Source organism: Lagenorhynchus albirostris, chromosome 6 (genome assembly GCF_949774975.1).
Source record: "Lagenorhynchus albirostris chromosome 6, mLagAlb1.1, whole genome shotgun sequence".
NCBI classification, from domain to species: domain Eukaryota; kingdom Metazoa; phylum Chordata; class Mammalia; order Artiodactyla; family Delphinidae; genus Lagenorhynchus; species Lagenorhynchus albirostris.
In genome coordinates this window covers 48,181,418-48,469,775 of record NC_083100.1, presented here as the reverse complement: position 1 = coordinate 48,469,775, position 288,358 = coordinate 48,181,418, and the positions used below count along the sequence as shown (strand labels likewise).

The window sequence follows — 288,358 nt, the reverse complement described above, 5'->3', positions numbered from 1 at the left end:
GAGTTTCTGCTGAAAGATCAGCTGTTAACATTTTGGGGATTCCCTTATGTGTTACTTGTTTTTCCCTTGCTGCTTTTAATATTTGTTCTTGGTATTTAACTTCTGATAGTTTGATTAATATGTGTCTTGGTGTGTTTCTCCTTGGATTTATCCTGTATGGCACTCTCTGTGCTTCCTGGACTTGATTAACTATTTCCTTCCCCATATTAGGGAAATTTTCAACTATAATCTCTTCAAATATTTTCTCAATCCCTTTCTTTTTCTCTTTTTCTTCTTCTGGGACCCCTAAAACTCGAATGTTGGTGTGTTTAATATTGTCCCAGAGGTCTCTGAGATTGTCCTCAATTCTTTTCATTCTTTTTTCTGCTCTGCAGTAATTATTTCCACTATTTTATCGTCCAGGTCACTTATCCATTCTTCTGCCTCTGTTACTCTGCTATTGATCCCTTCTAGGAATTTTTAATTTCACTTATTGTGTTGTTCATCTCTGTCTGTTTGCTCTTTAGTTGTTCTAGGTTCTTGTTAAACTTTTCTTGTATTTTCTCCATTCTATTTCCAAGATTTTGGATCATCTTTACTCTCTTTATTCTGAATTCTTTTTCGGATAGACTGCCTATTTCCTCTTCATTTGTTAGGTCTGGTGGGTTTTTGCCTTGCTCCTTCATCTGCTGTGTGTTTCTCTGTCTTCTCATTTTGCTTAACTTACTATGTTTGGGGTCTCCTTTTTGCAGGCTGCAGGTTCGTAGTTTCCGTTGTTTTTGGTGTCTGTCCCCAGTTGGGTAAGTTTGGTTCAGTGGGTTGTGTAGGCTTCCTGGTGGAGGAGACTAGTGCCTGTGTTCTGGTGGATGAGGCTGGATCTTGTGTTTCTGGTGGGCATGTCCATGTCTGGTGGTGTGTTTTGGGGTGTCTGTGGCCTTATGATTTTAGGTAGCCTCTGTGCTAATGGATGGGGTTGTGTTCCTGTCTTGATAGTTGTTTTTTGCATAGGGTGTCCTGTACTCTAACTTGCTGGTCGTTGAGTGAAGCTGGGTGCTGGTGTTGAGATGGAGATCTCTGGGAGATTTTCGCCTTTTGATATTACATGGAGCTGGGAGGTCTCTTGTGGACCAGTGTCCTGAACTTGGCTCTCCCACCTCAGAGGCACAGCCCTGACGTCTGGCTGGAGCACCAAAAGCCTGTCCTCCACACAGCTGAGAATAAAAGGGAGAAAAGAAAGAAAGAAAGAAGATAAAATAAAATTTAAAAACTAATTAAAATAAAAAATAATTATTAGGAAAATAAAATCTTTTTAAGTAAAAAAAAAAAAAACAGACAGAACCCTAGGACAAATGGTAAAAGCAAAGCTATACAGACAAACTCTCACACAGAAGCATACACATACACAGTCACAAAAAGAGAAAAAGGGAAAAAATATATATATCGCTGCTCCCAAAGTCCACCTCCTCAATTTGGGATGATTCATTGTCTATTCAGGTATTCCACAGATGCAGGGTACATCAAGTTGATTGTGGAGATTTAATCTGCTGCTCCTGAGGCTGCTGGGAGTAATTTCCCTTTCTCTTCTTTGTTTGCACAACTCCCGGGGTTCAGCTTTGGATTTGGACCCGCCTCTGCGTGTAGGTCGCCTGAGGGCATCTGTTCTTCGCTAAGACAGGACTGGGTTAAAGGAGCAGCTAATTCGGGGGCTCTGGCTCACTCAGGCCAGGGGGAGGGAGGGGTATGGATGAGGGGCGAGCTTGCCGTGGCAGATGCCAGTGGGATGTTGCACCAGCCTGAGCTCCGCCGTGTGTTCTCCCGGGGAAGTTGCCCCTGGATCACGGGACCCTGGCAGTGGCGGGCTGCACAGGCTCCTGGGAGGGGAGGTGTGGAGAGTGACCTGTGCTTGCACACAGGTTTCTTGGTGGCGGCAGCAGCAGCCGTAGCATCTCATGCCCGTCTCTGGTGTCCGCGCTGTTTAGCCGCGGCTCGCGCCCGTCTCTGGAGCTCCTTTAAGCGGTGCTCTTAATCCCCTCTCCTCGGGCACCAGGAAACAAAGAGGCAATAAAAAGTCTCTTGCCTCTTCGGCAGGTCCAGACTTTTCCCCGAGCTCCCTCCCGGCTAGCTGTGGTGCACCAGCCCCCTTCAGGCTGTGTTCATGCCGCCAACCCCAGTCCTCTCCCTGGGATCCGACCTAAGCCTGAGCCTTAGCTCCCAGCCCCGCCCGCCCCGGCGGGTGAGCAGACAAGCCTCTCGAGCTGGTGAGTGCTGGTCGGCACCGATTCTCTGTGCGGGAATCTCTCTGCTTTGCCCTCCGCACCCCTGTTGCTGCACTCTCCTCCGTGGCTCTGAAGCTTCCCAGCTCCGCCACCCGCAGTCTCCGCCCACGAAGGGGCTTCCTAGTGTGTGGAAACCTTTCCTCTTCTCAGCTCCCTCCCAGTGGTGCAGGTCCCATCCCTATTCTTTTGTCTCTGTTTATTCTTTTTTCTTCTGCCTTACCCAGGTACGTGGGGGGGTTTCTTACCTTTTGGGAGGTCTGAGGTCCTCTGCCAGCGTTCAGTAGGTGTTCTAAAGGAGCAGTTCCACGTGTAGATGTATTTCTGATGTATCTGTGGGGAGGAAGGTGATCACCGCCTCTTACTCTTCCGCCATCTTGAAGCTCGTCCCTGAGACTATGTATTTTATATCGACATGTTCGGGCTAAAAACAGTGAACTTTAATTCAAATTGTATACATAGGAAATAAAGTTCTGAGAAGTATGTATTATATTTAATTCCTAAAGAAAAACTATTGATTCTCTATCATTAAATATGGAAGTGGGCTCCAGTGGAATAGGAGAATTCTTAAATAATAGATTGTCATATCCTAAGAATATTCATAAAAGCTCCAGAATGATTGTCTTAAAAAGTAGCTATGGGACTTCCCTGGTGGTGCAGTGGTTAAGAACCCGCCTGCCAATGCAGGGGACACAGGTTCAAGCCCTGGTCCAGGAAGATCCCACATGCGGTGAAACAACTAAGCCCTTGCACCACAACTACTGAGCCTGCGCTCTAGGGCATGTGAGCCACAACTACTGAGCCCACGTGCCACAGCTACTGAAGCCCATGCTCCACAACAAGAGAAGCCACCACAGTGAGAAGCCTGCGCACTGCAATGAAGAGTAGCCCCCACTAGCTGCAACTGGAGAAAGCCCGCATGCAGCAATGAAGATGCAATGCAACTAAAAATAAATTTATTTTTTAAAGAACACATGAACCTTAAAAAAAAAGGAGCTATGATTGATGTTTTGGCCTAACTGATTGCACTAATAGTTTGCCTATAGGCAAGTGTCAGCAAACACTAAAAAAGAATATTTTTTTTCTGATAGTGCACAGAAAAAAGTACATTTATAAAAATTATGATTACTACAGTTTCTTGAACTATTTTGTTTCCTTATTAATACATATGACCCAGAAAGACTCAATTACAAAGATTATCATATTTTCAGCATGGAAAGCATATATAGCATTTTCACAAGATACTTTGAAATGCCTCCAAGTTGTTTCTGGCAAAACAGCATCCCAAATTATAAATTATTCTCTCATGCATTTCAAGTTAAAATTACACTAAATACATGTAAAAATAACATATGTTGGGTAAAATGACTTGCTTTCACAACCATGAGAAACTGCTTTGCTTTATTCCAAATGCAGCCATAAAATTCTAAGAGCAGTAAGCATGTCTTTTTTCATTTTTGTGTTGCTCACGATGCCTAGTATGGTAACTGACATGAATTAGAGGCTCACTAAATGTGAGGTGATTTACTGCTAGTGTTGATTTTTATAAATATAGGTATAAGTGTAGATAATATAAACATAGATATAGATAAAGATAGATGGTTATATCTATCTTTTAAAAACATTTATATACTTCTTGAAACTATAATAGTATCATGAGTTTGAGCTTCACTGGGAAGTTGAATTTTAGTGGCTGAGTGCATTTCAAAGCATTCTGTAGGAAACTCATACCATAGTAAGTATCATTATGAAATGATTCCTAAACATCATTAAATATTATTAAATATATTTATAATATATATTTATTAAATATGTTGTATATTTACTAAAATTAAATTATATAAATTATTATTAAATATAATTCAGGAATAATATTTAAAGAAGGAAAAGCAAAAAAAAGCAAACAACAGAAATAAGACAAAGGCCAGAAAGTTTTGGCTTATGAATAACCAATCCAAATTCTTTTTAAAATAAGCCCAAATGAAAAAAGAATTCTGAAGAACTAAAGACTTAAGAGACTTGAACTGCTAATGACTACAATGCCACAGGCCTGTATTATATGTTTTAACTGCTCTTCACAAATCATTTATCTATGATATGCTTGATAAAGCAAATGCTGCATTGTTAGAGAAAGAAATTGTAAAAGACTCTCTGATAGTGGCTTATGCTCAAATCAGTAACTTCCAAGGACCTCTCCATTGAATACTGAAGAATCTAGACCTATTTTTATATATATATATAGGATAAAGAAAGGAAATTCATAGAGACAAATGTAGAACCCAAGAGAATAGAGATCATTTATTTCCAGTATCATAGTAAATCATACTATGTGGGCCAATTCACTCCCCACAGAGTCTGTTCTAATTGGAATCATGTTAAAAAGTGTACTTTGGGGAGATTTAACATCTTAAAGATATGTAGGACTTCTTATTCATGAACAAAACTGTGTGTCCGATTTTAGTGAATACTCTCTATTCCAACTTACAAAGTTTTATATATCCTTAATATAAATTTTTGGACTAAGTATATTTAATGTAATTTTAAATATATTATATTTCAGTAGCATACCTAGCATATTTGGTACTTGTATGAGGAATCATTTTAGCACTCCTTTCCATACAGAAATAAAGAATAGATTTTAGTAATTTACTATGTTAACATAATTTTATGTTTTTCATATTTAAATTTTTTTCAAATAAGGATAGAATTTACAATGTTAAATATGTATTCTAAAAAAGCTTCATGATATAGGGAAGATAAAGCTGAGAAATCAATTAAGAATTCTCCTCCAAAAATCCTGCAAAGACACTATAAGTATTTGAGTTACCCATTTAATTAAAAATACACGCCTAGTTTCATGAGTATTTCCTGCCTTATATCTCTTTGAATAATTATAAATTAGCTTTTTATATAGCTTTTGCTTTTATGTATGCGAATCTCATTTAAAATTACCAATCAATTTCACCACTCGGTTCCACCATCTAAGAAATATGGAACTGATAATTAAGTTGAGGAACCAAAGTTGTCATGGGTTTATTCACCTATACAGGAATATTTGAGTTGATAGTCTGTCATTTTGAAAGGAGAGAATCTTTTTAAATAGACTCATTTTGGAAAATTCTAAGAAGGATATGTATCAGGCCAGATTTTGTGAAAAGGATAGTTTAACTCACAGGATAATCACTAGATGAGGCAATTGATGAGTATAGGGGAATAGAGAGGTGTGACTATACCCCAATCAGAAGAAGGCACAACATTGCTGGAATGTCATCTGGGAAGACTAAAATGACAGATATAGGCTGAGAAGCCTATTTATAACTAACAAAATTTAGTCTCTGGTAATAAACGAAAAGTCTTTGAATCCTCAAGTTACCAGCATTCATTTCAAAGCAGTGCATCTGGGGAAATCTGAGGTTATATTCAAAACTCTTTAGACATTTAAAAATTCTCACTTCTCAAAGAATATATGCATATGTCCTGGGATGGTGGTGAAACCAAGAAAAAAAGACTGCTTTCCTGTAATGCCTTCCGTTTAGAAATGATTATGTAAGCAGAATTTAACACAACCCAACAGGTAAATTATTTAAAACATTATTTTTGTAAACTTTTTATTTCTACTTAACATAAACATAAAATGGTTGAAAAACTCTTAAGTGTAAATTTTATTTATCACCACAAAGTAAAGACACAAATGTACCACCAAGATAAATAAATGGAATAATATCAGAAAAATCACTTTATCTCTCTATCCAGGTCACTAAACCAATTTTCCTCCCCAAAGGTAACTGATATTACTACTACTAAAACAATTACTTAATTTTGCCTGTCTTAAATCATTCTGTAAATAGGTTGAATCACTATGTGTTATTTTGTGTCTATCATTTCACAATCAATATTTTGAGTTATAACCCTTAGGTAGCAATAGTCATTTATTTTCTTATTATGGTACAGAATTCCATTGTATGAATAATCCACAATTTATATTTTATTGTTGATGGACATTTAAGTCCCTTGAAAATTTCAGTTGCACAAATATCATTCTACTCTGAAATTTTTTATGTCTTTTGTTGTTTAAGATATAGATATAGACATAGACAAAAATACACACCAAAGTGTGAGATTTCTGAGTTTTTATTTTCCCCTTTGGCAGATGCCACCAAAGAGTTTTCCAAAGTTGATATACTAATTTATATTCCACCAGTAGGGAACCAGAATTGGAACTATTTCAAATCTTTGCTAACACTTTGTATTATGAATTTTTAAATAAACAACAATTTTATGGACATAAAAGTATATAACATTGAGGTTTTAATTTGCATCTCCTTGGTGAACAATGAGTTTGAATGTATTTTCATATTTTCGAACATTTTGTTATGCTCTTTTGCAATGTGCCTATTGAGGTCTGTTTACACATTTCTCTTTCATAATCTCTGTCTTTTCATTATTGATGCTTAGAAGTTCTTTATAAATTCTGGATATAAGTTCTTTATCAGTTCATTGTTAAATATCCTGTCCCATTTTATGACTTTGTTTTTACTCTAAATGGTATGCAATATTTCCTAATCTTAATGTAATCCAATTCAAGAATCTTCCTTTAAAGTCGGTGAATTTTGTGTCCTGCTTTCAAAAAAAAATATGTCCCTATCCCAAGGTTATAAAGATATATTCCCATGTTTTTCTCCTGGAACATTATTATTTTAACTTTCCAATTCACCATTATCATCCATTTTTAATTAATATTTTTGTATGTCATAGAAGTTAAGTATAATTATTTCATTATACATAATCAATAGTTTCTGAAAAGATCTTTTCCCATTGAGTTTTATTGACATTTTGTAGCAAACTAAGTGACCATGTATGTTTAAGACTATTTCTGGACTTTCTATTCTATTGTATTTGTCTGTTTGTCTGTCTACACTAACATACACAGGTTTATAACAAATCACTTTCAGATAGTCTTGATATCTGCTAGCCTAAGTCCTCCAACTTTATTTTATGTTTCATTGGATATTTCCTTTCCTTCCCTTCTGCATTTTGTATCAACATTTTTAGGCAGCCCGTGGTAAGCTGGAGCTTCTGCAGCTTCTAAAGAGAGTGTCTACATCAGTAGAGAATGTAGTGGCAGTTGAAATAACCTAGCTCTGGAACCACTAAAATGATGTGAACTTCTGATGTAGTTCCAGAGGCCAGGAAGCAAGTTAAGTCACCACAGACATGGCTGTGAAATGTGGAGTGATACAAACAAATATATTGGGAGGAGATACATGAAACAATATTGACAAAAACGTTCTGCTTTTTTTTTTTTTTTTTTTTCTGTACGCGGGCCTCTCACTGTTGTGGCCTCTCCCATTGCGGAGCACCGGCTCCGGACGCGCAGGCTCAGCGGCCATGGCTCACGCGCCCAGCGGCTCCGCAACATGTGGGATCTTCCCGGACCGGGGCACGAACCCGTGTCCCCTGCATTGGCATGCGGACTCTTAACCACTGCGCCACCAGGGAAGCCCAACGTGCTGATTTTTTAAAGCTGGCAATAGGTATCTGGGGATTCATTATCTTATTCTATTTTGTATACTTTTGAAAATTTCCATAACTGAGTAAAAATAAATGCATAAGATATTTGAAAAAATATATTTATATTAATGAATACACACAAAAACCTTAGATTTACCCCTTAATTTGAACATGTAAAAGACCTTTTAAGAGGCGTAAGAGTCATCTAATTGAACTGGTGAATTTTACAGCAATAGGAAAGTCTGTGTTTATATGTGTAGCTGCTAACCAATTAGTACCCATTATAAAAGGAAACTCACATCTAAAATATGAAGTTACTGTATTAGCATCACGAGGCAAATAGCTTTATAGAAGATTATAAAATAATAAAACACATAAAGCTTTATTAAAGCAAATATGTTTGAAATAGTTTTGCTCAAGTGCCTTTTTTCTGCTGTGTTCTTGCAAAACTATATAACTCACATAATGTCATACTATATTTTAAAATATTCAGCATGCACTCTGATGTTGCTATTATAAAAAAACAAAGTTTCTATTTCTTTTAATATCATTTTTATCCCTAGAATTACTTCTCATCAATTATTTATTTCATGATAAGGTACTATTCATTTTTTTTAACATCTTTATTGGAGTATAATTGCTTTATAATGGTGTGTTAGTTTCTGCTTTATAACAAAGTGAATCAGCTATACACATACATATATCCCCATATCTCCTACTTCTTGCATACCCCTCCCTCCCTCCCTATCCCACCCCTCTAGGTGGTCACAAAGCACCAAGCTGATCTCCCTGTACTATGCAGAAACTTCCCACTCGCTATCTATTTTACATTTGGTAGTATATATAAGTCCATGCCACTCTCTCACTTCGTCCCAGCTTATCCCTCCCACTCCCCACGTCCTCAAGTCCAGTCTCTATGTCTGCGTCTTTATTCCTGGCCTGCCCCAGGTTCTTCAGAACCATTTTGGTTTTGTTCTTTTTTAGATCCCATATATATGTGTTAGCATATGGTATTTGTTTTTCTCTTCCTGACTTACTTCACTCTATATGACAGACTCTAGGTCCATCCACCTCACTACAAATAACTCAATTTCGTTTCTTTTTATGGCTGAGTAATATTCCGTTGTATATATGTGACACATTTTCTTTACCCATTCATCTGTCGATAGACACTTAGGTTGCATCCTTGTCCTGGCCATTGTAAATGAAGGTGCAATGAACATTGTGGTACATGACTCTTTATGAATTATGGTTTTCTCAGGGTATATGCCCAGTACTGGGATTGCGGGGTCGTATGGTAGTTGTATTTTTAGTTATTTAAGGAACCTCAATACTGTTCTCCACAGTGGCTGTATCAATTTATATTCCCACCAATAGAGCAAGAGTGTTCTCAAGGCTTTATTTGTGACCCACGATATGGTCTACCCTGGAGAACATTCCATGAGCACTTGAGGAGAAAGTGTATTCTGTTGCTTTTGCATGGAATGTCTTATAAATATCAATTAGGTCCCTCTTGTTTAATGTATCAGTTAAAGTTTGTGTTTCCTTATTTATTTTCATTTTGGATATTCTGTCCATTGTTGAAAGTAGGGTGTTAAAGTCCCCTACTATGATTGTGTTATATTGATTGCCCCTTTTATGGCTGTTAGCATTTACCTATGTATTGAGGTGCTCCTATGCTGGGTGCATAAATATATACAATTGTTATATCTTCTTCTTGGATTGATCCCTTGATCATTATGTAGTGTCCTTCTTTGTCTCTTGTAATAGTCTTTGTTTTAAAGTCTATTTTGTCTGATAGGAGAATTGCTACTCCAGCTTTCTTTTGATTTCCATTTGCATGGAATATCTTTCTCCACCGCCTCACTTTCAGTCTGTATATGTCCCTAGGTCTGAAGTGGGTCTCTTGTAGACAGCATATGTACAGGTCTTGTTTTTGTGTCCATTCAGCCAGTATATGTCTTTTGTTTGGAGCATTTAATCTATTTATATTTAAGGTAATTATCGATATGTATGTTCCTATTACCATTTTCTTAATTGTTTTGGGTTTGTTGTAGGTCTTTTTCTTCTCTTGTGTTTTCTACCTAGAGAAGTTCCTTTAGCATTTGTCGTAAAGCTGATTTGGTGGTGCTGAGTTCTTTTAGCTTTTTCTTCTGTGTATAGGTTTTAATTTCTCTGTCGAATCTAAATGAGATCCGTGCTGGGTGGAGTAATCTTGGTTGTAGGTTTTTCCCTTTCATCACTTTAAATATGTCCTGCCACTCCCTTCTGGCTTGCAGAGTTTCTGCTGAAAGATCAGTTGTTAACCTTTTGGGGATTCCCTTGTATGCTATTTGTTGTTTTTCCCTTGCTGCTTTTAATATTTTTTCTTGGTATTTAATTTTTGAAAGTTTGATTAATATGCATCTTGGTATGTTTCTCCTTGGATTTATCCTGTATGGGACTCTCTGTGCTTCCTGGGCTTGATTAACTCTTTCCTTTCCCATATTAGGGAATTTTTCAACCATAATGTCTTCAAATATTTTCTCTGTCCATTTCTTTTTCTCTTCTTCTTCTGGGACCCCTATAATTCGAATGTTGGTGTATTTAATGTTGTCCCAGAGGTCTCTGAGACTGTCCTCAATTCTTTTCATTCTTTTTTCTTTATTCTGCTCTGCAGTAGTTATTTCCACTATTTTATCTTCCAGGTCACTTATCCATTCTCCTGCTTCAGTTATTCTGCTATTTCTTCCTTCTAGAGAATTTTTAATTTCATTTATTGTGTTGTTCATCATTGTTTGTTTGCTCTTTAGTTCTTCTAGTTCCTTGTTAAATGTTTTTTGTATTTTCTGCATTCTATTTTCAAGATTTTGGATAATCTTTACTATCATTACTCTGAATTCTTTTTCAGGTTGACTGCCTATTTCCTCTTCATTTGTTTGGTGTGGTGGGGTTTTACCTTGCTCCCTCATCTGCTGTATGTTTCTCTGTCTTCTTATTTTACTTAACTTACTGTGTTTGCGGTCTCCTTTTCGCAGGCCGCAAGTTCGTAGTTCCCATTGTTTATGGTGTCTGCCCCCAGTGGGTGATGCTGGTTCAATGGGTTGTGAAGGCTTCCTGGTGGTGGGGACTGGTGCCTGTGTTCTAGTGGATGAGGCTGGACTTGTCTTTCTGGTGTGCAGGACCACATCTGGTGGTGTATTTTGGGGTGTCTTTGACCTTATTATGATTTTAGGCAGCCTCTCTGCTAATGGGTAGGCTTGTGTTCCTGTCTTGCTAGTTGTTTGGCCTAGGGTGTCCAGCATTGTAGCTTGCTGGTTGTTGATTGGAGCTGGGTCTTACTGTTGAGATGGAGATGTATGGGAGAGCTTTTCCGTTTGATATTATGTGGAGCCAGGAGGTCTCTGGTGGACCAGTGTCCTGAACTCAGCTCTCCCACCTTAGAGGCACTGGCCTGACAAGCAGCCGGAGCACCAGAACCCTGTCAGCCACATGGCTCAGAAGAAAAGGGAGAAAAAAAGAAAGAAAGAAAGATAGATGAAAGAAAAGAAAATTATTAAAATAAAAAATAATTATTAAAATTTAAAATTTTTTGAAGTAATTTTAAAAATGAAAGAAAGAAAGAAGAGAGCAACCAAACCAAAAGGCAAATCCACCAATGATAACAAGTGCTAAAAAGTATACTAAAAAAAAAAAAAAAAAAAAAAACGGGACAGATAGAACCCTAGGACAAATGTTAAGAGCAAAGCTATACAGACAAAATCACACAAAGAACCATACACATAAACACTCACAAAATAGAAAAAATATATTTATCTTTGCTTCCAAAGTCCACCACCTCTATTTGGGATGATTCGTTGTCTATTCAGGTATTCCATAGATGCAGGGTACATCAAGTTGATTGTGGAGATTTAATCCGCTTCTCCTGAGGCTGCTGGGAGAGATTCCCCTTTCTCTTCTTTGTTCGCACAGATCCTTGGGTTCAGCTTTGGATTTGGCCCCACCTCTGCATGTAGGTTGCCTGAGGATGTCTGTTCCCGCCCAGACAGGACGGGGTTAAAGGAGCGGCTGATTAGGGGGCTCTGACTCACTCAGGCCAGGTGGAAGGAGGGGTACGGAATGTGGGGTGAGCCTGTGCAGGCAGAGGTCTTCTGCCAGCATTCAGTAGGTGTTCTGTAGGGGTTGTTCCACATGTAGATGCATTTCTGATACATTTGTGGGGAGGAAGGTGATCTCCACATTGTCTTACTCTTCTGCCCATTCTTCATTATTATCATTATTTTTATGTATCCCTGGCTTAATTTGTCTATGATGGAAACATTTCATACCACCAATTTTCTTTGTTTTTCAGTGTAGAAGTGATTTTATTTTATTCTTTTTATTATTATATTATTAGTGATAATTTCTTGAGTAAAAAGGAAACATGTTCCCTTGTAAATAATTTATAATCATAAAAGCTGGGTTTGAAAATGGGATTGGTACAGATATTTTATCAATCTCCTATCCTCACTTCTAATGTTCAGAAATGAAATGGAAACACAGGGGACAAAGGACAAAGCCATTTTATTAATTTCTGGGAAATATTCTAATAGATTTTGATGGAATTCATAGCTCAGTTCAAAATGCATAACCAGGACCTCCAGTGTCTTTAACTTGAAATTAAGAATGCCAACTCTGTAGAACAGGCTGACCTCAAGTAACCAGTAAGTCCCACTCAGAGATGCTAGAAGAGAGTAATAGACTGAACCTTCTTCAGAGTGGCAAATCTTGGTAGCATCTATTGCAGATGGTAGAACAACCAAGCATATTACATATACATAGGAAGTAGCATGAAAGACTAAAGGGTGGATTCTACCTTTAAGACATATATAAACCACCCACTTATTAAAATGGCTGCCAATGAAATACCTTAGCTCCAAAAAGGCTGTCTCTTCAGTAATTTTAAATGTATAATCTACACAATACCTTACATTGCATATTCATGCTAATGTAGTTAATTATCAACTGCCTATTATTGCCTACCTCTACACAAATCACAGCTGTATTCTACATGACTCTTTTGAATCCTAGATCTTATCCTGATTAATAACTCAAACTTCACCTATGTCTTTCTAAAAAAACTTTCCCTTCATGTGCACATCTCTCATCAACAGCAAATCAACAATTCATTAAATGCCTGTGAGACCCAAGCACTGTTCTAAGTACTTAAAATTATCCTTTAAAAAAAGAGCAATAAGAACTAAAAACAAGTAAGCATCAAATATTTTTGCCTTCATGTAGTTTATGTTCTTGTAAAGGGAGATAGAGAAAATGGTCATTTGAGCTGAGAATTGAAGGAAGCAATAGAGGTAGCCATTGGTGTAGCTGGTGAAGGGCATCCCAGGTAATTGTTCAAAGATTAAACACAACCACAGTAGTAGGGCCAACTAGCATGGCTGGAACAGAGTGAAAGAGATGGAGAATAGTTGTGGATTAGGTTAGCGAGATGAGCAACTTCTAATCAATTACCATACCCTGTTGATTCACCTTTCTAAATATTTATTATACATATTCTCTCTCTCACATCTCTATTAACACTATTCTACATAAATCCCCATCATCTTTTGGTTGAATTATTACAACTGTATACTTATGTTACTCAATATTTAATGTAATGGTATCTTCCATGGGAAACCTGCTAGAGCTCTTTAAATGTGGACATTTGAGTAAAACATTCTAATTTCCATAATTCTAATCTTAGTCCCCTAATTTGATCTGTCAAATGTAGGTAGAAAATTCCTGCAAACAAGCCAATCTGACTTATAGTAATGTCACTCCTGAGAAAGGTCTTCAAAGTTATATAAAATGGGCTTGCCCTCCCTCTTGCAGCCCTGTTCTGTTGTTCAAGCTGTTCCTCCTTTTTCTCACCACCTTCTGCCACTCTTGTCTTTCCGTGTTGTACATGCCCTCATCTCTTTCCTATCCTCAAACATTCATTTACATCATTCCCTCTGTTGAATGTCTTCTTTGTGCTGCATTCTATTCATCTTTTGGGGCACTGCTTAGAAGGTCACTTACTGAAGATAGTTCCTTTGATTCCTTCTTTTATTTTGGCAATCTAAATTAGGTATACCCTTGTTATTTCTTCTCAGAACACATGTTGTCCTTCTCCATATTCCATTACCAGAATTTGTAATTTTACATTTATTTTTATATCTGCAGTAACTCTACTTTAAATATGTGCATCTTGAGGACACATCTATTTTGCTTACCCTTTGCATTCCAGAGCCTAACATGGTACTCATCATGGAGTAAGTGCTCAATGAAAATTTGTTCAAATAATATCAATATATTGCTAATAACATTTATTTCCTGATTACCTAAATATGGAGTAAGCAATGAGTCCGATATATATACAGATATATATACAGATAAAAAATTTATGAATCATATATCATAGTGCTCTTTGTAAATTGTAAAATTCAGATTAAGACCTTTAATATCACCCCAAAAATCACAAAGTTATAAAGTTTAGGTACAGGTGGAAACCAAGAATGCCAAATTCTGTGCCTTTTCCTCACATTTCTCTGTCATCCTCTAAAACCAGAATTCTTTTATTTTGAAGGAAATGTATGGGGTTGTATTAATGCCAAAATTAGTAGAAAATGAAGCAATCATTTTAGGAGTAGTATTTGACACTATTGTTGGTGCTTGATTTCATGCTGAAATATTAGCTTAGCTCTGTTCAAGATTTAAAATGTGTGAGTTCTCTGGGTATCTGCCAAGAGATGCACCTTACGGAAACCACTAAGAAGCTCTTGTAAATAATCAAGTTACATTAAGCTTCATTGGTTTCCTTAGTAACATAACCTATTGCTGACACTGACAACCTAGAGACAAGCTGCTTCTCCTAAAAATGATAAGATATTTCATGGCTTTCAAAACCTTGCTGGCTCCCTTGATGGCAAAACTTTCCAAGACTTACTGAATACCGACAGTTAATACTATTGCACCTTCCTAAAATGTACACCACCTTATTCATCTTGTTCCCTCTAAGAGATCACTGTGCTTCTCTTTATAAATGAATGTACTTCCATATATTAAAATTGGAAGGTTTTTTTTTAACATGATTATTTTTAAGAATTCTATTTATATTTTCTAAAAGCTAATAATGGAGAGTTTGTTCTTTATAGATTGATGTTTTTATCATTGACATTATGTTATTTTTTCTATTGAAAAAAGACATTCAAAACTCCTATCTTGGGCTTCCCTGGTGGTGCAGTGGTTAAGAATCTGCCTGCCGATGTAGGGGATACAGGTTTGAGCCCTGGTCCGGGAAGATCCCACATGCTGCGGAGCGGCTGGGCCCGTGAGCCATGGCCGCTGAGCCTGCGCGTCCGGAGCCTGTGCTCCACAACGGAAGAGGCCACAACAGTGAGAGGCCCGCATACCGCAAAAAAAAACCCAAAAAAAACCCCTCCTATCTTACAGCCTTCTTTTGTTAGATTTGCAGCGGTATCTTTACCTCACTTTTTTTGCTCTTTATTTCATTAAGCTGTTGGATCATTTTAACCTTTATTTCATCAGTTTTAACTATAAAGTTATTGGCATTTTAAATGAAATAGTTTGTTATTATTACTTTTATGTTGATTCTACTTAAATCCCACAGTTTAGAGTGTTTTAATATATACAAAGTCCCACAAGTCATATATATTTCTGTAAAGGTACTTTAGGCATCTTGATTAAATTGAGAGCATTCCAAAGCCTTTGTTCTCATAATGTGTCTCAGAGGATGCTCTTTGATGAACTTCTTCTTTGGGGAAAGGAGTGTTCTGAAAAGTTGCCTGAGAGCATGATGATTGAGGGGTTATAAAATGTGATGAAATTCCATACCATATGCTTCTTGTAGTTTGAAATGATTTTTAAGTCTTCAGATTTGAAAGAATATTGACTTAGCTTTCAACATTCTTTAGGTACTCAAATCCATCTTATTCATGTGTAGATGCCTTGCCCTCCTGTCAGAGTACCTAAACTGGATTCCTCCATGTATTTTTAGCACCTACTTAAGTCAGAATAAGACAAAGAATGGCTAGGAATCAAAAAATAGTGTTCTATTGTAAATTACTTAGAGGGGATGTAGGTTTTCATCTGTGACAATCACAGTCATCTCTACTTATCCTGGTTTGTGCCTTTGGCTGACTACAAGGAAAGGAGTGAGATGTGAACCTTGTCAAAAAACCAAATTTTGGTGATAAAACCTTCTTACTTGGTTCCCCATCTTGGGCATTATAAACTTTAATGCAATAGTTAGGCAGACTCCAACTAGTCCAAATAGCTATTTGTAACAAGGCCAAGAATTTAAAGCCAAATTAAGCAATTCTCAAGAGATGCTTAATTACTCACAGGTGATGTTGCCAGGCAACCACTTCACCTTCTGATTCCGCTGCTTCATGTAAGTGTGGTACTCTGTTCTATTGTTACTGAATGTTAAAGGAGATGGAGAAGTTCAGTATAAAGAATTTATTTTAAACCAGGTGAAAATAGAAAGTTAGGGAAAGAGATTTTAAAATTCAGTTCTGAATTAAAAGATCTGCAAGCACGGTTTTAAACTTTTTTTCCTGGTATGATAAATTATTTTTAATGAATAGAAATTTAAGATGGAGTTTCAATAAGAACAGAAAAATTATTTGAAGAAAAAGTGTTATATTTGAAATCATAAATGTTTTAGACCTGATGTGCTGGGCGACTGGATCAATGAGATGTGCCATTGGACAGACCCAGGAGTTCCCACAGTTGCAGGTCCCTGCTCTTTCCATAGAATTGCTAAGGACAACAACTCCTAAAGATATTACTTAAAACTTTCTAAAACTGAATTATTGTTCCCACATTGCCTTTAATTTGCAAATGTCAGTTCTCGGCCTTCGATTTAGAACCTTGAAGTTTTCCTGATAAGAATTTGCTGTTTCTTGTTGAACTATTAATGATTTACCCATAGCCATGGCTCTGATGTTGTTTTATAGGCTACCTAAAGTTGCAATACCATTTCTAAGCTGTTTGAGCATGTCATTTCACAAACCAGCTTTCCATTTTCCCAGGTCTTCAAGCGAGTTACAATTCACATGGATACTGTTCTTTGAAGTGGTCTGGATGGCACGGGCTTCCCCATATATTTGATATCAAGGGATAGCTCCATCCTCATGTGCCACTAGTTGATAACTGCACTCGAATCCATTCCTATATTCCTTCCCATAGGACAGCTAGATCAGTGAATATTAAGGTGAGCATTGCATATTATACATATGATTCAACTATGTTTTGTGTCAGTAAAATTCATAAATTATCAATATTAATACAATCATTCACTTATTCAGTGACTCAACAAATACTAATTGTCTACTGAGTGACAAACACCATTACATGAAGTTTCTTAACAGATGAGTACTCATTTGCCTTTAAGCAGTATGCCTTGGAGGGGAATGTTCCTACCCATTTCTTGTTGATCTTCAGATTCTTTGCTCCTTAGCCAAGATATAATATTATTTTTCTGTGCTAATCAAAGCAAAATGGTAAACTAATGTATAGAAGACTCTCTCTAAACTTCTAATTAATGGACTTGCCAGATTATCCAATGTCCCGTTTTTATTGTAAAATGGCCTGTGCCATGTCCATTGTACACTAAAGATGTATAGCTAGTAGTTTACTAGATGCACACCTATACACATATACACCTACCAATTGAGATGAATATTTATCAAAAATTACAACCTATTTTATTAACAACCTGCTTATATGTATTGCATTTGGTATTAAAATTATATAATAAGATAAAATATACTTAAAAATAAGAATATAAAGGCAAAAAACTGGTTATCTTTTCCTATGGAAAAATTTTATGATCTATAAAGTCATGATTTAACAAAAGTCCAAGGAAGAACTCTTTAACACCCATAAAAGACAAACAAATCATAACCATCTAAAAAGACCCTCTACTAGGATTGTTTCTCAAATATCTCTGCATCCAAAATCTACATTTAGAAAATAGGAACTGCTAGCTAAGACAATAAACTCTGTGAGATCTATGGTTTTGCTGAGAGTCTCACATTAATGTACTGCATGGTGTACTATTCATTCATAAATTCTTCTATTAGAATTTGAAGTTTAATATCAAGCAGGAAACACTCATTTCTAAACAATTTTCAATTAATCTGGACTATAAAAATAACCATCCTGAAAGGATAAAGTTGGTAGAAGGGTACAGTTGGTAGAAAATTTTATTTAAGACAATTTTAAGTAGGCTGTTTAATCTGGTTAAAAAAAGAAAACAAATAGTGGTCAAATAAATTTGATAGCCTTACATGGGGGCATTCTTCTCTTAGCTATGCACCATGCATATTACTTGTTATGAAGAATTCTAAAATTAAGAAATCTCTTTAATTTGTTCATAACTTAGCTTTCCCCATCACCTTTGACTATTGTTCTTAGCTTTACATAGAAACTAATGATCTCCCAAGAACTAGTGACTGTGAAACACAGTTTTAGAAATGCTGAGCTACAAAATGCCTTTCGTATGCATCTATGGATTTTAGCAGTTTATGTGAAATTCATCCACATCATTGTGGATTACACACATACCAGGTGTAAATGAAAATCTGTTACTGAAGTAATGATTTGAAAGTGGCCATATACTATTAAGAACACTCTCTACAAAATGAAAATCTCAAAACATCCAAGATTTCTCTAAGTTCTTACACTGGGCAGATACAGCATGGAGGACATATTTTCTTAAAGCCTGATTTTAAATATTGGTCTTATTCTATTCCTGTGTTTTTCGTTTAAAGATTACTGTAAAAGTAGTGGTAAGAATAGAGAAAATACATCCATTTTGTATTAGTATTACAGGATCTGAATCTAGGAAATTTTTACTGTAAACCAGCGTGAAAATGAGTTTTTTCCAATAACCCAAAATGCTTTAGATAGGATTTAGGATTTTAGAAATAAAGGTAGATGGGGCTTTCCCATGTAAAGCAATAAGAGAATTATGTAGAGCAGTGTGTTCAGACAGGGATCAATCATGTTCATCAATCTCTTCACCCTTCTCTACATGCAAGTATAATTAATAAATGTAATGTGCATCAGAATAAAAGCATGCCTTTCACACTATAAATATTACATTATCGTTATTCAACAAAGAGAACATAAATATGCCTATTCTTATGTCAAGCAGATCCAGGTTGATGTAAAGTGTTGCCAGAATATGCATACACTTGAACATAACTATATCTGCTGCCACATAATTCATATTCTTAATGCAGAACTTGGCACAGGTGGATTTTTTGTTGGGGGGGTGTCATATCTTACATTCTAGGCAATAGCTTTTTGATGAATAGTATAAAATGAACTACCTTTTGCACTCTGGTGCATCATAAAAGTCCAGGAACAGATAGGCAATATCATCTGCATATACCATGATGTAGATTTTTAAAAATTTTTTGGCAGTAAGCCCAAATAATAGAATCAGGCAGATTAATACACAGATTTCAGATTAAAGCTAATTTTATGTATCCAAGTATACATATATATGTATGAGTATGTGCATATACACATGCACAGAGATGCACACATATTCACATTATTGATACTTTGCCTCACATTTAAGATTATAGTTTGGGTAGAAATGTTACAAATGCTATTCTTAGTGGTCTTATCATATGCTGTCAGCACTGCTAATGTAATTAAAGTTGACACAAGAAAAGCAATCTATATTGTAAAATCATGTATGTATAAGAAGCTAGGAAAGGTCAAAGAACCTCAGAATTTCAGAAACAGAAGAGGGGACCTGAGTGTAAGGCATTTTAGAGATCTCAGCCAAATAAGTCTATGGATTTAAGCTTCAGTTTTTCATCACTGATATGAATGATTTACTCTATAGGTGCCCATTTCCTTTGACCTTTCCTAACAGATGATTTATTCTCTACTACTTCTTTATCTTTTCATTCCTCATAGGATTATTTTACTCTTAGTTTCTACTTTTTCATAACTTCAGATTAAAATCATTACACCATGGTATCTTCTAGCTCATGTATGTTTTCAGTTTCAACTCCTGCTAAAGGTTGATTGAGTTTATATTTCTCATTTCATCTCCCTGAGAATGCAAAACTATGATATTCTACCTATATTTTCACAGGGTACAATTCACAATGACCAAACACCCAAATGTAGCTTGGGTTACCTGCTTTTCAGGTGTCCAATCGTCTTTAATGGTAGGATGGGGATCATGTGGCTTGTACAGATGACACCATATGAAGATCAGCAGGTGGAGTGGGACCACAGAGGGCTCTTCATGGGCTGTCAGGATCCATGACTGGCACATGAATGAAAGTCTAATTATGTTCTGCTATAATCATATTTTGAAGTTAATGCTTCAGTTTATCTATATTTACTAACTGAAATGTGATGAGTTGCTATGCAAATACACATTGAATGCTCCTCTGGTGAAATATACTTGCACAGAAAAAAGAATTAAAAGTCTCTGTGCATATTTTATTATGAGAAATTCTTTTGTTATTGCATTCTATAACATTTAAAATTCTTTATATTTAATACTACTAGATGCAATAGAATGTTTATGTAGTGTGTATGTGTAGGTTAAAGAGTTATAAAACAAATAATACCTGTGTATCTTTTCTTTTTTTAAAAATTTTATTTATTTATTTATTTATTTTTGGTTGTGTTGGGTCTTCGTTTCTGTGCATGGGCTTTCTCTAGTTGTGGCGAGCAGGGGCCACTCTTCATCGCGGTGCGCGGGTCTCTCACTGTCGTGGTCTCTCTTGTTGCAGAGCACAAGCTCCAGACGCGCAGGCTCAGTAGTTGTGGCACACGGGCCTAGTTGCTCCGCAGCATGTGGGATCTTCCCAGACCAGGGCTCGAACCCGTGTCCCCTGCATTGGCAGGCAGATTCTCAACCACTGTGCCACCAGGGAAGCCCCCTGTGTATCTTTGAGGTGTTTTTTTTAAAGTATCCCCTTCAAATCTGTCAGCTCTTCTGAGCTCTTATTTTATCTCATTTCCCTCTCTTACCTAAGAGGTGAGCAATATCTTGAGTCCTTAATATTTAATATTTTCTCTTATTTTGTCACAGTTCTATCATACACTTTATATATAGACATAATATGACTGTATATAATATATATATAATATATGTCTGTATGTATAATATACATATAATATATAATATACATATAATATATATTATAGATTTTTGTCTTTGTAAAAATTTTTACAACCATACTACATGTGTATTTTTATACCTTGCTTTTTGCATTTAACATTATGTGTCTGAGATGTATTTATATTATTGCAAGTTGTAGTTTACACATTTCCACTGCTGATATTCCATGGGATGAATAAACTGAGAAATTGATTCATCTATCCTGATATTAATGGACATTTGAATAGGTTTCAGTATTTTGCTATCACGAAGAATTCTGCTATAAATTGTCTTTATATCTTTTCCTGGATATGTGCAAGTTTTTCTCTAGGGTGCAAACCCAGGAGTGGATTGCTAAGTTTTAAGTATACACATTGTAAAACTTACTATATAAAGTGAATTTCTTTCTCAAAATGGTTGTACTAATTTACATTCATGCAAGCAGTGTATAAGGCTTCCAGTTTTCTACACAATTGTCAATACTTGATGTTATCAATTTAAAAATTTTTTTGTGTATTTAGTAACTTTGAATGGGTAAAAATAGTATCTCATTTATTTTGTTTGTTTTCATTGTTATTTTTGCATTTATTTGATTACCACTGTGCCTAATAAATTTTAGTTTTTATTTGCCATTAGGGTTTCTCCCTTTTATTAAGTACTTTCTCAGGTCTTTTGCTTATTTTTTCTTCTGAATTCGTCTTTGTTCATATTTGTTTAAAAAAGATTTAATATATACGTACACCAATCCATTTTAAGTTATATATATTTATACATGTTGCCAATAACTCCTTCCCATCTGTGGTTTGTCTTTTCAATATTTTACACAGAACTTTGATGAACATTACCCAGCCAAATTTACTTCTAGCATCCTAAATCATATTTTTTATGAACTTTATATAACTGAAATCAAAGAGTATGAATGGTTTGTGTCTGTTTTGCTAATTGTATTGATAGTGTTGTAAGTAGTAGTAGTTCACTAATTGTCATGGCTCTCTAATATTATATTGCATGAATATACGATCAATTATCCATCCATTCTAATGTTGAAAGATAGTTTTAAATGTGGGGCTATTCAAAATAATGTATCCATGAACATCCATGCACATGTATTTGGGGAAGTTTGTATGTATGTGAGTGTGTGCATTTTTTTGTTAAGTATCTACCTAGGATTATTAATGCTGGGCCACAAGGTATGCATATGCTCAGCTTTATTAGATATTCCTAAACAACTTGCCAAAACAGTTGTATTAGTTAACACTACCACCAAGAGTGGGAGTTGTTCTAATCCTTGTCAACTCACTAATCTTTCTTTTGCTTTGTGATTTTAATCTGTATTGCCCTGATGCTTGATAACAATAATTCACATTTGGATATCTTTTTTATTTTTTTAACTGGAGCCTGCTGAAGTCCTTTTCCATTTTTCTATTGGGTTGTCTGTTTCTTATTGACTTGCCAAAGTTCTGTTTGAAGCTCTCACTCATCTCACTAATGCTATGTTCATTTTGTTTTTATTCTTTATTCTATGTGTTTTATATTGGATAGTACTTAATTTACCTTTTCAAATTCACTAATCTTTTTTTGTAATAACAAATATGGTATCAAGCCCATACAGTGAATTTTTCACTTCATATAGTACAATCTTCATCTCTAGATATTTGATTTAGATCTTTTCCATATTATCCATGTCTCCACTTAATTTTTGAACATATGGAGTAGAGTTATAATCACTTTCAATATCTTTCTCTGTAAATTTTAATATCTGTGTCAGTTTGCAGTTGGTTTAAGATTGACTGATATTTATACTCATTATAGGTAATATTCTCCTGCTTCTTAGCTTGCCTGGTAATTTTTTTATTATATGCCAGACATTGTGAATTTTACCTTGTTTGGCTCTGGACATTTTTTATTCATGTAAGTATTCTCATCTCTTGTGGTTCTTGTCCACAGTTAAGTTACTTGGAAACAGTTTAATAATGTCAAGTAGTGCTTTTTTTATAAAAAGTGGGACCTAAGTGTGCTCAGTCTAAGGCTAATATTTCTCAACTGCTTATATAAGAGCCCTCTCTATACTCTACCCAATGCTCCAGGAATTCTAAAGTTCTCCATTCTGGTTTGTGGGGACAGGAACTCTCTCTGGCCCTGGGTGAGCACTGGGTACTATTACACTGAATTCTTTTATGTGGACCTTTCCCAGTTTCTGGTAGTTTCCTCTCATGTTCGTGCTTACAAGTACTCGACTGAAAACTCAATATGTCTCCTCCAAATGGCAAGCGTTGCTCTGGTGCAGCTCTCTCTACTCTGATTCCCTGTCCTATGAACTTTACCCATCTTGGTTCATCTATTTCATCACCTCAGTCCAGGAGTTCACTGGGTTCCATCTGAGTTACCCTCTCTTCTGCTTCCTTAGAAGTGGCCTCAAATCTGTAGGCTAAAGCAATTGTAGCACTCACATGGCATTTTTTCTTTGTTTCTGGTCTCAGAATTACTCTCCTTAGTTGCTTGTTACAGGTTGAATTTTGTACTACAAAAAGATGTTTAAGTCCTAACCCTCAGTACATGAGAATGTGATCTTATTTGGCAATAGGTAAGTGATCAAGTTAAAATGAGGTCTTTAGGGTGCGCCTTAATTTGATATGAATGGTGTTCATATAAAAAGGGGATTTTGGACATAGACAGACATGTACAGAGGGAAGACATGAAGACACAGGAATAATGCCCTCTATAAATCAAGGAACACTTGAGGCTACAAAAAGCTAGGAAACAAGCCTGGAATAGTTCTTTCCCTCACAGCCCTCCAAAGGAAAACAACCCTATTGACACCTTGATTTTGAATTTCTGGTCTCCAGAACTTTGAGGCAGCAAAATTCTGTTGCTGAAGCCATCCAGTTTGATGGTTTGTTACAGAAGCCCCAGAAACCGAATACATTGCCATGTATTGCCTTATGCCCAATGTCTTTAAAATCATCACACACACACACACACACACACACACACACACACACACACACACACACACTTTTTGCTTTTTTTCAAGCAGGATCATAAATCTGGTCCTTGTTAATACATACTGACCAGAAGCGGAGTACTCTATCTACAAAATTTTAATTGTGTTCTCTCTTTATCAATTGTTTTAAACATATTTATCATAATTACTTTAAGGTTTATGTTGGAAAACTCCAATTCCTGAGTCTGTTATTGGCTCTTCATTTTAGGCTTTTTTGGGTTTTCTGCACACCTTTTGCTTTTCACTGTTAAATTTTTTATTTTGTTATTTTTTAATTTGCAATCCATTTACCTACTAAAATTACCTATCTTCTATTCACTCTCTATGCCCTTATTTTACTTTTAAATCCATATATATATGGATTTATATATATACAAAAGCTTTTAATTTGAAAAGACTTTAGATTTACAGAAAAGTTACAAGGATAATATAGTTTCTATATACGCTTCTAGTTTCTCCTATGGTTAGCATTCTATACAGCCATGGTTTGTTTGTCAAAACTAATATATTAACATTGGTATATTACTATCAACTAAAAACTCCAGATTTTGTTTAGAGAACAAGTTTTTTAAACATCTTTATTGGAGTATAATTTCTTTACAATGTTGTGTTAGTTTCTGCTGTATAACAAAGTGAATCAGCTATATGTATACATATATCCCCATATATCCTCCCTCATCTATCTCCCTCCCACCATCCCTACACCACCTCTCTAGGTGGTAACAAAGCACTGAACTGATCTCCCTGTGCGATGAAGCTGCTTCCCACTAGCTATCTATTTCACATTTGGTAGTGTATATATGTCAATGCTACTCTTTCATTTCGTCCCAGCTTACACTTCCCCCCTCTCCGTGTCATCAAGTCCATACTCTATGTCTGCGTCTTGAACCCTGTCCTGCCTCTAGGTTCATCAGAAACTGGTTTTTTTTTTTTTTTTGGTTTCTATATACATGTGTTAGCATACGGTATTTGTTTTTTTCTCTCTGATTTATTTCACTCTGTATGACAGACTCTAGGTCCAACCACATCACTTAAAATAACTCTGTTTCATTTATTTTCATGGCTGAATAATATTCCATTGTATAAATGTGCCATATCTTTATCCATTCATCTGTTGATGGACACTTAGTTTGCTTCCATGTCCTGGCAATTGTAAATAGTGCTGCAATGAACATTGTGGTACATGACTCTTTTTGAATTTTGCTTTTCTCAGGGTATATGCCCCATACTGGGATTTCTGGGTCATATGGCAGTTCTATTTTTAGTTTTTTAAGGAATCTCCACACTGTCCTCTATAATGGCTGTATCAATTTACATTCCTAACAACAGTGCAGGAGGGTTCCATTTTGTCCACAACCTCTCCAGCATTTATTGTTTGTAGATTTTGATGACAGCCTATCTGACTGGTATGAGGTGATGCCTCACTATAATTTTGATTTGCATTTCTCTAATGATTAGTGATGTTGAGCAACCTTTCATGTGTTTGTTGGCAATCTATATATCTACTTTGGAGAAATGTCTATTTAGATCTTCTGCCCATTTTTGGGTTGGGTTGTTTGTTTTATTGATATTGAGCTGCATGAGCTGCTTATATATTTTGGAGATTAATCATTCATCAGTTGCTCCATTTGCAAATATTTTCTCCCATTCTGAGGGCTGTCTTTTCATCTTCTTTATGCTTTCATTTGCTGTGCAAAAGTTTCATTAAGTCCCATTTGTTTCTTTTTGTTTTTATTTCCATTTCTCTAGGGGGTGGGTCAAAAAGGATCTTTCTGTGATTTATGTCATAGAGTGTTCTGTCTATGTTTTCCTCTAAGAGTTTTATAGTGTCTGGATTTACATTTAGGTCATTAATCCATCATGAGTTTATTTTTGAGTATGGTGTTAGGAAGTGTTCTAATTTCATTCTTTTAGATGTAGCTGTCCTGTCTTCCTGGCATCATTTATTGAAGAGGCTGTCTTTCCTCCATTGTATATTTTTGTCTCCTTTATCAATGATAAGGTGACCATATGTGCATGGGTTTATCTCTGGGCTTTCTATCCTGTTCCATTGATCTATATCTCTCTTTTTATGCCAGTACCATACTGTCTTGATTACTGTAGCTTTGTAGTTTAGTCTGAAGTCAGGGAGTCTGATTCCTCCAGTTCCATATTTCTTTCTCAGGATTGCTTTGCCTATTCAGGGTCTTTTTTGTTTCCATACAAATTGTGAAATTTTTTGTTCTAGTTCTGTGAAAAATGCCATTGGTAGTTTGAAAGGAATTATACTGAATCTGTAGATTGCTTTGGGTAGTATAGTCGTTTTCACAAAGCTGACTCTTCCAATCCAAGAACATGGTATATCTCTCCACCTGTTTGTATCATCTTTAATTACTTTCTTCAGTGTCTTATAGTTTTCTGCATATACGTTTTTTGTCTCCTTAGGTAATTTATTCCTAGGTATTTTATTCTTTTTGTTGCAGTGGTAAATGGGAGTGTTTCCTTAATTTCTCTTTCATATTTTTCATCATCAATGTATAGGAATGCAAGAGATTTCTGTGCATTAATTTTGTATCCTGCTAACTTACCAAATTCATTGATTAGTACTGGTAGTTTTCTAGTAGCATCTTTAGCATTCTCTACATATAGTATCTTGACATCTGCAAAGAGTGACAGCTTTAATTCTTCTTTTCTGATTTGGATTCCTTTTATTTCTATTTCCTCTCTGATTGCTGTGTCTAAAACTTCCTAAACTATGTTGAATAATAGTGGTGAGAGTGGATATCCTTGTATTGTTCCTGATTTTAGAGGAAATGGTTTCAATTTTTCACCATTGAGAATGATGTTGGCTGTGGGTTTGTCATATATGACCATTATAATGTTGAGGTAAATTCTCTCTATGCCTACTTTCTGAAGAGTTTTTATCATAAATGGGTGTTGAATTTTGTCAAAAGCTTTCTCTGCATCTATTGAGATTATCATATGGTTTTTACCTTTCAGGTTGTTAATATGGTGTATCACATTGATTGATTTGCATATATTGAAGAATCTTTGCATTCCTGGGATAAACTCCACTTGATCATGATGTATGATCTTTTTAATGTGCTGTTTGATTCTGTTTGCTAGTATTTTGTTGAGGATTTTTGTATCTATATTCATCAGTGATATTGGCCTGTAATTTTCTTTTTTTGTAGTATCTTTGTCTCGTTTTGGTATCAGGGTGATGGTGGCCTCATAGAATGAGTTTGGGAGTGTTCCTTCATCTGTAATTTTTTGGAAGAGTTTGAGAAGGATGGGGGTTAGCTCTTCTCTAAATGTTTGATAGAATTCGCCTGTGAAGCCATCTGGTCCTGGACTTTTGTTTGTTAGAAGATTTTTAATCACAGTTTCAATATCAGTGCTTATGGCTGGTCTCTTTATATTTTCTATTTCTTCCTGGTTCAGTCTCGGAAGGCTGTGCTTTTCTAAGAATTTGTGGTTGTCCATTTTATTGGCATATAGTTGCTTGTAGTAATCCCTCATGACTCTGTATTTCTGCAGTGTCTGTTGTTGCTTCTCCTTTTTCATTTCCAATTCTGTTGATGTGAGTCTTCTCCATTTTTTTCTTGATGAGTCTGGCTTGGCTAGTGATTTATCAATCTTGTTTATCTTCTCAAAGAACTTGCTTTTAGTTTTATTGATGTTTGCTATTGTTTACTTCATTTCTTTTTCATTTACTTCTGATCTTATCTTCATGATTTCTTTCCTTCTGCTAACTTTCAGGGGTTTTTTCCTAATTGCTTGAGGTGTAAGGTTACCTTATTTGAGATTTTTCTTGTTTCTTGAGATAGGATTGTATTGCTATAAACTTCCTTCTTTGAACTGCTTTTGCTGCATCACATAGACTTTGTGTCATGGTGTTTTCATTGTCATTTGTTTCTAGGTATTTTTTGATTTCCTCTTTGATTTCTTCAGTGATGTCTTGGTTATTTAGTAGTGTACTGTTTAGCCTCCATGTGTTTGTATTTTTTACAATTTTTTTCCTGTTGTTGATGTCTAGTCTCATAGCACTGTGGTCAGAAAAGAACTTGATATGATTACAATTTTCTTAAATTTACCAATGTTTGATATGTGACCCAAGATAGCTATCCTGGAGAATGTTCCATGAGCACTTGAGAAGAAAGTATATTCTGTTGTTTTGGGATGGAATGTCCTATAAATATCAATTAAGTCCATCTTGTTTAATGTGTCATTTAAAGCTTGTGTTTCCTTATTTCACTTATTGTGTTGTTCATCATTTTTTGTTTGCTTTTAGTTCTTCTAGATTCTTGTTAAATGTTTCTTGTATTTTCTCCATTCTATTTTCAAGATTTTTGATCATCTTTACTATCATTACTCTGAATTATTTTTCTGGTAGACTGCCTATTTTCTCTTCATTTGTTTGGTGTGGTGGGTTTTTACCTTGCTCCTTCATCTGCTGCATATTTCTCTGTCTTCTCATGTTGCTTAACTTACTGTGTTTGGGGTGTCCTTTTCGCAGGCTGCAGGTATGTAATTCCTGTTGTTTATTGGTGTCTGCCCCAGTGGGTAAGGTTGGTTCAGTGGCTTGTGTAGGCTTCCTGGTGGAGGGGACTGGGGCCTGTGTTCTGGTGGGTGGGTCTGGACCTTGTCTTTCTTCTGGGCAGGGCTGCATCAGATGGTGTTTCTTGGGGTGCCTGTGAACTTAGTATGATTGAAGGCAGCCTCCCTGCTAATGGATGGTGTTGTGTTCCTGTCTTGCTAGTTGTTTGGCATGGTGCTTCCAGCACTGGAGCTTGCTGGCATTGAGTGGAGCTGGGTCTTAGTGTTGAGATGGAGATCTCTGGGAGAGATCACCGATTGGTATTACGTGGGGCAGGGAAGTCTCTGGTGGTCCAGTATCCTGAACTTGGCTCTCTCACCTCAGAGACTCAGGCCTGACACCAGGCCGGAGCACCAAGACCCTGTCAGCCACATCCTCAGAAGAAAAGGGAGAAAAAAGAAAAAATAATAAATAAATAAATAATTTTTAAAAATATTAAAATAAAAGATTATTTTAAAAAGAGCAACCAAAACAATAAATAAATCCACTAATGGCATTAAGTGCTAAAAACTATACTGTGATAAACATAAAAATCAGAAACAAGTCAGTCGCATACAGCAAACCCCAAGTCTACAGTGCTCCCAAAGTTCACTGCCTCAATTTTGGGTTGATTCGTTGTCTGTTCAGGTATTCCACAGATGCAGGGTACCTCAAGTTGATTGTGGTGGTTTAATTCACTGCTCCTGAGTCTGCATGGAGAAAGTTTCCTTTCTCTTCTTTGTTTGCACAGCTCCTGGGCTTCGGCTTTGGTTTTAGCCCCACTTCTGCATGTAGGTTTCTCTCAGGCTTCTGTTCCCTCCCAGACAGGACAGGTTTAAGGTGTGGCTGATTAGGGGGCTCTGGCTCACTCATGCTACGGGGGAGGGATGAGTATCGTAGCTATAATTGGAATGCGGGGCAAGCCTGTGATGGCAGAGCCTGGTGTGACATTGCAACTGCCTGAGATGCACCATGTGTTCTCCCAAGGAAGTTGTCCCTGGATCACAGGACCCTGGCAGTGGTGGGCTGCACAGGGCTCCTGGGAAGGGGGGGGCAGGAAGTGACCTGTGCTTGCACACAGGATTCTTGGTGGCCGCAGCAGCAGCATTAGAGTTTCATGCCCATCCCTGGGGTCCAAGCTGATAGCTGTGGCTTGTGCCTGTCTCTGGAGCTCCTTTAGGCAATGCTCTGCCTTTTGTGGGAAGACAGGGAAGGAATCCCCTCTCCTCGCACACAAGGAAACAATGATTTCTTGCCTCTTAGGCAGGTCCAGACTTTTTCTTGGACTCTCTCCTTGCTAGCTGTGGCACACTAGCCCCCTTCAGGCTCTCTTCACCCAGCCAATCCCAGTCCTCTTCCTGGGATCTGAATTCCAAAGCCCGAGCCTCAGCTCCCAGCCATCTCCCAGACTGGTGGGTGAGCAGACAAGCCTCTCGGGCTGGTGAGTGCTGGTCGACACCCAACCTCTGTGCAGGAGTCTCTCTGCGTTGCTCTCTGCACACCTGTTGCTGCACTCTCCTCCATGGCTCCGAATTTTCCCCTCCACCCACCCACAATCTACACCCATGAAGGGGCTTCCTAATGTGTGGAAACTTTTCCTCCTTCACGGCTCCCTCCCAGAGATGCAGGTCTTGTTCCTATTTTTTGTCTCTGTTTTCTTTTGGCCTACCCAGGTATGTGGGATTTTCTTGCCTTTTGGGAAGTCTGAAGTCTTCTGCCAGCATTCAGTAGGTGTTCTGTAGGGGTTGTTCCACATGTAGATGTATTTTTGATGTATTTGTGGGGAGGAATGTGATCTCTACATCTTACTCCCCCGCTGTCTTGAAAGTCCACCTTTTTTTTCCACTAATGTCCTTTTTTGTTCCAGGATCTGATCCAGGCTTCTGTTTTATATTTAACATATATAAATTTTAATAGCTATTTTAAAGTCCATCTCTGCTTATTCCTGTATCTGTGACATTCCTCAATCAATTTCTGTTGACTCATTTTTCTTATTATTAGCCACAAGATCCTACTTTTCCATAAATCTAATACATTTTAAAATCATACCATTATATTGTTGATGCCACATTGTAGACTGTTTCTTTCTTTAAAGATTGTTTTTTATTTTCCTCTATAAGTCATCAGCTTACTTGCCACCCAATCTTGATCTGTTCCATGCTTGGCTTTAGGCTTCTTTATTGTGGGCCTAGGGTAGCCTTTACTTTAGAGATGTTCCTTATTTTTAAAGCATGGCATTTCTGGTCTCTCACATGAAGTCATATTTTTGACATCTTTCCATCCTGGCCATTTGTGACTCCAAATTCTCCTACTCTTGTACAACCAACAGCATTTCTGTTTAACATCAAGCAGCTCTCTTCTTCACGGCCTTGAAAATTCTCCCCTGCACATGCACAGTTTAGTATTTGGTCACAGGTCCTACCTGACTTCTTTAATATTTCCCAGGTTTCTTCTCTACCTGTCATCTGCTTTCTGTTAACCTGTTTGAATTGAATTCATTTCAACAGCTCTTATCTATTTTCCCTCAACCAGCTACAAACATACATAGGCATGTGTGTGTGTGTGTGTGTGTGTATATATACATATATATATACACATATATATATACATAATTATATATATTTGAATACATTATTACTATTATCTTGAACAGATTGTTATCTGTTAAATTTGTTGAGAATAAGAAAAATAAGTTTTTCTTTTACTTTCACTTATTCCTTCTCAGATGTTCTTCCTTTCTTTATGTAAGTCTGAGTTTCTGAACTATATCATTCATCTTCTCTCTAAAGAACTTATTTTAACATTTCTTGCAAGGCAGATCTCCTGGTAAAAAATTTCTTCAGTTTCTGTTTGCTGAGAAAGTCTTCATTTTTCCTTCACTTTTGAAAGATAAGTTCATAGGGATTCAGAATTCTAGGTTGGTCTTTTTCTTTTTGTATTTCTCTCCATATTTAAAAAAATGCCTTAGAGTCCGCGTATTCAGATACAGCACTACTGGGGATTAGGGCTTCAGTTATGAATTTTGTGTGGACACAGTCCGTAACACAAGGTATCCATGAACCTAATGAGACACGATAATGCTGAAGACTTAAAAGTGTAACAGCCTCCTCAGCTTCCAGACACTTTAGTCCCTTTTCCTCTCAAAAAATTAGTAAGCTGTGTTCCTCTCTCTCTACAACTTACCAAGAAATAGCTAGTTTCATAAAAAAGTCTTCTGGCATATTGTAACTTAAAGTCACTTAGATAAATCCTGGGAATTTCAAATAAAGTATTGTCCTGGAGGAGGAAAGAATTTTGGTAAGATTTGTCTTTAAGCCACACCAAGTAAGGAGCTGCTTATTTCTCCTCTCTGTGGGCCTTGAAAGAGATGTGTACAATTTACTCAGATTGTTATTTTTGTCTTGCTTTGGTTATTATACAACACAACACCTAAGTCCTACAGAAAAATATGTAAAACACTAATATTATAATAATGCAATCACAAAAGAGAAAAAAATGGACCAGAATCAAGTTGAAAAGGCTATAGCCATAATGAAATTTTAAATATATTCTTTGAGACCAATTTCCTTTTGTTTTTATTTGTACATATTTTAAATATGTAGAATTAGTTATACACTCAACATCAAATTTTATAGATGTTGTTTCACACAACTTCACTATGATATAGTTACTGATGGAAGAGTAAAGAGTATTAACTCTAGAAGGGTAACAAAAGGAGGGCATTCACAAGGTACAAATTATTTCCAAGACCGTGTAAACTAATCATGATTTTTCACGAGCTATTTTTCATTTTTCTGTACAATGCTGATAAAATACCTTATATTTCTGTAAATAAATGTGTTGTTTTTCTCTAGGTTTATACTAATGCATGCTAGTGACAGATTATGAATGCCACCCTTCCCTGGCTGAATTTCACTACATTTGCATTTTGATTTACAGAGGCCCACATAAGTTCAGCATTGGGTAGACAATTCAAACTTACTTAAACATAATATTGCATTAATATATTTTTTATTATCAAAATTGAAAAAAATTTAATTATTTATAGGCAGGCAAAGTGAAGAGTAATCATATAATGCATATGACTCATATCTACTATACACATTTGTTATCCTTAATACCCAGTAGTTTCAGGTGATAACTGGAAAGTGAAATTTTTTTTGGCCTTTCTATATTGAGTTAATGGGTCAAATAGACACAGTTCTCTGGATCTCAAATAGATTGAACAAATTATAATATCTCAGTATTCATTATTTAGCAAAGTCTTTAGATATTCCAATGCACCTAAATGTGGCAATCATTTTGGCTCAATTTTTCCTATTCAAATAATTTGTAGCATTTTGAGGAAAATTAGTCCTAGTAACTGACCATAATAAATTTAGCTTTTAAAAGATTAAAATTTAATGGTTAAAATCTTGATGTAAAAAGATTGTTTTTCTTTTCATTTTTAAAAAAATTTTGTTTATAGCAAAGCAAAGCTAATATATTATTGTGCCATATTATCAAAGAACAACTCGACCATCTGGTTTTCTAGCAGATGGTAAATATTTAATAAGGGAATGCCCCATACAGTCTCCAGTTATTAAATATAAGTGATTACATTTGTTCAATATCCTTCCTGCTTATTCTCAGTGTTCATGTCTCGGCAGTATGCTGTGACACAGACAAAAACTTTTAATTCTGTTATTTACACGTAAAAATCAGGAAGATGTATTCCAGAGTAAGATAATTTTATTAGCTAAACAAAATGTTAAATGTACAGTGACTTGACTTGGGAATTAGATTATTATTTTTTAATGCCAAAAACTTGTTTGAATATGATCCATTAGTTAAAATGAACATGGCTAAATTCCAAATTATTTTTTCTTCTGTACTGTCAGTCAGCTAATCTGGAACATGCTGACAATGGAGTGACCCATTTTAAGAATGCTCTAGCCTTCTGAACAATAATAAATTATGGTAAGACTTTTCTTAGGGAAAAAAATGTATGTTAGCATTTAAATCTCCAGTGTAATTAAAACACCATGGATTATCTTACTTTTAAGTTTCATTCTAATAATAAATTGATCAATACTGATGAAACAAGACGTGATCACACTCCCAACTGTGCTGCAGCACTAGAAATAAGATTTTCTCAACCTCAAATGTCCATAGATTTCTGTCTACTCTCGAAAGATTTAGACATTACATATGCAATTTGGATGTTTTTTATAGTGCATTCAACGTTATTAAAATATTCTTAACTACCAGGAGCACTGTAGATGATAATCAATGGCAAAGAAAAAAGGTGATAGGGTGACAAGTATATTCAGCAAGGTTATTTCTAATATATTCAGCAAAGTATTATAGGAAATATGAAAAGATCAAGTTAGGACTTGGCCCTACTAATGACTGGCCTGGGCTTCTTACTGTATCACTGCATGTTTCCTCAGATGAAAAATGATGGAGAAGATTAAGATGACATTTTATGGCTTGTTTCATTTATTCAACAAGTTTTTTCATTTATTTATATTTTCATAGAAATATATTTGACTATATGTAACTTACATATGTAAGTTATGTAAATGTCAGGTTTAAAATATGTTGATCTGATACAGTTATATATTTTGATATGATTGTTGCTGTAGTGATAGTCAGCATCCATATCACCTCACAAAATTATCATATCTTTTCTCAACAAGTATTTTTTAATTGCATGTGTCAATTCAGAACTTGTATATTTCTAGCATAAATTTTTCTAGAAAAATGCTATAAAAATGTTCCATCATGGCTAAAAAAGTAGGGTATATTTTTACTTGATAATGAATAATATGCTTTATGCTATTGTACCTTATATACATTTTACCTCAGAAAATGTGTATTTTTATATTTTAGTGCTTCTAATTCAGTGTTACATTTCACGGAAACTATGGATCTTTTCAGAACATTTGCAGATTCTAATGTTCTCGAATAGGACCTAAGTAGAACTGTGTCTCATCTCATCTTGTCCATCTCGTCTTGTAACCTGGCATTTCTGGAAATGTATTCACCATAATAATTTTATTCCTAAATCTAATAAATAGTACTCAAAAAACATATTCACTGAAGGTGTTTACACATATACTTCGTTTTATTGTGCTTCGCTTTATTTCACTTTAGAGATATTGTGTTTTTCACAAATTGAAAGTTTGTGGCAACCCTGTGTCCAGCGAGTCTATTAGCACTATTTATCCAATGGCGTTTACTCCTCTAGTTTCTCTGTGTCATCTTTTGGTAATTCTCTCAATATCTCAAATGTTTTCATTACTATTATATTTGCTATTATGATGGGTAATGTTTAATGTTACTACTACCACTCCTTAAAGGCTCAGAAAACAATTAGCATTTTTTAGCAATAAAGAATCTTTTAAATTTAACATCTTTACTGGAGTATAATTGCTTTACAATGTTGTGTTACTTTTTGCTGTATAACAAAGTGAATCAGCTATATGTATACATATATCCCCATCTCCCCTCCCTCCCACCGTCCCTATCCCACCCCTTTAGGTGGACACGAAGCACTGAGCTGATCTCCCTGTGCTATGCAGCTGCTTCCCACTAGCTATCTATTTTAATTTTGGTAATGTATATATGTCCATGCCACTCTCTCACTTCGTCTCAACTTAACCTTCCCCCTTGCCATGTCCTCAAGTCCATTTTCTATGTCTGTGTCTTTATTCCTGTCCCACCCCTATGTTCAGAACCATCTTTCTTTTTTTTAGATTCCACATATATGTGTTAGCATATGGTATCTGTTTTTCTCTTTCTGACTTACTTCACTCTGTATGACAGACTCTAGGTCCATCCACCTCACTACAAATAACTCAATTTCGTTTTTTTTATGGCTGAGTAATATTCCCTTGTATATATGTTCCACATCATCTATATCCATTCATCTGTTGACAGATACTTAGGTTGCTTCCATGTCCTGGCAATTGTAAATACTGCTGCAGTGAACATTGTGGTACATGACTCTTCCTGAACTATAGTTTTCTCAGGGTATATACCGAGTAGTGGGATTTCTGGGTTATATGGTAGTTCTATTTTTAGTCTTTTAATGAACCTCCATACTGTTCTCCATAGTGGCTGTTTCAATTTACATTCCCACCAACAGTGCAAGAGGGTTTCCTTTTCTCCACACCCTTTCCAGCATTTATTGTTTGTAGACTTTTTGATGATGGCCATTCTGACTGCTGTGAGGTGATACTTTATTGTAATTTTAATTTGCATTTCTCTAATGATTAGTGATATTGAGCATCCTTTCATGTATTTATTGGCTATCTCTATGTCTTCTTTGGAGAAATGTCTATTTAGATCTTCTGCACATTTTGGGGTTGGTTTGTTTGTTTTATTGAAATTGAGCTGCATGAGCTGCTTGTATATTTTGGAGATTAATCCTTCATCAGTTGCTTCATTTGCAAATATTTTCTCCCATTCTGAGGGTTGTCTTTTCTTCTTGTTTATGGTTTCGTTTGCTGTGCAAAAGTTTCATTAGGTCCCATTTGTTTCTTTTTGTTTTTATTTCCATTTCTCTAGGAGGTGGGTCAGAAAGGATCTTGCTGTGATTTATGCCAAAGAGTGTTCTTCCAATGTTCTCCTCTAAGAGTTTTATAGTATCTGGCCTTACATTTCGGTCTTTAATCCATTTTGAGTTTATTTTTGTGTATGGTGTTACAAAGTGTTCGAATTTCATTCTTTTCCATGTAGCTGTCCAGTTTTCCCAGCACCACTTATTGAAGAGGCTGTCTTTTCTCCATTGTACATTCTTTCCTCCTTTATCAAAGATAAGGTGACCATATGTGCATGGGTTTATCTCTAGGCTTTTTATCCTCTTCTATTGGTCTATATTTCTGTTTTTGTGTCAGTACCATATTATCCTGATTATGTAGCTTTGTAGTAGAGTCTGAAGTCTGGGAGCCTCATTCCTCCAGCTCAGTTTTTCTTCCTCAAGATTGCTTTGACTATTCGGAGTCTTTTGTGTTTCCATACAAATTTGAAATTTTTTGTTCTAGTTCTGTGAAAAATGTCATTGGTAGTTTGATAGGGATTGAATTGAATTTGTAGATTACTTTGGGTAGTACAGTAATTTTCACAATGTTGATTCCTCCAACCCAAAAACATGGTATATCTCCCCATCTGTTTGTATCATCTTTAATTTCTTTCATCAATGTCTTATAGTTTTCTGCATACATGTTTTTTTTCTCCTTAGGTAGGTTTATTCCTAGGTATTTTATTCTTTTTGTTGCAATGGTAAATGGGAGTGTTTCCTTAATTTGTCTTTCAGATTTTTCATCATTAGTGTATAGGAATGCAAGATTTCTGTGCATTAATTTTGTATCCTGCTACTTTACCAAATCCACTGATTAGCTCTAGTAGCTTTCTGGTAGAAACTTTAGGATTCTCTATTTATTGTATCAAGTCATCTGCAAACAGTGAGAGTTTTACTTCTTCTTTTCTGATTTGGATTCTTTTTATTTCCTTTTCTACTCTGATTGCTGTGGCTAAAACTTCCAAACAGATATTTATCTTGAATAATAGTGGTGATAGTGGGCAACCTTGTCTTGTTCCTGATCTTACTGGAAATGGTTTCAATTCTTCACCATTGAGAATGATGTTGGCTGTGGGTTTGTCATATATGGCCTTATTATGTTGAGGTAGGTTCCCTCTATGCCTATTTTCTGGAGACTTTTTATCATAAATGTGTGTTGAATTTTGTCGAAAGCTTTTTCTGCATCTATTGAAGTGATCATATGGTTTTCTCCTTCAATTTGTTAAAATGGTGTATCACATTGATTGATTTGTGTGTATTGAAGAATCCTTGCATTCCTGGGATAAATCCCACTTGATCATGGTGTATGATCCTTTTAATGTGCCGCTGGATTCTGTTTGCTTGTATTTTGTTGAGGATTTTTGCATCTATGTTCATCAGTGATATTGGCCTGTAGTTTTCTTTGTTTGTGACATCTATGTCTGGTTTTGGTATCAGGTTGGTGGTGGCCTCGTAGAATGACTTTGGGATTATTCCTGCCTCTGCTATATTATAGAAGACTCTGTGAAGGATAGGTGTTAGCTCTTCTCTAAATGTTTGAAAGAATTTGCTTGTGAAGCCATCTTGTCTTGGGCTTTTGTTTGTTGGAAGATTTTTAATCACAGTTTAAATTTTAGTGCTTGTGTTTGGTCTGTTTATATTGTCTATTTCTACCTGGTTCAGTCTAAGAGGATTGTGCTTTTCTAAGAATTTGTCTATTTCTTCCAGGTATGCATTTTATTGGCATATAGTTACTTGTAATCTCTCATGATCCTTTGTATTTCTACATTGTCAGTTGTTACTTCTTTTTCATTTCTAATTCTGTTGATTTGAATCTTCTATTTTTTTTCTTGATAAGTTTGGCTAATGGTTTTTTAATTTTGTTTTTCTTCTCAAAGAACGAGCTTTTAGTTTTATTGATCTTTGCTATTGTTTCCTTCATTTCTTTTACATTTATTTCCAATCTGATCTTTATGGTTTCTTTCTATCTGCTAACTTTGGGTTTTTGTTCTTCTTTCTCTAATTGCTTTAGGTGTAAGCTTATATTGTTTATTTGAGATTTTTCTTGCTCTTTAGGTAGCATTGTATTGTTATAAATTTCCCTCTTAGAACTGCTTTTGCTGCATCCCATAGGTTTTGGGTCATCATGTTTTCATTGTCATTTGTTTCTAGGTATTTTTTCACTTCCTCTTTGCTTTCTTCAGTGATCTCTTGATTATTTAGTAGTGTATTGTTTAGCCTCCATGTGTTTGTACTTTTTACAGTTTTTTTCCTGTAATTGATACCTACTCTTATAGCGTTTTAGGCAGAAAAGATACTTGATATGATTTCAATTTTCTTAAATTTACCAAGGCTTTATTTGTGACCCAAGATATGATCTATCCTGAAGCATGTTCCATGAGCACTTGAAGGGAAAGTGTATTCTCTTGTTTTTGGATGGAATGTCCTATAAATATCAGTTAAGTCCATCTTGTTTAATGTGTCATTTAAAGCTTGTGTTCCCTTATTTATTTTCATTTGGGATGATCTGTCCATTGGTGAAAGTGGGTGATAAAGTCCCCCACTATTATTGTGTTACTGTCAATTTCCCCTTTTATGGCTGTTAGCATTTACCTCATGCATATGTTAGATGCATGAATATTTACAATTGTTGTATCTTCTTCTTGGATTGATCCCTTGATCATTATGTAGTGTCCTTCTTTGTCTCTTGTAATAGTCTTTGTTTTAAAGTCTATTTTGTCTGATAGGAGAATTGCTACTCCAGCTTTCTTTTGATTTCCATTTGCATGGAATATCTTTCTCCATCTCCTCACTTTCAGTCTGTATGTGTCCCTAGGTCTGAAGTGGTTCTCTTGTAGACAGCATATGTACGGGTCTTGTTTTTGTGTCCATTCAGCCAGTCTATGTCTTTTGCTTGGAGCATTTAATCCATTTACATTTAAGGTATTTATCAATATGTATGTTCCTATTACCTCTTTCTTAATTGTTTTGTTTTTTTTTTTTTTGTAGCTCTTTTCCTTCTCTCTTTTCCTTTCCTTCCTTCCTTTAGCATTTGTTGTAACGCTGGTTTGGTGGTGCTGAATTCTCTTAGCTTTTGTTTGTCTGTAAAGTTTTTAATATCTCTGTCGAATCTTAATCAGATCCTTGCTGGGTAGAGTAATCTTGGTTGTAGGTTTTTCCCTTTCATTACTTTAAATATGTCCTGCCACTCCCTTCTGGCTTGCACAGTTTCTGCTAAAAGGTTAGCTGTTAACCTTATGGGGATTCCCTTGTGTGTTATTTGTTGTTTCTCCCTTACTGCTTTTAATATTTTTTCTTGGTATTTAATTTTTGATAGTTTGATTAATATGTGTCTTGGCGTGTTTCTCCTTGTAATTATCCTATATGGGAATATCTGAGCTTCCTGGAATTGATTATTTCCTTTCCCATGTTATGGAAATTTTCAATTATAATCTCTTCAAATATTTTCCCCAACCGTTTCCTTTTCTCTTCTTCTGGGACCCCTATAATTCGAATATTGGTGTGTTTAATTTTATACAGAGATCTCTGAGACTGTCCTCAATTCTTTTCATTCACTTTTCTTTATTCTGCTCTGTGGTAGTTATTTCCACTATTTTATCTTCCAGGTCACTTATCTGTTCTTCTGCCTCAGTTATTCTGATATTGATTCCTTCTAGAGAATTGTTAATTTCGTTTATTGTGTTGTTCATCATTGTTTGTTTTCTTTTAGTTTTTCTAGGTTCTTTTTAAATGTTTCTTGTATTTTCTCCATTCTATTTTCAAGATTTTGGATCACCTTTACTATCATTACTCTGAATTGTTTTTTAGGTAGGCTGCCTATTTCCTCTTCATTTGTTTGGTGTGGTGGGTTTTTACCTTACTCCTTCATCTGCTGCATATTTCTCTGTCTTCCCATTTTGCTTATCTTATTGTGTTTGGGGTCTCCTTTTCACAGGTTGCATGTTCGTAATTCCTGTAGTTTTTGGTTTCTGCCCCCAGTGGGTAATGTTGGTTCAGTGGCTTGTGTAGACTTCCTGGTGGAGGGGGCTGGTGCCTGTGTTCTTGTTGATGGGGCTGGAATTTGTCTTTCTGGTGGGCAGGGCTGCATCCAGTGGTGTGTTTTGGGGGGGGTCTGTGAGCTTAATATGATTTTTGGTAGTCTCTCTGCTAATAGGTGGCATTGTGTTCCTGTCTTGCTAGTTGTTTGGCATGGTGCATCTAGCACTGGAGCTTGCTGGCCATTGGGTGGAGATGGGTCTTAGTGTTGAGATGGAGATCTCTGGGAGAGCTTTCACGGATTGATATTACATGGGGCCTGGAGGTCTCTGGTGGCCCAATGTTCCGAACTTGGCTTTCCCACCTCAGAGGCTCAGGCCTGACACCAGACTGGAGCACCAAGACCCTGTCAGCCACACAGCTCAGAAGAAAAGGGAGGAAAAAAAGGAAAGGAAAAATAATAATAAAAAATCAAAATAAAAAAATAAAATTATTAAAATAAAAAAATAAAGAAAATTATTAAAATAAAAAAGTAATAATAATAAAAAAGAAGGCAACCTAATTAATAAAGAAATCCACTGATGATAACAAGCCCTAAAACCTATGCTAAGATAAACAGAAAAATCAGAAACAAGTCAATCGCAGACAGCAAACCCCAAGTCTAGAGTTGCTCCCTAAGTCCACTGTCTCAATTTTGGGATGATTCATTGTCTATTCAGGTATCCCACAGATGCAGGGTACCTCAAGTTGACTGTAGGGATTTAATCCACTACTCTTGAGGCTGTAGGGAGAGATTTCCCTTTCTCTTCTTTGTTCACACAGCTCCTGGCTTCAGCTTTGGTTTTGGCCCCACCTCTGAGTGCAGGTCGCCCTCAGGCATCTGTTCCCCAGCAGCTAATTAGGGGGCTCTTGCTCACTCATGCCAGGCGGAGGGAAGGGTATGGTAGTTATAATTGGAATGCGGGGCCGAGCCCGGTGTGACATTGCAACAGCCTGAGGCACGCCGTGTGTTCTCCTGGGGAAGTTGTCCTTGGATCACAGGACCCTGGCTGTGATGGGCTGTACAGTCTCCCAGGGGGGCAGGGGAGTGTGAATAGTGATCTGTGTTTGCACACAGGATTCTTGGTGGCCGCAGCAGCAGCATTAGAGTTTCATGCTTGTCTCTGGAGTTCGAGTGATAGCCATGGCTTGTGCCCATCTCTGGAGCTTGTTAGGCAGTGCTCTGCCTTTTGTGGGAAGACAGGGAAGGAATCCCCTCTCCTCACACATCCAGAAAAAATGTTCTCTTGCCTCTTAGGCAAGTCCAGACTTTTTCCTGGAATCCCTCCTTGCTAGCTGTGGCACACTAGCCCCCTTCAGGCTCTCTTCACCCAGCCAACCCCAGTCCTCTCTCTGGGATCTGACCTCTGAAGCCCGAGCCTCAGCTCCCAGCCCCCTCCCAGCCTGGCAGGTAAGCAGATAAGCCTCTCAGACTGGTGAGTGCTGGTTGGCACCAATCCTCTGTGTGAGAATCTCTCCACTTTGCCCTCTGCACCCCTGTTGCTGTGCTCTCCTCCGTGGCTCCAAAACATCCTCCCTGTCCACCCCCTGTCTCCACCAGTGAAGGGGCTTCCTAGTGTGTGGAAACTTTTCCTCTTTCACAGCTCGCTCCCAGAGGTACAGCTCCAGTCCCTATTCTTTTTTCTGTTTTTTCTTTTGGCCTAGCCAGGTACGTGGGGATTTTCATGCCTTTTGGGAAGTCTGAGGTTTCTGCCAGTGTTCAGTAGGTGTTCTGTAGGAGCTGTTCCACATGTAGATGTATTTTTGATGTATTTGTGGGGATGAAGGTCATCTCCATGTCTTACCCCTTCGCCATCTTGAAGGCTCCCCCAATAAAGAGTTTTTTATTTAAGGTATGTACATTGTTTTTTAGACATATGTTATTGCATAATTAATAGACTACAGTGTAGAATAAACATAACTTTCATATGCACTGGAAAACCAAAATATTTGTGTAACTTGCTTTATTGTGATATTTTCTTTGTTGTGGTGACTAAAACTGAACCCACAATATCTCTGAGGTATGCCTGTACTTTTCATATAATTACAGCTTATTCTAAGTAATTACATTTAATAATACAGAAATAACATTTTATGACTTTCATCAGTAGTTCAGAAATGCCATTTCAAATGAATGAAGCTCTGCTTTGAAAATGTTATACTCATTTTATACTCTGATAATGATGAGTTATTTGACATATCACAGACTGATCAACTAAATCAACTTTTTTAGGCCTTAGAAATTGACACTTACTATTCAGTCTTATCGTGTTTCATAAGTTTTATTTACTATGAATAGAAAAGGAAGTTCAGAGTCAAAGCTCTTCTGAAATGGTAGAAATTCTATAAGAATTACCCTCAGAGAAGACCATTCTGAGAGATTTTTAAATAAGTTTTGCTTATCTCTCCATTAAGAAAGAAATCTCCAATGTTCCAACATTGTTCACATATCACAAAAGTTAAATCACAATTTTCTTCCTTTACATTACCCTTTTATTTTTTTGTGGTATGTAAATATGACTCCATAGTAATGTGTGAAAAATAAGTAAAATATAACCTGCAGGTTATTTGCTTTGAACAATTCAGAGACTTTGGCATCAATTCTCAAATCCTAGATCCTCATTAATCAGTAAATTGAACTATCTCATTTTGTTTAATTTTATTTTAAAAATAACAAATTGAATTGGCAATTTTCAAGATTTACAATATAATCTGAAAGAGATACCTTGCAAATAAAAGTATATAAAACTGGCCTAACAATTATGATCATCCCAGTGTCACTGGAATTGAATATGACTTGGGGATTACTCACAGCAAAAACAAAAGGAACATTACTAGTGGCTGGTATTTAAATTTTTTTCCCAGGAAGATCCTTGTTCTTTGTTTTTTGTGAATGGAAACAAGCAAACAATACTCAATGTGTCCTACGATTGGTCACTTACTTATGTAACATCCATAGTTAGCTTTCCATATCCATTTTCATTTACCCTGAGGGACCCTATGTTTGTTTCTCTCTCTGGCTTTTATATATTTAAATTAGATAAAAACAATCTTATGGCTATTCATTTTAAAATATTATTTTATCCAAATGACATTTGTAAAAGAAAAAGTATTTAAGTTTAAAATATGTCCAAATATCAAATATCTTGAATTTATGCCAAAGTTGGTGACCTCTGAGAGTGTTTATTTGGACCTAATAGATTTAACCTCTCCAAAATGATAACATAACAGTTTGGTATTTTATATGCTCAAAGTCAAGGCATAGTTGTTATTTTACTAAGATCTATAAATAAAAATGAACAATACAACTTTCCAGAATATCATGTAAATTAGCAGTAAGTTACAGCTATTGAAACTCTTTCTTGAGGCAGAGTGGGCCTCATTTCTGTTCATTCAAAGGTGTAAATTAGCTATTTGTAGAAAAACCCAATCATAAAATACATAGAAACAAATAAACAAAAACAACAAATAAACCAACAAAGGAAAAAACTGGGATAAGAGGACTTTTTTTAAAATTAGAAACTGTGTAAACTTCAAAAACTAAAAAGTTTTATGTAAAATAAAACTTCAAAACTAAACAAATATGTATAGTTTTTTATGGTAATCATAGTTTCATAAAGTAGTTTTAAAATAAAGATGAAATTGAAAAAAATTAAATAACACCTCATATTTCCAAAAACAAACAAGAAATTAACAAAATACTTGGAGTAATAAGGCAATCTATTGTATGCATGAAACAACAGAGGGGGATGTTCCTTTAAAAGAATCAATTTTAAATAGAACTCTAATAAATTAGATATGAAACCCCCCAAAGAACATTGATTAGTTTTAATCAGTAGAAGTAATACGAACCAAGAAAAAAAGAGAAAAAGTGTAAGAAAATTACATAATCAATCCTGGAGATACTGGAAAAGAAAACTAAAAAAAGAACAAAATAAGGAAAATATTAAAGAAATAATAAAATGAAACTTCCTAGAACTGAGAGAGATTACAAATTGAAGGTGTCCACCAAGTTATCAGAATTATAACTGGACAAAACCTCTCACCAAGATACAACATTACAAAATTTTAAATCATAAGCAGAAAAAGTCCAATGCCTTTTGTTTGTGGGTGATGGGTGGGGTCCTCTCATATAAGAGGAACAAATATCAGAGTAGCATCAGATTTCTCAAAATCAATTATGGATGCTAGAAGACAATGTTTTATAAAATTTCTGAGGACAAATTAGTTCTATAAGAGAATTCAATACTCAACCACATTATGAATTATTTTTGAGAATAGAATAAAAATATTTTCAGACATAAAAGAGTGATAGCTTCCTATGTCTTCTTTGGGGAATCCACACAAATATACCCTTGCAATAAGAACATCAATACCTCCATAACCACCACCAACAACAACAAGCAAAGGGCAAGGAAAAGCAACAGGTGGTCAGGAAATTGTGAAGCCATCCTAATTTAAAATTGGATGTCATCTGTGTAGAATTCCCAATAAGCTACTAGACTTAGGGGAGATGGAACAGAAATGTTTAAGAAAAAAAATAGTTAAAAATCAGGGAGACACTTCTGGAAAAAAGTAAAGCTATGTGGTTACCAATGTATGCAAGTAAGAAAAGTTAATAATGAGAGATCTGCTGTACAATATCATGCCCATAGATAACAATACTGTATTGCACACTTAAAAATATAGTAATAGGGTAGATCTTATGTTAAGTTTTCTTACCACAACAAAATAAAATCTAAAAAAAGAAAAACTAAAAATGGCTGGGAAACAATAACGATATGGAAATTTTATCTTGGACAATGTTTGGTATGACGTTAACTAATAAATTCAAAGTGTTGTAAGTTCTGATTATTAATTAAAATTTTGTTATAAAACTATTAATTCAGGATATTGTGATAGATTTTCCTTCTTGTCCTTGGCTTGGTAACTGAGACTAAAACTAAGAACAGAGTGGTTTCAAACAACAAATATTTTACATCCAGGCACCAGGGTTCAGTAGGAATAAATCAATCCAAACCAGTTTTAATACCAAGAAACATCCACACAGCTGTTCATCTTTGAAAACAGAAGGCTCAAAGAAACATGGATCTTTATAGTCTGGAATTACACAACAAGAAAGAAGCACAGGACTTCCCTTGTGGCGCAGTGCTTGAGAGTCTGCCTGCCGATGCAGGGGATGTGGGTTTGTGCCCCAGTCTAGGAAGATCCCACATGCCGTAGAGCGGCTGGGCCTGTGAGCCATGGTCACTGAGCCTGAGCGTCCAGAGCCTGTGCTCCGCAACAGTAGAGGCCACAACAGTGAGAGGCCTGCGTACTGCAAAAAAAAAAAAAAAAAAGAAAAGAAAAAAAGAAAGAAGCACAGCTGCTTTTTTTCTAGGGCGTGGCTGCTTCTTCTCAAAGCCAAGAAACATGGTGGTGGTGGTGGTGTAAGGATTCTTAAATTGTAATTGTCACAAGAGAAAATGAATAAATAATATCTAAAATGGGAAAATATTGTTAACCATAAAATTTAATAATGGTGGGGTAACTAATCGTAGAAAGAACCTGAAAAGATATAAGTTGTTGCCTGATGTTGGGGGTAAGAGGACTAAAGGTTAGGACTGGTAGGAGGCAGCATGTTTGCACTCTTGTTTTTTATTTATGTCATTCAATATTATTTACCTATATGTATGTATTACTATGATAAAATATACATGTGTGTGTATGAGTATGTTTAAAGGGGATGTATTGTTAGCTATGGAGAATCTTCAAGAACAAAAAAACGGCTACTGATTAATGAAGCAGCGTCTTACAGGAAAGCTCATCCTTGAGAACCATTTTCTAAACTATGGTGACATAGATGAGCTTTACAAAGTACAACTTCTGTTCCCAAACTCTGTAATTACAGAAGTAGACTTTCTTAATGTATCCATAATTGATCTGACTGTAGAGGAATGTTTCTGGCTACTAAGTTCATAAAACACTGTAATCACTGCAATATATAAAGCTGAATGTCACATTTTAGTATTGGAAATTTAAGAATATAATCATTCACTGTATTTGTACAAGTAAAAACACACATCCACATTTAATATTTAGTTTTGAAATAATTTTATATCTACAAAGTTTAAAGATGCAGCAACAGTCATACTTGAGGAAGAGACCATAGAGAATATTCTGTAGAAATAAGAGACTTAAACATTCAATTGTCAATGTTAGTCAACTAAGAAAGAAAAAGATGAACATAACATTCCTAAATTTTTGTCTTATCTTCCATCAATACAATAACACATGGATGAATCTTTTCCACTATACTACAATTCAGTTTCTGATTGGTACTTTGTCATTTTTTCATTCTAAACAATGCCAATTTAAATTATATGATAGTGGCAATCTAAGTACCTGATGTGTCTAAATGATGAAACACCAATCCTTGCCAAAAATGATGAAGCAGCACACACTCAGTATCAGTTGTGAAAGTTACGGGCAGTTCCTAGGTTACAAACAGTCTTTTCTTAGCTGAAAAATAGCACCAATTGAATACAAGATCATTTATAGACTTGGAACTCTTCATAATAACTTTAAAAATTATTTTGTACAGCCTGAAAATATAAAAGATGTAATTCTCATTATTTTCATTTTAAAAGAGTAGTGTTTTTCTTTTATTTTAAGACTTTTATATTATTGCATAATGTCATTCATGAATACTTAAAATCACTAAAAGAACAGACAATAGTACCATCTTCAAAAATACTATAAATTATATTCATGGAAAAGCAAACAGGTGTTTTACCACTCAATATTTGATAGATATCGAACAGCAAGCCATCACCTGACAAAGTACATATATATCATATATATATCAAAACAGAGTACTTTGGTTTAATGTGTAGCACTGATAGATGCTAGATTCATATGCTTTGTGACTGCAATGAACAGGATTTGGTTTCAATTGTTACACCTTGAAGTCATACTTTTAGTTTAATTTCAATAATTCAAGCTAATATGGAATTATTAAAGTTGTCTATTTCATTATGGCATAATTAGATATTAATATTTTGAAAATGAACAAAGAGAAATGGGTTACTATGTACACCAAGTGATATTGGGTTAATTAATGTGGCCTAAAAGTATAACAAAAGTATTATTTATGTAAATGTATGTGGATCCATTCTTTTGGATATTTATTTAATTTTTCATTTATATAGGCTACTTTCTATATTTATAAACCTTTTAAATCTTTATCTTAAAGAGTGGCAAAAAAGTGTAATTTATCAACTATTTATATTACACAAACATCAGTGAAAATGTAATAAAAATTGTTTTAATGTAGATAGCATTAACATATGGGGAAAATCAATGCTGCATTTTCTGCCCATATTTAATGTAAAGAAACAAAATTATGTAAAGTTACTAAAGTACTTGCCAATTTCACATATATCTGAGCCTCCAACATTATAGTGTCAGATTTATCTGGTTTTAAAAACTGAAGCTCTTTGTGCCCATGTTTCTAGATATAAAAATGATACATTTGTTATTTGAAAAGCAATATATGAAAAAATATATAACTGGGGAGCTTCCAGTTTTGGGTAAGATGAAGTAAGTGCACCTCTTTCTCTTCCACAGAACACAACTATGAAACTTTGACAGAATGCATGGCACAGCTATTTGAGGACTATGAAATGTACATCAACAGGCAGACTGAAATAGAACACATAAATCAAAGTAGCTACAAACTAGAGATGAGTTTTCCATTTTGTTTTATCTTTTAGTATCTCCTGGTCTGAACTTAATTCATTTGGGAATCTCAGACTGGGCACTGTGGGGCAAAAACAACAACAACAACAACAAACAAACAAAAGAGCTTCGGGAAAAGCTTTTTAGTTCTAGTTTAAAAAGTGGGAAAGTGAATTATTAAAGTTCATAGAGAGAGAGAAAGAGAAAATGGTATTTTTTCTTTCTTTTATCTTTTCTTTCAAAATATAGGGTCTAGGTAATCTGCCAAGGTGATGGTAATGGTGGCAACGACTGGCAGCTTGCAGAAGCTAAAAATCTAAGGAATGATAACCTTTATCCCTATTCTCTCTGGAGGTATAGATTCAGATAGTGGGACCAAAGTCTGTCTATTCTATTTATATATTCTCTTACTTCTTGGCCCCAGACATGGCTCAAGAGCAGAAGTACTTGCTGCCTGCCTTAAAAAAAAAAATGGAACCAAAGGCATAAAGGGAATAAGAAAATGCTGAAGAGATTTTAGGAAAGGGAGCTTGGGAAATCAACCCCACAAATTCCTTTAGGACCTACTGGACCCACCTCTGGTATATGTATGTAAGGATCGAATTCTAATTAGCATGTAAAAGGCTTTAAGAACTGAGATAAGAGACCTCTGTCCAAGACCTTCACTAAACCTCTGTGGCACACAAGGCACAGAATTATACAGCACTTCAAAAGGTTTGAAAAATGAACTGACATTGGAACCACAACTCAGAGAATGAATGTTAGACCTTGCAACATGAACATAATCAGGGGATTTTCACACTAAAACATAAACGTTGGCATTCTCTATTGGATTTAAACAAGACCCAATGTCTCAGTATGTAAAATTCAAAATGTGCAAGATTACCCAAATTTACTCAAAATGATTCCAAAACTGCTCAGTAATCAAATTACTCAAAATTCATCAAAAAGTACTCAGTGTACAATGAGCTATGTAAAATCAACTTGCTTAAAAAAAAATTCAAAATATGACAGAAGCAGCTGTTATAAAACATCCAAACACTTTTGAAACAAATGTTAAAATATAAAGTACAGAAAGCATATACAATATAAAGAAGAACGAAATGATAACATTAGAACTGAAAAACCCACGGAACAAACTCAGTACCAGAGTAGACATGAAAGAGGAAAGAGGAAGGAGTCAGTGAACTTAAAGATAGATCAATAGTATTTATTCAACCTGAACATCTGAGAGAGAGACAACATTAAAAATAAAATAATGAATAAAGTTTCAAATATCTGTGGGACAAAAACAAAAGGTCAAAACAAATTTGGAGTTCTATAAGGAGAGAAAAAAATGATGTGATGCTGAAAAATTATTTTAAGAAATAATGGATTAACGCAAATGGCAAAATTTTATTCTTTTTTATGGCTGAGGAGTACCCCATTGTGTGTGTATGTATGTGTGTGTATATATATATATATATATATACACCACAGTTTCTTTATCCATTCACCTGTTGATGGACGCTTAAGTTGCTTCCATATCTTGGCAGCTGTAAATAATGCTGCTATGAACAGTGGGGTGCATGTATCTTTCAAATTAGTGTTTTTGTTTTTTGGACATATACCCAGTAGTGGAATTGCTGCGTCATATGCAACTCAGCCGTAAAAAAGAATGAAATTTTGTCATTTACAGCAACATGGATATACTTGGAGGGCATTATGCTAAATGAAATAAGTCAGATAGAGAAAGACAAACACTGTATATCACTTAAATGTGGAGCCTAAAAAAATACAACAAACTAGTGAATATAACAAAATAAGAAGAAGACATACAGAACTAGTGGTTCCCAGCAGGGAGAGGGAAAGGACAAGGGGCACTATAGGGGGAGGGTATTAAGAGGTACAAGTTATTAGGTATAAAATAAGCACAAGGATATACTGCACAACATGGGGAATACAGACAATGTTTTACAATAACTATAAATGGAATACATAACGTTTAAAAAATGTGAATCACTATATTGTACACCTGTAACATATAATATTGCACAGCAACTATACTCAATTAAAAAAATAATAATTTAAGAAAAACAAAATAGATTGAAAGTCCCACATTTGATGAAAGACATACACCTACAGATTCATGAAGTTGAATGAATCCCAAACAGAATAAGCACAAAGAAATCTGTGTCCAGATATATGATAAACTGCTGAAAACTAAAAACAAATAAAAATCTTGAAAGAAGCCAGAGAAAAACACTTCACTACCTATAGGGGAACACTGATTTGAATGACTGCAGAACTCTTACCACAAACCATGGGGGCCAGAAGAAAGCGACATGACATTTTTTGAGTGGTAAAAGAAAGGAGGTGTCAAGCCAGAATTCTGTACTGAGTAAAAATATCCTTCAGGATGATGGTGAAATAAAGATATTCTCAGATGAAGGAAAAATAAACTAATGTGTAGCCTGCAAAAGGCTCTAAAATAATTGTTAAAATTAATTCTTCAAACAGAAGAGAAATGATACTGAAAGGAAACTTGGAAAATCAAGAATAAAGTATCCATACAATAAAATACTAGTCATCAAGCCATGCAACAGTTTGGATACCTGATGATACAGGCAATGACTTGAATGAATCTCAATGTATTCTGCTGAATGAAAGAAGCTTTTTCAGAAGGTTACTTACTATGTGATTCCATATCAATAACATTCTTTAAAAAAACTATAGTAAAGAGAAAAGATTAGTGGTTGCCAGAAGTCACAGGATGGTGTGATTATAAAGAGATAGTATGAGGAAGTTTTTTTAGGTGATGGAAATATTCTCTATTAGTATTAATGTTGCTGATTACATGAAATTATATATGTGTTAAAATTTATGGAATTATATAACAAAAGACAAAATAAGCCCATTTGACTGGATCATAATTTTAAAAATTAATCAAAACAAAAAACTTCTTAAAAGTATATTTGGGATATGGGCAAATTTTGATTTTTTGTTATTGTTTGTTTACTTTTAGTTATCAAATATGCATAAGTATTTTCAATCAGCTATGTATTCTTGATGTAATTTTGAAATAAAAAGCAATCATATCAAAGGTTCTATTTTTGTTAAAAAATGATATTTTTATTTTCTTTTCACTACCAAAATAATTAAATATATAATTTCAATTCTTTTCATCATTGATCACTTGCATTTTTTCCCTCTCCTATCATCCCAAGAATAACTAGGTGTATGAATAAAATAAAAATGCCATTTCTAATATCTCTTATTCTACACTCTATGCCCATCGACCAACTTTGCTTATTTGCATGTACAAAATATTTCAATTTGATCTAGTTTGTCTCTAAACAAATGGATCATATTAATGTATAATCTGATGTTATTACAGGAAACTTGAATTTTAATGAACCCTGTTTGATTTGGATGAGTCAAGACAGGCATAATACAATTGAGTTAATTAGCAAGAATTTTGTAATCAATGTTGATTATAAAATGGGATGATGGTATATGCATGATTTGGAGGCATTCCCTGCCTTGAACATTAATGCAATTGGATAAAAATTGGCATTTTAAAGGTAGCACATTGCTCTGAAATGAAAAGGTAACATATTTTTGATCCATGTAAATATTAATCTATATACCTTTTATTACACGAGTGGAAATCCATTTAAAGAGATCTAAGAGCAATAAATTGTTCTAATTTCATAGAACATAACCATTAAATCTGCTATTGCTAAACATATAATGAGTAAATCTAGGATATGGCACATAATTATCATGATTAGGATTTTGTCCTATACATCACTGATGAGTGTATATCTTTGCTTTGGAGTTTTTTTTTTTTGTTTTTAAATTCTGTCACTGCTAACATTTTTCTTATGAAGACATCAGTGCTCTTAACTACCTTAGGTTTACAGATAAAATATGTACACATGTTTTCTATCTATTAGTTCTTTATACAATCAACTGTTTTAAATATATTTACTTTTACTTTACAGGTTGTGTGTGGGATAAATGTATTTTGCCTACTCTTAATGTTCTTTTGAATTATAATTTAGTATAATCCATGTTATTTAACATTCTTTTAACAATAATTTTGGAACATTATATGATTTCATATGGCATCAAGTTGAATAACGTATGTGAATTTTTTTTATAATAAAGACTTCAAAGGAATAAAATCATTGCGTTTCAAATTAAAACTCATGCTAGATAAAATAGACACAATTTATATTAATTCATATAAAAAGATTTAATAAAATATGTCAGGATTATGCTACTGAGAGAATGTTTTAAAAATTAAATATGTAAAACAAAAAAATACATGTCAGAATAATAAACTATTTTCAGGGGATAATGAATTTATATTACATAAATTTTGTATCTTCCAAACATCAAACCTTTTTTGAGAGATTGTTCTTGACCTGATTCAGTTTTTATATGTAATTTAGAGTTCATCAACCAAAGTAACTGAAAACCATTTAACATCTTCTTTCTACTTATTATTTAAAATCATATTTGCTTTTCCAAATTTTATAAAGTGTCATGAATACAATTTTGAATATTGTTATTTGGATTCTCCACATTAACTTCCAGAGATTTACCAGTATTATCTTTGCCATATAAAACTGAAATGTTATTATATTATATAAATGTTATATATTATAACATGGAAATGTTATTATATTCCACATTACATTTAAATAATTATTTTTGTAAAAAAATTTAATCAAGTGAGTGATCTAAATGTATCTTTAGTATACTTGTTTTTCTTTAAGCCAGAGCTATTCTCAGAAAATTCTGCCCATATTTTCAAATTTTTGTGTGAATTTTTCTGTAAAACTACAATTTTTTTAAAGACACAGAGTTTATAATAGGGTATTTGCTCAGCATTGTGAAAGGCAACAGGTTATTTTAGGGAAGAGGCAAACATGGTTTCTCATGTAGAGTAGAACATAATCTCTAAGTAATGTGCAGCATGATAAATATTACAAAAAGTTAAGCACAATGCTATTATGAAAATACACAACAAGGAAATTTGATGTAAGTATTCACTGAAGACCTCCCTGAAGAATATCTTTTATCTTATAGACAGCATATAGCTAGGTCTTATGTTCTCATTCTGACAGTAAATCTGACAGTCTCTGTCTTTTAACTGATTTGGAACACTCATATTTAAGGTGATTGCTGATATGGCTGGATTAACATATGTCATTATTTTATCTCTTTTCAATTTATTTGTTCTTTCCTTCTTTTACTCTTTTTTTCTACCTTCCTTGGATATAACAGACCATGTTTTTGATTGTGTCTTATCTACACAATTATTCATACTTTTTTAAAAATTTAGTGGTTTTTCTAGTTTTATTATAATGTATACTTAAATAATCTGAGTTTACCTTCAAAGAATATTATACCATTTTATGTATAGTGTAAAGATCTTATAAGAGTAATTCCCAATTCCTCCCTCCCATACCTTGTAATATACTTCACTTTTACATATACTATAAAGACACAATAATTGTTAACATATTTGCTTTAAGCATTCAATTATCTTTTAGAGAAACTGAGCACCATGAAAATGATTTCACCTTCATTTATCCCATCACAAATGCTCTTCAGCTTTTGGTTTTGATCTATGTTTCTTTGGCCTATATATTTCTTTTACCTGAAGAACTTCCTTTAACATTTATTATAGAGTACGTCTGCTGACAATTAACACCCTCAGTTATTCACCTGAGTACATTTTTATTTCTATTTAATTTTTAAAGGATATTTTCCTAGGATATTCCTTAAAATTCTGATTGACTTCTTTCTTTTTCAGCATTTTAACAATTTTACTCCATTTTTCTCTTGTTTACATGGTTTCTGAAGATAATATATATATTCTTCAGATTCTCTTTCTTTATAGGTTATTACAAAATTTTGAGTATAGTTCCCCGAGCTATACAGTAGGTCTTTGTTGGTCATCTATTTTATATATAGTAGTGTGTACATGTTAATCCAAACCTCCTTAGAATCTTTCTCTGGTTACCTTCAATGTTTTCTCTGCATCTCTGGTTTTTGGCAATTTGAATATAATAAATACGTTTTTTTCCCTTGATATTTTTCCTGCTTCTTATTCTCCAAGCTTTGTGGACATATGGTTTCATATCTGTCATTAATTTTGGAATTTTTTTTGCCATTTTCTCTAAATATTTCTTGTTCCTCATTCTCTCTTTTTTCTACCTCTGTGGTACTGATTATATATGTATGTCACACAATTTGATATTCTCCTGTATCTTTTGTATGCTATGTTCTATTTTTCTTTTTGACTTCTTTTCTTTGCATTTGGGTTTGGGTAATATTCATTAACCTACCTTCAAATTTATTGATTTGTTTTTTCGACTCTATCAAGTCTACTGACCAACCTGTTGAATGCTTCTTCATTTTTTTCACTGTGATTTGATTTCCAGCACTTCTGTTTTCTTATGTTTTATCATTTTCATTTCTCTGCTGAATGTATCTGATTGTTTAACTTTTGTATTAGAGTCTTTAAAATATTTACCAGAGTTATTTAAAATTCTCTATCTGATTGTTCCAATATATTCATCATATCTGATTCTAGCCATGATGTTTATTTTGTCCCGTCAGACAGTGTATATTCTTACCTTTTCATGTACCTCATAAATTTTTGAGTCATGCCAGACATATTGTAAAAGACAGGTGACAAAGAGGTGTTTAAGTTTATGCTTGAAAATGAGCTTACTTTTTCTTCTGCTAGTTCTTCAGTGTGGGGTTTTACAATCATCTGGTCAGGAATTGGGCTTGTATGACATTTTGTGTTTGTTTGCTTTGTAATGGATACTCTCAGTGTACTAGAGGACTCAAATTCTTCTAGTGATTCTTTGTGTTTAGAATGTTGGCTAATTTGTAATTTCTACTCCATGCTTGGTTTAGTTATCTTCACTCTTGATTAGATTTTCCCTTTATTTTGGTCCCCAGAGAGAGAATCTGTCTCTTGCAGCTCTCCCAGTTGTGTTCCACTCAATGCTTTTACCCGTACCCTAATCCTAACCCGTACACTAACACTAACCCATACCCTAACACATACCCTAACCCGTAGCCATACCCTAAATGGTACCCTAACCCTATCCTGTACCCTAACCCTAACCCTAACAATAACCCTAACCTGTACCCTAAACCGTAACCTAATCCTAACCCATACCCTAACACTAACCTGTACCCTAACACGTACCCTAACCCTAAGCCATTACCATACCCTAAGAGACGGTGTGTGTGTGTGTGTGTGTGTGTGTGTGTTTGCGTTGTTTACCTGTTCCCCTCCCTCAGCTCAGCTGTACTTGTTTCCTACCTTTTCCATAAAGCTACATTTTTTTTTTGCCCTTTCCTCTGTAGATAAGACTTTTATACATTAATGGAGACAGATGAGATGGATCTAGGTGGTTTTGGCAGTGGCTGCTGCTCCCCTCCACACAATGGAAGCTATTTCTTGATTCGTCCTGACAGTGAATGACTGGTAAAATATCTGTGAGAAAAGCCCAAGAGTTATTGCAAACTCCCTGCAAACTCCCTATGTCTGCAGTCCCCAGCAATCTTCATACTTTCACTCTAGCTTATATGTAAGCTTTGGAAATTTGGTAAAAATATCTGGATCTTCCTACTGGCTTCTATGGTATAAATGGCATCTATTTCAGGTAAGCATATGGCTGTGTAGTGTTTCTACTTGCAAGCATCTGTCTTTCTCCAGATTTTGAATTAGCTGATGGAATCATGATGTCACTTCACTGAGGGTTCAAGAAACGTCATTAACTGTCAGTTTGCCCAACTTGTTTCTGTTTGTGAGAGTGAGAACATTGTTCTTTCTGGTTCTCTACATCTCTAAACTGAAACAAAAAATATATATTGTGAGCCTTCTATTTCCTAGTGTAATCACATAAATTGGGTATTAAACTTTTTTTTAAGTTTTTGAAGTGATAAAAAAGGTCATAACAATTGTTCAATAACCTATATAAATTACACTGGAAGTAGGGTTGTCCCTTTTCTAATCTACATATACCACTAGTGAGCCTAGTTCCCAATTTATTGCCCTCAGCAGGTCCTGTGCACAACCAATTGCAATTCTCCACTTATCAGAAAAAAATAAATTATGTTTTAGTAATTATAATGAATAATGTAATATTTTGGCTAAATGCATTTACTCTTGTTTCACATATTCTGTCTTAGAAAAATGTGTTGTATACAGGGAAATTATACCTGCTGTAGGTTAAATTATATTGATGTATCCTGAAATCTTTTAATCAATTTACATTTCATTTTGAAAAAGTCAACAAATTGACCATAGTCTACTGCTAAATTGTTTTTATTGAAATTCATGTAATTTACTATTGTAGCAAATATCAGATTGACATTGTTAGAAGTATAATGAAGAGAAGGAAATTTATTTAAAGCTCTTATTAGATTGAATATCATACCATATAAGAATATGGTATAGATAGGCTCATACACCAGAGGCGAGAGAGTAGAAGCAAGAAGAACTACAATCCTGCAACCTGTGGAACAAAAGCGACATTCACAGAAAGATGAAAAGGCAGAGGGCTATGTACCAGATGAAGGAACAAGATAAAACCCCAGAACAACAACTAAATGAAATGGAGATAGGCAATCTTCCAGAAAGAGAATTCAGAATCATAGTGAAGATGATCCAGGACCTTGGAAGAAGAATGGAGGCAAAGATCCAGAAGATGCAAGAATTGATTAACAAAGATCTAGAAGAATTAAAGAACAAACAAACAGAGATGAACAATGCAATAACTGAAACGAAAATTACACTAGAAGGAATCAAGAGCAGAATAACTGAGGCAGAAGAACAGATAAGTGATCTGGAAGACAGAATGGTGGAATTCACTGCTGCAGAACAGAATAAAGAAAAAAGAATGAAAAGAAATGAAGACAGCTTAAGAGACCTCTGGGAAAACATTAAACACAACAACATTCGTGTTACAGGGGCCCCAGAAGGAGAAGAGAGAGAGAAAGGACCAGAGAAAATATTTGAAGAGATTATAGTCAAAAACTTCCCTAACATGGGAAAGAAAAGAGTCACCCAAGTCCAGGAAGCACAGAGAGTCCTATACAGGATAAACCCAAGGAGAAACATGCTGAGACACATAGTAAACAAATTGGCAAAAATTAAAGACAAAGAAAAATTATTGAAAGCAGCAAGGGAAAAAAGACAACATACAAGGGAACTCCCAAAATGTTAACAGCTTATTTCTCAGCAGAAACTCTACAGGCCAGAAGAGAGTGGCATGATATACTTAAAGTGAGGAAAGGGATGAAACTACAACCAAGATTACTCTACCCAGCAAGGACCTCATTCAGATTCCATGGAGAAATCAAAAGCTTTACAAAAAATCAACAGCTAAGGGAATTCAGCAGCACCAAACCAGCTCTACAACAAATGCTAAAGAACTTCTCTAACTGGGAAACACAAGAGAAGAAAAAGACCTACAAAAACAAACCCAAAACAATTAAGAAAATGGTAATAGGAACATACATATCAATGATTACCTTAAACGTGAATGGATTAAGTGCTCCAACCAAAAGACACAGGCTTGCTGAATGGATACAAAAACAAGACCCATATATACGTTGTCTACAAGAGACCCACTTCAGACCTAGGCACACATACAGACTGAAAGTGGGGGATGGAAAAAGATATTCCATGCAAATGGAAATCAAAAGAAAGCTGGAGTAGCAATACTCATATCAGATATAATAGACTTTAAAATAAAGAATGTTACAAGAGACAAGGAAGGACACTACATAATGCTCAAGGGATCAATCCAAGAAAAAGATATAGCAATTATAAATGTATATGTACCCAACATAGGAGCACCTCAATACATAAGGCAACTGCTAACAGCTCTAAAAGAGGAAATTGACAGTAACACAATAATAGTGGGGGACTTTAACACCTCACTTATACCAATGCACAGATCATTCAAACAGAAAATTAATAAGGAAACACAAGCTTTAAATGATACAATAGACCAGAGAGATTTAATTGATATTTATAGGACATTCCATCCAAAAACAGCAGTTTCTTTCTTCTCAAGTGTGCAGAGAACATTCTCCAGGATAGAGCATATCTTGGGTCACAAATCAAGCCTCAGTAAATTTAAGAAAACTGAAATCATATCAAACATATTTTCTGACCACAATGCTATGAGATTAGAAATCAATTACAGGGAAAAAAACATAAAAAAACCAAACACATGGAGGCTAAACAATACATTACTAAATAACCAAGAGATCACTGAAGAAATCAAAGAGGAAATCAAAAAATACCTAGAGACAAATGACAAAGAAAACACGATGATCCAAAACCTATGGGATTCAGCAAAAGCAGTTCTAAGATGGAAGTTTATAGCTATACAAGCTTACCTCAAGAAACAAGAAAAATCTCAAATAAACAATCTAAGGCTACACCTAAAGGAACTAGAGAAAGAAGAGCAAACAAAACCCAAAGTTAGAAGGAAGGAAATCATCAAGATCAGATCAGAAATAAATGAAATAAAAACAAAGAAAACAATAGCAAAGATCAATAAGACTAAAAGCTGGTTCTTTGAGAAGATAAACAAAATTGATAAACCATTAGCCAGACTCATCAAGAAAAAGAGGGGGAGGACTCAAATCAATCAAATTAGAAAAGAGGAGAAGTTACAACAGACACCGCAGAAATAAAAACCATCCTAAGAGACTACTACAAGCAACTCTATGCCAATAAAATGCACAACCTGGAAGAAATGGACAAGTACTTAGAAAGGTATAACCTTTCAAGACTGAACCAGGAAGAAATAGAAAATATGAACAGACCAATCACCAAGTAATGAAATTGAAACTGATTAAAAATCTTCCAACCTGCCGATGCAGGGGACATGGGTTTGTGTCCCAGTCCGGGAAGATCCCACATGCCACAGAGCGGCTGGGCCCGTGAGCCATGGCCGCTGAGACTGCGTGTCCGGTGCCTGTGCTCCACAACGGGAGAGGCCACAACAGTGAGAGGTCCGCATACCGCAAAAAAAAAAAAAAAAATCTTCCAACAAACAAAAGTCCACGACCAGATGGCTTCACAGGCGAATTCTATCAAACATTTAGAGAAGAGGTAACACCAATCCTTCTCAAACTCTTCCAGAAAATTGCAGAGGAAGGAAAACTACCAAATTCATTCTATGAATCCACCATCACCCTGATACCAAAACCAGACAGAGATATTACAAAAAAAGAAAATTAAAGACCAATATCACTGATGAATATAGATGCAAAATTCCTCAACAAAATACTAGCAAACAGAATCCAACAACACATTAAAAGGATCATACACCATGATCAATTGGGATTTATCCGAGGTTTGCAAGGATTCTTCAATATACGCTAATCAATCAATGTGATACACCATATTAACAAATTGAAGAATAAAAACCATATGATCATCTCAATAGATGCAGAACAAGCTTTTGACAAAATTCAACACCCATTTATGATAAAAACTCTCCAGAAAGTGGGCAAAGAGGGAACCTACCTCAACGTAATAAAGGTCATATATGACAAACCCACAGCAAACATCATTCTCAATGGTGAAAAACTGAAAGCATTTCCTCTAAGATCAGGAGCAAGACAAGGATGTCCACTCTCACCACTATTATTCAACATATTTTTGGAAGTCCTACCCATGGCAATCAGAGAAGAAAAAGAAATAAAAGATATCCAAATCGGAAAAGAAGTAAAACTGTCACTGTTTGCAGATGACATAATACTATACACAAAGAATCCTAAAGATGCTACCAGAAAACTACTAGAGCTAATCAGTGAGTTTCATAAAGTTGCAGGATACAAAATTAATGCACAGAAATCTCTTGCATTCCTATACACTAATGATGAAAAATCTGAAAGAAATTAAGGAAGCATTCCCATTTACCACTGCAAAAAAAAGAATAAAATACCTTGGAATAAACCTACCTAGGGTGAAAAAAGTCCTGTATGCAGAAAACTATAAAATACTGATGAAAGAAATTAAAGGTGATATCAACAGATGGAGAGATATACCATGTTCTTGGTTTGGAAGAATCAACATTGTGAAAATGACTATACTACCCAAAGCAATCTACAGATACAATGCAATCCCTATCAAATTATCAATGGCATTTTTTACTGAACTAGAACGAAATATCTTAAAATTTCTATGGAGACACAAAAGACCCTGAATAGCCAAAGCAGTCTTGAGGGTAAAAAATGGAGCTGAAGGAATCAGACTCCCTGACTTCAGACTATACTACAATGCTACAGTAATCAAGACAATATGGTACTGGCATAAAAACAGAAATATAGATCAATGGAACAGGATAGAAATCCCAGAGATAAACCCAAGCACCTAAGGTCAACTAATCTTTGACAAAGGAGGCAAGGACATACAATGGAGAAAAGAGAGTCTCTTCAATAAGTGGTGCTGGGAAAACTGGACAGCTACATGTAAAAGAATGAAATTAGAACACTCACTAATACCATACACAAAAATAAACTCAAAATGGATTAGAGACCTAAATGTAAGACCAGGCACTATAAAACTCTTAGAGGAAAACATAGGAAGAACACTCTTTGACATAAATCACAGCAAGATCTTTTTTGATCCATCTCCTAGAGTAATGGAAATAAAAACAAAAATAAATAAATGGGACTTAATGAAACTTCAAAGCTTTTGCACAGCAAAGGAAATCATAAACAAGATGAAAAGACAACCCTCAGAATGGGAGAAAATATTTGCAAACAAATCAACGGAGAAAGGATTAATCTCCATAATATATAAACAGCTCATGCAGCTCAATATTAAAAAGCAAACAACCCAATCCAAAAATGGGCAGAAGACCTAAATAGACATTTCTCCAAAGAAGACATACAGATGGCCAAGAAGCACATGAAAAGCTGCTCAACATCACTAATTAATAGAGAAATGCAAATCAAAACTACAATGAGGTATCACCTCATACCAGTTAGAATGGGCATCAGAAAATCTATAAACAAGAAATTCTGGAGAGGGTGTGGAGAAAAGGGAGCCATCTTGCATTGTTGTTGGGAATGTAAATTGATACAGCCACTACGGAGAACAGTATGGAGATTCCTTAAAAAACTAAAAATAGAATTACCATATGACCCAGCAATCCCACTACTGGGCATATACCCAGAGAAAACCATAATTCAAAAAGACACATGCACCCCAATGTTCATTGCAGCACTATTTACAATAGCCAGGTCATGGAAGCAACCTAAATGGCCATCGACAGTTGAATGGATAAAGAAGATGTGGTACATATATATGATGGAATATTACTCAGCCATAAAAAGGAATGAAATTGGGTCATTTGTTAGAGATGTGGATGGATCTAGAGACTGTCATACAGAGTGAAGTAAGTCAGAAAGGGAAAAAAAATATCGTATTTTAATGCATATATGTGGAACCTAGAAAAGGGTACAGATGAACCAGTTTGCGGAGCAGAAATTGAGACACAGAAGTAGAGAAAAAACATATTTACACTAAGGGGGGAAAGAGACGAGTCTGGGGGTGGTGGTGTGATGAATTGGGAGTTTGGGATTGACATGTGTACACTGATGTGTGTAAAATGGATGACTAATAAGAACCTGCTACATAAAAAAATAAATAAAATTAAAGAAAATATAGTTTAAACTAAAGTTTTTTAATTTTACTTAATACATTTCTAAATTTAAAATAAATCACTAGGGATCAAAAATCAGTTTCAAAATTTTAAATATTCCTAAAGAGTTAAATGTATATATAAAATCTTTACAGAGGTTTGTTTTATACTGAGATATTTATGTATTTATAATTGTTGTTCTTAATTTAACATTGAGATGCAAAGGAATTTAGTATCAATGCAGTGATGAGAAATGTATTTAATTAAATGTTTAATGATTACTACTAGTGAAACTAATGGTCATTGTACTAGTGTTCCTTCCTTGAGATAACACCCTTAAAAGTAAAGATGTGACAGAATAGCATAATGGTTAACAGTGTAGATTCTAAAGCCCTCAGTGACTGAGTTTAAAAATTTTTTCTAACACTCAGTAGCTGCCCAAACTTTGGCAACTTTCTTAAATACCCTGTGTCTCAGTTTATTTATCTGACAAATGAGGATAATGATAGTATCTACTTCATTGATTTGTGGGAAGGATTAAATGATTTAATTGATATCAAGCACTTAGACATCTTCAATAGACAACTATTGTATGATTTTATTAGTTTCATTTTCTTAACTCCTTAGTATATTTGATGGTTTATGTAAAACTTTTCAGCATCAAGAACAATGACTAGAAAACATTGTGTTCAGAATTAAGGTCAGAATTAAGTAGTAGCAATTGGATTCAATCCAATCCAGGTTCTTAAGAATCCAAAGATAGTCTTTCAACATATGAAGTGGCAATGGGTGAAATGATTGGTGATGAATATCACTATCTTTTTCTTTTCTCCCTTAAGTAACTGCCACTGGGGTTCTATCAGTCTGGACATCCTCCTGCAGGAGGTTTGACTGTTCTTCTATATGCCTTTACCCTATTACTTTCTAAGATTCAATGACTATCATCTTCCTCTTTTCCCCTCTACAATATAAATTAAGTGGGCTTTTAGTTTGTAAAAAAATTACTTCTGTGCCATATCTATACTTCTTTATGAATAACCTAAGTGTGCGTCCTCAATAAAAATATGCAAGTAGTTATTTTGGCCCTTTTACTCTAAGCAATCTTTTAACATACATTTGTTCTTTTAACAAAAATTCACTGGGCAATCACAATGCATCAGGAACGGAAGTACAGATAATTGATTATGGGGAGAAACTATTTGATGAAAGAGAAAAGGAATGGTGCAAGAAGATATGGATTTTAATTTTGTAGACTTGAATGAGTGGAGACTTTATTTTAAAATAGAGAAAAGTACATAAAAATGTCAACATCACACACAAGAACAAAGAATAATGGTAAATATATAATCCATTTTTTCTTTAGTGCTTTTAAATATAACAAATTAACAACACATTTGACGATTCCTAGACCCAAGGAGTTGTTATATATTTAAATATTATTTTCAAATTTAAAATTTTTATATGTCAGTAAAGGTTGTTTTACTTTTACATTTTTACTTTTACATATCAATTATCTTGATTGATATCCAGTGTTTGCAGATCTGTGAGCTTTGATATCTAAACTGACTTCTAAATCTTCTATCCTAGTTCCTTGATGTCTTACACTTAGCATTCATCTCTACTTTATCCCACTTGGGGCTAATCTCTGTATTATGGATTTTATTTATTTGTTTATTTATTCATTAATTCATCTCAGCTATGGATTTAAATTTCAAAGATAATTTAACTTATTTATTTATTCGTTCAATATTTATTAGTTCAGGGGCTTCCCTGACAGTCCAGTGGTTAAGACTTTGCCTTCCAATGCAGGGGACACAGGTTCAATCCCTGGTCAGGGAACTAAGATACCGCATGCTGTGCAGTGAGGCCAAAAAACAAAAAATTTTTTAGTTCAATATACTTGGATTGATTTGCATGTGGAAGGAGAGATTCTATCTGTAATTCCACCTTACTGTTTGGCATTGGGCATAATTTCCAAATATTTATTGTGGCACTGTCAGGAATATTGAATACAAAATGCATTTTTTTAGCACAAGAGGTGAAAATGGTACCTATGAAAATGTAAATTGTCTATGTATACTTTCTTTTCCAAAAAAATCAATTTCATGTGTCTGAAAAAGCAATACTGTATTAACAGAAAAATCTCTATTAAGGGAAGTCAAGGTGTTCTTAGGAAAAAGTGTTGACTCACACTCTGGAAATGAAATAAATAACAGTTTTCTTATATGTGTACATATTAATACATCAAAATAGGACTTTACCGGGCTTCCCTGGTGGCGCAGTGGTTGAGAGTCCGCCTGCTGAGGCAGAGGACACGGGTTCATGCCCCGGTCTGGGAGGATCCCACGTGCCACGGAGCGGCTGGGCCCGTGAGCCATGGCCACTGAGCCTGTGCGTCCGGAGCCTGTGTTCCGCAACGGGAGAGGCCACAACAGTGAGAGGCCCGCGTACTACAAAAAAAAAAAAAAAAAAAAAAAAAATAGGACTTTACCTTACTTTATAATTTACACGTGGCAGAAAATATTAACCTCTTAATATGGCACATTCAAAACTAAAAAAGCATGAGGGCCTCAACAAATATGCCTAATGTTAGATTTAATGATAAAATTTTTAGTATTTTTTAGAAAATACATTAAAAGCAAATTGTAAAGCATTGACAATATTATATTCACGTATTTTAGAAATTGCTGACTATATAAGAAAATAATGCTAATTTTGTAATTCCACAAATATTCTCTGCATTATATTATATATCATAATGTAGAAAGATGACTGCTTCTATTTTGCACTTGGAATAAGAGAAGTTGATTTCTGGGCTTCCTTATATTTTAGTTGAGCAATATATATACATATTAAGTTGTTATATTGTACATGCATAATTTAATTATAAAATTGAAGTATGCATTCACCATGCATAACCATCTGTTAATAAGTAAAAGAAGGCGAAAGTGTATTATCTATTGTGCTTGACACTGAGTAATCTTTTATCTTCACAATATTAACACATTTTTATTTGAAATACATGAAAATATTTTTATCTTGTATTTTCCCTGGTACTAAAAAGTTTTCATAGATGTAATTTTCTTATGTAAGTTTTTTTCATATTCCATTTTCTTTCTTTAATTAAAATTCACAGAAATGAAATTTCTGACTTATAAATTTATCTTTATTTTTTGTGGAGGAAAGGATTAAATGACCAGGATGCTCTCCTGAAAATCTTTTAGCAAGTTATGCTTTTACCAGCAGTATAAAGAAGACAAATTTTGTTGTAGCTCAGTAATTGTAATTTTATTTCATATTTCTTTGATTATCAGGAAGTTTGAACAACCTCTTTCTCCTTCCTTACTCCCTTTTTTAAAAGCACTGTGCTTCTAATTCATGTGACTATATAGGAAAGTTATTTACTCTTGACTACTATATATTTTTTAAATACAAGTGTTACCTGTGAGCTTGGTAAATTATCTGTGTAATAAATTGTATAATTATAAAATTTAAATATCAATAAAATGTACTGAATAAATATCAAATTCTCGTAGTTTGAAACGGTTCTCATGTGTCAAGCAGGAGTTTATTTTAGTAGATATTAGCCACAAATCCTATCCTATAGCATTGGGAAGATACCAAAATACTACGCAATTTGTATAAATATAAATATACACACAGTTGAAACAAAAGCTAATTTTATAACTAGTTACTCTTTATTGTTACTTTTAATTATTATTTCTATATCATTAGTGTGTTCATTTTTATTTCTGTATTTTCAAATAAAAATTGTATATATTTAAGGGACAACATAATGACTTGATAACATATACTTTTGAAATTAATTTTATTATCATTTACTCACATTGTTACCATATTTTGTGTGCGATAAGTGCATCTGAAATCTATTCTCTTGGCATATGTCTAGTGTTCAATACAGTATTATTATCATTAGTTTGTTCTATTGTCTCATACTATCAATAATATTTTAAGATAATATTGAAACAACTCTAATTTTGATAAAAAAAAGAAAAAGGCAAAACTAAAACAAAAACATGGGTCTGTACAGCAGTACAAATTGTATTATTTCACTGTTTTATAAATTCTATGGCAATCTACTTCCTAAGAATTGCTACTAGGTGTGTACTAATTATTAGCATAAAAAATGACTATAATTTTTCAAGTTGTAATTAGTTATGGTGACTGATTCAGATCAAGCACTGGGCTGTCAGCTGTCTTAGATTATGAATGCAAGACATTACTTGCTCTCTTCCAGTCAAAGCAATTTTTAAGTTATGCTGTTTGAGAGCAGCTGTACCCTTTGAGATGTGATTTATTTAGATTCCCTCAATATTACTGCAGAAGCATGGGGAGATAAATGATTTGATGAGGTTATGTATTTACTGTCAAATGCCATTATGTTTTGAATGTGCAGTAGCAGTGATAGTAAGTTTGTATTTTAAAGTCAAAAGATTAAGTCAAATGAAGAAAAGCACATGAAGTTTGAATGTACAAAGTCGTATCTTCTATAGTTGGGCATGCACTTTTTGAAGGAGCTTTAGAAATCATTAAATATTCACTTTGCCATTTCTGCTTATTAACTGTGAAGAGTAGATACACTATTTAAAGTATAAGCAGAAAAAACACAATTGTTACAAGTCTGAATTGCCAAATCTTTATCTACTGAAAATAAATATAATTGTACTGTATTCATTGCCTTAATTTAACTTAACTTATGCATACATATTTCTCAAAAATAATAAATAAAAAGGAAATTGATTTGAAATGAACTATGTATTCAGACAACTTGATTTTAAAATACTCTCCTGAAGTTGTGTGATGTAGGATGAATAAATCAAATGCTTACTTACAGTGTTTCTCCAATATCCACCTTTAAGGTCATTGAAAACAAATATTACAAGAAAATTTATACATAATCTACTGACTGGAAAGAAAGTATTTCAGTTATTTTCAAAATGTTTCATCACTGTAACCCTTTTATATCAAAATAAATTTTACATATATGTACACACACACATACACACACACACACACACACACACACACACACAAAGATAGACAAGTAGAACTTATCTAGCTTAAAAGAGTTTCTGATGTCCCATTCTGCTTTCCTTCACCTGGCCTCTACCACCTATGAGGTCCTTCTGAGTTATTGCCTAATTCTCTATTGACCATGTGTTTTAAACCATTGATCTAGCCTAGTCTATATATAACAGAAATAGAAGCTAATTTCAGAGACTAAAAAGTCACATGGGACATGAAGCAGCCAGGGCTTGGACCCAAGCCTTCTGACTCCTGTGTCCAAGGCTAATGACATTCTACCAGGATCCTTCATGCAGAGGAAAAAAATGTTCCAATGATCATATGTCTCAAATCTTTTATTAAGGCATGCAATCTGAGGATTCAGCTATGGCTATAACTGTACAATAAAGCAGATCTCAATACAACATTTACAAAGATATATTTGCCCTATAGCTCTTAAGTTTATGCACAAATGCTTTCCCCAGTACAGTTTAGAATTTTTTTTTCTTTTTCCAATAAAATAGTCATCTGTCAGTTTCAAATGATCTGGAGAAATAAACAAATGATAGTCGCTGAAGGGCAGAAGCAGCAGAAAGGAAGAGAAATTCAAAGGAAAGCTTGGCCTGAGTTTAGAGTCTGGTAAACGAACAAAAACTACCACACAACTGAAATATAAAAATCTACAGTAAACTTCTAGAAACATTAATTATAGACTCTTCTAAGTTCAAAATGCTGGGCCAATAAATGTGAATGAAGCATAGTCCTCAACGTATAGTTCCTGGAGGAGAAAACATACGTAATATTTACAATACAGTAAGTTAAGAACACATAAGTTGATAAGAGATACAGAAAATGATAATTAATTCAGTCTGAGGTTAGAAAGTTGGGATATTTAAACTAGACCTTGAAGAAGGAATAAACATTCAATAAATAGAATCAGGATGAAAGGGCAGAAATGGTTCAGGCAAAAGGCCATGTTTTCATAATTAATAATATATCTTTTTAGAAGTAATAATCATAATGATAACTAACATTTGAACCCATATATAACTCAAATTTATAATCATTTTAAAAGGGTGTTAAAATGTTATATATTGACTAACTAATAAAAATTTTATTAACTTATTTAATTTCTCAACAACCTGTGAGTTTGATGTTATTATTATACCATGCTATAGGTTAGGAAACTAACCCAAAAGTAGTGGTTTTCTTAGGATCCACATAGCTAAGCAAATGGTAGACTTGTAGTCACATCTTGTCAAACTTACTTGAGAGCTAACTTTTTTTTTTTTTTTTTTGCGGTACACAGGCCTCTCACTGTTGTGGTCTCTCCCGTTGCGGAGCACAGGGTCTGGACGCGCAGGCTCAGCAGCCATGGCTCACGGGCCCAGCCGCTCCGCAGCATGTGGGATCTTCCCAGACCGGGGCACGAACCCATGTCCCCTGCATCAGCAGGCAAACTCTCAACCACTGTGCCACCAGGGAAGCCCAAGAGCTAACATTTTTAAGAGCATATTACTCTGCTTCCTATAGGGCAATACATAAAACTATGACTGTTATTGAATGTACATCATCTATGCTTCTCTTCATTAAACAAGTAAAATTTAAAACACAAAATGAGGGTTCTTGAGCCATCATCAACATGCAGCGATTTACAATTAGAAGCTCAAGAATTTCAAATAAATCTTATAAAAGGATAAAGTAAAATATATTAAAATTAAATTGTTTTCAGTTGTTATCAGCTTAAAATAGACATAAATATAAGACGTATTATGAAAGCTTCATGGTAATCATAAAGCAAAAACTTACAATAGATACACAAATGATAGAGAAAAAGAATCTAAGTATACCACCATGAAAATCATCAATCCATAAAATAAAACACCAAGAGAGGAGGAAAGGAACAAAGGAACTACAAAACAATCAAAAAACAATGAAATGACAATACTATGTTCTTACTTATTAATAGTTATTCTAAAAGTAAATGGCTTAAATTCCCCAATTAAAAGACATAGAGTGGCTGAATGGATAATAAAAAAAGACCCAACTGTATGCTGTTTACAAGAGATTCATTTAATCTTTAAGTACATTCATAGGCTGAAAGTGAAATGCAAATAGAAACCAAAAGAAAGCAGAGATAGTTCTACTTATATCAAAATAATCTTTAAGTTAAAAGTCATGAAAAGGGACAAAAAATTTCATTAAATAATAATAAGGGATCAATTCATCAAGAAGATGTAACAATTGTAAATATATACGAATCCATTATTGGAGTTTCTAAATATATTAAATAATGATTAACCAATCTGAAGACAGGCAGAAATAGATAGCAATGCAATAATAGTAGGGGACTTCAATACCCCATTTTCAACAATGAATAGATCATTTAGACACAAAATCAATAAGGAAATAATGGATTTGAACTATACTTTACACCAAATTGATCTAACAGACATTTACAGAAACTTCCACCCAACAACAGCAGAATACATATCTTTTACAAGCATTCACAGAGGGCTGGAAAATTCACAAATATGTGAAAATTAAACAGCACACTCCTGCACAACCAGTGGGTCGAAAAAGATATCAAAAGAGAAATGAAAACTATCTTGAAACAAACAAAAATGAAAATACAACATACCAAAACTTATGGGATAAAGCAAAAGGAGTTGTAAGACAGAAGATTATAGCAATAAACACATTAAGAAAAAAAACAAAGCTCTCAAGTAAACAATTTAACCTTATAGCTCAAGGAACTAGAAGATAACATCATTCTTAACAGTGAAAAGCTGAAATTTTTTCCTCTAAGATCAAGGATAAGACAAGAGTCTCAAAGAGATATCTGCACTCTCATATTCATTGCAGCATTATTCACAATAGACAAGATATGGAAACAACCTAAATATCCTTTGAGGGATGAAAGGATAAAGAAAATGCTTTATAACAATATATTTATATTATTCAGCCATTAAAAAAAGAAGGAAAGTATGCAATTTGTGACAACATGGACAAAACTGAGGACATTACACTAAGTGGAATAAATCAGACAGAGAAAGATGAAAGACAAATACTGTATCATATCACTTATCTGTGGAATCTTTAAAAAAAAAAGCCAACTTCATGTAAAGGGAGAATAGAATGGTGGTTACCAAAGGCTGAGGGTGGCGGGCGAGAGGAAATGGAGAGATGTAGGTCAGAGTGCAAACTTTCAGTTATAAGATGAATAAATTCTGAAGATCTAACGTGCAGCATGATGACTATAGTTAATAATATGGTATTGTATACTTGAAGTTGCTGAGAGTAAATCTTAAGGGTTCTCACCACACAAAAAAATAAAAACACAAAGAGTTAACTACGTGAGGTGATGGATGTGTTAATTATCCTGATCTTGGTAATCATTCCACAATGCATGTGTTTATCAATCATCACATTGTATACTTTAAATTACATGATTATATTTGTCAATTATTCCTCAATAACGTTGGGGAAAAAAAATAAATTGCCCTCAATTTTAAAACTCAGTGTTTTGCATTCCCACTCACATAAAAAGTACCTCTTTAGTCAGATAAAATTAGTAAATGTATTTAAAGTTTTCAAGGAAGCTAGTAGAAAATGCAGCCATGTAATAACATACACAATTTAACATAACACAATTTAACATGTGTAATAATATACACAATAGTACACAATTTTGTGGAGGCACATAGCTTAGGGAAAAGATTCCTCCCTATTGAAAGACCTTACAAATATATATATAAAGAAAGTAAATGTGAACATTAGCAGTAACAACACATAGAAAGTAACTCAGTGTCTTTACTAACAGGTGGTCAAATTTCTCCCATCTGTACATGAGATATTAACACTATGCAAGAATATTAATTATATACTATTCAATTTCAGAATGCTAGTAAGTGATAGCTTACATTGGTAATTCTAGTTTTTTCATGATGGCTCTAATTTCTAGAAGAGAAAAATATCATAAAATAAAGTTGGAGAAATGATTTTTCTTACAATTTGTCCACTTAACTATGGAAAGAGCAAAGAGAAGATTCTTAGGTTAATACAAAAATCATTAAAGAGTCTTTGTTGGATATATGCGTAGAAGATATTTTCTCTGAAACTGTATCCAGCATCTTACCTCCCTTCATGGCATATTTTAACAGAAGTTCTTAATTTCAGTTAAATTCAGGTTTATTATATGTTTCTTTTGGATTTGTGCTGTTTGTATCCTTTTTAAAAAATCTTTGCCCATCAAAATTATTGGGGCATTTCCCTAACCTTTATTCTAGGCACTGTATGGCTTTGTATTCATATTTATATTTATGACCTATTTGGAATAAATTTTTGTATAATAAGTTTAAAAGGAAAATAATTATACTTTTTCCAAAAAGGTTATCCAACCAATGCAGTATGTTTTTTAAAAAGAAATTCTTTTTTCACATAATACTGAAGTGAGATTTTTGTGATAAATCAGGAGACTGAATATGTGTGGTCTGTTACTGGACAATCTGTTTTGTTCCTTAAATCTATGTAAGGAAAATACCCTTGTGATAATCACACCCTCTTAAAATTTACATAAATTTAAAATAAATTTTGATTGTTCCTAATTTGTTCTCCTCCAAAATTTGAAATTTTCTGTGTTGAAGTGTTATATAACTTTTGAAAATCTACTTCTAAGTATTGGGTGTTTTATTTTTATGTTCTTATAAGCTAAGTAAAAATTTAGTATATTTATATGTGTTACATATGAGAACAATTAAATTTATTTAATAATGACATTGGATCCAACAAATTTGTTGAATTAACTGAATTATAATTGTTTATTTTTTTATTTTAGGCTTTTTTTTTAACATATACAATCTTGTCATCTGCAAACAATGACAGTTTTATTTCTTGCTTATGCTGATTTTTCCCACTGCTTTATTGTACTAGAGAGAATTATAGTAAAATGTTTAAAGTAATTGGAGATACTGAAATTCTTGTTCAGAGAATGATTTTTCATCATTTCACAATTAATTGTGATGCTTTTTTTTTTTTTTTTTTTACATATCCCTATCAGAGCAAGAAGTCTTAGTTCTTCTATTACTAGTTTGCTAAGTGTATTGTTTTGTTTCATTTTATATGTGTTGGTTTTATCAAATACTATTTATGTGTTAAATGCAACAATCAGATACATTTTTTAAAGACATATTCTTTTAAAATGTAGATTTAGATTGATTAGTTTTTGAATTCTTAAATTTTGCACTATTGGAATAAATCTCACTTATTAATTATGTAGGATACTTATAATGTTCTATTCACTTTCCTTGTATTTTGTCTGGGATATCTTTTTGTCTTTGTGTGAGAGACTGGACTGAAATTTTCCTTTCTTTAATTGTTCTTGTCAGGTTTGTTATCAAGTTTATTCTAGCCATAATGATAAATTTGTAAGTGTTCCCTTCTTTTTCTATTGTCTGATAATTTATGTAAGCTTTGTAATTGATGTTCAAAAAACTAATCAATGAGGACTTCTGGGACCAGAGTTTATTCTATGTGTAGGTTTAAACACAGGTTCCATTTTTTAAACAGATAGAGCATTACTCATTACTAGCACTTTCAGTGTCTCATGGGATCATACTCTAGTTTGTTGTTTACTGTACATCCCCTTTTCTTTCTCTCTTTTTATTTCTGTCTGGGTATTTACTTCCAGTTCAGCAAGAATTAATCAACATGCATATTTTACAGTTCTAGAGTTTCTATTTGATTCTACTTTATAGTTCTCTTATGAAATGCTCCTCTTTTTTATTTCTTTTATCGAATATATATACCCCAGTAACTTTAAAGTATTTTTAAGTCACTTCCAGCAACTGGAGAATTGTTGATTTGTTCCCATTTTCCCTTGCTTTCAGATTGTGTATCATTATTGATTGGTGGACATTATGTTCAAAAATATGGTGGCTCTGATTGTGGTTATAATTCTCCTAAAGAATTTAATTTCCTTCTGCAGTTAAAGAGCAGTTAAAGAGCAGAGATTGATCTCTCACTCTAATCAGAGATTGGGCATGTCCCAGGGTTTTTCCAGGCCTTGTGAAACCTATACTTTATCTGGTTTGCAATGTTTCTAGACCTCTGGGCACATCTTAGGAAACAGCTGCTTACCAGAGTGGAAAAACAACTGAGGAAGCCCAGTGTACCTGTTTGGTTCCCTTCTCTCTGTCATCTTAGATTCATAAAGTCATAAAGTCTGGCTGCCTTTTTTGCTCCCTGATGGCTTTAAACAGCCTGTTTGTTTGTGTGTTTGTTTTTAAAAGTCTAGCTTTTATAGACTTTCCTGGTAAAACTTGTCTTTATTAGTGACAGGTGGTATATTTTTTACTTTATGGATTCTAAATATGTAAGACAAAGGTTTATGAAAGTTTTCATAGATCTCTCAAACTGAAAACTCATATTTCACTTGCAAATTATGATAAAAATGGGAAAACCAATTAAAAGTTAAAAACAGAAACCTTAACTTCAGAAACAGAAGGACTTACTAGTTAAAGCACTGTGTTTGGAGTCAGAGGACAGAGATCATGGGCTTTGTGTAATTCGGGAGAAGTTACCAAACCTTACTAACCCTTAATTTTCCTCATCTATCAAATACAAATAAAAATGGTAGTTACTTCAGATAATTAAATATAATACATTTTATAAATCACTTAACATAAATTATTTAGCATAGTTTTGGCAGCTATTACTCATTGGATAAATCATAACTATTAAAATCATAAATATTTATTTAATGAACAAAAACGTTTAAAAGTGAAATCAACTAGGAAATATACATTATTATTAAAAATATACTCATGGTTCAATTTGATTAATCATATTCAAACTACATGGATCTTTTAATATAGTAATATGAATCATATTTTTAAGAAATTATATCTCTATGTCATATCCGCATCTAAATCAAAATTTCTAACTTCTCTCTGCCAGGTCTAAAAGATAAAAATTGTATGCATTTTTTACAATTTATAGATAAGGTTAGTTTCCAAAAATATATATATAAATCTAATTTTCTTATCAAATATATTGCACCTATTTTTATGTTATTTACATATGTTTGTGAATATGTGTTTTCAGAAATGAGATTAAATTTTATTTTTAAGTAATTTTATTTTTAAATGATCTACTTGCTAATTAAATTTTAAGCCACTCATACAATTTTATGATTATGAGGTCATTTGTCAGCATTTCTGCCAGAAGGCTTTTGGAAATCAATTATGTGAAGCAAATAATTTAGATAAAAAATGATATGAAATATTTTATGATAAGATAATGCTATACACACATTAAGTCTCAAAGTAGAGAGCATAGTGTAAATTAATTACAATGAGTCATGTATAGCATTATTGCCATATACCATCTTTGCATTACTGGAATAAGACCATTATATGGTAATCATATTACTTTAAAAAAACATAAGTTTTCTTTCTAATTAACTTTGAGAGACAATATGGAGATATTTGGAGAAACTAACACAAAATCCTCCTGATCCTGAATAACTGATAGAGTTTTCTGAGTGTTTTCTATGTCCTGGGTATTGTTTTTAGGGCTCTATGTGGATTTATTAATTTACTCCTTCCAACAGTTAAGTGATGCAATTATTACATCTATTTAACAGGAGTTTCAACATAGGTACAAAGAGTGTAAGTAGCCTAGCCAAGGCCCGTGGGCTGCAAGTTGATTTCTGAATCATATTTTTAAGAAATTATATCTCTATGTCATATCCCTATCTAAATCAAAATTTCTAACTTCTCTCTGCCAGGTCTAAAAGATAAAAATTGTATGCATTTTTTACAATTTATAGATAAGGTTAGTTCCCAAAAAATTATATATAAATCTAATTTTCTTATCAAATATATTGCTTTCTGATTCAAAAAGTCAGAATCTAAACCTAGTTCTGTCATGAAATAGTCATTTAACCATTCTTTAATATTGCCTTTATCAAGGACACAAAAGAGATACATGAGAGTGGAATAAGGTGTGATCAAGAAGGTATCAACAGTGACAAAGGGAATAAGAAGGAGGGAATCACCAATGCTAAAGTCATAAATTAAATCACAAATTATGTTTAACTGAGAGCAAGCATGGAACTCCAGAGTGAGAATGTTGCATCACTTATGAACAAATTCTTTACTTGTACTTATGAATCTCTTTATAAATTGTGTATGTTATATTGTATTCCACTTTGTAAAATTAAGATACTAATTATTTTTACAGTTAATTTAATATGGAAATAAAATGTGTGAAATGCTTTTATGAGTACCTGGTACATAGTAAGCATTCAATAAATATTAGCTAGAATTATTTATAATTTCCTAGGTTACCTTAACAGTCTGCATCAATCTAGTGACAACACTAACAAAAGTGCATTTCACTGATATCCTATGCTAGGATTTGGGAAACCTTGTTCTTCTTAAGTACTTCTGTCACTGGCAGCTCCATGTAAAGCTCAGGAATGGTCAAGCCAGAGCTATTAGTTGCTAGAGCCGCATTCACTCCAAACTAAGGGCCAGTGACTTGCATTTTCTGCCACCACTGCCAGGGTTATTTTCTCTCTACAAAGTTCTAATGCCTTACTCTGTCAAATATGTTGTAGATACGACACTGAATCCTATTGTTTTAAGCTGTGAGCCTAAACATTTCCTTAGGAGTCCTTCCTTCTAAAGGTTACCATCATTTTCACAATAGCTGTCAGTTGTGGATTAGTTGAGGTATTCGTACAACAAAAACTTTAGCTGTCTTATTTATAATGAGACAGGGGAATAACAAAACTGAATTTATTGTAAATGTATTGGAAAAATTAGAGAATCAAAAGAAGTCTGGACAAAAAGCCCTTGCAAAACAGGTAGCAGAAAATCCAACCATTATAGACCACAGGAAAAATTTTGTTAGGATGGCCTGCTGCCGCTTCTGCACAATCATTGTGCTATTGCTGGACAATGAACTTCACCTCTTATATAGCTGGTTTTCCTGGTTTCTTTGAGTCACTCACTCTAAATTCAAAGACCAAGTCCCAGCTGGTCATGGCTATTAAAAGTGTTCATGTTTTAACTTTTAGAAAGAAAGGGGAAGAAATGTTGTAGTTCACTTCACTCCCAAAGTTGGAAAACAAGCCTTACCTTTCACAAAAACATATCCAATGAGATACTAGATCACCAAAATAGCACATCTGTGCTCTACCTTCTTATTAAATGTAGATGTATACTGCATCTGAGGCCAGATTACATCTCTTTATCTTCTGATTGGACCATGCATTTTCTCCGTCAAAGTTTTAGAGAGATGTTCAAACCATAACAATTACACCACTAGAATGGCCAACTACCAGGTATTAATAGTCACCCAATTCACATGGAAGAAGCTATCAAGAATACCTAAGAAAAAAATGCTCACCTAAAGGGCTGAATATGCCTTTAGAGGGCATATTAAGACAGCAAACATTGTGCAGAAAATCATGGGTACCACCTCATATCTAACTGTATCTTCTCTAATGTACTCAAGATAGTTATTCTAAAAATGCTTTTTTTCTTTTATTTTTATTTAACACCTTTATTATAATTTTTCCAATAGAATCTTCATTTAAAATGTTTATGCTAATATTTATTGAATACCCAATATATGTTGGACACTGTTCTAAGTGCTTTAAATGTACTAACTTAAGTCACAAAATAATTGAATAGCTGTTATTTTGATCTCTGATTTGCAGATTGGGAAACTGAACCATAGAGAACTTACATAATTTAGCCAAGATCCCATGAATGGTAAGAAGTAGAGCTGAATTTGATTCCAGAAACCATGCCATGAATCATTAATCTCTCACACAAACACAAACACACAAACATATGTTTAGATATGTAGAGAGAGGAAGAGAGAGACAGAGAGACCAAGAGAGATCAGTCAAGAAAGAGCCAAACACAATTATGTTTGTGACATAATCAGGTTATAAAGTGCTTTTGAACTAAAATGACAGTTCGATATTGTCAAAACTCAATTTGCTTTTTAAAATACCAAAATCAACTGTTTTAAATAACCACTATGGAAAAGTAGACAGGACATTTCTTCATGTCCCAGTGCCTCGATGTTCAATTGCCTCACCTAAAAATTTTTAATAAACAAAACAAAACCAAAAATGGCAGCCTGACATCTTTTGCGATTTACAGCACTGAGGTACTTTGGCACAGAATGAATTAGATAAAGGGGACCTGGAGTTATAGGAAATCATTGATGAATTGATTTTATACTAAGATGACTGGTTTCTCTGGCTTTTCTCTCAAGATGATTCATCAGTTGGCCGTTCACATCAAGTATTTTAGAGCAGAGTGTTCTTTCATTGGGAATCATTCTTTTCGTGAAAGCAGAAATGATGGACACTTAAACAGTTTAAATGTGCTTCTGTTCTTGCAACTGAAATCGTCTTTGGTAGAAAGTTAAAAAAAATGGATGCAGTTGTTCCATTGGGATATTTGTCATTTCTTTAGACAATGCATTTAATGTGTCTAGAAGACTCTGAATAGAATGACTGAACAAACTTCCGGTTACACAATGATAAGAAACTCTTACCTAATTTGTTATGTCTGTCATTCAAAAAACAGTTAAAAAACAAGTTTGCTTAAATCAGGTTGCCTTACTGCTTCAAAAAATAAGGAATCAATTTGCTAAAATTATTTTGAAATATAAGAAACATAGAGGCAAGAGGATAGATGATATAAATCTAAACTATTATGATGTATATTTTATAAAATGTCATTTGGAAGAAATATATTAAAATGTTGATTCCTTATAAATGAAATATTTAACGATACCTGATTTCCATTAGATATAATGATTAATATACATTTATGTGGAGAAGGTCATGAATTTCTTTTTTTTCCAGTGTAACTGGTTCTTTATTTATTTTTTAATGTCTTTATTGGAATATTATTGCGTTACAATGTTGTGTTAGTTTCTGCTGTATAATAAAGTGAATCAGCTATATGCATACATATATCCCTATAACCCTTCCCACTTGCATCTCCCTCCCACCCTCCCTATCCCACCACTCTAGGTAGTCACGAAGCACCAAGCTGATCTCCCTGTGCTATGCAGCTCCTTCCCACTAGCTATCTATTTTACATTTGGTAGTGTAAATATGTCAATGCCACTATCTCACTTTGTCCCAGTTTACCTCGCCCCTCCCCATGTCCACAAGTCCAATCTCTACGTCTGCATCTTTATTCCTGTCCTGCCCCTAAGTTCATCAGAACCATTTTTTTTTCTTTTTTAGATTCCATGTATATGTGTTAGCATACAGTATTTGTTTTTCTCTTTCTGACTTATTTCACTCTGTATGACAGACTCTAGGTCCATCCACCTCATTACAAATAACTCAATTTCATTTCTTTTTATGGCTGAGTAATATTCCATTGTATATATGTGCCACATCTTCTTTATCCATTCATCTGTCGATGGACACTTAGGTTGCTTCCATGTCCTGGTTATTGTAAATAGAGCTGCAATGAACATTGTGGTACATGACTCTTTTTGAATTATGGTTTTTTCAGGGTATATGCCCAGTAGTGGGATTGCTGTGTTGTATGGTAGTTCTAGTTGTTGTTTTTTAAGGAACCTCTATACTGTTCTCCATAGTGGCTGCATCAATTTACATTCCCACTAACAGTACAAGAGGGTTTCCTTTTCCCCACACCCTCTCCAGCATTTATTGTTTGTAGATATTTGATGATGGCCATTTTGACTGGTGTAAGGTGATACCTCACTGTAGTTTTGATTTGCATTTATCTAATGATTAGTGATGTTGAGCATCCTTTCATGTGTTTGTTGGCTATCTGTATATCTTCTTTGGAGAAATGTCTATTTAGGTCTTCTGCCCATTTTTGGATGGGGTTGTTTGTTTTTTTGCTATTGAGCTGCATGAGCTCTTTACATATTTTGGAGATTAATCCTTTGTCGGTTACTTTGTTTGCAAAAGTTTTCTCACATTCTGAGGGTTGTCTTTTCGTCTTGCTTATGGTTTCCTTTGCTGTGCAAAAGCTTTTAAGATTCATTAGGTGCTATTTGTTTATTTTTGTTTTTATTTCCATTTCTCTAGGAGGTGCATCAAAAAGGATCTTGCTGTGATTTATATCAAAGAGTGTTCTTCCTATATTTTCCTCTAAGAGTTTTAGAGTGTCTACCCTTACATTTAGGTCTTTAATCCATTTTGAGTTTATTTTTGGGTATGCTGTTAGGAAGTGTTCTAATTTCATTCTTTTATATGTGGCTGTCCAGTTTTCCCAACACCAATTACTGAAGAGTCTGTCTTTTCTCCATTGTATATTCATGCCTCCTTTATCAAAGATAAGGTGACCATATGTGTGTTGGTTTATCTTTGGGCTTTCTATCCTGTTCCACTTATCTATATTTCTGTTTTTGTGCTGGTACCATACTGTCTTGATTACTGTAGCTTTGTAGTATAGTCTGAAGTCAGGGAGCCTGATTCCTCCAGCTCCATTTTTCTTTCTCATGATTGCTTTGGCTATTTGAGGTCTTTTGTATTTACATACAAATTGTGAAATTTTTTTGTTCTAGTTCTGTGAAAAATGCCATGGTAGTTTGATAGGGATTGCATTGAATCTGTAGATTGCTTTGGGTAGTATAGTCATTTTCACAAAGTTGATTCTTCCAATCCAAGAACATGGTATATCTCTCCATCTGTTGGTATCAACTTTAACTTCTTTCATCAGTGTCTTACAGTTTTCTGCATACAGGTCTTTTGTCTCCCTAGGTAGGTTTATTCCTATGTATTTTATTCTTTTTGTTGCTGTGGTAAATGGGACTGTTTCTGTAATATCTCTTTCAGATTTGTCATCATTAGTGTATAGGAATGCAAGAGATTTCTGTGCATTAATTTTCTACCCTGCTACCAAATTCATCGATTAGCTCTAGTAGTTTTCTGGTACCATCTTTAGAATTCTCTATGTATAGTATCATATAATCTGCAAACAGTGACAGTTTTACTTCTTCTTCTTCTTCTTTTCTGATTTGGATTCCTTTTATTTCTTTTCCTTCTCTAATTGCTGTGGCTAAAACTTCCAAAACTATGTTGAATAAAGGTGGTGAGAGTGGGCAACCATGTCTTGTTCCTGACTTTACAGGAAATGGTTTCAGTTCTTCACCACTGAGAATGATGTTGGCTGTGGGTTTTTCATATATGGCCTTTATTATGTTGAGGTAGGTTCCCTCTATGCCTACTTTCTGGAGAGTTTCTATCATAAATGGGTGTTGAATTTTGTCAAAAGCTTTTTTTGCATCTACTGAGATGATCATATGGTTTTTCTCCTTCAATTGTTAATATGGTTTACCACATTGATGTATTTATGTATATTGAAGAATCCTTGCATTCCTAGGATAAACCCAAATTGATCACTGTGTATGATCCTTTTAATGTGCCGTTGGATTCTGTTTGCTAGTATTTTGTTGGGGATTTTTGCATCTATGTTCATCAGTGATATTGCCCTGTAGCTTTCTTTTTTTGTGTCATCTTTGTCTGGTTTTGGTCTCTGGGTGATGGTGGCCTCATAGAATGAGTTTTGGAGTATTCCTCCCTCTGCTATATTTTGGAAGAGTTTGAGAAGGATAGCTGTTAACTCTTATCTAAATGTTTGGTAGAATTCGCCTGTGAAGTCTTCTGGTCCTGGGCTTTTGTTTGTTGGAAGATTTTTAATCACAGTCTAATTTCAGTGCTTCTGATTGGTCTGTTTATATTTTCTATTTCTTCCTGGTTCAGTCTCATAAGGTTGTACATTTATAAGAATTTGTCCATTTGTTCCAGGTTGTCCATTTTATTGGCATATAGTTGCTTGTAGTAATCTCTCATGATCCTTTGTATTTCTTCAATGTCAGTTGTTACTTCACCTTTTTCATTTCTAATCCTGTTGATTTGAGTCTTCTCCCTTTTTTTCTTGATGAGTCTGGCTAATTGTTTATCAGTTTTGTTTATCTTTTCCAAGAACCAGCTTTTAGTTTTATTGATCTTTGCTATTGTTTCTTTCATTTCTTTTTCATCTATTTCTGATCTGATCTTTATGATTTCTTTCCTTCTGCTAACTTTGGAGTTTTTTTCTTCTTCTTTCTCTACTTGCTTTAGGTGTAAGGTTAAGTTGTTTATTTGAGATGTTTCTAGTTTCTTGAGGCAGGATTGTATTGCTATAAACTTCCCTCTTAGAACTGCTTTTGCTGAATCCCATAGGTTTTGTGTCATTGTGTTTTCATTGTCATTTTTTCTAGGTATTTTTTGATTTCCCCTTTTGATTTCTTCAGTGATCTCTTGGTTGTTTAGTATTGTTGTATTGTATTTAGTATTATTGTATTGTTTAGTCTCCATGTGTTTTTATATTTTATAGTTTTTTTCCGGTAAGTGATATCTAGTCTCACAGCATTGTGGTCAGAAAATATACTTGATACAATTTCAATTTTCTTAAATTTACCAAGGCTTGACTTGTGACCAAGATATGATATATCCTGGAGAATGTTCCATGAGCACTTGAGAAGAAAGTGTATTCTGTTGTTTTTGGATGGAATGTCCTTATAAATATCAATTAAGTCCGTCTTGTTTAATGTGTCATTTAAAGATTGTGTTTCCTTATTTATTTTCATTTGGGATGATTTGTCCTTTGATGAAATTGGGGTGTTAAAGTCCCCTACAACGATTGTGTCATTGTTGATTTCTCCTTTTATAGCTGTTAGCATTTGCCTTATATATGGAGGTGCTCCTATGTTGGGTGCATAAACATTTACAATTGTTATTTCTTCTTCTTGGATTGATCCCTTGATCATTATGTAGTGTCCTTCTTTGTCTCTTGTAATAGTCTTTGTTTTAAAGTCTATTTTGTCTGATATAAGAATTGCTACTCCAGCTTTCTTTTAATTTCCATTTGAATGGAATATTTTTCCATCCCCTCACTTTCAGTCTGTATGTGTCCCTAGGTCTGAAATGAGTCTCTTTTAGACAACATACATACAGGTCTTGTTTTTGTATCCATTCAGCCAGTCTATGTCTTTTGGTTGGAGCATTTAATCCATTTACATTTAAGGTAATTATCAATAGGTATGTTCTCATTACCATTTTCTTAATTGTTTTGGGTTTGTTTTTGTGGGTCTTTTCCTTCTTTTGTGTTTCCTGCTTACAGAAGCTCCTTTAGCATTTGTTGTAAAGCTGGTTTGGTGGTGCTGAATTCTCTTAACTTTTGCTTGTCTGTAAAGGTTTTAATTTCTCTGTCAAATCTGAATGAGATCCTTGCTGGGTAGAGTAATCTTGGTTGTAGGTTTTTCCCTTTCATCCCTTTAAATATGTCCTGCCACTGCCTTCTGGCTTGCAGAGTTTCAGTTGAAAGATCAGCTGTTAACATTATGGGGATTCCCTTGTATGGTATTCCTTGCCTTTCCCTTGCTGCTTTTAATTTTTTTTCTTTGTATTTAATTTTTGATAGTTTGATTAATATGTGTCTTGGTGTGTTTCTCTTTGGGTTTATCCTGTATGAGACTCTCTGTGCTTCCTGGACCTGATTGACTCTTTCCTTTACCATGTTAGGGAAATTTTCGACTATAATCTCTTCAAACATTTTCTCAGAGCCTTTCTCTTTCTCTTATTCTTCTGGGGCCCCTATAATTTGAATGTTGGTGCATTTAATGTTGTCCCAGACGTCTCTGAGAGTGTCTTCAATTCTTTTCATTCTTTTTTCTTTATTCTGCTCCCTGGCAGTTATTTCCACCATTTTATCTTACAGCTAACTTATCTGCTCTTCTCCCAGTTATTCTGCTATTGATTCCTTCTAGAGTATTTTTAATTTTAGTTATTGTGTTGTTCATCGCTATTTGTTTGCTCTTTAGTTCTTCTAGATCCTTGTTAAATGTTTCTTGTATTTTCTCCATTCTGTTTCCTAGATTTCGGATCAACTTTACTCTCATTACTCTGAATTCTTTTTCAGATAGGTTGCCTATTTCGTCTTCATTTATTTGGTCTTGTAGGTTTTTACCTTGCTCCTTCGTCTGTAAAGTATTCTTTTGTCTGTTCTTTTTTTTTTTTTTTTTGATAGACTGGGCTGTATTCCTGTCTTACTGGTTGTTTGTCCTGAGGCATCCAGCACTGGAGTTTGCAGACAGTTGGATAGAATCAAGACTTGGTGCTGAGATTAGGACCTCCTGGATGCCTCACTTCAATTAATATTCCCTGGGTCTGAGGTTCTTTGTTAGTCCAGCAGTTTGGACTCGGAGCTCCCACCAGAGGAGCTTGGCTCAACCTCTTTCCTGGTAACAAAGGTCCCGCAAGCTGCCTAGCACAGCCAAAAAAGAAAGAAAGAAAGAAAAAAAGGAGCTGTACAATATTAAAGAATAAAAAACAAAATAAAATTAGAAAGATAAAATATACATTAGGAAAAATAAAAGAAAAAGGGGGGTGGGGAGAACAAGCCAAAAGGAGAGAACAATAACAAAGTATAAAGAATAAAATAAAATAACAAAAATAAAATATTTATTAAGAAAGATAAAAATATAATTGAATCAACAGCAATGAATCAACAAGATAAAACAGAATCCCAATATAAAAGAGGAAAAAAGAAAATAGCCTTGGCTATGAGGGCGGAGTTTTGGCAGGGGTGGGACTTAGGCAGGGGTGGGGTTTAGGATGGTGCAGGACCTAAGGGGGTGGGGGGTGACGTTTGAGCATGGGGTGGGGCCTAGGCTCAGGGCCCAGGTAGCTGGAAAAGGCCCTGGGGGGTGGTGCCTAGGCCTGGCAATGTTCAAGCATGGGGCAGGGCCTCTGCTTAGGACATGCACAGATGGGGAAAGGCAACAGTTCCAAAGGAGGGCCTCTGGAGTATGGAGTTCCAGAGTTTGGAGGTAAGGCCCTGGGTGAGTGTGTGTGGGTGTGGTTTAAGCCCATTGCGTTGGAGGGGACCTCAGAGAGGGTCTCCGAGTGTAGAGGTAGGGCCCTGGGTGGGGGTGTAGGGGCAGGGCTCAGGCTCTGCACAGCAGAAGGGAGGCTCTGAGGGCAGAGGATTAGGCCCCGGAGCCCGATAGGCTCCCTGGTGCCTAAGTGGACAGTGAAAGTGCTGGCCATGGTCCCTTCCATTCCTCCACACCCCCTCCCCACTGTCTCCCCCAGGGTCTCCCCCATCCTCAATGGACCCCTAACCATGGTTGGGTCCCATGGGGTGTACAAACTCCTCCCCTCTCCCAGCCCCCCTTCAGGAATGTCAGTCCCAGAGGTCCGGCCTTTCTTTTGCTGCCCCCTTCCCTCCCTCCCACTCCCTCAGGGCCCACGTGGCTGGAGGGGGCCTCAGGGAGCAGAGGATCAGGCCCAGGATCTCAGCAGGCTCCTAGGGGCCCAAGTGGTCAGGGGAAACCTGGCCACGCTCCCTTTTGATCCTTTGCCCTCCCAGTGGTCCCCCAATTTCCCCTTTCAGGTGTGGGATCCCTTCCCCTCCCCCAGCTACCCCTCAGGGGCACCAGTCCCCTCCCATATCCACTTCTTCTCTCCCTTCACTCCTCCCACACCCCACTTCCTACCCAGTCGCTGACAGTTCCTCTGTTCCCCTTAGGTGTCCCATTGGTGCCTGGTAGGTGCCCTAGTTGTGCAGAGACATGAATTCTGCATCCTCCTAGTCTGCCATCTTAATTCCACCCCTCACCATGAATTTCTTCATAAAGAAAATTTTTATAAATTACTGTATGCTAATTGAATCATTAAATAATTAATAGATCTATTTAAAGATTTTATTGTAAGCCAGGAGATGATGTTGTTAATATAGAATTAGGAAGATACTACTTTATGATGTTAATTTTTAATCTAATGAGCTGTCCATGCCAATTACATGACTGCTTATATACTGAATCTAAGTTTTAACATTTTTAAGAGGCTACAAATCCAAAAATTACTTAAATAATCCTTGGATAAATAATTTACCTCATGCAAGATATTCCAAAATTTTTTTAATTGGACAGATTCTGAATTTATCATTGAGGTGTTTGTTGTCATTATAACAGGTTTGGTTATAGCAGTATTAGTTATGATGTATGTGAGAAGTTGTTACATGTACCAATTCAACATTATATCTATCAACCACTAACCGAATGGTGGATTCTTATTAATGTCTGACCACCTTGTTTACTCCAGATACAAGTAACAAACAAATGTCTGTTATCCAGATAATTACATTTTTTACTTTTACTGAAGATCTTACTCTAAATGGAAATGTGTAAACAAAATTTTGTCTACAATTGTATAACACTATAATAGAAGGAATCAAATAAATATATAAGTAATTATCCTCAATAGTTGATTTCTAGATTTGAATCATGGCATACAATTTCTTTATTAATATTTTATTGATAAAAATATAATATTAAAAGTACCTACTTATCTGTCATAATTTTAAGTATATGAAAATATTTCAAAAAATATTAACACATTGACTCCACTGGAATAAAAATAATAAGTCACAGCAATTAAGTATAGATAGTCTGGTATCAAAAGGTTTTTAGTGATAGAAATCCTGTTAATTTAATTCACCACAACCACAAAAAATACTGTATATCCTCAAAAAATGACCCCAAAATACCATTCCACATCAATTCTTTATTTTTTTTTCAGAAGCGTATGTGTATTTGTCAGGGTTTAAGATCTATTTTAACAAATAATCCCCAAATATCAGTTGCTTAAGATAAAAAGGATTATTCCTTCTTTTATATGCTCAATAGGGTTGGAAATGCAATAGGACAAAATCAGATCCATAAAGTCATTTGAGAATCAGTCTTCTTCTATTCAGAGGGTTCTCCTCAGCCCTCAACTAGATCTTCTGCATCTAGATGACATTCAGGGAAAGAGAGAGGAAATGGCACAGCTGGTTTTAACCACTTTGGCTCAAGTCTATATATTCAATTGTGCTTATGTGACAGGTAGTTACATAGCCTTATTTAATGCAAAGGGCCTGGGAAATATAGTCTAGCAGTTCACCAAGGCAAAAGGAGTGTGGATATTGAAAAACAGTTTAGGCAGTTTCTGTCACACAGGAATTACAGGACTATTATTCAATATAGTTAGAAGTATGTGTATTACTAGTATATATCTCATACTAGAGACGTTCCCAGTAAAACAAAACAAAACAAAAAGGTTATTATCATAGTTGCTCTTCAACTTTTTTCAAAATTGATAGAAAAATTTTAAGCGAGAGGAAAAAAATATTAATAAGTATATTTATAAAATTGTTACCATTTATTCATGATATGATTATTTGGAAATCTCCAGAAAAACACAAAGAAACTAATAAAAGTAATTTTCAAACAGTAAATTGATCAATTAGAAATACATGTTGAAATAGCAATAGTTCTCCTGTAAACTGGGTCCCTCAAAAATCCAACTCAAAAGAGATATAAAATAGAAAATTCACTCTTTCAATTTAATGAAAAAATATTAAATAAGTGGAAAATGTGTCATTTCTGAATTATCTCCACAAAAATCAATAGTCAATCTGAGAAAGAAATGGAAAATTTTATTTGAACCAAACTGAGGATTATAACCTGGAGACAGTCTCTCAGAGAGTTCTGAGAGCTGTTCTGAAGAGGTAAGCAGGGAGGTCAGTATATATGTGATTTTGGCCTAGGGGATACATACAATCAAGCACACATCTCAGTAGAAGGTTGCTGATGGCCACAAGGAACAGATACCTTAGTTAATAATTTTAGTGATTTTCTAAGTATAGGAAGATGCAAGAATCCAGGTTCATAAAAAATTTCTCCTGAAAATATCAAACTATCCAAGGACCAGTTCTGTCAGTTTTTCCAGAGCATAGAGTGCCTCATCCTGATCTCTACTCTTAATTCCTTTCAGTGGTTTTGTAGGTCAGTGACTGCAGTGGCTAATAATCTGATTGTTGTAGAACTGAATGCTGGGCAACATTCTTTATTTTACAATCCTTTCTCTTTTAGTCTTGATTTTGACTAAGATTTGGGAGGCACTGTGTGACCAGTGTGTCCCATGGTGCTAGGAATGTTCATTCCCAGGTCAGGTGAAGATTTCACTGATTGGCTACTCAATGTGTTGTTACTAGACTAGGCCCAGTTAACAGTAACCAAAAACTTCTTGAACGCCTGCACACTAGTCTGTTATGATCCAGGAAATTGTTCTCTCTTGTTCCTTCTTCCCATATCTAGAGTTACACTATTATAATCATTGATCTTATAGAACTACATATTTGTCATTTCAAGCTATCTAGTCATCAATAATTTTATTGAGGCTCAGTTACATATTTGGTAATGCAAGAAACAATATTCTTGTAAAACAGGCAGAATTCAATATATAATATAGTAATATAGCTAATAACATTAATAAGATCATAAGTAAGTATTTAAGCTAAGAACTTCCATTAGGCACTTCCCAGTATCTCCCCAGGTTGTCTGACTAGTCTGTTTTGCACCAATCGCTATCTTTAAGGGAAACTATATATTGGCATTGTACATAAAGTTCACCAAAGATATCTGCAGGTGCAAGGTGAGTGGTGGGTCACTGTGACCCTTACAGGATTGAGAAGGAAATGTTTTCTAAAGAGTTAACATGGCTGGCACCAGAAGGAGAAAAATTGATCTTTATGGTTGAGCAGATATTTCTGCCTTTGGGGAGGTCTGGTTAACACGTAATGCACATGCAGAAGGACAACTGGAGGGGAAGGAGGAGGCCAAAGGGCAGAGGAAAAGTTTCATGTTTTCTTGTCTTGCTTAAAACATGAATTTTTATTTCATCAATTGGCAATGTCAATAATTCTCTGTAAGTTTTATATATATATAAAACAAAAACAATGAAAAAAATTACGTGGAGTGGTGGGAATTTAACAATATAAGTACAAAAATAATCTGGAATAATTAAGTAAATGTGAGATAGAATAGTCATTATGAAACATTTATCTTGCAAATATAAAACTAGTGGAAGAAAATATAATTATAAGAAAATATTTATGTAAATTTATGGAATAGAATTTCTCAAAATGTTAAAAGACTATAAACAGAAGGAAGGATAGTTTTCACTGTTTTTTTGCTATTTTGCTGTTATATATAAAATATACACACATATAATATTTCCATTTAAAAAGAAACCAGAATAACAAAACATTTGGAATTTTATTTATAATATATTTGTATCTGTAAATATATTTATACATATGTTTTACAAATCAATAAGAAAATATGAAGACAATGAAAATTAGACAACAGATAATTATGACTTTACCTGTTCATACATTTGTCACAGTAGGAAATAATTTTCATTTTTGAGGTATCATAATGTCATCTATTTCTATTGACCATTAAAGTTCTTGTATTCTCTATTCATAGAACAGTGATAGTTTTCAATATCTGAGAATGGCATTTTAGTAGAAAGTATCAAATCATATTGATTCTATAATTCTAACTTACAGTTTTAGAGATTTCGTACATAAGAATTTTTGCTATTCAATATTTCTAAAAGTATTCAAAAGACACCCTCTACATGCCAAGTAATTTTTCAAAATCTTCAATGTTGGCCACAATTCCAGCAGAGTTATTTTGAGTTGCTCAAGCTCAGCATTTTCATACTCTCTCTCTCTCTTTTAGACAACACACATAATTTGGGTTTTAAATACCACAGGGAAAAAAAATTATGAAGACTAGAACAAACTAATGTATACAGAAATGCATTGTTAATTTTATCTACAAACAGGCCACTCCATCTGTTCAAACATAATGTTCCAAACTTAGGAATATGTTCCAAACCAAAGAGCATGATATTTGACAGATGGAGAGGTCTGTAAGCCTGTCTGGAGCACGGAATACTATAGAGTTTGTAGCAGGGTCCAATTTTCCATGCTAAATGAAATCTAATCAAAATTTCTTCCCAATAAACATCAGAATCAGCACCAATGTTACCAATTGCTATGCATTATAGACCAACTCATTTTATCTATTTTCTTTCTCATACGCAAGAAACCCATACCTACTTTCTGAGACAATTTTCTACTTTCATGGTTGTTCTCCTACATAAATAAGTACAAATGCCAAACATATTTCATGTAAAATAGAAGTCACTAATGAGTCAAACACAGGATGACCTACTCTTTAGCATAAAAATATCATGTGAGTGCTTTTAGAAAAATTAATCATTTAAGGATCATGTTATAATACATAAAATTTGGAAAAAGCTTTGATAGGAGTTTGATAAATCTCTTCAATTTATTGAAATAAACAACAGAAAAAGAAGTATAGGATATTTGTGTTTCCCTAAAACATGTAGCCAGTGAGAGACTGTATAAGATTTATTTGCTCTTGTCCAGTGTTCCATTATAAAATCCAGCATTCTAACTTGGGAGATTGCCTCATCATCATTAAAATTTCAGTACAATTAAACTTTAAGACAAAAATTTTATTGAAAATGTCTGTGTCATATAGGTTGCTCAGAACTGAGAACACCGCTTCTACTTATATAAATTAATCATAGGCTTATCGAATAGAGCATGAGGGCACTGTAGGGGAGGAAAATTTTTCTCTTTTCTTCCCTTCTAGGTTCTTTGGATGATTTAATAAACTCACGAGACAAATTAACAGGAGAAAAATAAATTTAATTTTGCATGCATGGGAGCTCATAAAAATATGAGACTCAAAGAAGTGACCAAAGCAGGCAGCTTTTATACTTTTAAACAAAGAAACAATTATATGCAAAGAATTGACAAAGGGTTTGGGGCTTGAGGCAGCAAATTAATGAAGAAATAACAAAGTTTGTTTATACCTTATTACCTGAATTCACTATCTCTGGTAATAAGGATGCTTTCTACCCACCACTTTCAAGGAGGGTGCCCTTCACATGGGGAATATATTTCCTGCTTTCAGGGGGACAAGGGAGAGTTGGAATGTCCTTCTTGCACCAGCTGTTTCTGAAGTAACTTTAATTCAAAATAATCAGTATGTCAAAGTGGCATATTCTAGGGTGGCATATTTCGTTCTGCCTCAGCATCCAGTGATAAATGTGTAGATAAAATATATTGACATTGTTACGGAATTGAACTTGAGTCCACTTGCCTGCCATGCAGCAGAGCCAATCTACTAACACAGGTTGTGGTGAAAGAATGTACAGCGTTTATTGCGGGGTACCAAATAAGGAAAATGGGCAGCTCATGCTCAAAAGACCCAAACTCCCCAGTGGCTTTCAGGGAAGGGTTTTTAAAGGCAACATTTGGGGTGAGGGTTGCAGCTTGTAGACTTTCTTCTGGTTAATTGGTGGTGAGGTAGCAGGGTTGATGTTTCAGGAGTCTTAATCATCAACCTGGTTCCAACCAGTCTGGGGTCTACTTGCTTGTGGTCAACATGTCGCCACAATCCTCCACTTGGTCAGGGGTCTTAGTTTCTGCATAACAACTCAAAAATATTCATCTGATTGTTATGTATATCCCTTGAGGAGGAACTAGGACTCTGTTTTATCCCTGAGCTCTTGTTCATGCTATCTTGCTTGGTTCTGCATTCCATCACTTCTCTAATTAGTAACTGCTTGAGTCTGCTCTTTGGAACTCAAGGAATACCTACGAGACTAAAGCATTTTTCCTACAAACAAAAAATGAGGGGCACAGAGTAGTCTTGACACTGAGAAGGCCTCACGGGGTCCTGCTCAGTCTCAATATATGTTGATGAGTGTCACATGACATCTGAGTACTTGAAACTGAAACACAGTTCAATATCTAATTTTAACATTTCAATATTCAGAGCCACTTATGACTTTGCATCTCAGGAATCTTGGCATCATTTAAACCCTACTTCTAGCTGTGTTCAGCTCCAAACTTGAGTAGTTGTGACCATGCCCTATCACCTGTTGTGGTTCTTGGGGCAGGCAAAAACATTTTATAACAATGGGAAGCCCTAAAGGATGCTAACTTTTATCTTTTTCAGAAGTATTATAATTACATATGAACTTGAAGGGGAGCAGAATTTGCCATCCCAAAATATTCCACATTGGTGTAAGGATTATCTTGAGCTATTTATTTTTAAGAAATTGGAGAAAGAGGAAAAACTCTGAAAATCAGTAGAAGTTACCCTGTAGTAAGAAAAATTTATATTTGAAAGGGAAATCTCCATTTTTAAGGGTGTTTCCCTCTCTGTACCAGGAAAAAGAGGTTGATAAATTTCTAGAAATTTATCAATGGAGATGGCTTGGACTTAAATCTGCATAACAACCATACACTTGTTTACTGTGCTTTGCCTGACAACCTTCCATAACTGTCTCCCCAACCCCCAACACCTTTTGTCTTTAGCTGGAGACAGTATTTAGGGTGGTGCTAGGCCATTTCCATTTCCGGGAGCTACTCAGTTTTCCTGGATATTTTCCATATATACAAGAGGTATATATGTTATTAAACTTCTGTTTGTTTTTCTCCTGTTAATTTACCTTTTATTATGGGGGCAGGATGTCTCATCCAAGAACCTAGAAGGGTAGAGGGAAAATTATTTTTCCTCACCTATAAAATGCCTTTCTGAAGATATTTCCTTTTTTTACACCTCAAAGAAATTGAATATTCAAGCAACTTGACCATAAATCTAAAGACTGAAGTACTTATGCTTCATTTATTGGGTATAAAAACCTTCATAATATTAAGCAAAATTCAGGTAAAATCAATATTTCATAGCCATGCTTGAGCTATCCCAATCTACTTTTTCTCTAGTCATGAAATAAATTATTCTAGATTTTTAAATCAGATGTTCCACCATTGAGTGGTTATATTATTATTTTGATAGTCATTTATTTGTCCACGCCATTCCCACATAAAATGCTCTGAATAGTCTCTCAAATTTACAGGATTCATTAAATGCTATTCTGTGTTGACATGAACTACTTAATGACATAATCTCAAATTTTGGTTCTGAGGTTAATTCCCAATTATATGAAGTTTTACTGAACCTGTAACTGTCTACACCAATAAAAATTAATTGAGAGGGTGTTTGCAATGCCCAAGTAGATCTTCAGATACTTCTTTGGATTTAAGTGTGAATTCATCTTCTCTTTTTAGATCCCACATATTAGTATGTCCCCACATCCTTTATTCCCATTCCCTTTGAATTTTCTTATAATTTCTAACCTAGCATATCTTGTAACACTGGTAACTGTTGTCACCAGGTTATGTATGTGTATGTTGAACTTCAACTTTTTCCACAAGTTTGAGAAAATAAATCAGATTCAGAAAGAGAAGATAAACTTTCCTGGCTGCGGAAAAAAAGTCATATTTCCATCCACCACTGGACTGCTCCCATGTGGATCTCTTTTCATAATTCCATACTCATAAATACTGGTTCCTATTCAACAACACTGACAACTCTACTAGGCATCTCAATCTTAAGGTTAGGTTTAGGTGGTGCAATATATTATCTACTGGAGAAATATGAAGGAAGCAGTAATTTCAAGAACAATGAAATAGAGTGGCTATTGCTAGATCAACAGATGCTAAAACAAAAAAAAAAGTAAAGGCTGAGATCAATTAACAGACAATTGAAAGCTAAGTGTGAAAGCCAGAGGTATCATTAGTAGCAAAAGAGGCTCTTATCTCCTGATTTGGGAGGCCCTGAGAAGACTAAATTTAGAAATCTCAGCTAAATAATAGCAATAATTACAACCACCATGCCAGATGTTTTAGTATTGCTACAATAGGTCCTTTCAGCATGAAAGAGAGAGAAATATATTCTTATAAAAATAGGCATCTACTACAGGTATGGGGTTTCTTTTCCTGTCTGCAAGGCAGCATGAGCACCACTAAATGGCTTATGAAATGTCATGGGATCCCAACATAACATTAAGTGACATTATGGGATCCCTTTTAGAGAAGAGGAAGTACAAGTTTTTTTCATGACCATTAGATTCACTGATTGTATCACATGCTCCACTAACTAGGAGCTGCTAGCAAGATAGAACAATCTGCTGAAGACACAGCTTGAGCACCAGCTTAGAGAAGGTCTTTTAAAAGGATAGCAAGGATAATCCACTATACACTTATTATACATAAAGGGTATAGTTTGTGTCAAAGATTTTTACATAGAACTACATCCCATAAATCTTGGAAGCAAAGTTTGGGACTAGGAATGACTACACTTACCATCACTCCCAATGACCTTCTTGGAGGATTTGTGCTACCCAACTCTGGGTTCTGTATTAGACATAAAAGGCAGAACACCTCTTCCTGGGACACAGTAAGTACCTATTGAACTACAAACTATGTCTGCTGCTAGGTCACTTTGGGCTCCTTGTATCTGTGGACCAGAAGATTAAAAAAAAACCACACACACTATTTTGGTAGGAGTAATTGAGCCTATCAGAAGGAGCAAGGAGTGCTTTCACAGTGGAGACAAAGAGAAATATGTTTTGAACCCAGGTGATCTGCTTCGTTGTCTCTTGATACTTACTCCCTTGAGCAATTGTGACTATAAATGAACAGACACAGCACCCCTGACCTGAGAACATGTTGACTAGGGACTCATATCTCTCTGGGATGAGGATCTAGATAAGGCCAGTAGGGGTGGTAGCTGAGAGTAAAGGGAATGTAGAAACAGTAGAAGAAAAAGATGATGAGTATCAGTTACACCCCCAAGATGAATTGCAATGATGGGACCTACAGTTCTTCCCAATAATCTTCCTCTTCTATGGTTCCCCTAGAAAAAGAGGTCCACCAGAATCCTGGAAGAATGCCAAAAGGACTGTCTACAAATGTATATAAATAAGTTGAAGAGACCTCCCAGCTCCATGTAATATCAAATGGTGAAAATCTCCCAGAGATCTCCATCTCATTGCCAAGACCCAGCTCCACTCAATGAACAGCAAGATACAGTGCTGGACACCCTATGCCAAACAACTAGCAAGCCAGGAACACAACCCCACCCATTAGCAGAGAGGCTGCCTAAAATCATAAGGTCACAGACACTCCAAAACACACCACCAGACGTGGACCTGCCCACCAGAAAGACAACATCAAGCCTCATCCACCAGAACACAGGCACTAGTCCCCTCAACCAGGAAGCCTACACAACCCCTGAACCAACCTTAGGCATGGGGGCAGACACCAAAAACAATGGGAACTACGAGCCTGCAGGCTGTGAAAAGGACACCACAAACACAGTAAGTTAAGCAAAATGAGAAGACAAAGAAACACATAGCAGATGAAGGAGCAAGGTAAAAACCCACCAGAGCTAACAAATGAAGAGGAAATAAGCAGTCTACCTGAAAAATAATTTAGAATAATGATAATAAAGATGATCCAAAATCTTGGAAATAGAATGGAGAAAATACAACAAACATTTCACAAGGACCTAGAAGAACTAAAGAGTAAACAAACAATCATGAACAACACAATAAATGAAATTAAAAATTCTCTAGAAGGAATCAATAGCAGAATAATTGAGGCAGAAGAACGGATAAGTAACCTGGAAGATAAAATAGTGGAAATAACTACTGCAGAGTAGAATAAAGAAAAAGAATAAAAAGAATTGAAGACAGTCTCAGAGACCTCTGGTACAATATTTAACGCACCAACATTCGAATTATATGGGTTCCAGAAGAAAAAGAGAAAAAGAAAGGGACTGAGAAAATATCTGAAAAGATTATAGTTGAAAACTTCCCTAATATGGGTAAGGAAATAGTTAATCAAGTCCAGGAAGCACAGAGAGTCCCATACAGGATAAATCCAAGGAGAAAAATGCCAAGACACATATAAATCAAACTATCAAAAATTAAATACGAAGAAAAAATATTAAAAGCAGCAACAGAAAAACAACAAATAACACACAAGGGAATCCCCATAAGTTTAGCAGCTGATCTTTCAGCAGAAACTCTGCAAGCCAGAAGGGAGTGGCAGGACATATTTAAAGTGATGAAAGGGAAAAAACCTACAACCAAGATTACTCTATCCAGCAATGATCTCATTCAGACTTGATAGAGAAATTAAAACCTTTAAAGACAAGCAAAAGCTAAGAGAATTCAGCACCACCAAACCAGCCTTACAACAAATGCTAAAGGAACTTCTCTAAGCAGGAAACACAAGAGAAGGAAAAGACCTACAATAACAAACACAAAACAATTAAGAAAATGGTAGTAGGAACATACCTATCAATAATTACCTTAAATGTAAACGGGTTAAGTGCTCCAACCAAAAGACATAGAGTAGCTGAATGGATAGAAAAACAAGACCCGTATATATGCTGTCTACAAGAGACCCACTTCAGACCTAGGAACACATACTGACTGAAAGTAAGGGGATGGAAAAAGATATTCCATGCAAATGGAAATCAAAAGAAAGCTGGAGTAGCAATTCTCATATCAAACAAAATAGACTTTAAAACAAAGACCATTACAAGAGACAAAGACACTACATAATCATCAAGGGATCAATCCAAGAAGAGGATATAACAATTGTAAATGTTTACGCACCCAACATCAGAGCACCTCAATACATAAGGCAAAAACTAACAGACATAAAATGGGAAATCGACAGTAACACAATCATAGTAGGGGACTTTAACACCCCACTTTCACCAATGGACAGATCATCCAAAATGAAAATTAATAAGGAAACACAAGCTTTAAATGATACATTAAACAAGATGGACTTAATTGATATTTATAGGATATTCCATCCAAAAACAACAGAATACACTTTCTTCTCAAGTGCTCATGGGACTTTCTCCAGGATATATCATATCTTGGGTCACAAGTCAAGCCTTGGTAAATTTAAGAAAATTGAAATTGTATCAAGTATCTTTTCTGACCACAACGCTATGAGACTAGATATCAATTACAGGAAAAAATATGTAAAAAATAAAAACACATGGAGGCTAAACAATATACTACTTAATAACCAAGAGATCACTGAAGAAATCAAAGTGGAAATCAAAAAATACCTAGAAAAAAATGACAATGAAAACACAACGACCCAAAACCTATGGGATGCAGCGAAAGCAGTTCAAAGAGGGAAGTTTATAGCATACAATCCTACCTTAAGAAATAAGAAACACCTCAAATAAACAACCTGATCTTACACCTAAAGCAATTAGAGAAAGAAGAAGAAAAAAACCCCAAAGTTAGCAGAAGGAAAGAAATCATAAAGATCAGATCCAAAATAAATGAAGAAGAAATGAAGAAAACAATAGCAAAAATCAATAAAACTAAAGGCTGTTTCTTTGAGAAGATAAACAAAATTGATAACCCATTAGCCAGACTCATCGAGTAAAAAAGGGAGAACACACAAATCAATAGAATTAGAAATGAAAAAGGGGAAGTAACAACTGACACTGCAGAAATACAAAGGATAATGAGAGATTGCTACAAGCAACTATATTCCAATAAAATGGACAACCTGGAACAAATGGACAAATTCTTAGAAATGCACAACCTTCCAAGACTGAACCAGGAATAAATAGAAAATATGAACAGACCAATCACAAGCACTGATATTGAAACTGTGATTAAAAATCTTCCAATAAACAAATCCCAGGACCAGATGGCTTCACAGGCAAATTCTATCAAACATTTAGAGAAGAGCTAACACCTATCCTTCTCAATCTCTTCCAAAATATAGCAGAGGGAGGAACACTCCCAAACTCATTCTATGAGGCCACAACCACCCTGATACCAAAACCAGACAAAGATGGTTCGGGAGTGTGGTTTAGAAAACTCAGCTAAATAATAGCAATAATTACAACCACCATGCCAGATGTTTTAGTATTGCTACAATAGGTCCTTTCAGCATGAACGAGAGAGAAATATATTCTTATAAAAATAGGCATGTACTACAGGTACATGGTGCATAGTTGAGTTCTTGATTCTATCCTGAAAGTTCTTCCCTCAAAACTTTATATATTATATTTATTTTAAATATGTGCTTGAAATCCTCACCAATATTGCCTCTATATCTATTTCACAAGCTTATAAAGGTTAAAAAGAAAGAAAGAAAATATTTTTGAAAATGATTTGAAACTATACATTACGCTATATAGAGTATTAATACTATTTGTTATCAAATAACTATTAATTAGTCAATACACAAAGTTTTATACTAAATAGCTTACCAGTTCTGCACTAATTTATACTGAGATCTTTTGAAATAGATTTGCTTCTGTACAAACACATATGAATTTATGTATTTATTAGTCAGGGTTTTTCAGAGAAACAGAACCAATAGGATTTATATATTAGTAAATATATATATATAATGTGTATTCTAATAAATAAATACATATATATATATATATATATATATATATACACACATACACACACACACACACACACACACACATCCTGCTGGTTTTGGACAGAGAGAGAGAGAGAGAGAGAGAGAGATTTTAAGGAATCAGCTCATGTGATTGTGGAGGTGGGCAAATCCCAAATCAGCAGAGACTGCTGTGGAGCCTCAGGGAAGAGCTGAAATTGAAGCATTAGTCCAAAGGCAGTCTGGTAGAACTTCCTATTCCTCAGGAAAGGTTAGTCTTTTTCTTAAGGCCTCAACTGATTGGATGAGGCTCATCCACATTATGGAGAGTAATCTCTTTGTTCAAACACCACTGATTTTAATGTTAATCTCATCTAAAAATAGACCTTCACAGCTACATCCACCCATTTGGCTAAATATCTGATCATGTAGCCTACTTAAATTGACACATAAAATTAACCATCAATAAATATACACATATATATGGTGTCATAAAAAAATGTGCATAGGCTCACATTTTAAATTAGATAAGAAGTATAATTTTATCTATAAAATGTCAGTTTCAGTAGCACAAGGCATGTTATTCATATTAACTTTAGAAATGTAAAGGAAAATTGATTTGACATTTTTCATAGGTTGTGTAACATATTTCAGCCTAGATGTAAATATATGTCTAGTTGTAATCTGCCTTTTTGTGGACTCATTGATGCAATTAACTAGAATCAAAAGAATCTAAATTTCAGGCTTTGTAATACACAATAACTATTAGTAACAGTTATATTTTAGAACAAAACTGGTCACTCACAATACTTCAGTGAATATTAGAAATACTTATGGACATTGAAACATATACTTTCCAGAAATCTTTCTCATAAATTCTGATTTTGCAGGTTTGGAGTAGAGCCCTATACCTGCATTAATAAGAAACAATATTATTGTATTATCAGTGATAATATAATTGTCACTGTATTGCTGTGTACAGCTGAATAAGAATTACTGAAACATCATGTTACAGGAAAAAAAATAATAACTTGCCTTTAGAATTAATAATAATCTGAAAAATAAAAACACTCAAGGCTCGTTTGGCAGGTTGATGAATCAGAATCTAAAGGGACATGTATCCTAGATATTATAGTAATATAGGATAGATAGGGCTTCAGGGAATGAAAAGTTGTCCAGCCAGACAAAAAGAGCATTATACCTGGAAAGCATGGCCAGAAATGCAGCAGGTTAGTAGATAAAACAGAAGGTCCATGTTCACCTAAATTAGCAAATATTTATGAAAGTATCTGACAAGCATAAGTTTTAGGCATACCATTGATTATCAAGATGATTTCCAAAGAAAGAAAGGAGTTTGAGAAAAGGGTTTCCCACATACTGATTTTTTTTCCCTCAATGTCCTACGCTGTATTTCCTTGTTGGGGTTGTTATTTGGCTGTTGGTTTGTTGACGTATAACTTACACAAAGTAAAATTTACCTTTTTAGGAGTACTGTTCTATGAATTTTAACAAATTGAAACAAACATCACCATCATCATGATTAAAATAGAGAATTTTTCTGCCCCCACTAAAAGTTCCCTTTTAACTTTGTAGCCAATTCCCTTACACCATCCTGAGCTTTTGACAACTGCTGATAGAATTTCTGTTCCTGTATTTTCCATCATTATAGTTTCAAAGAGTCATTTAAGAGGCATCCTTCAGTATATGGCCTTTCGAGACAGACTTGCTTCATTTAGCATAGGGCTTCTGAGATTCATCCTTATTGTTGGATGCATTTGTAGTTCATCCTTTCACTGAGTTATATGCCATTATATGCATCAATGACAATTTTTTAAACCATTCACCAGTTGATGAACATTTGGGTTGTTTCTAGCTTTTGGTGATTCTGAATAAATCTGCTAAAAACATTCACATACAGGGGTTATTTGGACATGTCTTCATTTCTCTTTGGTAAATATCTAAAAGTAGAAGTGTTGGGCCACATGGTAAGCCTGTTAGCTTATTATGAAATTGCCTTACTCTTTTCTAAAACAGATGTATCATTTTGCATCCACACCAGGAATATATGAAATTTTCAGTTGCTCTGTATTTCTGGTAATATTTAGTATTTTCTTTTATTTGAAACAATCCAATGATATATAGTATCATTTTATTGTGGTTTTAATTTACATTTCCCAATTTGTGGCATTTAAAAAAATTTTCTTCACAGCATGTTTGAAAAAGTAGATTTAATTTTAATGAAATGCAATTTTTTTTGTTCTTATTTTTTGTGTCCTATATAATAAATCTCTGACTAGTCCAAGGTCCCAAACATTTACTTTCCTATAGTTTTTTTAGAAGTTTTATAATTGTATGTCTACGATATGTTTTGAGCTAATTTTTGTGTATGATGCAATTAGGGGTAGAGTGCACTTGCTGAAAAGACTATCTATTCTTTTTTTTTTTTTTCTTTGCGGTACGCGGGCCTCTCACCGTTGTGGCCTCTCCCGTTGCGGAGTACAGGCTCCGGACACTCAGGCTCAGCGGCCATGGCTCACGCGCCCAGCCGCTCCGCGGCATGTGGGATTCTCCTAGACCGGGGCACGAACCCGTGTACCCCGCATCGGCAGGCGGACTCCCAACCACTGGGCCACCAGGGAAGCCCAAGACTATCTATTCTTAATACAATTTCCTTGACAACTATATCAAGCATCAAATGACCATATCTGCATGGCTCTATTTCTGCATTTTCTATTCTGTTCTGTTGATCTATGTGTTTATACTTTTGGCAATACCACAATATCTTGATTATTGTAGCTTTATACTTATCTTTACAATCAGATAGTGCAAATTTGCTCTTCCTTTTCAAAATTATCTTTGCTATTCTATCAGCATTTTAATTTCTACACAAAAATGAGTTTGACTGAAATTGCCTTGTATCTATAGATCAGCTGGAGGAGAATAATATTTTGGCAATATTTTTTTTACCATCAAACCCATGAACACATATATCTCTCAATAAATTTTTATCTTACTGGATTTCTCTCATGTTTTAATGGTTTTTCGTGTAAAAATCTTCCACATATTTGGTAAACTAATCAACAGATATTTCAAATTTATTGGTATTATTGTAAGTAGTTCTATTTAAAATTCCAAGTTCCAATTGTTGATTGCTACTACAAAGAAATACAAATGATTTTTATATACTGACCTTGTGTCCTGTGACCTCACTAAACATACTCACTATATCTGGCAGCTTGTTTTGGATTCTGAGATTTTCTGCATAGAAAATTAGGTCATCTGCAAATAGAAACAGCTTATTTCTTCCCTTCCAAAATAAATGCCTTTCATTTCATATTCTTCCATGATTTTACTGGCAAGAATCTCCAGTACAACTTTGAAAAGGAGTGGTGAGAGGAGACATTCTTGGCCTGTTTCTGATCTTAGGGAGACCACATTCAATCTTTGAGCATTTAATATGATGTTAGCTCTAGGTTGTTATGAGATACCCTTTATCAAGCTGAAGAAGTTATCCTTTCATTAGTTTGTGCAAATATTTTGATAACATATGGATCTTGAACTTTGCAAAATTCATTGCTGCATCTATCAAAATGAACCTATGTTGTTACCTGTGTTTGATTATTAGTTTTAGGCTACAGTACATTAGTTGATTTTTGAAAGCTGAACAAGCCTCCTGAAGTAAATTCTACTCTGAAAGAATTTATTTGAGAGAGAGAGATAGAGAGAGAGAGAGAATGATAATGATGATGGTGGTGGTGCTTTTTTCTATGTCCCTGAGTGCTATACCTGTATTTTCTTGTAAAGTCTGCTTCTAGTTTTGGTATCCACATAATGCAGGCCTCTTAAAATGAGTAACAAAATACCTCTCCTCTCTTTTTGTCTGGAAATATTTTGGTGGAATTAGTATTATTTATTTTGGTTGGTAGATTTATCTAGTGAAGACATTTGGGCCTGAGGTTTAGATTGTTGGAAAGTTTTAAACTGAATTCAGTATCTTTAATAGCTTCAGTAATATTTACATTATCCATTGCTTCTTAAGATAGCTTTGATAGTTTTTATCTTTCAAGTAATGTATCCATTTCATATACCGATTGATTGGCATAAAGTTGTTCATAATGTCCCCTTATTATCCTGTTAATGTCTATACAATCTGTTACGATTTCCCCTTTTTTCATTCCTGTATTGGTAAATTGTGTCTTTTTTCCCTGATCCATCCCACCAGAAGTTTATAACTGTTCATTTTTTCCCCAAGAAAAACCTCTTGATTTTCTAGATTTTCTCTGTTGTTTTCCTGTTTACAGTTTCATTTATTCCTGCTTATAACTTTTTCTGCTATGTTATTCTCTTTTTTTGTCTTAAACTCAGTTTAATTTGTGCTTATATTTTTAGTTTTATAGGGTGTGACTTTTTAAAAATTTTATATATTAAGTATAATTTCAGTTGTCAAAGCTTAGATATAGGTTCCAGTAAGAATATATGAACTCTCCTCATGCTAATTATATGGACTTATTTGTTTGTTTTCTCTAAATTTTGCCAGACGAATTACTTCCAACTTTACTGAAAATAGGTCTGTCCAGAGCATGCCAGGGGAGATCAAATATCGCCACCCATGTGTAGGAGACAGGGAGCCACACAATGCATTTTATACAAATAAACAAACATATAAGTTATTAACTTAATTTTTCTCAAATAAGGTAATTTGGGTTTAAGGGTATTTTATGTTGTAATACTCTGCATTATCTTCTATGTGTGAAACAAAAATATTTCCTTTACAGAAGTAGAAGTAAACATTTATTACTCTAGGAAGGAAAAACAGGACTTAAAAAGAATCTTGGTCAATAAAAATTCTAACAGACTCAGATGGCTTGAGAACCTAAGCCTTCACAAATGTGGTTCTGCATCTCTCTTAATTCATAGATGCATGCCTTCACTGAATGATGAATCATTGGATTGAACTTAATAGACTGTACACTGTCAGATACTCAGAAATGGTATTTGAGCAACTATACTTTGAACCTAATGGCATATGAATTTTTCAATAAGTCAATAGAAATATATCTTTACTCTGAGGCAAGAAACAAGTGTTTCTCCACGTGAAGTTAATTGGCTCACATGGGAGAAGTGATGATTTTGCCATGGTTTATATCAAGGAAGCCAGGAGCCAATCTGCCTGCATTGTATTTCTATAATAAGTGAAAGGTAGACTGAAAGATAATGTCTCAGTTTGCAATTGCTAATTGAGAAGAATGCAAAAAATGTCTATAAATTCTTCCTTAAAAAGAAAATTTTACATACAGTGGATTTTAAATTTGCTATAGCTGTCCATTAAGAAATAGGATTCAGGTATACAAAATAATATTTTTTAAAAGACATCAAATTTGAGAATTCATGTAGGAAATATTGATATACTTGAAATAGATACTTCTAGATAGTTAAAAAAGGAAAAAAGAGATTTTATTTATTTTTGTTGAGATTAAAAGGAAGTTATAGTAACATGTAGCTTGATAAAATAATGTATCAGTTACTCTCTCTGAAAACCACTGCAACCAATTCATTAAGATTTTGCATTTTAATGTAAAATAAAAATGATGTCTTGACTCTGGAGATACTAAGTAATGGAAGCTTAGAAACTGAAATAGGTAATTGTTCTGTCATGAAAATACATATTATATTAGTTCCAAGCACTACATTTCTCTCACTAGTATAGTAAATACGTGCTTCTACTAATTTAAGAAAGCTAAACCATATAATCAGATATTATACTTTTAATGATAGTACTAGGCTGAGTTTCCACATTATGCTAGGTATTGTGAAATAACATTTGAAGAATTATCTTTATTAATAGTTAAAAGTTAGGAACATAAGGTTTCAGTAAGTCGACAGCATTACACTTGACATTTACTGGATATCATTTGGTTCATATTTAGATATTTCTAGACATAAAACTACCCATGGTATTTATTTATTGCCCACTAATATTAGAGTGTCATGTTTTTCCATTGCTTGTTTTGAAGGGTTTTTTGGTTTTTTCTTTAAGAAAAAATAAACATTTTTGTACAATATATGTTTTTCAGTTAAAGCTGAATATATGTGTGTGTGTACACATACATACATATGCACACACAAATAATTTTTTCTAAAGCATCTCTTAAAAACAGGTATACATTAAAAAGACTAGTATAAATGTTTTGATGAACATTTCTGCAAAGCTTATGTCATAAAGACTTCTGATATGAGCTCAGTATTTCTCTATCACTATCAACAGGTTTTGTAAATCCTTAATTTTAACATACAACTGAATGTGTACTTACCAGACAAAGTAGTTAAATTTCTCTTCACTTAATCTAATGCTTAATTTGCTTCATTAGAATAATAGAATATTTGGCAAGTGCAATAAAAAATAAACAAGAAAATGTGAATTAAATCCCATCTCAAAATAACAACAAAGATTATCTTTTGGTTTGTTTTTTATTAACATATATAACTATTATATAAAACAACTCCATCTAAATTTACCTAAAATAAAATGCATTATATAATCAGAGAAGTGGTATACACAAAGCGAGACTAGAAGGCAACTTGGTGTTAAGTAGGTGCAACAAGGAGATAGGAAATAGATCCAGATTTATTTTCTCATTCCTGCTTCTTTCTTCTTTTGTCTCATTGCTACTGCTCTTCTCTCTTGCTCCCCTCATTATCCTTATTTCTATATAGCAGGATATGGCCACTCAGCTACCTCATAGTCCATCAAGGTATAGAAATTGGTATAGAAATTAACTGGCTCTATTACCCAGTTCAGAATTTCAAAGAAAGAAAATCAGATTGGCTCAGCCTAGATAAAGTTTCCCCAAGAGTTTGAATCAATTTTGTCACAGGGGCAGGGGCAGAGGTATTAAATTTGAATGAATTATGTCAAAGCGTTAGCAGCAGAGATATGAAATTAGTCAAGTCATTATACTTAACAGTCTTCCTTCTGATTGATAAAATGGATAGTCGTTCCTCATACAATTGTTCACAAGACCTAATGAGATTATGCTTTTAAAGAATCTAGCAAAGGAATGGAATAGGCATTTCCAAAGAAGACATACAAATGTCCAAGAGGTACATGAAAAGATGCTCAATATCACGAATCAGCAGGGAAACTCAAATCAAAATCACAATAAGATATCACTTCAGACTTGTTAGAATGGCTGTCATCAAAAAAACAAGATATAACAAGTGTTGGTGAGGATGTGGAGAAAAGAGAACCCTCAGCCACTATTGAAAACAGTATGGAGATTCCTCAAAAAATTAAAAATAGAACTACCATATGATCCAGCAATCCCACTTCTGTGTATATAGCCAAAAGAAATTAAAACAGGATGCTGAAAATATATCTGAACTCCTGTGTTTATTGCAGCATTATTCACAGTAGCCAAGATATGGAAACAACCTATGTGGCCTTCAATGAGCAAACAGATAAAGAAGATATTTTACATATGTACATATATATATTGATACAATGAAATATTCAGCCATGAGCAAGAAGGAAACCCTGTCTTTGCAACAACATGGATGGAACTCAAGGGCATTACGCTCAGTGAAATAAGCCACAGAGAGAAAAAAACTTCATGATATCACTTGCATGTGGAATCTAATAAAATGCTGAATACATAGAAGCAGAGAGTGGAACAGTGGTTACCAGGTTAAGGAAGTGGAGGAAAGTGGAGATATTGGTCAAAGGGTACAAAGTTGCAGTTATGTAGGATGAATAAGTCTAGAGATGTAAGGTACAGCATGATGACTGTAGTTGATAATACTGTAATGAATACTGGAAATTTGCTAAGGGAGTAGATTTCAGATGCTTTTCTCACACACAAAAAAAAAATGGTAACTATGTGAAGAGATGGTACATTGATTAGTTTGACCATAGTAATGATTCTACTATGTATATCAAATCATGTTGTACACCTTAAATGTATACAATTTTTATTTAAAAAATAAAAAAATAAATATTAGTGGTAACCTAAAACTGGAGGACATGATGGGTTTGGGGGTTGACAGCTAAAGGGTAAAGAATTTCTTTTTGGAGTGATGATTATGTTCTAAAACTGATGGTGATGGTTGCACAATTCTGTGAATATACCAAAAACTATTGAATTGTACATTTTAAATGGGTGAGTTGTATGGTATATAAATTATAGACCTCAATAAAACTTTTGCAAGAAAAAGAAAATAAAAAACCATCTAGCACAGTATTTCGCACAGAGTAAGCGGTAATTAACATTTGCGGAGATGTGGATGGACCCAGAGACTGTCACACAGAGTGAATTAAGTCAGAAAGAGAAAAACAAATATTGTATAATATCACTTAAATGTGGAATCTAGAAAAATGATACAGATTAACTTATTTGCAAAGCAGAAATAGAGACACAGACGTAGAGAACAAACATATGGATACCAAGGGGGGTTAGGAGGGGTGGGATGAACTGGCAGGTTGTGATTGACATATATACACTACTATGTATAAAATAGACAACTAATGAGAACTTACTGTATAGCACAGGGAACTCTACTCAGTGCTCTGTGGTGACCTAAATGGGAAGGAAATCAAAAAAGAGGGCATATATGTACACGTATAGCTGATTCACTTTGCTGTACAGCAGAAACTAACACTACATTGTAAAGCAACTATACTCCAATAAAAATTAATTTAAAAAACAATTCTGATTACTGTTAATTTAACTGTGTCTATAACTGTGTCTATAACTGTTGTTTGAAATTAGACTCAAAGAATTCCTACCCAGCATTATTATTTATACTTACTAAAGATGACAGCATGATCTTGGGAATGTTATGTATTCTGCCTAATTTTTGACATTTGTATCTATTGATTAAGGGCAATAATACTGTTATTTCATGGAATAACTTTTTATTATTAGTTCTCAGATTATAGTTTTTCGACTCTCTCCTGAAGGAATTGACTATTTTGCACTTCATCCCTTTAAATGCAGAAAACCATGTTCCTTTATAATTTGCCAGAATTTTCTGGAATTTTTAATCTCTGACTTGGATTTACAAGAGTGGCAGAGCAGACAAATGGTGAGGGTACTCATCACTGCTACTGTGGAACAAAGCAGCGTGTGAGAAGTAGGGTGGGACAGTTGCTCACTGTCTGTTGATGGCAAGTTCTGATCTGTTGAGTCAGAGGGCCTTCTAGGAAGGCACAAAGAAATTAACTATCTTTTTCTAGGCTTTTCTTTTCATGATGTGAAACCATAATTTGTTAACTCTGGTTAAGCTTCTCTAAGTCCAGCTTTGATTGCTTTAAAACTACTGTCAGTTCCAGCATAATATTTTCTGTCAGTCTTGACTTTCAGTGTTACGAGCCTCTTATTTGTGTTTCATTTTGTTTTCTTGTGTTTTCATTTAGTGAGAAGTTGGAAGAAGAAACATTAAGAATTTCTATCCAAATTCCATTTCAAAACAAACCACTTGAAAGCTTTTTAAAGACACTATTTGTTCATTAGTGAGTTTAAAATAGACTAATATTAAGGCTTATTAAAATTTTAAAGCTCTACCTAAATATGACTCAGCATATTTTGAATATATTTTAATCTCAACTAGGTTTGTATATCTGTCATCAAATACATAGCCCAAAATTCCTTGTGGAAACAATTTTTTAAATGATAACATTTAAAGGAAAAATTATCAATACTTAATGAAAAAATGTAATGTTTATGTGGGGAAACATGTTTTTTATTCACATATACTAAAGCGATCTAGAAAAAAAGTTCCCTATGGTATATGACTAAGGCTTATTTTTATTCACAGAAAATTCCACAAATGCCTGGTAATTTTACTGTTGTGAGGAAGTATTGGATGAAGTGGGTCAAAAGTGCTGAGGAGGACTGTGTGAACCTCCTAGAGAAGAAGGTCTTATCTGATCTGTACACATGTCCCATTCTGTGTGGCTGTTGCTGAGCTCCCATCTGTCAGATCTCAACAGAAAGAACAAAGACTAGTGATGCCAGTAATTCAAGAAACATCATTTTACTGACTGGCAAGAGAAATAAAATTAGGAGGGGCCACTTTCTTCCTGTTAAATGTTATTGATACATGTTCTACCTGGCCATATTACATTTTAAACAAAATGCTTTCAACCATTTCACTGTTATTTTCTTAAATTATCTCATTTCTTTAAACTTGTTTGTAACAACTAATGTATATTTCAAATATATACTATGATCTGTAATCATTTGGTAATGTGCACTTTTATTGGTTTAGCAACTATGAGTCTTCAGTGAAATTATATTCAGTCATTGAGATGGAATTATTATTTGGTAGAGATATTGGGAAGTGCAGTGTTGGTCTTCCATAGTGCTTCAAGTAAGTAAGTGCTTCAAGTAAGCACTATCAGAGCACTTCATCTCTGATAGTGCCATTAGAAAGAATTCAGCAAAATTGATGTCTGGGAAATTAAGCTGAAAGAGTTTTCTTCAATTCCGAGAAAATTAATGATAATGAGCCACCAGTATACAAATTCTACATTTTATCTCCTAGTGTCATGTCATCTAACAGTGGGCCCATAAATAATGTAAAAATCTGCCTTTAATACTTTTTATTTTACTGACAGCTAAATAGCGTCGATTTATTCCTATATCTTAGGTGAACACTTGAAATGCTTATACAATGCATACTTTATTTTAAGATTGAATATAGAAGAGATGTTTTGACATAAATGGAACTAAAACCATAAAAAATTTTCACAAAAAAATTAATATACTTTTGAGTTATGGCCCATTGTGCTCTAAAATATGACTTGCTTGGATTGAATTACTCCTCTGCATATGGCACACCAAGAGCTTAATGTTTTATTCAGTAAGTATGAAGAATTTTGCTATGTCAGACACTTAGCCGTATACTAGGACTACAAAAAAATTGATAAATAAGATAGATACAGACAAGGGGCTCAAAGTTAAGTAGAGGTAAAAGAAACAAGCATAGATAAATTTCCATAATGGATATGTGGGGGAAAAACATATTACATGACTATGGTAATGGTACTGGAGGATAAAAAGAAGTTCCTATACAAGTCTGGAAGTTTCCAGTTTGGCATCCAGAAAGAGGTAATTCTTTACCTGTATCATGAACAATAATTATTCATCAGGTAAAAGTTGAGGATGAGTTTGGGGCAACACAGGAATATGTGCTTAATATGTACAAGCAATTTGGTTGCATTGGAATAAAATACATGAGGTAGGGAGTGATAAGAATTGACCTGTTGCATCTTAGAGAAATTAGTGTAAGTCCTTGTATAACCCAGCAAGAGGTTCAGAATTCATCTTACATGTACTAATAAGACACTAAAGTGTTTAGTATGTTTAAATTGAAAAGTATGTGGGTATTGCAACAGACTCTGTCACAGTCTCATTCCAATGCTCTTAGCCCAAACTGGAGATAACCTGTAGCTTCAGTTACAGTTCCCATATACATTAATCGTTTCCTACCTCAAGCACCCAATTCTCTCTGTTGGACAGCTTTCCTTGACTATAGGACTGTGTTAAGCCTTCACAAAGGGCAGGTGGAAGTGCCAGGAAGTCAACTCACCTTACAAGTGATCCTCAACCAGTGAGAGACAGGAATTGAGAAATAAACTTTATAGTTTTCTTATGTCCTAGCAGTCATTTCTGAAGTATGATATACAATTCTTTTAATAGGTCCTCAACAGGATTGAGCTTCAAGGTGATAACTCACTTATTAATACATCATTTATTGACTTTCCTCCATCTCCTGTCTCACTTCACTTCAAAATGATGCTTTCTGGGATCACCTCCCATGTAAACTACTTGCACTCAAATCCTTGTACCTGGTCTACATTTGATGGAAGTCAAACAAAGTCAGTTAAGTTTATGTTTTAGATAAATATTTCAAGCAGAAACATGGAAAAATCACTAAGCACGATGAATTAGAAATTAGAAAAGAGTTATTGGCTATTGTAGTAATTTAAATAAGAAACAGTGAATATTTGAATGAGAATAGTTGTAGTAGGAATGGATAAGTTAGAGTAGGTTTGAGAAACGTATAAGTGATAAACCCAACAGGACATGACAATTAATTGAATGTAGCTATAGAAACCGAATGTATATAGTGGAATTAGAAAAAGAAGTTAAGGATGACCCCTTGGTTACTAAGGTAGATAACTGGATAGAGAGATTATGCTTTCAGTATTGAATAATTTTGTGTTAGCTATGAGTATAAAGTAGATATGTACAAGAGGATGCTGGATATATGAACCTGAAATCTGTCTGAAATACAGATATCCATGGTGTTCAAGACCTGTAGAGTAAATAGGACCATCAAGGGAGAATCTGTAGTATCTCTTGGACAGGAAAAGAGAAGACGTGAAAAACACATTATCTAAGCAATCAGAGGAGAGTCAAAGAAAATGCAGTGTTGTATTTGCAGAGGGAGTATCTATGCCTAGGCGGAAATATATCACCATAATAATGGTTAGGAGATATCCAGATAGACAGTCACTGAATATATTTGTTTTGAATACTAAGAAATCACAGGGGCCTTCACCACAGTAGCTTCAGGACCTGAAAGAGAAATAACTACACAGATTATAACAGATTGAAGACTGACATGCAACAAAGTAGACACAATGACTAACTAGGACTCTTCTTGACAAGTTTTAATGTAAACATTGGTAAGAGTATTAGTCACTAGAATGTTCCCAGGGTCAAGGACTTTTTTGTTAATAAAAAGATATAAGTTTAAGCTAAGAAAAAGGAGGTAAAGAGAGCTAGAGAATAATGTATGATGAATGGGTAAAAGATAGAGCTGATACAAGTAGAGAGGTTAGTCCTGAGCAGGATGAATACCTCACTATCTGAGATTAGGACTTGCTAAAGGCTCAGATGATGGTCAGCATTTCTTAGCAATAAAGTATTTTTTATTCAAGACAGGTACATTGTTTTTTTAGACTCAATGTTATTGCACACTTAGTAGACTACAGTGTAGTGTAAACATAAAGTTTATATGCACTGGGAAATCAAAAAAAAGTGTGACTTGCTTTTGCTTTATTGCGGTGGTCTGAAATCGAGGTTTGCCTGTATTAAATTTCATGTTGTTGAATCACTGAACAAATGTTAAGAAAGAACAAGGTTACCAAATGTGCAGACACTGTCTGTGTTCCACTCTGATACTTCTCATATTCATTTTACCCTCCTTATACATACCTCTCTGGCTTCTGTGTGCTTTTGCTTTCAATAGCCAGTGTTTGTGATCTATTTGGGAGGGCTACAACTAGGTTACTAGAGCTGTATACTTCACACATGTGCACAAGCAGAACTGCCTGGAAGTTTAATTCTGCATCCCACCCCCACAGGGTCTTGTCTTTGTTATTTTCAGCTTACACCTAGGACCTCATATGTGGTGTCTTACAGATAATCAACTGAGAAAAGAGAGGGGAAAACACCTGGGTTTATTGGATTAATTGGTTAATTCAGTATATTTTGTGAGCCAATAATCTATTGCTTTTTTTTTAACATCTTTATTGGAGTGTAATTGCTTCACAATTGTGTGTTAGTCTCTGTTGTATAACAAAGTGAATCAGCTATACTATACATATATCCCCATATCCCCTCCCTCTTGCCTCTCCCTCCCACCCTCCCTATCGCACCCCTCTAGGTGATCACAATATCTATTCCTTTTTAACTACAATCCATCACGGGCTATCTTGGAAAGACAGTAGTATTTCTGGGAAAGAGGTTTGGGTTATGCATCTGGCCATCCACCTGTGTGAGAGAGAGTGGCCTCAAGTAAGAACATACACTGACCCCTGGGATGTAACAAATGTTTTGGTCTGGGACTTGGAATGAGAGAGATTCGAAGTCCATAGACAAGGAGGTCTGAAAAAGAAGTATGTTAATGTAACTATAGGAGTGGGCACAAAATGTGAAGACCTTTGTAGCACTCACTAATGCACCCAAGAGAGCATCCACTGAACAAGTAGAACTCAGTAACCAGGTGGTAAGGATGATATGCAGTAGATGTCAACTAGCCTCTTCCCTCCACTACTCCAGTGGTTGTACATAAATGGAGTAGCCATGGTGGCAGATACAGAGACTATGTATAAGCCAAACCACAGGTCTTTTTCTTGCTAAAGCTGATCTAGCCACCAGAGGTGCTAAATATCCAACCTGTCAGCAGTGGACACTAATGGCTCTGAGGCCCCTATATACCATGATCTGTCATCGAGACTATCTAGCCACTTGGTGTTGATTCCTTAATACCCATTTCATCACGGAAAGGACAATAATTTATCCTTTTCAGGATTAACATGTATTCTGAATATGGACTTGCCTTTCTTGCTGACAGGACTTCCATCAGCATCATTATTTGAGGGTTCACAGTATGTTTGATTTATTAATATGGTATTCCACATAGTATTGCCTCAGACAAAGAAACTCACTTTATAATAAAGGTAGTGTGGCAACAGGTCTATGGTCATAGGCTCCACTGATCCTACCATCATTGGGAATGGGAAATAAAAGTGGTATTCACCTTGCTCTTGAAACATACACACATACATCCATATAATTGATTTTTCTTATTCAAAAAAATGTATATTTCACTTCATAATATGCCTTATATACCATCTATTAGGATTGTCATTTAGAATGCAAAATGCTCAGTTACATTTGCCTTTCAGATAAACAACAAATAATTATTTAGTGTAAATATATTTTGAATATTGCTTGGCGGATACTTTAAAAATTGCTTTTTATCTGAAACCCAAATTTAACTGGATGTTCTGGTTTTTATTTCATAATTCTGGCAACCCATATATTCTACCTACTAGAGAGACAGTATCATATAATATCATTGCATTGATTTTTCTGGTCTGCAGCAAATGAAGTAGTGAAGAAGATTTCACCAAGTATTAAAATCAGTAGAGGATGCGTCCATGCCCACGAAGGCAATATATAGCATATGAGGAGTGCAATAAAGTGAAAAAGTTGGACTGTTTTTTAAAAAAAATAGTCTAAGGAGAAGTAATCAGGGGGTATGTTTTATAAATAATAAGAAGTCAGCCAACTTTATCTCCCATCTCAAAGAATATGGTAGCTGGAGAATTTAGCAGCTTCTCCTCTTCCTGTGGAGGAAATTCAGATATCATTTATTGCTAGATTTTCTTTGAATAGTTTGATATCCTAGATGACTATGAAACCAAGGAATGCAGAGACCACAGTGGAAAAATTTTGGAGAAAGGTAGTGGGGAACTTGGCATAGATAAATAGACAGTTTCTGAGTAGCATCCACATGAGAATAGAAATCAAGGGGCTTTTATTGTGGGTTGTGGCCAAAAATGACAGGAATATTAGGCAAGATGCAATAAATGGACTTCAAAATTTCAAACAGAATAGTACCATTGATGATAATGTAAACTGAAGTCAGAAGAGTTAGTGTCAGAGATCTGGCAAAACTAGAATTTTTGGTTCTGGCTCTTGATGCAATCGATTAGCTTAGGCAGAGCATCACATGACTGCAGGGTTTGTCAAAAGGTGCCCAGGTTGGTGCATAGATAATTCCCAAGTGTGCAGAGGTGGTTAAGAATCCACCTGCCAATGCAGGAGACATGGGTTCGAGCCCTGGTCTGGGAAGATCCCACATGCCACAGAGCCACTAAGCCCGTGCGCCACAACTACTGAGCCTATGTGCCACAACTACTGAAGCCCGCGTGCCTAGAGTCCATGCTCCGCAACAAGAGAAGCCACTGCGGTGAGAAGCCCATGCGCCGCAAGGAAGAGTAGCCCCCGCTCGCAGCAACTAGAGAAAGCTCACGTGCAGCAATGAAGACCCAACGCAGCCAAAGATAAATATAAAATAATAAAAAAAAATTTTTTAACGCTGTAAATGCTGTAATCCAGCACTGGACCAGACTCCAGCTTCATTAATTTGATGGTAAATTCAGTGTAGCATACACTAATATGTTTACTGAATTATTTCCAGTACTCTCATTGATTAATGACCCATTTAAAACATTATTTTGTTTGCCTCTTTAACATTTTCCTTCTCTTTTCCTTTCAATACGCTAATCTGTGTATTTTGGATACTCACTATATAAACTATTTCCTGATTGTATACTGTCCTGATGTCTTAGAATCATAAAAATGAAAGAAATGAGAGAAACTTAAAGAACATCTCATCATAGCCTTTCAATATTAAAATGAAGAAGCAGAAACTCAAAAACTAAATAACTTGTCCAGAGTCCAGCAAAACCACTTGACACACTGATCTCCTTAAATGCTACTCATTCAGTCCCCAAATTATGCTTTTTCTCCACCTATTGAGTTCTCTTCCTCAGCCCCTACTTGTAATAGATGGCAGAGAGATTACTTAAGAATTGACATTTGCTGTTGTGAATAATAACAGTCTCTGCTGTGAACTCTTACATTCAAATCCCAACTACACTTAACAGATGTAGAACCTGAGATACTTTAGTCTTCTGGAGAGAAAAAAAAAAAAAGATTGTCACAAAAATGAAACTCAATAAATCTTTATAGTTGTACATGAATTCTAAAGAAAGTGTAGGAGAAATATTAAATCTGCTTGAGTTAGAAAACATTTTACATAAACTAGGGAAAATTTCAAATTACAAGTGGCAATTTAGCTGATACTTAGAGGATAGTTTAGATCAGGAGTTAAGGAACTACTTATGTTTCTATGGCTCACAAGCTAAACATGATTTTTACATGTTTAAATGGTTGAAAAAAACCCAAAGTATAATATTTTGTGACATGTAAAAATGTATAATATTTAAATGTCATTGTCCATAAAAATGTCTTATTAGAACACAGCCAGACATATTCACTTACGTATTGTCTATGGCTGCTTTTATGCTGCAGAGCATAGTTGACTATTTGCAACAGAAATTATATGGCCCACAGGTCTAGAATGTTTACTGTCTGGCCCTTTACTGAAAAAGTTTGCTGAACTCTGGTTTAGAGAGAAATATTACTGAAAGTGCCAGTCTGCAAATAAGCTCAGAGTTTGTGCCAATATGTGAATTAACATGCTACTTCCTACATGGGAAAAGTCTTGCTACAAAAAAAAAGGAAGGGCCAACTAAACCATGTGTTTAGTCATGTGATAGATTAACTGTCCGACTCAAGTTCCTTATCTTGTCATGGATGGAGAGCTAATAGTTTGAGGACATTTTAGTGATCCAAAGACATTTTGAGTATTGCTGTTTCAAAGCTCTCTGGATGTAAGAGGAGTGGACGTGCATTCCAGACAGAAGGGATTACACATCTTAACATAATTTGAGGAATACTGATGATTCTGCTACTTGTATTCACATGTAAATGGTTTTGATTGTGTTTAAAATATAGGAATAAACTCTGGGAATATTGAAAAATTTAGCATATGTAAATTTTGAAAGTTTATAAGAAACAAGCCCAAATATAGGAAAATTTAGTAATATAACAAGCAATATAACTAATTTCTCTGGATACAGTGTCCTACAGGGTGTCAATAAAAAAAATAGTTCATTTTGAAGATAAATTCTTTGAAGAGCAAAATAGCAGACATGCTACTGATGTCAAAACTAGCATAGAGGACTTTTATAATCAATTATCTTCAGAGATTTAGTAATTATGATTAACAGCTTCAGCCCATTCTAACATTTCCTTTAAATCATCTTTGTGAATTTTTGAAACTCAAAGACTGGCCCACCTTGAAATAGAATACTCAACCTTTAACGTTTTAAATCTTATAGCCTCAAAATTTACAGCAGCATAAGTATTATGAAGGTAACAATCCCCTTTTATTTGTTAATGGTATTTCTATTATCTTCTTATTTACTGACAGAGGAAATAGATAGAGTCAGAAAACATTTAGTTTTAACTGGATATGTTAGTAAGAATGATTTAATGAAATTGAAAAGTAATTGCTTCAAAAAATACCATTACTATCTATAGGGACCTCTGATTCTGAAACCCAAAGACAGCCATATTAAATTCCAATTTTTATATGCTTCTTTGGGTTCTTAAATATTACTTTAAAAAAGTCTTCATTAATTTCAGTAAGCACTCAAATTATCATCTCCCTTTTCAAAATTTTTAAAGGCATTTCCAGTGTTTTATTTTATTCTATCTTCTTCCTCTTGCAGATAAAAAAATACAAAATTCGTTTGTTTTCCTAGTTTTTTAAAAGTGAAGTATAGTTAATTTACAATGTTGTGTTAGTTTCAAGTGTATAGCAAAATGATTCCGTTATACATATATATGTAGCTAGCTAGCTACCTAGATTCTTTTTCAGATCTTTTCCATTATAGGTTATTATAAGATATTGAGTATAGTTTCCTGTGCTATACAGTAGGTCCTTTATGTTTACCTATTTTATATATAGTAGTGTGTATATGTTAATCCTAAACTCCTAAAATATCTCTCCCCCCTCACCCCCACTATCCCCTTTGGTAACCATAAGTTTCTTTTCTATGTCTGTGAGTCTATTTACTGTTTTGTATCATTTTTTAAGTGATAGCATATATTTGTCTTTCTCTGTCTGGCTTACTTCACTTAGTATGATAATCTCTAGGTCCATCCATGTTGCTGCAAATGGCATTATTTCATTCTTTTTTATGGCTGAGTAATGTTCCTTGTGTGTATGTATGTGTGTGTGTATATATATATATACACATATATATATATCACATCTTTATCCATTCATCAGTCAATGGACATTCAGGTTGCTTCCATGTCCTGCCTATTGTAAACAGTGCTGCAATGAACATTGGGGTGCATGTATCTTTTTGAATTATAGTTTTTTCTAGATATATGCCCAGTAGTGGAATGCAGCATCATGGTAACTCTGTTTTTAGTTTTTTAAGGAACCTATATACTGTTTTCCTAGTTTTCAATTGTCTATCTTTTTAGGATATGACTCATATATTCTTTTTTTTTTTTTTTTTTCTGTACGCGGGCCTCTCACTGTTGTGGCCTCTCCCGTTGCGGAGCACAGGCTCCGGACGCGCAGGCTCAGCGGCCATGGCTCACGGGCCCAGCCGCTCCGCGGCATGTGGGATCCTCCCGGACCGGGGCACGAACCCGTGTCCCCTGCATCGGCAGGTGGACTCCCAACTACTGTACCACCAGGGAAGCCCTATTCTTAAAAATAAAACATTGCCTGAAGTATATATTTTGCAATAATATTAGGTACTAGGTACATTTTATTATATCTTGACGTGACACTTCACTGAATCCATGTTATTATTGGTCTGTAAGGTAAATATTTTAATCTTCTGTAGCTATAAGATATCCTTAGAATACAAAAGTCTTGTCATTAGCAGGACAAATAGTCTGGGATCAAGTTAACAAATGTATGTGCTTAATATAGAAAAGATACCAATGATGTTAAACTTCTGATGTGTGTGCAAGACTTACAGACATAGTTCAAAGGGGAAAGACAGCAGGTAAGCCAGTAGAAGCACAGTCTGCCTCAGGGAATACTTTTATAATGTAACACAACATGTTACAAAACATGACCTTCCACTTATTCCTTCTTGCACACATTTTGTGAATAATGCCACCTTTGGAATAGCATGTTAAATATGTCTATTGAACAAATGCTGAATGACAGAATGCAGACACAGAAGAGCACATACCATATGATTCCATTTATCTGTGGTTGTAGAACAGAGAAAGAACTAATCATGAAAAAAAATTTAAGAAATGATTGCCTTTTGGGAGAATTGACTAGGGAACATGAAGGAAGTTTCTGAGGATATGAATATATATATTAATGAGAGTATGGTTAAGTGAATGTCTGCATTTGTCAAAACACATCAAATTGTATTCTTAAGATCTGTACCTTTCACTGTATGCGTATTTTACCTAAAAATTGAACTGTAAATCAATATTGAACTCTAGCTAATAGCTTTAATTTTGTAGTGATATAAGGTATCAATTCTTAAACTAATATCTGCATATTCTATGTTTAAACAAATGAATACATACATTGAGGATAATGAAAGTCAGGTTTCTCACTGTTGTAAAGGCAATTACAGATACAGAAAGTGAAAAGTCTAGACAGCAGCACATGGTATTGAATCAAGATTGGAGTAGAAACAATGACATAGTGTTAGTAGTAAGCACAGCTAGTCCTATTCTCCACTAAATGAATCAGGTTTTTTCTTTTTTTGTTGGGGGTGGGGGATGTGGGAGACTGACTCTAGAGCTGAGTAGCAGAGAAGATTCTTAAACTGGGTACCAAAGTAGACCTCAATTAGAAGGTGACACTTAATCTGAGAAATTAAAAATGGACAGGAATTAATGATCTAAATATCCGATAAGAATAACAATTGCCAAGGCCACAGGCAGTGCATTCAAGGGCCTTTGTTGCTGGGAACTTTCTCCCTATAATGTGAAAAACCTCTGCTCTGGGATCCAGCTCTAGGGAGCTGGAAGATGGGGGCGGCCAGGTCCTAATTCAGAATACAACTTGTGTCAGTCTAAGTCTATTATGTTATAAGCAGACCACTAGTATGTCTGGTTTTTTTTTTAATTTTTATTGGGGTATAATTGATACAATGTTGTGTTAGTTTCAGGTGTACAGCAAAGTGAATCCGTTATACAAATACATACATCCACTCTTTTTTAGATTCTTTTCCCATATAGGTCATTACAGAGTATTGAGTAGAGTTCCCTATGCTATACAGTAGGTCCTTATTAGTTATCTATTTTATATATAGTAGTGTGTATGTCAATCCCAATCTTCCAATTTATCCCTCCCCTCCTTTATCCCCCAGGTAACCGTAAGTTTATTTTCTACATATGTACCTCTATTTTGGTTTTGTAGATAAGTTCATCTGTAGCCTTTTTTTAGATTCCACATATAAGCGATATCATATGATATTTGTCTTTCTCTGTCTGACTTACTTCACTCAGTATGGCAACCTCTAGGTCCATCCATGTTGCTGCAAATGGCACTATTTCCTTTTTTATGGCTGAGTAATATTCCATTGTATATATGTACCACATCTTCTTTATCCATTCATCTGTTGATGAACATTTACGTGCTTCCATGTCCTGGCTATTGTAAATAGTGCTGCAATGAACTTGGAGTGCATGTACATTTTTGAATTATGATTTTCTCTGGATATATGCCTAGGAGTGGGATTGCTGGATCATATGGTAGCTTTATTTTCAGTTTTTTAAGGAACCTCCATGGCCCTGCCCACCAGAGGGACAAGACTCAGTTCCACCCACCAAAGCACAGGTACCAGTCTCTCCCACCAGGAAGCCTACACAAGCCTCTGGACCAATTTCACCCACCAGGGGCAGACACCAGTAGGTCTGTTTAAAAAATATATTAACTGTTTGGAGGTGTGTATTTTAATGGATAATAAAAAATAATAATACACTGATATTTATACAATATTTACAACATGCTGAGTACCATTCTTAGCACATTTTATCTGTTAACTAAAATATGATTTTTACAACAGTTCCTTGAATCAGGTACTATTATTATCCTCAGTTTATAAATAGGAATTGGGAGCACAGATAAGTTAATTAGCTTTCTGTAGTCACTCAGCAAATGGTTGATCTAGGATTTGAACCTAGACAGTTTAGTATAGAGTTTGTATTCCTGACCAATTTACTCTACTGCCTCTCTTCCATGTGAATTTACTTCACAGAGTTATTTTTGTTGCTGTTGACTGGCAATTACAAAAAGAAGTAGCTTGATCACTGATCCTCATTTCTACTCTTATCTGTTTTTCCCTACAGATTGTGTACCTTCCAATTAATTGGAACACCCAACCAGCACTGGCATGAACAAGCATTACTGTCATGATGGCTTCCATGAGGAAAAAAAATTTTAAGTGTGAGATTACGTGGCACAGTTTCTTTTCTTGATGCATAATTCTGCTTCTGTAGTACTGTGAACATCCAATCATTTTCTTTGGAAAATCAATGAACAAGAAACTCCAAAATGTAAACCTATATGAAATTTTTTTCTGGTAATAATGGAACAACTTCCTAGATTATCTTTCTTGCCCGCAGTACCTATCATAATATGTAAGACACTATAAATTCTCTTAGTGTATCTTCCTAGCATTGGTTTTTTTGTATTTGTTTTTAAAAATGTGATCTTTAAAATATATGCTTATTCTAATTTAAAAAAATTTTCCTTTAAAGTATATACACTATTTATTTTGAAGAGAATGTTCTTTAGATCTCTCCATGAATATAATGTTGCAGCAACATATCAATGTTAAGAAACTAATTTTTCAGTCTATTTCCCATATGCAGTTTTTTGGGGGTAGTTAACTGATCACTTCTCAGCTGTAATTTTGAGCTCCACTGAACTGTTATGGATGTTCCATTTTAAAACAGAACATATGTGAACAGAACTGTTCCTGTTATGCTTGACTGATGCCCCTGATTGTGTTCTAAATTCACAACTCTGCCTCTAGTTATGAACTAATAACTTTGATTATTTTGGTAAGTCAGAACTTCAAATCCAATCCTGTCTGTTTAATTGAAAAGCAAGTAAAAAATGCATCTTCTCCATACAGTGTAGTTTTTTTTTCCCTTCTGTTTAGAGAGATCTCATAGATTAGGGTGTATGAAATTCTTGATATTACCCAAAACTGCATTATACCCAGTCCACATTTAAGTCAACAAACAATTGTTTATTGACATGAAAACACACAAGGTTGCTCTCATGAAATACTGATATAGTTTGAATAAACATGATGATATGCAGAAATAGTTTTAATGCAATTAGAGGATATCTTAAAAACATAATTCAGAACCAGATTTATCATCTATCCAGTGTCTACTGTGCATCTAAAAAACATAAAAACTTTATATAGAAAAGCATGATACTGTGAAAAACAACCTGGTTTCTCAGGACCTGAATTCTAGCTTCAGCTCAATCACCTATTTACCAAATATATTTGGTATCTCATTTAACCTTGTTATCCTTGGTTCCCACATTTATAAAAAGGGAATAATATAATAACTGAAACCTAATACCTACATCACAGATTAAAGTATAAATAAAACCATATATGTGAAAGATATTCTATAATTTGATAAGTACCTACTGCTACTTAATTCTGACAGAAGACTACTTCCTGAGGTAACTTTAAGGTATAGCAGATATTATACCTTAATTCCCTAAGATTGTCTGCTTATGGGCTGTCCCAAAAGTACCTGCATTTTGGTCACAATTCTGATCTCATGATTTACACTCCTTTACAAAGCAGTTTCTGCTTTTTGTAGTCACATGAGGATTTTGTTACCTGTGACTGTTACTCAAAGAGTGACCATTTTTCTGCAGTTACATTTGCACTATTTTTTCTTAAGTTTTATTGTCAGCTTAATTATTCACATATTTCTACGCAGAGATGAGAATTTGAAATAATGGCCATAGCTTTTTGATTCTGTTCCTATCTTTTTTATGGATATATGGTGAAGCATAAATTTATTTCATTCTAACAACTTGTATTGTAGGCTGTTTGTTTTTAACCGCATAAGAAATCAGTTTCACCTAAGTTTATGCATTACAGGTGAATTAACAGCTTATATTATTCTGATTTTACATATGTATAATTTATTTTTCCTCTTGTTGTGATGTGCTATGATTAACACTCTCTGTCTTGTCTTTTCCAAGTAAGACATTCCCTTCTTCAAGGTCCCTTTGTGAATTCTCTGTCCCTATGTTTACTACCATTCTTCTTTCTCTTTTCTAGCAAATCTCTCTTGCTAAACTTTCCCCTATCATTACTATAGCATATATCCAAAGTACGATGTTCTAGTTAGTAGGACATTAGAGCTTTTAGGGAACCTTTTACAGTATCAGGTCTCTATAGCTTATTTAAATTACTGTCTCTAATTTCATAAATACATTTTAAAAACTAGTCTATCAATGCAATAACTTAATATTGTATTTTAAAGTAGGCCACTATTTCAACCTAGGTCCCACTGGAAATACATGGAATACTCAAATTAGAAAACTGAAAGGACTGTTTATTTACAAATGGTTTTTTTTGAAAGGTGTGAAAGATAAACAAATAGTTTAACTTAGTAACCCAGAGCTAAGAGAAGCAGAGCTCTTTTCATCACAAGCCTGAAGGTATAAGTGGAGGGAGTGATTATCAGAATCAGAAAGAGTGACTTGTATAGAATAGACCTCCTTGAGATAATCACTGAACTTGAGTCAAAGTGCATGGCAAGTCCATGCTGATCTCACAGGGAAGGAACCAGAGGAATAGATTGCCTGATCTCACCCTCCTACCTTCCTTTTATTTCTCATCCAGATTTCCCACTGGCCCAACTCAATTGGAAGCCAGAAGACACATGTGATATTTGTACAACCCTAAAAGCTATCTTGTTCAAGTAGACTACAGGGGTAAGAAAGATGAATAAAAGTTATCTGTCATAGTCCATCGATGTTGTTCCTCACCAGATTGTCCCAACACACACATATTCCATCATGCACCATATTGTTGGGAGGCAAGGTCAACTCCCTCATATACCTACTTAAACCTGAACTATTAACCCCCACAAGTGTTCTTCATATAATTTTTTATTTTTTTGCGGTTCGCGGGCCTCTCACTGTTGCGGCCTCTCCCGTTGCGGAGCACAGGCTCCGGACGCGCAGGCTCAGCGGCCATGGCTCACGGGCCCAGCCGTTCCGCGGCATGTGGGATCTTCCCGGACCGGGGCACGAACCCGCGTCCCCCGCATCGGCAGGCGGACTCTCAACCACTGCGCCACCAGGGAAGCCCCTTCATATAATTTATAGGCAGAAAGATGAGGTAAAAACTGATTTTTAAAAAGACAAAGATAGTTAACCACCTCAGTACTATTCTTGAGGCTAAAGAGAGTTATTATGGCTGTCTTCTTTCATTGCCCATTCTATGTTCTTTTCACCTTCTGCCAGCCGCTCAGCTGCACAGGGCTTTTTGTCCAAGTCTTAAAAACTTCAGAATTTGTGTCTTTCAACTCAGTCTGGGTTATTACAATTTGCTATTCACCAGTACATTTGAGAAAGATATTACAAATAAAAGCATACTAATTAATCCACTTAGTTTTAAATATAGTACTCTGCACCAGCATTTTGAAGTAGCAATCCAATTTACCACTGGTAATTGGGATTTATCTTTCAAAGCAATTTAGTGACCACCTTCCCCCAAGCTTGCTGGTTCAATGCCATGTGAGACACAAAATGGCTCAGTGACAGATTGTATTGCACAGTAAAATGATCTTTGTCCTTGCACAGATGCAATGTCATGTACAATGCCAAAGTGCTGAATGAGGCAATCTACAAATCTACTAATAATGGAAATGGCAGAGTATTCTGGTCCAGGAATGCAAATCCTTATCTGGAATATATGACCAATTCTATGAAGACAAAAGTTTGCCCACTCCATTATTGGAGCAGTATAAAATTTTACCTTCCACCAGGTAGCTCTCTGGCCCACCAAGAAATAGTATTATATTAGCATTTATTGGCAGGAAGGGCCAAATTAGCCATGACCTGGGAAAACCAGGTACTTGAACCCATGCTTAGCCAACATCACTTTCACCATGGCTACTCCATATATGTTCTCACTGAGTAAACACTAAGATAACTGAGAAAAACTGATCAATATTCCTAAGATAGACCATCTTGTCTATCTAAATATTAAGAACATTTTCCCCATGGATCTTGTCTGGTGGGCATTTGCGGAGAACACAAAAATCTTCATATTCTGGAAGGCTCACCCACATAATATTATGACCATTTATTCCTAATTTGCACTTCCCAAGTCCCTGAGTAGCAAGCCAACCCTATAGCTACTACCCATAATTCATTTTAGAACCATACCTCAGGTCATATGAAGTAAGCAATGAGATGTACTGCCTAAAGACCTCCCACACAGAGGATTTCATTTTGTCAGTGTCTTCAAGGTCACTCGTCGGTAAGGTTGTTGTATCGAAGCCGTTCAACTTGACTGGTTGTGGTCCATCTTACAGACCCAAACATGACTCAACCTGTACTTTTTTCTTTGTTAAATAACCACAGCAAATCACCAAAATGCAATAGCTGGGGATTGAGGAATAAGCAGTGAAAGTATAGGATCACATTTTATTCATATTTTATTCATTCATCTCTGTCTGCAACGTGACCTAGTCTGGAATATACATACTACTTCCCTTTTAAAATGGAAAGACTCTGTGCAAGTCCAATATTACGGTTCAGTGGCCACAGGCTCAGGGTTGCAGTTTCCACCAGGGTCTAGCAGCAATCCCAGAACTACTTTTCAATGACTTTCATCAGAAAATGGCATAGATTTTTCCATAATCTGAGTAGTCTCAGCTGAGATTTCCTGGGACAGTGGGGCTTTCCTGAGGATCTGTGCATCATCTCTGTCTGCCAGAGTCACTTCTGATTCTATCAGTCTGCTGGGTCATAAAAGTCAAAGTTACAGGAAAGATTGCACCAGAGCCAGAGATGCAAAGCTATTTCTTGTTCTAGATAACACTTCAAACTTGCAGCCCTCTGAGCTACCAGTAAAAAGGTTAAAGCTAATATGATATATGCTACCTCTGAAATCCAAAGAGGCCACCAGGTGTTTTTAGTTCTATGTTCATGGTTAGCAGTATTTGTGCAGTAACGTGCAGTATTTTGTCTCTCACTTCAAAAAGGATATCTCTGCATGCCCAAAACCAGGCCTTACAACATTCACGAGATTTGTCTTCATTCTCTGGCATATATATGTCTTATCAAGGAATACAGGGTGCTTCTACTTTCTGCTCAATAGTGTGAATACAATGTCAATAATAAAAAAGATCAACATTATAGATCTGAAGTATTTCAAGACAACAAAAGTCCCTAAAGAGGATATCAAAAAAAGTGCAGTAGACTTCACTTAGCTCTGGGCAAGAAAGTAAAAGTATCCTCATCGTTTTGCCATATTAAAACAAACTGCTTCTAAATTTCCATACTAATCCCAACTGATTCTTGGTCTCTTGAGATAGAAAGTTTCCTTATGTTGGATTGAATAATTCCTGCAAACAGTCTGGAGAGTCTTCGAAGAAAACAGACTAACAACTGCTGCAGTATCTTTTTTTTAATTCCTGGTGAGCTTGGTTCCAATGACAACAATGCAATGATTTCAGTGGAAGTATTTTGTTATCTTAGCATCACAAATTTTTTTTGTTTATTAACTAAAAATTTAATTTTTTTTCTTTTAAGTGAGAAAAATCAGTGCTAGAAAAGACTAATGGAAGGCTATCTATGTTCTGTGGTATTTAAGTGAACTCTTATTAATATTTTGTCAATGAGATCATATAGGGAAGATGACCAATTCAGCTTTCAGATGTAAGAGGAAAATGAAATTCCCTTTGAAGCTATAGAAATGCTGTGGGAGGTTAGGAGTATAATCACAGTACAGATAACTAAAAATAAAGCTAGAGGAAAACTGTTCTCAGAGAAATAATCCTTCTTTTGTCTTGGGTGGAAGCTTTCTGCTTCTTATTGTCATCTGTTGAATTAAAAGATCTTGGGTTAGCAGTCTCCCTCCTAAGATTGTCTGCTTTTGAAGGATTCTTAAGAATCCTTTCTTTCAGTTTCCAATATTGTAGAATTTCTAATATTTATTGTTGGGTACCAGGCACTGTTGTTTTAGCAGGAAATAAACATTCAAAAATCAATCCCTTGAAGGTTTACTTCAATTTGATATCAACTAATATTACTGATAAGACCTTTCCCAGTGATTTTCAAGTGCAGTGCTTTTCTTAGGATTGCTTTTCTGAGGATTATTCTGCTATCAAAATACACCAGCCGACTAATTTAAGATCATTTAGTGCTTCCCTGGCAAGGGAAGACAGTCAGTACTTGTTGGCGATATCACTAGATACTACTGGAATTTTTTTTTTATATTAACCAGTATAGAAGGTAGTAGAATCCTCTCCTGTGTTTTAGCAGACAATAAATATATTTCTTCATTGATTACTCTGACAATAGGAATATAATAGGAACAGTGAAGGCATGAACAAATCTCTAGACCTTTGATTTATTCCATAAGTATATTATGAATATCAGAAATTTACAAAATATGAAAACCCAGAGACAAGTCTTCTTTTTTTTCTAATTACTTTGTTGCCAATGTTTGTGCCCTACTGTAAACAAACATGGGCATATTGTTTTAATCTGAAAAGTGCACTATCATTGAAGTATTTCTATATTGATACATTTTTTAAAAATAATTAATCTAGATAGACTAAATTTCCTCTTTGATTTGTCAGATTTTAGGGGGAATCTGAAGTTTTGTAAACAATAAAAGCTTTCAAAATATTTGGAAGTTAATTAAAATTTAGAGATTTACAAACAAAATTATTCTTGTTATCCTTCCCTTTAGAATGTGAAAGGTCAAACATTAATTTTGATTTAGGTAACGCAAAGATAGTTTCAATGTAAAAGTTATTTTCACAGATTTTTTATTCTGAATTTGGTATTTGAGTTAGGAAAGGACAAAAATCAATAAAAATTTTCAGAGAAGACAAGAACATAAGTCATAAGTTTATAAAGAAAAGATTGAGACTACATTTTTTTGTTTTTTTTTTGCGGTACGCGGGCCTCTCACTGTTGTGGCCTCTCCCGTTGCGGAGCACAGGCTCCGGACGCGCAGGCTCAGCGGCCATGGCTCACGGGCCCAGCCGCTCCGCGGCATGTGGGATCTTCCCGGACCGGGGCACGAACCTGTGTCCCCTGCATCGGCAGGCGGACTCTCAACCACTGCGCCACCAGGGAAGCCCGAGACTATATTTTTAAATTCAGCAAAAAATATCAATTATATTTCAAAACAAATATTTTCTTGAACAATGAACTTATATTTTATTTTATTTTTAAAATTTTTATTTGCATCTAGTTGATTTACAATGTTGTGTTAGTTTCAGGAATACAGCAAGATTACATCAAAAGTACAGTAAAACAACACAGTATTTTTGTGATAAAAGAACAACTGGGCACAGAATATTTGGTCATTTTAAACTAAAAAATTGAAAAGTTTAGCTTTTTTTTTTATATCATCTAAGCAAAACTTTGCAATAAAAGATCCTTATGCTTTTTCTTTTTTACAAGCACCAACATCAGTAATACAATTTAACCAATTGTATTACTTTAACATATTTCATTGTTCCCATCAAACTCACTACATGTATGCATTATATAGAAGGATAAAAGTTTTATTAATATATCTCTTCAAATTCACCGTTTATCCTCCCTTTTTTTAAATTTCCTGGCATGAACGGAAATTTTTCCCCTAAAGACAAAATGTTTCTTTGATAAATCAAATCATATCTAGCTATGATCCGCTGTAAACATCTGCTGTATTGTTATACACATTATTTTACATTTTTTTTCAAAAGAGAACATTGATGTTAATATAAATCAAAGGCATTTATGCATCCTTCTTAACCTTTTAACTGACGGCTACTCTATGATGCATTTAAAACAGCACAGTAAATTAAACTTTTGTTGTATGGAGATATAATATTGTTATCTATTATTTATATCACTTTAAAATCTTAAAGCTAATCAAAGATCTGGAAATTGCAATATAAAGTTCACATGTAAGTCTCTATGATTTGTAAGGTTGTAAGAATTTCAGAAGATTAAATTCCTGTAAAAGACTTCCAGTATTAAAATTTCTTTAAATAGATATAATTTTATGTTTTTTTAGACTTAAACAATTTGCAGCATCAATTACAATTTTCCTGATCCTTAAAACCAATATAAAACATTTTAAGTGTTAAATCACAGGAAAATGAACCTTAATCTTGTACAAAATAAAATACTGTGGTCTTGTACTGTATAAAAATAAAATAGGGCTTCCCTGGTGGCGCAGTGGTTGAGAGTCCGCCTGCCGATGCAGGGGACACGGGTTCGTGCCCTGGTCCGGGAAGATCCCACATACCGCAGAGCGGCTGGGCCCGTGAGCCATGGCCGCTGAGCCTGCGTGTCCAGAGCCTGTGCTCCGCAACGGGAGAGGCCACAACAGTGAGAGGCCCGCATACCGCAAAAAAAATTAAGAATAAAAATTAAAAATAAATAAAATAAAATAATTTATGCTTTGGTAAAATCAAGGAGGAGACATATATCTTTTCTTAAAGCCATTTAAATCATTTTAAGGTACACAAATACCCATTCTGATACAAATATTATATAAACTTTTTCTAATATAATTTAGAAATCTTGGTATTTAAATATCAAATTTTAAAGAATATTTAGATCATATTTTAAAACTAAGTATCCTGCTTTCCCCTTTACTATATAATGTAGTTAACAAGGTCAATAATATAGCAGCTTAATTATTTTTCTTTTGTAGAGCTGCTTCTTTAGAAACAACAAAATTGAAGAAAAGAGAGTTGTTTCTTTTTTCTATTGGAAATTCTTGAATTCTCCAATGTCAAATGTACGTAAACCTTTAACATATCAAAATAGTTTATAAAAGCTCACATCATTACAGTGTAGGAAATGTTCTCCTATAATGTGACCCCTTTTGTGTTAGATCTATTTTCTACAGCAGATATTATTAGAATGTGTATATTTTTATGATGAATTAATTTCCTAAGTGAAGGGGAAAAACAAGGAGAGGAAGAAAAAAATGCAAATTAGAGTGCACCAGCTATAGACAGACATGAAGAGAGTTAAAGTTCAGTGTAGAGGCTAATTGTGTTCTCTTTGCAAGATGGGAAGAAGGCATCTATGAAGGAAAATTAATTTTGATGAGAGAGAGAGCTTGTCACTGTAGCTGGTTTAAACAATAATTTGGGTCCTACATAATTCCATCACGATTTCATGATTAAAATTTGGTACTTATTAATCCTCACAGTACAGAAAAAGAAAGAGGGAGGTCTTCTCTATTAAACAGAGTAATCTTTCTTTTTTATAAACAAGATTTTATTTCCTTGTGAGTTTTTAGTGGGATTTTTTTTTTCCACATTTTGTTCCAAGGTGCATCTCAAAAACACAATTTTGGTTATATCTAAAGTTCTCCAAAGTTACTACCGCAATTTTCAATTGTCCTTGGCACAATCATGCCCTTTAGAAAGATAAATGCAAGAAGGATAATACAAAAGCAAGTGCCAGGAGGTAACAAATTTATCAGCAGCCAATTCATTAGCGGCTGGCCTGACAATCAGTCAAAAGTAAAAGTACATCTTGTGCATATCTTTGATCCTCAACCTTAAGGTCAAGCTGCTTCTGCCTGCTGACTTGAGAAATCAGCAGTTCCCCTGGCAGGTGGAATTTGTGGAGAGAAAATATCTTTAAAAGCCAACTTTGTATACATTAACAATTCTGAGGAAAGTGTTAGTACTGTGTAGATTAATGACACAAGGCAAAGTTTGCCCCAAAAAAGAAATGTCTAAGGAGAGCTTTTAGTCTTCAGGTTCAGTTGGAAAGACATTTATCAGACCTATAGGGATCTCTAATAAACAAGGCAGTAGCAACATACAAACAAACAAAAAACAGAGGATGGTTAATGGCCAGAAAATGATTTGTCAGTCCTTCATCAAGGAAAATGAGTATAAACAGACCACATATGCAAAGAGTTTTTGAGTCCTTCATTCTGAGGAGGAAACAGAAAATCTTGTTTATTTGGATTTGGAGCATAGTTTCAGTATTAACTTCCTTTACTATTATCGGCAAGTTTGCCTCTAGTAGGCTTAGATATAAGATGAGTACACTGCTTCTAAGATAAAGGTATTAGTCTGTGGCAACAAGAGTCTCAACAAAATGTCAGTGGAAGCTCCAGAATTGTCAAAGCCCACCAACAAAGATTATCAAGAACATACTTTTCTCTAGATAAAGTAAAAAAAAAAAAAAAAAAATTAGATTCACTTACCTTGCTGAAGTGAAGGAAAAAGCACCCAAGGGGAAATTTAAGACCAATTTAATTAGGTGAACAAGAGGCACCTTCTTAAAGGATTTAGGTTTCTATGGATGATTTTTAAGAGGAAAGTCAAGGCCAGTTCTACATTGCTATCAAGAAGGGTAAGCAATTTGGTGATTGGCTATCTCAGTATATAACAGGGTTCCCTATGCCTCAAGTACATCCCCACGTTTACCCATGTTTCATTATATCAGTATATACCCACATTTCATTACAGTGAACCTCCATACTAGAAGGAAACATCATTTTATTTTTTTTTATATTCACAAAGTAAATGAGTCTAACACTGACATGAAGTCAATATAAATTTCTATTAGATCTGAAAATAAGTGGTTTAAAATAGAAATAAAAGTTCATATTATTGTTACTTCTTTACCATTTGTATTTATGCTATGGCATCCTTGGGGCAAACCTTGAGGTAGCAAGCCAAAGTTAGCCAACAACTTGTGAAGTTTTCTCTCTCCAAGGATTCGTTTGGCTGCAGGAGTGCTGCACTCCATCTACCTTCCACCTGAAGCCAAAGACCCACTGGAAACAGGCATAGAGGGGTAAAGAAAGGCCAGGAATATGATACAGTGGGGAAAATGTTTACAGGAGCGTCATTCCAAATTATAAGGAAAGGCAAGAAGTGTGAGTTTTTTTCTGTGAGTCCCTCAGACAACATGGTTATAAATAATCACATATATATGGCTTTTATAGAGCTGTAGAAGAAAGTACATATACATATTAATACAATATACTCCATTTTTTAAAAATGACATTATATATGATATAGCAATGTATTTGATTTTTTTTTTTTTTTTTTTTTTTTTGCGGTATGCGGGCCTCTCACCGCTGTGGCCTCTCCCACCACGGAGCCCAGGCTCCGGACGCACATGCCCAGCGGCCATGGCTCACGGGCCCAACCGCTCCGTGGCATGTGGGATCCTCCCGGACCGGGGCATGAACCTGCGTCCCCTGCATCGGCAGGCGGACTGTCAACCACTGCACCACCAGGGAAGCCCCAATGTATTTGATTTTTAACACATGGGATGTATGCTGTTGGACTGTTATGACTTAAAAAAAAACCAACTCATGATATCCCTGTGTCCATGTATTTAAATATCTTATTTGAAGTTACTGTATTTAAGAATAGCTAAAATATGAAACAGAGAAAATAATCTGGTTAATTATGCCATTACAAAAGTCTAATATGCTGCCAATTTTGATTTGAAAGAAAAAATGAAATCACCCACTGCATATGCTCAGCAGTAAATTTTGATGTTTAAAAGTATGATCAGATTTTAGAGGCACTTTTACTTCAATATACCAACATTAAAACCTAAATACTTACAAAATTGTATTTTCCACAAACCAGGTCCTATCTAGAGAATACTAAAAATCAACTAAAGCCATGTTTCACTTTACTGATCTCTAAATCAGATATGTGAATTTAAATAATTTGTAAATAAAATATGCATAAAAACTTAAACCCATGAGCCAAGTTTTACTCTGAAAGAACCTGAAATAAGCAAGATTACATCCTGAAAGTTTTGTGTAAATAAAATGTGGATGAATATATTACTCACAACTCAACAATATTTCACTACTGGTCCTTAATAAGGATTTTCAAGTCGTTTAACATTAGAAGTTGACAGAATATACGCACAATACGATAGCACTGAAATGATTATTTTCCCTTTACTATCGAGGTCCAAACATTTTAAATGCATCTCATCTAGTTCAAAATAGTTATTTTTCATCACTTCGCTATGTGAAATTAAATGTAAATGTAATAGCTTGCATCTACTAACCCCAAACTCCCAGTCTATCCCTCTCTCTCCCCTCTTCCCCCCGGGCAACCACAAATCTGTTCTCTATGTTTGTGAGTCTGTTTCTGTTTTGTAGATAGGCTCATTTGTACCATATTTTAGATTCCACAGATAAGTGATATCATATGGTATTTGTCTTTCTCTTTCTGACTTACTTCCCTTAGTATGATAATCTCTAGTCACATCCACATTGCTGCAAATGGCATTATTTAGTTCATTTTTATAGCTGAGTAATATTCCATTGTATATATGTGCCACATCTTCTTTATCCATTCATCTATCGATGGACATTTAGGTTGTTTCCAAGTCTTGGCTATTGTGAGTAGTGCTGCTATGAACATAAGGGTGCCTGTATCTTTTTGAATTATAGTTTTGTCTGGCTATATGCCCAAGAGTGGGATTGCTAGATCATATGGTAGTTCTATTTTCAGTTTTCTGAGGAACATTTATACTGTTTTCCATAGTGGCTGCACCAACTTACATTCCCACCAACAGTTTAAGAGGGTTCCCTTTTCTACACACTCTCTGCCATCTGTTATTTATAGACTTTTTAATGATGGCCATTCTGACTAGTGTACCTCATTGTAGTTTTGATTGCATTTCTCTTATAATGACATTGAGCATCTTTCCATGTGCCTACTGGCCATCTGTGTGTCATCTTTGGAGAAATGTCTATTAAGGTCTTCTGCTCAGTTTTTGATTGGGTTGTTTGTTTTTTTGTTGTTGAGTTGTATGAACTGTTTTTATATTTTGGCAATTAAACCCTTGTTGGTCACATCATTTGCAAATATTTTTTCCCATTCTGTAGGCTGTCTTTTTGCTTTTTGTTTGTTTTTATGGTTTCCTTTACTGTGCAAATGCTTGTAAGTTTGATTAGGTCCCATTTGTTTATTTTTGTTTTTATTTCTATTGCCTTGGGAGACTGACCTAAGAAAACATTGGTACGATTTATGTCAGAGAATGTTTTGCCTATGTTTTCTTCTAGGAATTTTATGGTGTCATGTCTTATGTTTAAGTCTTTAAGTCATTTTGAGTTTATTTTTGTGCATGATGTAAGGGTGTGTTATAACTTCACTGATTTACATGCAGCTGTCCAACTTTCCCAGCACCGCTTGCTGAAGATGAGCTACATTTGCATGAAGAAGTATATCTTTGTGTCAGTAAAGAAAAAGAGAACCTTTAGGTTGTGAAAATTAGCTGGTCTGAAAAACTATGATGCTACTCATTTCTGCCCTTCTGTGTCAGAAATTTCCTACAAATATCATGTCCTAAAAACTCGAGTTCATTTAAAGATAAATAGAAAGAAAAAAGTGGCATGGATCAATAAATACATTTTATAAATAAGTGAGGAAATAAACAGCAGAAATATGCTGATCAAGAAGAAAAATTTATAAGAAAAATATTACCACCAAGTAAGAAAGAGAGGGTTCAAGCATTTTGTCAAGAATTGAAATACTTTTTTTAAATAATTGCTTTATTATTAAAGCATTTATTATTATTAAAAACACACATAAATTACAAGAATTCAGGAAAGAAATGTGAAAAGTAAATATGAGAAGATGTAATAAATACAAAACAAAATAAACCACATAAACGTAAAAATAAGGGGATTTTAATGGAGAGTTGAGGCTATGGCAAATGTAGTGAGAAACACAGATGTATACAGAAATAAGAAAAGCTAAGAAAATTAAATATAAACTAAAAATAGTAAAAAAGAAAGAAAAGATCAGAAAGGGACTTGCAGCTTTATTTATATTTTTTTATTGAAGTATAGTTGATTTATAATATTATATTAGTTTCAGGTGTATAACAAAGTGATTTAATATTTATAGATTATAATCCATTTAAAGTTATTACAAAATAATGGCTATATTTCCCTGTGCTGTACAATAGATCCTTGTTGCTTATTTATTTTATACATAGTAGTTTGTATCTCTTAATCTCCTACCTCTGTCTTGCCTGAACCCCTCATCCCTGTATCCATTGGTAACCCCTAGTTTGTTCTCTATATCTGTGAGTGTTTCTGTTTTGTTACATACATTCTTTTTTTTATTTTTTAGATTCCACATATAAGTGATAACATATAGTATTTATCTTTCTGTCTGACATATTTCACTAAGCATAATACCCTCCAGGTCCACCCATTTTATTGCAAATGGTAAAATTTCATTCTTATGCCTGAGTAATATTCCACTGTATACATACATATCACATCTTCTTTATCTATTCATTTGTAGATGGACACTTAGGTTGCTTCCATACCTTGGCAAGTTTAAATAATGCTTCTGTGAAAACTGGGGTGCATGTATCTTTTTGAATTAGTGATTTTGTTTTCTTCAGGTATGTACCTAGGAGTGGGACTGCTGGATTATATAAAGTTCTATATTTAATTTTCTGAGGAACCTCCATACTGTTTTCCAGGGTGGCTGCACCAATTTACATTCCCACCAACAGTGTACTAAGGCTCCCTTTTCTCCATATCCTCACCAACAATGCTCATTCACCATTCCAAAAATCCTAAGGCACTTAAGAATTATGCTAAATCTACTCTGCCTATGCACTATAAATGGAATAAGAAAGCCTAGATGACAGCACATCTGTTTTCAACATGCTTTACTGAATATTTTAAGCCCATTGTTGAGACCTACTGCTCAGAAGAAAAGATCCCTTTCAAAATATTACTGTTCATTGACAATGCACCTGGTCACCCAAGAGCTCAGATAGAGGTGTACAATGGTATTGTTTTCATGCCTACTAACACAATATCCATTCTGCAGTCCATGTGTTAACCAAACTGAACTCAGGTCTACTTGCCTGACATGGCAACAAAGCCAACCTACAGACATGAGGTTGTGGTGAAGGAAATCCAGTATTTATTTGCAGGGCATCATGGAAGGAGAATGGGCAGCCAGTGCTCAAAAGACCCAAGCTCCCAGATGGCTTTCAGACAAGTATTTTTAAAGGCAACATTAGGGTGAGGGTTGCAGGATGCATGATCACCTTGTGGACATTCTTCTGATTGGTTGGTGGTGAGGTAACAGGATGATGTTTCAGGGATCTTAATTATCAACTTTTAGTTTCAATCACGTTGGGGTCTGGTGCTTGTGGTCAGCCTTAGACACTATCCTCCACTGTGTGAGAGTCTTAGTTTCTGCATAAAAACTCAAAGAAATGCATCAGATTGTTATCTATATCCCTTTAGGAGGAACTAGGAGTTCTGTGATTCCATTGCTCAAGCCATTATTGCTTTTCTTTCTGAACTGCTTTCTGCATTTCCACTTCTCTAATTATTAACTGTTTGGGTCTGCTTGGGAAACGACTAGGAGACCAAAACTTTTTCTATAAACTAGAAGCAGGGACACAGAGGGGCTTGTACCCTGGATGACCCTTCAGGGTCCTGCTTGCTTTCAGCCTCACTTTTCTTTGATACTCCTCAATCCTGAGGGGTAAGGGAGAGGGATAAGAAAGGGAATAAAGTTTTAGATAGAGAGGTTAATCATAAACTTGGGAGGGGAACAAAGTTTTAGGGGGACTTGTTTTCACATGGATCAAGGGGTAATTTTGATCTTCAAGTCTGATTATTTCAGAAATACATTTGGTAAGGCTATAGCTGCCATAGATTATGATTTCTTTGACAGATCTGGGCACAGTAAATTGAAAACATTCTGAAAGGATTCACCATTCTAGATGCCATTAAGAACATTCGTGATTCATGGGAAGAGGTAAAAATATCAACATTCACAGGAATTTTGGAAAAGTTGATTCCAACCCTCTTGGATGACTTTGAGTGATTCAAGACTTCAGTGGAGGAAGTAACTGCAGATGTAGTAGAAATAGCAAGAGAACTAAAATTACAAGTGAAACCTGAAGACGGGAATGTATTGCTACAATTTCATGATAAAATGTTAAAGAGGAGTTGCTTCTTATGGATAAGCAAAGAAATGGAATAGAATCTACTCACAGTGAAGATGCTGTGAAGATTGTTGAAATGACAACAAAGGATTTAGAATATGACATAAACTTAGTTGATAATGCAGTGACTAGCAGGGTTTGAAGGACTGACACCAATTTTGAAAGAAGTTCTACTGTGGGTAAAGTGCTATCAAACAGCAATACATGCTACAAAGAAATCATGAAAGGAATCGATGCAGAAAACTTCAGTGTTGTCTTATTTTCAGAAATTGCCACAGCCACTCTAAAAGTCAGGAAACACCACCCTGATCGGTCAGCAGCCATCAACATCAAGACACAACCTCCACTAGCAAAAAGATTACAACATGCAGAAGGCTCAGATGATTGTTAACACTTTTTAGCAATAAAGTATTATTTAATGAAGGTATGTACTTTTTTTAGACATAATGCTGTTGCACACTTAATAGATTACAGTATAGTATAAACATAATTTGAATATATGCACTGGGAAACCAAAAAATTAGTGTGACTCACTTTAATGTGATACTGGATTTATTCCAGTGGTCTGGAACAAAACCTACAATACCTCCAAGGTAAGCCTGTATCCTGAGGGAACTGGTGGAGTTCCACAATAACTAGAGACAAGAAACAGAAAAAATATTTTTAAAGTTTTAAACTCCTCCTAGTGGAGGAGTGCCAAAGATACTGTTAGGACCAGAGCTACATCTGGAAGGGGGCAGAAATAGTTGTGGAGCCCAGAACCCAGAGACCCAGGTACATAGCCTTTGCCTAACATTGAGCCTTCCTCAGAGGATGGGTGAGTGCTGCCTTTCCCCACCCCACATCACAATGCTAACAAGCACCAAGTAAAACTAATAGTGGGAAAGATGCATCAGGAAATGCTACAAGACAAAGATTCTCTCTGGGAAAGAGTGCAAAGAAAAGATGCAAAGACAGGTAGGAAGACTTGAAGGTGAGTGGGAAGGAGATACTGAGAAAAGCTCTCTGGCAAATTAGCTCACACAATAAACACAAACTGTCACTAGAGGAATTAGAACCCTGAGGTGTGATAAAGGTAAGCATAACAACAAGCTTCAAACTCATCCCAAACCTCACAAAAGCCCACACTAAAGATCTAGGAGAAGGAAAAGTATGCTAGTCCACAAGCATAAAAGTACTTATATTAGTATTCACTGGTCTAGACAACATACTAGGCTTTCAACAACAACAACAAAATAAGATACATAAAAAGGAAAGATAAAACACACTTTGAACAGACAAAGTAACTATCAGAACCAGACTCCTCCACACATGAAAAAGACGCTATAATTATCAGACTCAAAATTTTAAATAATTAAATATGCTAAAGGATCTAGTAGAAAAGGTAAACAAAATGAAGAAATTCAACATACATAAGATGAAACCTGATAAATATAAAAGTTGAAACAAACCCATAATTATACTTGGAAATATAAAACTCTTTTCTCAGTAAGTGATAGAATAAGAAGGCAGAAAATAAGTAAACATATAAATAACATAAACTGTACTGTCAATCAACTTGACCTAATTGATATTAGAAAACATTACAGTCAACAGCAGAATATATATTATTCTTTCATGTACCTGGAACAATCACTAAGATAGAGCACATACTGGGCCATAAAACAAATATTAACACATTTAAAATAACTGAAAATAAAATTAAGAAAAATTAAATAAAATAGAAATCTATAACAGGAAGATATATTGGAAAAAAACCACTGATAATTAGAAAATTAAACAACATATTTATAAGTAAACCATGGGTCACAGAGGAAGTTTCAAAGGAAATAATGTATATTTTGAACAGAAAATGAAAAGAAAATATATCAAAATTGTGAAGTACAACCAAAGCAATGTTTAGAGGGAAATTTATAGCAAGATGTGTTTATATTAGAAAATAATAAATAGCAATAATAAGTAAGTTAAAAAAAACTAAAAAAACTAAAAAACTAAAAAGAAACTAAAACTAAAGCACAGGTTAAAAAAAAAAACAAACTAGAGAAGGAAGAGCAAATTAAACCCAAAGCAAAGAGTAGGAATAATAAAAATTAGAGCAGAAATCAATGATATTGAGACTAGAAAAGCAATAAAAAAAATCAAAAGCTGGTTTCAGAGCAAAGGGTATTACCAGTAATAAAGCATGGTATCTGATAATAACAAAGGAATCCATTCCTCAAGGGAACATAACAATTCCAAATATTTTTTCCATATCATAACAATTTCAAAATAAATTTTAAAAACTGATAAAAACTAAACATGAAAATAGATAAATCCACAATTATATTCAGAGATTTTAATGTTCCTCCTTCAATAATTAATAGGATAAGTAGCAAAAATCAGTAATGGTATAGCATATCTGAAACATACTAAAAACTAACTTGACCTAACTGAGACGTGAGGAGAGAGCAGCAAATAATAGCAGGACACATTCACTTCAAATGTACACAAAATATTTCCCAAGATAGGCCATATCTTACATAAAAATAGTCTCAATAATTGTTAAAAGAATCAAGTCATACAAATTTTCATCTCTAATCACAATAAAATTAAACTAAAATCAATAACAAAATGATGTCTGAAATAAAATCTCTCAAACATTAGCTAACTATATAATACCCTTTTAAATAACCTCTGGATCAAAGAAGAAATCAGAAAAGAATTTAGTGAATATTTTATACTGAATGAAAATTAAATCTCAACACATCATAATATTTGAGAATATGAGAGATGCCATTACATCACTTTGGGAGGAATTTATAGCATATGTAAATTAGAACAGAATAAAGGTGTGATTCAATCAATGCCCACAGCTTCCACTTTTTAAGGAAACAAAGAGCAAATAAAATCTAAAGTAAGTAGAAGTAAGAAAGACCAGAGTGGAAATCAATGAAATATAAAAGACAGAACCTACAGAGAAAAATCAATGAAATCAAAAGCTGATTTTTTGAAAACAATAAAATTGATAAACCATTAGACACCATAATGAAAACCAAACCAAACCAAACCAAAAACAAAAAAAAGGAGAAAGAGAAAACACAATTACAAATTTAAGGCAAAAAAAGAATCAAGAGATTCGATTAGAGCTACATCTATTAAAGAAATTGTATTTGTAATTAAAACCTTCCCACAAAAAAATAGTTCTATGAATACATGGCTTTACTGATAGATTACCAAACCTTTAGGGAAGAAATAGAGCTAATAATAATCAAATTTCGACAACACTGAAAAAATGAAGAAATGTTTCCCAACTTTTTCTATGAGGGCAGTAATAAAACCAAAGACCTCAAAAGAAAAATAAACTAATGGCCAATGTCCCCCTTAAACAAAGACGTAAAATTTGTAAAAGTTTTGGCAAACTGAATCCAACAACATATTAAAACCAAAATACATCAAGACCAAGTGTTATTTATCCCAAGAGTCCAATTTGGTTTTACATTTGAAAATCAGTTAATGTAACTCATTACATTAACCAATAGACCAAACAAATAGACAAAGAAAAAGCTCTCAGCAAACTAGGAAAAAGGACCTTCCTCAACTTAATTGTGATCAATTGTGGAAAAACTACAGCTAATATTACCTTTAATCTTGAAAGACTGAATATTTCCCCACAAATCAGGAATAAACAAGGATTTCCACTCTTACAAATTCAACATTATACTTGATGTTCTAACAATTTCACTGAGACAAGGGGAAAAAAAGCATTGTGTTTAGAAAAAAAAAAGTATTCACAGATGACCTTATTGTCTATGTCTACAATCTACTAAAAACCTCCTATAATGAATGAATTGGTTCAGAAAAAATTCAAGATACAAGATCAAGGTACAAAAATCAATTGCATTACTTCTTTAAGCAACAAGAAAATGTAACTTGAAATTAAAATAACTACTATATTACTATAAACACTTACTGAAAAGTTTAGAGATAAACTTGACAAAACATACACAAGGTTTATCATTGAAATCTATAAAACATTGCTGACTGCAATTAAAGAAGACCTAAATAAAGAATGCACTACACTATGCTCATTGGTTGATATACTCAGTGTTATTAAGATGTCAATTCTTCCAAATAGATCTATAATTTCAACACCATCCAATTGAAATTCCAGCAACCTTCAATTGTAGAAATTGAAAAACTGATTCTAAAATTCATATGAAAATGCAAAGGACCTAGATTAGTCAAAACAACTTTGGAAAAGAATGGAACTGGAGGAGGAACACTATTTTCTAGAGTTACTATATAGCTACAGTAATCAAGATAAAGAGGTATTGGCATAAGGATAGATAAGCTGATCAATCAACACAAAGGAGGATCAAGTAATAGGCCAACACTAAGTGGAAAATTCATGCTCAACAAAAATGCAAAGGCAATTCAAGAAGTTATCACTTTTCAACAAAGGGTACTAAAACAATTGGCTATCCATATGTAGAAAAAACAATTTTTAATCTATACCACATAACATTGAACAAAAATGAACTGACCCTGGATCATAGACCTAATTGTAAGTCACAACACGATAAAATTTCTAGAATAAAACATAAGAGAAAACCTCTGTGACCTTGGTTACACAAATATTTTAAATACTTTGCAGAGATATTGAGAACCAAAAGCATAATCCATAAAAGACTAAATCGATAAATTAGACCTTAGAAGAATTAAATCCTTCTGCTCTTTATTTTTTGAATATTTGAATTTTATTTTATTTATTTTAAAACCTTCTGCTCTTTAAAGACACTGTTAAGGGAATGAAAAGATGAGCCACAGATAAAGAGAAAACATTTGAAACATATATCTGATAAAGTTCTTCTATCCAGAATATATTAAAAAAAATTTCAAACTCAATAATAAAAAAAAAGTTCTTTAAACTAGTAAAGGTTTTGAACACATGCTTTACCACAGAAGATATAAAGATGACAGATAAACACGTGGACTATCATTAGGGAAACAGAAATTAAAACCACAATGTAAAACCACAACACGTCTCTTAAAAAGGCTAAAATATAAAAAACAGATTGTACCACATGCTATAAAGATATGGAGGACATAGGTCCTTCTAATTTTGCTTGTATGAATGCAACACAGTTCAACCACTTTAGAAAACAGTTTAGCAGTTTCATATGAGGTTAAACATAAACTTACCATATGGCTCAGCAATCCCATTCTCAGTGCTGTGTTAATTTATGTTCACACAAAAGCTTTGACGTGAATGCCGATAGCAGTTTTATTGATAATCACCAAAACCTATAAAAAGGCAAGGTGGATAATATTGTGATACGTATATCTAATGGAATATTAGTCAGCAATAAAAAGTAATGAACTTTTAATGTATACAACATGGATGAATTACCAATTGTTTAGTGAAAGAAGCCAAATAAAACCGAATATCCACTTTATGGTTTAATTTATATAAAATTCTATATATTTCAAACTAATCTATCATGCCAGAAAGGAGATCAGTTGTTGTGTGGGGCAGGAAGTGGTGGGGAGGGATGGGAAGGAGAACTTGGAAAGGAGCACGAGATAACTTTTGAGGATAATGGATATGGTTATTATATGGATTGCAGTGTTGGTTTCACAGGTGTCTACATGTATCAAAATGTATCATACTGTACACTTTCAACATGTGCAGTTTGCTGCATGTAAATTATACCTCACTAAAGTATTTTTTAACTAAAAAAGGATTCATAAACTGCTATTGCTCAGGCTGCACCATTTACTCATTTAATTCAATTACTCAAATGATTTTAGAAGTGTCTATAGTTAGGATACAAGCAGGATTGAATTTTTGGACAAAACTGCCTGATGCAGTTCCTCAATAGATCCCTTTTTAAAGACAATTATTGTTAACTTGCTACCAGGTGTTAGTTGAGACTGTACTACAGACATACATCAGGTAATCCTCGGCCCAAAAATACCTATCATGTCATTGGTAATGCTAGTAAAACGTATAGATAATAAAAGGAGCTGCTTAGTAGATCTCATTCAATAAGCAAAATTGATATAATCAGGAGCATGCAATATAATGGGTTCAGAGGAGTTCAGGGAGGTCAAACCATCCATATGCAGTATGCTTCTCTGCCTGTGTGTTTAATGATAGAGCCCTCCAAAGATCTTCCCACAGCCATTGCTAGCTGGTTGAAATTCTATGATTCCCTCCAAACCAAAGGAAAACAAGGTGCTTTTTGGTTTTTGTTTTGTTTTGTTTTCATTGAGTGTAATATTGCTATTTGAAAATGGGATATATAATATCCTATAGACTGTAAATCTCTGGGAAAAGAAGGTAAGATGCCTAGTGGAAGAGAAGAAGGACAAATCTACACCATCGCCAAAGCTGAGAGACACTATTTAGTAATACAATTTAAGCTAGTGTCCTCAGAGGGGGGATTGGAAATTTACAGATCCTAAAGCCATAACTAAGCTGGCAGTATGCTCATGTAAATGGGTCCTAGATGATTGTGCGATAAAAGCATCCCCACATGCACACACTCAATTCTGAAAATATCTGTGGAAATTTAAAGGAAAAATTGGGGTGAATCATGAAGACTCATCAACAAAACCTGGTAGCCAGCTCAGAAGTGGATTGGAATACTTAAATTATTGACTAGGTCAGATCCTTAGAACTGGGTTCAGATCTGGGTTCTTGAAATAAATGGACTTAAGCAATGCAAAGATGGGTCAAATGATTACATATTTTCTTCCACATGTTGAAATAACAAATGTGGGGTAACTGACTGTACTTCCTTATCAGCAGGAAAGAAATGGCCTGAAGATGGCTTTAGACAAAATTTCCAGAGGAAAAGTATCTGTGACTAGCTGGCAAGTAGACTACTTTGGACCCTACTAGGAGCCCTACAGGAGATACAAATGGGCATTGACTTGAATTGAAAACTATTCTGTAACAGAACCAACCATAGTGAGCATAATTAAAGGATTGTAGCTTCAAAGTCTATCAATTTACTAACAAGCATATATTTCCTGTCATCAAAGTATGCACTTCACTGCTACTAGTGTACAAAAGCAATTAGTATACATAGGCAAGGTAACATAATATTACATAAAAATTTCACAGTCCTTATCACCTTCAGAACATTGGTTCTATTGGTCTCACTGAAAATGAAATAGACAATTAAATATTTGCAATTTAAAATAAGTGGTATAAAGGCTTGAATGGCTGCCTAAATTGACTAAATGGATGTTCTCACAAATGAAAGGCAGAGGTTCCACTGGAAATGTTTTTAGAATTTGGGAGTAAGGGGCTGGGGAATGCAACAACCATACAATACAACTTTATAACTTTTCCACCCCCGAAAACTACCATTTGATATCACTTCATTCATTACCATTAGAGAGAGATACCAATCCAAAGGAACAGGTATCCATACTACTAAATTTAATTGTATGCATGTATTTCCAGGCGATTAAGTGTGGATTATAACTTCCCCATGAAGTTAAATTGGAAGTAAATTTGAATACGGCCATGTTACTAAGTGGCAGGATCATACCTCTAGTTACTTTCCTATCACATTCTAAATCTTCCTAAGATTAAGCTAAGGAGGAAGCCCTGATGAACTTAATGCATCTGTCTATTCTCTAAGCAAGCAAATGTCATCGGGGGAGGAAGGATATGGGCTAAAACAGGTAATAAGTGGACATGGAAAGAGATTATAGGGGGTGGGAAGAAGACACAAATACTAGATTATAACCAGCTGGGAAATGGAAGAAATGCAGTAACTTTATTGCAATGAGAGTGTCCCAGAGCAAGAAAAGAATACTCTTAGCTATTTCTCCCCACCAGTTGCTGATGGACAGCGGATCCTGACAAAAGAGAAATAGGACCTCTAAGGATTTATGGTCTCAGACTAAAGACTGAATCTGGATAATTTGGAGAAAAGATTTTACACAGAATTCCCTGATCACTCAACTGATAGGTAGCAAGTCAGACCTATTATTTGGTTTACAATTTCAGGGCTATATTTACTAATTTGTTTCTTTTTCTGATAATCTGAGAGATTACCTTTGATTTGCACAGGGTGAAAATTGCTGAACAGCCAGTCATCTATAGCTTGTGTGACTATGAATCAATATGACACATTGCTAAGACGGCTATCTGTGTGTGACGGGTAGCAGATTGCTACCACATACCTAAAATATTATTTGACTTGCTCTTCGCCTACACTGAACATAAATTGGACGAAATACCTTTAAAGAAAGTGGCTGTGGAACCTGGTTAGTTTGAGGGCAGTGGACACAAGGATGGTACTGCCTCATTCCACCAATGACTGTCCTTTGACACTTTAGACAAAACACTTGTCAGAGGATGAATGGCACATCCAGACTGAGCTTTGGGGTGGAATATGACCAACTGATGGTTTCATGAAGCACACAGTATTTTGGTTCATATTGCATACCTAACCTGTACCTATGCCATGAATGCCAAATGGCATCAATATATGAGGTAGCTTGAATAGTACTAGCGCTACCAAGTCAGATGTAATTTGGGCATTGTACAATTCAGTCCAGAATTACTCATTTAAATAAATCATTATCATTTTGAAAAATACTTGCTTACATTTATTTATGATACCGTCTGGAAGACAATACCCTGTAAGTCTAATGTACTGTTTTGCAAAGTATGCCCTAAGCTTTGAAGCAGTGACATGGGCCTCACTTTCTTGTAGTCAGAATACAGAGATCTGGGAATCAAGGTGCAGGAGTGGCCCTTCTCACTAATATACCTAAAGATCCACTGAAATAGTTTTTTTATTCCTCTTTCTGAAACTTTAGATCTGGCTGAGAAGAATGTTTCCAGGAAAGAATGTAATATTCACATTGAATTGGAACGTGAAATTTACTAGTTGGCTATTTTGGGCATCTCATGCCAATGAAATACGATAGAGAAAAGGGTCTTTGTAACAGCTGTGGTGATTGATTCCAAGCACCAAGTGGAAATTGTCTTTCAGCCTGCCATATAATGGAGACAGGAAGTACTATGACTGGAATCCAGAGAATTTCCTGGATATCTCCAGATGGCCAGTCACCAATTATCTCCAGTTTTGTTAGGAGTTAGGTACTTATAAGGAGAGGCTGGGAATCTTGTTAACACTTAGAGAAAAAAAAAAAAAGAATAGAAAAGAAACAGTTTGCTTGTATTTCTACCCCAAGAATAATGAAGGTTAAATGGGAGAAATGGATTTCTCATAGTAAATTTTGAAGCACAGTTTGTCCTTAGAACACAAGCAATAATTTCAGTATAGGATAGTGTTGAAGGGCCTAATTTTGGCATTAAACATAGGTCTTCTGAATCTTATACTGTATACATTACTGAAGACATTTCTTAACCTTTTTTCCCCTGAACTATCTAATTTGTATAATACCTTATATGCATGCTGTAAAGATAAAATAGGATAATACAAAGTTCTTAACCCAGTGTCTGATAGTTACTTAGAAAATAATAGCTTTTATGCATATTACTACAACATATTATCAGATGACCATTAATTTGAATATGGAATCTAGAATGCTATGGATGGAAGGAGGCTTCATTCATTTCTACATTTTTAATTGAAATATAGTTGATTTACATTATTATATAAGTTGTAGAGTGTCTACAAAAAATTGGCACTTGCCAGCTACATCTACAAGGAATAAAACATGTGCTGCTGCAGCTGCTAATTTTCAACACCCCTTGAAAGGAGCAGAGTGGAGATTAAGAAATGAGGCACTCTGTGCTCTGGGAAAAACTGGCAAAACAGGTCTTCAGAGAGTTGGATATTTTCAGGTGCCGATTTTATGAGCCCAATTCTCCTCATATATCTCCTTATATCTAGAAAAGCACTAAAATCCTCCGTGGTGATGACTGCTCCTTGTGACTAGCAGAAAACTTCTGCAAAAAAAATATGTGCTTGATTGTATGTACTCCCCCTTCACCAAAATCACATATATACTGACCTTCCCCGCTGCCTCTTTGGAGCCGTTTCTCAGAACTATCTGAAATGCTGTCTCCTGGGCTATAATCCTTATTTTGCCCCAAATAAAACTCGCAGCTCTCACGTTGTGCTTTTTTTTTTAAGTTGACAGTTTTATGGCGACCATGAAGAAGGGACCCAGAGTGGACTTCTCTTCGGCTGAACTCTAGGAGGAACTGGAACCTTGGTACAAGCAGAGGCCCCTTGCGCCCATCCACCTCCTCAGAGAGTCCAGACGAACTTGGGTAAGTCACTCCTGGTTCTCGGATCTCCCGTATTGCTTGATGATCCTGAGTTTTATTTGGCAGTGTATAGCAGGTACCTGCCCCCTCCCACTTGAAAGATAATGGTGGGGGAGGGGGACTCAGTTGAACAATGCCAGGGAATACCCACCCAGGTGAAAGATATTTGGTCGGGGGTGTACCTGGTTGAAAGATACCAGGGTTTGATCAGTTGTAGGAGACTGAGTGGTCTGCACTGAGTGGTTAGGTAAGAGGCTGATCTGATGCTTTTCCTCAATTCGGCTGCCTTAATAAAATTTGTCGGCATCAAAGTGAAGATATTACATGAGAGCTTTGCTCCAAAGAAAAGGGGCAAGACTCCTCCCGGCGGTTTACGGCTTTCTCAGGTGACTGAGAAATTTACAGGAGTGGTGGAGGCAGAGTCCTCATACCATGCAGTGGTACCATAGGGAAACCCACTCATTAATTAAAACACTTGCTTGTCCAGGGGTTGCGGTTAAGAATTGGCCGTTCAGCGATCCAAGCACCCGTGGTGGCCTTAGATTACCAAAGGGAGAAACTGAGACACGTAAGGGGGCTGAAACGACTCTAGGGTGACACCTAGAGGAGCTAAACTCACAAGCAGCACACTGGCCCATAACACAATTTCACTAGTGAATTTTATCCCTGACAAATTCAACTTTAAAATGGGAAATAGAGCTTCTCAAACACGGAAACAAAAAGCATCAGAAAGCCAGCCTATGACTAACACTCCAGCCAGGTTTATGTGCATACGAGAAGTACCTACTTAATTGGGGAAATTATACTAAAGGAGATCTCAACTTAAAATGGCCAAATTGGGGTTCTTTTGATATTTCAAAATTGATACTTTTGTGCCAACAGTTAGAAAAAGCCAGCTGTTAGATCAAACAGACTGAATGGAATGCTTACTTTGGTATCTAGAAACTTCTAAAAAAGAAAATGATAGAGAGTAACTTCTTTGCAGGAAACCAATAATTAATTACTCGAAACTATATCAGACCAACTTTTCAAAACCATTGAAAAGAAAAGGGGTATCTACAAAAATTATGAACCTTCAGTTGCGCCAATTAAGTACACAATGCCAGTCGAAGGTTAACAGAACCCTGTTTAATTCCCAACTAGTAGAGAAATATTGTTTGAAGAAAAATAAAGAAAAAAATGTCTTTTCAGAATTCTGACCCTGAGGGAATAAGTCCTACTAGGAAAACCTGATTTTCTCTCCCTGTGCCTTGAGACCAGAGCTCTCAGGATCACTTATTTTATCTAGATCATCTCTAAATTTCTGATACTGAGGGAAAAAAAGGGGGGGGGGACAAAAAAAATTATTTTTAAAATTTAACTTATTCCAACTGTTATTTACAACTAGTGTTTTATATTATGATATTTGATTCATGACTAAGTTTAGAAAATGAAGCTATGAGACATCTTGTTGTGTCTGTATGTTTATCTGTGCATTATCTTTGTTTTTACTTTTGGATGGTATTATCAAAAATTAATATATAAGTGAGCTCTACTATTGGATTAAAGGAAATTAAGTGCTTATATAAATTCTCAAAGAAAAAAATACAGAAGGTAACTGGCCAGAATTAATTTCAGGTTCACATGAACTGGGAAATAGTCAGTATGAAATTAATACCTGGTATTAATGTTTGTTTGTTGATCTAATTAATATAGACATGTCTTTAGAGTCATCAACATTAAGTATAATACTTTTATTGCACCTAGGTTTAATATAAAAAATCTTGTTATATCTGTTACTTATTTGTCAGCAAGGCAAGTAACTTGATGTGAAGAAACTTTTAAGGAAAGAAAACATAAATGAAATAAGAGCTTTCAGATAAGCTCTATTAAGAATAATTATGCTTTAGTAATGTCTATCTAAAATAGTCTCTCCAGATTCTGGTACTTTGAAATTCTAGAGTTGTGCTAAATTAAGTTAAGTTATGTAATGGAAGCTTATTGAATAGCCAGGACATTCCCAAATAAAATAAGATACTGAACATTGGCTTCCTTTTACAGAGAAACAAAAGGTATTTAGGACTATTGATGAATATGTCTGGTGCCACATTCTCTAAAGAAAGCAAATGTTTTTAGAAAATATCACTGGTATTTATGTTCACCAATCTACAGAATGCTAACGTAAAGGACAGTTCATAATTGCTTACTTCTTAGTTTTCACAAGAAATTAAGGTTGTCAGAGCTGAGGATTCTAATTTAAACATGTAATTAAAGGTAATAGAAATAACAAAGAAAACATTTCAGTATATAGTAGGAAAGTAGGATGTGTGTTTTCAGTAAAGAAGGTATGAGGAATGGAATCACATTTTATTAAGGGAAAAGGAAGTAGGTCTGACTTATAGGCAGCTGCTTCTGAATGGGAAAATAAAGTGATGGATACAGAAAGTGAGAAAAGGTTTGTGGAAAGTGGACCCCAAGAAAAGAATTTTGTGCATGGTCAGGATTGACTAAGGTTAAAATAAATTTAACTGAGTAAATGAATTTTAAAAGTAAGTGGGTGCAAAACTTGAATTTCGTTTTTCTCTCTCTTAAGAGAACAAGATTTCTTAAAATGTTGAATTGCCTTTGATAACAGATTTCAATTTTCTTTACCTTTTAAGTGATCTGTTCCGTAATTGCCTTTGAAATCTTTTATTGTTACTTTGGTAAGTGAATAACTACTGTTTCATAGTGACCTGTGATCCTATCTGAGTGCTCTAAACTCTTTTTGATATTTTTTTATACAAAACTTCCTAAATCAAATTCTAATGAAGTCCTTTTGACCTCTAGCTAACTGTGGGATGCTTCAAAGGGCCCCTGAAACATCCCAAAGAGAGATATTAAACTAATTAGGTTCATTAGGTATGTTAAATTACATGGAAATATTGTCAAATGAGTAATAAATCTTCTCAGGTTATATTGTATGGTAAATGTTACTAATATAGACATCCTAGAAATTATACGGAGTTCCTAAAATTCTGATATGTCCTGGTAAAATGTTATCAGTCATAATTCTAGTTATTATCTTAAAGTGTTGTATGTCACAGTAGTAACCAAGGTTCATTGTCAATTGCACTGTAATCAGTTTTTAAACGTGTCTTCATAAATCTTTTGTCATTATAGACAGTTATGGTTTTATTCTGTTGCCTTTGCAAAAATGCTTTCTCTTCAAGAAAATTTATAAAAAGGACTTTTGGATAAATACAAGTCTTCGACTTTCAGACCATAATGCTGAACTGGATAAGAAATTAAAGAATCCTAATGAGAAACCTGATGGCTTCATAAACTGTTAACAAAAAGAGTTAGTTACATAAGACTGAGTGAACTGGTAAATATGGTTATAATTTTTATGGTTTCTATCTGAAAAATTACTGGTTTAAATCTGTGTTTTTCAGGTATAAGAAACCTTTCCTTCAAACTAATTATGACTTACAGTAATTTGGTAAATTATACCTTTGTAAGCAGAATTGAAACATTTATCTTTTTTCTCTATCTGCTCCTTCCAGAGATTGTAAACTCTTAGGTCCCCAGCAACTTTATCAGATCAATTAGGAAGGCCACTCACTAACAGGTACAGAAGGCTCAAGGTACTTGGGGGACGTTAAAAAGGGAGGAATTCACCTAGATCTGTTAGGTGAAATCTGTGATAAGCCCTTGGCATGACTTTCCTAGCCTTGAGAAGCCTTTTAAAAGTTCAGTATGAGACTCCTTATAAAAGTTTCAGAAAAGCAAAAAGCCTATATGACCAATTATAGTTATATAAATTATCAGGCCAAGTTTATTGAGACTAGACTTATTTTGCAAACAAATTAGTCTTAATTTGGTTGTATTTGGTAGAAATGAGGGCAATTTTAGAAAGAAAAAGACGTTTCAATGAATGTTAAACCCCAGTCTTGTTAATGGAGGTCTGTATTTACTTAGACTTACTTCCCGGATAATTCCTTGCTATTACGTTATATTAATGTAATGTTTAACTGAATTATTAAAAGGATACTCTAAGTTTTTTTCTGAAGCTTATCTCAGTAATCTATCTTTGGACGAAGATCTGATGCTCCATGACCTGCAACCAGGGGATTATGCATACTGGAAAACACATAATTTAAAGGACTATCTCCAACCTAGATGGAAGGATCCTTATCAGGTACTCTTTAACTCATGCACAGAGACACTGAAGGGAATTGACTCTTGGATTAATTTCCAATTACAAGGTGCCCCTGCACCAGACTGGTCTATAGAGAGGACTGCTGACCTCAAACTCACCTTAAAACGACACTCAAACAGAGGAAACTACACTCACACCAGGACTAGAGGATGACATCAGAAGTAGACAGCTTAACCAAGATGCTGGACCTGACTCATATGATCATTTACAATGTTCTCTTGACTTCTTGGATCTTTGCATACAAATCAAATATTTTTCTATCATGGACATGATTCTATGCTAGTTTTAAAAATTAATCCAGTTGTTGGGTTTGTGGCCAATTACCTGTGTCTAGGACTTCTGGATTACCTTGGTGGATTTCTCCACTCCAAGGCTCTAATTGCACAATTGTTTTAGAAGAAAGTTCAGTCCTGTTCAGGCTACTCTTGATATTACTAGATGAGATCCCCTCACCTAGCCAATTAATAATACCTGCTCTAACCCTGGCCATAAAAATGAATTTTCCTCTAAAGTTACACTCAAACAGAGCAACAAACAAAATTTCTGTCAAGGAATAAAGCCTCCCACAATTATGGGATGGATTTATGTGATTAACACGAGGTTATGGTCATTTAAGTTTTAAGGCACCCCTTTATCTTGTGAACAATTAAATTATATTAAGGATAACCAGCCTAGTAACATTAGGAAATTGGGCTGGGAACATTATGGACAGTGCCAATATGTCATTTCCCTGAAAGATAAGGACCGGTACAGAACAGACAAAGTCAGATGACCTGAGGATATACTGGGCTGCACCTAACTGAAGTTCTTGGCTTCATTTTTACTTACGGCTTTAATAATACTGCTAGCTATGTTATTTGTATTTTGCCTGTTTTACAAGATTGTTGTTTCTTGCATTACCAAATGTGTGACTGAGCCTCCGACAAAATATATAGCTTTATATGAGATCAATGATTGTGATAGTGTAACTCTAGATATGGGAAGATACAACAAGAGGGAATTTTCCTGGACCATAACAAATTAGTAAGACAGGTGGTCCAGAGTCCTTAGTTACTGTTAAAAGACCTAGTCCAGTAATAGCACATTGAGTGGCCTATCAGGGAAATCTTTGCCAGACCTAAGAATGAGCCTTCCTAGCACCGTGGGATGAAATGGTCATGAAATGCCTCCCAAAGCATGGTTGAATTTATGACCATGAGGGGCCCTGACAACAACAAATTGGCACTTGCCATTGGCACTTGCCAGCTACCTCTACAAGGAATAAAACATGTGCTGCTGCAGCTGCTGACCTTCAACACCCCCTGAAAGGAGTTCAGGTGGTGAGCAGAAATGAGGCACTCTGTGCTCTGGGAAAAACTGGCAGAACAGGTCTTCAGATAGTTAGATAATTTCAGGAGCTGATTTTATGACCCCAATTCTTGTTATCTCCTCATATCTAGAAAAGCACTAAAATCCTTCATGGTGATGTCTGCTCCTCGTGACTAGCAGAAAACTTCTGCAAAAAAAAATGTGCTTGATTTTATGTACTCCCCCTTCACAAAAATCACATATATACTGACATTCCCCACTACCTTTTTGGAGCAGTTTCTCAGAACTATCTGAAATGCGGCCTCCCAGGCTATAGTCCTCATTTTGCCCCAAATAAAACTTGACTCACAACTCTCACACTGTGAATTTTTTTAAGTTGACAATAGCACAGGGAATTATAGTCATTTCTACTTTTAAATTTTTCAGAAGAGGAAATTGAGTCAGAGGGAGAGATAAATAACTTTGGCTAAGGTCAGAGTACTAGAAAAGAGTGCAAAAGTTTCGAAAATCAATTATTAAGGGATAGCACCTTTAGGAAATTCATAGGCAGAAATTTGTAAGAAAATAAATATGCTAAGACCACAGTAATAACTTTAACTTCCAGCCACAAATTTCAAAAATTTGATAAATCTATACACTTCTTATCACAAACCAGTTTGGCATACAAAAATTGAAAACGAGATTATCTCTTGAACTTGAATCCATGAGTCTGGAAAATAGTCATTGTCTTGTGAGTTGGCATTATTACTTCAAGTTAAGGTGATTCTTAGGCAGGTACTATGTGCACAGTAGTCATAGATACAGCAATGATTACTTACTTTTAAATTATCTTTTTCTAAGCTTAAAAAATTAAAACTCTGTGTGGGTGCGGGTGGGGGGTTGGATGTGCTTTTATTCTTCCTGGGGATAGGATGGAAAGCTTCTTAAAGGGGTATTTTTAAAGAAGAAAATTATATAATCCCAAAATGTAAACCAGAAAAGGTATCCTATTTCTTTCTTGAAACAGACTGGATCACTGACATTTATATTGAACTCCTATATCCTACATAATTCTATGATAATCTTTAGCTGATTAGAATGTTTCATCATATTTAGAAACTAATATAAGAATTTGGGGAAGAAATATAACTGAACAAGGGGAACAACCCATGGCTTAAAATCCAAACGAGGAATTCCAGGTTCAGAAAAATAATAACACAATTTAATGCTCTATTAGAATAAAATAATTAAGATAAATGTAAAAATTAGGTGGCACTTATAGGCACAAGATATATTGCATATAGTTAAAATAACCCTAAATACAGTGCAAACTTCACAAAACCTTGCTCAAGCTTAAGAAATAAAACTTTAAAAGATCAAGACTCATCAGAGGTCAAGATAGATTTTGTCTGATTTTTCTTGCCTCGAGGACTGTTTTATCCAGGAAAATACTCAAGCTTTTTGGCATATGAGTATTTGCCTGTGTCATTCTTTTAAAAGGAAAATTGACTGCCTCAGCTTCTTCCCCTGGAAACACCTTCAAAATAAGCTGTGAAACCTAGATCTTAATTTAGTCTTTGTAATAGAACTGTTATTGGTGGTGGAAAAAGTCACAGGGTGATTTAATAAAGATCACTTATTCTCTCTTGTTCTCTTAAGAACTCTTTAGCTGTTCTGTTTGAGTTTGAAAGTTTAAATATAATAGAACTCCTAATCTATGATTTCTGGTATTGGACTTCTTGAAATAAACTCTACTTCTCATTACCAGTTGAGGTATTGATCCTTTAAAGGGTATGTCTACATGCCCTCTCTACTCAATTTCAAAAGCCCAGTGCTTTTGCTCCTCTCTTGAAGTCAAGCAAATCTTTGTTTAAGGGGGTCAACAAATCTTTGTTTAAGGGAGTTGATTTTAATTTATGTTGTAAATAAAATTTCCTCTGCATTTATGCTGATAACACTTAGTGCAGAAAAATAGCGTAGAACATTTACTTTTGAAAGGTCCCTTTCCCCAACTTCCAAACGTAGATTATTTTTGTTGCCCCATTACATACTGATAAAGTCCAGCTTTAGCGCTAGGTAGAAGTAAGTTTATGTGATAAAAAGCACCTAGGGGCAGGACAGGAATAAAGACTCAGACATAGAGAATGGACTTGAGGACACGTGGAGGGGGAAGGGTAAGCTGAGACAAAGTGAGAGAGTGGCGTGGACATACATACACTACCAAATGTAAAATAGATAGCTAGTGGGAAGCAGCCGCATAGCATAGGAAGATCAGCTCAGTGCTTTGTGACCACCTAGAGGGGTAGGATAGGGAGGGTGGGAGGAAGACGCAAGAGGGAGGGGATATGGGGATATATGTATACATATAGCTGATTCACTTTGTTATACAGCAGCAACTAACACAACAATGTAAAGCAATTATACTCCAATAAAGATGTTTAAAAAAAAGCATAGAATACTTATATAAAGCTTAATTTTTAAAATATTATCTCAATCTGATCTTTTCTACTAGTCTTAATGAAAAGAAACAGCCACACACATATGATTTATTGTAGAAGGCACCAGAAGGCAGAGAGTTCTGAGTACTAAATTCACTCATATCAAAAAATTTCAAACAGCTAAAAACAGCAGTAAAAAATCAAAATCTTGTCACTGCAAAATAACCCAGTGACAAGAATCAATGCCTATTCATTTTAAAGATTTCACATTAGACTGTACATTTCCAGAGGCCACTGCAATGAGGCAAGGAATGAATAAATCTTAATCAAACGTCACGGTGATGGAAAAGTGGACAGAGTTGAAAAATACTTAGAAGGTGGTAAAATCAGATGGACTGAGTAAGTGTGAATGAATGTTATGTATAAAAAAGGGGAGGAATAAATGATGATGATGAAGCTTCTAAGTCATAACCATTAAAATGATGTCATGCAGACGGGTCACAGAGAAACTGTCACAGCACCAAGAAATGCAGATATAAAATTGGGGAAAACTTGCAATCACATAGTAATAGAACACATACAACTCTGAAAATGTTTGTTATCCTCCAGCTTAATCAGGCAAATTAGTCTACATGTACCATGATCTAATTTTTTCTCTAGTTCTGGGATTTCTAATATTTAGTATTGGACACCCAAAGTTTTTCTCAAATTTCATAATCCCATCTCTTTTATTTTCCATATATTTTTCTTCCTTTTTAAGGAAATGCTTTCAACTTTACCGTCCAAAATTTTTATTAATTTAAAAAAATTTTCTGCTATAGTATGTTTAATTCAAACAATTCCTGTTTTGCTCTCTGAGTACTCCTTTCCATAGCAATATCTTTCTCATCTCTCTGAGGAAATTGTCTTTGGTCATCCAAGCTAATTGTTTCCTGCAGGTTTGTTTCAGTATCAGATTTTATTTTTACGGGTTTTCATCAAATATTTGGGGATTCATGGCTGTGCATTAATGTTTAAGGAGGAGGCACTAAAATGTTGAACAGAAACTTGGCATTTTTAGGCTAGGATTATCAAGTGAAAACTTCAAATTGATAATCTGGCAGCATCTTCAGAGATTTATTTCAGGATAGTTATAATACTCAGATAAAAATCTTCCTATTCCCTGCCCAGAGGATATAAACCTGGCTGCCAATAAGAGATGAGGTCCAAAAAGGATGCACTGGAGTGCTATCTATGTGCCATGGTGCTGACTGTTCCTCTACTGTAACATGGCATCTCCCTTATCATTTCACCAAACTCTACTCTAAGAGTGAAAAGAACTTCTCCCTTGTTAAAACCAAGTTCCCTCCCTACGTAATGGTGCTCACTGTTTCTTTTGATGATGACAATGAGTCCAACTTTATTTTTCACTTAGAGATGAGTCCTGTTCCATGGCATAAATTGTTTTACATAAATCAGAATGTACTGCCTTTAAAAAGCATTAAACTAAATAGTTTCTTAAATTAAAAACAAAGAGAGAGAGATGAAGGTGGGAAGGGGCCTGGATTTTGTCAGTTGTTGTGTGGGTTTTCAACTTATCCTTTTGTTTTCAGTACTCTCTTCCTGAAGTTAGATGGTCCTGGGTGTACTCCATATAGATGTCACTGGATCACTCTCTCTAAAGTCCAAATTTTCAGGTTTCTGCTAGTGTAAAGATTTTCCACGTTTTTTTTTTTTTAAAGCTCAAGAATTCAACAAACCCTTTTGCTTTCGAGCCAATTCTGCCCCATGTTTAGAGCTACCGATTTATGAGGTTTTTATGGCTTCCACAGTGAAAATCATGTTACTTTTGTGCTTCTCCTGCTATAACTCAAGGATTATGTTTCTCAAATTTGCTAATTTCCACTAATCCATGCACTTTTCTGTGTCCAAAATTGTGTTCTTATAGATTCCTCTTTTATTATTTTTGCACTTAAGGAAGGATTATTTATTTATGTGAATATTTTACTGTCATTTTAGTAAAATTTTAGAAGGAAACTGGGCAAACGCATGTGCTTAATTTGCTATCTTTGAAAGAAAGTCAATCCAATTGTTTATTGGATTTTAAACCTCAATTTTTAAAAATGATGTTTAGGTGAACATCATTACTGTGTGTGTTTTTTTTTTTTCTCTCCCTTTTGATTTACAACTAAGCTGACATCTATAATTGGAGGTGAAAAAAAGAAAGCACCTCTGCACAGCATACCAGGACATCTGAGAGGTCTATCCAGCTATGTACCCAAAAGTAGGTGGATTAGACTGTGGAGGATGTAGCAGAGTGAGGGAAGTTGCAGTAAAGCCGGGGTGGCAGAGGCAGTGACTGCAGAAAAGGCAGTAGCAAGTCAGCAGACCTTTCTAGCAGAAGAGGTAGAGGATGAAGGCAGTGAGTGGGGGTCAGCTCAGCCACCTGCACTGGAGGGATCAGTTTCTCTCTCTGAAGAGAGGCAGAAGTGACATGGGGGAAGGAAGAGAAGTAGGCAGACACAGAGAACTGCAGGAAAGTGTCTCCTGCTGTCTGCCCAGGAAGCAAGAGAACTGCCCATGGACCTCTGGGACTCCGCAACTTGAGGATCTCTCTACCAGGCCAGTGGGTGTGCCCTAAGCCCCAGCTGCTAAGTACACACCTTTCTCCTGCTCAGTCACCATCCTTTGCTTTTTTTATTATTATTTTTTAATGTGTGTGTCCCTAATCTTGGAGGCAAGTCAGTACCCATAAGAGAAACCAAAAACCTGTGCTATAACGTCACCTTCTGGAAAACAAAAGGAAGACTACTAACTATCAATCTGTTGAACTGTTAAAATCGAAGTAAACAAGTCCTTGCCTAAATAAGAAAGGTATTTGCTACTTCAAATGTGGAGGAAGAAGCACTTCTCATCAAACATCATGAAAAATCATGGTAAAAATTATGGTAACAATTCTCCAGAAATCAAACCAAAACACAAGGAATATTGTGATCTAACTGATATAGAATTTTAAATAGCTATTATAAAGAAATTCAAAGAACTACAAGAAAAATTCAAAAAGGCAATACAATCATCTCAGGAATATACTTAACAAACAAAAGTACTTTACCATTGTGACTGAAATTCTAAGAAAGAACCAAACAATTTCTGGAGCTGAACTACTTAATAAATTAGATTAAAAATGCATTAGAATGCACTGGAAATAGAGCAGATCATGTGCAAGAGAGAATTAGTGAGCTCAAGGATAGAAATATAGAAATGATTAAGGCAGAAGAGGAGAGAGAACTAAATTTTTTTAAAAGTGAAGAAACCATATAAGAATTATCTTACTCCATTAGAAAATCCAACATAAGAATAATGGGTATCCCAGAAGTAGAAGTGAGGGAGAAGGGGGAAGAGAGACTATTAAAAGAAATAATACCTGGGAACTTCCCAAACCTGAAAAAGGGACTGGTTATACAAGTTCACAAAACTCATAGGACACCTTAGTATCTCAACACAAAAAGACTTTCTTCAATACACATTATATTAAAACTGTCAAAGTCAACAATAGAGAAAGAATTTTAAAGGCAGCCACTGGGGAAAAAATGACAGTAACTTATAAAGTTATGACCATTAAGCTATCAGCAGATTTCTGAACAGAATCTACAGGCCAGGAGAGAGTGGAAGGACATATTCAAATTATTGAAAGATAAAAACTGTAAGCCAAGATACACTACCCAGCAAAGTTATTCTTCAGAAATGAAGGAGAAAGAAAGGCTTTCTCAGATAAACAAAAGCTGAGGAAGTTTAACATCATTAGACCAGCCTTACAAGAAATGTTGAAAGGAGCACTTCAAGTTGAAACAACAAACAAAACTATATAAAACTCTGATTAAGGTAATAAATAGTCAGAATACTGTAACTCATTCCTAGAATAGTATATTAAACTCTTAACTCTTAGCATAAATGTTGAAGGAAAAAAGCATTAAAAATAACTGTTGCTACTACCACTTGCTAACAAAAGTCACAGCATAAAAAACGTAATTTGTGACATCAAAAACATAAAAGGGGAAGAATAAGAAGACAGAATTTTATAGGCAAATGATAAATTGTTATCAGAAATAGGACTATTTCATTTGGTATGTTTTATGTAAACCTCATGGTAACCACAAAGTAAAAATCTAGAGCAGAGACGTGAAACACAAAGGTGAGACTGAGCAAATTACCATGGAAAATTGCCAACTTACAAAGGTATAAATGGAAGGAAAAAGAAACAACAGAGAGATAAAATAACCAGAAGGCAAAACATAAAATGGCAATAGTAAATCCTAATGTAAATGGATTCAATTCACCAATCAAAAGGCACAGGGAGGCTGGATGGAACATACACAGAACATCTAATCCAACAGCAGCTGAACACACATTCTTCTCAAGCGCACAGGGAACATTCTCCAGGATAGATTATATGATAGGCGACAAATCAAATTTTAGCAAATTTAAAAAGACTGAAATCATACCAACTGTCTTCTCTGACCACATGGTATGAAACTAGAAATCAACAGGAGGAAAGTGAGAAGATCTACAAATATGTGGAAACTAAACAACATACTTCTAAACCACCACTGGGTCAAAGAAGGAATCAAAAGGGAAGTAAAAAATTACTTCAAAACAAATGAAAATGAAAAAAAATACATCAAATATTGTGGGATGCAGCAAAAGCATTTCTGAAGGGGAAGTTTTAGAAACAAATGCATATATTATGAATTAGAAATATCTCAAATAAACAACTTTACAACTCAAGAAACTAGAAAAAGAAGAGCTACCTAAGCCCAAAGTTAGCAGAAGAAAGGAAAGAATAAAAATCAGAGTAGATTGTAAATTAAACAGAGGTCAGAAAAACAATAGAAAGTATCAACAAAATTAAGAGCTGATTCTTTGAAAAGATAAACAGAATTGACAACCTTTAGTTAGATTAAGAAAAAAAGAGAGAAGACTCAAATAAAATTAGAAATGAAAGAGGTGACATTACAACTGATACTACCAAAGTACATAGAACCATAAGTGACTACTATAAACAATTATATACCAACAAATCACATAACCTAGAAAAAGTGGATACATTTTTAGAAACACACACCCAACCAGTACTGAGTCAGGAAGAAACAGAAAATCTGAAGACTAATAAGGAATCTAGAGATTGAGTCAGTAATCAAAAAACTTCCAGCACAGAAAACTCCAAGGCCAGATGACTTCACTGGTGAATTTTACCAAAAATGTAAAGAATTAGCACCAATTCTCCTCAAACACTTATAAAATATTGAGAAGGGAACACTTGCAAACTCATTCTATGAAGCCAGCATTACCTTGATACCAGATAAAGATACCACAAGAGTAGAAAACTATACACTAGTATCCATGATGAATATAGATGCAAAATTTCTCAACAAAATACTAGTGAATTAAATTCAAGAACATATTGAAAGGATTATACATAATGACCAACTAGGATTTACCCCTGGGACGCAAGGATGATTCAACATATACAAGTAAATAAATGTAATACATCATATTAATAAAATGAAAGGTAAAAATCACATGATCATCTCAATAGATGCAGAAAAACGTCTGACAAAATCAACATCCTTTCATGATAAAAACCCTTAACAGATTGGGTATAGAAGAAATATACCTCAACATAATAAAGGCCATATACAACAGACCTACAGCTAACATTATACTCAGTAGATAGAAATTGAACTTGTTTCCCATAGATCAGGAACAAGGCAAGGATGCCCTGTTTCACCACTCTTATTTAATATAATACTAGAAGAACTAGCTAGAGCAATTAAGCAAGTCAAAGAAATAAAGTGATCTAAGTTGAAAATAAAAAGTAAAATTGTCATTCTTTGCTGATGATACCATCCTATATATAGAAAATCCCAAAGAATCAGCCAAAAAACAAAAACGGTCAGAATTAATTTAAAATTTCAGTAAAGTGGCAGGATACAAAATTAACAAACAGAGATGAATTGCATTCCTTTAAACTAATGATGAAGCATCAGAAAAAGAAATAAAGAAAACCACCCTACTCACGATAGCATCAAAAACAAAAAAATTTTTAGAATTAAATTTAACGAAGGAAGTGAAAGATCTGTACAATGAAAACTACAAGGCATTGCTGATAGAAATCAAAGACACAAACATGAAAAGACATCCCATGTTCATGGATCAAAAGAATTAATGTTGTTAAAATGGCCAAACTACCCAGAGCCATTTACAGATATAATGCAATCAGCATCAAAAATACCAATCCAAAATATAAAAAGAACTCAATAACAACAACAAAAAATCAATCTGATTAATAAATGGACAGAAGAACTAAATAGACATTTCTCCAAAAAGGACATCAAATGACCAACAGACACATGAAAAGATGCTCAATATCACTAATCACCAAGAAAATTCAAATCAAAACCACAATGAAATATCACCTCACACCTGTTAGAATGGCCACCATCAAAAAGACAAGAGGCAACAGGGTCTGGCAAGGATGTAGTGAAAGGGAACTCTTATATATTGTTGGTAGAAATGTAAATTGGTCCAACCACTATGGAAAACGATATGGAGCTTCCTCAAAAAATTAAAAATAGACCGACAATATAATCCAGCAATTCCACTTCTGGGTATATACACAAAGGAAATGAAAACAGAATTTTGACCATATATATGTACTCCTATGTTTATTGCAGCATTATTCACAATAGCTAAGACATGGAAACAATGAAATGGCCATCAACAGATAAATTAATTTAAAAGATACAGTAATATACACAATGGACTATTTTTCAGCCATGGGAAAGGAAGGTATCTTCCCTTTTGTAACAACATGGATGGAACTCGAGCACATTATGCTAAGTGAGATAAGTTGGACAAAGACGAGTACTATATGATATCACTTGTATGTGAAATCTAAAAAAGTAAAACCTGTAAAAAACAGAGTAAAATGGCGGTTACCAGGGGTGATGTCAGGGGAAGAGAAGTGGTAAATCAGAGAAATGACGTTTATGGGTACAAACTTGTAACAAGTAGTAAATAAGCCATAGAGCTCTAATGTACAGTATAAAGAATATAGACAACAATATTGTACTGTAATTATGTAATGTGATAAATATTGCTACATTAGCAATCACTCTAGAATATATAAATGTATAAAAGTAACACACTGTACACCTTAAACTTACGCAAAGTTACACATCAAATTTATCCAATAAAAAAAATAGAATGTTAAAAAAAATGATGTTTTTCATGCTATCTGTTCTTTACCTGTTGAAATCCAGTTGATTATCTCCCAGGAGACACCATGATAAATTTCAAACATTGCACATTTGAAGTTAGGCAGAATTGAATTAAAAATTCATTAATAGTGCATGATACTTGCATAACATAGAGGGAAATGATTTCATATCTGATAGTATTGTTTTCAATATCTCTAAAATCTTAAATAAGGTCATTTTCTTAACAACCTTAAATATGTTTAGCTACTTTTGAACTATAAAGACAGTTTCTTGCTACCAGATGAGAATACAATTAATTTGTGTAAATCAAATATTTAAAGCCATTCATCAATGACAGCAAGATGCTGTAATACATCTCACAATGTTAAGTTCTTACCAATCAACAAAATATCTTGAAAGCTATTGAAAGCAATTCCCTGAATATATATCTACAATTAAATATATCCTCATCAGAGTGGCTAAAAATAATTGAAACACCTCAAATAAGGCTTTCTCTCTAAGAATATTTAAAGAAAAAAATTTTTACTATGTATCTATGACAGGTTGAAAGTTGCAATGCTAATATCTGATATAAGATTTGAGCACAAATTCTAAATCTAAATCTCATGTTCTTTCCAAGATGAAATGTTTTCACTTGTTTCTAAGCTTATTCTAAAAAATGCAGAATCATCCTTTCTTTTTTCTTTTGGAAATAATCCATGAATATTCATGTTGCCATGTAGTTTTGTTTTATGTAATTGAGGCTACATTTAAATTAAATATTCCAGTGAACTCCTTATGCACTGTTGTACTACCAAATCATTGTTTATTATAAGCACACTAACTAGAATACATTTGTGTAATGATGTTTAGAAAGGACAGCACTCCTCACATCTACCAATATTAGGCAGATAATTCATTCACTTAGGGTATGTCAGGCCATTTTTGAATTCCAAGTAAATAAAAATGGACTAAAAGAAATCATTACACTTAGCCCTTTATATTTAGGTAACTATAATTTATTTGCAAAGATCTTCTTTTACATTTTTTGATAATAGCTATCAATTTTAAATACGTAATCAGTGTACATTCCAAAACGCATATTAGAAAATGCACGTACACAAGAAAAATAAAACTAAAAATGGATACACAGAAACTTAAAATGTTTTTTCTATTAAATATTATTGAAACTCCCTGCTCATGACTGCTATGTAAGTAAACTTTTATTTCTTGAAATGTTTTCTTTTCCTTTTCTGAGGTCTTCTTATTCCATTTAAATTTTAAATATATATAATCAATTGTTCCCAAGTTCCACAGGATAAAGTTTGTGTCATTTAACAGAGCATAAAATGCACCCTGTGATCTTACCTTTGCTTAGCGCTCAAGCCTTATCTCTTTTGATTCACATTAATCTCCAGCACTTAAACCATTTATTGGGTACCCTACACGCAGTTGTGTTTCACCTTTCTGGCATCACCCAAATCGTTCCCTTTCCCCAAAATGTTGTTGCTGTTATTGTTTTCCTTAGTTTTTCTCACTAACTCAGCTCTGATGTAGCTTGAACACAAAATCCTCTTTCCTCTAAAAAATTAAGCTTTAGTACCATCTTCAGCATATTCATATACCATGCCCTTACATGTTAAATCACTGTATGTATTTTATTTTTATCTTTCCTACTGGACCAAGTTTGTTGTATCCATTAGTCTTGTCATCAACTGAAAGTAGCAGAATACCTAAAATGCCTGAATGAAAAAAGGCACTTAATTGTCTCATGTAATATTCTGGAAGTAGGAGATTCAGAGTTGTTTCAGAGCATTAATTCAAACCACTGAAGAGGGAGCCTCATTACCTAGCCCCACTCTACCATCCTTGGCATTTTGGTATTAAATGTGTTGCCTCAGGATTCCAATATTTACTGAATAAACATAGAACATGCTGTATGAAAAAAAATTAGTTTAATTTTATAGATGTGCTTCATTGTATTACAAAAATATAGTGTATTTAATTGGTCATAATTATAGTTTAATTAATATATTGAGATCCAAAAAAAAAACCATTTTTTAAAAATTTAAGCTAGTAAAGCCTGAAATGAGTAAGAAAGATATATATATAAATATATATATATATATTTTTAATCAGAGTGTCTATGATGGGCTACATAGTAACGTCTAATTTAGGTCAATTCTTTGTCAATATTTCTTGCTCTATATATTAATTCTTGAAATGAGCAGAGCTTTCACAGAACTACATAATTAGACTAAGGATTAAAAAAAAAGAAGAAAAAAAAAGAAAAAACATTGTTTATTTGAATAGTTTGCCAAAAATAAGAATTTATGATCTGATTTCTATTGCTTAAGTATAGTAAATACCCAACTTATCCATGGCTTATGATAAGAAATTTATGTACAAACAGATTGTTTGATAAACAAAAATTATTACTCAATAGAAACATTTTTTTCATGTTTACTAAGTTTTATGGTAGATTATATAATATATAGTGCATAAATATATAATATTTTACCAACACTTTAGAACATGACCAACATATTCGATAGTAAGATGCACCTGTACTAACTTATTTAAATTTGCAATCTTCCCATACCACAGTGACTAAGTCTCTCATTAATTCTAACCCTGTGGTGGCTGCTTCTTCTATTTTCCATGCTTCTCTGCCTTGTGCTCTGGAAAGCTGGTCTTTATAGCCTGCATTTCAGGCTCTCTTGCTCTGTGGCTCCATGCTGAGACTGGCTATTGTGTGGCACTCTCAGAAGATTAAAAAATAGAAGCGAGAGATCAGAATATTCATTCCAGCAGTTCCTTCCTGGCTTAAGCCCTAGTTTGTCATTGGTGTGTTTCTTTGTTTAAGGCTACAGGTTCTGTGGGGCAATCATATTCCTATGGGTACAGCACTCACCATGTACTGCTTTATGGCTCCCTTACCTTGCCAACTCAGGTCTGGATGTGGTGAAGGCTTTCCAGTATTGCTAGTCCCTGCATGCTTCCAAATCCATGTCTACTCTTTTATAATAGTCCATTTATTAATTTATTTTTAATCACATTTCTGAACATGTGAACTATTTTTCTGTTGTCACCTGGAGTAATATATTCTTTTCTAATTTTTCATTCTTATTGCACTTATTACCTTCTTAGGTACTATAGAGTTTAATATTTATTGTCTGTTTCCTCCTACTATGATATAAGTAGTACATGGGCAAGAAAGTACCCCTATGTCCTAGAATAGGCTCTAACATATAAATAGGCATTTAAAAATATTTGTTGAATAAGTAACTGGGAAATTGGATTCAGAATTCCAATTTGATATACTAAGAACACATCTCCTTTTATTGCTAGGTTGACAAAGAGATCAGCAACTCCTGTGCCCCATTACTGTTAGACTGCTGGAGCAGATAGTCTTTGTATCTGAAGCAACATTATCTATTTTTCGGTCAATAGAAGCAGCTTTGGCAGAACAGGCTGAGTGCACTAAGATTATGAAAAGATCTGCTGGAGTTATGTTGAAAGCACAATAGAGATTCAGGCCTCTCAGCAGGGGCAGCTCCCCAAGTTGTCCTCAATGATACTTTAAAAAGAAAAAGGATCTCCTTCCCTACTGACAGCAACACCTTCAGCTTTAACCAGGTCCTTCTGTTTCACACTGCAAATACACCTCTAATTCTATCTCCATTACCAGCTACTCCAGCCACTTTAATAAAGAGGAGAAAACTGAATTTACATATCAATAGAACCAGAATTCCACTTAGAAAAAATTGTCATTACTTGGGAAAAATGTTTTGATTAATTGCTTGACTTAGTAATGGTGTCACTATATAACATTGAGGGTGAAAGAGGGCACAATTTTAAACCAGAATTCCACTGGGCAAAGCAAGACATATGTTGGCAGTAGTTAGAAAGGACTGAGTTGACAAATGCCAATTGGTGTCAAGAGTTCAAAGGAGTAGAGAAGTGGCTATGTAAAATTTAATATTTATGGTCATAATATGGGACAAAGAAGAGAAGACACACATTTGAAGGGAAAAGAGAGGGGGAAGCAAAAAAGTTGGCCTAATACTGTGAGTTTTTGTTTGTGATCTTGATCTGGCACATCTTTTATAAGTTTATTGCCAAACCCATGAGAAATGAAACTATTTTAACTGATGTGATGATATTTATTTATCCAATTTAATTTGAATATTTACGAGTTTCCATGCCTAGACTCTTTCAAATGTAATAAAATATGCAATATGTGCAACTTATTATGTCTCTAAATCACCACCTCCCCCTCATTTGAATTCCTAAACATATATGGCCCAAGGATTCTGATTTCAGATTGCAGACATACAGTATCATGTTATAGCCCCTGTTCTCCATTACTATTATGATGTTAATTTTATTTGTCAATTTACTTAGACTATGATGCCCAGTTGTTGGGTCAAACACCAGTCTAGATGTTGCTGTGGAGGTGTTTTTTTTTTTAGCTGTGATTAACATTTAAATCGGTAGACTTTGAGTAAAGAAATTATCTCCCCTAATGTGGATAGGGAACTTTGTCCAACCAGTTGAAGGCCTTAGAAGAAAAGAATGAGATAATCTGGAGGAAGAAGGATTTCTGCCTCCAGACTGCCTCAGACTTGAGGCTGAAACATCAACTCTTTCCTGGATCCAGTCTACCAGACTGCCCTGCACAATTCAGTCTTGTCAGCCCCCACGATCCTGTTGAGTCAATTCCTTAAAATCTCTCTTTATTTATATCTATAGCTACTGATATCAATATCTATATTTGATTGTGTTTTCTCGGGAGAATCAAACCGATACACCAACTTTTAAAATATAAATTACAAATCCCCTTTAAACCTGGTTTCTCTTATATCTCTTGATTTCCTCTATCATATACTTCTTGTTTTATGTATTACAGCCAAGTTGTTGTTGTTTTCTTTCCATTTTCTAAATGTGTTTGTATCTAGTCCTATCAACAGGCTTTCTAACAAGCTCCTATGTCTCTGTGGAGCACACTGCATCTTCCTGAATGCCGGTTCTGCTTTGTTCAACATACATATCTTAGCCTAATGAAGACTTTCTTAGTAAGATCTCCCAATCCCCCATGATTAAGAGTGTTACTCTGTTTGAAGCTTTCATGGATTCTTTTTCTAAACTGAATTTATTTTTTTATGGCTGTTTTAGGTTCACAGCAAAATTGAGCTTAATGTACAGAGATTTCCCATATACTTTCTAGCCCCACACATGCATAGTCTCCCCTATTAGCAGCATCTCCCACCAGAGGTGGTACATTTGTTACAACTGATAAACCTACATTGACACATCATCATAGTCTACAATGATGTTAAGTCCAAAGTTTACATTATGGTTTACTCTTGGTGTTGTATGTTCTGTGGGTTTGGACAAATTTATGACGTTTATTTACCATTACAGTATCATACAGAGTAGTGTCACTGCCCTAAGAATCTTCTCCATGAATTCTTAAATTTCCTTCATCTTATTTATCACAGTTTGTCAATTGGAGGTTCTTACCAATTATGGAAAATTGTTATTTGAAAAAGTCTACTTAAAGTAAATCATTTAGCATGGGGTCAAAATTGTATAATAAATAATAAAGCAAACAAACAGAATGAAATTAAATGTGATGAGTATCATTTTTGAAATGTACATACTTAATATAACGATTCTTCAAATTATAATTTGATACTGAGTAAATGAATGAATGAATAAATGAATAAAAATGAACTGAGTTGATTTTTTGTGGATAATTTTTCAGACAAAATTGTATCATTATAAAATAAAGCATCTTCACTTTATAGGAGGCTATCAAAACATGATTAAATAAAAGGGTCATTTATGTCAAACTACCCAAGGCTTTATCACTTTTTGTAAGGACAACTTACATTGATATGATAATAATTTTTTTGAAGTATATCATCATCTTTGTCCATTTTCTCTTTTTCAATTGATAACTGGTCTATCTCTGCCAGATCTCTAGGTGCCAAAGCTTTTGATATTTTTTTATGCAAAATATTTACAACTGGTATGACATGAAGACACACCATCTGAGCAGGTATTGAACCAGTACATATCAACTGATTATCAGTCATGGGTTTGCACATGGTATATTTTCAAAAACACTGTTAATTGACTTTATAAAATGAATGTTTCACCTGCTAAAAAATAAATTATTTCAGTCTGTAATTGATTTGCATTTTTTTCAATTGACAGAATACTAATATTTTTTAATTCTCTAGAGAGATAAAAAAGGTACAAATGTTAAATAATAACTGTGTTTTAATAAAAACTAGCTTTTATTGTGGCAAGTTCATTAGCAAATATTTTTTGTGTTATGATAAGTTTTGCTTCCCTACAGTAGCTTATATTTGGAAATAAAGCTGACAACGAAAACTTAGATTATGAATACCCACCACGTTAACATCCTCTTTGGTGTGTTAAAAACTACTTCTACCCAAAAATAAGAAAGACAAAGATAAACAATACATATTAGTCATCCAAAACAGGCATCAAGGATACTAGCATATAAAAGTTGGATTTAAAAAAAATTGGCAAATGTTGTGAAAAGTGTGTTAGAAGACTAGTAACTTGGAAAAATATATATGAAAGTGTTGATTTTCAACATATTTATTTGGAAGATAATTTTGTGGTTTGATTACTGGGAGGTCTTTGCATTCAGTACACTTGTTTGTAAACACAGTGATTAACAATAAAACATTTCTTAACATTTGGATGATTCGCTTCAATTGCTGAATATGATGTTTAAAGAACAAAATACTTTTAATAGAAGAATTAAAAGGAAGACATAAATTATGTTTTTCCAAAACTTTGGATTCTTTGTAAAGGTTAGAATACTTGGCTTTTGTCCTTTGTTGCAGACCATGACTCAGTTTAGGAAGTACCTCATGTGGCATGACTTCTGAGATTATCAACTGAATGAATAAATTGCTCTATACAGTCTCTAACATCAGACTGATCTGCAACTCCAACGTTCTTCAGACTTGCCCGACCTATGGCATTATTTTTACTTTAGGATTTTTAAAATATGAAGCAAGAATGGGGCCAAAATGAGAGCCTAATGGATACCATCATTTAACAGATAGCATGATGATAAGCAGCTTACAAAGAAATTGAGCAAAATAACTTAAAAGGAAAGAATAGATATGAGTGGTTTGAGGTGTAAAGAACAATAAATTTAGACAATTACTTCAAGAAGTTTGGCTATAAAATATATAGAGTGGTAATATAACAAAAATCCTGAAAAATGTTCTTTTAAACTTGTTTCTAAGTACTTTCACGTACTTATTTATATTCTCACAAAAATTATATGAAATAGGTGTTTTTATATTCCCTTTTCAGCAAAGTAGTCATTAATATATTAAGTGGCTTGTTTGAGTTTACAGTGTTGATTTTCTGAAAAGCCCGTTTGTAGACTCTGTGTTCATTTTATATTATACATATGTTTTAGTTGTCTGATCAGTTCCAGGCTGCATGTTATAGGCCTTTACAATTGCATATACCAATACTCATAAAATTGAAACCATTGAATTAAAAAGTTAAATAATTTTGAACTGTATTAAATTTATTTAAATACACAGAACACAAATGATGGTGATAGAAAAGTGACATTTTTATAACTAAATCAGTGAGGAGTAGCATGCTACATTGTTCTTTTACTTGGAAACATTCCAAGTTCTTTTGAAATGAGATATTTAATTCTTCATTATTTAAGTCCTAAACAGAGTCTCTGTGACTATCTTTCAAGTATTCTGTTGATTATATTTTTTAATTCCAGAAAGAGGAAAGAATACATTATTTGAAGGATTCCTGCCAACTCAGTTATTTGAATATAATTTCTTTCTTCCTCTCTCCCTCTGTCTGAAAAATGTTTGTGCAAATGTCATATATTAGGAATTTTGTTATGTATTATGTACATTAAAACAGTCATTAATGAATAATGAGAGAGGTCATTAAGTCTTGAGACTGATATATATTACCTAATTTATATATACATTTTCAAAATTATAGATTAATAACTTAAAACTTATCCCATATTATTGTAAAATATGGTTATTATTTCTATAGGTCCTTGGAAAAGGAATTAGTGAAAGATTAGTATAAATTAACTAAAAAAAATATAAGTTATAATGTATATTTAATATATGTGTCTGCTCAACTGACAGACTAAGTCAAATCCATGGATTTTCAAAACTATTTTTTTTTTTTTTTTTTTTTTTTTGCAGTACGTGGGCCTCTCACTGTTGTGGTCTCTCCCGTTGCACGGAGCACAGGCTCCGGAAGCGCAGGCTCAGCGGCCATGGCTCACGGGCCCAGCCGCTCCGCGGCATGTGGGATCTTCCCGGACCGGGGCACGAACCCGTGTCCCCTGCATCGGCAGGCGGACTCTCAACCACTGCGCCACCAGGGAAGCCCCTCAAAACTAATTTTGACAGATTCTTTTCTGATACATTAATGGAAAAATTATTCAGAAAATAGTAGAGCCCAAATTGGTGAATTTTTGTTACATGAGAACAACACGAGGTGTGATAAACTAGAAGAAGTCTCTTCTACTACTTTCTAAAATATTAATACTGAGATATTAAAATGAATAACAAAATACCAATGAATTTAATAGAGATAAATGGAAAGTTTCATGCTTAAAATACACTTACACACACACAAAAGTACATGTATAGATTATTGAATATAAGTCCTAGAATTTGTTAATATAGAAAGAGATTATTTGGTTTTAGTGATGAGAAACTTAAGAAAAAAATTTGTGTCATTATGACAGTACAATCATGCACAAATGTGGCATCTAGCCCTCTGTAATGTTCCACTGTCACATCTTATCAGGAGGGTTATGTTCAGGGAGGAGGCCTCTTTTAAAACTGGATATTGACTCATGGGAATGTATCAGAATATAAATTAGGAAGTAGGAGAACAGAAAATTACATCATATGCTGAAATATCTAAGGTGGTAAAAGAAAAGCACTGTGGAGTAGATATGAGTGATATCTTTACATGTTAGGAACAGAGAGTATATAGTACATGGATTGTTCATGTAGCTGATACTAAATTGGGATACTGATTTATGGTTTTTGCTTTTATTCCTCCATGACTCTTCTCTTAAATTTCCACAAATTCAATGTTTCTTATAACCTTAGAGGAAGTATGTGGATGGGCAGAAAGCACAAGTAGATTTCACTATTTTTCTAGCTTTTGTATTACAAAATCTTAAACGCTTGGGTGACATTAGAGGGTTTGCAAAAAAGAAAAAGAAAGAGAAAATGGTCTTGGAAAATCATGGGGTCTAACAACACTTTCTCATCCAATAATTTGGGGGAAATAGGTGAGAGAGAGAGAAATTTGTGAGTCTTGGAGCAATGAGGACCTGCACCCTACTGGTTGGTATCATATCTGGGAAGTGGAGGGGGATTCCAGAGAAGATCCTCTAGTGTGGAAGAAACTTGGCATGGGATGACCAGCCTCAGCAGTTAACTTTTCCCAAGCATGCTAGGAAAGCAATTTCCAGTAGATTAATGACACTCACATTCTTCTACCTTCCCTTGTTCAAACATATAATGCTCAGCATTAGATTCTAGAGTCTTGATATGACTGAGGTAAAGGGGTAAACCTAAGGGGTAAACTTAAGAATCATTTAGATTAAGCACTTCATAAATTTGGCCAGATGGTTCTCAATGGTAGATATTAAGCTGCTCCATACAAAATCATGGGTTGTTTCTTGCACAACTAATTTCAAGATTTGGTTGGATCAATAAATGGAAATTTAGAGAAGGCATATTTTGCTGACAACAAGTGCTTTGTGACATATGGATGCATTGAACAAATACTCTGTTTCATAGGAATATTACGTTTATTTTGTTTCTGGAAGGGCTGAAAACAAATGAATTACCACTTGTTAGGAAAGTTGTGAAAAATATTCTACTGAATAAGAGAATGAAATAGTGACATCTGGGGTTCCGTTTCATTCCTAATTTCTATTATACTGATTTTATTGTAACTTAATTCTCATGGTATCTTTCCCTTCCAATTGTCTCTGAAATTTGCAAAAGTCAACCAATCAAACCAATAACAACAAAAAAGTGTTTTTGCTTTCTAATATGTGTAAAACCAAATGGAAAACCTGTGACTTTGCCAAAACATGACTCATCTAATATCTTATACGTAAATGTTATTTTGTTCTACAAGAGAATGAGAATTTAACAACTAGATCCATTGAATTCTCAGGACAGTACACCAAATTTTACTTAAAAGGACAGTAAATAGTCCCTCTCTTAGCTGTTTGGATAAATATTTTAAAGTGGGAAAATTGGTGGCTTATCAAATATTCTACATGATCTTTTAAACTTGGTTATAATATTTTAAAACATCTCATATATGCAAATAAAGCATGAGAAGTATTTTTAAAGTGGTTATATGAATACATTCTCTAGAGAATAATGAAGCCCCTGTTGTTATATTATTTATGTACATTATATTGCCATAGATTTAAATTATTTTGCATAAGGTAAGAGGAAAATGTAATAAACCAAATGTGCATGATTTGCATTATCTCACTTTTCAAAATCAACTTTTCCAGAATCTCTTGTCAACCATTCATAGTCTGAGTTAAGACTTGGTTTTATTACTTTAACAAATTACCTAAAATAGACTATCCTTTCAAAGTTGTAAAGAACATTACTTGACAAGAAGAGTTAGTGATAGGTTAAAGTACTGAAAGTTCTTTTAAAAATTATATTTGCTATTTTTAAACTATACTATAAAACACAAATGAAAACATAATGATAAAAATGTATGTATATACTGAATTTGGGATTAACAGATACACACTACTATATATAAAATAGATAAGCAACAAGGACCTACTTTATAGTACAGGGAACTATACTCAATATCTTGTAATAACCTATAATGGAAAGAATCTGAGAAAGAAAAAAAATATATATATATATATATAAAACTGAATCACTTTGCTGTACACCTGAAACCCTGTAGATCAACTATACTTCAGTTTTAAAAAGTATGTATATACTACTTAGAAGTAACACATATAATTTTATCAAAATCATATCCCATCTCTTTACTATAGAAAATAAAGATTGAGTTAAACCCTAATCTTCAATCATATTTTCCTCCTATCTTTCTTACACAGAGGCAACCGTTTTATGAGTGATTACATACTGTTTATTTTTTTACTTTTTTTCTTTGAATTCCATTTCTCTGTGTGTTTTTAAAATATAAATAATACTCTGAATGCTTCTTGTTTGTTTTTGCTGACTTGGGTTTGTATCAAAACAAAGCAAAAGAACAAACAAAAAAAACAAGAATGATTTTTAAAATGGATAATAAGTTTATTGTCTTAGGAAACTGGAATAACATAAAAGCAAGATTTTTGAAGCAATCTTACTATTTCATATCAATTTCCCAGAGTTTAAAAAGAGTATATCATATAATAGGCATGACTGAATGTAGACCCAGATCAAATTAACACATCGAATTAAAAATCTAATGAAGAGTGTTTCTGTGTAGTCTGATCCTGCTATTTCCAGCAAGATATTGATTTCTTATTTTTTGCATTTACTTATAGTCTACTTGGGGCTGCTTACTGAGGTTGTTTATAAAGGAAAAAAAATTTTTTAAGTTTAAGAAGTTTTTTATCAGAAGGGTAATTGAAAGCTAGTCTTGTCCTAAGAAGGAAGTGGTTCATTACTGAACAGAGGACAAAGTGTTTTAAAAAAAAAGTAGAAAATCAGGATTGTCATGACAGTAAACTGTTATGATTGGAGCAGCCAGAAATTGAAGAGATGAATAAAAACTGAAGGGAAGAAAAAAAAGAAAAGAAAAGGAAAGGAAAAAATAATAAAAGAGTAAAGAAAAGAGTAAATAGCAAGCAGTGGCTAGGCCAAAAATTTAGTCAAATCTTGTATATTGTATGTAATCTGTCTCTCTTTAGCCATTGTAACATATTTTTTTAACTATTTTTATTTTGGATTTGCGATATCTTGTCAGAGGGTAAAACTGAATTTAACTATGTTAAGTTTCTCTGCAATTCAGTACCATGGAAATCACAGTAGTTCTCACCAAATATTCTGTTAGCAGGTCGTGATTTCCCAGACCAACACTTGGTGAGGCAGATCCACACAACTAGTTCTGACTAGTGATCTGAGTCTAAAACCTCCCAAAGTGATGCAGAAAAAGTCCACGTGTGGTCCCTCAGCTTTCTTCTCCTGCTACCAGTATTAAGGAGACTGTATATTACAATATTCCAATGTAAAAATGCAAGGTATACTGCAGCTACAAAATGGGTAAAGCTATGTCAGCTAGATTCCTTAGTGACTGTGTGTAGCAAAACTCTGCCAACTATAAGAAGGAATTCAACCTTTGATGTAAGAAATCATACAGAGTTTTATTATTTTTTGTATTACCTAGCCTATCATGATTAATATCATACCTATCCTAATCATACCCTCTCTTCAGCATAATTTCATACTATTATCCTTTCATGTATCCTACTCTAATTCCATTATCCCACCATTTAATTTAAAGGTCACTGATTACTTCCTAATTGTCTTTGTGCTTTGAATCACTGACTACCCTTCCAGAAGTTATTTCTCTTTTATATCCATAATGTTGTAATTTCTAGTTCTTCTTAACACAACAGAAACTTATTGAGTGCCCCAAACACTTTAAAGCCTCTTTGGGACTTTACTATACAGTGGCAGAAATAGACATGTATGGAGATACAACTGGTTTTCAACTTGAAACATCTTCTCCTTTGGGTTATGTTATTGTGAAAGAGAAAAATATCAACACTGACTTGAATATGACGATAATAATCCTGATAAATGTAAATGTATATTTCTCTCCTCAACCACACACAAGCAAATGAAAAAGACTACATTCTAAATTTATATTTGCTCTTCATTCTCTACACTTTACACACTATTGTTTTATACGGATATTCATGGCTTGATTTGGAAAATGGCAATTACCTTTAATATATCAACTTCAGCTGAAGCATTCATAATGTGAGCCTTATTTACAAATTTATAGGAAGTTTATTTTATTTTGTAAGCACTTCACAATGCAAAAGGCCATGTAATTACACATAGCCTAAGTGTCTACACATAGATATCAGCATTTCATAGAGAACAGGCTGAGGGAATGGGCTTGGCACTCAGGACAGTTTTAAGCATGTTGTGTCTTAAGTGTCAAGTGACTTGCCTGTGGGTTTAATGCAGTATACTTGGGGCTTCCACCTTTTCTAAGTGTAATTTGTAGGGCTTTTCCATTGTTGGAAACTTGAGTTTGCTCAAGTACAAAATCCCAAGGAAAACAGACATATAGTTTGTGATTAACACACAGGTGATAATTTTTTTAAACTGTATAGCACTTACTCTGTATTAGGCATTGTTCTAAATGCCCCCATGGATGTTAACTCATTTAAACAAAAGATTGTGAGTAAAATTATCAATGTATGGTTCTTGGGTAAGAAATGAGGTACAACTCTTACAGAATTCAGGGAACACTAAAACTTATGGAAGAGGGAGAAAAATCAGTAAAATGGTGACTGAAAAAGATAGGACAAAGAGGTTGACATAGTGCCTAAGAAAGATAATATTATGGGAGAAAGTGGTTAACATAATCACTTTATTCCAAGAAGTCAAGCACAATAAGTACTGAAGTAACAAGTCCGTTGTTGTTACTATAAGGGGCCATGGATGGATGACCTTACTAAGCTGAGTGAGTAGAGCAGTGGGAACTAAAGCCAGATTGTATGAGTTGGAAAAAAATGGGAAAGAAGGGAATGGAGACAGTGAATACATAACCTTTCAAGAAAGGTGTTTGTGAAACAATGGGTAGAGACAGGCTTATGTAAGCATGTTGGAGAGACAGATGGTGCATAATTTCTTCTTTGTATTTAAGATGGCAGATTCTTAATAATCTTCAAATAGTGTTGGCAATGAACCGGAATACAAGGAGCAATTGAATAAATAGTCAAGAGAGATACAGATGAGAGAAAGTCCCCTGAATCACTTTATATCTTTCCATTCTTTCACCCCTTATACACTCTAATTTCAAATTTTAGTCTTCAGTCTTAACCCTCCCCAGAGAATTCATAGAGTTTAGTGCTTAACAATCACCTCTCTGAAATTGATCCTAAAATCCACATCTCAAACTCTAATCTCTCTACTTTAAATTTCAATCCTGTATCCCTTCATTGCCTGCTGGGCATTTCCATTTAAAATTCAAACACATCTAAAAAGCTAGCTCTTCATTCTTTTAAAAAATCATCTTTGCCTCCTGACTCCTCTTTCTGGAATTTATAGCCTGACACTTCCTCTTCTTTGACTATTCTCTCTTACTCATTCCCCTGTATTCAAATATTGTGTCTACCTTTAAATAACCATGCAGTCTTTGATTAGTCATAACCTCACAGAACTAATTCCTTACCTGTTTGGAGTACATGACCTTTAAGTTCTCTTCCAGCACTAATTTTGCCTGATTCTAGAAGCTGATATAAATATAAAGCTCAGTTGAACCATTGTAATAAAGATTGTCTAATCTTATGGATCTAGTTTGTGAATGTAAAAAAATAAAAGGTAATTAAACTGGCAACTGCCCTTTCCACAAGGGAACTTAAAAGGGATTTTTTTATTCCCTTTAGCTCTTATGAATTAATCATGTATGGTACATATGCATTATTTTAGATATTTGATATAACTAAAATACAAATGTAAGGATTTTTTGACTAAAAAAATTCACTGATAATTTAGCCGTGTTAGGTCAGAGAATATTCAGTAAGTCATGGACAATGTGTTCTCTCAAGGATGTGTTTCCTGCTGAATTAGTTCATTTGATAAAGTATCTTAAAGCAATTAAATAGCAATATATTGAAATTATGAAGTTAGTTGAAATTATGACTAAAAATGCCTCAAAGAAATTTTCATTTGATTAAGGAAAGACAGTGCATTTCATTAGGTTAGTAATGGGGTAAAGATGTGACCTAGAGTCTCCAATTCATTCCAAAGACCTTTTGGTCACCTGCTGGTTCTAAGACATAGGGCTTAATTGATCAATTTCCACAGTTGTCATAAGATTATTATAAAAACTAAGTGGTCAACATATTTTGTGTTAGAGGTAGGCACATTTAACACATGCATAAGAGCATATGAACAAACACTAATCTAAAATCACCAAACTAGAGGAAAGATATCAATTACATAAATAATAAAAATAGGACCAGGTCCTACATTGTGGCATTGAGCAGTATATACTGTAAGCCAGCTTCAACAGTAATAAGTGACTGTAAACAAACTTGAGTCAACTGTGTGATTTACTTTACCATTTAGGTCACTTTACATAAAATCACATTTGCTCACCAGGTCCTTTAATAGAAAGTTGACAGCAGGGCAGAGTCTTGTTAATTTTTATATCCTCTAAAATATCTCTCATCTAAATTAGGTTGAACTGTAAATTGCCAATATTCTGCCAGGTTTTCAAAATTATAAAAACAGTAAATTCATATTGTTCAATCTAATAGCGGATGTCTTATAAATATCCATTGGTAGTATAACTGGTAGTAATATGGCATGGGTAACATGGAATAGATACTGTTGGATGACAATGCAGCTTTGTAAGGTCATGCTTACCCTTACTTTATAAGAGCCTGAAAATATATTCAAGGTATGTAACTAATGAGTGGTAAACTGAGATTCTCTGATTTGGGTCCAGGGCACATTCATTTATCTGCCACATTGCTACTCATTTGCTGCTTGTTATCCAACCAGTTCATGAAAGGTAAAAAAAAGAAAACTTGAATTTTGAACTAAAATATAATATACATGCTTTTCATGAACTCAGAATTAATCCTTTATAAAACTGCAGTCAAAATTATTGTTTTTTATTCATTCTTATATCTGTCTATTCACCTATATCCTTATCTAACCACTACAACAGATATTGTAGCATCCATAAAATATATTGACAACATATTTGATATAATAAACTATCAATATATTTTCTAAGTTTTCTTTGAGGAACAAAACAGTAAATGCAATGTTACCTTAAAACCCTAAAAATACTGTATCATTTACATTGTTTTTGCATATATTTTATTTTTAATTAAGTTAATTATGCAAGTTTTTTATTGAACTTATTCTATGCATTCGACATTTTTCTAGGCATTAGGGATAAATTGATGGAAATCTATTTCCTTGCCCTCATTGAGCTATATTCTGATGAGAAGGGAAAAAAAATTATACATGTATAAAGTCAACAAATAATTTTTATAATATATGAGTCTTTTAAATTATCAACATACAATATATAAAAATTGTACATAATATTCTCTCTATACACACATGATAACATTTTTTTACATTACAGAGAGCAACAAAAAGATCTAAAGAGGTAGAAAATATGGTGCCTTTCCTCTAAAAACCATAATCTATTAGGAAATATTGGAATATACAGCTAAAATTACATAAATGAAAGTTTATTTGTCTCATATAACAAGAACTATAGTTAGGTTGCTGCTTCCTTTATTTCAGAGGCTCGATGAAGTCAGGGCCAGGATTCTCAGAGTCTCTAGGTTAGCTGAGTTATAAGGAAGGTAGGGAAATTGAGTATTTAGCTTTTACAAACTCTGTTAGTAAAATCAACAAAAGGAGAAGAAAGTAGGAATTGGATATTGCTTTAAATTATGTTCCATAGAATCAGACCTGAAAGTTTTGTGTGAAAGTGATTTATTTACAGGAAAATCTAATAGGGATAAACGGGTGAGACAAAGAAAGGAAGAAAGCCAAGCAAAGATAAAACATCAAGTCAGATATCCCAGTGGATGATTTTGACTCAGTCTCATAAAGGAGTTTTAGAGTCAGTGGCAGGACCACATCACTGCCTTGTTTGAGAGAGGAGAGCAGAAATATTTATATTCCCACACCCACAGGTCATTGGTTCAGGGCAGCTCCCTGGAGAGAGTAATTGTTCAAGCAATTCCCATACTCCATATCTGAGTTCTGCCAGTTTGAGGGAAGCCCTCTGAAAAAGAGATACAAGTGCTAGCTATTGAGAATGAAAGCATACCAAGAGCCTGTGGACATGAAATGGTAAAGACGTCCAAGGGGCTACTGGCAGAGCAATGACATCATCTGTTACAGACGCGGAGTGAGCTAAGCTACATTCTCCACCAGGGAATCAGAATATTCAAGGATAAGTTAAATAGCAGCAAAGGTAACATTACTAGAGATAATATTAATGTAATTAAGAATCAATATAATAATGTCATACATGGTGAAAAATTTCTGAGGACCATATTTATTAGGACAATTTTGATTATATTCATTTATACTTGTACGCTGTCAGTTTTGTCAAATACACGAAGTGGAATGTGGGGGAAATAAATCAGTATAATCATTGTGAGAAATGGTATTCTACCCAGGGCCCTGAGATGGAATTGTAAGAACAGAACAAAAAAATGATCCTGTCCTGGTAAACAGCTAGAATCAATACTTGGACTTAAGAAAGTGCACTGATTATTTTTAACTATGCCCAGATCTTTTACAATGTCTTTGATTTTATACATATTTTAGCTATTTAAGAAATCCACTTGAGAAAACATGACTTGAGAGATTAGGAAATACATTCTGACTAAAAATTATTGCTCTAAATTACATATCCTTCTGCTCATTAGTTAAATTATAAGAAAAGTAAGCCTAAAAATAAATCTATAAGGAGATTATTAATAATAATATATTTTCCCAAAAATAGCTCAAATTTACTCAATTACTTCCTCTAATCTACTTTTAAAGATAATCTCCAAATACATACCTGATAAATCAATAGATCCCACTTAAGGGGAGTGATTCTTATGGTGGCAGAAATTAGCTACTTTATATAATCAGTTAATTTGTTCTCACTATTGACTTTTAAAGCCCTTTGAACAATGTTTAGTGTTGTTGTCTTTCATCTTGTTAATCACATTCACTTGAGACGAAGGAAGCAGTCTAAAATAATCTATTCAAGCCAAAAGTGCTGTAACTATCCTCTGAACTGTGCTTTGGTATAACTCAGTAGACAGTGTCTACCATTTTACTCCAAAGGAATGTTTGCCAATGAAGATCTCTACTTGGGGGAAAAATCTTGCTTGTAATTGAGCTTTATCTTTTGCTTTTCATTATGAACCTAATAATTAAATGTGATAACTCACAAAATAATTAAATGTGATAACTCTGCTTTTAAAGTGAAAAAGATGTATTATGTTTTTGTGTCTTTAGAAAATTAACATTGGTTTTTAAATAAAGTAAATATCAATCAGTCCAAACCCTCATATAATAACACTAATATTTACTTAATAGATCTTTTGCTTCACTTAAAAAAAGCATTAGTCCCGTTACTTTCCAAGAAGCATTAAACAATTTTATAAATCAAAGTGACATTTATATGTACATTGAGGTAAAATTTTATTTAGGAAGTTTCTTTAAAGAGTAGGACTGTTTTCTCTTTTTCCTGCTCATCATTCAACAAGTATGACAGTTTTTCTTAACTTAGCATAAGTAACTAACCTAAATCCAGTTTCCTCAATTATTTCTTTAATAATTGTAATTATGGCAACATTTATGGAACAGAATTACTTAAAAATAATCTCACATAATAAGTTTTGAAATATTTTATAAATAAATGTGAAAATGCAATTAAATTTCCATGATGATTGTTTTCCCAACCTTATTTATATGTTTGCATTAGCAGTATTTCACCTTGTTCCTTGAATCAATTGTTGGATATATTCAGAAATCATGACAAAATGATTGATGTTTAGAGTTGCACTCTGAGCCCTGTTTGTTTGAAATAATTTATATTTGACAATCCAGCAACAGCTCATGAAGACTGAATGCTTTATTTTGGTCACTGCAGATGTAATCAAATGTCTCTTAAATATCTTTTGAGTATTTTTTTTTTTTTTGACTAATTATTGAGGTAAATGTTAGAGTCTGCTTAATTGCACTTTGGAAAAATCTGTGTTGGAAAGTAGGGACACCTAGTGTGTTTCTGAAACATTGCAATGACATTTACCGTGGGTTGTATTCCTACTATTTATTTAGGTGCTTTATTTTCTTTAGGTCAGGTTATCTTACCAACAACTCCAAAAGAAGTCATGGAAGTTAGTGTTCATTTTCAGATGAGGGAACTGAGACTTGCAGAGTTATAGTAAGTTGGCAAGGTAATAGCTAGAAACTGAATACTTACACAGACCCCAGCACTTAAATTATTTTACATAAGGCCCACGTACCACAAAAAAAAAAAAAAAAAAATTTTACATAGATTCTTTTTTTCCAGACCCCTCAAACTTTATGTCTTTAAAGAGAAATAGAAAAATATTTTAAAAATCATGAGCACGTCATAATTGCTTTTATGGCAAAAAGTAAAGACTGGTCAACTCTACTTCAGAGACTGGAACACTCCACAGAGGGAGTAATACTTGAGTTAAGCCTTGAAAGGTCCATTGGTATATAACAGTAGTAAGTAGTTGGGGTAATTCCAAAGAGATGTATTAATAGGACAAATTTCACAGATTTGAAAGAATTAGACAATTTTAGGGAATTGTGAACAGTTCAGTATTAAAAGGAGTATGCTGTGTGATTGGAAATTAAGAATGCAAATAAGTCTATAATATCCTGGGGAAACTGACACAATCAAGCCCATCAATTATTTAGCTCATATAAATCTCCAATAACATTTCTCTTGAAAATAAACAATATCTAAAATATTATTACTATGGCAACAGCTGCTCTGATCTCTGGAAGATTTCTTTCAGAGTGTAAAGAACTGATCATTTTCAACTCCAGAATATTACTTCCATAGGTCTTACTCAATATGTAGTCAGCAAATGTTCTACAGGCCAACAAAACTCAGAGGAATTTTTAATATTCAAAGAAGTAGTATTAACTTAGTTGAGCTCAAGATCATAATTTTCAGAACATTAAGAAATATATTTATTAATTTTTATTTTTTTCAAAATGATCAGGAACTAGTTACCACAAGTTTAACTGAAGCATTTGCTAATACACCTGGAAGCAACACCTATTGTACTGACAGTATAATAACATATTATCCCACAATAATGATGCCAAAAAGCAATTACTCTAGAAAAAGTTAAATCACCTAGGCATGTTGCTTTTATTACTTATAAAGTTTTCCAGAAAGAACACATCTGAATATCATTCTATTGGTGATGACAATTGAACAATACTCACAAAACATAACTGTTCTTCTCCAGTAACTAATAATTATCAAAGATTATAATTGTCCAATATTGAGAAGTATAGAACAAAATACAATTATATTGTTGAGATAGGCAGGAGAAATACATTTGACAACATTGCTCCAATATTACTAGTAAGCCAAGCATAGTGTTATATGTACTAGATTTTTCATTGATAGAAAGAAAAATGAATCCACTCAAAGAAAGTCTAATATTTGCTGTCAGTAAGGCCAAATTTAGGCATTTGACCACAACAATGTACAGTATCTCTTATCAGACTAAACTCTTGTGTAAAACCATAAAACTGGATAAATTAGAGGAAGAAACTTTTTTCACATGTTGGAAAGCAAGCAGTGCATGATTTGATGCCTGAGAGAACACAATGGAACAGCATCCTTACAGTGCTGAAAGAGAAATCTGCCAGACTATAATTCATTACCAGGTGAAAATGTTTGTTAAAAATAAAGACAAAATAAAGGCATCTGAAAATAAATTAAAACTCAGAGAATTTGACAGTAATAGATATGGACTACAAGAAACATTAAAAGCTATCCTTCAAGCAAAGGTAAGATGACACCCAGTGGAAACTGAAAACCACTAGAAAGAAAAAAATATTCTGGAAATAGTAAATATGTAGATGAATATTTTAAAAATTCTTTTATTTTTTTCTTATTTCTTTAAAAGAATTGAAAGTTGAAAGCAAAGATAATCACAGGATAATTAAGAGTTTGTATATAAACAGAGTTATAAGCAGCAAAAGCACAAAAAATATAACAAGACTAAATGGATTTATATTGTGGTATTATTCTTATATTATAAACTAAATTGTATAATACTAATTCATGAGATATTGTGTAAGATTAGTATATAAATTGCAATCACTAAAGAAAAAGCGATACCTAAAAAACCAATAGATATTTTAAAACTACTCAATTCCAAAGTGGAAAGAAAAGAGAGAAAAAAGGAACTCAAATCAGATGAGGTAAAGAGAAAGTATCTATTAAAATGGCATTTGAAACTGACTGCAACTGGATTATATGTCAATTGGATTAAAAAAACCAAGATGCAGCTATTTATTATTTTCAAAAGATACACTATAAATATTAAAGAAGAAGCAAATATTTCATAGTAGAATACAGAAAGAGAAGCCACAAAGTTTTGTCAAATTCTATCTCCTCAAGAGAAAGAGATACCATTAAGAATATGAATAGGAAAAGCATAGACCATGTAGTATTCACAATGCGTATATTTGATAAGAACTTGTACTTTTCATATGTAAAGAACTCCTACCTACAACTCAATAATAAAGTTAAAAGATTAATTCAATTAAAAATGGGCAAGGGGTTTCCCTGGTGGCACAGTGGTTGGGAGTCCGCCTGCCGATGCAGGGGACACGGGTTCGTGCCCCGGTCCGGGAAGATCCCACATGCCGCGGAGCGGCTGGGCCCGTGAGCCATGGCTGCTGAGCCTGCGCGTCCGGAGCCTGTGCTCCGCAACGGGAAAGGACACAACAGTGAGAGGCCCGCGTACCGCAAAAACAAACAAAAAAAATGGGCAAGATCTTCAAAGAGACAGTTTATAAAAGAAGAAATAGTCAGTAAAGACAGGAAATCATACTCAACATTATTAGTCATGAGAGAAATGCAAATGAATACATCAGTGTGATACCATTAGGTCCAGAGTCTGGCTCCTGGTTAAAAGATTTTCCAGGTCTGAGCATAGGCAGTTACAAAGGCTTTATCTGCCAGGCCTCAGGGGGAAAGCTGCCTTCCCCACATCAGACTTGGTGTACAGCCCATGCATCACAGTCTATGAAGGGAGAAGCAGGCAAGGACTCAAATCCCTCCGGTAAGTCATGCTCTCCATATATTTGCATTCCTAGCCCTGGTGCCCTCATTCCTAGATCTCTTTATCTGATGTCTTGGACAGAGGTCTTCCTCAGGTACATCTGCTGAGACCTACTTATGGTGGGGGTGGTGGGGACAGCAGGGAGACCAGGGGAAACTGAGAAGACACTTCTCCACTCTGACTCAGAACCCAGTGTTTTCTACTCCTAGCCCTTCCCCTTTGTCCTCCTCACCCCTCCTCCTCAGAGTCCATAAAACTACCAGAGCCTTTTGTTCTGGCTCCCTCAATAGTGAGAAAATCTCCACATCTATGCTGAGCTGCGGGACCCTCAGGCAGTGGGCAGTTTCAGGTAGGGAAATGTAACAGGGAGAGTCAGGGTGCTTTCTCTGGTTTTAGCCTGTGGCTAAAAACACCATCACAGCGAGTAAAGGCGTGATTCTTTTGGCTTGTTGCTTTAATGGGCTACTCCAGCACCTGAGAACTCCTCTCTCTCTCTCTCTCAGCCTAGCTGAGGTCCTGAGCTCTACATAGATAGTAGAAAGGCAAAAATGACATTTAACAACAACATCAAAACCTGGTGAGGATTGGTAGCAATAAGAATTTTTATATGCTGCTGGTGGATTGCAAAATGGTATCACCAGTTTAGAAAATGGTTTGCAAGTCTTTTATAATGTTAAACATTTACCTATACTCTATCTAACCATTACATATCTAAGTATTTGCACAAGAGAAATGAAAACACAAGCTAATGAAAAGACTTGTACAAAAAGTTTCACAGAAGCCTAAAACTTGAAAAAAGAAAAGCTCAGATTTTCATTAACTGGAGGATGTATAAAAAAACTGTGGTATAATATATGTAATGGAATACTGTTTAGCATTAAAAAAAATAGACCAATACATACAACTTGAAAGAATCTCTTTAAAAATTATGCTGAGAGAAAAAATCCAGACACCAAAGAATACATGATATAACATTTCATTGATGTACAGTTCTTGATCTGGCAAACATAATCTTTGGTGAGTGAAAAAAGAATATTATTTGCCTATGGTGAGTGAGGTTCAGATTGACAGGAAAGGCACAGAAAGGACTCTTTTGGATAATGGAAATATTATGTGTCTTGATAGGTTCCTGTGAATATATAATGTCTGTGCAATTTAGTCTACATAAATTGGATCTCAAAAAGTAAATGTGTCTGTCACTCACATTCCTTCATCTATGAAACTTTATAGACCCTGCATCTGAAAGATTCCAAGTAATATCTAAATATTTTATTTTCATTGTAAAGAATAACAATCCCCCAAAATTATATTCATTCACTGGGAACTTCATAAGTATTTGGCAGTCTACTTTAACTTTACATATCAAATACATTCTTAAGATAAATTTATCTTAAAGATACATTTCTCCACAGAAATAATTTAGGGAATGAAAATTTTATGTAACTGCCAATTATAAAGGAACACTAGAGTATAAGGATTTTTGAGATGACCTTGACTAAGCTTTTAGGTTTCCTATTTTCAACTGCTATCTTATATTTGGAGTATGCACCCCAAATTTTGTATTCCTTCATTGGTAAAACTTTAAGAACTGGTTTTGACTAGTCAGGTCCCAATAGATATAAACTGTTATAAGCATCAATGTTAGAAATATAGTCAATTAAGAACTGGGATTAAAACTAACTAAAAAGCTGTAGTGATGCAAATTTCCCAATGACTGATTCATACTTCATTCAACAAAAGCAGAATAAAAATTTAAAGACAGGAATAAAGTAATTGTTCAGCTACCAGATCACATCAGCATTTTGATTATTCAGGAAGAACTTGTACTTGACTGCAAATTGGTCTTCTTTACTTCCGAAGTATGAACAATCATTATCACATATAATATCTACATGTTTAATCCTTGACATCTGCGTTTTGTATTTGAGCTGTGTATGCCTGTGAGTGTGTGTGTGTGTAAGGATGGACTTTGGCACATTAATTTAGCTAGCTGAAAACTTTATTCATTTCTATTTCTATTGTACTAACAGACAAATTGGTTGCAGCTGGCCACAATTGCTTTCGAAAAGGATGCAATAACATACTATTTCAAATACAAATGTATGTAGTTGAGCAATGATTAAACAACTGTTCCACTCTACCCATTCATAAAGTATTTACTGTGTGCATCAAGCAAAGAGAAATACGCATATACTAAAATTCTGAGTTTTATCTATACTGTTTATTAGATAGGTAGGTAAATTTGTGTGGCATCTGTAAATGAATGAATGTCAATACTTTTTCAAAACTTCATGCTGATAATGTATACATAACTTTGGTAAAAAAAATAAACATAACTTTTCCTATTTTCATTGAAACTGAAACTCTCAAAAAAATCCCAAAACCCCATAGGCTTACCTGGCAGAAGTTGACAAGCTGAATCTACAATTTTTCTCAAAGGGTGAAGAAACTAGAATAGACAGACAATTTTGAAAAAGAAGAAAGTTTAAGAACTCACACACTAGTTTATTTCAATATTACTATAAAGATACTAATCAGGATAGGGTAATATTGGTGAAGCATAGATATGTAAATCAGCGGAACAAAATATAAATTTCAGGAGTACTCCCAACAATGATCAATTGACTTTTTCTAATTAATAAACTTTATTTTAGAACAGTTTAGATTTATAGAAAAAGTAACCAGATAGTACAGAGAATTCCGATATGCTCTCCACCCTCCCTACACCACATAGTTTTCCCTATCATTAATATCTTGTAATAGTATGGTACATTTGTTATAACTGAAGAACCAATAATGATACATTAGTATTAACTAAAGTTCATGATTTGCATAAAGGCTCACTCTAAAGTCTTGCTATGAGGTCGGTGTTATCCTAATAACAAAAGCAGAGAAAAACAACAGATGTAACAAAACTACAATTACAGACCAATATCCCTTAGGATTATAGACACAAAAAAATAACAAAAATGAAAAAACCAATAAACAAAAACAAAAAAATTCATCAAAATACTACCAAAACAGATCAAGCAATGTATAAATGAATTGAACACCATGACCAAAAGAGCTTCAAGTATATAAAAGTTTCAAGATTGGTTCAACCTAAAAAATTGATCAATGTAACATACCATATTAATAGAATGAAGGAAAAAAACAACAAATGATCATCTCAATTTGATGGAAATAAAAAGTATTTGACAAAATCCAACACAATTTCATGATAAAAACACTAAAACTAAGCCAGGAATAGAAGGGAACTTTTCAACCTGACAAAAACATTTATGAAAAATCCATAGCTAACATCATATTTAATGATAAAAGACTTAAGGATTTCCTCCTAACATCAAGAACAAGACAAATATGTCCATTCTTGCCACTTCTACTCAACATTGTACTGAAGGCTCTAGACAGGGAAATTAGCCAGAAAAAAAGAAATAAACGGCACCTGATAGGACAGAAGAAATTAAAACACTCTATTCAAAGATGGCGTGAGCTTGTATATAGTAAATCCTAAGTAATCCACGGGAAAATACTATTTGATAAAAGAATTTAACAAGGCTGCAGGATACAAGATCAAGATACAAAAATCAACTGTATTTCTTACATTGGCAATAAACAATCAAAATTGAAATTAAGAAAACAGTTTCGGGCTTCCCTGGTGGCGCAGTGGTTGGGAGTCCGCCTGCCGATGCAGGGGACGCGGGTTCGTGCCCCGGTCCGGGAGGATTCTGCATGCCGCGGAGCGGCTGGGCCCGTGGGCCATGGCCACTGGGCCTGCGCGTCCGGAGCCTGTGCTCCGCAACGGGAGAGGCCGCAGCAGTGAGAGGCCGCAAAAAAAAAAAAAAAAGAAAGAAAGAAAGAAAAAAGAAAACAGTTCCATTTACAGTAGAATCAAAAACAATAAAATCCTCAGAAATAAATTTAATAAAAGATATCCAAGGTTTATACATCGAAAACTATAAAACATTGTTCAAAGAAACTAAAGAAGACCTAAGTCAGTGGAAAGACATCCTGTATTGATGGACTTGAAGACTTAGTTTTGTTAAGATGTCAATAATCCCCAAATTTATCTACAGATTCAACACAATCCATATCAAAGTCCAAGCTTCCTTTTTTTCTGAAATTGACAGACTGCTCCTAAAATTCGTATGGAATTGCTGGGAACACTGAGAAGCCAAAGCAAGTTTGAAAAAGAACAAAGTTGTAGAATTCACATTTCCTGATTTTAAAACATTACTACAAACACACAGTAATCAATAGGATGTGGTATTTTTATATAGATAGATATATAGATTAATGGAATATAATTGAGATTTCAGATATAGACCCTTACATTTATAGTCAACTGAGTTTTAACAACAGTATAAAGACAATTCAAGGGAAAGCATAGAATTTTTAATAAATGTCTCTGTGCAAACCAGATCTCCACATACAAAAAGAATGGATTTGGACCCATACCTCACAGCATTTACCAAAAATACATCAAACAGATCAAAGACATAAATGTGAGATCTAAAACTATACAATTTGTAGAAAATGTAAATGCAGATCTTTGTGACCTTGAGTTAGGCAATGATTTCATAGATATGAAACCAAAAGCAGAACAACAAAAGAACAAAATAGATAAACTGGACCACATCAAAAAAAGTTTTAACATGTGCTTTAGATTATACTGTCAAGAAAGTATAAAGTTAACCCACAAAAGGAAAGAAAATATATGCCAGTCATATATCTGATGAGGGATTTGTATCAAGAGTATATAAAGTACTCTTAAAACAAAACAATAAAAAGATAATATACAAAGGATTTGCATAGACATTTCTCCAAAGAAGATAAACAATGGGCACATGAAAAGTTACTCAATATCTTTAGTTATAAGGGCAATGTAAATTAAAACCACAACAAGCGCCATTTTACACCTACTACTATAGCTCTAATCAAAAGGTCAGAAATAACAAATGTTTGCTAAAATATGAAGAAATCAGAACCCTCATATATGCTAGTGGGAATTTTAAATGGAACAGCCACTTTTGAACAGTTTGATAATTCCTAAAAAAATTTATGCATAGGGTTATGACCTAACAATTCCACACCTAGGTATACACCCAAGAGAATTGAAAACATATAGCCACAAAAAATCATGTACACGAATGTTCATAACAGCTTTATTAATAATAGCCAAAAGCTGGAAGCTATCCAAATATTCATCTCTTGATGAATATATAAACACAATGTGGTATATTGATGCAATGGAATATTATCCAGTCATAAAAAGGAATGAAGTACTTATACAAACTACAATATGGATGAAATTCTTACACCAATACATACAGATAAATATATATATATATCTAGGTCTATATAGATATTTATATATATGGATATAAATGTACACTTAGTCATAAAGTAAAATATCTTTTTCATTGTGGAGTCAAAATAAAAAACATTTGAAAATCATTGTTATAACCTGGCTGGCACAAAAAACAAAACAGGAATAATATTTATGGCATGTGAAAATTATAAGAAATTCAAGTTTTAGATTCCATAAATAAAGTTTTGTTGGAACGCAATAAGGCTCCTTTATTTACGTACCATCTATGGCAGTTTTTGCATTACAGTGGCCAAGTTGCGTAATTGTAACAGAATGCACAGCCTGTAAAACCTAATATTCACTATCTGTTATTTTATAGAAAAAAACAATTTTTAAACCATGGATTAGACAGTAAGTACTTGACAGGGAAATGAAGGAAAAGGTAAAATAATACTTTGGGGAGTATCTATAAGTATATGTGGATTTTAAAAATAATCAGATAAATTTAACTTTGAGACTTGAAACAACAGAAGACAGCAAATTTTAAAAAGAAGAATTCAATTATAACATTATTACACAAGTTCTTGGAATGTTAATGGTTAATTTTAAAATAATAAAACACAAAAGGATAAATTTACAGTTTGTGTAAATATACAGATTTCTTGAGAAACTATTGTATTCCAAAAATTGTACTGAGAGAAATGAATAGGATCTATGTCTCAAGACTTATTTAATATGGTTGAAGCAGTCAGTACTTGTCATTCATTTTTACTCATAATCTGGAAATTTTGATAATTCCCAGGGACTGCAATCACATGTACTGGTATTTGAGGTATGGAGTTACTTCCCTTTAAAACCAATAATCCCACTGAATTTCAGATTCACTTTACTATGTTGTTCTATACAAATGACTAATTTCTAATTATATGAAATTAAAATTATGAACAGAAGCCTATGAGTAGGAGTTATACACCCATATTCACAGTAAGACTCATTCCCTGATCCAGAGGCCAAAGGAAGCTAAGTATTTTGAATAATATCAATTATGGTTCCCAATTTCTCTGTGACCCCTTCCTTCTCATGCTGTTGACTAACTGCTAGCTCTTTTGAAAGTCAGGATAGTTGTGGTCTCAGCAGGAAACATTTATTCCAAATCTTCTTCTCTGGCTCTGCCTTTCCAGGTTGGATGGAGACAGAGAAAAAGAGAAAGAATCCAGGAATCCAGGCGTTCTGCAGAGAACACTGTATTCTGTGCACATGCACAGGCGGTACATGGTGGCATAAGCCCTGGACTGGGAGGCAGGAAAATCTGCGTTCAGCTCCCTGATCATCATCTAACTAGTTGTGTAAGTTCCTGCACATTTAATTTCTCAGGACTTTAGTTTCCTACTGTAAAATGAGATTATGGCAATGGTCTATATTTTTTAGCTTTAAATTTATTTTTGAGTTGACCATAAAAATATAACCCCTTGGGCTTCCCTGATGGCGCAGTGGTTGAGAGTCCGCCTGCCGATGCAGGGGACATGGGTTCGTGCCCCAGTCCGGGAAGATCCCACATGCCGCCGAGCGGCTGGGCCCGTGAGCCATGGCCGCTGAGCCTGCGCGTCCGGAGCCTGTGCTCCGCAAAGGGAGAGGCCACAACAGTGAGAGGTCCGTGTACCGCAAAAAAAAAAAAAAAAAAATATATATATATATATATATATATATATATCCCTTATGTTTTAACACACTTCATAAACAGAGTCAAAGAATGTAACTTATCAACACTGTAGTATACGGCATATGTGATAACGTTACATGGAGAAGTTTCTGCACATTGTCAGCTTATAATTCCAAAATAATATTAAATGAATTGTGAAGCATTGGTGGAAGTTTTATAAGTATAAATAAAAGAGCTGTTATAAACAAATGAATGCATGTGACAGGCTTTAAAGATAGGTTAACATAGGTCAAAATAACTAATCTGAAATTTTAAGTTTACTATCTTTAGACAAGAATCATATTAGATGAACTTAGTTAGGGTTTTATCTATTATCATCCATAGGAATATAAACTTTACTGTAAGTTCTTGGTTCTAATTAAAATGGAGTATAATCATCCAAAATCCAAAGCTATATTTAATCATCTGAGCTACTGTTATGTTTAAGGCATTCTGAGGTTCTGAGATCCTTGATAATAAACTTCTTAGGAATAAAAGGAGAAATATTAGCTTCTACATTTTAGAAAATTTGCTTCACATTAGGCTATAGGAAAATTACTGGTATACATATATTTTCCCTCCATTGAACTGCAACCTTAGGTCATAAATGCATGTTTTATTAATAGTATTGATATTGACTAGATAAGTCTATATAATTAATTTGCATGCTTAGCTATTCCCTCCTATCTTTCTCCAAATTTTGCATTTCTCCCCCCTTATGTACTACTTTGAAATCTTCATTAATCTTCATGATTTATTATTTTCTATAATCTTTGGTTGAAGATTTTGGTTCTTAATCTTTAAGAACTGTACCATGATATCTAAGATTGTCCATCTATTCTACATCATCTTATCTTTTTTTTCTCATGTACCTTGTTTTTAAATCCTTTTATTGCTTGCTACATATTTGACCTAGAATATAGCTTAAGTAAATACCAACCTCTCTAACTACTAAGACATTTACTGCTTTCATTTGAAAATATATAAGAAATTTCTCTCTTCAAAACAGCACGTTCACTCAAATTTAAAACCACGGAAAATGCTAAATTTACACAAGTCCAATAAAGATGCAATGTTGTAAGTCCTATGAAAAATATGAATCTGATTTTGTAATGTCATTAAGGAAATACTATCACAAAAACAGCATCAGGTGTGGCTGCAAGGCCATTAAAAAAAATAATATTCCAGGAAACACTTTTAGTAGTTTCATTCTCTAAAGTTAAACTGAACACTTAGTCATCTTGTGCCAGTAACAGAATTGTTCAATTACTCAACTAGAAATACTTATATATATGTATACACACACATTGCATACTTTACTGTTGTGCATTTTATTTTATGCTACTTATAGCTCAATAAAGCTGATAAGAAAAAAATATTATATGAAATTACTGGAAAACTAAATGGAATTAAAAATAATAATATACTAATTGTTAAAGAATCGCTGTGTAGTATAAGCTTAGGAAGACTAATATCAGGTAGAAATTTTTTTTTTTAAAAAAAAGAAGTTTCAAAGACAAAGGAGTCTTCCACAAGACATTAAAGCAAATGAAAGATAGGATTATATCTATGTGAGGGTAGGGAGATTTACAGAGGATAATAGAAATGTTTAATGAAACTTTTATTTTACCTAAAAAGAAGTGAAACCACATATTTACTAGGTACTCATTATTAGCAGTTGACAGAATCGAATAAAAATAGTGTTATAATTTCTGAACTCAGCGTAATACAATGATTAAGAACAAAGTGTCTGAGGTCTGGTGACTTAGTTTTAAATATTTGCCCCAAATTCCCTAGCTCTGTAATTTTGGACAAATTATTTAATCTCTCTAAGCCTCAGGATTTTTATTTATAATATGGGAAAAACAGCAATACGTACTTTTGGGATTTGTGGTGAAGAGTCAAAGTCAAAAAATATATAAAGTACTTAGCACTGGGTTTGTTGAGAATAAAGGCTAACATATTTTTAATGAAAATTAGACACTGTGTTAGGTTGGGGAAATGTTTACTAGCATAGTGTGTGTAGTAATATGATGGAACTGTATTTTTAAACATATTGCTTCACAACACTTCTCTATGCTAGGAAGCGATAAATGTAGCAGTGGGGAAAAGAAAAAGTAAGTAATCTCCCCAGTAAGTAAAGTTCATATCAATGAAGAGGTAAATTTCAGTAGAAACTATAATATCTCTTGACATCAACTATATGTGTTTTCAGTGGTATGATAGCTAGCCTCTTCCTTATGAATGATATCTAGGCCATGTTCCTCAAAATCCCTCTTTGCAGTAGCCCAGTCTGATAGAATGAAAAATGAATGTCAAACTGGCATGAAAAATAAGAGTAGTGAAGAAAATCTGAACAATACATGCACTAGGTTTTGCTTAAATGGCATATAGAAAATAATTTGACATAAATATTGATATGTGGAAAACATTGATATGTGGGGAACTGTATTAACACAAAGCATCAGACATAGGGCTGCTAGATTTAAACAATATTTTGCTTTAAAAACGAGACAAAAATGGAAAATTCTGAAGAGGGAAAAAAAGCCAAAGCAGAAACTGATCATTTTGGAAAAGGTAAACAAATAGTGCAAACAAGACCCATGGCAGACTCTGAAATTTCCCATATGGGAAAGCCATTCATATGTGCAGAAGTATCAACAGCTTTGAAGTTAAGTAAGAAGGATAATTATTGCTTTAACTAGATACATCTCCAAATGAAATCTAGGGCGAAATAGAGCTATTCCTTGCCATAAATTATAGGGACATAGTTCTCCTAGAACTCATGGTTCCTATGACTTATTTTCAGGTTGCTTCATAGAAACAGATTGTTGAATATATTTACTCATTAGCAGAAGTCTAAACAAGTCAATTCCACAAAATAATAAATACACAGAGAAAAAAATAAGAGTAAATTGAGTTTCAATTTTTAATGACATGCACATCCAACTTAGAAGATAGTTAACCATGCCCTAAAAATTCTGTGATTTCTTGATATCATTAATAAAGCCATACTCAAATAACGTTTTCTCATTGAAATTGTTGTTAAACTGTCTTTTCTTTCATCATTACATATACTTCAATGCCCACCAGGAACTCTGCTATCATCCACATTTTATAGTCACGGTGAACAGATTATATGGCAGTGGACGATGATATACCATACACCAGCCTCCCTCTCCCTACCTTATTAATATATTGGAGACTAAGCTAGTTCTGACACATTAGCAGGCTCTCAAAACACACTAGGTAGGTGAACATTAGATCTGGTGACTCTTCTGACAAGTCAAAGCTTCTCTTTAAAGGCTTATTCATCTAAGCTTTCTCTCATAATCTATTTATATATAGGACTCAAAAGAGACTTTGATCAAAAGTGGTGGGATCATATCTTTAACAGTGTGAAAGTTAGATTTATTTTTTACATCTGCTAAGCTGCTTTTTCATATACACTCCCCCAGTGACTTTCACAAGCATCACTCCTGTGCATATACCAGAGACTTCATGCTGCAAATATTGCTCCTTGTGCTTGAGGCAGAGATTCTACCACTAGGAGTCCTACTCAATCACTTGGTAAGTATTAATATGTCAGCCATGAGAAGGCCTAAGACCCTTCCCATTAAATTCAAGGTTGTTTGTAAGGCACTATAGGGGGATGTATACCTTTTAAATAATATGGGCAATATGTACATCATCTGAGTTAAATGAACACCATTTACACCCATGGATATTAGACATGTAGAGCCAGGAATATTAACAGAAGAGCTCTTATTAGATGTCAGAGTAACAACTGCCAAGTACCTCTGTAGTAGACCATTATGCCATAGTTTCCTGAAAATATCCTCATGTCTTAGTTTCTTTCTTAGCTCTCTATTTTCCCCTTGTGAGTTATCTTCTGTTTATTTGACACAGTTTATGTAATCTATCTCTACACTTGTTCTTGCTCTGTTGTCAGATATTAAGTGGCCTAAGCCACTTGACATCCTAGTTCACTACACCCAACTTGTGACTATCTTATTTACTTGGACTAGTTTGGAGTATTTACTTGATTATTTACTTGGATTATTTACTTTATCCTGACACGATCAGTTCCATTCACCTTTACTTATTGCTAAGTCCACTTTTTTTAATGTGGTTGATTTTTATCTATATTTCACAAGAAATGTTGTAGATTACAATTCATGGGGTAAAATGTGGAGTCTGAAAACACCATGGAGCATACTCAAAAGAGGAGAACAATTTTAGGTTTATGCTGCCTCTGTGAAGGAACACTCTCAACCAACATTGAGTTCACCCTAGGTCTTAATTACAAAGCCAGAGTTCCATTAAGAATGTCAGGGATACTGTTCACAAAACAGGGGGCAATTTATGTGGCACAATCTGTCAATTTCACACTCTATCTCTTTGGCCTACACCTCAGGTAGTTTACATAGAGGACTTAAATATACCAACAACTTCCTGCATCTCTGCTCTGGAGATATCTCTGGCCACAGGAAGATGCTTGCTAGGCAGTCACACAAGGCAAGCTTAAAGTGCATGCAAGATAATTCACTGGAGCTCCTGGAGTCCCAGGGGTTGTAGGTAATTTCTCTAATTTTTATTTGCAGGGCAAGGGGTTATATATAAGTTCTTCAATTCCCTGCCCCTCAGTAGTCAAATTCTGTGGCATGTTTTGCACAGTCTTTTAGCAGCTTCTGGTGATATTAATCCCAATTGCCAACACGGGTAACTTGCTCATTAACTCATCTTCTATTGACTTTACTCCATTCATTTCTCACTTCCCTTCTTTCTCAAGTGGTTCCAGGGCTCAATTCACAAAGAGATTTCTTGTATCTAAATTCCTGTGTTAGTATCTATGGAAGAACCCAAATTAAGATAAAACATAAGGATTTGTTCCCCAAATTGATCATATTTATAGTTCATGTAGTCTAAATTGTTACCTAGTACTAGGTACTTTATTATTTTGACCTCTGCCTCAAGAGGTTAGAAAAGTAGTTGGAATATACTTGTTTAAATTAATAAGATACCATGTATCTCATACATGGTATCTTATTAATTTAAACAAGTATATTCTTGGTATCTTATTAATTTTTTATATACATTTTGTTGAAAGACATTTAGTATTTCCTCTTAGCAGCTTAGAAATTAAATTAAGGTTGTACCAGATTATTTTCACCCCATTGGTCTATAATCAGATAACAAAAGGGATCTGATTGTCAGTCATACTCACACAGTATCAGAGACTTTACCTGATGTTATGAGTTGAATTGTGTCCCCCCCCCCAAAAAAAATGTGTTGAAATCCTAACCTCTAGTACCTCAAAATGTAGAAACAGTGTCATTGCAAATGCAATCAATTGAGATTTGGTTATACCAGAGTAGGGAGGCCCTTAATCAAACATAATGAGTGTCCTTATAAAAGATGGCATGTGAAGACACACACACAGAAAACGCCATGTAGTAATAAAGGAAGACAATAAAGCTACAAGCTAATGAATGCCAAGAACTGCCCACAAACCATAAGAAGCTAGGATGAGGCAAGGAATGATTCCCTTATGTCTCTACCAACACCTTGATTTTAGACCTCTACCTTCGGAATATGTTTCTGTTGTTTTAAACCACTCAATTTGTGGTACTTCAGCAGCCCTAGGAAACTAATATACTTAGTATCAAGCTATATTTAAGAATTCAAGGATCCTAGTAATCACAAGGCACAGGCAAATAGAGATAACTCCAGGTCAGGTACTGTATAGCACTCCAGGTCTTTTCTTTCCATATCAGACACACTTTGACCAGATTAATATAGAAGTATCTAAGAAATATATGGAGCCACGTTCATAATAGAGAAGGGAGCCCCTCAGTCATCTCCATTTTATACTTAAATATTTAAATAGCTAATGTGATTTTTCCAGGGATCCGTGCCACCTAAATTCATGGATTCCAAGTGTATTTACTTCAGGCACACTAGACAAACTAGGTAAATCCTGCTAAAACGATTCCATAGATAACAACTTTCCTACTGGCAAAACCATTAAATAATTTGTCTGCAGATCTGTCATTAGCATGTTTACAAGATTTGATAAAGCTTTTCCCACAGCAAAGAGATAGAAGAGATTCCTGACCTGCTGCTTAACCATTTTTCTTCCGACATAATAAAAGTATATTTATAATGTTTTAAACTTATTTTTTAGCTCTCTGTAGATTTTAGAGATAAATTATTGGTTAATTAAAGGAAATTATAAGGAAGATAGTATCTGCTGTATTTCTACTGTATTCAAACTTTTTTATATTATTGTTTTTTAAATGCTTTATCTTTAGTCTTAGGAAAATATGATATGTTAGAAAGACATGATTTTACCACTTGGTCATGTAGTCTTGAACAAGTTACTTAAACTCAGCTTATACTTTCTAAACCTGAAATGAGAATAACTAGTCCACAATTAAATTTTAATTATTGGGTACCATGAATCTCGCTGTAAATGCACCATGTTAGTTCCTTCTTTCTCACCTTGGTCTCACCTCAATAATTTCTAGCATCTCCACTCTGTTGTTTCAAGGTATAGTTGCTGGATTGTAGACAGTATTCTCAGTGTAGATACTTCACATTTTGGTAATATGTGTTGTTTTGTTTTTAGGAATAAAGTTTCATAGTGCTTTAGATTTAAACTGAGAGTGAATTTCAATGTCTTCTTTGCATGCTATGTTTAAAAAAGTGGGTAAAAGCATTAAAATCTTCAAATATAGCTTTAAAATATTGCTTGATTCATGTTTAAGTACATATTAGAAAGATGCAAAGCAATATAAATAGAAATTTAATCCTGGGGATAAAAAGGAAGGGCTTTAATTATTATAACAGATGATATGAAATTTAGATAGGTTGATATATTTTATATATTTAAAGTGTGCCATTTATAGTTCTGGATCAGAAGAGTGGCATCATTTTTTAACAAAAGTTAACTCTTGGGTAAGTGTCTAGCTGGGATATATCTATTTCATATGTTTAATATAATTTTTTAGTTTAAATTAAATTTCAAATCTGCATACCATAGCATATGTGTGAATACATAGTGTTCATATAACTGTGTGACTTACAGAATTTTCACAAACACATCAGAGCCAATTTAGTGGCTTTCTCCTGGGCTATAGTCCTCAGTTACACCCTGAATAGAATTTAAACTCTTATGCTGTGTGTCTTTCTTTAAGTCAACATACCTATCCAATAACTCTCCAGGGATAATCACTTCTGAATTCTTAGAGATTAATTACAGCACTTTTTGTACATTATAAATAAATAATTATTAATAAATACTCTTTTGTACCTGGCCTTTTAACTCAAGATTATGTTTGTGAGGCCCCATCCATATTTGTAAGCGTAGTCACTGTTCTCTCTATGTGGAATATTTTGTTTGTTTATTTTTGCCATAGTCTTTTCATGCTTGACTCATTCTTATTATTCAGGTCTATCATGAAAAGATGTGATTTCAAAGGAGATGTTTTGATATTCATCCTGCTCCTTCCATTTGACTACTTTACAGTACTTACTGTTATTGGAAATCATTTTGTATACTTACTTTTTATAAATAATTTATTGAGGTATAATTAATTAACAAAATAAATTTCACATATTTAAAGTATAATTTTGACATAGGTATACACCTATGAAAACGCTAAAACTCCTCCATGAAAACATCATCTTTGAGGGGAGATAGTGATAGAGAAGGAACATGCAGGGAAATTCCAAGATATGGATATTATTCTGTTTCCTCATCCAGTGTTGACTGCATATTTGCCTTTGTAGAGTTTCACTGAACTGATGATTTGTGCACTTTTTTCTAGTGTATGTTATATTTCAATTTTCAAAAATTATGCTCTGATTTGTCTTCATCCCCTATGCTTTCTTTGCTCGAATCTTAATGTCTATTTTTGTGCAGTTCTTTTCTATACAAAAGTATTTTTCACATATTTATGAATAAAGACTCAAACCTTCCAGGCATTATAACAGACTCATGGAACTGTATGTTTAACTAACTCAAGGGTCAGATTTTAATATAAACAGCAATCTACTGTTAACCTAACTTAAAGCTGCATGATCTTATGTAAGAGTATCAAGAGTTAAAAGATTTTGCCTGATTTATAATCTGAAGATTTCAAGTGATTAAAATTCCCTTAAAAATAATTTAAATTTTAGACAGTTTTTTCCTTAAAAGACATACTAATTAGATCTCTAAAAAAGAACTAAAATACTGGTTATATTTTTCTTGCAAAATTCCTTATGTCTCGTGAAGAAATACCTTATGTTTCAGCATCCACTGAGTTCAAAAACACCACCTGAATGTTTTCACACTATGTAATTGTGATATGTGAGAAAAGCAGTCCTTTTCACCCTTAATTGTCTTCTACTGTATGCTTACCATATGGCAAGCTGCTGAGTATAACAAAACAGTGATGCTAATGCTCTTTTATTTTATAGAAATCTGACAGTAAATAAGTCAATAATAATCTTAGGCATTCTTTAAGTAGAAGGGGTGTCTCCTGTCACCTCTCTAGAAAGACTACCAAAATAACCCATTGACTGAATAAAGATAGATTTATTGCTTACTGCAGAAAGACAGTGAACTATCTTGACAGTTTTAGGAGTACTTGGAACAGAAAGGTCAGGACAGGATATTTATAAGATTTGGGGGATCCAATTAAAGGGGGTCCTTTCAGTGAGAGGGTATACTTGAAATTGGGTCAAATTTGTAAAATAATAATTTATTAGTAAGGGACTCAGTTGGGATTGTCAAAGTGAGCCTTGATGAGCCCATTTGAGACGTCGATGGCTGTGAGAAGAGAATTGTACTTCAGGAGAGCTAGTGAAATATTCTATGCTTTGGGTATCTGGATTTTCATGAAGTACTTAGAACAAACTTATCTGTAACTTAACCTTCCTGGGTAAGAGTTTCCTGGAAGAGCAAAATAATGTTAATGCAGACTGTTGGACAGTAATGTTAATACAGACACTCAACTTTCAGTTCTCAAGGATTTTAAAGAAATCTATACTGAGAAATAGCTTCACCTATTATTAAAAATGCTCAAATTTACCACTAGTAATATGGCATAGTCCTTCCTAGAAATGCCACATGTTTGAGATGCTGAGAACTATATAAAATAGTAACTTAGTCAATAATGTGAAAAAATCAAATAATTTAATAGTTAAAAGCATAAAGCAGTACTAAGTACATGTAATGAAAAAGCACAAAATAATTTTACCAAAGTGTTCCTTGTAATGATTTTCATCATTTTCTCTTTCCAACATTTTATAAATTTTGTGATATTAATTATTTTTAAATATAGATCTTGTCTTCAGAAGGTTGTTTCCCATATTTACTTTTGTCTATGTATTTCTCCAGTTTATCATCTTTAGAGGTATCCATTTTTTTCAGTTATTTTACTTAAAATAGCAATGCATCTTACAAGTTAAGGTATTTAAAAATTACTATCAATCTGGCAGCACATGTAAAAAACCTTCTATTTTCATTATCAGACCCAGTGGTGTTAAATTTGTTGAAATATTGGTATGTAGGTACATTTTAACATTAAATATTCAGGAATTCAGTAAGTAATATCATGGATAAACTTTGAGGTTATCAATCAGTGTTTATGGAATGAGTAATTTCAAATGCAAATTGCTAATTATAGCTCAAGTAGCACAAAATACATTTTTAAACTAAAAATTATTTTAAGAAGTTAACATCAATATTTTTATTCCAAATATTATATGGTTTCTGAATTATGAGTTTGAGTTTCTTAAGTTAATCCATCAATTCTAGAAAAAAAAATCCATTATTGGATCCTTTTTCGATTGACCTTGGCCTTAAATTAATGTGCTTAAAGAGGTTTCAGCATTTAAATGCTCATTGTAAATTAGATTACTGAAGCACAACATAGTGTCTTATTTCTGAGCAATTATTTTTTTGAAGTTTTCTACAGGGAAATTATTATTAGCACATTCTATTTTCCAAATAATTTGTCCTTCAAATTTACTGAGTTTAAGTACTTTCCTTATTAGTTTGTTTAATCATTTCATTCATCCTACAATCTAACTGGAAGATACTTTAAACCAAAGGACTTAACTATATCTATTTGAGGAGAGATGATGGCTAGCTCAGTTCTCTTGGGTGTGAGCTCTGCATCAATCTTAGAGATTATTCCCTCTAATATTCACTTGAAATTGCTTTTACAGATAAGCAAATACCAGTAAAGAAATTCCAGGAATTCATTAGTTTGGTCTTCATGAAATAAATACATTATTTTTTAGACTTCAAATTATGCTCAAGTATAAAAATGAGTTTTTATCACCTCCTATCAGATGAAGACACATTTTTCCTTTTATTAATATGAGCAGTTGAGCTTTGACTCTAATATGTCTATTTTAGGATGTATACACAGCAGATAGTCTCAGCATATCTGTTCTACATTTATGTCTCTTCAAAGTTATCCACATATTGTTACAGTGTACTTAACTCAAACAGACATTTAAAATAGAACTGAAAAGTAATTTTATAAATATTATGTTTACATAATTTATAAAGCCTTAACTAATACAAAATTTTTTTAAATCAAGTTTTAAGTTTTAACTTGTCTAAATTGTGTTCTGTTTCTCTCCTCTGATTATGATTATAGAACATAAATTCTGTGGAGGGTATGTAAAGCATATAACTTACATGAAAGTTTTGTAAAAGATTATTAAAAAAAACTCAGATAACAGAAATACAGTACTGCTGGACAAAGAGAATCAATCATACTGGTGATACAGAAATTGGCAGTTATCACAAAAATGTTAGAACTAGTGATATTTGAATTTTAAGGCATTTCATTCAAACCTATCCCCTGAAGATTACTGAGGGACAACAGCAGCAGTTTTCAAATGGCTTTTCCCCCGACATCCTGTTTTATATACTATCTTCTGAAACAGTGCTCATTATACCACTGACTATTGTAGATGCTGAGTAGTTTTCTAGTGACTGGAAACCTAAGTACAGAGAACAAGTAAGGAAAAAATATAGAGCAACAGCTTACTTTTCCAGACATATTTCTTCAATTTCCTTGAACCCAGTTCTTCTCCTCTGCATTATTCAAAGTCCACAAACATACCCATCAATTTTCAGACTTGCTGCTTTCCTTCAGCACACAGTAATTTACATAAAATCCTACATCGGCTAACTGAAATACATTTTACCTTCACTTGCCATCTTACATGGCTTCTTTTATGCATGCATGCATTCATTTATCACACAAATGCTTACTGAGTACCAGCTATGTGTCAGGCACCATAACCATCCTAAATGGTTAGGATTTAGATGCATCAGTGAGCAAAATTGCCAAAGATACCTGGATTTGAACAGCTGATATTCAGGCTAGAGTAAACAGAGAATAAACAACAGGTATGATAAACAAGTAAATCATAATTATTAAGAAGGTAAAAAAATTCTATGGAAATTCCCTGGCAGTCCAGTGGTTAGTACTTGGCACTCTTACTGATGCGGCCCTGTGGGTTCAATCTCTGGTCAGGGACTTGTTGAATACCTCTGAATTAGCTGTTGATTTTTAAAGAAAATATTACCCACAAGCCACACAATGCAGCCATAAAAAACACACTATGGATTTATATATATATATATATATATATATATGAAAAGTATAAGTAGGAGAAGGAGTGCTGAAGGAGGGAGGAAGCAGATTGAATTATAAAATTTGGATGTTCAACGCAGGTCACTGAAAATGAGACATTTGAATAAAATACAGAAGAAAATGAGGATGTTAGCCACAGGAAGAGCTGGGACCATATCCATGAGGAGGGAGCTTGCCTGGAATGCAAGAAAAGGCATATAGGCCAGTGAATCTGGGGTTGAGTTAGCTTACCAGGGTACTAAAAGAAAAAGCCAGAGGGGTAGGAGTGCAAATCCTACAGACCAATGAGTGAAATGGGGACAAATGCACAGATTTATCAAAGGAATGAAGTTATCTGAGTTATATATTTAAGGGATCATGTAGGCTTCTATGTAATCCTTTAGGGAAAGGAAGGCAGGTAGAAGCAGTAAGGTATGAGGAGCTAGGAAGTTATTGACATAATCAAGAAGTCCCATTACCCCCACAAGAAGAGAGATATCTTGGATATAATGAGGAAGATGAAGAATAGTGTTACTGTACATATTTGGACAATAAAGCCAAGAAGATTTCTTCTATGAAAATTTCCCAAAATCTATAGATACACACTTCTATAACACTTGTTTCATACTGCATTATAAAATATATCCCAGCTCTTATTTTTCTAAATATTTTTGTCACAAGTTTGTGTCTTACAAGGGCAAGAAATATCTAGTGACTTGTTGAATACCTCTGAATTCGCTTAATATTTTGAAGAAAATATTACCATAGAATATTTTTAAAGCAATTGAAATTAATACTATGTAAACATTTCTGAAACACAATGTTTTGAAAAGTATGTGTATACATATAAACATATATGTATATAAATATATACATACACATGTACATATACATGTTGGGGAAATGTATGTATATATATATACATATACACAGATATGTATATACAGATATATATATATTTTTTTATAAATACTTCTGTTGGGGGCATATATATATATACACACACACATACATATATACATGTATAAGTGTGTATATATATACATATACATATTGTTGGGACATACAATTTTTAAAAAGTCTCTTCCCAACCTAGAAAACTTCTTCCATATAGGTAGAAGAGAAAGAAAATGATATTACTATTGAATAAGAATTAAATCAGAATGTGATGTACATCATAGGCAATCCACTAAGAGATTTTAGAGACAATTTTTATATAGCCAAATGGCCAACCATCACATATATGTTCTCAAGATAAATAATAAATAGTTCTCAAGAAAAAGGATTTAACAGCACTATAGGTCACACATAATTCATCTGGTAATTGGAATGACCATCTGTGTTAGGAAATTGGCTTTATCCAAAGGAAAAATAAATTTCTCATATCTTTATGACATTAATGTCATACCTAAGTAATTTTGCAACTTGGAGAGAGGCATCTGCCCAAATTAGGCTCCTTCCTTCTCACAGAAACTTGGAGATAGTGGGGCTAGCTTCCTTGAAGATTACACTTCAAACAGATGGCTCCCAGGTCCTTGAGAAAGCATTCCTGTATCTTAAAACTGGCAATAAGCTTAATTAGCTTTTACAAGATTTATATATATTTCAAAGAGACAGTGAAGAGTTTACACATTTTCTAAAGTAATTGAGCTCAGAAAAAGGAGGGGAGAAGTCTCTTATTTATAACAGGAGAATTAAGCATTTCATTTTTATTTGTATTTGCTCTTGTGGCACACACACAAACACATAGGCCAAAACATAACATTGTGTTACACTAGCTCCTTCAAGAAACAGACACCAAGATAAGATTAAGTGTGCAAAAATTTATTAGAAAAAATTAATGTGAGATAAAAAGGAAGGAGCTTGGAGAGCTATGATTCTGAGATACAAGTCTGATCTCAAATGCATGAGTGAGTGAAAGATGGAAGAAAATTTGGGTGCAAGCATCTTAGACTGATCTCAAGTGCTAAGGAATTGTCATGGAATCTTGGAGTCAAAGTCATTTATGAGGTCACAGGATTTCCTGGACAGGCCTACCATAATATTCCTACCATGCTCAGGCACTGGCTTGGAATAGCTCATCAGAAATCTAGTTTAGGCACAAACATGGTAATGGATTTCAGAATGCAATAGCTTGGAAAGTTGCTCAATGATGTTTGCTGTGGTCAGAGATCTGAGAGGCATATTCTCATGGCCACAGCATTCATATATTCATTTTTCATACCATTTTGGAAAATCTTTTGAACATTTATATATTTTTTAGGTTTGGGAATCTGGAATCCATGATAGAGGTTATTCTCATTGCCAGATTTTTTAATCTGATTAGTGCAAAAAATGATAGTTGAAAGAATACTTGTGCCCTGAAGATATTTAGTTTATCATTTATATATGTTATATGTCTACTGAGAAGAGTTACTTGAAAGTCACGATTTATTTACTTATTTATTTTAAAAATAAATAAATTTATTTATTTATTTTTGGCTGTGTTGGGTCTTCCTTGCTGCACATGGGCTTTCTCTAGTTGCAGCGAGTGGGGGCTACTCTTCTTTGCGGTACGCGGGCTTATTGTGGTGGCTTCTCTTGTTGCGGAGCACAGCCTCTAGGCATGTGAGCTTCAGTAGTTGTGGCACACAGGCTCAGTAGTTGTGGCTTCAGGCTAAGAGTGCAGACTCAGTAGTTGTGGCGTACAGGTTTAGCTGGTCCACGGCATGTGGGATCTTCCTGGACCAGGGCTCGAACCCGTGTCCCCTGCTTTGACAGGCGGATTCTTAACCACTGTGTCACCAGGGAAGTCCCATAAGTCACTATTTAGAGTCAAGGAAAGTATCTGCTTTATTGGATGCTGTTGCAGAACAACAGTTTTCTTGATTATCATTTTTTATTCACATTCTTTTTTGCCCAAAACCATCACTTTAAATTTGTTCTACCTGGAAACATAAAGTAAATCTTGAATCTCTTGACAATTACAAAATCCAAAAATCTTTTAAAACTGAATGTATTTGTCAGATTAATGCAAAAATCTTTGGATGGCAAAACCTGATGTGTATTTAATGTGAACCTATTTAGTGTTTTTGTTGTCACTTGTAGATATTAATGTTTTGCTACACAAATAGTAATGTGTTTGTGCTAACTTTGCAAACTGTCAACTTGGCTTGACTGACCTATGTTTCCCAGAATTCCCACCAGTGGTTAGGAGTCGGCCCTTTCACTGTGTGGGTCCAGGTTTGATCCTTGGTTGGGGAACTAAGATCCCTCGTGCAGTGCAGCCAAATTAGAAAAAAAAAAAAAAAAAAAAAAAAAAGAAGAAGAAGAGCAGTTTAAAATTTAAAAAATGGATGAGCCACCAAAGGTATTTCTCCACAGGATCTGAAGGGCAGAAGTGAAGCAGCAGCCGTTTTGTTTTTGTACTCAAGAGGTCAGGACAGAGACTATTTGTTGACTTTCCTCATTGGCCTGTGGCAGCTGCCTGGCCTGAAATTAAATCCAGTTTTCCCAGAATCCTCCTTTAGTTTCTCTACTTCTGGGTCATATGTGCATTTATGTATATGATAAAAGATATCAGCTTCTTCTCTAAGATACTCTCTTCATCAAGGATGAAGGCTGTGAGAACTGACTTTGGTTCCAGTCTATTCTCATGGGTTCTTCTGTTTGTGGGTTCCAGCTTATCCTGGCTTTCACCCACATTACATTCATTTTTAATTCCTAACTGCCTGTCTTGTGAACTTTAAGCACATATAAAATAGGAAAGTATCACACTGTTGAAACAGCTCACAGAATTGTGTGAGGTCACATCTCTCAAACAAATTCCTGCAAATATGTATGCATTTAAGTAGCAACACAAGTGATTCTATTTCTCTGATTGAACACTGACCAGTACAGAATTTTGTATCAAGAGTGGTTCCAAAGAAACATAATCTTAATTCATTCTATGTTACCTGTAACTGGGTCTCTGATCTTATTAGATTTAAATAAATTAATACCTATGTTTTCAATTTTAATTGAATTGAATTTTATTTTTTTCCCCTCTGGTTGTGTAGATTTTTAAAAAATTTTATTGTTGTATAGTTGATTTAATGTCATGTTAGTTTCTGCTGCACAGCAAAGTGAATCAGTTATACATATACATATATCCACTCTTTTTTAGATTCTTTTCTCATATAGGTCATTATAGAGTATTGAAAAGAGTTCCCTGTGCTATATAGAAGGTCCTTATTAGTTATCTATTTTATATATAGTAGTGTGTATATGTCAGTTTTAATTTCAGAAGGGACATTTATAGTCTACAATATGCAGAGGCAAAACAGTTCTGTAAATTATCATGTGTAGATATTGTGAAAATAAATAAAAGTAAACCTCATTTAAAATGGAGTCAGGAAGCCCCTGAAGGAAGAGCTCTCATGCACATACCACTCACTGCAGCCTGCATAACCAGCAGGAAGAAGGAAAATAAGACTTTAACAAGGTCTGTTCATATAGAATTCTTTGTATAAAGTTTTCTCAGTCTCAACTTCTTATCTTTGATGATAAGAATGTTACTTTTCTTCTGGTACAAGGGAGAACATTTTTCACAAGGGAATTTAATCTCCCACTTTTAAGAAAAAGAAGGAAATGCCCCAGCAGCATTTCCTGCCCCAGCAGGAATGCACTAACCACCACTTGCAGCCAATAAGAAACTGCTGCAATCTTGAACTCCTGTCCTTCTTCAGTGAAATTTCATTCAAAACAACCCTCCCCAATTTCCTTCCAAAACCTAGTAAAAGTAGACCTTCCCTCTGTCTCTTCAGATTTACCTGATTCACCAGCTTGCCTGCCTTGAATTGCAATTCTCTGCTATTTCTGAATAAACCCATTTTGCTGGTAAAATAATGGGCTACTTTATTTTTGTGGTTGATATTATTTGGTAATCAGAAGTGAGAGCCAAAGAAGACTTCAACAATTCCTAGGCATGTGAGCAAACAAATGCTAGTAATCACAAAGCTCACTGAGCTCAGTGCTTTCTCCCTAATCCTGGAGTTTGAGGGTCTCTCCTGGATCTGAGCCCCACTCCTCTTTGCATTTTGAGCTCTCCAGCTTTATCTGGGATCTGTTTTTATGAACCTTCTTGGTAAGTCGCTCATTCTGTTCAAAAGAGGGAAAAACATGTGATTCCTGGTATTTTAGAACAGCTGTTGGAAAACAGGACCCCTCATAATTAAGGTGTTTTAGGGAATCCTAAAGGAAAGATAGGATCCACCTAGTCCTTGGACCAGGATCTTGTGCCTTTCTGAAAAAATGGATGAACTTTTGGATAATTTGGCATTATAATGGCCATTCTGGGGAATCTTTATTTTATATAAGATTTATAAGGGGCACCCTTAAAAAAGAGGATCCCAAACCTCTCAGAGACAATGGAATACATTCTTTGATTGGTACACAGAAACGTCTAAGACAAAATTACTTACAGCATGCAAATAAAAAATCTTTAGTAAAAAACTTTGGCCATCTGCGCAAGTAAACTCAACTTACTGAATCTGCCAGAAACACAATTTGGATGCAACTATTCCTTTGCGTTTTCTACCTGAGACATGGCTAAAATCATTAAAAACAAAACCTGTAAGATGTATGCGTCTGTCTGTATATTATGTAAGTCTATATGTGTATAAGTATATAATATTTTTCTACCTCTAGGTGGCATTGTCAAAATTAATTTGTAAACAACACTATTTAATTGGCCTAAAGAAACATTAAGTGTTTATATAAATCAAGTATACTCTCAGAAATATAGAAACTAACCCAAATGTTTTTTTGAGTTCATATGATCTGAGTTAATCTTTGAAAAATAAAAGTTAGTTTAAATTGCTGGTTTAATGAAAAAGGCATGTCTTCAGAGTTATCAATATTGAATATAATGCAAATATACAACTTTTCTACCTGGGTTTACTGATAAAGTTAGGTTGTGCTATTCCTGTCACAGAATTTGTCAACAAGAAAAACAACTTAAGATGATGGTTAACTATTTAATATCTAACCGAAGCATAGTCGCTAAAAACAAGTATTTTAAATAATTATAAATAAGATAAAAGTTTATACTAAGTTAAATCAAATAATGGATATTCATTGAAAATCTAAATCATTTCCAGATAGGATGGTATACTGAGATACTGATTGCTAAACATAAATTTGTCTAGTTTTGGCTTTTTAATTTTTGCAGAGACAAGGGCTATTTGGGGCTCTTAATAAACATGTTTTATGCCACACTGAAGAAAAGATTATTATGAGGAAGAACATACTTCTAAAAATTTTTTAATGTATTTATAATTTTTCCAATCTACTGCAGGATCCTTATATATGAGAGATAGTTCACAGTTGCCTGCTTCCTAGTTTTCACTGGAAAGCAAAAATTACAAATAATTTAAAAGGTTGAGAAAAGAGCTCAGAATACAAAATAGACCAAAGAGAAAGTGTCAAAACATATAGAGTAATAAGCGTAAATTAACTCCACATAAACTGTATGTACTGATGATGAGAGAATTCATAGAAAGCAGCTAGTGCCGCTTTGGAAGATGAGAAACAGTGGAACTCCCATGAAAGCATTTTCCTGTGAGAGGATCTCCTATAACTTCTTGTTTTTCAAACTGTGTTCACATACTACCGGTTAATTATGATACACATATTATCTATATTTGTCTATATAGATAAATTGATAATATGTATCTTATATTTTATCTATAATTTATAAATAGATTTGTTATAGATTTATTTATTATCTATATATAAATAAAAGAGCAATTTCATAAGGTGCAAAACAGAATATATACATGGCATACACTAAAAATGGAAATACATGTCAATTTATTAAACTTTTTTTGGTTAGTTTTTGATCTTTTTTTTAACATCTTTATTGGAGTATAATTGCTTTACAATGGTGTGTTATTTTCCATTTTATAACAAAGTGAATCAGCTATACATATATCTCCATATCTCCTACCTCTTGCGTCTCCCTCCTACCCTCCCTATCCTACCCCTCTAGGTGGTCACAAAGCACTGAGCTGATCTCCCTGTGCTATGTGGCTGCTTCCCCCTACCTTTTTTACATTTGGTAGTGTATATATGTCCATGCCACTCTCTCACTTCGTCCCAGGTTACCCTTCCCCTTCCCCGTGTCCTCAAGTCCTTTCTCTATGACTGCATCTTTATTCCTGTCCTGCCCCTAGGTTCTTCAGAACTTTTTTTTTTTTTTTTAGATTCCATATATATGTGTTAGCATGCAGTATTTGTTTTTCTCTTTCTGACTTACTTCACTCTGTATGACAGACTCTAGGTCCATCCACCTCACTACAAATGACTCAGTTTTGTTTCTTTTTATGGCTGAGTAATATTCCATTGTATATATGTGCCACATGTTTTTTAACCATTCATCTGTTGATGGACACTTAGGTTGCTTCCATGTCCTGGCTATTGTAAATAGAGCTGCAATGAATATTGTTGTACATGACTCTTTTTGAATTATGGTTTTCTCTGGGTATATGCCTGGTAGTGGGATTGCTGGGTTGTATGGTAGTTCTATTTTTAGTTTTTTAAGGAACCTTCATACTGTTCTTCATAGTGACTGTATCAGTTTACATTCCCACCAACAGTGCAAGAGGGTAAACTTTTATTTTTGTTACTTAGATGGTTTTATATATGTAAATATATATACACATATGTAAGTATATACATAATATACACTATGTTTCTTACTAAGGAATGATTCAGCATGATTGAAAGCTACTGCTGTTATACCACAATGAACTGAGCCACAAAATGGTTTGTGCAGCCAGCTGAAAAGGTCAGTTCAAAAACAACCACCCTTTCTGCCCTGTTCAAACTCAGTGATAATTCCTCAAGGTCAGACTGCAATAATTGTTTAATATGCTCACACTTGTTACCTGGTCTTTTCAGATTTGCCAGGCAGGTCTTTTCAGATTTGCCAGGTTGCCAGGCAGCAACCTTTGTATAAAAGAAATTCTCCCATTTCTTATAATTACTTGCAAGGCTGGGAATTCTGGTAGTGGTTTCCCAGATATTTATAGATCTGCCATCAATTTAGAAGTTGTCTTCCCATTTTTCAAATCTTTATTCTGTCTACTCAATTTAGAACAACTCTTTTCAGCAGTAATGTGGGGATCCTGTTGCCTCTGTCTGTTCATTCATTCACACTCTATCAGAGCAATGTCAGGATGAAACTGTAGACACAGGTAAGACAGTGAATCTCATACTGTAATTTCCAAAAGTATATGCTTTATTTTAACTATATTATGTAGAAGGAATTTACATTCACTTAATATAGTGAATAGACAGTTATTCTCTCCTATAAGAGTAAATCTGTAATTATTCTATAACAACTACCTCACATCATTTCTTTCCTAGATAAGCTTTGTTAAGTTTTTGAAATTGAGAAGGTAACATTTGAACTAATGAAATTGAAATTGTCAGCAAAAAAAAAGGAGGAAAAATTTTAAATACAAACCTGATTTGTTAAGAGCTAAAAGGATTTTGTTTTGTTTGTTTGCTTTTACAAAACTACTAGAAATAATAAGGATGCAAGAAAAAGACTGTATATGAAAAGTAGGATATGAGCTTTCAGTGAAAGAAGGTATAAATAATGGAGATGCATTTTTGATACGGGAAAAAAAATTTGTCCTAAAATAAAATGATTGCTCCAGAATAAGAAAAGAAAAAAAGATAGGACAAAAGCTAAATGGATATAGAAAGTTGTAGAAGGTCTGTGGAAAAAGAGTCCTGGGAAGGGAATTTTATGTATGATCAAGCTGAATAAGATTGAATAAATTGGTTATAAGGGTTGTTAAATTAAGCTTTAATATCAATAGTGTACTTAGATAAAACTGGAACTTAATTTTCTTTCATCTGCTAAAAGAACAAAGTTTCGTTGGACTATTATTGATCTGCTCCTGATATAAGAAAATCTTATGGAAGATTTTTCCCTACCTTTATAAGTAATCTGCTTAAAAGCAAAGATTTTATGTTTTACCAACTGTGCTTCACACTGTTTACACAGGTCTTTGATTACTTAAGGAAACTAGTCATCTTGATAATAAAAGAGCTAAGTTTTGTTCTATATTTCTGTGAAGCAACCTTCTATGTTTTCCTGTGAAGTCTTTAATTGTTGCTTTGGTCACCTAGATAACTAAGGATAGTTTCACAATGACCTATGATCCTATTTGACCAGGTGTTTTGAAACCTTTCGGTATTTGACAAATACCTCCCCCCCAAAAAAAATCAAGTTCTAAATGAAGTCTTTTTGACCTCAAACTAACTTTGGGATGTTCCAGAGGGCCTCTGAAACATCCCAAAAGATGTGTTCTCTCTCCTTATAAAAGGAGAGATGTTACACTAATTAGGCTTGATTGATTTAAGTTATGTGGGAAACATTGTCAAATAAGTGATGCTAAACCTTTATTAGATTATATTTGTGTGGACACGTTATTAATATATGTATTCCAGAATTGTATGAAATTCCTAGAAATCTATGTTCCATTATCACTTGTAATTCTAGTTATTATCTTAAAGTGTTATGTGCCACAGAAATAACCAAATTTCTTCATAAACTGCAATTCTCATCAGATCTTTAACTGTGGCTACTTTTAAGTTATTGTTCCTTACAGTTATTGTTTTACTCTGGTGCTTTTACGAAAGTGTCCTTGCACAAGTGCTTCATCTACAGAGAAATTCATGGAAAGGGCTCTGACAGGTATTCTGGAATAGAGGTTTCTGATAACTTTTCTGATCATACCACTGAACTAGGTAAAAATTTTTGGAACTCTCATGGAGAAACTGATGGCTTCATAAAACTTCCAACAAAAGATCGAAATCAACAAGAATTAGTTACATGGGACTAAATAAACTGAGGAAGATGGTTATAATTCTTTGTATGACTTTTTATTTGAAACTGCTGATTTTTTTAATGTTTTGATTTATCAGATTTAAGAAAGCTTTTTCTCTTAAGCTATCTGTGACTTTCAGCAATTTGATAAAATGTACCTTTGTAAACAAAATGAAGCATTTACTTTTTCTCTCTGCCTGATCCCTTCAAAATTCAGAAACTGTTAATGAGTATTTTTCTTTTAATGTCAATATAGTTGTTTGCATGAGTTTAATAAGAATCTGTTCTCCTTGAAACAGGAAACAATTGGAAATATTGGCTATATTATCAAGCCTTTGACTGGAATGTCATATTTGAGAAAGATATACATACACTCAGATACGACCAATTTTAAGAAACTGTCTGGAAAAATCATTCTAGTACCTTGCTTACAAGATTCCAGGAAAGTATTCTTTAAAAGAGCTTATGTGGTCACTCACTATTCTTGCTGCATTTGGGTAAATAATCAGGCCAAAATTAATTCAGACAAATTAGTTTTACTATGATTATCTTTGACAAAAGGAGGAATAATTATGGAGAGAAAAATTGTTTGCACATTTGTAAATATTAGATTCTTGTCCTATTGTCTTTAAGGTTTTGTTATACACCTGTAAACTGAACTAGACCCTGTAAGCTGAACTAGACCCTAAACTTTTCAGTTTCCTCAAGTATCTGACTACAGATTCCCAAACTAAACAGTTCCCATTTTCTCACACCTTCCTGTTTTGGAATCAATAAGAAAAAATGCTTCCCTATATCTTCTTGGAAGGGACTATACAAGGTCCTCCTCACTACCCAAATGGCACCCAAACATCAGACACTCAAGACTTAGGTACACAGCATATAGCTAAAGAAGGCTCCATCTGATATCCAGTCCTATGTGCACTGGGGACCGTCAAATCAAATTTACCGGGAATCAAAGCACATGACGGCTGAGTGAGATAGCTTTCTCAAGATGACCTTACCAGGCCTGTTTATCTTTTCCCATGGTTACTTCCTACCCTAGTCTCTCTCCCTCCTTCTCTCACAGACAATGCTCTCATTTGCATTTCTCAATCTATTACAAAAGGAGGATACTTATCTAATTGTTGGGTTTGCCACCAGAAACTCCCATCCATTAACAACAGTGGTGACCCTTCAGTCCACCCTGTAATACATTTTTTCACTGGTCTCAAGTGCTTCCTAATTTCACCCAGCATCCCCTTGATATCAGCTACAAAGTAAAGCTTTTGAAACCTCCCATCGATCCACCCCATTAAGCCTCCACAGCCCCTTAAATGGGAACTACCCAGGGAATATATGACTCTGAGTTTGCCTCCACAGGGAGAGCCTTTCTCCTTTGGGTCAGAATAAGTGCCAATGAACATATGGCCAGAAATCTCTTTTTGACACGAGGAGAGCTGGACAATTTCAGAGCCAAAGCAGTAGCAGCCCAACAACAATCACTTAATTCATTGGCTAAAGTAGTTTTGAACAATTGTGTAGCCCTTGATTACCTACTTGCTGAACAAGGAGGCATTTATACAATAGCAAATACCATAAGTTGCACATGAATAAATACCTCTGGAGAGGTAAAAATTTAATTACACATGATAAAGAAACAAGCACAATACAAATTGGACTAGTCATGATAATTTTAACTCTGCTTTGCATAATTATTTTTCAGTTCTGTACCTGTTGCCTGTCTATCCTTTGTAGAAATGACATACTCATTAGATTGATGCTAGCTTCACACTTCGAGATGATCTCCAATGTTCATGACCTTGAAAGGATATAGACTTTAAATGGGAAACAGCTGAAAGTTCTCCCTCCTGTCCCTCCTTGTTACTAAAATGGTTTCAAATCACAATGCACTTTCCCTCAGATGGGAGACATGACAACCAACAAAGGTCATTCCTGGCACCAAGGGATAATACCCACTAAATATGTACAACCTGATTCTTGACAAGCAATGCTTTCCAGGAAAATGCTTGATAAAAAAGGGAAAATGTGAAAATAAATAAAGGAAAGCCTCATTTAAAATGGAGTCAGGAAACCCCTGAAGGGAGAGCTCTCATGCACATACCACTCATTGCAGGCTGCATAACCCTCAGGAAGAAGGAAGATAAGAAGAGTTAACACCTATCCTTCTGAAACGACTCCAAAAAATTGCAGAGGAAGGAACACTTCTGAATATATTCTATAAGGCCACCATCACCCTGATGCCAAAACCAGACACAGATATCTCAAAAAAAAAATTACAGGCCAATATCACTGATGAACATAGATGCACAAATCCTCAACAAAATACTGGCAAACTGAATGCAACAAGACATTAAAATGATCATACACTACGATCAAGTGGGATTTATCCCAGGGATGCAAGGATTTTTCAATATCCACAAATCAATCAATGTGATATACCACATTAACAAACTGAAGAATAAAAACTATATGATGATCTCAATAGAGGCAGAAAAAGCTTTTGATAAAAATTCAACATCCATTTATGATAAAAAAATCTTCAGAGAGTGGGCATAGAAGAAAAATATCCCAACATAATAAAGATCATATATGACAAACCCACAGCTAACATCATACTCAATGGTGAAAAGCTGAAAACATTTCCTCTAAGATCAGGAACAAGACAAAGTTGCTCAGTCTCACCACTTTTATTCAACATAGTTTTGGAAGACCTAATCACAGCAATCAGAGGAAAAGAAGAAATAAAAGGAATCTGAATTGGAAAAGAAGTAAAACTGTCACTGTTTGCAGATGCCATGATGCTGTACATAGAAAATTCTAAAGATGTTACCAGAAAACTACTAGAGCTCATCAAGGAATTCAGTAAAGTTTCTGGATACAAAATTAATATACAGATCTGTTGCATTTCTATACAATAACAACAAAATATCAGAAAGAGAAATTAAGGAAACAATCCCGTTTACCATAACATCAAAAAGAATAAAATATCTAAGAATAAACCTACCTAGGGAGGCAAAAGATCTGTACTCTGAAAACTAAAAGACAATGATGAAAGAAATTGAAGATGACACAAACAGATGGAAAGATATGTCATGTTCTTGGACTGGAAGAGTCAATATTTTTAAAATGACCAAAGTACCCAAGGCAACCTACAGTGCAATCTACAAGGCAATCTACAATGCAATCCCTATTGAATTACCAGTGGTATTTTTCACAGAGCTAAAACAAAAATTGAAAATTTATATGGAAACACAAAAGACCCCGAATAGTCAAAAATATCTTGAGAAAGAAGAACGAAGTTGGAAGAATCAGGCTCCCTGACTTCCAATTATACTACAAAGCTACGGTTATCAAAACAGTGTGGTACTGGCACAAAAACAGACATATAGATCAATGGAACAGGAGAGAAAGCCCAGAAATAAACCCATGCACTTACAGTCAATTAATGTATGACAGAGGAGGCAAGAATATACAATGGAGAAAAGACAGTCTCTTCAATAAGCGGTGCTGGGAAAACTGGACAGCTACATGTAAGACAATGAAATTAGAACCTTCTCTAATACCATATACAAAAATAAACTCAAAGTGGATTAAAGACCTAATGTAAGACTGGATACTATAAAAAGTTCTAGAGGAAAACATAGGCTGAACACTTTTTGAATAAATTGCCGCTATGTTTTTTTGGATCCATCTCCTAAAGTAATGGAAATAAAAACAAAAATAAACAAATGAGACCTAATTAACTTAAAAGATTTTGCACAGAAATGAAACCCATAAAGAAAACAAAGACAACGTACAGACTGGGAGAAAATATTTACAAACAATGCTACCAACAAAGGATAAATTTCCAAAATATACAAACAGCTCATAAAGCTTAATATCAAAAAAAAAAACAACCCAATCAAAAAATGGGCAGAAGAACTAAATAGACATTTCTCTAAAGAAGGCATACAGGTGGCCAATAGGCACATGAAAAGATGCTCAACATGGCTAATTATTAGAGAAATGCTAATTAAAACTACAGTGATGTATCACCTCACACCAGTCAGAATGGCCATCATCAAAAAGTCTATAAATAACAAATGCTAGAGAGGGTGTGGAGAAAAGGGAACCCTCCTACTCTGTTGGGAATGTAAACTGGTGCAGCTACAATGGAGAACAGCATGGATGTTCCTTAAAAAACTAAAAATAGAGTAACTGTATGATTCTGCAATCCCAGTTCTGGGCATATATGCAGAGAAAACTCTAATTCGAAAAGATACATGTACTGCTATGTTCATAGCAGCACTATTTACAATAGCACTATTTACAATAGACATGGAAGCAATCTAAGTGTACATCAACAGATGAATGGCTAAAGAAGATGTGGTATACATATACAATGGACTATTTCTCAGCCATAAAAAAGAATGAAATAATGCCATGTGCAGCAACATAGATGGACCTAGAGATTATCATATTAAGTGAAGTAAGTCAGACAGAGAAAGACAAATATCATATGATATCACATACATGAAATCTTAAAAAAATGATGTAAGTGAACTTATTCACAAAACAGATATAGACTCACAGACATAGAAAACAAACTTATGGTTACCAGAGGGGATGGTGGGGGCAGGGGGTTGGATAAATTAGGAGGTTGGGATTAGTATATACAAACTACTATATATAAAATAGATAAACAACAAGGACCTACTCTATAGCACAGGGAACTATACTCAATATCTTGTAGTAACCTATAATGGAAAAGAATCTGAAAAAGAGTGTGTATATATATATATATATATATATATATATATATATATAAAAAACACTGAATTACTTTGTTGTACACCTGAAGCTAACACAACATTATAAATTAACTATATTTCAATTTAAAAAATGGTTTAAAAAAGTAAAAAAAAAAAAGGCTATTGATTGATAAGAAATGGAATCCTGAAAATTAGATTGGGCTAAGGCAGATTCTAATGAAACTGGGGACAATTAATCGCTAAATTCCTTCTTTACCTTTAGAAGAGGCTCTTTTACCCCTGCCTGAGGAGTTTAGTCTCCTTTTCAAGACTTTAATGGCCTTTCTTGAGGTATCTGGCTTACATACGATTGCTGATCTTCCTTAGAATATATTTCCACCTCCTCTCTGTTCTTCTTGACCTATAACTAGAGTGTAGACCAAACATGTTCCAGAAGGTGAAGTACAAAGTATAACCCATGAGGGGATGTGATACCTATGAAAATTCCCTCTTTCAATGTTGTGAGATATAAAGTACCTAAGTACCCATATGGCACATAACGTTCTTCTAAAGAAAATTACATTCTTCTTTATAATTTATCAAGGAAATCAAACTGTATTAGATATTCTCACTCATTTGCAAACTATTTATTTGTGTATATAGGGGGAAGATTATATTTTTCTTGAGCTTGACCTCTGAAATATTATGTCTGTAGCTGGAAATTTCTGTTGGTTAGCAAGAACTATACCAATACAACCACAAATGTGTTTTCGTTCTCTGTCTTTAAATTTATTCTGAGCACTGTTAACAGTGCAATTAGCATTAACCAATTAACCATCAACAGCAACCAATAATGTGTCAAAAGCTAAAAACTTTGAGATGGGCATGGGAGATCTGGATATGATCTTGATGTGAGCACAAGCTATAGATACATATCTATATATTATAAAAAATGACAAAATCATGCAATCCTTCTAGAATATCCTTGAATATTCTAGATAACTTCTCTACCTCTATTGCCAGTGGTACTGGATTAAAGGAAGGTATCAAGGGCTGAAAAGTCCCTTCTACAAAAACAACAGCATCATTGGTAAGTTGATGAGAATGAACCTTAAAAAAATACCATAATTTGGAGTGATAAGGCCTAACAGAGTACAACTTTGCCAACAATTTCTTAGTGGTGAATTAACAACATATTAAAGTAGTAAGCTATTCATGGTTTCCTGTGGGTAAGCATGAAATCTATGTATAACTGAGGATTGTTCCCAAGAAATAGGACAATGGCCCAAGAAGGAGTCTAGAAACCCTTGCAGCTTGTGACTACACTGAATGTTGTAAAAAAATAAAATCAGTTCACTGAAAAGTACCCCAGGTAAAGCTTATCTCTCTTCTGTAGGTTTTCTACATGCAATTCATTCTGTACCTACAAGAACCTTTCAGGGCTCTTGACCGACTGAACTGTTAATGTTAATAATATGACCACCCCCCCCTTTATAATCTGAGAGAAGGATTCCAGTAGCAATATGATTGACAATTAGGGTTACATCAAACCACAATAGTCCAAACTTAATTTATTTTCTAATATAAGAGTTGTTAACTTTGAATATAATGTGTGGGACATCAAAAGTTCTTCCCAATCCAGTTCCTTTTCGTAGATTATTCTGAATGAAAAGTCATGCATTAACCTCTTTCCTACACTTTTTATAGTCTCGGTTACAAATTTCCTGTGAACAGATGTTTGAAAAATAATACATATGCATACCCACACACCTTACTCTTCTACATAGCATATACTAACACACGGAAAGTTTGGCTCCCAGCCTGAAATATTTCATGCATACTACACTACTTTACAATTTCAATTATGAATTGTGCTTCAAGTGATAATTTACTTTTTGAATTAGCAGTCACAATATGAGGTGAAATTAGGACATTCCACTACACTACAAACATGACTTTTGATGACTTACATAAAAGAGTTTTTAGGAGGATCTGGACCCTTGTCACTCAGAGCATCCTTCATGCTGCAAGATGTATACAGTTGTATTGAAAACTACTGATCCAAAATCCAATTTTAGAATTCTATTCTTAAGCAGATAGCCTTGATTTCAAATGTTAATTCCAAAACTATGTCTTCCTCAAAGTTATCACAGTATTGTATAATAAAAGTAAATCATAAAAAGTCTGATTAACTTTCCTTCGTGGTTAACAAAATATGTTTTACAACTTTGGAACTCTTTCTTAAGTGAAGAAAAGTCTCCCTTGCCTGTTTAACTCTGACCAATGTAATTTTTACTTTGACAAATTCAAGAATATTTTCCTGAAATCAAATGAGATAAGTTACACATGAAAAGAACAGTAGTCCTCCAGGGAAAGTTGACCCAGATGGTACACGTTTTAGTATAATCTTGGATTTTAAAGACAAAGGAATAATTCTTTGGGCAGCCAAATATGAGATCAAGTTATTTCATTGAGAAAATAAAATCAGGCTTATGTATTGCATTGAGGTAGATTTCAGTATTGGTCCAAGAATATCTAATTTGCAATTTCTAAAAACAAAATACTGATATATATTTCCCCAACACTTCAATGTGGGTAAGCCACATGTCTTACTTTTGCCAAAGGAATGTTTCTGGTGTGATGTGACTAAAGGCTTCAAAAGTGTTCCTATGATTATGTTACCAGCAAAGCCCATTAATAATTCCTAGGAAACAAAAATAGAATCTGGGTAATAAAATAAAGTCTAACCTTTTTTTCCCCTTTCCTTTGCGCTTAGTCTAGTTTCACTTGCTCGTAGAGTGCAGCATGCAGAGGCCTTGCACCTGGCTCTCCAGACCAGAGTTCCTAGTGCAAAATGGTTGCACCTGACACTTCAGCTTGGCCAGCCATTTGCAGAGATACTGTGCCTGGGACTTGCACCTGGAGGTCCCTGAGCAACAAAGTTGTAACTGACCTGCAAGAACTCTGTCCCCCTCCTCCCAGAGAAGAACCCTATAAAGCAGCCCTGTTGACTGCCTTTCAGGGAGAGCTGTGGGGAGAGCGAGTGCCCTAGAACATTAGCATGAGCTCGCACCTCTCCATCCTTTGATTAAAGGATAAAGCTTTCCTTTGCTTCTGAACAAAACTCAGTCTTGTTCTATTGGCTTGAAAGACACCAGGCAGGAGGACCCTTGTGGTGGCCCAACTCCAAAGGGTTGGTAACAAATTTTGGCACCCTGGGTGGGACGAACCATGGCCTTTTTGCCTGCACCTATCCACTAGGCTCTGGGCTCACCTGGGCTCCAGGGGTAGGATGGCAGAGGCTTTGGGAGGTTTTCGGGTAAGGATGATTAACTGATCTTTGAGTACACTCTGAAGGGGTAGAATGGTGGGAGCCTTTGGCCAAATTCAGAGCAACTCTGCCCAGCAACCCAAAACCCAGGTGTGGGGCTCACACAACATTCCCAGAGGAATCTGGGCTGTGCCCCCTTAAGGCATTGTTGGGGATCAGAGTCTGAAACTCACATGTGTCTGCCTACTGCCTCTGGCTGGCCTTCTCATGGTACTGGGCACCTGGGGATGGTGAGAACCTGTGGACAAGAAGAAGCCATGGTATTCTTGCCTGCTGTCTTGCCAGTAGTGCTGTCCTCTTGATCCCTGTACAAGGCAGTAGTGGCCACACTAGGGCTTTTTGCCCTTCTTGCCAACCTCCACAGGTCAGCAGTAGCATCTCCATAGTCATTTTTAGTTTGGTATAGTCCCATTTACTACCTCTAATTTGTATTACTGCAAAAGTCATAGTAAGGGATAGAGGAAAGAGCCAGAGGGGTTCCTGAATCTGATTAGGGGAATCTTTCAGACCCATGACCCTACCTGGGTTGACAGAGACTCAATGCACTCCTAAAGTGGGGAAGAAAAGGCCACAGTCTTTTCAAAAGCCCAAGAGGAAGCAGACAAAGGGAAGAGAAATGATGCAAGTTATGCTATTTTCAGATCAGAGAGTCAAGCAGTCCCAGATCACTAATCCAGTTGGGACCACCAAGACAATGGAGAAATGGGTGGAAGACAAAGGTTGACTCATTACAAAAATACAATCCTAAAGGGAATCCAGGCAACAGGAAAGAAACCTACCAATTGGAATAAGATAAAGGAAATCAATCGTGAGCCAATGGAAAACCCAAATCTATACTACCACTGATCCTGAGTCAGTGGAAGGGAATGTAATCCTGAGGGCACACTTCATTTCCCAAAGTGCCCCCAATATTAGGCATAAACTTCAGAAGCTGGAAATAGAACCAGATACCCCTATCTCTTGCCTGGTCAAGGTTGCTTACTGGGTGTTTAATAATCTAAATATAGAGGAGGAAAAGTCAGAGAATTAAAGGCCCAGAGGCAAGTCCAGCTCTGGCTGTTGCCCTCGTGTTAATTGGTCAGCACAGGAAACTGGACTAACCACCCATGGAGACTCTCGACTCTGGTGAGTGATGCCTGGTCTCCACCGAGGGACAGCAAGCAAGGAAACTAGGACCCAATCGGTGCATTATATGTAAACAAGAGGGACAATGGAAGAGAGAATGCCCTTCCTGTCCCTGAAAGGGGGTAGAAATGGCCAGTACCCTTGAAGGCAGATGGTCCAAATAGATGAAGAATGATGGGGCAAGAGCGCTCCTAAGCTGGCACTCCAATTGACTCCGGGTGACACTGGACATAGTGGAAAAGCCTGTCAAATTTCTAGTCAACACCAGTGCCACATACTTGGCTCTGAACATCAGATCAGGCAAACTCAGTCACAAGAGTTGTAAAATAATGGGGGTATCAGGGAAGGCCCAAGTACAGGCATTCATAGAGCCATTAGAATGTAAATTGGATAAACACATGCTCGCCAATCCCTTCCTGAAACTCCCCGAATGCCCTATACCCCTGCTAGGAAGATGCATCTTATATAAACTGGGGGCTACTATCCACCTAATGGGAGACAAACTGGAGATTGGTCTCCTCTCAGACAAAGGGCACAAGATGGCAATGTTAATGGCTGAGGCCAAACCTCCCTAGAGAGCAAGTTGACCTCCCTGGAGTAAATCCCGAAGTCTGGGCACAGGGATGGGTGGGACAAGCTGTAGGAGTCAATCCTGTGATCATCCATCTAAAACCCAGACTTACATGGCCCCCCCAAAACCAGTACCCTTTCTCTGTTGGGAGGCCTTGTTGGGCACTGACCCTGTTATACAGGGCCTAATTGACCGAGGCCTTATTAGAGCATGCCAGTCAGCCTGTAATACTCCCATTCTCTCCATAAAGAAACCCAATGAAGCAGTCCAATGAAGCCACTAAGGATATACATCCACTAGTCCCTAATCCCTACACACTGTGGGCCACTTTACCATCCACGAGGATCTGGTATTCTGTATTAAATATAAAATACATCTTCTTCTTACAGACTTAACTGTAAAACATGACACCATTAAACTCCTAGAAGAGAACATAGGGACACCATAAAACTCCTAGAAGAGAACATAGGCAAAACAAAACATAGGACATAAATCATACCAATGTTTTCTTAGGTCAGTCTCCCAAGGCAATAGAAATAAAAGCAAAAATAAACAAATGGGACCTAATCGAATTTATAAGCTTTTGCACAGCAAAGGAATCCATAAACAAAATGAAAAAACAACCTATGGACTGGGATAATTGATTTGCAAATGATGCGACCAACAAGGGCTTAATTTCCAAAATATACAAACAGCTCATACAAATCAATAACAAAAAAATAAACAACCCAATCAAAAAATGGGCAGAAAACCTAAATAGACATTTCTCTAAAGACATACAGATGGCCAGTAGGTGCATGAAACGATGCTCAATATCACTAATCATTAGAGAAATGCAAGTCAAAACTATAATGACATATCAACTCACTCCAGTCAGAATGGCCATCATCAAAAGTCTACAAATAACAAATGCTGGAGAGGGTGTGGAGAAAAGGGAACCTTCTTCCTACACTGTTGGTGTGAATGTAAATTGGTGCAGTCACTATGGAAAATAGTATGGAGGTTCCTCAAAAAACTAAAAATAGAGTTGCCATATGATCCAGCAATCCCAGTTCTGGGCATATATCCAGACAAAACCATAATTCAAAAAGATACATATATACCCCTATGTTCATAGCAGCACTATTTACAATAGCCAAGACATGGAAACAACTTAAATGTCCATCGACAGATGAATGGATAAAAAAGATGTTGTATACATATATACAATGGAATATTACTCAGCCATAAAAAAGAATGAAATAATGCCATTTGCAGCAACATGAATGGACCTAGAGATGATCATACTAAGTGAAGTAAGTCAGAAAGAGAAAGACAAATACCATATGGTATCACTTATATGTGGAATCTAAAATATGACACAAATGAACATATCCACAAAACAGGAACAAACTCATAGACATAGAGAACAGACTTGTGATTACCAAGGGGGAGAGGGGTGGGGGAGGGAAGGATTGGGAGTTTGGGATTAGCAGACGCAAACTATTATATATAGGATGGATAAACAACAAGGTCCTACTGTATAGCACAGGAAACTATATCCAATATCCTGTGATAAACTATAATGGAAAAGAATATGAAAAAGAATATACATATGTATAACTGAATCACTTTGCTGTACATCAGAAACTCACACATTGTAAATCAAATATACTTCAATAAAATTTTAAAAATAAAAATAAAAGATGCCTTCTTCTGTATTTCATTAGCCCTAGAGTCAAAAGAGATTTTTGCTTTTGAGTGGCAGAACCCTACACACAATAAAAACAACAATACTGCTGGACAGTCCTGCCCCAAGGTTTCAAAAATTCCCCTACCATCTTTGGGGAAACTTTAGCTAAAGACCTAAAAGAGGTACATCTGGAAGAGGGAACCCTCCATCAGTAGGTAGATGGCATCCTGATCGTCGGCCTTACTAAGGAGGTCCTTGACAAAAATGCTATAACTGCTCTGAACCACCTAGCCCATAAAGGATCTAAGTTGTCCAAGAAAAAGGCTCAAATATCACAGACTTGGGTGACCTACCTAGGCTTCATTCTCACAGAAGGTCAGAGAAGCCTACCCCAGAAAAGAGAAGAAGCCATTTGCAGCCTCACCCCTCCTAAAACTAGAAGACAGCTTAGAGGTTTCTTGGGGATGGCCAGGTTTTGCCATATCTGGATCCCTAACTATGGTATAATAGTTAGGCCTCTATATGAAAAGTTGAAAAGGAAGGATGATGATCCTTTTGAATGGAACTCAGAATGCAAAGGGGCCTTTCAAGAATTAAAAAAGCAATTATTTCAGGCCCCTGCCCTGGCCCTCCCAGATTTAGCTAAACCCTTTGATCTTTACTTTCGTGAGAGAAGGGGAATCGCCCATGGAATATTAGCTCAAAAACTGGGACTTCTTAACTTGGGTGGTGTTTATTTTTCTAAACAGTTAGCTTGAACCACTAAGGGATGGTCTCCTTGCCTATGAGAAGTAGCTGTTACTACAACCCTGTTAAGGAGGCTGAAAAGTTAATGTTTGGTCAGCCAGTCACTATATGGACTCCCCACCAGGTTCGAGTAAGTTCTAAGGGAGCAGAAAGCCATCCCCTGGAAGGTCTATTCAAGTTCAGACTATGCTTATAGACAACCCAGTGGCTACAATAAAAATATGTCACATGATAAATCCTGCCATCCTGCTACCCATGGAAACAGAGCCCCTGGAGCTCTGACTGTATAGAAACCACAGACATGATCTATTCCAGTTGCCCAACCTAGGAAGTGAGCCTCTCCTGAATGCCGAAGAACAATGGTTCACAGATGGGAACAGTTTTATGAGAGGAAAAAAGGTTGGTGGGATACATAGTGACCTCCCAGACCCAAGTCACAGAGGCAAAAGCCTAACCCAAGGGACTTCTGCCCAAAAGGCAGAGCTGATAGCCCTCATCTATGAGAGGTCTCATCTCTGGACCAAGAAAATCTTAAATGTTTACACAGGTTCTCGGTATGCCTATGCCACCTTACACATATACTGGGTTATTTGGAAGAAAAGAGGTATGCTTACTGCAGAGAATAAACAGGTATAACATGGCTAAGCTAAGTTTAAGCTCTTAGATGCAGCACAGCAAAAAAAGGTGGCAGTGATTCATTGTAGGAGTCTCAAAAGGGGGATGCAGAGTTATTAAAGGGAAAAAACAAGGCAGAAGCAACTGCCAAAAAAGTGGCCCCAGAACCAGTCAGTAACTTGTCAACTACCCTCATACCTCGAAGGCCTGAGCCATTCAATTATTCCCTAATCTACACAAAGGAAGAATTAGACAAAGCCCCCAAGGCCATGGATGGCTAGTTAAGAACATGGGCCATGATTCTTTCCCCAAAGTGAAGCTTGTCAAACCATGAGGGAAGCTCATCAAGGAACTCAGTATAGGAGGCAAGCCCTTAACAACTCATTAACTGAGGTCATGGTAACTCCTGTCATGAAAAGTATAATTAGTTGCATAGTTGAGATGTGCTTCATCTGCATAATGACCAACTCCAACACCAGACCCCCACCCCCGCCCCCTCAGAAGCTCTTAGATAAGGCCCATTCAAACCAGAGGGACATATCCTGGAGAAGGTTAGCAGACAGATTTCACCATCATGCTGAGAGTACCAGTCAATTTCAGGCATCTCTTGGTGCTAGTAGACACATTTTCTGGGTGGATAGAAGCATTCCCTGCTAGAACTGAAATGGTAGCTGAAGTGGCTAAGGCATTACTAAAAGAAATAATCTCCAGGTTTGAGCTCCTAGAGTCCCTACAAAATGATAATGGTCCAGCATTTCTGTCTCAAGTGACAAAAGAGATAATGAGTGTCCTGGGAATAAAATGGAACTTTCACTCAGCCTGAAGACCCCAATCATCAGGGAACGTAGAGCGATGCAATGAGATCTTCAAATGGGCCTTAGCCAAGCTATGTTAGGAACTTCAAGAAAATTGGATTAAGTTGCTTCCAATTGCCCTAATCTGCATGCAGTTAGCCCCAAGAGATAAGTTAAATTTAAGTGAATTTGAACTCATGTACGGTAGACCCATTCCCCAAGCCTAAGGGACACCTTAACCCTCTTGAGCCCCCTATACCTCAAGTTTGCCTACCAGGTAGGTGAAACCATGAAAGCTCTCATAGAATATGGTAACTTAGTGCTGCCTGCACCCACTGACCTGGCCCAAAACTCCTTCTGGCCAGGAGACTGGGTGTACCATAAAACCTGGAAAACCGGCAGCCCATAATCAGCTCACTCCTAAGTGGAACAGACCACACTTAGCGATCCTAACCACGCATTCTGCCTTGAAGTTGCAGGGGATTATTCCATGGGCACATCACACTCAAGTGAAGGGGGCCCCTGAGCCCCAAACTCCAGAGTAACAACCTGGGGCAATGGACTCCCTCGACTACTCATGTGAACCTCTCTCTGGCCTGAAGCTTCTTTTCCAAAAAACAATAAAAGTGTCACCAGAGATATTCAGTCCTTGGCAGTGAGCCTCAACATCAGGGCATACTTTTGCCTACAGGCAAAAGATCTAGATACCCTCATTTTTAGGAAAGATTTGACATATGACCATTATTCTCTTGCTAGTATTTGGGCCATGTGTCTTAAATTGTCTGGTGTCCTTTGTCTCCAAAAGGTTAGACAACTGGTAGTCCCTCAGGGGTAAGAACAGTTAGGGCTGAGGCCTGGTGACAATCAAACATATCTAAAAGTAGCTGGAGAGAAGTTCTGCTTCTGTACCCGAGGTTATGAGGACGCCCCAGATCAGCAAGAAGCAGATACAGAAGACAGACTTCGCTCCCTCGGAGCTCCTCAAGAATGAGGAGCAGGACAAAAGACACAGGAGAGACTTTTCACCAACATTAAAAATTCCTGGGAAATAAAAATAGAATCTGGGTAATAAAATCTAACCTATTTTTTTTTTTCTTTTTCCTTTGTGTTTCATCCAGTTTTACTTGCTCATAGGGGGCCACATGCAGAGGCCTCACACCTGGCACTTCAGACAGGGTTCCTAGTTTGAAACGACTATGCTGACACGTCAGCTCAGGCTGGGACCTTGTACAAAAGTGCTGAGCACAGCACGGCAATTCGAGATGGCGGTGGCAGGCCACGTCAGAGACGCTGTGCTGGCAATGTCAGGTGGAATGTGAGCAGTGCAGCTGTGCCCATCAGGAGAGAACTCCACTCCCTCCTCTCCCCTCTGACAAGAACCCTGTAAAGCAGCCTGCTCACAGCCTTTTGGGGAGAGTGTGTCCTCTAGAGCTCAGGCTTGCACCTCACCATTCTTTGATCAAAGAATAAAGCTTTCCTTCTGAACCAAACTCTTTCTCATTCTAACAGTTCTAAAGACACCAAGCAGGAGGACACTTTTTGGGGCCAGACTCGAAAGGGTTGGTAACAATCGCACTTATTTGCTTTTGCACTTATACCATCACCATGAGAAGAACATGGCTGGGCTAGCAGCCTGATCTCCCCCGGTATGGATGGATCCTCCTTGGAATAAAGACATGTGGAATGAGACATGTGGATGAAAGAGACATCCAGGATCACCCTAGATCAGGTGACCTAAGCCAGCTGTGGGTATGAAAATTATCTTAACCAAAATCATCAGAGCTGCCCAGCTGAGTTCAGACTAGATCAGCAGACTCTCCACCTATCAGCAGAGGCATGAAAAATGACTATTTAATCTTGTATGCCACTGAGATTTTCAGGTGATTTGTTATAAAGCAAAAGCTAATGAATTCAGCAACATTTAATGACCAAAATTAGTGGAGTGACATCTACAACATTCTCATGGGAATAAAGAAATTAATATCCAAGCTATTTGTCTTTTACATAAAATCACTACAAACTACTTGAACATGCAATATCAAAGAGAATATTGTTAATATGAGACTTCTAAGAAAAGACAAAAGGAGTATTTCTTGTCATTCAAGTAAAACTTTGGAAATTTTAGCAAAATAAATGCCACAGGTTATTTAATATATTTAATTAAAGATCCTAGGTTCTTTATTAGTTTTTTAAGGAACCTCCATACAGTTTTCCATAGTGGTTGTATCAATTTATATTCCCACCAACAGTGCAGGAGGGTTCCTTTTTTACCACACCCTTTCCAGCATTTATTGTTTCTAGATTTTTTGATAATAGCTATTCTGATGGTGTGAGGTGATACTTCATTGTAGTTTTGATTTGCATTTCTCTAATAATTAGTGATGTTGAGAATCTTTTCATGTGCCTTTTGTCCATCTGTATGTATTCTTTGGTGAAATGTTTATTTAGGTCTTCCTCCCACTTTTTAACTGGATTGTTTGTTTTTTTGACACTGAGTACCATGAACTGTTCGTATATTTTGGAGATTAATCCTTTATCTGTTGTTTCATTTGCAAATATTTTCTCCCATTCTGAGGGTTGTCTTTTTATCTTGTTTATGGTTTCCTTTGCTGTGCAAAAGCTTTTAAGTTCAAGTCCCATTCCAAATGTAAAATAGTTGGCTGGTGGGAAGCAGCAGCATAGCACAGGGAGATTGGCTCAGTGCTTTGCAATGACCTAGAGGGGTGGGATAGGGAGGGTGGGAGGGAGGTTCAAGAGGGAGGGGGTATGGGGACATGTGTATGCATATGGCTGATTTGCTTTGTTGTGCAACAGAAACTAACACAGTATTGTGAAGCAATTATACTCCAATAAAGATCTATTAAAAAAAAAAAGATCCTAGGTTCTAAAACCAAAATGGGATAGGAGAAAGAATGAAATGCATACATTACACACACTGACAATGTGGAAATGATACATCTAAAAGAAAGAGGGAGAAAAATATATAGGAAAAAATAAAAATGCTTAATGCATGTCTCATTTATAATAACTGAGAGTCAAAGCTGACAAAACAAGTAGTAGAAATCTAAACTTATTCAAGAATACAGAAGTAAACTCTAAGAAAGATAATACTAGAGACAAAAATTAGGAAATGAAGCTAATTTTATTTTTCTTGTAGCAAGGATTTGATAGCTACTGTATATAAAAAGGAAGAAAGTAGCTATATAAAATTCTAAGTCCAAAGTTATGGAAGACATCTCTCTTGCCCTGTCTCACACTTTCTGAGTCTATATTTTACTCTAATTATTGCTATATTTTACTCTAATTATTGCTATGACAACTAGTTTAATGTCGTTGTAACCAGATAGGGCCTTTCTCTCAGTTCTACAGCTATTTCTTTCTTTCTGTTCCAGCACTGTCTCTGAAATCTACAGTTGTGTTGTGATTTTTTGATAAACTAACATTTATTCAGTAGAACCCTGAGGTGGTGGATGGTGAGCCAAGTTTCAACACAAGGGAAAGTAAAATAGAAAAGTTTATTACTCACAGGTCCTGGAGGAGGTCCATGGCCTCAAAGGACCACACAGAAGGTAAAGGCAGGGTGCAGACAGAGAGCTAGCAGCTATACCTAAGGCACACACCTTTATTAGGATCCCTAGGTGGAGTGATTTGGAGTTTCCTGACTAAGAGTGAATTGGTTAATTCAAGCCCCAAAGAGTGGTAAGTTTTGGTAAGCAGTGGGGGTCTTTTTTTTTTTTTTTAAGTATCTGTTGGGTGTTTTCAAGAATGTTCAGAAAGGAACATTCACAGTTACTTGTGTTCTAATTCACATTCATGTTTTAAACTTAAACTAGATATTCCTGTAGATCTTTTTATCTCAAATCTATTTTGTGAGTGGGGGTCTTCTTTAAGGTGTGCACAACAGGAAGGAGTCAGATGGCAGAAGAGACTGTTTATCACCAGGTGTGCTGGGGAACTCACATCAGGAATGTACATTTACCTGTGTCTCTGCCAACTGTTTTCTAGGAATGTGGGAAGGTCCCACATTCCCATTCAAGGCCTCTGCATGCCTCTTGGCCACACAGAGTGGATGCCAAGGCAACAATATTATAGAGTAGTTTAACTAAACTCTCAACAGGCTGGGACTCCTGAGAAGTCACAGGACACTCACTCATTGAAAATCTGGAAGTGTTCAGAGGTTAACAGTTAACACACCTGGAAGCAACTGCTTGACCAGTAGGGTTTGAGTGCTACTAGATGTATCTTCAGAACACCCTGGAGGAATTGAGCATCACTGCCCATAGCTGTGTGTATTCTTCCCGTCACTCCTTGTTTCACTCTTCCCAAACCCCCACTCTTGTTCCCTAGGATCAATTTCCAAAACAAACCTGCATGGGAAGCCCTTGTCTTATATGCCACTTTCTGATGGGAATCTAGGCTTAAAAAAATCAAAAGATAAGCACTAAAACAAATATATAAATATGAAAATTTTGTGATTATATAGGGAAAAATGTGACAGTTGCTGTTCATGTGACTGTGGTTTGTTTCCTACTTTTGTAATTGAAGGAAATGCTAAATTTAAGATCAAGGTTAAGAAAAACTAAAAATATTTTACTCCCATCCAGTTTCATGGACTCACTGAATTCCATCTGTGGAACTCTAAGTTAAAAACTCCTGGTATAATAACTATTTGATTTTCATAACAAACCAACTCATGAGTTGATATAAACTTTAATACTATTAAAGAACTTAACATCGCTCACTCTAAGGCAATTTTTATTATGTAAGTAATTTTTAAAGGACTCTGGTTCGTCTTTTTAATAACATTAATCATACAAAGTGCAGCTACGTATTTTCTTAAGTATATACGACTTTAAAATTTACATAGGACAGGTTTTGCTGTTCATTATTTATAGAGGGAGGAAAAGGTAGCAAATGAATTCAACACTTGTCTAAAGTGACTTGTCTAATAAGTGCAGGAAGCTGGCATAGACCCAGGTTAGCAGAATAATTCCTTGCCATAGGTGGGTACAGCATGCTATGGAGTTTTCATATCTGGTATAATATCCTAGATAACCCACTTAACTATATATATTCTTTGAACCTTATTTACAAATTGAAGATGATATAATCCTTTTACAAAATCATGTTGTGAAGATTAAATGAAAAAAATCATTTATCAGAGTGTTTTTATTTATGAAAGACTTCTGAGAGTATAGAGGTGGTCAGTGTTTTAAAGAAAGTATTTTATTGGTGAGATGAGAAATCTTTACATGAAGCAAATGGAGGACTGGAATTTGTATAGACATTGAATGTGAAAAATGTGAATAGCTCATGAAATAGCTAGTCATAGTCAAGTCTAGACAAAGGAAACTATCTCCACCTTCTCCCCAAAGAACTAAAGTAGCCTAGAGAATGTCCTTACTGGAGAAAGTTAGATAATCCCTGCTCCAAATAAAGAGAGGAATGGAAAAAATGGGCTGACAATGTAGGCTGAGTTCTCCCACATTCACCAGTCAGAAAAGTTGTTCCTTCTCCTCTAAAAAAGATGCCCTAAATGGAATACTCTTCAAGTTAGGAAAATGCAGAATTGGGGAATAAGCGCGCCATCTATTAAAAGATGGGAATTTTCAAGTCACTTCACATCTGTAAGAAAATTACAAACTGAAGTAAAACATACTAATATATACTAAATAGCCAAGTGAAACAGGAAATGAGACACAAGAGAAAGAATTGGTAGAACATTAGTATCATAAACCAAGATCAAAGCAAAACTCAAGTTCAGTATTTCAATCCAGTCATGGGTAGAAGAGGAAGATAGGGAGGACTTAAAGAAAGAAGTAAACTTGACATACAGAGGACATATGAACTATTAGTGTGATGGTGAGTTCCTAAATGATGATAAAATAAATATCCTGATGGAATAGTAATTTCATTGTAGTCTGAGCAGGGTGGTGATTTTAGCATGCAAGAGAAATCAGAAAACATAGAATCTGGACAATGCAGTTAATGAACTAGGAATTTATACATGAGATTACAAATGTCACAAACCCAACCTCTGATAGTTTACAACACAAGAGCCAGATGAGATAAACAGCAAAGTTGAGTTGATTCAGAGTCAGTGAAGTATAAAGAAAAGCTGCTTTCCAAGAGCCAGAATTTTGACCATATTTTTGTGGAGCTAGGGTTTTGTTTAAGAGTTAAATTGGTATCCTTTGTAAGATAGGGCAAGGAGAAGAAAACAAGCATCTTTGACACTAAATAACACATTTATATTTTTAAATCAAAGAACTTCAGGTTTGGAAATGTCTTTAAAGGGCATATTCAATTCTTGCATTATGCAGGACTGACTCCAAGTTAAAAGAAAATCATTGTGAATTGAAGTCTAGAGAAGGCAAGAAATGACTTCTTAAAAATAAAAACCTTTGGCTACATTAAAATAGCTTTTGAGTTATTTTTATATCCTGACTTAGCCAAAGAACTTCCAACATCAATAAATATAAGGGACTCAGGTTGCCATCTAACATTTTTACCAATTGAATATGTGATGATAAATTTCCTTTTGATAAAAAGTTAAGATACTTTCTTAGATATGCTCCATTCTTCATAAGGTATAACTTACTAATCATTTAAATAGAACAACATTCCCATCAATCCATGCCATTTTAAAAAGTGAATTGTCAGCAGCTCTCAGTAAAAGGGACATTTTACTCAAATTTGTGTTTTTATATATAGGCAAAGTAAAATGAAAAAGCCTCAATTATATCTATGCAATCCATTTTCCTTAAAGTGGAGGATTATGAAGGAAATGAATGCCTAGTCATATAATATCTTTTATGTTCTGTATTCAGAACAGTAGAACAAAGACTTAATAACATTATAATGGTTGATTAATTGCAATTATTTGATATTTTCATACAAGCACTATTCAAAAGCAGAGTATAAAGAAAAGCTGGAATTTCTTGGGTTATTATGTTATTCATTGTGATACAATAAATATTGATAATATGTGTTCTTTGTCCCTAGTTCCTGACACAGAGCTTCAAAATCCCTTGGAATTTCCTAAGTGATAGGAGTTCTTTTGTTTTTCATAATGAGCCCCTTTAGATCATACTTGAATTTATGCTAAGAGATGGCTCATGGTGAAACTTAGATAGTTTCAATAGTTTTGAGGGAAAGGTTGGCCATGCCAGAAAGACCAAGCACTTCATTAGAGGGTTGAAACTTTCACTTTTATTCCTCAAACTGTACATAGGGGAGTGGGACTAGAGATTAAGTTCAATCACATGGTCAATGATTTCATCAATCATTTCTAATTAATGAAACCCAAATAAAATCTCTGAATACTGAAGGTCAGTAGGTTCTGGGTTGCTGAACACATTGATGTGCTGCGAGGGTGGCATACCTGGATGCTACAAGCAGAGGGGATGGAAGTTCTACACCACCTTCCTCCCTTGAGACCTTGCCTTACTCATTTCTTCCATTTGGGTGTTCCTGAGTGTATCCTTTATAATAAAACTATAGTCATAAGTGTAGCACTTTTAGTGAATTTTTCTAGTAAATTTTATCATCTGAAGCAGGGTCATGGGAACCCAAGAATTTGTAGTCTAAAGTAAGTGTAGTCTTGTTGGATGCTTTGCCATTTAACTTGTAGGACCTGACACTAACTCCAAGGTATTTAGTGTCAGAACTGAATTGACTTGTAGGACACTCAACTGATGCAAAGAATTGGTGGCAGTATGTATTCATTAATGTTAGATAATATACCAATATTTTATCGTTGGCAAACAAATATATCTTTGTAGGCATGCCAGCACTTAACAATTAATTTTATGAAAATAAAATTGCAGGTGAAGAAATTAACTCTATACTTGGCATATCATAAGAACACAGAAATAATGACATTTTTATGGGTCGGAGGAAAGTCCAAAGACCTCACATGAAAGAGCATAAAGTGGTCTCAACAGATTACATAAGAAAAAACACACACACACACACACAGCTAGTGTAAGAGGGAGACACAATGTTAATGGTTTCCATGCATTGTTTTACATGCATAGCTTTATATCAGAGTCACCTAGGGAATTTTAGAAATACTGCTTCAAAGGATGCACTGAAAATCAAATACATTGATTCCATGAGAATGAGGACTAAACATATTTTAAATGTCCCCTAGTGATGATTCTAAAGATTCAAACTTGAAAATAACTGTTCTAGAGGCAAAATGTATATCCTATAAAAATCAAGAATTACATATACTTCATCAATCATCTATCTAAAATACTGGATGAAAGATTATTATATAAACCAAATGTTGAAGAAAAACAACTTTGAACATAAGTTTCTATAATAAATCTTATGTTAAACTGGATACATACTTTCTTTAAAGTGCACAAGACTCAAATACATTATCAAATAGAAACATGCTCCAAAAAAAATTGCAAAAAGTACTTCAGCTGAGCTGAAGTAAAATTAATCTAGGAGGAAGCCATTATATGGGAAGCAAGATTAATAAAGATTTTATTTAGATTTCCTTTTATCTAAATTGACAGAACACATATTTAAGTTTAAGATAATTCTCAGATTGGATTTCAAAAAGCATTCAACAATGTGTTGTCTGGAAGTGACACAGGCAAAAGAAAAAAATTAAGCTTGAAAAGATATATACAGAGATATAAGGCAAATGTGGAGCAGATACCCCAAGTGGGCAATTTCATATCAGATAAAATAAAACTCAAGATTAAGAATAACACAGAAGATTAAAAACAAATAGCTAAAAGAATAATTTAGTAAGAATATATTACATTTATAACATAGTCTTGATATCTGTAAGACAAAATTTGTTAGAAATACAGAGAGAAATTAGTAATCCTAAAATAGTGGTTTCATCATAATTATCTTGAGAACTGATAGATGTAACTGATCAGAATAATCAAGGTGTTAAAAATGTGACTAAAAGAATAAAAATAAAAGAACTGTTTTTTTAATAAGATATGTACTATGTACTGCCTTGGACACATAGATTATTAACACTGACATTAAAAATAAAAACATTGTATAAGAAACACAGAGGGCTTCCCTGGTGGCGCAGTGGTTGAGAGTCCGCCTGCCAATGCAGGGGACACGGGTTCGTGCTCCGGTCCGGGAAGATCCCACATGCCGCGGAGCGGCTGGGCCTGTGAGCCATGGCCGCTGAGCCTGCGCGTCCGGAGCCTGTGCTCCGCAACGGGAGAGGCCACAGCAGTGAGAGGCCCGCGTATCGCAAAAAAAAAAAAAAAAAGAAACACAGAAAGTTTCAATAAATCCCACAAAATCATTATAATCAATGATTACAAAGAAATTGAACTCATAAGCAGAAACATAATAGCTTGCAATATATGTTAATGTATAAATATGCTAGCGTCATGTTTTTAAATAACTCATAGCTTATACAGGAAAGCAAGAGAAATTATAAAATATTTAAAACAAAAAATATTAAAAGTAATGAATTCCAAATTTCCAGACTGAATCCAAAGGGGTCATTGAAGAATACTGAGAGAGAGAAAGGGAGGGAGAGAGAGAGAGAGAGAAAAATTGATTTTAATGCTTTCATGAGGAAAGGAAGAATGAAAATAAAGGCAGTAATAGTGTGCATTAAAAAAAACTTAAAAAGATTAGTATATCATATTCAAATAAATAAGATGAAATGAAATAGAATAATTTAAAAAATAATTATGTGATAAAACATTTTTTCTTTAAAATCTAATAAATCTTTGGCAAGACTGATAATGAAAAAAAGAGGAAATAATCATGTGTCAGAGTTGCCTTTTTTGTTTGTTTTTGCAAGGATCAGAAATTAACAATGAATGAATTAAATATAAAATATACATTGAAAAATATGGGAGAGTTCACAGAATTTACTTAAAGCACAAAAGAACAAGACCTGGAAATGAATGGGATAGAAGAGTCTAGATAGCAGGCAGGCCCACAGATTCGATTCTGCTGTTGTCAACACTAAACCCAAACATCTACAGCTCGTACCACTGGTGCCAGTCCAAGATACTGGCACAACTGCTAAAGCCCCTAAAATTAATCATTTGGAGAATGAATCCTTTGCTTAACTTACTTCCTTGGCTTTCTGGCTCCTTATTCATAACCTACAATTAATGCTATTGATTGGGTGAGGCTTCACTAGGTTCACATGAAGGAGAGGCAAGCAAGACTGAAAATGAAGTACCTGGAATTTTCAATATCAATAGTAAATGAAAGAGGCTCTGCTTCCCACCTTATCAAAAAATAGTTTTCCCCTAAACCTCACATCTATGCTTCATCATCTAACAGAAAATATGTTTCCCAACAAAATATATTCAAACTTTCCTTGGTTTCAGTATCTAGAAACAAATCTCAGATTTTTAGGTAAAGGAAAGTCCTTTTCCCATTCTGTCGTGATTTCAACTGGATTATCTGTAAACTGTAGCCATGTGATATTGTGATTTATAATAAGAAATACATATTTGGTCTTTGTTCCCTTTTCTGGCACCAAGCTCCTAGATCCCTTATAATTTCCTGAGCACTGAGAGAGACAAAGGTACCTTTTGTTATGTTAATGAGGTGACTAAATGTTGGGGGCTGGTTGCCAGGAGAACCAAGCACATGATTAGAAACTTGGATATTTCAGTCCCCCCCACACCGCGTCCCCCCACCCCCGACCTCTGGGGAGGAGAGGGAAGAAGACAGGGAGATTGAATCAATCTCCAATGGTCGATGATTTAATCTATCATGCAAATATAATGAAGCTTTCATAAAACCCCAAAGAGAGTTTGAATAGCTTCCAGATTTGGGGATTTGGTGAAAACATGGAGATTTGGGGAGAGTGGTACCCCTGACAGGGCATGAAAGCTCTGAGTCCTTTCCCCATGCCTTGCCCTGTGCATCTCTTCCATCTGGCTATTCCTGAGTTATATCCTTTTATAATAAACTGGTAATGTAGTAAGTAAATATTTCTCTGAGCTCTGTGAGCTGCTCTAGCAAACTAATAGAACCCAAGGTGGATTGGTCAGAAGCACAGGTGACAACTTGCACTTGCAACTGGTACCTGAAGGGAGGAGTAGTGGCAGTCCTGTATAACTGAGCCCTTAACTTGTGGAATCTGATGCCATCTCTTGGCAGATGACATCAGAACTGGGGTGAACTGTAGGATACCCAGCTGGTGTCAGAGAATTGCTTGTTGGATGTGCTGGAACGCCCCCCCCACCACCCCGACTTTCCTCTCTACCCCTGCCCACACCCATTGGCATTGGGTGCAGAATAGGAAGCCAAAATTGGTAATTTATACACCACGAACATATTTTATATAAAACTGTGTATAAAAATGGGAGGAAAGAAAAGTGAAATTTATTTTAAATATATTTTTATTACACACTTTGGAAGGAAATATATTCAGATAATGCTGTCCTTGTTTTGATGTATTTGTCAGGAGACTGTAGGTAGTACTAGTAATTTTCCTCTTCAACTGTCCCTCAAGGCCACTCTTGAGGTTAGCCGTAACACCACCACACTAACATACCTCTCCACATCTGAGTACGCCAGTGTATTTACAGAATACTCTGTAAAGCAGGCTTGAATATTTTTTCTTCTCTAACAGATATTCATAGAGGGAATATCCCATGTGACTATAGATAAATGCTGAAAACACAGTAGCAGTATAGCAGATGTAAGCATACCAATAGTTAAGCCCAATGTCTGTGCACCTTCTTTTGCATGGCCCTTTGTGATAATGGAATCTGCTTGTGTGCCTTACTTTGTGGCTTGATGATAAAAAAGCACTAGTTTATAATAGAAACTTGGATTATATGGTCACCTGAATTTCCCTAATCAGATCTTTGTTGTTTAACTGGAAACAGAGGAAGAACATTCCTCAGAGGTGAAGCAATAAATTGTCAAAGAGGGTATCATTTTGCTCAGAACCAAAATCCAAACTGGATTTTAACTAGGGATGCTCTAAGGATCCTCACCCTTGAAGATCTGGAATCTTTAATGCTGGCACTAGTATTTGTGATTCCCAATCTGCTTCTCTCCATCCCCACTCCCAGAATATAATAAATTTTTAATTTAAATTTTGGTAGAGATGTAGCTTCATATTCTTGGCTCTTCATATAATAATACTCCTTAGTCTAAGGGCTGGAGTTATTCAACATATTTATTTTTACTTTCTTAATCGCACCACCCTTCAAATATAGCTCCCTTTTTCTGCTCCCCTTTATAAAAATATTTTTTGAAATAGTTGTCTGCATTCACTGTTCCTGATACATCTTCTTCTATTTTCTCCTGAACTCAGTTTAACTGAAAACAAAAAGAGTAAATTTAAGGATTGGGAATTAATTACACCACTCATCTGAAAAACTTTATATTGTTCAGGTATTAAAATACTTCAATGACTCCCATTAATTTTAAGATTAAAACCAAACTTTTAAAAATGACACTTCAATGCTCTTAAACTTTGCTTGCCCAAAATATATATCAAAATCAATTTCTTCCCATTCTTTCAATTGTTCTATGAACTTGCTATAAACAACCACCTGCCATACATTTCGAATGCTAACCTTATTACATTCTCTGCCATCATGCTTAATTTCTATAATTCCTACTTGTCTCTAAAGTTACAATTTATATATTGCAATTTATAATAAGAAATATATCTTTGATCTTCATCCCCATTTTTTGCAGAGCTCCTAAATCCCTTGTATTTCCTAAGTGATAACAGCTATGAAGGTATCTTGATATTTACAACTAACCCCTTTCAACCACACCTGAGTTTATGTTAATGAGGTGACTTTTGGTGTGCATCTAAGGATAGGGATTGGTTACAGTGATTAGAGGATTGGAATTTTCAGTTCCACTCTCTGATTTCTGAGGAGAGGAGAGAGACTGAAGGTTGAATCAATCACTTGCGGCCAATGACTTAGTAAATCATGTCTGTGTAATGAATCCTCCATAAAAACCAAGAAAAATGGGGTTCTGAGAGCTTTTGGGTTGGTGAACAAGTGGAGATTTGGGGAGAGTGGCATACTCTGAGAGCATGGAAGCTCTGCATCCCTTCCTATATAATTTGTCCTGTGCATCTTTTCCATCTCTCTATTGATTTGTATCTTTTAATATCATTTGTAATAAACCAGTAATTTAGTGAGTAATTTGCTTTCCTGAGTTCTGTGAGATGCTCTAGCAGATTAATCAAACCTAAGGAGGTGGTCATGAAACCAAGCAGGACCCTGTGGGGCTCCTGGACATGGAAGACTTGCTGTGTTCTCTGTTTCTTGTTTGTAGGGAATAGACTCCAGTCTCCATGACCTTCCCTGAGTTCTGAAGGGCAGATTTGAACAGTTGCTAATCAGGGAAGGGAGGGATGCAGAGACAAGGGAGGAGCAGCCAAGAAACAACAGTGCAGCCTTGGGGCAGGGTCCTGGTTCCACCTCAAGTGATGCCCATAACAATATCTTTAAGCTCTTCTGCAGAACTAAAACCCCTATCAAATGGAGGATGTTCGCATTCTTCATTCCAGAGAAAAGGTCACAGTTTGATAGTCTCAAGAACCAAAGAAGCTCATTAAGAGGCCACCTGAGGACAGATTAAAGGAACCAGAAAAGCTCATCAGGAGACTACTTGAGACCAGATTAAAGGAGTGCAGGCCCTGCACACACCCTGATCCTTATAAGCGACCCCACCCTTGAACCATTGCTATAAAACTCCTCATCACATCCTCCTGGGTTGGGACGCACAGTTTTGAGAGGCATGAGCTTGCTGTGTCCCTCTTTGCCTGGCAAAGAAATAAAGATTATTTTTTCCACTTCACCCAAAACTCTGTCTCTGAGATTTGATTAGGCACCATTGCACAGAGGCTGAGTTTTCAGCATCAGTCATGGGAACCTCTGATTTATAGCCAGTAAGTCAGAAACACAGGTAACAACCTGGACTTGAGATTGGTATTGTAAGCAGATAGGGTAGGGTAGGGGGTCCCCAGAGAAGGAGAACCAGGCATGGCTTTCTTGACAGAAGAGAAGCCATTTTTTGCCTAAGCCATTTTGTGATCTAGCCTGCCTACAATGCTTGTCCTTGGACAGGTCTCAGTAATTAATGATCTTAAGAGAACAAAAGAATGCAGAAACAACTATGGTCAGGCAAGAGAAGTAACAATAGCAAAGATAATATATCAGTTGTAAAGACTCTCAGTTCTGTTTCAGTGGTAAAGATTAGCCTGAAGCACTCAACCACCAAATGAACTGGAACTTAAGGGATGATGATGTTGACCTTTTCTGACTCTCCTGACTTCAATCAACTAAAGCTTGGACTCTGTCGACAGCCCAAGTCCCTCCATGAATATGCATGTACGCTTAGCTTAAAACTTCCCCAATTTTGCTGTTCAGGGAGACACTGCTTTAGGAAAGATTCCCAGTATTCTCCTTACTTACTTCAAGTAATAAATCCTTCCTTATCCTGATCTTTGGCTTGGTTATGTCTTTTGGCTCAACACCCACCAAGAGGTAAACCCAGTTTTTGGGTAACAGTATCTGAAGTGTAGGACAGTCCTGTGGTACTGAAAAATCTGATGCTATTTCCAGGTAGACAGTGTCCAAATTGAGTTGAATTTTAGGGTACCCAGCTGGTGTTGGAGAATTGCTTGGTGGTGTGGGGATAAAATCCCATACACTGGAATTGGAATCAACATTGTTATATATCTAACTTAAAGCATATGTTTCCATAGAAGCCTGTAGTAGCCCTAACCCTGCATTAATTATAATTTTTTGTTTCCATTTTTATTTCTCTCCATAACAACAACAGCAACTATAATTATAAATAAAATCTTAAGTTGGGGTTAAATGTCAATCAATTTTCATTGCATGGACTAAGGAACACATTTGAGAGGAATTTGATTCTTTGATTCATCTCTTTAATTACACATTTGTTCATACTGGTTTCAGGTACTAAGATATATACTACATATAAGAAAACCAATACTGTAAAAATTAAATGTGTGTATTTTGAAATGCCACCTTCTACCTTGATGTGTGTGTTTGTGTGTGTGTGTGTGTGTGTGTGTATGCACATGATTATATAGAATGTGGTGATCCTCAAGGCAGCAGAAAGCATTTTAAATCTAGAGGAGGGGTAGGTATCTTCTTCTTGATTCTACTGTATCTTTGTCTCTTGTCTTGGAGAATCTGTTATCAAAACTGATTTGGAATCCAGTTAACATGAAAATCTAATATTCAAAATGTGGTTTTTCAATTGCAAAGTTCCATGGGACATGCAAGTAAATACACATACATATCTCCTGCACACCTCCCATAAAGAAGTTTATCTTAACAGTTTTGTTGTGGTCAGCTTTGCTTTTAGTAAGGAAATCAATAAAATCTACAAAAACAAAACTTACACACTAAACAAAAATAACAACAGTTAACAAGCACCTTAACTAGTAGCTAGGCTCTGTGCTAAACACTCGACATTTATATTATTGTAAGAATAACTGAGATAGTAAATGTTTTATTTATAGTTAGGTTTTAATTTGAGGAAATTGAAGCTTTCAGGTTGAGAAACTTTCCACAGATCACTCTTTTAGAAGGTAGTGGAGTCAAGTTTCTAATTCAGGCAATTTACCTTCAGAGCCTGCAAAACTGGTAATCTTATTGTGTTCTCTCCTATTAGATAAGACAGAGCATAGTTTCAGATACCAGGAACAAACCTGGGAAACCTTTATGAACAGTGAGTACTGAACAAGTGAAAGGGGAGGCATTTCCAACGGTGTTTCCAATTGAATGAGTGCCATACAACAATTTTTATGGTTCATTAGACAATACATCTTAACTGATTCAATTATCTCCTCCTAGATCATTTATTTTTTCCATCATGTTTTCATCAGAAGAGAATATATTTGATCTTGTATGAATAAACCATTTTATCAATAGGATGTACTACAGACAAAAGGTTTAGTTGATCTAGAAGTAGTGCATTTATTGGAATGTTAACTTTCATCCAAACTTGTCTTCAGTTAAGTACATGTAAAACTGGATCTGCAGATACTCTTTGTAAGCATTTCATTTGTGAGTCAGTGAATATATAGAAAACATTTATGAATTCAATGTTCAGTGTTTATGCATTCACTTAATTTTATATTTTACCCGATTTATCATGATATACTAAAGGAAACAAGAGTAGTAGCTTCTATTCTAGAGGAATTAGAAATGTTAATATATAATTATAATGCAGTGTGATGAGAACCATAAAAGAATAAACACAAATAGATGAGTAGCTAACAACATCTGCTGGAGAACAGAAAGTTAAGTCTAATTTTTTAACAAATAAATTGGCATCAATTTTCAATGAAATGCTACACACGTACAAGTTCCCCCACTACCTCTCATTCCACCTAGAATTCAACTGATAAATAAAATATCTGATAAATATAGGAAATGTTTAAGAACTATTGGACAAATATTGAGTTTATAAAGACAGCATTTCTTATTAATTCTGACTCATTTTCTCTAACTCTCTTATAAATTCTAGTTAGCAAGATAAGTTACACTTAATTCTCTGTCTGTTCCTGAAATCTAGGTGGAAATGTGGACTGAAAAGGAAGTATTTATTTTGAGTATTTGGATGACTTCATTAGAATAAGAATCTGTTTTTTCGATGCACAACTTAGAAAAATAGGTGAATTTTTAAGTCCAAAGAGAAAGGACTTTTTTTTTAAACTTTTTATTTTATATTAGAGTATAGTTGATTAACAATGTTGTGTTAGTTTCAGGTGTATAGTAAAGTGATTCAGGTATTTTAAAGTGGCTGGTAATTTTGGTATCTTTATAGAATGACACAATCAAGATACTGTTGTTTTGTTAAAGCTAAAAAGTCATTTGGCAGAAGATAAGAGAGGTAATTAGTGTAAGTTCTCTTTAAACTAACACATTTATAGGGTAATGGTCTTTTTGTGAAAGAAGTTCCTTGAGTGATATCTGAAAGCATTTGACTGAAAATATGTACTATGCAATTTATCAATTTATATGTTAATTTATTCAGCATATATCAAATATAGAGGTTGTTTCTGATTAGTTTGTATTATAGATACAACTTTTGATTTGTATAGACTTTAGAAGCCTTAAAAATAACTTTCTCATTAAACATTCTGATATACATGAAAAGAAATTGCAGTTTAAATTATTTTAATGCAGTTTGAAAAAATATAATAATATTTATATGAATATTACTAAATAGTGATTTAATACTACTTATTTGAAGGTATGTATACCATGAAATATTATCTTATTAAATTATGATAGACTAATAGTTTAAAGAATAAATCAATATTGCTTTTATTTTAAAATTTTGATCAGTTAGCAATGATGAAATATTTTTTTCCTTTTCATTGGTTATTTATTGTTCTTTCAAGAACTGTCTTTATGTATTTTTAAAATTATTTTGTTGGGGTAACTGAGGGTATTTAATTGATTTATCATGTCTCTTGTAATACTAAGATCATTAATGATACTTTTCTTGTATTTGTTATAAATATTTCTATGTACCTTTCCATTTGCCACTTTACTATTTAACATTTACTGTTTTAATCATTTATATGGTGCTTAATATAGAGATGATTTCACTTTACATAGTTAACCCATCATTTTTTAGTTTGGAGTATTTTTTAATCCTTATAATTTCTTATTCTATATTTAGTTAAATTTTCACTAAAAGTGTCCTCTACCTTCAAATTTAATTTGGTTTTATATATTTTTATTAAATATTTAATCTATTGGAATGTTTTTAGTGTCTGGCATAGCAGGGACATCAATGTTTGGGTTTTCAAACTTTATTTTCTATAATTTTGATACCTTAAAAATATTTTCTCTATTGCTTCTGTTTTCTTCAATCCACTATTCCTACATTAGATCTTCTTATCATTTCCCATTGCTAATATGCCAACTGCTCTCTTGCTGCAAATCTGTTTATACACATGTTGACTTTTCATACTGTTAGGAGGGTTAACTTCTAGAAAATCAAATCAGATCATTTAACTCCTCTGGTGAAAATGTAATATCACCATTGGCTCTTCATTAGCCAAAGAATAAATATCCAAAGTGCTTATCTCTTAACATAGGATGTAAGGTCCTTCACAATATGATCATTCAATTACCTCTCTGGAGAATATTATTTAATTTTTGTACCCTATATAGCAATCATGATACATATAATATCATTCTAAAATGTGCAAATGCTACTCCATGTTTTTGAACATTGTCTTCCCTCTGCTTAAAATGTCTACTACTCCCCATTTATAGCTTTCTTTTCTGCTTGCAAAAGGCTACTCATCTTTCAAACCCGAATAAAATATCACCCCTTTTGTTAAAACCAATAGCGACCCCTTTTTATCCTTAACTAGTGCCTATTCCCTTTAAGATATCAACTAACTAATATTTGTTTAGCACACCATGCTATATGTGCAGCATTTTGCTAAAAGATATAAAAAATTGAAGGTAATTATAGTATATTGGCAATGGCATACAGGGAGCATGACAATTTCCAAAATCAGTTGACCCTTACTTTCCTTATGAGGTATTCTTTTCAAAGTATAAGTGAACTTAATATATATCTGGCCTCCATTAAGTCGATTCACTTCTTTCATGAATGTAAATGTAGATACTGGCTAAGTTCACCAATTCTATAGAAAAAAGTTAGGTTGATATTAGCCTATGTTTAAAATCTAAGTTTCTCAGAAACAATGACTGCAATTTCTCATGAAAATTCTATACCTCAAGAATGTACTTAAGCCCATGTTCCCACACAATCTCTCTTTATATGCTGATAGGCAGACCACATACTTATATGCTTATTTTCTTCATAATGTCTTATTTGCTGAATATTCTTGAGATACTTCAAATTTAACATACCCCAAATTGAATCTAGTCATTTTAAACCTCCAACTACTTCTTTTCTCTTTTGTGTTTGACATCATGAATAACAACATCATTTACCCTTAGACACCAAATCTTGAAACCTTGAAAGTTACTTATATTTGACCCATTTTCCCTTCCTCTCATCTTATATAACACAATCAAATAATCACCAAATCTTTACATTTTCTCCAGTAGTATCCTTCTAATTGTTTTCTCTGCTTTAAACCCTGCACCCTTACATAAATTTCCTCTGAGTAACCAGAATTTCTTTCCTAAATGACTTGCCCTACCAATTTTTCTTAATCCTGTGGTGGCTGTCAGGACTAGGTCTTTCCCATCTGGATACTCTCTATACTCAGAAGAACACCTGTAATATAGGAATAGTTTACAAGGGGCATTGGAGGTATACTTAGTATCAGAAAAGTACACTTTAGGAGTGTAATTGCATAAGACAAACATTTTATGAATATTAAGAACTAGCGTGGACTGTGGGGAACCTCTGAAAAATCTTGGCTATTAAAAAAATACAACTCACACTAAGCAATTATCCAAAAATCTTCCCTCAGTGTTATGTTTGGTGAGGATTTCAAATCACATTCCCAGAGGTGGTACAAAGATGGTGGAGTAGGAAGATCCTGACTGCACCTCCTCCCCAAGACACACCAAAACTACAACTACATACAGAACAATTCTCTGAGAACAATCTGAAGTCTAGCAGAACAACTTTTCTACAATTAAGAATATAAAGAGAAAAACATATTGAGATGGGTAGGAGGGGCAGAAACACAATCTAGTAAAGACCCACACCTCCAGCAGATAACCCATAAGCAGAGGGGATATCACACATTTGGAGGTCCTACCTAAGGAGTGAGGGGATCGAGCACACATTGAGTACCCCAGACTTTGGGACTGGCACTGGAAAGATAAGCCCCCTTAACAGGTTTTGAAAACTAGTGGGGCTTATGACTGGGAGAGCTGGAGAGCTATGGGACCAGAGACAACTCTCTGAAAGGGCTTGCACACAAACTTACTCTCCCGAGTTCCAGCACAGAGGAAGCAGATTGAAAAACACTTCATAATCTAGCAAGCCAGCAAATACCACCCTAATATACCCACCAGCCCATACCAAGCTCTGGCTCCAGTCCCCACCCTAAGGTGATGGCCCCCAGCATACTCTGGAAGAGGCCCTGACCCACCCTGCTTCAGGTCCAGCCCTCCCACCAAAACCATTGAGTACACACGGTGCAAAGGTACAGTCCTACATAAGAATTCACCTTCAAGACTGAAGCTGTTTTGCCTATTTCATAGAAAAAAACACAGAAAGTTAAACAAAATGAGAAAACAGAGGAACTTGTTCCAAAGGAAAGAACAAGATAAAACCCCATAAATAAAACCTTAATGAAATGGAGGTAAAGATAAAGAGTTCAAACCAACAGTCATAAAAATGCTTACTGAACTCAGGAGAAGAATGAAGGAACAGAATGAGAAAATCAACAACAAATTAGAAAATATAAGAAAGAACCAATCAGAGCTGAAGAATACAATAACTGAAATGAAAAATACACTAGAGTGAATCAATAGCAGATTAGAAGATACAGAAGATTGTATAAGCAACTTGGAATACAGAATAGTGGAAATCACCCAGTCAGAAGAGCCAAAAGAAAAAAGAATTAAAAAAAAATTGAGAATAGTTTAAGGAACCTATGGGAAAACATCAAATGTATTAATATTCACATTCTAGGGTCCCAAGAGGACAAGAGAGAGAGAAAGTAGAAAGCATATTTGATGAAATAATAGTTGAAAACTTTCCTAATCTGTGGAAGAAAACAGATCCCCAGTCCAGAAAGCACAGAAAGTCCTATACAAGATAAAACCAAAGAGATACACACAAAGACACATCACATTTAAAGTGGTAGAAGTTAGGGATAAAGAGAGTATTTTAAAATGGCAAGAGAAAAACAAAAAGTCACATATAAGGGAACTCCCATAAGGCTATCAGCTAATTTTTCAGCAGAAACTCTGGCCTGAAGGGAATGGCAAAATATATTTGAAGTCCTGAGGAAAAACCAAGGACACATGGAACATTGTCCATGTAGATCATGTGCAAGGCCACAGAACAAGTCTCAAGGAGACTCAAGCAAGTCTATCATTCAGAATTGAAGGAGCTATAAAGTTTCCCAGACAAGCAAAAACTAAAAACTAAACCAGCCTTACAAGAAATGTTAAAGAGACTTCTCCAAGAGGAAATGAAAGACCACAACTAGAAATATGAAAATATATAAAAGGAAAAAAATCTCACTGCTAAAAGCAAATATATAGGAAAGGCATTGGATCAACCACTTAAAAAGATAATATGAAGGTAAAAAGACAAAAGTGATAAATTCAATTATAACTACATTAAGTAGTTAAGGGATCCACAAAAAGATGCACAATATGACATCAAAAACAAAATGTGGAGGGTAGGGTAAAAAATGTAGAGCTTTAGAACAGGTTTAAGTGTAAATGACTATCAACTTAAAGCAAATCTATCATCTATCTATCTATCTATCTATCTTTCTCATGGTAACCACAATCACAAATCAAAAACCTACCATACATAAACAGAAAAACAAGGGAAAGGAACTCAAAAATAATGCTAAAGAAAATCATCAAACCACAAGGGAAGAGACTAAAAAAAGAAGAAAAAAGACCAAAGAACTACAGAAATGACCAGATAAAAAGTAACAAAATGGCATTGAGTACATACATATCAACAATAACTTTAAATGTAAATGGACTGAATGCCTCAATCAAAAGACATAGGGTGGATGAATGGGGAAAAAAAAAAAAGACCCAATTTCATGCTGCCTACTTCAGAGCTAAAGACACACACAGACTGAAAGTGAAGGGATGCAAAACGATGTTCCATGCAAATGGAAACAAAAAGAAAGATGAGATAGCAATACTCGTATCAGACAAAATAGACTTTAAAATGGACACTATAACAAAAGACAAAGAAGGGCATTACATAACAATAAAAGTCAAACCAGGAAGAGGATAGAACATTCTTAAGCATATATGCACTTAACATAGGAGCATATAAATATATAAAGGAAATATTAATAAAGAGAGAAATTGACAGTAATACAATAATAGTAGGGGACTTAATGCCCCACTTACATTAATGGATAGATCATCCAGACAGAAAATCAATAAAGAAACATTGGCCTTAAATACCATATTAGACCAAATGAACTTAACAGATATCTACAAAACATTTCATCCAAAAAGAGCAGAATATACATTCTTTTCAAGTGTACATGGAACATTCTCCACAACAAATCACACACTAAGCCCCAAAACAAGTCTCAGTAAATTTAAGAAGATTGAAATCATATCAAAGCATCTTTTCTGAGCACAATGGTATGAAACTAGAAATCAACTATAAGTAGAAAACTAGAAACAATACATTTGGAGACTAAACAATATACTACCCAAAAAATGGGTTAATTAAGAAATCAAAGAGGAAATAAAAAAACATACTAAGCAAATGAAAATAGAAACACAACTTTCTAAAATCTATGGGATGCAGCAAATGCAGTTCTAAGATGGAAGGTTATAGAGATAGAGGCCTACATCAAGAAACAAAAAAAAAGTCAAATAAACAGCCTAACTTTATACCTAAGGGAATTAGAAAAAGAACAAACAAAGCCCAAAGTTAGTAGAAGGAAAGAATTAATAAAGATCAGAGAGGGAATAAATGAAATAGAGACCCAAAAACAACAGAAAAGATCAATGGCACTAAGAGCTGGTTTTTTGAAAAGATAAACAAAATTAACAAATAGTTAGCCAGACTCATCAAGAAAAAAAGAGAGAGCACCCAAATATATAAAATTAGAAATTAGAGAGGAGAAGTTACAAATGATATCACAGAATACAAACAATCATAAGAGAATACTATCATGCTCCCTGACTTCAAACTATGCTATCCATACAAAGCTAAGGTAATCAAAACAGTATGATACTGGAACATAAAAATAGACACATAAATCAATGGAACAGAATAGAGAGCCCAGAAATAAACCCACTCATATATGGTAAATTAATCAATGACAAAGTAGGCAAGAACATACAGTGGGGAAAAGACCATTGCTTCAATAAGTGGTGTTGGGAAAACTGGACAGCTACATGTAAAAGAATGAAACTGGATCATTTTCTCACACCATATAGAAAAACAAACCTGAAGTGGATAAATACATCAATGTAAGACCTGAAGCCATAAAACTTTCAGAAATAAACAAAAAACACAGGTTTTACACTCTTTGACATTGATGATAGCAAAATTTTTTTGGATCCCTCTTCTTGGGCAAAGACAACAAAAGCAAAAATAAACAAATGGGACCACATCAAATGAAAAAGATTTGGAACGGCAAAGGAAACCATCAACAAAATGAAAAGGCATTCTACTGAAGAGGAGAAGATATTTTCAAATGATATTTTTGATAAGAGGTTAATACTCAAAATATATAAAGAACTCATATAACTCAATATGAAAACAACCCACGAATAATCTGATTTAAAAATGGGCTGAGGACCTGAATAGGCATTTGCCAAAGAAGATATACAGATGGCCAACAAACATATGAAAAGATCTTCAACATCACTAATCATCAGGGAAACGCAAATCATATATTACCTTACATCTGCCAGAATTATCATCATCAAGACAACAACTAAAAAGTGTTTGTGAGGATGTGGAGAAAGGGGAAACTTCCTTTTGTTGGGAATGTAAATGGATGCAGCTCCTGGAAAACACTATGGGGGTTCCTTAAAAAGTTCAAAATAGAACTACCATATGATCCAGCAATTCCACTTCTGGGTATTTATCCAAAGAGAATGAAAACACAAATGTGAAAAGATATATTCACCCTTATGTTCACTGAAGGATTATTTACCATAGCCAAGATATGGAAACCACCTAAGTATCCATTGATAAATAAATGGATAAAGAAGAAGTGGTGTGTGTGTGTGTGTGTGTGTGTGTGTGTGTGTGTACTCAGCCATAAAAAAGCATGAAACGTTGCCATTTGCAACAATGGATGGACCTAGAGGGTATTGTGCTAAGTGAAATAAAGACAAATACATACAAAAAAAGACATATACTATGTTTTCACTTATATATGTGTAACCTAAAAATACAACCAATGAACAAATATAACAAAACAGAAATAGACTTACAGATACTAAGAACAAACCAGTGTTTGCCAAAGGAGAGTGGTTTGTGGGGATGGTCAAAATAGGTTAAGGGGATTAAGAGATACAAACTACTAGTTATAAAATAAGTCACAGGTAAGTCATGTTCAGCCCAGGGAATATAGTCAATAATATTGTAATAACTCTGTATAATGCATAGCATATTAAAATATTGAATCACTATATTGTGCAATTAAAACTAATATTATATTGCAAGTGAACTATACTTCAAGAAAAGTAGAATTATTTTCCCACCCAGTTGCCAAGGCTATAATAATTGCATATTTGTCATCAAAGAAATGTTTTCTCTTTTTAATTCTAAATTCAAATTAGTTTTTGTTTAGTAATGCTATCATCTTTTGTTAAATATGGCATGATTTAACATACCTTCATCCCACTAAATTTAAATTGGTTGCTAAAACAATACAATAGTTTGTATGGTGGGTTTTTAAATGTATAGCTCATTAATACATTCTATTTATATAGCTATTGTTAGAAAGAATGCATTTTAAAATTTTGATAGCTTTTTCATTTTTTCTTTTATTTTCTTATATTTTATTTTATTTGTGCCATTTAGCCATATTCATAGGCAAATCTCAGAAAATATTAAGTTAAATTTGAAGTCTCAATGGGAAAAGCATTTTAAAATGCTACTTGAGGAATTAATTCAGATGCACTTTGTTTCTCTCTCTAGTTCTTTTATGTTTAAAAATATGAGACTAATGAATGAATAAAAACTGTAGTTTAGTTTATGATTCCCAGACACTCATTGTGACTTCCTTCATCTTTCTTTGATCCTTAAGAATGGCAAATTTATTTAAATTGCTCTTTTTTAAACTTATTTTATCCATTTGACACATCTCTTCTTCTTTGATATACCGACCTTGTTTATATCCTTAACTATCTTCTAAAATGAACAAGATCAAGCTTGCATATTGTGTCTAGATTGTAATTATGAATACATGCAATTTTAGGATCTGTGTTATAAACATAATTAGATTACTTGAAAACTTCTCTCTAGCTTCATGTTATGACTTGCATTTGCTTTCCTTTTCAGATTTAATGGATTATTGGACAGAAAACCACAAGCCTAGGAAAAAAAAATAAACTAAGCCAAAGTTCAGGGCTTATGATGAACTGATTTTTTTCTTTTTCCAAACTACCTTATTTTGCTATGATGATATATCCTTAAGAAGCAAAGCTGCCTTGTCAATAAGAAAATTCTTAATAGGCTGACCTTTAGTTTGTGGAGGGCCAGAACTGAAATTCAACAGGTTACTTTTCATTAGTTAAGACGTCATTTAAAAAAAATTGTGAAACAAAGTCATGCTTCTGATAGATGTTTTGTTCAATCGAATTTAGGAAAACCTGACAGGAGGCAATGCTGTCAAATTTTAATGGCTTCTTGAGCCTGAGTGACAACATGACGTTTCATTATAAGTAGGTCAAAGTTAGGTTGTCACTCAGTGGCAACACAAATAGACACCACAATCCCTAGCACATATATCAGAATGAAATCAGCAAAGCTAAGGAAAAAGAATTAATGTTATAGATGTATTTCTGCTTCCTGTCAACAATTTATAAAATTGTCAGAAGTAGAGTGCTGTAAACTAAAAAAAGTATAAAGCAAAATATAAAGATATTCATAATTTACAGATTTCTGTAAATGCTATTTAAACAAATGATTAAATTGACAAACTCAGAAAATGTAGAGATTATTTTGTTTCTCAACTGTGGGAGAGATCTTAATAAGTTTACAGTTAGAAGTAAATTTTATTATATTATTAATATATATTTTTAAAATTCCATCTTCTCCAGTTATTCAGTCAGAGTCAGAAAAACAAATATATTTATTAACATTTTATGAAGAAAGAAAGTTTACAACTTTGGAATTTGGAATTGTTGATGAACAAAGGCTAGTTTTTTACTGCTACAGTAGTTTTTATTGTTATAGTAGTTTGTATTGCTACAGCAGATATGTTTTTCTCCTGAACACCCACTTTTCTGCCACCTCCTCTCCAAACTTCTCTTTGACTTAAGACCAAGAAGGAATAATTAAATTTGTCTTTATCTTACTGTTACTCAAAATTATCCCTCAAGCTCATTCTTATTCAGCTTTGTTTTCTCCTAAGCAATATTTTTAGTAATGATAATAAAATGATATCAAGTAACAAAAATAGACAACTGTAAGCAAATGTATGTATACATACATGAATATATACACATAAATTATATATAACTATATGTAATACTCCAAGAAAGCCAAAATAAAAATAAAATCAACATAGACTCCATTCAGTTTTTAATTTTGCACCTGTAGTTACATTGCTTTATTTTCAGCTTCTTCTTGTGGCTTATTTTTAATTTAAAAAAAAAGTAATTGTATTTTATATTCTCTGAGGAAAATAGAGAGATTGAGAAAAAGTAATCATCCATAATCAAACCACTGTAAAGATTTTGCTGCCTTTCTGTCCAATATTTACCATACCCTTTCATTGCAATCTTTGAAAATTCCTTTGGTGTTAATTTGCTCACAACTGAGTGGCAACGTCATGGGTAAATTCAGCTTTCCGTAACAATTCATAGAGTTGAATTTGCTTTGTTTGGGTTTGAGGTGTCCTACAGACGAAACAATATTGAGAAATGAAATATTCTAATTGCATTGGTTTTGGATGTGTATGAACGATGTATCTCCGTTGATTTTACTTCTGCTTCAGGTTGACACCAGCTGTGCTTAATTGATAGACACCTAGTGCATTATTTGGGTACACTATAAAAGAGATGCTTACCCCAAATAAAATGTTTAGGTGTTTCCTAAGAGTAATCCTAACATCTGGTCATTCCTAAGCCAAAAGGAGGTGTACTTCCAATTCTAATTACAGAAGCTCAATGACTTCTATTGTTTCACCACCATAAACATAGCTAGATCCAATTTATCTTCCCCCCCCCTTTTTTTTGCTACTCTATGTCAACACAGATTTGTGACCTAGAGTAGGTGGCAGTAGAATGTAACATGCTCTTTTATTGAAAAATGATCTCGTGTTTATGTTATATCCAACTAAATGGAATAATTCCTAATTATTTCTTAATGTCAATAAATGAGTAAAAGAGCCCAGTGGTTCAGTTAGGAACATACATATCTTCAAAGAGGAAAACAGACTCTACCTCATAGATGGTTAGAACAGCATGTCTGTACAAAGAGGGAAGGGATTGCTGGCTGCCCTCTTTAAAGACAACCTGGCTTTTGTTCTTTTAAAACATCAATGTGCCATGAATAGTTGTAGGTGCTTTATAAATATTGATTAATTTAATCTTTCTAAATTCACTGTGGTAATTATTATTATCATGAATCAAGAATATATACATATACAATAAAATGGAAATAATGTTTTATTATATTTATCAGCTACTTTTCCAGTTTCTTCCCTTTTGGAATTGATCGTCTATATAACCCCAGGACCACCAAAACATCAGTATTGGCTATTAGAGAGAAAGAGAGGGAACAATAGGTGTTTTTTTTTTTCTTTTTTTTTTTTTTTTACAATAGGTGTTTTTTCTCTTAGGCTTAATAGCAAAGAGTAATGAAAGGAAAAATACATGGAGTCACTGGCTTTTGAGATTTTATCTAAAACACTCCACCAGATTTTATTTATAAGTCACAATATTGACAATTAGACTTTGGCTTTATTTTGTTGTCCTCTAACTGAGCCTTTTTAAATCATTTCAGGTCAAGTCAGAGAGCGTATAACATCATTCCAACATCACAGCTATATGATGTGGCTGTGTGTATGAGGATGTGTGTGCATGCGTGTGTGTGTGTAAATGTGCTTTCAGCCTCTGGTGCTATAGCCTCTGGAAGCAGTAATAATACATAGGCAAAGGTAATCTAGAAATGTACTATGTTTCCACAACTTCTTATATTGAAAAAAAGGGAATTTTTGAATTTTGTAGTGTATTGTAGACTAATTCACATAGTTTCGGGATTGAGGGACAATACCCCAACATGCACACATACATACATACACACACACATGCAAACACACACATACCTGCTGGGTTATTTCCTAGGAAGGGTAATTAAACATATATTCTCACATTTAAAACATACTAGACCTATATTGAAGTCAGCAAAGAAAATGTTTGCAAACTGATATACAAAGTTTTACCAACTATCCACCAGAATTTTATTAGAATTTTGGACACCTAATTTAATGCATAACATGTATTTGGAGAATAACCACAATGGTTTGGAAGAAGATTAAAAAAATAAATTTAATAGAAATGATTTCTTTTAGCCTCAAGAATATAGGGCTTTGAAGTTTAATAATAGTTTTATATTATAAAAACCCAAGTGTTTCTTGAAACATAATAGCAATAGATATTAATTGCCATAGGCACTTCAAAAACTTCTTTGCTCACATGCTGTCTATTGTTCTTTTTTGCATCATCCAATATAGTTCAGTTTATTAAGTAACATTTTTTAATTGTATAGAATAAAAATTTCTTAGATTCAGACAACTCTCATCATAAAAACCTGATGCAAGAGGGAAGAGATATGGGAACATATGTATATGTATAACTGATTCACTTTGTTATAAAGCAGAAACTAACACACAATTGTAAAGCAATTATACCCCAATAAAGATGTTAAAAAAAAAAAACCTGATGATAACACCCAAAGTGGGTTAGTCTCTGACTGCAAAGAAGGTCCTATGTATATTTAAACTTGAGGAGCTATCTTCTTTAATAAGTAAATCAATTTAATAATACAATATGCTACAGTGGTAATCAGGACCTTCTCCTGCCTAGGGAAATGGATTTGCCTTTGTGATGGTTAATTTTATGTGTCAACTTGTCTAGGCTATGATGCCCGTATTTTTGATCAAACACCAGCCTAGATTTTGCTGTGAAAGCATTTTTAAAAACATGATTAACATTTAAATTGGTAGACTTTGAGTATAGCAGATTTCCTTCCATAATGTTGGTGGGTCTCATCCGATCAGTTGAGGGGCTTAAGAGAAAAGACTAAGGTTCCTGGAGGAAGAAGGAATTCCGCCTCCAGGCTGTTTTTTAGACTCAAGACTACATCATCAACTTATCCTTGGGTCTACAACCTAGCAGCTTGTTCTGAGGATTTTGAAGCTGCCAGCCCATGCAATCATGTAAGCCAATTCCATAAGATAAATCTTTCTCCATTTAAATGTATATCACATTTGTTCTGTTCTTCATGAGAACCCTGACTAATATGATCTTTATATTGCTAAAACACATATATGGATGCTCAGACTCAGGGAATAGGGGTTGATACTTCTGATAGGACCTTCAGGAAATATTTTTACATAGTTACCTAAATTGTAGGTGAGCACATTTTTAGTGCTGCCATGCTGCATTCTGGGGAAAAAAAAAATTATATAAAGTTCTCTGAACTCCAATTTTATCAAGTGCAAAATAACTGAGTTAAAAGGCTCAAAAATGAAATAAGGGGCAAAGACTCTAAAACTTCTGTTTTTCCACTAAAGAATCAGTAAAATAAAATTATTTCAAATTATATTTTACATAGAAAATATAATTTAAAATTACTAGACATAAATAATTTATAAAGTTTTACCATATATTAATATACAAAACTACCTTCATAACTCTCTTTTAGTTTGGTCAGTATGGGATAATAAAATTTATGGTAGCAGGGCTTCCCTGGTGGCGCAGTGGTTGAGGGTCCGCCTGATGATGCAGGGGACACGGGTTCGTGCCCAGGTCCGGGAAGATCCCACATGCCGCAGAGAGGCTGGGCCCGTGAGCCATGGCCACTGAGCCTGCACGTCCGGAGCCTGTGCTCCACAACGGGAGAGGCCACAACAGTGAGAGCCCGCGTACCGCCAAAAAAAAAAAATTATGGTAGCAGGAGTCTGATAGAATAAAAAGTAATTGTTTAGATATTGAAATATGGAAAGAAAGAAAAATACAATGACAGTACATAAATGTTTTTCATGAAAACTAGCAGTGATGGAAACAGCTAAAATGTACATTTCTGATTTTAATGAAACATGTATTTTTTTTTAAGGTTTGGGTACTGTTTTGCATGTCATTTGGCTAGTAGATTAGTTCTTACTATAACTATAATTCAGAGGTATTATAGTGTAATAGTCTTCAAAAAATGGATAAATCCTGGTTTGTATCATTCTTTAGTTTTCAAGTCAAATGTGTTGCAATTTTTGACAAAAATATGAAGGCTGGGATTTTCCATTCTAGAAAACACATATTCCTCTCTTCCCCTTTGATCTTGCTGCTTAAAAGGTATAGTTATGCAATCATTTCAAGAAGGATACAAATCTTCCATAAATTATAACTGAATTTTTCTTTTACAGAGTGCTAAGAAACAAACAAATTTTTATATAATGTTAAAATTAAATCCTCAAATATTTCTCTGGAACATTTAATTTTCTCATCTTAATGTTGTGTAGACTTTTATTTTGAGCTGTGAATGGCAATGAGAGATGGCTTGTCACAATCAGTTCTCTATTGCACCTGAAATACAAAATAAAATTACCTACAAAAATTACATTTAATGAACTTTTCAGGAAAAGCAAGATAGGTTTTATTAGTTGTTCCTCAGTTGATGTTCCTTTATGAAATACTCCAATTCATAGATTTTTGTAGTTGTGGAATAAACAAAATTAAAATATAACAAGAAATGGACTTTCTAATTCCTTTCAATGTCAAAGTAAGTTAAGCTCTATATCTGTACCTGTGCTACTTTTATATTATTAAATTTTTTTGTTTAATTTTTACTGTGTTAGCTGTATTAGATTTCAAACTTGGCCCACTGTTAGTTCAAATTCTCTTTATCAAAAATATTTATATATTTTATGTGCAGTATGGATAGATTCAGCTCATCATTTCTATCTCTGGATATCATATGAATTATTGTGTTTGCATCCCTTCTAAAATCTTGTCATCCCAAAATGTGATAACCATTACCTCTAACATTTCTCCAACATACTGATAATACAAATAATGTGCTCTGTGATATATTTTTAAAGACATGCCTTCACACAAGTCGTCATCAACTATTAAAACTTTAGAATTTGCATGACTGTTTTCATTGAGCCCATATATTGCAATTTCTTCATGGATAGTGTTGGAAAATTAAACGCCATGTTTTTAACATTCCCTGCTCACCAGGCATAATAATTTGTTCTCAAAGAAACTATTATTACATTTTTTCCTTCATAATGCTTCCAAGGGTTCCACATTATTATTTTTATCAAGACCACATGTTAGCGTTTGGAACATCTAATTTTTTACGTCTTTATAAATCTTGGAAGCATTTGGCCACTGTGATCTTCAAGTCTTCTTCTTTTTTTTTCCCCAAAATTACACCATATTAAGCTTCACACACATTTCTTGTAAATAACAACCTTGGCAAGGAAGTTAGGGTTATTTTGAGAACTCAAGGGTTCCTGCTTCTATCCCCTTGCATATCCACAGACCAATGAGAAATAACAAGATCAACTATGCCATTGGAATAGGAATTAAAAGTGAATTCCTTCTAGCCTACATATGTGGTTCCCACAGTACAGGCTCCTCATCTGTCCCTAGCAGGTCATCATTCAAAAATTGACAACATCAAAAAACTGCATAGGCACAATACTAATATTTAACTTTGGAAACTTGATTCTCATTATTTCTAGACATAAGCAAACAAAGATCTCCTCATTTCTATCATACTCTTTATAGTAATCAATGTTCTGTGTTAATTTTTTACACGTTTACTTCCTGCGGTAAGTCAAAAGCCCTTTGAGGGCTGAAATAATGACTCATTCATCTTTATTCTGAACACAGTAGTAGAAAAAAAATAGTTGCTCTCACTTTATTGTTAACATATTTTTTGTCTCTAACTTCCAAATAAGCTGAATTATTTCCAAGTTAATAGCTGTCTTCTTAACGAAAAGCCTAATATCATATGTCACAAATTCTTGAATTCACAAACTCTCTAACATTAACATTAAGTTACCTGCTGGAATCAGCAGCCTAATAACTTTATTTTTCTTAAAGTAATTTTATGGTTGACACTTTTTGAAAGTCGATGACCATTGTTTTTTATATAGTTTATGTGGTTACCTACTTTATCTTATAATTTCATAAACGTATTTTTTAAATTCCAGAACATCTGAGAGCATCCACATAGACACATAAATTGACCTAAATATTTCCTTCCTTACTATATTATTGTAATTATTTACAGTTGCATACTGAACATTTATTATTTTAGAGATCCTGACTACTTTGTTTAAAAGAAGGCAGCACATTTTAAGTGTTTTAACAATATTAATATCTGTCTTTATGATATATTTAACTTTTGTATATTTGAGGCTTCTATGATTCATTTATTCACAGTTTATAATAAGAAATGTATTGGCTTACTTGAACATGTATGATGGTAAAATATCTTAAAGAATTAATCAGTGATATCTACCACCTTTTTATTGATCTTGATATTAAGTGCTTACTAGTAGGAGGCATCTATTGTTATAAGGTTGTTTAGGATTATTATTGAGGAAATGTATAGAGAAAATAACTCAGTGTTTAGTTTTTATTTTATTATTTGCTTTTTCAATATACTTTATTAAGAAGGTAAATTAGATGCATTATATTAAATATTTTAGAAACTTCATAATAATCATATATATATGAAATATATATACACATACACACACACACACACACATACTCTTGGAGGAAATAGTGTTTAAACTGAGACATTAGGGTAAAAAGGAACTAGTCATATCAAGAACTGGCCCAAGACTGTTCTAACAGAGGAACTAATAAGTACAAGGTTCCTGTGGTGAGAAATAACTGTCTGAGGGATACCCTACAAGGCTCTGAACAAGAAAGGACTATAGTAGACAAGAAAGGCTAGCTTCTGAACTCACAGAGTTGAAATCTACTGGTTGTGACAGACATTAGACAATTCATTATACAATTAGTATTTTAATTACACTTACAAGATAATTAGGTGCTGTGACAGATCATATTGTTTGGTAGTACCTGACAGTCTGAGGAAGGAACAAGTGATGAGGAACATCAGATGCAACTTCAGAAACTGAAGGGCTCTAGATAAGAGTGTTCATGAATTCCAAAGATTTTAAGCAAATCATTTGGCAGCAAAATTTTATCTGAAATGATATAAACTATTCATAGCCTTTATTCATCTCACTTAGTATGAATATTTACACATATTACTGGAAAAAGTTACCATTTTGAGTGTGTATGTTGATTCAGACTCTGCTGGGAGTGTTACATAAAGTCTAGAGGCTCCTAAATTCAAAAGAAACACATATAGCTTTGAGGTCTTCAGATAATAAGATGTAAACTTCTATTTTCAGGTTTTCCTGAAAAAGCCACTTAATGATGTGCTAAGACTGAACCAGGAAGAAAAATGTTGCATATATGAAACAATGAAAGAATAGTCAAAACAATCATGAAAAAGAACAATAAAGTTGAAGAACTCACCCTTCCCCATTTCAAAATCACTACAAAGATGCAATCAGCAAGATAATGTGGTACTGGCATAGGACAGAAATAAAGATCAATGAAAAAGGACTGAGAGTCCAGAAACATACCATTACATTTATAGACAATTGCTTTTGACAAGGATTCTATGACAAATGAGGGGAAAATCACTCTTTATTTCCTGACAAATGATGTTAGGACAAAGGGATGTCAATATGCAAAGGAATAGAGTTGACCCTTCCATTATACCATATATGAAAACTAAGCTACAATGGATGATAGAGCAAAATATAAGAGCAAGAGCTATAAAACTCTTAGAAGAAAACATAGGAGTAAATATCTGTGACATTTATTAGGCAAACCTTCTTAGATATGACATCAAAGGCAAAAACAACAAAAGAAATAAAAACATAAATTAAACTTCATCAAACTGAAAATTTTTGTGCTTCAAAGGGCACCATCAAGAAAGAGAAAAGATAGCCTAAAAAACAGTACTATTTACAAAACATATCTGATGAGGAACTTGTATCTAGAATATACGAAGGAACTCTTACAACTTAATAATAGAAATGTAAGCAGCCTAATTTTTTAAAAAGTGGGCAAACTAGGCATTTCTCCATAGAAGGTATATAACCAGTAAGCACCTGAAAATGTGTTCAACCTAATTATCTACTAGGGGAATGCCAGTCAAAACCATAATTAGATAACAATTCACACCGGTTTGAATGACCATAATCAAAAAGACTAAAATGACAACAAATATTGGCAAAAACATGGAGAGATTGGAAATCCCATTCATTGCTTGTGGGAATGTAAAATGACACAGTCACTTTGGGAAAATGTTTGGTGGTACCTCAAAAAGTTAAACATATGATTATCATATGACCTAGAAATTTCGCTCCTAAATAAATAACAAAAGAATTGAAAATATTATTCCAACTATACTAATTATCATTTTAAATGTGAACTGAGTGAACACATCAGTTAAAGGACAAAAATTGTCAGAGTAGATAAAAAACCAAGACCCAACTATATGTGTCCACAAACTCAGTTTCAATATAAAACTCAACATAGGTTAAAAGATGGGAGAAGAATAATACATGATAACACTAATCAAAATAAGGCTGGAGTAGTTATGTTGATTTCAGACAAAGCAGAAGGGGACAGTTATGAGGGAAAACAAAGGCTGTTAAAGTAAACACAAATGAGTTAATTTTCCTACAAGACATAACAATCATAACTGTGTAGGCATCTAACAGAGTGTAGAAATACATGAAGAAAAACTGATGAACAGAAAGGAGAAACATAAATCTAATAACTGGAGACTTTAATGCCTTTGTCAGTACTTCTCAAAACCATCAAAATCATCAAAAACAAGACAAGTCAGAGAAATATTCACAATCAAAAGTTGCCTAAGTATGACTAACTCTAATGTGGTAGACTGGATGGGATCCAGGAACACAAAAAAGACATTAGATAGGCCCTGTGAGGCACTGGGCATCCTGACTGCAAAGGAGAAGGTGAGAAATGAGCTGTCAACTGGAGCAGTGAGCAGCCTTGCTGAGCGTCAGAAAAGTGACCTAATAGAGCCAATCTGCAAGGACTGTAAAGGAAGGGCCAGATACAGCAACTTATTCATGGCTATAAAAGGGAGAGCTGGACAGGACCATACCACTTGACCGCTAGAAACTTTCCTGAGTGAATTACAACAGGAGAAAAATCAGACTTCTATGCAGTGGATGCTTGATGCATTTTTAGAAGCCTAAGCCATGTAGCTGACAGGGTCTTGGTGATCTGGCTGGGTGTCAGGCCCAAGCCTCTGAGGTGGGAGGGCTGAGTTCAGGACATTGGTCCACCAAAGACCTCCTGGCCCATCATAATATCAATGGGTGAGGGTTCTCCCAGAGATCTCCATCTCAACACTAAGACCCAGCTACACTCAATGAAGAGCAACCTCCAGTGTTGGACACCCCATGCCAAACAGCTGCTAGCAAGACAGGAATACAACACTACCCATTAGCAGAGAGGCTGCCTAAAATCATATTAAGTTCACAAACACTCCAAAAACACCACTGGAAGTGGTCCTGCCAACCAGAAAGAAGATTCAGCCTCATCCACCAGAAAACAGACACCAGTCCCCTCCAACAGGAAGCCTACACAACCCACTGAACCAACCTTACTCACTGGAGGCAGACACCAAAACCAACAACTACAAACCTGCAGCCTGAGAAAAGTAGACCTCAAACACAGTAAGAGAAGCAAAATGAGAAGACAGAGAAATAGCAGATGAATGAGGAAGGTAAAAACCCACACCAAACAAATGAGGAGGAAATAGGCAGTGCACCTGAAAAAGTATTCAGAATAATGATAGTAAAGATGATCCTAAATCTTGGAAATAGAATGGAGAAAATACAAGAAATATTAAAGAAGGAACTAGAAGAACTAAAGAGCCAACAAACAACAATGAACAAAACAATAAATGAAATTTAAAATTCTCTAGAAAGAATCAATAGCAGAATAACTGAGGCAGAAGAATAGATAAGTGACCTGGAAGATAAAATACTGGAAAAAACTAGCACAGAGCAGAATAAAGAAAAATGAATGGAAAGAATTGAGGACAGTTTCAGAGACCTCTGGAACAACATTAAATATACCAACATTTGATTATAGTGGGGAAGAAGAGGAGAAAAAAAAAAGGGACTGAGAAAATATTTGAAGAGATTATAGCTGAAAACTTCCCTAATATGGGAAAGGAAATAGTCAAGTCCAGGAAGCACAGAGAGTCCCATACAGGATAAATCCAAGGAGAAACACACCAAGACACATATTAATCAAACAATCAAAAATTAAATACAAAGAAAAACTATTAAAAGCAGCAAGGGAAAAACAACAAATAACATACAAGGGAATCCCCATAAGGTTAACAGCTGATCTTTCAGCAGAAACTCTGCAAGCCAGAAGGGAATGGCAGGACATATTTAAAGTGAAGAAAGGGAAAAACCTACAACCAGGATTACTCTATCCAGCAAGGATCACATTCAGATTCGAAAGAGAAATTAAAACCTTTACAGACCAGCAAAAGTTAAGAGAATTCAGCACCACCTAACCAGCTTTACAACAAATGCTAAAGAAACTTCTCTGGGGAGGAAACACAAGAGAAGGAAAAGACTTAGAAAAACAAATACAAAACAATTAAGAAAATGGTAATAGGAACATACATATCAATAATTACCTTAAATATAAATGGATTAAAAGCTCCAACCAAAAGATATAGACTAGCTGAATGGATACAAAAACAAGACCCATATATATATGCTGTCTACAAGAGACCCACTTCAGCCCTAGGGACACATACAGACTGAAACTGAGGGGATGGAAAAAGATTCCATGCAAATGTAAATCAAAAGAAATCTGGAGTAGTAATTCTCATATCAGACAAAATAGACTTTCAAATAAAGACTATTACAAGAGACAAAGAAGGACACTACATAATGATCAAGGAATCAAACCAAGAAGAGGATATAACAATTGTATATATTTATGCACCCAACACAGGAGCACCTCAATACATGAGGCAAATGCTAATAGCCATAAGAGGGGAAATCGACAGTAACACAATAATAGTAGGGGACTTTAACACTCCACTTTCACCAATGGACAGATCATCCAAAATGAAAATAAATAAGGAAACACAAGCTTTAAATGACACATTAAATAACATGGGCTTAATTGATATTTATAGGACATTCCATCCAAAAACAATAGAATACACTTTCTTCTCAAGTGCTCATGGAATATTCTGCAGGATAGATCATACATTGCGTCAAAAAATCAAGCCTTGGTAAACTCAAGAAAATTGAAATCGTATCAAGTATCTTTTCCAACCTCAATGCTATAAGACCAGATATCAATTACAAGAAAAAACTGTAAAAAATACAAACACATGGAGGCTAAACAATACACTACAAATAACCAAGAGATCACTGCAGAAATCAAAGAGGAAATCAAAGAATACCTAGAAACAAATGACAATGAAAACACAGCAGCCCAAAACCTTTGGGATGCAGCAAAAGCAGTTAAAAGACAGAGGTTTATAGCAATACAACCCTACCTCAGGAAACAAGAAACAACTCAAACAAACAACCTAACCTTACACCTAAAGCAATCAGAGAAAGAAGAAAAAAAAAAAAAAACCTCAAAGTTAGCAAAAGGAAAGAAAACGTAAAGACCCGATCAGAAATAAATGAAAAAGAAATGAAGGAAATGATAGCAATATCAATAAAACTAAAAGATGGTTCTTTGAAGAGATAAACAAAATTGAAAAACCCTTAGCCAGATTCCTCAAGAAAAGAAGGGAGAAGACTCAAATCCATAGCATTAGAAATGGAAAAGGAGAAGCAACAACTGACACTGCAGAAATACAAAGGATCATGAGAGATTGCTAGAAGCAACTCTATGCCAATAAAATGGACAACCTGGAAGAAATGGACAAATTCTTAGGAAAGGACAACCTTCTGAGACTGAACCAGAAAGAAATAGAAAATATAAACAGACCAATCACAAGCACTGAAATTGAGACTGTGATTAAAAATCTTCCAACAAACAAAAACCCAGGACCAGATGGCTTCACAGGTTAATTCTATCAAACATTTAGAGAAGAGCTAACACCTGTCCTTCTCAAACTCTTCCAAAATATAGCAGAGGGAGGAAAACTCCCAAACTCATTCTACGAGGCCACGATCACCCTGATACCAAAACCAGACAAAGATGTCAGAAAAAAAGAAAACTACAGGTCAATGTCACTGATGAACATAGATGCAAAAATTCTCAACAAAATACTAGCAAACAGAATTCAGCAGCACATTAAAAGGATCATACACCACAATCAATTGGGGCTTACCCCAGGAATGCAAGGATTCTTCAATATACACAGATCAATCAATGTGATACACCATGTTAACAAATTGAAGGACAGAAACCATATGATCATCTCAAAAGATGCAGAAAAAGCTTTCGACAAATTTCAACACCCTTTTATGATAAAAACCTTCTAAAAAGTAGGCATAGAGGAAACGTACCTTAACATAATAAAGGCCATATATGACAAGCCCAGAGCCAACATCGTTCTCAACTGTATAAAACTGAAGCCATTTCCACTAAGATCAGGAACAAGACAAGGTTGCCCACTCTCACCACTATTATTCAACATAGTTTTGGAAGTTTTAGACACAGAAATTAGAGAAGAAAAAGAAATAAAAGGAATACAAATTGGAAACGAAGTAGTAGAACTGTCACTGTTTGCAGATGACATGGTACTATACATAGAGAATCCTAAAGATGCTACCAGAAATCTACTAGAGTTAATCAATGAATTTGGTAAAGCAGAAGGATACAAAATTAATGCATAGAAATCTCTGGCATTCCTATACACTAATGATGAAAAATCTGAAAGAGAAATTAAGGAAACACTCCCATTTACCACTGCAACAAAAAGAATAAAATACCTAGGAATAAACCTACCTAAGGAGACAAAAGACCTGTATGCAGAAAACTATAAGACACAGATGGAAGAAATTAAAGGTGATACAAACAGATGGAGAGATATACCATGTTCTTGGATTGGAAGAATCAACATTGTGAAAACAACTATACTACTGAAAGCAATCTACAGATTCAACATAATCCCTATCAAACTACCACTGGTATTTTTCACAGAACTAGAATAAAAAATTTCACAACTTGTATGGAAACACAAAAGACCCTGAATAGCCAAAGCAAACTTGGGGAAGAAAAAAAGAGCTGGAGGAATCAGGCTCCCTGACTTCAGACTATACTACAAAGCTATAGTAATGAAGACAGTATGGTACTGGCACAAAAACAGAAATAGAGATCAATGGAACAGGATACAAAGTCCAGAGATAAACCCAGGCACATGGTCATCTTATCTTTGATAAAAGATGCAAGAATATACAATGGAGAAAGGACAGCCTATTCAATAAGTGGTGCTGGGAAAACTGGCCAGCTACATGCAAAAGAATGAAATTAGAATTCTCCCTAACACCATACACAAACATAAAGTGAAAATAGGTTAAAGACCTAAATGTAAGGCCAGACACTATAAATCTCTTAGAGGAAAACAGTGGAAGAACACTCTATGACATAAATCACAGCAAGATCCTTTTTGACCCACCTCCTAGAGAAAAGGGAAAAAAAACAAAAATAAACAAAGGGGACCTAATGAAACATAAAAGCTTTTGCACAGCAAAGGAAACCATAAACAAGATGAGAAGACAACTCTCAGAGTGGGAGAAACTATTTGCAAATGAAGCAACTGACAAAGGGTTAATCTCCAAAATATACAAACAGCTCATGCAGCTCAATATCAAGAAAACAAACAATCCAATCCAAATATGGGAAGAAGACCTGAATAGACATTTCTCCAAAGAAGATATACAGATTGCCAACAAACACATGAAAGGATGCTCAACATGACTAATCATTAGCGAAATTGAAATCAAAACGACAATGAGGTATCACTTCACACAGGACAGAATGGCCATCATCAAAACGTCTAAAAACAATAAATGCTGGAGAAGGTGTGGAGAAAAGGGAGCCCTCTTGCATTGTTGTTGGGAATGTAAATTGATATAGCCACTACGGAGAACAGTATGGAGGTTCCTTACAAAACTAAAAAGAGAACTACCATATGACCCAGCAATCCCACTACTGGGTATATACTGTGAGAAAACCATAGTTCAAAAAGAGTCATGTACCACAATGTTCATTGTAGCACTATTTACAATCGCCAGGACATGGAAGCAACCTAAGTATCCATCGACAGATGAATGGATAAATAAGATGTGGCACATATATACAATGGAATATTACTCAACCATGAAAAAAAACAAAATTTAGTTATGTGTAGTGAGGTGGATGGACCTAGAGGCTCTCATACAGAGTGAAGTAAGTCAGAAAGAGAAAAACACATACTGTACGCTAACACATATATATGGAATCTAAAAAGAAAAAACCCGAAATGTTTCTGAAGACCCTAGGGGCAGGACAGGAATAAAGATGCAGTCGTAGAGATTGCACTTGAGGACACGGGGAGGGGGAAGGGTAAGCTGGGATGAAGTGTGAGAGTGGCATGGACATATACACTATCAAATGTAAAATAGATAGCTATTGGGAAACAGATGCATTGCACAGGGAGATCAGCTTGGTGCTTTGTGACTACCCAGAGGGGTGGGATAGGTAGGGTGGGAGGGAGACGCAAGAGGGAGGGGATATGGGGATATATGTATACATATAGCTGATTCACTTTGTTATACAGCAGAAACTAAGACAGAATTATAAAGCAATTTTATTCCAATAAGGATGTTTAAAAAAAAACAAATAAAAAGAACCAGACCATGCTGGCACCCTAAAACAAAAAAAGACGTTAGATAAAAATTAAAGAGTGTGTCCTTTATTTAATAACAATTTACTGATATTGGTTCAATAATGGAGACACATGTACCAGTCTAACATAAGATGTAAACACTAGGGGAAACTGTGTGTAGGAAGTTTATACAATTGTTTCTGCTTTTCTGCAAATCTAAAACTCTCCTAAAATAGTAAGTTTACTAAAAAATAAACAGGGTATAAATAAAACTTTAGACATCTCTAACTTTGAAAATGGAGAACAAGGAGATCAGATTTAAAGAGTTCAAACATTCTTACATTATTAAGAAGGAACCTAGAAGAAAAAATGATAAATGTGCTTTGTTAAATTAGGTATGATACATTAACCTTCTTAATAGCCTGTTTTCCTACAAAAATGGGAGGAGATATATTGCTAAAGAAAGCAATCTCAGCAGTTGTCTTATGAACCCAACAAACTGTAACTGTTTTTGGTTTCTCCCACGCATCTCTAGTGATCTGAGAGAGCACTACCCTTTACTGCCAATCTAACCTCTCTTTTAATAGGAAGACATCAATTCCCATTGTTACTTCCAATAATATAGGAGCAGTGGTGAATATCTGAGAATGAATTGCCTAGAAACTACTATTGCAATACCAAAGCTCTCAATCTTTTGGTTTTCTCTAGACCCTCCTTCCCCTGTAATCACTTTGTGATACAGAACATACTTCGTAGTGCTTCTACCTTCTATGGCAGTCCTCTTTCATTCCCATGCTGATGTAACTTTGCTTCTTCAATTACATCTCATCTGCTTGTCACTGTTCAACTGTATTCCAGTGTTATTAACACTTCTCCTGTGATTTTTGGGTATTTGTTATGGGAGGGAATGGCTGGTGGGGGTGGGGAAGGGGGCTGGTGTTGCATGTATCATTTTGAAACAGTAATCCTTTCCACACAAATATCCATGTTTGAGTCATTCTCTGCATAGTACCTCTGGAGCTCCTGCTCAATGGGGCATTTAGCTTAAATCAATATTTTTATAAGATGCTTTTGCAACTCAAGTTGCATGAGCTTTAAAAGACAGGAAAATAGGAACTGGAAATTGGGCAATGTTACATAGTAATGAGCATTAGCAGCGCTAAGTGACCCTGATCACATCACAATTTTGTTTCAGGGCCTTTGACTGTAAATGACTCTAATAATAGATTTGGTTGGTCATAAGCACAAAAAGTATCATTATTAAACTATTTATAGAAATAATATACAAATTTTATGTAAAAGCAAGATGCAATATTTAAAAAGGTTTTTAAAAGACATTTATTTTTATATATCAGTAATGTTAAAAAGTATATATATGCTTAATATACTAGCAATAAAAATTGAGTTATAATTTTTAAAAATCTATCTCTATAAAATATAGTTTTAAATTAGTGTTTATTTTGTTCAACATATTATACTATGACACAATGATCAAATGTAGTACTGAAATTGTATGCCACTAAGTTTAACTTTCCAAATACTGTCTCTTTGAAATTAAGGAATTAGATAAGGAGATTAACCTTCTTTAGTAAATATCTATATTCTCTAGTGGTACTAAAATGCTGTGGAATAATCAGTAGGATGGCTTACTTCAAACGAGGTGCATTTTTCCCTTTGTTTTTATTAAACAAGTGAATTCATATTATTCTTTATGAGGCTGCATTAATAGCTGGGAATGCAAATATTTATTTCTCAAAGTATCTCTTTTTTTCTTCCATATATATCAGGAGAAGCTCACCATATAAAAGACTGTAAATGAAACCATAATAAAATGATGATACAACTATTTCTTACTTGCCAGGATACTTCTTTCCTTAAAATAATCCACAGCCTTTATATATGTGCCTATTTTTATAAGACTATGATCCAAATAAGATCAAATTGCCTGGCTACTGTATTATTAATCTCTAAGATGTATAAATTTCTCAATGATTACAAATGAATAAAAAATATTAATTTTTAATATCATCCTCCTTCAGGTTGAATATTACTGTCATTTCTGTTTTCATGCCCGAAGACATGCCAAAATAAATGATTAAATAAAAACATAAATATTTAATATTACATTACAATGCGTAAAAAGAGTAAGACTGTGTGAAAATTAACATCAGATCATATACCTTTTTCATCTAAAATTACCCAGTGTTAATAATGATACTGCTTGAATCAATGAGATGATAAGGTCAAGGAAAAATTTGATTACTAGATTAAATTTGTAAGCTTTGTTTCTATGTAAAGCCACATACAATCTTAACAACAAACCACAAATACATAGACTAAAGTCAATGTGATTATATATCCACATCTATTTCAATAGCAGTCCATTCTCAGAAAAAGTTGTGTCAACGTGTCAGTGATGACAGGAAGCATTGGCTAGCAACACAAAAGCATCACCTCTACAGCAAGAACAAAGCATAATGTCCTCTAAATATTGAGTTGGTAAACTTACATCTTCACTTTTAAACTTTCTTCCAAACTTTTCTATTCCTACTATCCTAACTCAAGAGAAAGTATCTCTTACCTGGACCATCATAATTTCTTTTTTTTTTTGAATTTTATTTTATTTATATTTTTATATAGCAGGTTCTTATTAGTTATCTATTTTATACATATTAGTGTATATATGTCAGCCCCAATCTCCCAATTCATCACTCCACCACCACTTTCCCCCCTTGGTGTCCATATGTTTGTTTTCTACATCTGTGTCTCTATTTCTGCCCTGCACAATTTATTTCTTAAACTTCAACCTCTTACTCTATAATGTTTCTTTTACCTCTCTGAGAAGTATCTGAAAAATAGACATTGCAATCAAAAGTACCTTTCCAATTATGTTAGATTCTTCATCAGAAGCTTGTAATGGTGGCTCACTGCTGAAAGTAACGGTTTGCCAATCTCGTTGCATTTTATTAAAGTCACCATGGGAACTTAAAAAGAAACAAAAAACAAACAGTAAGCCATAGCCCAATCTCACAAATTCTAGTTTATCTGGCCTGAGGTAAAGCCCATGTAAAGTATTTTCTAAAATCTCCCTAATGAGGGGGCAGGGTGGAGAATGACTGGATTTGAGTTTGAAGTCCCCAATCCATAGAAATATCATGTTCTTCCTCACTATTTTTACAGTTTAGTTGCATATTATAAACTATCCACACTCTCAACCACAACATGCTGCTCAAGGTCCCTGAGTCTAGTCTTATGTTTTCTCTGGACTAATTATTCTCTCCAATTCCTTCACTAACAACCCAAATCCTTCTAATTGTTAAAGGACCAGTTTAAGACATAGCATGATGAAACGTGATTTAATCACTTTTATCTACAAAAGGACACACGTACCCCAATGTTAATTGTAGCACTATTTACAATAGCCAGGACATAGAAACAACCTAAATGTCCAATGACAGATGAATGGATAAAGAAGATGTGGTACATGTATACAATGAAATATTACTCAGCCATAAAAAGGAACAAAATTGGGTCATTTGTAGAGATGTGGATGGACCTAGAGTCTGTCATACAGAGTGAAGTAAGCCAGAAAGAGAAAAACAAATAGCGTGTATTAATGCATATATGTGGAATCTAGAAAAATGGTACAGATGAACCTACTTGCAGGGCAGGCATAGAGAAGCAGACATAGAGAACGGACATGCGGATGTGGATGGGGGAGGGAAAGCTGGGATGAATTGGGAGATTAGGATTGACATATATACACTACTATGCATAAAATAGACAGCTAGTGGGAACATGCTATAAAGCACAGGAGGCTCAGCTTGGTGCTGTGATGACCTAGATGCATGGGATGGGGGGGTGGGGGGTGGGAGGGAGGTCCAAGAGGGAGGGAATATAGGTATACACACAGATGATTCACTTCATTATATAGCAGAAACTAACACAACATTGTAAAGCAGTGTTGTAAAGCAATACTCCAATAAAAAATAAAATAAAAATCATCTATTATTAATTTTTTCTAGATCTTTGTGTTTACATATTGATATTTCCCAATTGATTGCAAACTCTGTTGTGGCTAGCATAACAGCTTCAGTTGTTCAGTAAAGTTCTCTCAGTACTTTATTTTATTTTATAATGTTACCGAGTCCAAGCTCGCTCTGCTTGCTGCACAACAGGCCAATAAATCGAGAGACGAGGTTTTGAAGCAAGGAGTACGGCTTTATTCGGAACTCCAGCAGACAGAGAAGATGGCAGACTAATGTGTCCAAAAAACTATCTTATGGGAGTTTGGATGCCAGTTTCTTTTAGAGAACAGAGAGTGGGAGGAGGTGGGGAAGTAAAGTAAAAAGGCCCTAAGTCTAGCAAATATCTCCTGGAATGGCCCAGAGGAGAGGGAATGTGGATGTGTTAATTTCTTCAGGCAGAGAGGCAGAGTTCCCCGAGGCAGGCCATTATGTATAGACAGTATCCTTTTAGTGAACAAAGCAATGGGAAGCAAAGGTTAAAGTATAAGAAACAGATCAAACATGGAGTCAGGATTGGCTCTTCCCTGTTACAATAATATTGATTGGACTTGGCACAAACCTATCAGTATTACAGAAGTCAGGTTACGTCCGGGTTTTCTTAATTTCTGTCACACACATATATTGCCTTCTTCATATACACATTATATATAACAAGTATAGTATGATTTATTTAATATCTGATTTATATTGATTCATGTTTTTACTTAAGTATATTTATCTTAAAAGAAACTTTGTAATCTTGCTGTAAATACAAAACTAATATTTCTGGCTATAAAAAAAAGTGTAACAAGAAATGTTATTCAACTGGATCTGACCCAATATCATAGTTTTCATCTTTTTGAAAGGAAAATATCAAGTTTTATAAAGTTGCTTTTGAGTCTGGTCATTTGTCCTTGACTTATCAGAAAAACTGAAAGATTAAAAAAGTCATTATTTGTAACTCTTTAAAATGTGATTTATATTTAACGTTATTTAATGCTTTATCAGTGTGCTATCTAAAAGCATTTGATGTATCAAGAGGACTACTACATGATTTTATATATATTTTTTTATGAATTTATTTATTTTTGGTCACATTGGGTCTTCGTTGCTGTGCATGGGCTTTCTTTAGTTGTGGCGAGTGGGGGCTACTCTTCCTTGCAGTGCACGGGCTTCTCACTGCAGTGGCTTCTCTTCTTGTGGAGTATGGGCTTTAGGCACGCAGGCTTCAGTAGCTGTGGCTCGCGGGCTCTAGAGCGCAAGCTCAGTAGTTGTGGTGCGTGGGCTTAGCTGTTCTGCGGCATGTGCGGTCTTCCCGGATCAGGGCTTGAACCCGTGACCCCTGCACTGACAGGCAGATTCTTAACCACTGCACCACCAGGGAAGTCTCACGATTTTACATATTAACTTTAAAAATGTTCAACTGACAGTAACTCAAATACACCACACAGTATAAATTTTTCACATGAAATCATTCCAGACATGACTATATTTTTAATATCCATGTTTCTATAGAACTGCCTTTTATAAAGGAAAATTCAAGACTCCCTTTAGTGATGCTGGAGTATATGTTCAGTTTTTCACCTATTTATATCCCCCCAAGTCTGTAACTCAAGTTTCCAGAGCGGAAAAAAAGGGAGTAAAATTATAGAAAGGTGTTAGACTGCAATATATTTTACATTTGTTAAAGTGTTCTCTGGGCACCCAGAGATTTAAAGAAAAGCTTTTTCAACAAAGCCATTTGTCTACAATTGTTAAGTAACAGCATTTTATAGGGTCTAATCACCTTAGCTTGTGAATAGCCAACATGCTAAGTGATATATTAACTTCAGCTTGAGGAGTTAATTGGAAGCAGTTGAGACAGTTCTAAAAATCCCCAATTTTTAATGTAAAAGGTGTTGAAAACAGATATTTGTGAAGATAGTTCAAAAGATAATTTAAAATACATTATAACTTGTTAAAAGAAAGGTTGGTCAATGCAATAGCTATACTCTCTCAGATATAAATATATTTTTTTCTTTTTTTCACATTTATTTTTATCAGTGGACCAATTATGCAAAAAGCTCCTTTCTGGTTTTCTCCCTTGGTATTACTAGCATTTTCTAGTGGCTTCTTAGGAAAATGTATCATATAACCCAGGCATCTAGACACATTTTTTTTTTTTTTTGCAGTACGCGGGTCTCTCACTATTGTGGCCTCTCCCTTTACGGAGCACAGGCTCCGGACGCGCAGGCTCAGTGGCCATGGCTCATGGGCCCAGCCGCTCCGTGGCATGTGGGATCTTCCTGGACCAGGGCACGAACCTGTGTCCCCTGCATCGGCAGGCGGACTCTCAACCACTGCGTCACCAGGGAAGCCCTCTAGATACATTTTAAAAGCCCATTGAGTCCTTCCACAAATAGAGAAATACCCTTATATTGTTACTGTCTGCTTCAAGAAATTGGAAATTTAAAATGGAAGTATTCCTTTCTGAGTATAAAACTATAAAATCAGTACTTAATGGGTCAAAACAATGTTACATAAGACTTTAAAAGAAATGTAAAGAATCTTGGTTGTATGACTTGAATGCAAGTTGTTTCAAGTCATTATTATGCATAAATAAAGAATTTGACATTAAAATGAGGTGTTTGAATGCCACGGAAAAAAATCCAAAAGATTGTGAAAGGAATCTAAGAAACAAATGTTGATGGTATTTTCTAGCCTTCACTGGATAGTGGAAAGGGCTCCAACTCCAGAATAGGAGTTTAATGTGGCAAGCATGTCCCTAACATAAAGATAACTGTTACGGACAATTTTAGCTTCTTCGATTTAGCTATAAGGATTATTCATTCAATTACATTCCCTGATTTTTTTTCCCCACGTTTGCAAACTAAACTGTAATTAAAGCTAATTGGCTTGTTATTGTCTGTATTTCTACAGGAAGGTAGTATGAGTTCTTATTTTACATCCTGCCATATATTTGCAATTTTAAGGCAATGAGCATTGAAGTGGCTTCAAATTCAGCATAACATCTTTTTATTAACTGCTATTTTTTTATCAGTTTAAAAATAATAGTCAAGGGCTTAACCAAGACCATGCTACACTCTCTCTCTGTATCTAGAACACTTGAATAGGGCAATATTATAAGGCTCTGAGTGAATGCTAATGTTAATAGTGGGAAATTGGATTAGTAAATACTATTGAGGATAAAAATAAAAATAAAACGAGAAATTGAGTGATGAAAATTCAGGAAGTGAAAACAAATTCTGCATGGGAATACTTATTGCAATAATATGACAGAGTCAAATAATTGAAAAGGCAAGATTGCACAGGGTATACTCATGCAAGGCTTTAGTAAAGGTAATGGATATGGAGCAGTAGGGAAAAAAAAAGCACAAGCAATAGTAGAGAAGTCCAAAGATTTCCAAACACAGTTTTCCAAAGTCCTTTATCCATCACACAGGTCATACTTTGGTTTTGGATTAGGAACCACCAAAGTATACGCAGTATTTCTCAGTTCCAGAGGAGCCCATACAGGAGTTTACTAAGGGGTCTTTTTTAAAATTGTTTTTTAATTGAAGTATAGTTGACTTACAACATTATGCTAGTTTCACACGTACAGCATAGTAATTCCATGTTTATAGAATATATTCCATACAAAGTTATTATAAAATATTGACTATATTACATGTGCTGTACATTATATCCTTGTGACTTAGTTATTTTACACTAGTAGTTTCTGCCTCTTAATCCCCTTTACCTAGTTTTTGCCCCTCCACTGCCTCTCTCCCCTCTGATAACAACTTGTTTGTTCTCTGTGTCTGTGAGTTTATTTCTGTTTTGTAATATTTGTTCATTTGTTTTATTTTTGAGATTCCACATATAAGTGAGAATATACAGTATTTATCTTTCTATGTCTGATTTATTTCAGTAAGTATAACACCTTCCAGATCCATCTGTGTCATCACAAATGGCAAAATTTCATTCATTTTTATGGCTGAGTAATGTTCCAGTGTGTGTGTGTGTGTGTGTGTGTGTGTACCACATCTCCTTTCTCTATTTATCTGTTGATGGACCCATAGTGTGTCTATAATCTTGGCTATTGTAAATAATGCTGCTATGAACATAGGGGTACATATATCTTTTCAAACTGATGTTTTTGTTTTCTTTGGGAAAATACAAAGAAGTAGAATTGCTGGATCTTATGGTAGTTCTATTTTAAATTTTTTGAGGAATCTCCATACTGTTTTCCATAGTGGCTGCACCAATTTACGTTCCAACCAACAGTGCATGAGGTTCCCTCTTCTACTGAGGGGTCTTTTATACCCCATTTGTCACTTGGCTAAGGCTGGGCTCAGTATCTGTTAAACCAGGAATAGACTATCAATGTCTACTTCTGTAAACAATGGAGACAAGTTAGTACCATGTGCTCCCAGGAGAGTTTTGAATTTTAAACAGCACATTATAAATCATTAGCTAGTACAGCTCATTCTTTTCTTGGCCAAATGATAAATATCAGACTTCCCCAGAGATAAGCATGAAGCTGCCCCAGTCCAGCTATAAGATAACTCTGTCCTTGCAATCTCATAAAAGACTGAATGATGTGAATCTGGAAGAATAACTTAAGCATCAGCCCTCAGTGTGCAAATTATTTTATAGGCCTTTTGGCCCCTATCACGATCATTCTGAAAGAACCTAAAGAAATCAAAGCTAAACCTTATATTGAGGTATAATACAACACAGCCACATAGTACTTATCTTAAAATTCAAAGGAGACTTAGTATAAATAAATCTATAAAATATTGACTGGTTACCACAGTAAATTATCAATAAATAATACCTACAACCTAACACAAACCACTCCAAAATTTCAGATCCATAATTACAAACCAACACTATAAAAGTGTGTTTCATACCTTGACTACAGGTAAATGTTGTGGCAGTATTTTAACAAAACAGTTCAGGCCAATTCCAGGTCTATTGAAATTAACCTTTACAGTGCACAATCCATGAGGTAAAGGGCTTAACAATCAAGTAAAATAAAGGATAAGTAAATTAAGTAAAAATAATGACTACATGTATCAAACATCTACAACTTCTGAGGTCCTGTGCTAAAAGCTTTGCATTAATCTCCCTTTTAATCTTATAGCAACACTGTATAACTTCTTACCACTTTTCCTCCCAACTTTGTTGAAGTATAGTTTATATACAATGAGATTCAATAACTTCAAGTGTACAGTGCGATGAGTTCTGGAAATTGTATATTGTCATGTAACAATTTACAACTGACACCTGAGAATTGAAAAATAATTTTCATTCTGGTTTCTCCATAGAAAACAGATATTAAGACTGCATGTCTAGGATATTCAGTATAAGGACAAGCCAGTGTAAACATGGCTATTTTCAAGATGAATACTGAAATATTACATTTAGCCTTACTGTTACGTAACATTTTTTTATGAGTAATCATGCTATGTTTTCTAATTCTTAGATAAAAAAAATTGTTCCTTTTTTTAAGAATTTAGTCATTTTCTTACTCACCTGGGAATTGGCCAGTCATCCATCTGGGTAGAAGGTTCTAACACAATGCACACATTTGCATTCTGAGTTTGGCAAAAATTTTAAAGAGATTTTGAAACACTGGGAATACATATTGTTGGAAATACTCTTATGGAGAATGCCTTGCACCCATGGAAAGTCATGGGCCATGATCTACTAGGGTAGATGAGCCAACATACCTAAAAAATAAAATAAATAAGTTTAAAATGAAAATAGATTTTTTTTTCCCAATGTGCAACAACTATGTCAACTAATATATTGTTTCTTGCCTTATTTTATCATATATTTACTATTTCCTTATGATAGCCTTCTTTTTGCAGCATTTAGAGTATATTTTGCAAAATTGGTACATTTTTTAATCTCTTTCACCTGTTTCACCCCCAACCCCCTTCCCCTCTGACAACCACCCATTTGTTCTCTGTATCTATGAATCTGTTTTCACTGTGTTTTGTTTGTTTTGCTTTTTAGACTTCACATATAAGTGAGATCATATAGTATTTGTCTTTCTCCATCCGTCTGACTTATTTCACTTAGCACAAAACTGCCTAGATCCATCAATGTGATCACAATAGCATTTTGTTATGAAGTTAAATTTATAACTACCATATGACCCAACAATTCTACTCCTAAGTATTTACCCCAAAGAAATGAAAACATGCCCATGTAAACACTTTTACCAAAAATTGTTTATACATCATAGCCTGAAGCTGAAAATGACCCAAATGCCCATCAACTGGTGAGCAGATAAATTTATTACATATAAAATTTATTACATCTACTACTACTCAGCAATAAAACAATGAGCGATTTAAAGCCTAGTTATTCTAAAGCCGGTTAGGGCCTAAATCCATTCAGTTTTAGGCAGAAACTTGCTGAGGTAGAATCCTGGGCCTAAGCATTTTAACGCCTAGTTATTCAGAAGCCAGGTAGGGGCTAAATCCACTTCAGTTTTAGTCAGAAACTGGGTGAGGTAGAATCCAGGGCCTAAGCATTTTAAAGCCTAGTTATTCAGAAGCGGGGGGCTTCCGGGAAGATGGCGGAAGAGTAAGATGCGGAGATCACCTTCCTCCCCACAGATACACCAGAAATACATCTACACATGGAACAACTCCTACAGAACACCTACTGAACGCTGGCAGAAGACCTCAGACCTCCCAAAAGGCAAGAAACCCCCCACGTACCTGGGTAGGGCAAAAGAGAAAAGAAAAAACAGAGACAAAAGGTTAGGGACGGGACCTGCACCAGTGGGAGGGAGCTGTGAAGGAGGAAAAGTTTCCACACACTAGCAAGCCCCTTCGTGGGCGGAGACTGCGGGTGGCGGAGTGGGGGAGCTTCGGGGACGCGGAAGAGAGCACAGCAACAGGGGTGCAGAGAACAAAGCGGAGAGATTCCCGCACAGAGGATCAGGGCCGACCAGCACTCACCAGCTCGAGAGGCTTGTCTGCTCGCCCGCGGGGCGGGCGGGTCTGGGAGTTGAGGCTCGGGCTTCGGTCTGAGCGCAGGGAGAGGACTGGGGTTGGCAGCGTGAACACAGCCTGCAGGGGGTTAGTGCACCACGGCTAGCCGGGAGGGAGTCCGGGGAAAAGTCTGGACCTGCCGAAGAGGCAAGAGACTTTTTCTTCCCTCCTTGTTTCCTGGTGCGCGAGGAGAGGGGATTAAGAACGCTGCTTAAAGAAGCTCCAGAGACGGGCGCGAGCCGCGGCTAAAACCGCGGATCCCAGAGACGGGCATGAGACGCTGAGGCTGCTGCTGCCGCCACCAAGAAGCCTGTGTGTGAGCACAGGTTACTATCCACAGCCCCCTTCGGGAAGCCTGTGCAGCCCGCCACTGCCAGGGTCCCGGGATCCAGGGACAACTCCCCCGGTAGAACGCATGGCGTGCCTCAGGCTGGTGCAACGTCACGCTGGCCTCTGCCGCCGCAGGCTCACCCCGCACTCCGTGCCCCTCCCTCCCCCCAGCCTGAGTGAGCCAGAGCCCCAGAATCAGCGGCTCCTTTAACCTCGTCCTGTCTGAGCGAAGCACAGACGCCCTCTGGCGGCCTACACGCAGAGGCAGGGCCAAATCCAAAGCTGAGCCCTTGGGAGCTGTGAGAAAAAAGAGAAAGGGAAATCTCTCCCAGCAGCCTCAGAAGCAGCGAATTAAAGCTCCACAATCAACTTGATGTACCCTGCATCTGTGGAATACATGAATAGACAATGAATCATTCCAAATTAAGGAGGTGGACTTTGAGATCAAGGTTTATGCTTTTTCCCCTTTTCCTCTTTTTGTGAGTGTGTATGTGTATGCTTCTGTGTGAGATTATGTCTGTATAGCTTTGCTTCCACCATTTGTCCTAGGGTTCTATCCGTCCTTTTTTTTAATAATTATTTTTTTATTTTAATAAATTTATTATATTTTATCTTACTTTACTTCATCTTACTTTAACTTCTTTCTTTCTTTTTTTCCTTCCTTCCCTCCTTCCTTCCTTCCTTCCTCCCTCCCTCCCTCCCTCCTTTCTTTCTTTCTACTTCTACTAATTCTTTCTTTCTATTTTTTCCTCCCTTTTATTCTGAGCCGTATGGATGAAAGGCTCTTGCTGCTGCAGTCAGGAGTCAGTGCTGTGCCTCTGAGGTGGGAGAGCAAACTTCAGGACACTGGTCCACAAAAGACCTCCCAGCTCCACATAATATCAAATGGCGAAAATCTCCTGGATAGCTCCATCTCAACACCAGCACCCAGCTTCACTCAACGACCAGCAAGCCACAGTGCTGGACATCTTATGCCAAACATTAGCAAGACAGGAACACAACCGCACCCATTAGCAGAGAGGCTGCCTAAAATCATAGTAAGTCCACAGACACCCCGAAACACACCAGCAGACGTGGACCTGCCCACCTGAAAGACAAGATCCAACCTCATCCACCAGAACACAGGTGCTAGTCCCCTCCACCAGGAAGCCTACACAACCCACTGAACCAAGCTTACCCACTGGGGACAAGCCACTGGGAAACAACGGGAACTACGAACCTGCAGCCTGCAAAAAGGAGACCCCAAACACAGTAAGAGAAGCAAAATGAGAAGACAGAAAACACACAGCAGATGAAGGAGCAAGATAAAAACCCACCAGACCAAACAAATGAAGAGGAAATAGGCAGTCTACCTGAAGAAGAATTCAGAATGATGATAGTAAAGATGATCCAAAATCTTGGAAATAGAATGGAGAAAATGCAAGAAACATTTAACAAGGACCTAGAAGAACTAAAGATGAAAGAAACAATGATGAACAACACAATAAATGTAATTAAAAATACTCTAGATGGGATCAATAGCAGAATAACTGAGGCAGAAGAACGGATAAGTGACCTGGAAGATAAAATAGTGGAAATAACTACTGCAGAGCAGAATAAAGAAAAAAGAATGAAAAGAACAGAGGACAGTCTCAGAGACTTCTGGGACAACATTAAACACACCAACATTCGAATTATAGGGGTTCCAGAAGAAGAAGAGAAAAAGAAAGGGACTGAGAAAATATTTGAAGAGATTATAGTTGAAAACTTCCCTAATATGGGAAAGGAAATAGTTAATCAAGTCCAGGAAGCACAGAGAGTCCCATACAGGATAAATCAAAGGAGAAATACACCAAGACACATATTAATCAAACTGTAAAAAATTAAATACAAAGAAAACATATTAAAAGCAGCAAGGGAAAAACAACAAATAACACACAAGGGAATCCCCATAAGGTTAACAGCTGATCTTTCAGCAGAAACTCTGCAAGCCAGAAGGGACTGGCAGGACATATTTAAGTGATGAAGGAGAAAAACCTGCAACAAGATTACTCTACCCAGCAAGGATCTCATTCAGATTTGATGGAAAATTAAAACCTTTACAGACAAGCAAAAGCTGAGAGAGTTCAGCACCACCAAAACAGTTATACAACAACTGCTAAAGGAACTTCTCTAGGCAAGAAACACAGGAGAAGGAAAAGACCTACAATAACGAACCCAAAACAATTAAGAAACTGGAAATAGGAACATACATATCAAGAATTACCTTAAATGTAAATGGATTAAATGCTCCCACCAAAAGACACAGATTGGCTGAATGGATACAAAGACAAGACCCATATATTTGCTGTCTACAAGAGACCCACTTCAGACCTAGAGACACATACAGACTGAAAGTAAGGGGATGGAAAAAGATATTTCATGCAAATGGAAACCAAAAGAAAGCTGAAGTAGCAATTCTCATATCAGACAAAATAGACTTTAAAATAAAGACTATTAGAAGAGACAAAGAAGGACACTACATAATGATCAAGGGATCGATCCAAGAAGAAAATGTAACAATTGTAAATATTTATGCACCCAACATAGGAGCACCTCAATATATAAGGCAAGTAGTAACAGCCATAAAAGGGGAAATTGACAGCAACACATTCATAGTAGGGGACTTTAACACCCCACTTTCACCAATGGACAGATCATTCAAAATGAAAATAAATAAGGAAACACAAGCTTTAAATGATACATTAAACAAGATGACTTAATTGATATTTATAGGACATTCCATCCAAAAACAACAGAATAAATATTTTTCTCAAGTGCTCATGGAACATTCTCCAGGATAGATCGTATCTTGGGTCACAAGTCAAGCCTTGGTAAACTTAAGAAAATTGAAATTGTTTCAAGCATCTTTCCAACCACAACGCTATGAGACTAGATATCAATTCAGGAAAAATCTGTAAAAACTACAAACACATGGAGGCTACACAATACACTACTTAATAACGAAGTGATCACTGAAGAAATCAAAGAGGAAATCAAAAAATACCTAGAAACAAATGACAATGGAGACATGACGACCCAAAATCTATGGGATGCAGCAAAAGCGGTTCTAAGAGGGAAGTTTTTAGCAATACAATCCTACCTTAAAAAACAGGAAACATCTCGAATAAACAACCTAACCTTGCACCTAAAGCAATTAGTGAAAGAAGAACAAAAAAACCCCAAAGTTAGAAGGAAAGAAATCATAAAAATCAGATCAGAAATAAATGAAAAAGAAATGCAGGAAATGATAGCAAAGATAAATAAAACTAAAACCTTGTTCTTTGAGAAGATAAACAAAATTGATAAACCATTAGTCAGACTCATCAAGAAAAAAGGGAGAAGACTCAAATCAATAGAGTTAGAAATGAAAAAGAAGTAACAACTGACACTGAAGAAATACAAAAGATCATGAGAGATTACTATAAGCAACTCTATGCCAATAAAATGGACAACCTGGAAGAAATGGAGAAATTCTTAGAAAGGCACAACCTGCCAAGACTGAATCAGGAAGAAATAGAAAATATGAACAGACAAATCACAAGCACTGAAATTGAAACTGTGATTAAAAATCTTCCAACAAACAAAAGCCCAGGACCAGATGGCTTCACAGGAGAATTCTATCAAACATTTAGAGAAGAGCTAACACCTATCCTTCTCAAACTCTTCCAAAATATAGCAGAGGGAGGAACACTCCCAAACTCATTCTATGAGGCCACCATCACCCTGATACCAAAACCAGACAAGGATGTCACAAAGAAAGAAAACTGCAGGCCAATATCACTGATGACCATAGATGCAAATTTCCTGAACAAAATACTAGCAAACAGAATCCAACAGCACAAGGGTCATACACCATGATCAAGTGGGGTTTATTCCAGGAATGCAAGGATTCTTCAATATACGCAAAACAATCGAAGTGATAAACCACATTAACACATTGAAGGAGAAAAACCATATGATCATCTCAATTGATGCAGAGAAAGCTTTTGACAAAATCCAACACCCATTTATGATAAAAACCCTGCAGAAAGTAGGCATAGAGGGAATTTCCTCAACATAATAAAGGCCATATATGACAAACCCACAGCCAACATCGTCCTCAATGGTGAAAAACTGAAAGCATTTCCACTAAGATCAGGAAAAAGACAAGGTTGCCCACTCTCACCACTATTATTCAACATAGTTTTGCAAGTTTTAGCCACATCAATCAGAGAAGAAAAGGAAATAAAAGGAATCCAAATCAGAAAAGAAGAAGTAAAGCTGTCACTGTTTGCAGATGACATGATCCTATACATAGTGAATCCTAAAGATGCTACCAGAAAACTACTAGAGCTAATCAATGAATTTGGTAAAGTAGCAGGATACAAAATTAATGCACAGAAATCTCTGGCATTCCTATACACTAATGATGAAAAATCTGAAAGTGAAATCAAGAAGACACTCCCATTTACCATTGCAACAAAAAGAATAAAATATCTAGGAATAAACCTACCTAAGGAGACAAAAGTCCTGTATGCTGAAAATTATAACACTGATGAAAGAAATTAAAGATGATATTAATAGATGGAGAGATATACCATGTTCTTGGATTGGAAGAATCAACATTGTGAAAATGACTCTACTACCCAAAGCAATCTACAGATTCAATGCAATCCCTATCAAACTACCACTGGTATTTTTCACAGAACTAGAACAAAAAATTTCACAATTTGTATGCAAACACAAAAGACCCCGAATAGCCAAAGCAATCTTCAGAATGAAAAACGGAGCTGGAGGAATCAGGCTCCCTGACTTCAGTCTATACTACAAAGCTACAGTAATCAAGACAGTATGGTACTGGCACAAAAACAGAAAGATAGATCAATGGAACAGGATAGAAAGCCCAGAGATAAACCCACACACATATGGTCACCTTATCTTTGATAAAGGAGGCAGGAATGTACAGTGGAGAAAGGACAGCCTCTTCAATAAGTGGTGCTGGGAAAACTGGACTGGTACATTTAAAATTATGAGATTAGATCACTCCCTAACACTGTACAGAAAAATAAGCTCAAAATAAACAAATGGGACCTAATGAAACTTGAAAGCTTTTGCACAGCAAAGGGAACCATAAACAAGACCAAAAGACAATCCTCAGAATAGGAGAAAATATTTGCAAATGAAGCAACTGACAAAGGATTAATCTCCAAAATTTATAAGCGGCTCATCTGGGAAGATCCCACATGCCGCGGAGCAGCTGGGCCCATGAGCCATGGCCGCTGAGCCTGCGCGTCCGGAGCCTGTTGCTCCGCAATGGGAGAGGCCAAAGCAGTGAGAGGCCTGCGTACTGCCAAAAAAAAAAAGAAATAATGCCATTTGCAGCAACATAGATGGACCTAGAGATTGTCATACTTAGTGAAGTAAGTCAGACAGTGAAAGAGAAATATTTTATGATAACCCTTATATGCAGAATCAAAAAAGAAATAATGCAAATGAACTTATTTACAAAATAGAAACAGAGTCAGAGACTTAGAGAAAGAGAATATATTTAGACTATATTTCACATTGATATTATAACACTGAGCCAATTTTTAAATTTATTATTCCTACAAATGTTCTGGACTAAAATGTATAAAATTACCTGTACTAATTAAGGTTCAAATTAAGTAATGAAAGTGAAGTTTTAATTTAAATCTTGGACTTTGAAACAACCTACAAAAATAGTAAATTTGATATGAATGAGTTAAAGTTCCTCAGGATCTCCTTTGTGTGTGTTTCTTTGTGTGTGTTTGTGCTTTGTGTGTGTGTGTGAGAGAGGGTAGATAACCCTATCGTGTTTTAGATGTGCATAACGTCTTCCCCACTCTCTCATGCTGTGGTCTCATTTTCAAATGCATTAACTTCACATGGATCTACAGTGAAACATATTGTCAATCTCTCAGTTCTTTGGTGGGGAGAAATGGGTACAAAGTATACCATATGCCCTCTTACTCAACAAGCTACCTTAATGAACTATAAGCAGATAATCTGTACTGAGTATAAATCAGTTTGTACAAAGTGTTGAATCAGTTTCTATGAAAATTCTTAATATGAAATATATTGAACTTAAAATTATTTCTAAATAATTTCAATCTTATATTATCACTGATCATCTCCTTTATTTAGCACCTTGCAACCCACAAAATTTTTATTCTTCACAGCTCTACATGGTAGATATTTTTATTATCTCCATTTCAAATATATGGAAGCAGAGGTACAAGGATAAGTAACTAGATCAAAGCAGTACAGCTAGAAAATAATTGGGTCAGGATTTAAACACAAGCAGTTGCCCCCAGAGTTGGTACACTTAACCTGAAAGTATACTAATTCGATTCTTAAATATTTATAAACCATCTTAAAATCTGTACTCTTATTGCCAATAGAGACTACCCCAAGTAAACAAACCAATACTTTGAAAAAGAAAAAATATATACACATAGGAATTTAGATTGCATTTTATAAATAGCACTTCTTCTAATCTCTCTGCCATAGTCTTAATTTTACATTAGAGATTAGTAAAAAAGCAATTACTTTCAATACTTGTACAATTTTTATAGTCTTTTGTTTGTTTTTTCTTTGATTTGAATATGCCAGATGATAGGAAAAAGATGAAACTCTATTAGATGGTAATATGGTCTAGGAATCCAGATATATGAGAATCCTGCCCAAGACCATCCTCTACTTTTTCCAAAGGTTCTTAATGGATTAGAGACCTACCTGAAAGAATGGCAAGGGAAGAAAAGCCACTTTATTGGTTGTTGAACTTTGAGTCTAATGTTCCAATCCAGAAATCTGGTAAAAATAGACTGAAGCATAACAATAATGGGATGCATACCTGCTTCCCATGCTCAATTCTGAATCATAGAATTTTACAATCCTTTGGAGATCCACAGAAGGTGGAAGCATTTGATCACGTGAAAGGAGGAAGCAGAAGAACGTCAAACCCAGCTATTTTCTGGGAATGCCTGCAAAAATTTCATATTCGGTGTCTTGGAATATGATCGGTTAGATTAGTTATCCTAAATGCCTGCAGAAAAGAAAAGAAAACAAAACAGAACAAAACACACTTCTCTCCACATCTTTGCAGCTTCGAACTAAATTAGGTAACTCCACTGCCTAAACCAGGCCACCTACAACTCTGCATCAACTTTTACTACCTGTGAGCTCAGAGCCTAGAGATTCACATTCGTTGCTGTTAAGTTTGGGGTTAATTTTCAGAGTTCTGAAAAAGTTAATTCTGCCAGTCTTTGCTAGTTTATGTTTGTTTCAGTGCAGGAACCAATTTTTTGAGCTCCCTCCTTGCCATTTTCTGTGATATCAGCGTCTGTGGCCTATATATACATTTTTATAGCTGCCTTTAGTGCCTGGTACAAATGAGGTTTGATTTATCTCTTTTTTTTTTCTCCAGAAAAGGATTTATTTATCCATTTATATAGCTGTTGAATGAGCAATCAAAAGAAAACAATATTATACATGCACATACACCTCCGAAATGAAAATAGTGTATATTTATATTTGTTATTTTCATTAAGATTCAAAAAAATATTTTCAAACCTTCACTGAGTACACTGTGTTCAAAATACATTTGAACTAATTATGTTCAATATACCACCTTGATTTACAATTCAATACATTATTTTCAGTTTGTTTATAAAGTTCTTTTAAAATTTTTAATTTCCATTTGATAAATTAATTTTTGTTCTAGTCAATGAAAGTCTTTGGGAAAGATCTGTTTCTTTGTCTTTCCCAACTTCTAGAGGTCTTCTGCATTCCTTGGCTCTGGGCCCCTTCTTTGCATCACTTCAAATACTTGCTTGCGTTGTCCCATCTCCTGTTGTCTCCTTTGACCTTCTTGCTTCCCTTTTATAATAAACCTTGTGATTACATCATTTAGTGCACATCCAGATAATCCAGGCTAACCTCCCTATCTCAAAATTCTTAACATGATAACATCTGCAAAGTCCTTTTTTACCATGTAAAGTAACATTCACAGGTTCTGGGGATTAGGATATGGATACCTTTGGGAGTCATTATTCAGCCTACCGCAGAAATGATTTTAAAGAAAACAAAACCAAGAAAACAAGAAGCATCAATAACAATATAAAATTAATTTTATATTTTATAAAAGTAATTATAAACCTCACTAAAAGTTTCTAATGTTAAAACTTTGCATTTAAGTTTAGATTCTTTCACTTTCTACACTAAAATATTTCATTATTACAATGTACTTTCATAAACCCTCTAGATCAAAGCAGATGCCTGCATTTCTTTTCTACGTTTTAATATTATGTGATTATATAGTGACAGAATTATAAACATCAGAAAAATTGAATGGCCCTAATTCAGCGGAATCATCCAGTTACTCATGGTAAAATAATTTATGGGCATTCCAGGCTAACTTATCACAGGAAAACATGTTAAAAGGCCTCAGGCAGATCCATTTAGTAAATGCAGCCTGTGGCTAGGAAAAGTGGAGTTCAACGCTGGTTAAAAAGAGCCATTGAGTTTTCTGCTGAGATGAACTTGTAGATGAAATTGTTATTCCCCATAAGCTTACCATCTTAAATTACTTTCAAGTGCATGTTGCTGAGTTGTTGTTTTTTCCTTTCCCTTTCCTCTTTATCTCCCAGCTAGAATGTAAGGTCTATTAGAGCAGAACACTTGCCTGTCTTCTTCACTATTCTATCAGTGCCTGGCTGACATTAGGTTTCAATAAGTAGTAAATAATCAATAATTAATGCTTTCATTTGATTTTTGTCAAATGTCAATCAGTTTTTTTTGTGTTGTCACAAATCTGCATATGAAAAGCTCATAAAAGCACCTAACATCAAAACATCAAATTACATGAGGCAAAAACTGGTAGAACTGCAAGGAGAAATAAATAAACCCACTATCATAGTTGGAGACTTCATAACCCCTCTCTATGAAATGGACAGGTCCAGCAGGCAAAAAATCAGTAAGGATGAACTCAACAACACCATCAATCAGCTGGATATAATTGACGTCTATAGATTACTTCTCCAACAACAACACAATATACATTTTTATCAAGCTTACAGGGAACGTTCACCAAGGTAAACCACATTGTGGGCCACAAAACACACATTAAGGAATTTAAAAGAATAGAAGTCATACAATGGCTGCTTTCAAACTATAATGGAATTAAACTAGAAATCAATAACAGAAAGATAACTAGAAAATCCCCAAATATGTAGAGTTTAGAAAACACACTTTAAAATAACCCATGGGACAAAGATGAAATCTCAAAAAAAATTAAAAGTATTTTGAATTAAATGAAAATGAAAACACAACATATCAAAATTTGTAGGATGCAGTGAAAGTGGTGCTTAGAGGGAAATTTATAGCACTGAATGCATATTTTACAAAAGAAGAAAGATGTAAATTCAGTAATCTGAGTCTCCACCTTGGGAAACTAGAAAAACAAGAGCAAATTAAGTCCAAAGTAACCAGAAAAAAAGAAATAATAATTAGAGCAGAAATCAGTGAAATTGAAAATAGGAGATCAATATTGAAAATCAACAAAACTGAAACTGGTTCTTTGAAAAGAACAATAAAATTTATAAGCCTCTAACCAGACTGACTAAGAAAAAAAGAAAAAGGAAACAAATAACTAATATCAGAAATGAAAGAGGAGATGTCACTACAGATCCCATGGAAATTAAAAAAAAATAATAAAGGAATACTATCAACAACTCTATGCCCACAAATTTGATAACCTCGATAGAACTGATCAAATTCCTTGAAAAACTCTGCTAAAATGCACATAGGGAGAAACAGACAGTCTGAATAGGTCTATTTCTATTAAAGAAATTGAATCCATAATTAATTACCTTTCAAAATAGAAAACATCAGGTCCAGATGGGTTCACTGGTGAATTCCCCCTAACATTTAAGAAAGAAATTATACAAATACCCTATAATCCCTTTCAGAGGCTAAAAGCAGAAGGAATACTTTCAGACTCATTCTATGAGGCCAGCATTACACTATTACCAAAACCAAAGATATTACAAGGAAAAAAAAAGTCCCTAAGATAAATATCTCTCATGAACATAGATGTAAAAATTCTCAATAAAATATTAGCAAAATGAATCCAAAGAAGTATAAAAAGAATTACACATCACAGCCAAGAGATTTATCCCAGGTATACCAGGCTGGTTCAACATTTGATCATCAATTCATGTAGTCCATCACATCAACAGACTAAAACATGAAAAATTACATGATCATACCAATAGATGCATAAAAAGCACCTTACAAAACCTAACATCTATTTATGATAAAAATTCCCATCACACTAGGGGCAGAGGGGAACTTTCTCAGTTTGATAAAGACTATCTACTAAAACCCTACAGCTAACATCATACTTAATGGTGAGAAACTCAAAGCTTTCCCACTAAGATCAGGTACAAGGCAAGGATGTCTCCTCTCACCACTCCTTTTTAACATTGTACTGGAAGTCCTTGATAATGTAATAAGGCAAAAAAAAAAAAGGAAATAAAAGGTAAACAGATGGGGAAGGAAGACAAAACTGTCTTTGTTCACAGATGAAATAATTGTCTATGGAGAAAATTTGAAAGAACTGACAAACTGGAACTAATAAGTAATTATAGCAAGATTGCAGGATACAAGGTTAATATACAAAAGTCAGTTGATTTCCTATATACCAATAATAAACAAGTAGAACTTAAAATTAAAAGCACAATATCTTTTATATTAGCACCCCAAGAATGAAATACATAAGTGTAAATCTAACAAAATATGTGCATGATTTATATGAGGAAAACTACAAAATGCTGATGAATGGAATCAAGTAGGGACTAATAAAATGGAAAGATAGCCTGTGTTCATAGAAAGGAAGACACAGTATTGTCAAGATGTCAGATCTTCCGAACTTGATCTATAGATTCAATACAATTCCAATCAAAAATCCAGAAAATTATTTCATGGATATTGACAAACCAATCCTAAACTTTATATGGAGAGGCAAAAGACCCACAATAGCCAACACATATTGAAGGAGAAGAACAAAGTTGTAGGACTCTGACAGTCCCCAACTTTAAGAGTTACTATAAAGCTACAGTAATCAAAACAGTGCTGTATTGGGGTTCCCTGGTGGTGCAGTGGTTAAGAATCCACCTGCCAATGCAGAGGACTCGGGTTCGAGCCCTGGTCTGGGAAGATCCTACATGCCGTGGAGCAACTAAATCCGTGTGCTACAACTACTGAGCCTGTGCTCTAGAGCCCATGAGGCACAACTACTGAGGCCATGTGCCACAACTACTGAAGCCCGTGCACCTAGAGTCCGTGCTCCACAAGAGAAGCCATCGCAATGAGAAGCGTGTGCACCGCAAGGAAGAGTAGGCCCTGCTTGCTGCAACTAGAGAAAGCCCGTGCACAACAACGAAGACCCAACACAGCCAAAAATAAATAAATAAAATAAATTAAAAATTTTTTTAAAAAACAGTGCTGTATTGATGAACAGAATAGAGAGCCCAGAAATAGACCTGCATAAATATAGTCAACTGACTTTTGACAAAGGTGCAAAGGCAATGCAATGGAGCAAAGAGAGACTCTTCAACAAATGGAGCTGGAACAACTGGACATCCACAGGCAAAAAAATAAATCCAGATGCATAACTTACACTTTTCACAAAAATTAACTCAAAATGGACATAGATCTAAAGATAAAACCCTAGAAGATAATGTAAGAAAAAACCTAGATGGTGATGCCTTTTTAGGTACAACACTAAAGACAATCCATGAAAGAAATAACTGATAATCTGTACTTCATTAAAAATAAAAGTTTCTGTTCTGTGAGAGACAAGATCAGGAGAATGAGAGGACAAGCCACAGATTGGGAAAAAATA

General features: G+C 34.7%; 1 long non-coding RNA gene across 1 annotated transcript; it reads right to left on the bottom strand.

Moving 5' to 3' along the window:
* Positions 1-46,440: 46,440 nt before the first annotated feature.
* LOC132521729 (uncharacterized) lies at positions 46,441-184,421 on the bottom strand. Its single transcript, XR_009540947.1, has 3 exons — positions 184,368-184,421; positions 139,613-139,714; positions 46,441-46,572 (listed from the first exon to the last, which is right to left on the bottom strand). It is a non-coding gene; the product is annotated as an uncharacterized LOC132521729 (long non-coding RNA).
* Positions 184,422-288,358: the final 103,937 nt, after the last annotated feature.